The sequence below is a fragment of the Ranitomeya variabilis genome, chromosome 1 (genome assembly GCF_051348905.1).
Source record: "Ranitomeya variabilis isolate aRanVar5 chromosome 1, aRanVar5.hap1, whole genome shotgun sequence".
NCBI lineage: Eukaryota > Metazoa > Chordata > Amphibia > Anura > Dendrobatidae > Ranitomeya > Ranitomeya variabilis.
The window spans coordinates 641,385,523-641,673,880 of record NC_135232.1 but is presented as its reverse complement, the minus strand read 5'-3'; the positions used below and the strand labels follow the sequence as shown (position 1 = coordinate 641,673,880).

Below are 288,358 nucleotides of genomic sequence, written 5' to 3'. Positions count from 1 at the left end.
AATTTGAAAAAATACATACAATGAGATACGGCCTTCCCAAAACCCTGTCTGATGACAATGCACACTTAGCAGGATGCAGCAGGGGTTGGCTGCCTAGTAGAAAAAATGCACATTGATATAACTCACATAGAACGCCAGTCACACTGATAAGTGTGGTGCACAGTGTCTGGTATGCAACCTATTAATGACGCCCCTTGTATTAACAGGCGGGCTGCCCAGCACTATAATATGCAGCACACAGTGACACACAGACGCAATGTTTGGAGGGTGAGGGTGGTTGTTTTTATCAAGTAGTTTGCACTTGTGCCGCTCCTAGCCTTTATCAGTGGAGGCCTGCTGCATCCTGCTAAGTGTGCATTTGTCATCAGACAGGGTTTTGGGAAGGCCGTATGTATGTATTTTTTTCAGATTTTTTTCTATGTTAGCTGTTTTTTGATATTAGTGGTAGGACCCGCAATATTATGAGGACCCTTGACGTTGGGTTGCAGGCTTACTTTATTTTGGCCAAAATATTAAACCAATACCTCATATAGTGTACGTGTTTATCATATGCATACATTTTTTTGCACTATATCATATCCTTTTTTGCAGGATGTGGCCAGGCCTCTTTATGTTGGTTAGGTTTTTCTGGGGTGTCTGTCACTGTGTGCTGCATATTATAGTGCTGGGCAGCCCGCCTGTTAATACAAGGGGCGTCATTAATAGGTTGCATACCAGACACTGTGCACCACACTTATCAGTGTGACTGGCGTCCTATGAGTTATATCAATGTGCATTTTTTCTACTAGGCAGCCAACCCCTGCAATGTTTGGAGGGCGGGGGTGGTTGTTTTTATCAAGTAGTTTGCACTTGTGCCGCTCCTAGCCTTTATCAGTGGAGGCCTGCTGCATCCTGCTAAGTGTGCATTTGTCATCAGACAGGGTTTTGGGAAGGCCGTATCTCATTGTATGTATTTTTTCTGATTTTTTTTCTATGTTAGCTGTTTGTTTTTTTTTAATTAACCATTACTGACTACCACATTTTTGTTCTTGGCAACTTTCTGGCTTTAAGAAACACTAAAAGAAATCATTTGAAATGACTAAAGTATGCATAAAATTCATAAAGATGGAAAGGCTGTAGTACATCAGTAACCAGGCAGTATGAGTGCAATGACAATAATAGACAGATATGAATGCAAATATAACAGACAATGGTCATAGATATAAATGCAACTAACAAAATAAAATAGCACTCTGTAGCACTATAGCATGCAAATGTGAACAATTTGAAATTTGAATTGTATTAGTACTCTAGAATATAGGAAAAATTGAGAATACTTCGTGCATAAATTGACCAATTCATGTGTATCCAGCAGTTACGATAGGGCGATTCTCGTTTCTGGAACTTATCCTTATTGGGAAACTTCTCATGGGCTGATAGCCTACATTTATATGGGAAGCTAGGATTCTGCTGTAATTAAAACCACCACAGGTTGGCGGGTGGACTGCTCAGTCAGCGAGCCTATGTATACAAATATCAAAAGACTGAGCGTGACTTCCAAACAGAAATCAGGTGTGAACATGTGCACTCTGTAGTGCTTTGGCATGAAAACAAGTAATATATGAAACATGAATTACATTATTGCTCTAGAAAATAGAAAAAATTGAGAACACTTGGCTCATAAAGCTTTTAAATGTAATTTACAGCTCAGGAGAGAGAGGCCACACCCCGGCTTGCACAGAATGCAAAAATAAAGAGAAAAAAAATATTGAACTTGGTCTAAGTTGGTATACACATGCAGCATAGTTGCATGTTTTGAAAACAGTATTATGAAAAACCCTGTGTTATTTAAATGCACTTTTGCTTTTTACTTACGGTATTTAGTTACAGCAGGGTTTTTGCTCATTTTGTTTCTTGTAGGTTTTGGATGCTTTATGGCATATGTGAACATGCGTTTATGTGCTGCATGTATACAAATTTAGACCAAGCTCAATTTTTGTGCTTTTTCTCTGTATTTTTGCATTATGTGCCTCCCTTTGATGTGGGCTCTGGCAGTGAGCCCACATCTCTCCGGGGACATGTCAGCTGCTTTGAACAGCTGACATGCGCCCGCAATAGCCGCAGGTGGAATCACGATCCACCCGCGGCTATTAACAAGTTAAATGCCACTGTCAAAAGCTGAAAAGCATTTAACAAGCACTTCCGGCAATCTCGCCGAAAATACGCACACCGATGACCCCCGTCACGTGATTGCGGGTCACCGATGTGTTGGCATGACAACCGGAGGTCTCCTGGAGACCTCTATGGTTGTCAGTGTCGGCTTGCTGTGAGCGCTACCCAGTGGTCGGTGCTCATTGCAAGTGAGTAAATCTGCTATATAGAGGCAATCTGATCATCGCATCTATGTAGCAGAGACGATCGGGTTGTGGCAGCTCCTAGTCTCCCATGCAGACTATTGAAGCATGCCAAAAGTAAAAAGAAAATATTGTTAAAAATATAAAAAAATAAAAAGTTCAAATCATCCCCCTTTCGCCCCATTCAAAATCAAGCAAAAATAAAATCAAACATACACATATTTAATATCGCCGTGTTCAGAATCGCTCGATAAAAAAAAAAAAGGATTAACCTGATCATTAAATGTTGTAGTGAGAAAAAAAGTAAAAATGCCAGAATTATGTTTTTTTGGTCGCCGCGACATTGCATTAAAATGCAATAATGGGCGATCAAAAGATCGTATCTGCACCAAAATAGTGTTAAAAACGTCAGCTTGGCATGCAAAAAATAAGCCTTCACCCAACCCTGAGATCACGAAAAATTGAGACGCTATGGGTATTGGAAAATGGCACCATTTTTTTTAACCAAGTTTGGAAGTGACGGTCAGATTTAAAAAAACTGACCGACACATTCAAACATAGAATAAATGCGAACAGGTGCTGAACAAAGAGTCACCAACTCGTATACAGTCAAACAAATAAGGCAGCACAGTGCTGCAGTGCCAAAACATGCAAACATGAAACATGAAAATTGAACTGCATTACTGCATTAGAAAAATGAAAAAATGAGAGCGTTCAGCGCATAAATTGGCCAATTCATGTGTACCTGGTAGCCACATTAAGGCATCTCTCATATACCAGGACCAAGACATTCCTTTCCTCCCTGAGAATAAATCTCTTCATCTGAATGGGAACCTACTGTGAATCCTCTTCTTAGACTATAATCTCTCTCTCTCTGTGGAGGGGTAATGGTCCTGCTGCGATTAAAACACCCATGGCTAAAAGGCAGAGTGTGCTCAGTCAGAAGGCCAATGAACACAAATTTCCAAAAACTGACCGGAAGTGACGGTCAGTCTTTTGATACTTGTATAGATATAAATGCAGACATACAAGTATCAAAAATGAATACTTCGTAAACAGGCTCGTACCCATAAAAATGAGGCAGACTGCAAAATTACCAAAAGAAAAACAGTCCCCAACTCAAGTGTTCAGTATGTTGCTTCCTCAGGAGGTCCCTCTGGGCATAACATTCATATAACTTGCCATGGCTGAGTGTCCATAGTTGGGCCCCGGTCCTTCTTGGCCCTTATTCACATTGAGGTAATTTTTTAACACATGGCAAGGGTCACAGATTTACCACGACATAGAGGAACCAGAAGAGCGCAGCGTCTTATTTCTCCTACTTCTGCACTGATTAGAAGCACTTCACCTTCATATGAAACAGTGCAGGTTGCACTGAGCAGGTTAATCTGCTCAGTTGAGAGCATTTGGATACTTTCTTGCATTAAGGCTCTCAGCTGTTCACTGTTGGCCACTCCCGGCTCATATGTATTCTGGACCCTGGCTAGCACTCATTGCCAAAGTCAGCTTCATGCTACATGGTTACGAGATGGTGGTTTGTGATTATTGTTTGAGAAGGCGTTTGGTGGATTTATCGGAGACTGTTGCTAGGTTTTGATGGTGTGCCAATTCCATTCCTTCTCCTACCTTGGTTTTACCCCATCCTCCACTCCCCAGTGTTTACTACTGTTTGTAAGACATATTTGTATGATTGCTATTTTCCTTTATCCCTGTTTGTATTACCTTGCTGGTCTGGTTGGTGTATTACGGTACAGTACTACTCTTCTCTTCCCTGGGTGGAGGAAGGGTACAGACTGAGTCCAGATTCATGTGTTAAGTCAAGGTACATGGCCTGGCATCTTCACCATTAGAAGTAATTCGGGGAACAGGGAGAGCAGTGCACCCCTAGAGTTAGGGACTGGGAAGGAGACCCTGGTCACTCGACAACAGAGTGGTGACAGTAAGGTTTTAATCTTAGAGGTTTGGACATTCCCGTTTATGTACACCTTGTACCGGTGGGATGGCTTTTACGTTTTTTTTTTGTTTAAATAAAAAACAGTACTATGTACCCTATTTTATTGATATGCACCTTTTTGTTTTCCTTACTTAAATAAAGGTATATATTCATTTTGTAACTATGTTGGGTTTTGTTTAATGGACAGTGTGAACATGCTCCTACATGTTGCATGTATACTATCTTATACTCCAGCTAGATTCCTTCAGTTTTGTGTTAAATATAGCATTGCTTAAAATATTCTACCTCTTACAGAACTGCTTCATTGCTTATTTTAAAATCTTTGGAGTAGAAAAAAATTTGTATTTGTATATGTATAATAAAGACTTAATCATCCGGTACCTATTACCCTGATAACATCAGTAAACGAATTAAACCAGCGTATTCCTGTGCCAGATGTCTTGGCCCAAATCTCATCAAGGTTGGCCGCAAAAACACTGCCCCAGACACCTGGAGAAAAAGTGAATAAAAGCACCAAAAAAAATCATGTTCAGTAAGTCCAATGAGGCAAAATGGTCTTAAGAGACTATAATAAAAGTGAAACAAAGTTAATGAACAGGGTAAATTACATACATTTTTCAGAATCTATACACTGTGTGCACAATTATTATGCAATTTGTATTTTTAATGGTGAATGTTATTACTACAGTGCCACTGGCCAATCTAAAAGGTTAATAAACCTGAAACCTAATAATTTTAGAAAATAAAAGTGCTGTTTTATCTTTCTTAGAAAAATTTGTGTGTGCAGAATTATGCAAGTCAATGAAAAATGTAAAATTTCCCATCTCAATTGTTTATTTTCTTATGTTAAAGTGAGAATAACCACCAAACAACTACAAATGTACAAAAATACATTTGACAGTTAAAAAACAAAAATACGGTGTATATGTATATATATATGTGTGTGTGTATATATATGTGTGTGTGTATATATATATATATATATATATATATATATATATCTATCTATCAATCACCAATATAGCTGCCCATCTTTTCATCCATGGAGTTTGTTAATTTTTTAATCCAACCTTTGGGCAGCACCAACCACAGCGTCACAGACACTGATAAGAGAAGTCACTGTTTTTTTCATCATAAATCTACCATTTAAGAAGGGCCCACAAGTAGAGATGGAAGAACCCAAACAGTAAAGTTTAGCATCCTTCAGAACACCTACTGTTCGGGTACAGACACCGAACACTGACTTCACCAGGAAGTCAGTGTTACTGTTTGGGTTTGCCCCCCTTCCCCCGAACACCGAGCAAACACTGCCTTTGATCGGTGGTAAAATCATTACTGCCGGTCAGACAGCTGCGGTTCCCACGTTTCAAATGACAGCGTGAGCCCGCAGCTGTGATCGGAGGTAAAAAGTTTGCTACCGGTCAATGCATTGGCTCATGGGACTACTGGGACAATATCCATGGCCCCTTAGCAGCCTGAAAATACCAGCCTCTAGTTGTCTGCATTATATTGGCTGTTTGTTTAAAATTGGTTTGGACCCCATCCCGTTTTTTTAAATTATTGAAATAATTAAAAAAAATTTAAAAAACAGAGTGGGGACCCCACTTATTCTTGATAACCAACCTTGCTAAATCTGACAGCTGAGGGTTGTAGCCTGCAGCTGTCAGTTTTGCCTGGCTGGTTCTCAAAAATACAGGGGAACTCACATTTTTTTGTTTTATTTTAATTATTTATTTAGAGCGCAGGCGCTGACTGATGAATACTCCCATCAATCGAGTCTGCTCTCGCTGTTATTAGTGGTAGCAGCTGTAGGCTGATGGGAGTAGTAGTCCCATCAGCAGACACCAGTACATAAGTACACATCACCTGTTCTGCTTCATCGAATAAGCATTCAAGTTTATAAAGCTCATAGTTGGAAAATCTGCATAGAAATTATGATATGGCCAAAATACTGTCTTCTCTAATAACTGTGCACACAATGTAGATCAGAATTGGTTAAACTACAGTACATACCCCCCCATAAAAAAAAGCTTTTAAAGATTTATGTACTTTCCTTTGCAACTATTAATTCTAGTTTATTACAAGAACTATATGGATGGAACATGGATTTCAACTACAAACAAGTAAAAGAGGCCCAACTCAACCTGGCATGAGTAAAGCAAAGAGTAAACGTTTATCTATACTTTAGAGCACATGTGCATTCCTCCTGTTCTTACCTTGCAAAAAGCAAATCTTCGGCTCTTTTCTTCTGTGGATGAGATGTCCCATAAAGAACTCACTACCAAAATCTTCAGTTCGAATAAATGCTCCATATTTTCGAAATCCAATTTCATGAGGGGTAAATTCACACCATTCTAACATAGTAAGAAAGAGAATTTCTAATAGAAAACTAAAATTTAAAGTGGCCATGTTCACAGAATATGAAGGCAAAGATGGCCTGCGCCTACGTCTGGATAAGTCTCAGACTTGTGCTGTTCCACTCACTTGACCACTAACCCCAATCACAGGCAACTGCAGTCAGGAGAATTTATTATTATTTATTGTTATAGCGCCATTTATTCCATGGCGCTTTACATGTGAGGAGGGGTATACATAATAAAAACAAGTACAATAATCTTAAACGATACAAGTCATAACTGGTACAGGAGGAGAGAGGACCCTGCCCGCGAAGGCTCACAATCTACAAGGGATGGGTGAGAATACAGTAGGTGAGGCTGTGGATAGAATGAGGAACATCTATTTGGCGGGCGAGTATGGCTCCATTTTAAGAACATCTATATGATTTTTTTTTATTTTTTTTTTACATATTGGACAACATCTTTAAATTTAAGAATTATATCCAATTGTTAGAAGAAATTCTTAAGGACAACCGAAAAGTGGATATAATATACAGCTTGATAGACATAGGAATTAAGGGCCAGATTTAGCAATTATTTTTTAAGTCTACTTTCTTTTCTTGTGATATTCATGGATGTTTTTTGTGCCAAATTCTTTAAAATGGGGTATATGGTTTATGTTTTTTGTGCAAAATAAAAAATGCTCTATGTTTAATTTTAACCCGTTTTGCGGTTTTCTTTAGCACGAAAAGTCACGTACTACAAAATACATGCCATTATCTGGCATGCTTACAATTATTTCAGTGGACTATGGAGTACATTTCAGCTAAATCTGTGACTTTTTAAAAAGTCGCAATTGATGAATCAGCCACATGAACACCTATCAAATAGACTTTTAAAAAGGTGCAAGTTAAAAGAGTGAAAAAAGAAAAACACCAAAAACTAGACCCCTTTGCCAGTTTTTACTGCAGTAAAACACCTTTAAATGGAGGAGCACACCACTTATTGAAATGGGCACACCTTTCAACTACCATGCGCCTCCACCAGAAATGTTACTCTAGTCAGGAAGTGGAATAAAGTTATAGCAATATTTACTGGCACGAGTGGCATAAATTTTGGTAACTTAGACCAGTGGGCATAGCCATGCCATGTCACATGACGTCCTGCCTATTTTGACTAAGCTGGCCAGGACGGATATAAAAAAGCCAAAGGTTGCAACATTTTTGCAACTTATGCAACTTTAGGTGCTGTGTCACTCTTTTTGGTATCGTCAGTGCATCATTTTTAGATCACTTCTATATAATCACGGGCACGTCATACGATTCTATTGTCTGGACATAATGTGATGCACTATTAGTGTCCTGGTTTATAAATTTGGATTTGTTATAGATATTTGATCAAGCGCTGATTTATACAAATTAATGCCATATAGATGTTATTTTAGTCTGCCTGCCTAGGGTGGTGCCACCCTAACCTTTTTTACTCCATTTTCAAGCACCATTGGCTACTTTTTAATATCTGTATATGTACATGTCGTTCTGTTATGAATAAAGGTTTTTCTATTTTTGTTCAACATACGCTTTTTTGTTTATATGTTTGAGATGAATACATAAGCAGAGCACCACATAAAGAACTCCCCCCACACATGTTGACCCGAAGCACGAGTCTCATTAACTGAAAACAAAAATTAAACCACCACAAGACGGATTTATTCAACCAAGGTATCACTTTAATCAGTATATCGGTGCCAACCTAACACTGTCTGTAGGTTACTCAGCACAATCATTCTGACAGGTTCCCTTTAATGAATAAGTGTATGTGCTCACGATCCGTAATTGCTGTGGGTTTGACACTGCATACTTATGTAGCGTCATAGTTGATGGGATGTCACGAAATCCCATGCCCACTAAGAGTCCCCAGACACCCGTGTTGATGGACACTGCGGCATGTCAATATCTGTTGCAGAGACGCTTGTCTTCGCAAGATAAATTTCACCCATAGAATGTACTGAACACAGTGAATCCACGTGGCTCAGTCAACACTTGTGGATTTACTTACGTTCAATAGACGGCAGCGCTTTGGACATGGTGAACATAATTCCGGATCATGTGCACCCGGCCATAGAGGCACCTTACTCCAGTGGATCCATTCATCAAGAGTCTCATGCACAACGCCAGTCTTAAATAAGCACGCCCATAAAATGTTTTATTCTCTTAATATATTGCAGTCATATTATATAGCACTGTGTACCATATTTTTCGGATTATAAGACGTACATTTTTTCCTCCAAAAATGTGAAAGAAAATGGGGGGTGGAGTGTCTTATAGCCCAGATGTACATGCTCTGGCTGTGGATTTGGAGGTAGGGGAGCAGCAGCGGCAGAGCAGCAGGTCACAGGAGGCAGGAGCCGGCGGCTGCGGCTAACTCATGTGCCCGCTGCTAAAGAGAAATGAATATTCAGGTGCACCTTCGAAACGCGTTGGTTTAGTCATCCCTTTTGGCCCCAACGCCGCTCCATACCTTGTGTGACGTCACAGTTCAGGCACTTGCGAGCCGGCGCCAACAGCCATTTCTCTCCTCGCGGTTACCAGGGACGCCTTCGGCCGGGGCTCCCAGGTATCGCGCTAGCTACTATACTACCTCTCGCTCCCCCCTTCTATTTCCCTCCGACGCTGCAAGAACCAGCAGCGGGGACCGGATCAGACTACTCCTCGGGGCATCGCAGCGGAACAATCAGCGCATCTATACTTAGGGTAAGCACCCTCTCACCACGGAACAATTGCGCATTGTATTTATACATTGACTACTTGCATCTTAGTAGCATAAAGCATTTACCCCTAAGCGCGGCATCACTTTGTCCGTTTGTGGCATTTTTTCTATACAGAAATGAATATTCACTGCTCTTTAATAGCGGGCACAGGTTAGCCACAGCCTCCGGCTTCCTGCATCTGCCAGGTGTTCACATGTGCCCGCTGCAAAAGGGAATGAATATTCACTGCATTCCACGCCCATGGGAGTGGAAAGCAGTGAATATTCAATTTTCTATAATAGCGGACATGTTGTTAGCCTCAGCAGCCAGCTTTCTGCAGCTGCCGGGGGTCGTGTGTGCCCGCTACTTAAGGGAATGAATATTCACTGCTCTCCACTCCCATAGGTGTGGAATGGAGTGAATATTCATTTCCTTTAGTAGGGGTCACACATGAACACCCAGCAGATGCAGGAAGCAGGCGGCTGCGGCTAACACTGTGCCCTCTATTAAAGAGCAATGAATATTCACTGCTCTCCACGCATATAGTCCCGTTGTAGGGAGTAGTGAGTATTCTGGCAGCTAACCACAGCTTCTTAGTGCATGATGTCACTGCCATGCGGTGCTTACAAGTATAAATCTGCTGCTGACAATGGAATAAGAAGCTGTGAGGGAGCACAGGAAGGTAAGTATAACAGTTTATGTTTTTACGATGGGGGCCATGCATACCAGGACAGATATTGGGGTCCTGCATACCAGGATAGGGATGAGGGGGTCATGTATACCAGGATAGGGTTGAGGGGGGCCATGCATAATAGGATAGGGACGAAGGGGCCATACATACCAGGATCGTGATGAAGGGGCCATGCTTTCTAGGATAGAGATGAAGGGGCCATACATACCAGGATAGGGATGAGGGGGCCATGCATGCCATGATAGGGATGAAGGGGCCATGCATGCCAGGATAGGGATGAGGGAGCCATGCATATCAGGATAGGGTTAAAGAGGCCATGCATACCAGGATAAGGATGAGGGGGCCATGCATACCAGGATAGGAATGGGGGCCATACATACCAGGAAAGAGATGAGGAGGCTATGCATACCAGGATAGGGATGAGGGAACCATACATACCAGGATAGGGGATATTAGTACAGAATTTACCACATTATTTGCTTCATTTTTTTTTTCTAATTTACTCCTCTAAAACCTAGGTGCGTCTTATGGTCTGGTGCATAATAGTCCGAAAAATACAGTACTTACAATTGCTCATTTTGCCTTTCTACCCAGATAATTTTTCTCTTTTTCATTAGGCCTACAATATCACGTGAATAAAAAGCGACTAGCTGAATCCTTCTAAGGCTACTTTCACATTAGCGTCGTGCACTGCACGTCGCAATGCGACGTTGCAGCGCACCGACGCTTACTGTGCAAGCGCCGCACAACGGGGGCAGCGGATGCTGTTTTTCAACGCATCCACTGCCCCATTGTGAGGTGCGGGGAGGCGGGGGCGGAGTTCCGGCCACGCATGCGTGGTCGGAAATGCAGACGACGCACCAAAAAACGTTACATGCAACGTTTTTTGTTGGCGACGGTCCGACGTGTGGCAATGCGTCGCACTGTGTCACTAGTAAAAGTCTATGGAGAAAAAACGCATCCTGCAAGCACTTTGGCAGGATGCGTTTTTTCTGCAAAACGACGCATAGCGACATGCAGTGCACGATGCTAGTGTGAAAAAGGCCTGAGCTCTATGTAGAAACAAGAAGTCTTTTCACTGAATGAGTCATTTCCCTCTTTAAAGGGAACCTGTCATCACTTTTTTGCTCTATCAGCTAAAAATATCATTTAAATGCTTGTCAGGTATGCATTCCACATCTACATTTGAAACCCCCTGACACCCCATGCATCACCCATAAAAACCTTTTTTATTTGTCCCGCGCTGTATGTTAATCTGTTCAGTCCGGTCACACGCAAAATCTGTACGCGCTCTGTGAGATTCACGGCGAAGAATGCATACAGCAAGCCGAGGAGGGGAAGAGTGAGGGAACAGAGGCAACGCCCATCGGACCGGACTGAACAGATTAACATACAGCGAGGGACAAATAAAAAAGGTTTTTATTGGTGATGCATGGGGTGTCAGGGGGTTTCAAATGTAGATGTGGAATGCATACCTGACAAGCAATTAAATGATATTTTTAGCTGATAGAGCAAAAAAGTGGTGACAGGTTCCCTTTAACTCCTGACCTAGTTGCTCCGCCTCCCTCTGCCAGGGACTTTTGCAGTGATGATTCACACAGGGAAAATTGTCCTCCTCTTTCTATATAGAGCTTAGTAGGACTCAGCTAGTCTATTTTTAATCAAGTGATGTCAAAGACCTAATGGAAAAGAGAAGAATATACTGGGTAGAAAGGCAAAATGAGCAATTGTTAGTACACAGTACTGTATAATATAATGACTGCAAAATTTTAAGATAAAAAATTTGATGAGAGTGCTTCTTTAAGGAATAAAGTTCTTTTGACTTGTAGGAAATGATGGCTGCAAGACAAACTGATTTTGGTGCACATGCTTGGTCACTTGCCATCCACACTTTTTTTTGGAGTGGGTAATTCCTCATCTTCAACATTTTGCCATCACTATAGCCGCTGTAACTTATTTTCCTCTCACTACCTAGTATGTATTACAGCTGCTATTGTAATCCAAGGGATAAAGTTTCTCCTTGCGGAGAGTAACATTTCAAGCATGACATGCCAAGGTGAGGAGACTTAAGACTTGCAATGCTTCTCTGGGCAATATGCAAAATTGTTTCTTCAGAGAGTAAGAGAACTAGAACTCTAGTGCCACCTATTGGAAGAAGCAATCCTAAGCGACAATATTGACCCTCTAATCAGCCTTGTGGTCAGATGCGAGGGGCAGTACCCTGAAATAGTGTCTGCAAATTGAGATTCTGGTTTTGACTTTTATCGTAAGTCATATGGTAAGAGTCAGTAGTGACTTTTTAGGATTGCTACTTCCAATAGGTGGCACTAGCGTTCTAGTCCTATTCCGCTCAATTTGCAGTTGCTATTGTACAATGACTTTGCCTGCAGCACAGTCCCTTTCTCGATTATGCCAAGCAGTCTGCTAGAAAAGAGAGTAGAAGAAGGGAGACAAATAATTGGGGCAGCACGGTGGCTCAGTGGTTAGCACTGCAGCCTTGCAGCACTGGGGTCCTGGGTTCAAATCTCACATAGGCAAACATCTGCAAGGAGTTTGTACATTCTCCCCGTGTTTGCGTGTTGTTTCCTCCGGGTTCTCCGGTTTCCTCCTACATTCCAAAGACATACTGATAGGGAATCTAGACTGTGAGCCCCATCGGGGACAGTGATAATGTCTGTAAAGCGTTGAAAATAAGATAGCGCTATATAAGCAATGCATACTAAATAATAACTTGCCCCCATTATTTATAATTTCTGCTGCTAGAGACAGGTTTCATCATTTAACAACCAGGAGTCGACAGCAAGTTAGGCAGAAAGAAGATGCCTACTGACCTGCACATTTGAGTTTTGTTTTTGTTTTTAAACACCATCTAACCAGAAAGAATATGCAAGGTTTCCAAAAATCCTTTACCTGCAAAGTCTCCACCACTGATATTAACTCTGACATTTACCCCAGCATAGATGGGATAAGGATTCTGACCCTTGCACACACCGTTCTGCTGGTCTGAGAGTTTCGCTGGATTATCCTGCAATACAAGGAAAATGGGATGTAAATGCATCGCTTCCGACACAATACTGTGCATTGTCTATCGCAACTACAGCAATATAAATTAAGAAGCTGTACTTTGCCCATGTGAACAGCGCCTTATTTTGAAGGAAAATTACTTATTTGCTAAAGCAAACTGAGTCAATTATGGAATAAGGTAACTTTGGAAAAAGGCTAGGGATACAGGAGACATGGTGATTGTGATGTCGCTTGGCCAGATTGCATCTAATGATTTTCTACGGTGCTGTACATTACATGCAAGCTTCTGCAACAAGCGACCTATTAAGACTGCAACAGAGTCAGAAATGTTTCTAAGCATGTCAGGTTTTCTTATCTCCAGAATAGTAATGTAACAGCACGTTGCAAACGAGTTGCACAAACTAACTTGACTGAGAATTGCTGTTGAACAACGGATACGGCCATGTAGCCCACAGCCTCCAGGTGAGAAACCTTGGCTTCAGGGAGTTGGTACAGAAAGCCTTGTTAATGTATAAGAAACACAGATCAGTACAGAAGTTGTGGAACAAACGTAGATTCAATGAAAAGATTTAGATTGTTTTCTGAAATAGTGTAAAGCTAGGTATAAAATCCTCAGCACACCGCTGTCATTACTGGTCGCCTCCCGGCATGTGCAAATTGTCTAAGGGCATAGCTAAATATATTTTCATGGAGTATTAATTTTACATAATGCAGAAATGTTTTCTTCTAGGGAAAGTCACTGTTTAAAGATTAACTGTGGTTTTAATTTTTATTTCATCTATCAATAGCACACATGAAAAGAAGCACCTTTGTAATATATTTTAATCAGTAAAATTTGCTTCTTCCTCTGCCAAAATTGGCCAACAAAATTCTAAATTTGGAGATAAAAATCTGTATTCAGTGAAGATAGACTTTCCCAGTTGCTTATTTTCAAGTATATTATTGATTTATGAAATAAAAATTAAAAGCGACGGTTACTCTTTAAGGAGGCAAAGTTAATTATGACGGGGAGCAATATTTACTGTATAAAATAAGAAAATAGGATATACATACCCATTTAGGTTTGTGTCCCAGATTTTCTCCATGGTCTTCTGTTTACACTCACTGCAGATATATCACAGCCCGTATTCCCCAACATGAACAATCGCTGGTTTCAGCAGTTTCGTGAGGTATACCGCTGAGGCCAATGATTGACTGCAGCATCACCTGGGCTATATAGGCTGGGACATCTGAAGCCAATGTTAACTAAAGGCCAGCGAGGAAGATTCTGAACGTAGTGAGTATATCTTCATTTCTAAAAGTCGCAGTTCTGCTACCTGTGGACAGGTATTAACTCAGACAACCCCTAAAAGCAACTCACCGTGTGTTCTGTCAATAAGAATACTTAATTTTATTGGTTTTCACAGTTCATCTTTTCACGAGGTATAGTTTTTATTATTACCATACATAGTTCTTTGCAATAAATAGCACAAACTGGATAAAAAATAAGGTTGTGTAACCTGGCAATATTGTACCTTCTGGTGAAGAAAATACTCCAACACAAGACCCCACACATCGCTGAAATTGACTTTGTGTCCATCTCGCTCCAAGGCCATCAGCTCTTGAGTACACTGTTTAATCCTTTCTGCAGAAAATGCCCCAGCCTTGATGGATGTCATAGATCTTTGTGCCCTGTTTATAGGTTCCTTAAGATCTTTACTCGACCAATCAGGATCTTCATAAAGTGTGGACATACACCTAATATGAACAGTAAGTAAATTATGGAAAATATTTTTACAAAGTTTTTATAATTAGACAGTTACATTTTACATATAGCAATTACAGCAGGTGCTTAAAAGTGTGTGAACCCTTCAAAATATACCATGTTTATGCATGTGTTATGAAGATGAGACTATGACAGATACCTAATCCAATATATAAAGCTGAATGTGTGTGTGTGTGTGTGTGTGTGTGTGTGTGTGTGTGTGTGTGTGTGTGTGTGTGTGTGTGTGTGTGTGTATGTCCAGGATTGGCATCTGCGCTGTCGCAGCTACAGCCACAAAATTTTGCACAGTCACACGTCTGGACCCCGAGATCGTCATGGGCTATGTTGTGAGGCGAAATTTTAACCCCGCGCTTTCCAATTCACCAAACAATTTTGCCCCCATCTACATAATGGGGAAAAAGTGAAAGGAAAAGTGTTGGAGGCAAATTGACAGCTGCCAGATTTGAACAAGGGGGACTTAACCCCTTCACCCCCAAGGGTGGTTTGCACGTTAATGACCGGGCCAATTTTTACAATTCTGACCACTGTCCCTTTATGAGGTTATAACTCTGGAACGCTTCAACGGATCTTGGCGATTCTGACACTGTTTTCTCGTGACATATTGTACTTTATGATAGTGGTAAAATTTCTTTGATATTACCTGCGTTTATTTGCAAAAAAAATGGAAATTTGGCGAAAATTTTGAAAATTTTGCAATTTTCCAACTTTTAATTTTTATGCCCTTAAATCACAGAGATATGTCACACAAAATACTTAATAAGTAACATTTCCCACATGTCTACTTTACATCAGCACAATTTTGGAACCAACATTTTTTTTTGTTAGGGAGTTATAAGGGTTAAAAGTTGACCAGCAATTTCTCATTTTTACAACACCATTTTTTTTTAGGGACCACATCTCATTTGAAGTCATTTTGAGGGGTCTATATGATAGAAAATACCCAAGTGTGACACCATTCTAAAAACTGCACCCCTCAAGGTGCTCAAAACCATATTCAAGAAGTTTATTAACCCTTCTGGTGCTTCACAGGAATTTTTGGAATGTTTAAATAAAAATGAACATTTAACTTTTTTTCACAAAAAATTTACTTCAGCTCCAATTTGTTTTATTTTACCAAGGGTAACAGGAGAAAATGGACCCCAAAAGTTGTTGTACAATTTGTCCTGAGTACGCCGATACCCCATATGTGGGGGTAAACCACTGTTTGGGCGCATGACAGAGCTCGGAAGCGAAGGAGCGCCATTTGACTTTTCAATGCAAAATTGACTGGAATTGAGATGGGACGCCATGTTGCGTTTGGGGAGCCCCTGATGTGCCTAATCATTGAAACCCCCCACAAGTGACACCATTTTGGAAAGTAGACCCCCTAAGGAACTTATCTAGAGGTGTGGTGAGCACTTTGACCCACCAAGTGCTTCACAGAAGTTTATAATGCAGAACCGTAAAAATAAAAAATCATATTTTTTCACAAAAATTATTTTTCGCCCCCAATTTTTTATTTTCCCAAGGGTAAAAGAAGAAATTGGACCCCAAAAGTTGTTGTACAATTTGTCCTGAGTACGCTGATACCCCATATGTGGGGGTAAACCACTGTTTGGGCGCATGGGAGAGCTCGGAAGGGAAGTAGCACCGTTTGACTTTTCAATGCAAAATTGACAGGAATTGAGATGGGACGCCATGTTGCGTTTGGAGAGCCACTGATGTGCCTAAACATTGAAACCCCCCACAAGTGACACCATTTTGGAAAGTAGACCCCCTAAGGAACTTATCTAGATGTGTTTTGAGCGCTTTGACCCACCAAGGGCTTCACAGAAGTCAATAATGCAGAGCCGTAAAAATAAAACAAAAATTTTTTCCCACAAAAATTATTTTTTTAGCCCCCAGTTTTGTATTTTCCCGAGGGTAGCAGGAGAAATTGGACCCCAAAATTTGTTGTCCAATTTGTCCTGAGTGCGCTGATACCCCATATGTGGGGGGGAACCACCGTTTGGACGCATGGAAGGGCTCGGAAGTGAAGGAGCGCCATTTGGAATGCAGACTTAGATGGAATGGTCTGCAGGCGTCACATTGCGTTTGCAGAGCCCCTAATGTACCTAAACAGTAGAAACCCCCCACAAGTGACACCATGTTGCAAAAGTAGACCCCCTAAGGAACTTATCTAGATGTGTGGTGAGTGCTTTGACCCACCAAGGGCTTCACAGAAGTTTATAATGCAGAGCCGTAAAAATAAAACAAAAATTTTTTCCCACAAAAATTATTTTTCAGCCCCCAGTTTTGTATTTTCCCAGGGGTAACAGGAGAAATTGGACCCCAAAGGTCCCTGTTTGGGCACACGGGAGAGCTCGGAAGGGAAGGAGCACTGTTTTACTTTTTCAACGCAGAATTGGCTGGAATTGAGATCGGACGCCATGTCGCGTTTGGAGAGCCCCTGATGTGCCAAAACAGTGGAAACCCCCCAATTATAACTGAAACCCTAATCCAAACACACCCCTAACCCTAATCCCAACAGTAACCCTAACCACACCTCTAACCCTGACACACCCCTAACCCTAATCCCAACCCTATTCCCAACAGTAAATGTAATCTAAACCCTAACCGTAACTTTAGCCCCAACCCTAACCCTAACTTTAGCCCCAACCCTAACTGTAGCCTTAACCCTAGCCCCAACCCTAGCCCTAACCCTAATGGGAAAATGGAAATAAATACTTTTTTTTATTTTTCCCTAACTAAGGGGGTGATGAAGGGGGGTTTGATTTACTTTTATAGCGAGTTTTTTAGCGGATTTTTATGATTGGCAGCCGTCACACACTGAAAGACGCTTTTTATTGCAAAAAATATTTTTTGCGTTACCACATTTTGAGAGCTATAAATTTTCCATATTTTGGTCCACAGAGTCATGTGAGGTCTTGTTTTTTGCGGGACGAGTTGACGTTTTTATTGGTAACTTTTTGGGCACGTCACATTTTTTGATCGCTTTTTATTCCAATTTTTGTGAGGCAGAATGACCAAAAACCAGCTATTCATGAATTTCTTTTGGGAGAGGCGTTTATACTGTTTGGGCGTTTGGTAAAATTGATAAAGCAGTTTTATTCTTCGGGTCAGTACGATTACAGCGATACCTCATTTATATTATTTTTTTATGTTTTGGCGCTTTTATACGATAAAAACTATTTTATGGAAAAAATAATTATTTTTGCATCGCTTTATTCTCAGGACTATAACTTTTTTATTTTTTGCTGATCATGCTGTATGGTGGCTCGTTATTTGCGGGACAAGATGACGCTTTCAGCGGTACCATGGTTATTTATATCAGTCTTTTTGATCGCGTGTTATTCCACTTTTTGTTCGGCGGTATGATAATAAAGCGTTGTTTTTTGCCTCGTTTTTTTTTTTTTTTCTTACGGTATTTACTGAAGGGGTTAACTAGTGGGCCAGTTTTATAGGTCGGGTCGTTACGGACGCGGCGATACTAAATATGTGTACTTTTATTGTTTGTTTTTTTTTATTTAGATAAAGAAATGTATTTATGGGAATAATATATATTTTTTTTTCATTATTTTGGAATATTTTTTTTTATTTTTTTTTTACACATTTGGAATTTTTTTTTTTTACTTTTTTACTTTGCCCCAGGGGGGGACAATACAGATCGGTGATCTGCCAGTTTGCATAGCACTCTGACAGATCACCGATCTGAGAGAAGTGCAGGCTGCTTCACAGTGCCTGCTCTGAGCAGGCTTCTGTGAAGCCAGCTCCCTCCCTGCAGGACCCGGATCCGCGGCCATCTTGGATCCGGGTCTGGAGTAGGCAGGGAGGGAGGTAAGACCCTCGCAGCAACGCGATCACATCGCGTTGCTGCGGGGGGCTCAGGGAAGCCCGCAGGGAGCCCCCTCCCTGCGCGATGCTTCCCTGCACCGCCGGCACATCGCGATCATGTTTGATCACGGTGTGCCGGGGGTTAATGTGCCGGGAGCGGTCCGTGACCGCTCCTGGCACATAGTGCCGGATGTCAGCTGCGATAGGCAGCTGACACCCGGCCGCGATCGGCCGCGCTCCCCCCGTGAGCGCCGCCGATCGCGCTGGACGTACTATCCCGTCGGTGGTCATACGGGCCCACCCCACCTCGACGGGATAGTACGTCCGATGTCAGAAAGGGGTTAAAGAATGAGAGCGATGGCGCCAAAGAGTATATACCATACAGTTGCTAAAGTGGGGCCCCGACATGGGATACTCACCACACACGGGGATATGAACACACACACAAAATGTGCCACACACTACCACGTGCTTGAACACATATATCACCCTCAGCACACATTTCACCACACATACACCAACCTCGCCACATAAAAGTCGAAACACAAAAGTCGCCACTCAAAACTCGCCACACGCAAAATTTGCCACATGCAAAACTAGGCTCACGCAAAACTCGCCACACGTGCAAAACTCACCTCATGGAAAACTCGCCACACGCAAAACTTGCACACGCGGAAAAATTGCCACATGCACAAAAGTTGCAACACATGCAAAAGTTGCCTCACACAAAACTTGCACATACTCAAAACGCACCACACATAAAACTCGCCACGCGCTTAACTCGCCATGCGCAAAACTTGCTGCACACAACTTGCTACACTAACCTGTCACATGCAACTCGACACACAAAAAGTTGCTACACGCATGTCACCACACAAAACTCATCTCACAAAAGTCGCTACATGCATGTCGCCACACGCAACTCAACACACACAACTTGACACATGAAACTCGCCCTAAAACACACACAAGTCTGGTATTATCGTTCAAAAATAAAAATCTGATTAATAAGCAGACAAACTACAAGAGCAACAAATGTACCATATAGGAAATACAGCTGCTGTCAGTCACATGACTTGTCTATTATGTGTATGTGTGGGCTAATATATACTGCCAGGGGGGAGGGCTTCCTGTTGGCTGGGGATTTATGAGGCTGCCAATAGCAACCAATCACAGCTCAGCTTCTATTTAGCTACAGTTAATTAATTTGAGCTCTGATTGGTTAATATAGGCAACAAAGGACATTCTCAGTATAACAAAGCTTGTGTGAGGTAATAGCATGTCAGTTAGGGTGTGTTGGTGGCACCTGAAGGAAAAACTAAGAATGTCATTTATCAAAAGGCTCTCGAATAAGTAGTAGAAGATTACTTCACATTACTTGGTCAATTTAGTTAAATCTGTGTGGACTATCTCTGGTGTTGAAATATACGTTGTGAAATGCTTTTATTAGCTTAGTTTTTGCCTTTTAATAATTACATTCCTATCTTTTTGTTTTGTGGTTTTTGTGTGCAGAATACATTTTTGTTAACACATTCTATTTTGCTAACAGCAGTTATTAACCTGGGCGAAGGCGGGTAGTACTGCTAATCTTTTTATAAAACAGGTAGCAGACTCAGACCCGATTGGCCTCCTATTGATTTAAAACAATCAAATTATCTCCTAATTGTAAAGGTTTCACAAAATTCAAGCAACAATATATAGATTTTAAGGAGTTTTACGAACGTGTGTTCACAATTTGCAATAATTCAATTTTTTCCTCTATTTGGTCACCAACAAATGTCAAGGGGAACCTGACTAGGTGCTAATGTAGTTGTGAACATATAGAAAAACTATGAAAGGGGACACATGACATTTGCAATTATTCAGCCAATCTGGGGACAGGATGGGAAAACGAAACATGCTAATGCTTTATGTGTCTTTCATTTACTCCAGAAATCATATTTACAGAATACCCAGGAAAAAATATAAATATCATACCATGTTGATCCAGATACCCCAGATAAGTAGGTGATGCTATCCAGTAGCTTCAGATCTTGTAGGCCTTTTAGACTGCCGTAGAATGAAGTCATTGCTCTCGCTCCCCCACCAGAACCTAGAACTGCAACTACAGGAACCTATTCAAAAATCAAAATGGTTTATGAATGACACAGTTGCATAGATTTTTCTATTTGCTTTGCATGTGTCAATAGTAAAACTAATTCAGAAAAAAAAATGTTAAGATAGCTTAAAATAAATAATAAAAAAAGATTTTCACACAACCGAAAGTTATCCCGAATTTTATTAGGTGATAACTCACTAATTGCTGGGTGTCGGAACACTGGGAATGGGGCTCTATAAGCAGATTCAGAATTTAGCAGAAGTGTGTATGCTCAAACTCTGCTGGAGGACATGTGCAGTAACAGCAATTCTACTATGAAACGGATTGTACTAACAAGGTCAACAGCAAAATTAGAGGATCCAAAGCAGGATTAGTCTGGTATAACAAACGCCCACTGGACTAGTCCTGGCTCACATGTTGTGCTGCAGATTCTAAGTGTTTTTTTTTTTTTTTTAAACATAGAAACTTTACTGTAGAAAGTCAAATGCTTATTAAAATGCAGTGATCAATTCAGATAACGCTACAGTGGGAGATTGCAATGGTTAGAGGACCGGACAGGTTCCATTTAAGTAGTTTCTTTTGTAGATGAGTTATATGAAAAACAAACATGATCACTTTGCTAGGATCTCCCACATCTGATCCAGGTGACCAAAGATGATACATATTAAGTATGCAATTGATACTGCACACTTTGAGCATAGCAGTGATGGGTTGTTTGCAAATGAACCAAGACAAAGAGCCGGCTCCCTGGTGTTTGGCGGACGTAACCCTGCCCAGTGCCCACCCAAACCAAACTCTGCCCACTCATCAATTTAATTGGCTAACTAGAGTTCCAGACGTGGCTGGGCGGGGTTTCAGACGTATTAAAGTCATCTTAAATATGTGTTCACATATTGTGAAAACATATTTAATAGTGATACATTTAGGATTCAAAAGAAACAAGTTTTTGGTGAGCAGAGCCAGATCAGCAAAGAGAGCTGAACCGCCCATCACAAGGTGCCTGTAATCCGGTAAAAGAAAAAAAGAAAAAACAAAACGACATTTATACTTCTGTGTATAAATACCACTCTGTAATATGCACACTGTTATGATCCTCCTATATTTCCTGTGCAGGAGGGCAGTCATATGACTATATGACTGCATGAATGTGATTTCCATAATTGTTGTCATGTGCAGACTAGACTCATCTGGCTTTTCTGAATATAAGAGAAAAGTCAGACTAGTCTAGTTGTCACATGATCACAAGTATACCAATGGTGTACATGTGGTCACATGACCACCCAACTGCATGGGAACTATGGTGGGACTGTAATAGTGTGCACATCTCATTATCACAATTCGATATTTTGCAGTCTGAGAGAGACTTAAGGGATCAACCTTATGAAACCCCGGACAACCTCTTTAAGGGAACACTTGAATCTTTTGATTGACGAGGTCGGATATGTGATTTAAGTTGAAAATGTTTGCTGATCTAATCTGTGTTATTCATGGGGAACAAAAATATGTATGAACACTCAATGGCAACCAATATCATCAACCAATTAAGGAGCTGACTCCAAATTACCCCAAAGTAAAAACTGAAATTACCTTATTTTGATGAATTTCTACACTGCAAAATAGGGTGTATGACCCTCGTGTGCCTGTATGTACTCTTAACAAAGTCTAAAGAGATTGCAGATGGTGTCCTGGGGTAAGATCTCCTCCCTAACCTAATCAGGACTTTAGCGACTTTCTTGAACAGTCTGTACTGCTATCTGCCAGCCATGGTTTCTCTGGCAAAATAACCTTAGGGGTATTAATTAGATTGAGGTCTGGTGAATGTGGGGATTAGTCAATGGCATCATCCATTAACTGCCTACACACTCTTGTCACATGAGACCGGGCACAGTCCTGCACCAGGGCCTACTGCACCAGTCTAAGGTCTGGCAATGGCTCTAAGGATTTCATCCTGGCACCCTACAACAGTCAAGGGCTTGTTGATGGTACGTGGAAGTTTAAGAGACCCTCCGAGGATATACCTCTCCAAAAACAAAACACCAAACTGGTTGTACTGGGTAATTCTTGTCTCACATGTGCTCAGAGTGAACCTATTCTCATCTATAAAGAAAATGGGGTGCCGACAGAGTTTCCAATTCTGGTGTTCCCAGGAAATGCTAGTCATGATGCAAGGGGTTGGACCTGGCCTGTGAGCAAAGACAATACTACAGGATGTCGGGCCTTCATGTCCTCGTCATAGAGTCTTTTTGCATTAAGGAGAAGAAACTGGGCTTTCTGCTGGGTTGATAACTTACTACGGCCCTGAAAAGCTTTCCTTGTGTAACGGCCCATGCCCTGGTATCTACTTCATGCATTTGGAAGAATTTATCAATCTGGCAATTAAAGTAGCTTGGTATACAATTAAGGGCAATCATTGGAACATGGCCATGTTCACCCAATTGCATTTTTTTTCTTTCTTTATTTATTTTTTTTAATTGTGGCAAGAAAACGCATTGGTACAGCAACATGTGAGCACAGCCTTAGCATTAAGAAAGGTTTTAGTTCTTTTTCATCACCTCTATTCGTTACTGGATATGAAACAGTGAATGCAAACATTTTAAGTCCCCATAATTGAAACCAAAGCTTATGATAATAGCCAAAACATGGACATGCCTGCTATTTTTCCATTATTATTTCTATGTAATAATAAACCCACCTGATCAGGAACTGTATTCAGAACCAGGGCTTCTTTGAGAGAGTGTGCAATAAGTTCCTTTCTCTTCTCTATAAAGTCTCTCTCTCCCTGAGAGAGAGCAAATCCAAGCCGAATGTCCAGTTCTTCAGAGCTAACCTCAGACAAAACATAAAATACAAGTCAAGTAGTGAAAAATGTACAAAAGTTGTAATAGAATGTACTTTTATTTTTGAGAAATTATACTAGAGATGCACCGCAGATTACCACTTAATTGTAAGGTAAACTGAAGGTCTGGAGAAGGTAATTAACCATGACACTTTTTTAAATTTCCAAACTGAAGTAGGGTACCTAGCCATTTGAAAATATTGTTTACAGAGCTGGATACTGAAAGAAAAGAAGAAGAATATGTCTGTGTCCCCGCTCCTTTATACCCTTACTTGTGAATATACAGGAACATATAAAGATACACAAGATAATGGGAGACAACGTCCAGTGCTCAGCAGTGGCCAATAAATGTACTGGGCTGCCTTTTTCCAATCTATGCATTGCTTATATCCGGCTTCAGCCAGGCCACATGTCATCTAAATCGGCAGGGGTGCCAGGTATCTGATCCCCATGATCACACTTTAATGGGGGAAAAGTGAACCACTTTAACCCTTTCCAAAGTGCCGAATTTTTGCTTTTGTGATTTTTTTTTTCATAACCTTCTTCCAAGAGCCATAAGTTTTTGTTTATTTCTCTGTCGTCCTAGCCATAGAAGATCTTTTTTTGTGGAACAAGAGGTAGTATTGATTGTCACCATTCATTTTACAGTATAATTTACTGAAAAACAAAAGACAAAATTTCTGTATATTGTTCTTTTCAACGCACAATGCGTGACAGTGCGCTCCCTCATTGACTCAATGTGAAATGAGGAGCCGGCAACAGAGCATTTTCAGTATGCATTGTATATTAAAAAAAAAAAAAAAAAAAACACGGCAAGCAAAGACCAGCCCTGTCCCGAAAATGATGTCTGTTCTCCTTGCTTGAGGGGTTTTTTCCTTACAATGCGCTCTCTCACCAGTTTGCCATTTCTCATCAGAGCTGGCGAACAAGCGCACTGAAACTGTTCATTAAAAAGAATATTGCACATCGACAAGGGAGCTCATATTGGGCATATGTTGGAATTGACAACCAAAGCATGCTCAGTAGTGCAGAGATGCTTTGTTTCAGGGAGGAGACAGAGTGCTGCGGTAGTTCTTATGACATCTCATTTAAGTATCCGAGCATACACTGGAGATTTTCAAACAAAATGCCATCCCTCGTTGGCTATTAATTTGAAATGATTAGCCGGCAACAGATTGCATTTTAGTGTGCATTGTATAATGAGAAGTGAGCAGATGGCAAGGAGGCTACAGAGTTTGGTGCTGCTCAAGAAACAACTTGAGAATAACTTTTTAAAAGTTTAAAAGAAGTTTCCCAATAACAGGGCCATAGAGTGTCCCACTGCTGGTATCCCCAATAATCAACTATAATCTTTAACAGAGGAATCAAAAGAAGAGATACAATAATACATACTATCTATAAACAGTGGTCTAAGTGGTAGCGTTTCTCCTTATGGAGAGTGACATACCAGCTGGCTTGTCAAGGTAAGGAGGCTTATTCGCCGTGCAATGCTCCTCTGGGAAATTAAATATTCAAATTGCCTCTTCTGAGAAAGAGGACTTAAACTCTATAGCGCCACCTGTTGGAAGTAGCGATCCTACAAGTCACAATCAACCCTTTAACGAGTCGTGCAATATGACTTAGGATAAAAGCCAAATCTCAATCTCAATCAATTGAGATACTGATTTGGCTTTTATCCTAAGTCATATTGCACGACTCGTTAAAGGGTTGATTGTGACTTGTAGGATCGCTACTTCCAACAGGTGGCGCTATAGAGTTTAAGTCCTCTTTTTCTCAGAAGAGGCAATTTGAATATCTAGAAACAGTGAGATGGTGAGAGAGCACTTCGCTAATTTAAATCTCTTGGTCCAGATGAATTACATCCTTGAACACAAAGAGCTAGCAGGGGAAATTGCAGAACTACTAATCTTTGAACAACAGTGGAGAACAGGAGAAGTCCCAGAAGATTGGCGGGAGAAGTGCAAATGTTATCTCTATGTTCAAAAAAAGGAAGGAAGATGGAGCCAGGAAATTACAGGCCAATGAGCCTTACTTCTATGCCAGGAGAGATCTTTGAACAAATTATTAAACAGCACGTATGTAAGTACTTTGATAAGAATTTGGATTTGTAGCAAACAAGTCATGCCAGACTAATCTAGTTTACTTCTATGATGGAATCACTGACTGGGTGGATCAGGGAAATGAGGTAGATATAGTATCTCGGCTTCAGCAGAGCATTTCTCATACTGTCATTATTGAAAAAAATGACAAAGTATGGGATTGACTCAAACAGTGGTAATAAATAATTGAACATCCAATTGGAAGTATGTTTCAAGCCACAAGCCTCTGTCCTGAACACATTGTTGTTCAACATTTTTATAAATGATCTAGATAAAGGAATTGAAGGTTAACTAATGAAATTTACAAAGCTTGGAGGGATAGCTAACATTAGAGAAGACAGAGAAAGGATTCAGGAAGATCTAGATAAGCTTCAACAATGGTCAGTGACTAAAAATGGTATTTAACAGGGTGAAATGTAAGATTCTACATTTGGGAAATAAAAATGATGAAGAAGACTTGGGTATACTAAAATATCACAGACTGCACACGAGTCAACAGTGTGATGCAGCAGCAAAAAGGCAAACAGCTCTGGGATGTATTAAGAGAAGCATAGAGTCTACATCGCGTAAAGTAATTATCCCCATCTACACTGCCTTGGTCAGACCTCATCTGGAATACTGTGTTCCATCCTGGGCATCACATTTTAAATAAGACATCGAAAAACTGGAGCAAGTTCAGAGAAGCGCTACCAGGATAGTGAGAAGAGTGCAAACTATGTCCTATGAGGAATGGTTAAAGGATCTGGGAATGTTTAGCTTCCAAAAACTTAATAAGGATATTAAGGATACTTAATAGCTGCCTACAAGTATCTGAAGGGATGTCACAGTGTAGAGGGATCATCCTTTATTCCTATTTGCACATGGAAACACAAGAAGCAATGGAATTAAACTGAAAGGGAGAAGATGCAGATTACCGTATATACTCGAGTATAAGCCGACCCGAGTATAAGCCGACCCCCCTAATTTTGCCACAAAAAACTGGGAAAACTTATTGACTCGAGTATAAGCCTAGGGTGGAAAATGCAGCAGCTACCGGTGAATTTCAAAAATAAAAATAGATGCTCCATACTGTTCATTATTGCCCCATAGCTGTGCCATATAGTGCTCTGCACCATTATTGCCCCATAGCTGTGCCATACAGTGCTCTGCACCATTATTGCCCCATAGCTGTGCCATATAGTGCTCTGCACCGTCCATTATTGCCCCATAGCTGTGCCATACAGTGCTCTGCACCATTATTGCCCCATAGCTGTGTCATATAGTGCTCTGCACCATTATTGCCCCATAGCTGTGCCATACAGTGCTCTGCACCATTACTGCCCCATAGCTGTGCCATATAGTGCTCTGCACCATTATTCCCCCATAGCTGTGCCATAGTGCTCTGCACCATTATTGCCCCATAGCTGTGCCATATAGTGCTCTGCACCGTCCATTATTGCCCCATAGCTGTGCCATACAGTGCTCTGCACCATTATTGCCCCATAGCTGTGTCATATAGTGCTCTGCACCATTATTGCCCCATAGCTGTGCCATACAGTGCTCTGCACCATTACTGCCCCATAGCTGTGCCATATAGTGCTCTGCACCATTATTCCCCCATAGCTGTGCCATAGTGCTCTGCACCATTATTGCCCCATAGCTGTGCCATACAGTGCTCTGCACCATTACTGCCCCATAGCTGTGCCATATAGTGCTCTGCACCATTATTCCCCCATAGCTGTGCCATAGTGCTCTGCACCATTATTGCCCCATAGCTGTGTCATATAGTGCTCTGCACCATTATTGCCCCATAGCTGTGCCATACAGTGCTCTGCACCATTACTGCCCCATAGCTGTGCCATATAGTGCTCTGCACCATTATTGCCCCATAGCTGTGCCATAGTGCTCTGCACCATTATTGCCCCATAGCTGTGCCATACAGTGCTCTGCACCGTCCATTATTGCCCCATAGCTGTGCCATATAGTGCTCTGCACTGTTCATTATTGCCCCATAGCTGTGCCATATAGTGCTCTGCACCATTATTGCCCCATAGCTGTGCCATATAGTGCTCTGCACCATTATTGCCCCATAGCTGTGCCATACAGTGCTCTGCACCATTATTGCCCCATAGCTCTGCCATATAGTGCTCTGCACCATTATTGCCCCATAGCTGTGCCATACAGTGCTCTGCACCATTATTGCCCCATAGCTCTGCCATATAGTGCTCTGCACCATTATTGCCCCATAGCTGTGCCATACAGTGCTCTGCACCATTACTGCCCCATAGCTGTGCCATATAGTGCTCTGCACCATTACTGCCCCATAGCTGTGCCATATAGTGCTCTGCACCGTCCATTATTGCCCCATAGCTGTGCTGCTGCTGCTGCAATAAAAATAATAAAACACATACTCACCTCTCTTGCAGCTCCTCGGCGCCATCTTCCCGGCGTCTCCCTGCACTGACTGATCAGGCAGAGGGCGGCGCGCACACTATATGCGTCATCGCGCCCTCTGACCTGCACAGTCAGTGCGGAGAGAGAGAGACGCCGGGAAGATGGAGACAGCGCCCGGCGTGTGGAACGAGGACAGGTGAATATGTCATACTTACCTGCTCCCGGCGTCCCGCTCCTTCCCCCTGCCTGTCTTCGGTGCCGCAGCCTCTTCCTCTGTCAGCGGTCACCGGTGTTCTGAAAATTGTCGGCATGTCGTAGATAGTAGGGATGGGCGAGGCTACGGAGTCACGTGCCGCAAACTGACCAATCACGGCCAAGCAACAGCTGAAGATGCAGGGTGGAGAGAAGAGGAGCTCTGGGCGGGGCTCTGGGCGGCAACATGCCTGAAAATTTCAGGGACGGGCGTGATTATGGCACCTGGGGGCCTGGTTAAAACCACAATAGTGAGGGAGGGGGCGTGACAAAGGGAGGGGGGCGTTACTATGCTCAGAAATTTCAGGGCGTCTTCATTTCTGCAAAGGGGGGTGATTAAAGCAGCGGGGAGTGACTACATGCCGAGAAGGGGAGTGTATCCATGCCCAGAAATTTCACCAGAGGGACGATGCTGAAGTTGGTTTCTTATTCGTTCAGTTTCTTATTCGGCTATTTTTTATTTTCTGTTTTTTTTCAGGTTTTTCAATAAAAATAAACCATTGTAAGTATATAATATTATGCGGTCATGTGCCCTCTTGTGAATACACTTAAAAACAGATAAAAATATTAGAAGGCTGGCACAAAAATGGGCATCAAAGTGGGCACTGAGGTATGGTATTAAAGGTGTTAAATGGCTTTGTGCCACTGATCTGACACCTGACTTGCATACCTTGTGATGCCACACATCAAGTTCCTGTCAATCCAGCCTGGCACAAATGGGTTCTGGGCATCAGAACTGGCATCAAATGGGGCAAACAGCCCATTTTCACAGATTTGAATAAGTAACTGATGTTTTTAAGGGGTTAAATGGCTTTGTGCCACTGATCTGACACCTGACTTGCATACCTTGTGATGCCACACATCAAGTTCCTGTCAATCCAGCCTGGCATAAATGGGTTCTGGGCATCAGAACTGGCATCAAAGTGGGCAGAGAACCAATTTTCACACATGCGAATAAGTAACAGCTATTTTTAAGGGGTTAAATGCCTTTGTGCTACTTATTAAACACCTGATTTACATACCTACTGATGCCCCACATGAAATCCATGTCACTCCAGCCTGGCACAAATGTGTTCTGGGCATCAAAACTGGCATCAAATGGGGCAAATCGCCCATTTTCACTGATTTGAATAAGTAACAGCTATTTTTAAGGGGTTAAATGCCTTTGTGCCACTGATCTAACACCTGATTTACATACCTACTGATGCCCCACATGAAATCCATGTCACTCCAGCCTGGCACAAATGGGTTCTGGGCATCAAAACTGGCATCAAATGGGGCAAATCGCCCATTTTCACAGATTTGAATAAGTAACAGCTATTTTTAAGGGGTTAAATAGCTTTGTGCCACTGATCTAACACCTGATTTACATACCTACTGATGCCCCACATGAAATACATGTCACTCCAGCCTGGCACAAATGGGTTCTGGGCATCAGAACTGGCATCAAAATGGTCAAATCGCCCATTTTCACAGATTTGAATAAGTAACAGCTATTTTTGAGAGGTTAAATGCCTTTGTGCCACTGATTTAACACCTGATTAACATACCTAATGATGCCCCACATGAAATCCATGTCACTCCAGCCTGGCACAAATGGGTTCTGGGCATCAGAACTGGCATCAAATGGGGCAAACAGCCCATTTTCACAGATTTGAATAAGTAACTGATGTTTTTAAGGGGTTAAATGCCTTTGGGCCACTGATCTGACACTTAAAATACACAGACAGTGATGCCCTGCATCAAACCCAGGTCCCTTCAGCCTGGCCCAAATGGGTTCTGGGCACCAGAACTGGCATCAAAGTGGGCAAACAGCCAATTTTCGCAGATTTGAATAAGTAACTGATGTTTTTAAGGGGTTAAATGCCTTTGGGCCACTGATCTGACACTTAAAATACACAGACAGTGATGCCCTGCATCAAACCCAGGTCTCTCCAGCCTGGCCCAAATGGGTTCTGGGCACCAGAACTGGCATCAAAGTGGGCAAACAGCCCATTTTCACAGATTTGAATAAGTAAGTGGTGTTTTTAAGGGGTTAAATTCCTTTGTGCCACTGATACCAGAGTGCATACATATAGAACAGGGAGCCCCACAATAAAACCAGGTCTCTTCAGCCTGGCCCTAATTAGTTCTGGGCATCAGAACTGTCATCAAACTGGGCAAACAGCCAATTTTAACAGATTTGAATAGGGACCTGCTGTTTTTAAGGGGTTAAATGGCTTTGGGCCACTGATCTGACACTTAAAATACACAAATAGCGATGCCCTGCATCAAACCCAGGTCCCTCCAGCCTAGCCCAAATGGGTTCTGGGCACCAGAATTAGCATCAAAGTGGGCAAATATAGTGGGTTGGTGTCGGGAATGCCTTGGTTACAGCATCAAAACCCTGTTATTAACTGGGTTACTGAGGAAATTGTTCAATGGTCCTTATCTAAGTCCTTGAAGTGTGTATCTGTGTTGTCTGTCGGTCTGGAAGCTATTCCGGAGTATCTGAAGGTCTTTGAAGACGTGTTCTCTGAAAGCGAGGCTGAGGTTCTACCGCCACATCCATCTTTTAATTGTGCCATCAATTTAATCTGTCTTGTCCTGAGCGGCTGGCCATGAAGGAGTATATTGCCGAGAGTCTTCGTAAGGGGCATATCCGCCCTTATGTTTCTCCTATGGCAGCTGGCTTTTTCTTTGTAAAGAAAAAAGATGGTGGTTTGAGTCCTTGCCTCGACTTTCGGGAACTCAACAAAATCACTGTGAGAAACACTTACCCACTTCCTCTCATTCCTGACTTGTGTAACCAGTTGTCTGGGGCCAAATGATTTTCAAAGTTGGATTTGTGGGGAGCCTATAATTGGATAAGTGTTTGAGAGGGAGACGAGTGGAAGACGGCGTTTCTCACGTGAGAAGTTCTTTTTGAGAATCTTTTTACGTCCTTCGGGCTAACAAACACCCCTGGCCATTTTTCAAAATTTTATTAATATTGTGTTTGCTGATCTGATCGGTCACTTTGCGATTATTTACCTTGACGACATCTTGGTTTACTCCCCTGACAGTGAAACCCATTTTCACTATTTGCGTACTGTCCTTCATAGACTCAGGGAAAAACTACTTTTTTCAAAATTTGAAATGTTAATTTTTTGTACAGGAGTTATCATTTTTGGGTTTGATTGTTTCCAATGAGGGGTTTCACATGGATCCCAAGAAGGTGCAGGCTATTAGTGATTGGGTTCAGCCCCGTGACTTGAAGGGTTTGCAACTAGTGATGAGCGAGTATACTCGTTACTTGGGTTTTCCCGAGCACACTCGGGTGGTCTCCAAGTATTTATGTCTGATCAGAGATTTAGTTTTCCTTGCCGCAGCTGCATGATTTACAGCTACTAGACAGCTTGATTACATGTGGGGATTCCCTGGCAAACAGGCAACCCCCACATGTACTCAGGCTGGCTAGCAGCCATACATTATGCAGCTGCATCAACAAAAACTAAATCTCTGAGCAGTCACAAATACTCGGGAGACCACCCGAGCGTGCTCGGGAAAGCCCGAGCAACGAGTATACTCGCTCATCACTATTTGCAACGCTTCTTGGGGTTTGCAAACTACTATCGAAAGTTCATCAAGTGTTTTTTGCAGGTAGTTAATAGTGATGAGCGAATATACTTGTTGCTCGGGAAATCTCCGAGTATTTGTGACTGCTCAGAGATTTAGTTTTTGTTGACGCAGCTGCATGATTTATGGCAATTATGGCACTTAGCCTCTCTCTTCCCACTGCCCTGTAGCGGTGGCAATGGGGTAATAGTTGGGTGGTTGATGTGACCTTTGAATTGTAAGGTCACATCAAGCCCGGCTTAGTAATGGAGAGGTGTCAATAAGACAGCTATCCATTACTAATCCTATAGATCTCCTGTAATGAATAAAAAAAAAAAAAAACAACAATATACCTGTCCGTTGTTCTGTCCCACGCAGTAATCCATATCTGGGGAAAATACAGTTTGCAACCAGGACTGTACTAAGATGCTACCAGCCCAGCTGCAAACTACTGGGGAATGAGGAGATGCTGCCAGCGCAGCCTCAGTGACTAGCGGTGAAGTCACTGCGTCTACCCTCCCTGCTTGCCTGACCCGCGCTGAACTCTGGAGCGTGGGAAAATGCCAGTTCATTTTCCCACGCTGCAGAGTTCATTGCAGTTCAAGCCGGAAGGGAGGGCAGACTATGTGACATCAGCACTAGTCTCTGTAGCTGCACTGGCAGCATCTCCTCATTCCCCAGTAGTTTGCAGCCATGGCGGTTGCATTTCAGCACCGCTCCTAGTTGCAAACTGTATTTTCCCCAGATATTGATTACTGCGTGGGACAGAACGACTGACAGGTATGGTATATTGTTGGGTTTTTGTTTTTGTTTTTTTTTTAATTACAGGAGAACAAGGGCGTTGTATGTATTAGCTGGATAATAAGGATGAAAAACTGTGTTTAGTGTTTTATTTCATTAAAAGACTTTATCCTGGCTGCGTCTTTATTGAACCTGTAACAACTATAGGATTAGCAATGGATAGGTGTCTTCTTGACACTTCTCCATTACTAAGCCGGGCTTGATGTGACCTTACAATATAAAGGTCACATCAACCCCCAAACTATTACCCCATATACCACCGATACAGGGCAGCGGGAAGAGAGAGGCTAAGTGCTGAAATTGGTGAATCTTAAAAATGTGACATTTCTGGGGAGGCTGAGAGCTAGTGTTTGTAGCCATGAGGGGTCAATATCCATGGCCCCTTCCTAGGCTATGAATATCAGCCCGCAGCTGTCTGCATAGCTTTTTCTGGAATTTAATTATAAGGGTACCCCATGTGATTTTTGGGGGCTACCCTATTTTAATAGCCAGTAAACACTAAAAATACAGCTGTGGGCTCATATTCATAGCCTGGGGAGATCCATGGGTATTAACCCCTTCTTAGGCTATAAACATTGGCCTCCAGTCGCTGGCTTTCCCTCTCTGGATTGGAAAATTATGCGGGAGCCCGCAACATTTTTTCCCCCCAAAATAATCTTTTATTAATTACATACATGTCCTCTAATTTGCACACACACTATACTAATTGTATTGATCACTGACATATACAGTACATATCTAACTATTCTGCATCTACTTAGTGTATGTAAACCATGTCTTCTATCCTGTCGGCTCCAGCAGTGATTTTAGAGAGGCTGACAAATGAATTACCGGCTATTCTTCTATGTATCTCTCTCTGCAATATAAAGACTATATATATACAGTGTATATATATATATATATATATATATATATATATATATATATATAACCATATGCAAGAAGAAAGAGAAGGCACTCACCGATCTAAATTTCCCAACTTTATTTCATCTTAATGTTAAAAAAATTCCATGGCCGGGGGAGTGAGGAGCGGAGTTCTTGTGAGCAGGGATAGACGACGGCCGTTTGTGCTTGCGCTTCCACGGGTCAGTATTTTGTTAACATGAAGATGAAATAAAGTTGGGAATTTTAGATCGGTGAGTGCCTTCTCTTTCTTCTTGCATATGGTCATGGATTTTCGTGTATTTTCAGAAGAGCACCTATGATCTTGATGCATGGCTGATGCTAGGACTATTATTCATTAATACCTGAACCCGAAATTTTTGGATAACCTCGTTTCACAGACAGTGCCGTTCGTTTTTGGTCTTCTTGGCGTTATATATATATATATACACACACCCACTAGCTATTGAACCTGTTCTACGCCCGGGTGGCGAGCATTTGTATTGGTATATGGTCTCCATCCTGGTATGCGCCTCTTCCATCCTGCCCCCTAATCTTATCATGTGCTGCTACCATCTTGCACCCCCATCCTGTCATACGCTGCTCCCATCCTGCGCCCCCTTCCTGTCATGTGCAGCCCCATCCTGTGCCCTCATCCTGTTTTGTGCGCCTCCATCTTGTCATGTGCTACTCTTTTCCTGTGCCCTCATCCTGTCATGTGCTGCTCCCATCCTGCGCCCCCATCCTGTCATGTGCTGCTTTCATCCTGCGCCCCATCCTGTCATGTGCTGCTCCCATTCTGCGCCCCCATTCTGTAATGTGCTGCTCCCATCCTGCGCCCCCATTCTGTCATGTGCTGCTCCCATCCTGCGCCCCATTCTGTAATGTGCTGCACCCATTCTGCGCCCCCATTCTGTCATGTGCTGCTCCCATCGTTGATGGCCCCCATAAGATGCTCCATAGCATAATATGCCCCGTATGCTGATGCTGCGATTTCAAAAAAAAAAATGACAGACTCACCTCTCGTCGCTGGGCGCCGAGTGCCTAAGCAGGCGGGAACACCAGCGCACTATGGGGGTCAGGTGCTGGAGTCGCCGCTGGCTAAGGCCCCCGGTGTAACAGCGTGTCCCTCCCCCGGCCTGTGTCCCTGGACTGCTATGTAATCAGGCTTGAGTCAACAACCAGAAGGGGGAGCTTTCCCTCATGGAGGGATGGATCCCAGGACACAGAACAATAGACTCATGTGTTGGCTGATTCAATTGTGTGGTGACTTGCGAAGGGCTGGGATCGTATGCTGAGGCGAGATCCTGGTGCCCGTGTGTGGAGGATTAAAAGCTGCCACGTGGAATGGTGTTGTGTCCCTCATCTGCTGGATCCAGTAAACCCATCCCAGGATTATTTTTCTTTTGCCTGGCTTCGGATTGCCAGGTGGCGCCCCCGGATCTGCTCCCTTTGTGTGGACTCATTGTAGACTAATTACGGACGCTGCAGAATTACTTTGATTTGTGTTGTCCCAGTTCCGATAAATTTTATTGGATTGATTACTGGCGTGGTGTCTCTTCCTGCTCTGTCGCATGCCCCGTCACACCCGGCACTTGCGATATTCACCTGTCTCTGTTCCACCGCCGCGCGCCACTCTGTCATCCGTGTCCTCTGGCTGTGACTGTTGAGGCAGGGGGCGCGCACTGACCACGTCATCGCGCCCTATGACCTGAACGTCACAGCCAGAGGATGCGGAAGACCCGGCGGTGGAACGGGGACAGGTGAATATAGCATGGCTCACCCTCCCCCTTCATACTCACCCTCCTGGTGCGTCTCTGCTTCTCCGTTGGAGATAGCGGTATGCGTTCAGTGCTTACTCATACCGCGATCTCCTGGGCCACAATCCTCCTCCCCGGATGCGTCACACTGTGGGATCCAGACTGTGCAGACGCGTCGCGCTTGCGCAGTCTATAAAGGCTTTGGACAGAGTGACGCTATCAGCGTTATAATATATATATATATCTAATATATAAAGCTGAATGTGTGTGTGTGTGTATGTATGTATGTATGTATGTATGTCCGGGATTGGCATCTGAACCGTCGCAGCTACAGCCACAAAATTTTGCACAGTCACACGTCTGGACCCCGAGAGCGTCATAGGCTATGTTGTGAGGTGAAATTTTAACCCCGTGCTTTCCAATTCACCAAACAATTTTGCCCCTATCTACATAATGGGGAAAAAGTGAAAGGAAAAGTGTTGGAGGCGTCGCAGCTACAGGCACAAAATTTTGCACAGTCACACGTCTGGGCCCCGAGAGCGTCAAAGCTATGTTGTGAGGTGAAATTTTAACCCCGCGCTTTCCAATTCACCAAACAATTTTGCCCCTATCTTCATAATGGGGAAAAAATGAAAGGAAAAGTGTTGGAGGCAAATTAACAGCTGCCAGATGTGAACAAGGGGGACTTAAAGAATGACAGCGATGGCGCCAAAGAGTATATACTGTACAGTTGCTAAGGTGGTGCCCCAACATGGGATAATCGCCACACCACCACGGGGATATGAACACACACACAAAATGCGCCACAGACTACCATGTGCTCAAACACATATACCACCCTCAGCGCACATTTCACCACACATACACCAACCTCGCCACATAAAAGTAGAAACACAAAAGTCGCCGCTCAAAACTCGCCACGCGCAAAACTCTCCACATGCAAAACTCACCACACGTGCAAAACTCACCTCATGGAAAACTCGCCACACGCAAATCTTGCACACGCAGAAAAATTGCCACATGCACAAAAGTTGCAACACATGCAAAAGTTGCCTCACACAAAACTTGCACATACTCAAAAGGCACCACACATAAAACTCGCCACGCGCAAAACTCGCCATGCGCAAAACTTGCTGCACACAACTTGCTACACTAACCTGTCACATGCAACTCGACACACAAAAAGTTGCTACACGCATGTCGCCACACAAAACTCATCTCACAAAAGTCCCTACATGCATGTCGCCACACGCAACTCAACACACACAACTTGACACACGAAACTCGCCCTAAAACACACACAAGTCTGGTATTATCCTTCAAAAATAAAAATCTGATTAATAAGCAGACAAACTACAAGAGCAACAAATGTACCATATAGGAATCCGGCAGCTGTCAGTCACATGACCAGTCTATTATGTGTATGTGTGAGCTAATATATACTGCCAGGGGGTGGGCTTACTGTTGGCTGGGGATTTATCAGGCTGCCATTTTAGCTTAAAAATACTGAGGTAAAAATACTGACCAAATAACGTGTGAACGAGGGCTAATACAGGAGGAGATGACATACAGCTATATACTATATACAGGAGGAGATGACACACAGGTATATACTATTTACAGGGGAGATGACACACAGGTATATACTATATACAGGAGGAGATGACACACAGATATATACTATATACAGGAGAGATGACACACAGGTATATACTATATAGAGGAGGAGATGACATGCAGGTACATACTACATACAGGAGGAGATGACACACAGGTATATACTATATACAGGAGCAGATTACCTACAGGTATATAGTATATACAGGAGGAGATGACATACAGGTATATGCTATGTATAGGAGGAGATGACATACAGGTATATACTATATACAGGAGGAGATGACACACAGATATATACTATATACAGGAGATTACATACAGGTATATCTAATATATAAAGCTGAATGTGTGTATGTATGTATGTGTGTATGTCCGGGATTGGCATCTGCACCGTCGCAGCTACAGCCACAAAATTTTGCACAGTCACACGTCTGGACCCCGGGAGCGTCATAGGCTATGTTGTGAGGTGAAATTTTAACCCCGCGCGTTCCAATTCACCAAACAATTTTGCCCCTATCTACATAATGGGGAAAAAGTGAAGGGAAAAGTGTTGGAGGAAAATTGACAGCTGCCAGATGTGAACAATGAGGACTTAAAGAATGAGAGCGATGGCGACAAAGAGTATATACCGTACAGTTGCTAAGGTGGGGCCCTGACATGGGATACTCACCACACACGGGGATATGAACACAAACACAAAATGCACCACACACTACCACGTGCTTGAACACATATACGACCCTCAGCACACAATTCACCACACACACACCAACCTCGCCACATAAAAGTCGAAACACAAAAGTCACCACTCAAAACTCGCAACGCGCAAAACTCACCTCATGGAAAACTCACCTCATGCAAAACTTGCACACACAGAAAAATTGCCACATGTACAAAAGTTGCACCACATGCAAAAGTTGCCTCACACAAAACTTGCACATACTCAAAAGGCACCACACATGAAACTTGCCACGCGCAAAACTCGCCATGCACAAATCTTGCTGCACACAACTTGCTACACTAACCTGTCACATGCAACTCGACACACAAAATGTTGCTACACGCATGTCGCCACACAAAACTCATCTCACAAAAGTCGCTACATGCATGTCGCCACACGCAACTCAACACACACAACTTGACACATGAAACTCGCCCTAAAACACACACAAGTCTGGTATTGTCCTTCAAAAATAAAAATCTGATTAATAAGCAGACAAACTACAAGAGCAACAAATGTACCATATAGGAAATACGGCAGCTGTCAGTCACATGACCTGTCTATTATGTGTATGTGTGAGCTAATATATACTGCCAGGGGGGAGGGCTTCCTGTTGGCTGGGGATTTATCAGGCTGCCAATAGCAACCAATCACAGCTCAGCTTCTATTTTGCTACAGTTAATTAACCTGAGCTCTGATTGGTTAATATAGGCAACAAAGACATTCTCAGTATCACAAAGCTAATATATGTTGTGAAATTCTTCTATTAGCTTGGTTTTTGCCTTTTAATAATTACATTTCTATCTATTTGTTTTGTGGTTTTTGTGTGCAGAATAAATTTTTGTTAACACATTCTATTTTGCTAACAGCAGTCATTAACCCGGGCGAAGCCGGGTAGTACAGCTAGTATATATATATATATATATATATACAGTATATATATACTGTATATATGTATACACACACACACACCACACATTTATTCTATGTGTATATCTCTATTCTATCGTAATCTAACCTGTCACTCTGATTAAAATGTACGTGGCTGATCATTTGCCGGCTTTTAATCTATCTTTCTAGAATATATACGGTATATACATTTTGAAGAATATTACGTTTTAAAACTATGTGTAAATGATTAATAACATTTCTGTATGTAAAATCTCATGTTAAAATCGCACTGCAGTCGGATGTAGATCGGGTGTTAGGTGTGAGAAGTCAGATTGTACTCGCACAAAAAACGCCTGACACTCACATGACACTTGCATTGCACTCGTCAGACTTTCCTGCAATAAATAGGACCAATTTTTAAATCGCTAGTGTGTCTCCAGCCTGTGTATGTCATAGTGGTGTGAGATCAGTGGCCAAGGTCATTTAACCCCTTAAAATTCAGTTACTTATTCAAATCATTAAAATCAATGCCAACTTTGATGCCAATTCTCACGGCCAGAACCCATTTGGGAAAAGCTAAAGTGACATGAATTTCATGCAGGGCATCAAAATGCATGTAATAATGGTGTCAGATCAGTGGCCCAAAGTCATTTAATCTCTTAAAAAATCACTTACTTATTCAAATATGTGAAAATGGGCTGTTTGCCCACTTTGATGCCAGTTCTGATGCCCAGTACCCATTTGGGCCAGGCTGAAGGGACCTGGGTTTGATGCAGGGCATCACTGTCTGTGTATTTTAAGTGTCAGATCAGTGGCCCAAAGTCATTTAACCCCTTGAAAACACCAGTTGCTTATTCAAATCTGTGAAAATGGGCTGTTTGCCGACTTTGATGCCAATTCTGGTGCCCAAAACCCATTTGGGCCAGGCTGAAGGGACCTGGGTTTGATGCAGGGCATCACTTTCTGTGTATTTTAAGTGTCAGATCAGTGGCCCAAAGGCAATTAACCCCTTAAAAACATCAGTTACTTATTCAAATCTGTGAAAATGGGCGATTTGCCCACTTTGATGCCAGTTTTGATGCCCCGAACCGATTTGTGCCAGGCTGCAGTGACTTGGATTTCATGTGGGGCATCAGTAGTTATGTAAATCAGGTGTTAGATCAGTGGCACAAAGCTATTTAACCCCTTAAAAATAGCTGTTACTTATTCAAATCTGTGAAAATGGGCGATTTGCCCCCTTTGATGCCAGTTTTGATGCCCAGAACCCATTTGTGCCAGGCTGAAGTGATTTGACTTTGATGTGGGGCATCACTAGGTATGTAAATCAGGTGTTAGATTAGTGGCACAAAGGCATTTAACCCCTTAAAAATAGCTGTTACTTATTCAAATCAGTGAAAATGGGCGATTTGCCCCATTTGATGCCAGTTTTGATGCCCAGAACACATTTGTGCCAGGCTGGAGTGACATGGATTTCATGTGGGGCATCATTAGGTATGTTAATCAGGTGTTAAATCAGTGGCACAAAGGCATTTAACCTCTCAAAAATAGCTGTTACTTATTCAAATCTGTGAAAATGGGCGATTTGACCATTTTGATGCCAGTTCTGATGCCCAGAACCCATTTGTGCCAGGCTGGAGTGACATGTATTTCAAGTGGGGCATCAGTAGGTATGTAAATCAGGTGTTAGATCAGTGGCACAAAGCTATTTAACCTTTTAAAAATAGCTGTTACTTATTCAAATCTGTGAAAATGGGTGATTTGCCCAATTTGATGCCAGTTTTGATGCCCCGAACCGATTTGTGCCAGGCTGCAGTAACTTGGATTTCATGTGGGGCATCAGTAGGTATGTAAATCAGGTGTTAGATCAGTGGCACAAAGCTATTTAACCCCTTAAAAATAGCTGTTACTTATTCAAATCTGTGAAAATGGGCTATTTGCCCCCTTTGATGCCAGTTCTGATGCCCAGAACCCATTTGTGCCAGGCTGGATTGACTTGGATTTCATGTGGGGCATCAGTAGGTATGTAAATCAGGTGTTAGATCAGTGGCACAAAGGCATTTAACCCCTTAAAAATAGCTGTTACTTATTCAAATCAGTGAAAATGGGCGATTTGCCCCATTTGATGCCAGTTTTGATGCCCAGAACACATTTGTGCCAGGCTGGAGTGACATGGATTTCATGTGGGGCATCAGTAGGTATGTAAATCAGGTGTTAGATCAGTGGCACAAAGGCATTTAACCCCTTAAAAATAGCTATTACTTATTCAAATCAGTGAAAATGGGCGATTTGCCCCATTTGATGCCAGTTTTGATGCCCAGAACCCATTTGTGCCAGGCTGGAGTGACATGGATTTCATGTGGGGCATCAGTAGGTATGTAAATCAGGTGTTTAATAAGTAGCACAAAGGCATTTAACCCCTTAAAAATAGCTGTTACTTATTCGCATGTGTGAAAATTGGTTCTCTGCCCACTTTGATGCCAATTCTGATGCCCAGAACCCATTTATGCCAGGCTGGATTGACAGGAACTTGATGTGTGGCATCACAAGGTATGCAAGTCAGGTGTCAGATCAGTGGCACAAAGCCATTTAACCCCTTAAAAACATCAGTTACTTATTCAAATCTGTGAAAATGGGCTGTTTGCCCCATTTGATGCCAGTTCTGATGCCCAGAACCCATTTGTGCCAGGCTGGATTGACAGGAACTTGATGTGTGGCATCACAAGGTATGCAAGTCAGGTGTCAGATCAGTGGCACAAAGCCATTTAACACCTTTAATACCATACCTCAGTGCCCACTTTGATGCCCATTTTTGTGCCAGCCTTCTAATATTTTTATCTGTTTTTAAGTGTATTCACAAGAGGGCACATGACCGCATAATATTATATACTTACAATGGTTTATTTTTATTGAAAAACCTGAAAAAAAACAGAAAATAAAAAATAGCCGAATAAGAAACTGAACGAATAAGAAACCAACTTCAGCATCGTCCCTCTGGTGAAATTTCTGGGCATGGATACACTCCCCTTCTCGGCATGTAGTCACTCCCCGCTGCTTTAATCACCCCCCTTTGCAGAAATGAAGACGCCCTGAAATTTCTGAGCATAGTAACGCCCCCCTCCCTTTGTCACGCCCCCTCCCTCACTATTGTGGTTTTAACCAGGCCCCCAGGTGCCATAATCACGCCCGTCCCTGAAATTTTCAGGCATGTTGCCGCCCAGAGCCCCGCCCAGAGCTCCTCTTCTCTCCACCCTGCATCTTCAGCTGTTGCTTGGCCGTGATTGGTCAGTTTGCGGCACGTGACTCCGTAGCCTCGCCCATCCCTACTATCTACGACATGCCGACAATTTTCAGAACACCGGCACCGCTTCATTAGAGAAATGAATAGGCGGCTCCGCCCCTATGGGAGGTGGAGCAGCCTATTCATTTCTCTAATGAGCGGTCCCACGTGACCGCTCAGGGGAAGAGGCTGCTGCACCCGGAGACCGTGGGACGGGCAGGGGGAGTGACAGGATCGCCGGGACTAGGTAAGTATGCCTCAGCGCCCTCTCCCCCTCACCCGCCGACCCCACCGCCGACCGTGACTCGAGTATAAGCCGAGGGGGCACTTTCAGCCCAAAAATTTGGGCTGAAAATCTCGGCTTATACTCGAGTATATACGGTAGATAATAGAAAAAACGATTTGACAGTGAAGGTGGTCAATGAGTGGAACAGCCTGCTACAAGAGGTGGGGAGTTCTCCTTCAATGGACGTCTTCTAACAGAGGCTGTTTAAGATGGTTTAGCAAATCCTGCTTTGAGCAGGGGGTTGTACACACGGACCCTGGAGGTCCCTTCCAACTGTAACATTCTATGATTCTTGATGTGTCCAATTCCCCTGCAAGCGCCCCCACAGGGAAAACTGTGCATTACACAGTGTACAGAATGAAAAGCTTTTGTAGTCACACAGTGCTTATTCTTACGAGGGTTCGTAATGCTGAACTTATAATGTATTAAAATACCTAGAAGGAAATTTGAAAGCAGATGTTCCTTAACTGAGAATCCTCTCAAAGTGGATCAAACAGCTCCTCAGGCTCATCGGATTTAGCAAATATTTTTGTTCATAAAATAATAATTTTTGCAAATTGAGTGGCATCCATCAACCAAACTGATCAGCTATTACTTCCAGTGGCCGGATATAAACAGTGTATGGACTAAAACACCAGAGCTCCAATTTAAGTAGTCACCTATTGAAGACAATAAGTATTGATCTGCAGCAGCAGCCACTACACGTAACCTGTGGTGCTCCACTTTGTGCAAACTTTACATCTAGTCACCTCCAGTGGTGATGACCGCTAATCAGAAAGGATGCTGGGTGTTGAACCATAACAATTATACATCGATGACCTATCCTAAGGATTATAATGCTATTGACCACCATGACTATGAGTTATATTTTAATTTTACTTTCAGTAAAATGAGTCAGCCCTTTAAAGTAATTATTGAATTTAAAGAATGCAACTAACCTTTCTTCCTTGGTCATGCTCATATTGACAACGTAATTCTAAAAAATACAAAGATAATTAAAGCTCTGTGCAGTCCCAAACCTATTTTATAAATCAAAAAACTATTTTACCTTGGACAAAGGTAGATCAATATCAGTCTCCTGCCCTATAGGAAGTGATGACATTGGTACAGATCCTTTACCTAAAAATAATGTTCTTTTATCAAGTTCTGGTCCCATGTCATTCTTTAATAAAGAAAAAAAAATAATGTTATTTAACTTGTCATGTTGGCAGGTGTAGTTAACATAACACTTCTTACATGTAATATACAGGGTGGGCCCTGTATATGGATACACCTAAATAAAATGGGAATAGTTGGTGATATCAGCTTCCTGTTTGTGGCACATTAGTATATGGGAGGGGGAAAAGTTTTCAAGATGGGTGGTGACCATGGTGGCCATTTTGAAGTCGAATTTTACAAGAAAACAATGGTGTGCTTGGTTTTAATGCAACTGTTTACAGCCATTGACATGTCGCAGAGGTTAACACGTGAGGAGCAGACAGAAATTGTGTTGATGTCTGGTGAACGCAGTATCTGGGTCATTGCAGCGGATTTCAATGCAAGACACCCTCCTCAAGAAAACAGTCACCATTCCCATTTTATTTCTGTGTATCCATATAAATGGCCCACCCACCCAAAAAAAGTTTGCCTCATCACTGAACATAATGTTCTGTGTAAACTGAGGGTCCTGTTCTGGCATCAGTCGAACATCCCTTTGGTGGATATTAGCTACTCACAAATGGCACCCTTACAAAATCCAGCTGCTGCAGCATCTCAAAGAGGATGACCCAGATCGGAACGCTGAATTTGCAGAATGGGCAAAACAAAAATTGGAATAGGACCCTCAGTTTACACAGAACATTATGTTCAGTGATGAGGCAAACATTTTTGCGTGGGCCATTTATATGGCTACACCTAAATAACATGGGAATGGTGACAGTTCTCTTGCGTAGGGTGTCTTGCATTGAAATCTGCTGCAATAACCCGGGTACTGCGTTCACCAGACTTCAACCCAATTTCTATCCGCCCCTCACGTGTGAACCTCTGCGACATGTCAATGGCTGTAAACAATGAGACTTGTAAATAACTCATGAAAGAATAAAGTTACGTTAAAACCAAGCACACCATTGTTTTTCTTGTGAAATTCTCAATAAGTTTAATGTGTCACATGACCTTCTTCCCATTGGAAAAATAAAGTTGGATCCAAAATGGCCAACTTCAAAATGGCCACCATGGTCACCAGTCACCACCCATCTTGAAAAGTTTTCCCCCTCCCATATACTAAATGTGCCAGAAACAGGAAGCTGATATCACCAACCATTCCCATTTTATTTAGGTGTATCCATATACATGGCCCACCCTGTGCATGTATCTGAAATCCAGCTATAATGGTTGGACTCAGGACAGCGGTTTATCACCCTATATCCTGTGGTCACAGCACACAAGTATTTTGACAGGGGTTGCCATAGCACTAGGGGGCATAACAAAGGTCCTAACATCTATCATGGACGAAAACCAATTAACTGGCTGCCTGTTATGAAGGTAAGCTTAATACACTGCACTTCATAAGTAGTGTAACGTACAATTTAAGTCATCAAAAGATGCAATGTTAAGTCATAATATTTGCATAAATTTTTGAAAAAAGCTAAAGTATGAAAACAACAAAAATGCCGTTTTTAGTAAAAATATTAAAAATACAAATACAGACAGAACCCTCTCACCCCCAAAACAAAACCAACCCACGAGATACGAAATAACTTACTGATCATTGCGTATCCAAAAGTTGCTCAACCTTCATTTCATTCATTGTTTATGGGACTGCTGGTAAAAATCGAGCACTATACTCTGCTTTTTCTCGCAGTCCATAAGACAATAGCGTTTCACATACATGTGTGAGACAATCATTTCAACCAGCAGCAATCAGTAAGTCATCCTATAAATCAAGGATAACTTTCACTTCTGGGAATACCCCTTAAGGGTCAAACTTGCTTCGTCCCCAAAGTAGTTAACCCAAAATAACAATTTTTTATCCTTCCGCAAGATAGATAAGGGTATGATTGCTGAAAGCAGGGCGCTGTACTCTACAATGATATTTAAAGGGTTAAAATAAGTTAGAGCGGACTTTAGATAACGTACCTGTGCTACTTTCAGTGTCTTTAATAGACAGACGTCTATATGAGGACTCATATCTTTATCAGCATGGAAAACAAATGTGCCCTCTTCTTTAGTTTGAGACTGCTTAACTGGAGCACTTATCTGTTTCTCATAAGACCCTGGCACAGCCAGCTTTATCATGCAGTCCCCTGAATAATTAGACATGATCATAGTTAGACTTTGCATGCAACTAGTCCTTACCCCAAACACACATTCTCCCACTTTGTGTCCAACCCAAGGTTGATTTTAACATTGAGAGATAGAATATCAAAAATAAAATCCAGAAAATCACAGAGTATAAATTATATACATTTATTTGCATTTTGTAGTAAGAAATAAGTATTTGATCCCCTGCCAACCATTAAGAGTTCTGGCTCCTACAGACCAGTTAGACACTACTAGTCAACCTGTTACCTGCATTAAAGACAGCTGTCTTACATAGTCACTTTTACAAAAGACTCCTGTCCACAGACTCAATCAGTCAGACTCTAACCTCTACAACATGGGCAAGACCAAAGAGCTTTATAAGGATGTCAGGGACAAGATCATAGACCTGCACAAAACTGAGTAAGACGCTGGGTGAGAAGGAGACAACTGTGCAATAGTAAGAAAATGGAAGAAATACAAAATGACTGTCAATCGACATCGATCTGGAGCACCATGCAGAATCTCACCTCGTGGGGTATTCTTGATCATGAGGAAGGTGAGAGATCAGCCTAAAACTACACGGCGGGAACTTGTAATTAATGTCAATGCATCTGGGACCACAGTCACCAAGAAAACCATTGCTAACACATTAAGCCATAAAGGTTTAAAATCCTGCAGTGCCCGCAAGGTCCCCCTGCTCAAGAAGGCACATGTGCAGGCCCGTCTAAAGTTTGCCAATGAACAATGTGATTGATTAGGAGAAGGTGCGGTGGTCAGATGAGACAAAAATTGAGGTCTATGGCATTAATTCAACTCGCCGTGTTTGGAGGAAGATAAATGGTGCCTATAACCCAAAGAAGACCGGTCCCACTGTCAAGCTTGGAGGTGGAAACATTATGTTTTGGGGGTGTTTCTCTGCGAGGGCCAATGACTACTTAACTGAATCAATAGGAGAATGGATGTAGCCATGTGCCGTAAAATTCTGAGTGACAACCTTCTTCCCTCCACTAGGACATTAAAAATGGGTTGTGGCTGGGTCTTCCAGCAAGACAAAGACCCAAAACATACAGCCAAGGCAACAAAGGAGTGGTGAAAAAGAAGTACATTAAGGTCATGGAGTGACCTAGCCAGTCTCCAGACCTTAATCCCATAGAAAACTTATGGAGGGAGTTGAAGCTCTGAGTTGCCAAGCAACAGCCTCAAAATCTTAATGATTTAGAGATGATCTGCAAAGAGAAGTGGACCAAAATTCCTCCTGACATGTGCGCAAACCTCATCATCAACTACAAAAACACATCTGACTGCTGTGCTTGCCAACAAGGGTTTTGCCACCAAGTATTATGTCTTGTTTGCCAGAGGGATCAAATACTTATTTCTCACTACAAAATGGAAATACATTTATATAACAGAAGATCGATACAATCAGAGAAAGCTTTGGCCCACAGCGCCCAATGCCCCTCTTAGCTGCTCAAACCTGTTCCTCCAAAATCAGCTTCTCCACCATGGCAGAAGATCAGCTCTCCACCCTCCTGTCAAGATCACACCTCACCACTTGCGCGCTTGACCCGTTCCCGTCCCACCTCATCCCTAACCTTGCCACGGTCTTCATCACCACCCTAACGCACCTCTTCAACCTTTCACTCACAACAGGTGTCTTCCCCTCATCCTTCAAACATGCCAAGATCACACCCATCCTCAAAAAGCCCTCCCTCGACCCATCCTCTGTGTCTAGCTATCGCCCGATATCTCTTCTCCCTTAGGCTACTTTCACACATCAGGTTTTCGCTGTCAGGCTCAATCTGGCTAAATTTAAAAAAACCGGATCCGGTGAATGTTGCCGCCGGATCCAGGTTTTTTTCTCATAGACTTGTATTAGTGCCGGATTGCACCGGATGACATTACTGGAACATGTCCATCTTGAACTGTCCTCCCACCTCTCCTCCTGCTCCCTCTTTGACCGGTTACAATCTGGCTTCCGACGCCATCACTCAACTGAAACTGCCCTAACTAAAGTCACCAATGACCTACTAACTGCCAAGAGCAAGCTACACTACTCTGTCCTCCTTCTCCTGGACCTGTCTTCTGCCTTTGACACTGTGAACCATTCCCTACTGCTTCAGATCCTCTCATCTCTTGGCATCACAGACTTGGCCCTATCCTGGATCTCGTCATAGCTCACAGACCGAACATTCAGTGTATCCCTCCCCCACACCACCTCCTCACTCCGCCCCTTGTCTTGTCTATCGGTGTTCCTCAAGGCTCTGTTCTAGGACCCCTACTCTTCTCCATCTACACCTTTGGCCTGACACAGCTCATAGAATCCCACGGTATGCAGTATCATTCATCTCTACACCGATGACACACAGATCTACCTATCCGGACCTGACCTCACCTCCTTACTTACCAAAATCACACACTGTCTGTCTGCTATCTCGGCCCTCTTTTCTACTTGCTTTCTAAAACTGAACATGGACAAAACAGAATTCATCATCTTTCCCCCATCTTACTCTACCCCTCCACCAGACCTACCTATCAATATCAATGGCTGCTTACTTTCCCCAGTCCCACGCCCAGTGCCTCGGGGTGTTCCTCAACTCTGCCCTCTCTTTCAAGCCACATATCCAAGCCCTTGCCTCCTCCTGCCGTCTCAAACTCAAAAATATCTCCCAGATCCGAGCAATCCTTGACCGCGACACCACAAAAACACTAGTGCATGCCCTTATCTCCCGCCTTGACTGACTACTGCAACCTCTTACTCTCTGGCCTCCCCTCTAGCACTCTGGCACCACTCCAATCCATCCTACACTCTGCTGTCTGACTAATCTACCTGTCTCCCCGCTATTCCCCAGCCTCTCCCCATGCCAAGCCCTTCACTGGCTTCCTATCGCCCAGAGACTCCAGTTCAAAACCCTTACAATTTCATACAAAGCCATCCACAACCTTTCTCTTCCATACATCTGTGACATGGTCTCCTGGTACTTACCTACACGCAACCTCCGATCCTCTCAAGATCTCCTTCTCTACTCCCCTCTCATCTCTTCTTCCCACAACCTTATCCAAGACTTCTCCCGTGCTTCCCCCATACTCTGGAACTCTCTACCACAACACATCAGACGCTCGCCTACCATAGAAACCTTAAAAAAAACCTGAAGACTCACCCCTTCTGACAAGCCTACAGCCTGCAGTGATCCTCAACCTACTGAACCCTCTCCTAGTGTATCCTCACCCATCCCCTGCAGACTGTGAGCCCTCGCGAGCAGGGTCCTCCCTCCTTATGTACCTGTGTGCCTTGTTTTTTGCTCATGTTTAATTGTATTTGTCTATATTTGCCCCCTTTTCACATGTAAAGCGCCATGGAATAAATGGCGCTATAAAAATGTATAATAATAAATAATATAATTTATACAATGAGATTTTCTGGATTTTATTTTTTGATATTCTATCTCTCAATGTTAAAATTAACCTAACCTTAAAATTATAAACTGTTTATGTCTTTGTCAGAGAGCAAACTTACAAAATCAGCAAGGGATCAAATAATTATTTCCTTTACTGTATATTTATTATATGCAAGTACAAGGGGTGATGATGATTTTCAGAAAGTTGCTAGACATGGCATTATTAGCCACTTTTAACCAAACTGCAATAATTTAATGATTTAAAAAAAGGGCCCCTCCTCCTTGTTTAGCACTGGAACAAATACTTTTGGAGTCTCTGAAGGTGTACTAAACAATGGGCAGTGCTTTAGGCTATGTGCACACGATGCGGACTTAGATCCGCAGAGGATTTTTCTGCGCAGAAAAGCTGCAGATCCGCACTGTGATTTACAGTACAATGTAAATCAATAGTGAAAAAAAAAAAGCTGTGCACATGGTGCGGAAAAATCCGTGCGGAAACGCTGTGGATTTAAAAGAAGTGCATGTCACTTCTTTTGTGCGGATCTGCAGCGTTTCTGCACCCTTCCATTATAGAAATCCGCAGTGGTAAAAACTGCAGAAAATCCGCACAAAATCTGCATCAATTCTGCATAAAAACCGCACAAAATCCACGGCAAATCTGCACCTGCAATTTCTGCCAGGAGATGCAGATTTTGTGCAGAAATTTCTGCACCCCATTCCGCAACGTGTGCATATAGCCTTAAAAAGGGAAAAAAAGGCTAAAATATTGCCGATCTGTTATTATCTACATTTTAGTAAATAGCTTATGATACTGTTCCTGCCATCTCTGAAAATAATCACACAGTGCCCAACATTAAAGTGAATATCGTTTAAATCTCTGTAGCAGTCAGAATTCAGGATTTTTTTTTTTTATTTTTTTTTTTTTTTTTAAGATTCTCCCCTTTCTTACAACCAGAATGAAAAATGCTTCAAATAGGATAAGCAAATCATTGTTGTTTAATATCATCTTACCATTCTCTTTATTTTCATCATACTTTATTTTTCCTTCCACACATACACACGGATGAGCCTGAAAGCAACAAAATAATTTGAAACACACAAGATTCTCAATATATTCCCAATTCTGTTTTGTTGTAATTAGCACAGGAAATGGGATAATGTGATTATAACAAAATTAACATGTATGCAGAAATTCTCAATGGAGCATCAATGGCATTTCATCGAGGGGCATTAGACCTCCACCAACAGCCAGTATGGAATAACACTCGTGCATCAAAACTTCCGTCTTAGGCTAGGTTCAGATTTGCGTTCAGAAGGGCTGCGGATGGCTGCGCACTTCCTCCCTGAAGCTCTGTCTACACTTCGTCTACTTCTGTAAGCGTCCTGCGTACCTATCTTTTACATTGGGTACGCAGGGACATGCGTTGTATGCTGATGCGTTCGCATGCAGCGATTTGACGTGTGCGGCGACCGCACGAAAACGCAAACTTTGGGTTTCCGTGCGGTCCCTGCACACGTCAAATCGCCGCATGTGGACGCATCTGCATACAATGCCTGTCCCTGCGTACCCAATATAAAGATAGGTATGCAGGACGCATGCAGAGTAGGCGGAGCATAGGCGGAGCTTCAGGGAGGAAGAAGGGAGGAAGTACGCAGCCATCCGCAGCCCTCCTGAACGCAAATCTGAACCTAGTCTATGGGACTAACACAGAGCCTAGAGCAGCACGCTCTCTGTCAGTCCTACTGTCGTTTATTAACTGGGTATAACTAATAACCAGAGCTTAAACTCTTCATAACGTGTTTTGTATTGAACTGTTTAATTGTGTCTCGTGCAGAAAAATGTAACTATTGTGAAAAAGACACTATCAGTCCATAAGAATTTTAAACACTAGAACACATAAGAGCACCTGAAGTAGAAAAGTACATACGAGGAACAAGCAAGGCTTCAGAATAGGCTGATCAGTAAAAGAATAGTAACAACCAGATTTCCCATAGATTGATTTAATTACCAATGATACCACTATTGCTCAAATTCTGAACAAGTACACACATTTCAAATAAAGGAGGAAGGGATGTAGGAGATCAACAGACTGGTTATTCATGCCCTCCACAGCTAAACATCACATTTTCTTTTGTCCTCTAAGATAGCATCGCTTGGAAAACTCTTAAACATTTTGCCCACAGTAGAGGTCAAAATAACCGGGGATGGGATTTTCTTGTGTAAATACTATACAGTAAGTGGTGTTTAGTACTGGCACACTAACCCCATTACTCCACTGAAACTGCTCTAACCAAAGTTACCAACTACCAAAGCTGACAATATTCTATACTCTTGCTTCTTGACCCGTCAACAACTTCATTCTACCCTCCCAGCAAGGGAAATCAAGTATTAAAAATGTAAATGTTGAAAGGCCCCCAAATGTCTTATGACCTTTTGAGAAGCACAATATGTGAAATAAATTAAAATAAAAATAAAAAAAAGTAAAATTATTAATGGAAAGATTTAACAAACTCACCACTAAGACACCATTGGTGATTATTTCACTGGGAGGGTCCGGGCTGTTGAAAGATATTTGCATATTAGAAACTATAGTACAACCCCTATATCTATAGGGTAACAATTATTATGTATCTCATACCTTTCTTCAATGTGAAATTCAATTTCCAAGACCTCTTTATCCTAAGAAATGAATAAAATACTCATCTAATTTGAAAAAACAACACAAAAAAAACTTGTGTGATATTTGATTTTTGGCCTAAAAACAAATATTGACAGTATTTCTGAAACAGGGATTCATATTGTCACAAGTTAAAAACAGGGGTCTATGCTCATTGAACATACCTTTGGGTTGAGTTTAAAGACTCGCTTAGTGGTGTGGCCAGGTTTAATGTTTCCTACGTCAAATACTACTGAAGAGAGCTCGTCATCCACCATTAGGTCTCGGTCATACAGAGTAAGCTCCAGGATGTTCTACAAGACAAGAGATACAAAGCTGACACAAAATTTCTATTTTCTTTTAAAATATTTTTTATTAATTTTTTTAATAAAAACCAGGAATTGGGAATAGGGGAGGGAAAATATAACAGTGAAGAATAGGGAGAGGAAATGGAAAGGGATACAATTAAAGAAAACAAAAAAAACTAGAGAACCAAATGTAATACAATAGTTCAACAGCAACAAAACGCATAAATGCATTTAAAGGAGTGCGATATTTTGGAAGGACAAGTAAATTACAATTATTTATTTTATTTGAAAATCTATTAGGAGGTTAAGGAGTATAGAATTTATCAATCCAAATCTTCCATTTTTTCAAGAAATTTTTAATACCACTCTTATTTACAGCGAATCGCCACTCCAAAAAATTGTGTTGGTGAATTTGATCTATAATGTCTTCAAATTTAGGGAGATCTGGCTTATTCCACCAAAGCGCTAACATATATTTGACAACAAGAAATATATGAATGATAATGAATTTAACCTGAGGGTCAACTATTTCCATGTCCAGGGAAAAAAGAGCTCTTTGTGGTGTAAGCACAAAATTATCAGTGAGTGAATTAATATAATTAGAAACTTTTGACCATAGAAGTTTTACCTTCGGGCAACTCCATAAAAGATTATATAAATTAACTTGGTGGCCACATTTCCTCCAGCAAGTTGGTGAATAATCTGGAATTATGTGTGCTAATCTAATTGGGGTATAATACCACCTAGTAATTACCTTAAAGTAGGACTCATGTAAAGCTAACGAAATGGTGGATTTGTAAGTGGTCTTAATAGCATTGTCCCAGCTCTCAGCCTGAAAGGATTTATTGAGGTCAGATTCTCACCTCTTCAAGTAAACATTTTTGAAACCAACACCATCTTTATTGAAAATTCTATAGATGTTGCTTAGGCTCCATATATTTTTATTTTTAATATTGCACAGTAGTAAAACGAGAATATCTAGGTCAAGAGGTTTGCTACCTAGTAGTTTCTGAACACCTTCTTTTGAAATTATATAAGGGATTAATTCAGAAGAGGAAAGATTATATTTTATTTTTAACTCACTAAAAGTGAGGAATTTAATTCCATCATATATATTACCAATCTTTTTAATTCCTGACTTACTCCAGGAATCGGATAGTGAAAAATTATAAATCGTGGATAATAGTTGAATAGGAAACTTCAATATTTGTTCTGTTAAAGTTCTTCCTTGAAGGTTTGAGCAATAACCTCCAAGCCTGAATAACAGCTCTAAAATAGGATGAGAGGATTCCCCCTGCTGTCTGCGAAATAAAAAGCTGAAAAAGATGTGTTCAATAGACTGGGGGCTTTTCATTTCATTTTCAATTTGAAACCAGGCTGGATAAGATCTGCCTTCAAACCAATATCAAGTTTGTTTAACTAATGAGGCTAAATAATAAGTATAGAAATTTGGTAACCCAGCCCCACCATTGCGTTTATGTTTACATAGAATATCTAAGGAGATCCTAGCCTTTTTCCTGCCCCAATCCCCTGGATCAATACAAGGGGAATTTGGATCATTTTTTAGGTTATCAGACTATTAAAAAAATCAGCAAATGATTTAACGATATCTTTTGGGTGAATCAAAACCTTACCCGAGGGAGCAATAATTTTAGAAATTCTATTGTTAATCCGATCCTTTTTTATTTTTGCTAGCATGTACCTGTTAGGTTTATTCAAGGAGGTGTACACCTTGAACTTTGAAGCTTTTATGACAGTCATATTCTTGTAGGATTTCAGATTTTAGTTTTTGCCTTAACTCTAGAATTTCTGTTTGTATATTTGGGGAGGGAACTTGCAAATTATTTTGCTGTGATTCTTTAAAGTGTATTTGGTTCTGCAAATCTACTATTTTTTCCGTTTTTCTTTTCATACCTAGCTGCCAATTGAATAAGTCCGCCTCTTAGGACGGCCTTGTGAGCATTCCATAATGTGAAAGGGTCTATATTATTAGTTGTATTTTCTTTGAAGTAATTGGATAGAAGAGATTCTATTTCTTGTTTATATTCAGGTATCTTGAATAGGGTTGGGTTACACTTCCATAAATATCTGTTGCCAAGGGAAGGACCTAGTAACAATTCCACTAACACTGGGGTATGATCAGATAAGGATTTTTTAAGGAATTGAATACTCAAATTTGGGGAGGGTGAAGATATTTGATAAGACCAAATCTATGCGAGAGGACATCTGATGTACCTCAGAAAAGTGTAAAAATTCATGAGAGGAAGAATTAAGACATCTAAAAATGGCAAATAATTCATTATTGATCAGCCATTTTTTTAAAACCGGTGATTTATGACGTACTAGAGATGAAGAGTCCATGGAACTATCTGGAACGATGTTAAAATCGCCGACCCAAATAGTGTCTCCTATTTTGATCTTATCAACTTTTTTAATAGTTTATTTAAAAAGGAAATTTGATTCTTATTAGGAGCATACACATTTACCACTGTCAAACCAACTTCCTCATTAAAAATAAATAAATGAAGAAAAACGAGGTTATGAGCATTAATTAAAATGTAATATTTAATGACAACAATTAAAATAATAAATACAACAGGAAAAACCTCTTAATAAAAAAGAAGCTGGGAACAGAGACTCTGCGCGAGTAATGTGCAAATAAGCAATGGCTATGAGGCTAACTGTACCAATATACACACAAACTGCACTTATACAAAATAAAGAAAAGGATAGGAAAATGTAAAAGGACTAATGTGGAAATAAAAAATCTCCTACATATTCCATGGCTATATAAGCCTATAAAAAATTCCCATACCTAGATGAAATAGGAAAGAAAGTGCATAGTGCTAATGAAAAACTGGACAGTGCCTCCAAAAAAGTCCCAAGTAATGTTACTTACATCAATGTAACCTCGCAGCAGAGAGTGTCCCACAGCGACCCCGACAGCGCCGTTTCGCCAAACTGGCTTCCTCACATAAGGGGCGTAAGTGTCTAAAGCCTGCTGCTCTACCCTATAAATATCAGATGCACAGCTGATTTAGGCGTCCGTATAATGGGGAAAACAGTCGCGCATGCGCCCGCAATATGACGCCAACAGGAATGTCGGAACTTCCAATGCTCTGCGCCTGGAACGCGAGCGTGACACGCTTCGCTCTCCCCTGTGCGCAGAGCAGGAAGTTACCATGACGTCATCGGCCCACGCATGCGCAGCCCATACACGGAGGCTACGGGAGAAGAGGAAAGGAGTGCCGATAAGTATCTCGAACTTAGTAAGGAGGCAGGATAGGATATGGGTTAGAAACAAACCCACTAGAGGGGCTATGTAAAATAGAAACTAGTAAAAGTGCATACCAACCAATAATTGTATATAACAACAAGATGTGACATAATAATAAATAATTAATAAATTAATTGATTACAAAAAATATGCTAATATAACTATATAATTACTAATAAACGTGAAAAATGTATAATATAAATATTAATAAAATCTATACATATATACACATAATTAATCTCCATATATCCTAATAATAAATAAAACTACAACATATTGAAGTAAACAAGTGTTCAAATAATATAATAAATAATTGAATATATCAAAAATACCCATGTACAGAAGAAAAAGTGTATAATTAATAAAACATACAGTAAGAATTACAATAGACCCCAACATATTTTATTACATAAACATAATCCTATAGAAGGCTCAACTCTTCATTTTTCTCAATTCCTATTCATTGTTAACTATATTATTTTCTTCTCTCAGTTTTCTTGCTCTCGCCAACTTCAGCCAAACAGAAAAGAAGCTTGATGATATCAGAAAACAAAATGCCATAAGGTAAGCAGCTGCCAGAAATGTTCTAAATCACTAGATATAAAACATGAAACAAACATAATAATTAACCAACATTTAGACACATACAAACACAATTAAAAGACTGCAAGAATGAAAGAATATATACTAACTAGCTATTGAACCCGTTCTACGCCCGGGTGGCGAGCATTTATATTGGTATATGGTCACCATCCTGTCATGTGCTGCTCCATCCTGCGTCCCCATCCTGTCATGTGCTCCTCCATCCTGCGGCCCCATCCTGTCATGTGCTGCTCCATCCTGCGCCCCCATCCTGTCATGTGCTCCTCCATCCTGCGCCCCCATCCTGTCATGTGCTGCTCAATCCTTCGTCCCCATCCTGTCATGTGCTCCCATCCTGCGCCCCCATCCTGTCATATGCTGCTCCATCCTACACCCCCATCCTGTCATGTGTGTGCCCCCATTCTGTCATGTGCTGCTCCCATCCTGTCATGTGCTGCTCCCATCCTGCGCCCCATCCTGTCATGTGCTCCCATCCTGCACCCCCATCCTGTCATGTGCTGCTCCCATCGTGCGCAATCATTCTGTCATGTGCTGCTCCCATCCCGCGCCCCCATTCTGCCTGTTCCTGTTTCCATTCTGCCATATGTTGCTCCCATCTTTCTCTCTCCGGCTCTACTGCCCGAGTGCGGCTGTGCTGAGTGCGGGCGGCTGTGCTGAGTGCGGGCGGCTGTGCTGAGTGCGGGCGGCTGTGCTGACTGCGGGCGGCTGTGCTGACTGCGGGCGGCTGTGCTGACTGCGGGCGGCTGTGCGTGGCTCTGCTGACTGCGGGCGGCTGTGCGTGGCTCTGCTGACTGCGGGCGGCTGTGCGTGGCTCTGCTGACTGCGGGCGGCTGTGCGTGGCTCTGCTGACTGCGGGCGGCTGTGCGTGGCTCTGCTGACTGCGGGCGGCTGTGCGTGGCTCTGCTGAGTGCGGGCGGCTGTGCGTGGCTCTGCTGAGTGCGGGCGGCTGTGCGTGGCTCTGCTGAGTGCGGGCGGCTGTGCGTGGCTCTGCTGAGTGCGGGCGGCTGTGCGTGGCTCTGCTGAGTGCGGGCGGCTGTGCGTGGCTCTGCTGAGTGCGGGCGGCTGTGCGTGGCTCTGCTGAGTGCGGGCGGCTGTGCGTGGCTCTGCTGAGTGCGGGCGGCTGTGCGTGGCTCTGCTGAGTGCGGGCGGCTGTGCGTGGCTCTGCTGAGTGCGGGCGGCTGTGCGTGGCTCTGCTGAGTGCGGGCGGCTGTGCGTGGCTCTGCTGACTGCGGGCGGCTGTGCGTGGCTCTGCTGACTGCGGGCGGCTGTGCGTGGCTCTGCTGACTGCGGGCGGCTGTGCGTGGCTCTGCTGACTGCGGGCGGCTGTGCGTGGCTCTGCTGACTGCGGGCGGCTGTGCGTGGCTCTGCTGACTGCGGGCGGCTGTGCGTGGCTCTGCTGACTGCGGGCGGCTGTGCGTGGCTCTGCTGACTGCGGGCGGCTGTGCGTGGCTCTGCTGACTGCGGGCGGCTGTGCGTGGCTCTGCTGACTGCGGGCGGCTGTGCGTGGCTCTGCTGACTGCGGGCGGCTGTGCGTGGCTCTGCTGACTGCGGGCGGCTGTGCGTGGCTCTGCTGACTGCGGGCGGCTGTGCGTGGCTCTGCTGACTGCGGGCGGCTGTGCGTGGCTCTGCTGACTGCGGGCGGCTGTGCGTGGCTCTGCTGACTGCGGGCGGCTGTGCGTGGCTCTGCTGACTGCGGGCGGCTGTGCGTGGCTCTGCTGACTGCGGGCGGCTGTGCGTGGCTCTGCTGACTGCGGGCGGCTGTGCGTGGCTCTGCTGACTGCGGGCGGCTGTGCGTGGCTCTGCTGACTGCGGGCGGCTGTGCGTGGCTCTGCTGACTGCGGGCGGCTGTGCGTGGCTCTGCTGACTGCGGGCGGCTGTGCGTGGCTCTGCTGACTGCGGGCGGCTGTGCGTGGCTCTGCTGACTGCGGGCGGCTGTGCGTGGCTCTGCTGACTGCGGGCGGCTGTGCGTGGCTCTGCTGACTGCGGGCGGCTGTGCGTGGCTCTGCTGACTGCGGGCGGCTGTGCGTGGCTCTGCTGACTGCGGGCGGCTGTGCGTGGCTCTGCTGAGTGCGGGCGGCTGTGCGTGGCTCTGCTGAGTGCGGGCGGCTGTGCGTGGCTCTGCTGAGTGCGGGCGGCTGTGCGTGGCTCTGCTGAGTGCGGGCGGCTGTGCGTGGCTCTGCTGAGTGCGGGCGGCTGTGCGTGGCTCTGCTGAGTGCGGGCGGCTGTGCGTGGCTCTGCTGAGTGCGGGCGGCTGTGCGTGGCTCTGCTGAGTGCGGGCGGCTGTGCGTGGCTCTGCTGAGTGCGGGCGGCTGTGCGTGGCTCTGCTGAGTGCGGGCGGCTGTGCGTGGCTCTGCTGAGTGCGGGCGGCTGTGCGTGGCTCTGCTGAGTGCGGGCGGCTGTGCGTGGCTCTGCTGAGTGCGGGCGGCTGTGCGTGGCTCTGCTGAGTGCGGGCGGCTGTGCGTGGCTCTGCTGAGTGCGGGCGGCTGTGCGTGGCTCTGCTGAGTGCGGGCGGCTGTGCGTGGCTCTGCTGACTGCGGGCGGCTGTGCGTGGCTCTGCTGACTGCGGGCGGCTGTGCGTGGCTCTGCTGACTGCGGGCGGCTGTGCGTGGCTCTGCTGACTGCGGGCGGCTGTGCGTGGCTCTGCTGACTGCGGGCGGCTGTGCGTGGCTCTGCTGACTGCGGGCGGCTGTGCGTGGCTCTGCTGACTGCGGGCGGCTGTGCGTGGCTCTGCTGACTGCGGGCGGCTGTGCGTGGCTCTGCTGACTGCGGGCGGCTGTGCGTGGCTCTGCTGACTGCGGGCGGCTGTGCGTGGCTCTGCTGACTGCGGGCGGCTGTGCGTGGCTCTGCTGACTGCGGGCGGCTGTGCGTGGCTCTGCTGACTGCGGGCGGCTGTGCGTGGCTCTGCTGACTGCGGGCGGCTGTGCGTGGCTCTGCTGACTGCGGGCGGCTGTGCGTGGCTCTGCTGACTGCGGGCGGCTGTGCGTGGCTCTGCTGACTGCGGGCGGCTGTGCGTGGCTCTGCTGACTGCGGGCGGCTGTGCGTGGCTCTGCTGACTGCGGGCGGCTGTGCGTGGCTCTGCTGACTGCGGGCGGCTGTGCGTGGCTCTGCTGACTGCGGGCGGCTGTGCGTGGCTCTGCTGACTGCGGGCGGCTGTGCGTGGCTCTGCTGACTGCGGGCGGCTGTGCGTGGCTCTGCTGACTGCGGGCGGCTGTGCGTGGCTCTGCTGACTGCGGGCGGCTGTGCGTGGCTCTGCTGACTGCGGGCGGCTGTGCGTGGCTCTGCTGACTGCGGGCGGCTGTGCGTGGCTCTGCTGACTGCGGGAGGCTGTGCGTGGCTCTGCTGACTGCGGGAGGCTGTGCGTGGCTCTGCTGACTGCGGGCGGCTGTGCGTGGCTCTGCTGACTGCGGGCGGCTGTGCGTGGCTCTGCTGACTGCGGGCGGCTGTGCGTGGCTCTGCTGACTGCGGGCGGCTGTGCGTGGCTCTGCTGACTGCGGGCGGCTGTGCGTGGCTCTGCTGACTGCGGGCGGCTGTGCGTGGCTCTGCTGACTGCGGGCGGCTGTGCGTGGCTCTGCTGACTGCGGGCGGCTGTGCGTGGCTCTGCTGACTGCGGGCGGCTGTGCGTGGCTCTGCTGACTGCGGGCGGCTGTGCGTGGCTCTGCTGACTGCGGGCGGCTGTGCGTGGCTCTGCTGACTGCGGGCGGCTGTGCGTGGCTCTGCTGACTGCGGGCGGCTGTGCGTGGCTCTGCTGACTGCGGGCGGCTGTGCGTGGCTCTGCTGACTGCGGGCGGCTGTGCGTGGCTCTGCTGACTGCGGGCGGCTGTGCGTGGCTCTGCTGACTGCGGGGGGCTGTGTGTGGCACTGCGGGCGGCTGTGCGTGGCTCTGCTGACTGCGGGGGGCTGTGCGTGGCTCTGCTGACTGCGGGGGGCTGTGCGTGGCTCTGCTGACTGCGGGGGGCTGTGCGTGGCTCTGCTGACTGCGGGGGGTTGTGCGTGGCTCTGCTGACTGCGGGGGGCTGTGCGTAGCTCTGCTGACTGCGGGGGGCTGTGCGTGGCTCTGCTGACTGCGGGGGGCTGTGCGTGGCTCTGCTGGGGGCCTGAGCAGGCGGGGACACCGGCGCGCTGTGGGGGTCAGGTGCCGGGGTCGCCGCTAGCTCAGGCCCCCGGCACTTGCTATATTTACCTGTCCTCCCGTTCCACTGCTGCGCGCCGGTCTGTCTTCCGGGTCCTGTCCTCTGGCTGTGACTGTTCAGTCAGAGGGCGGCGCGCATTAAGCGCGTCATCGTGCCCTCTGAACTGAACGTCTCAGGCAGAGGATGTGGAGGACGGAGGCTCGCGCGCAGCGGTGGAACGGAGGACAGGTAAATATACTCACCCTCCTGGCTCCGTGGCTCATCCCCGCTTCTCCGTTGGAGATCGCGGTGTGCGTTCAGTGCTTACGCATACCGCGATCTCCTGGGAGCGTCACTCTGTGGGGTCCAGACTGCGCCGGCGCTTGCGCTTGCGCAGTCTATAAAGGCTTCGGACAGAGTGACGCTCCCAGCGTTATATTATAGATGCATAGTAAACAATAAATAAATAAATAAAAAACTATGAGCAAAAAACCGTGATTCCCAAAAAGATCAAATGATGAACAGAACGCCAATGAGATGAATAAAAAACTGGAAGAGATACAAATACTAAATGATATCGCTATAGAAAAGAATTAAAACCCAATGTCTCATTAAGGCCCTGTGGCGCCAAAGTTCCCAGTAAATAGATCCACTTACTTTCTTTTTGGGCGAGAGCCTTTGCCAAATTCCCCCCTCTAATATCCAAATGGATCTGATCAATGGCCTGAATCTTAAGTCCCTTAGGGTCAGATTTGTGATACGTCTTGAAATGCCTGGGCAGTGTTTTCAAAGTACTAAGATCATCCACAGTTATCGATTTTTCAATGTCTAGCACATGTTCCCTTGTTCTTACCCGTAGTTCTCGTGTAGTTAAACCAATATAAACTTTTTTACACGGGCAATGGGCATGATATATCACACCTTTCGATGTACAGGTGAGCCTCTTACGTATCTCAAAAATCCTTGAACCATCAAAATTAAAAAAGGAACTACTTTTGAAAAGGTTACAACATCCTTTACACATTTTGCAAGGGAAAAAAACGTTACCTTTAGGATCAGCCGACTTGTGACCACCAACCGAGTAATGACTATGTACAAGAAGATCTTTCAGATTCCTAGATCTTCTCGGAACCATCAGAGGATGACTCGGAAGGATTTTATTCAAAGTAGGATCCGACAATAAAATACTCCAATGCTTGTGCATAATATCCGATAGCTGTGGCCATTGCTTGTTAAATTTGGAAATGAACCTCACTTCATTTTTGGCATCAATATCATCAGTTTTCCGCCTATTCCCATATAGCAAGCTATCTCTGGAAACTCCCGCTGCTTTTTTAAGTCCTCTTTTAATTTGTCGATTACTATATCCTCTATCACAAAATCTTCTAGCCAAGTCAGAAGCTTGATTCTCATAGTCCTCAGATGTAGTACAAATTCTCTTGATTCTGAGAAACTGTCCAATTGGTATACCGTTGATAGTAGACCTATGGTGTGCAGAAGAAGCATGTAACAACGTATTAGATGCCGTAGGTTTCCTAAAGACATCCGTAATAATTTTGCCATCCTCTAGTGCCAAAATATTCAGATCCAAAAACTCAACTTTTCTACCAAAATTGTACGTGAGCTTGATATTGAAAGGATTCTGATTCAGCTTGGTCATAACCAATGGCAATTTATCAACAGAATCTTCCCAAATAAAAAGGATGTCGTCAATATAACGACTCCACCCCTGTATAGCTCGACTGTCCCAATCTTCCTCTTGAAAAATGCGCCGCTCCCAGTACCCCATAAACAAATTTGCATGTTCGGCAGTGGATATTTTTGTTAAAATGGTGACAAAAGAAGTTGAGAGTTTGCCAATTGTCCCTCATTGGATTTCTAATTTGAGTGTTAGTGAGAATAAGGCACTTAAAGAATTGCAAACTATGAAGGATGTCGTCATTAAACAGGCGGATAAAGGGGGTAACACTGTGTTATGGCCCTGTAAGATGTATGAGAAGCAGGCATACAAAATATTGGGCGACAATAGTTGTTACAAGAAGTTATGTTATAACCCCCTTACTAAATTCCAGCAAGAACTAGTTTGTATTCTTGAATCCGCCTTTGATGACGGCATCATTCCCAAAAAATTGGTAGATGTTGTTAGTAAATTACACCCTAAAATGGCTACATTCTATTTACTTCCGAAATTGCATAAGTGCCCAACGGATCCACCAGGGAGGCCCATAGTGGCAGGGAATGGGAGTCTTTGTGAAATAGTGTGTACTGTTGTGGATTACTATTTGCAACCATTGGTACAGGCATTGCCTTCCTACATTAAAGACACCACTATGATGTTACAGAGATTAGACTCGTTGCATTTGGAAAAAGGAGCGGTCTTAGTTACCGCTGATGTGGAGGCTTTGTATTCCTCCATTAGACACAATGATGGTCTGGAGGCAGTTTCCCATTACCTCTATGAGAGCAATATGGAACCCGCATTAATTGAGCTTCTTCTAACTTTGCTGAAGTTCATATTGGAACACAATGTATTTAGTTTCAACAAAGAGATATTTATTCAACAACAGGGTACTGCCATGGGGGCCACTTGTGCCCCGGCTTATGCAAATTTGTTTATGGGGTACTGGGAGCGGCGCATTTTTCAAGAGGAAGATTGGGACAGTCGAGCTATACAGGGGTGGAGTCGTTATATTGACGACATCCTTTTTATTTGGGAAGATTCTGTTGATAAATTGCCATTGGTTATGACCAAGCTGAATCAGAATCCTTTCAATATCAAGCTCACGTACAATTTTGGTAGAAAAGTTGAGTTTTTGGATCTGAATATTTTGGCACTAGAGGATGGCAAAATTATTACGGATGTCTTTAGGAAACCTACGGCATCTAATACGTTGTTACATGCTTCTTCTGCACACCATAGGTCTACTATCAACGGTATACCAATTGGACAGTTTCTCAGAATCAAGAGAATTTGTACTACATCTGAGGACTATGAGAATCAAGCTTCTGACTTGGCTAGAAGATTTTGTGATAGAGGATATAGTAATCGACAAATTAAAAGAGGACTTAAAAAAGCAGCGGGAGTTTCCAGAGATAGCTTGCTATATGGGAATAGGCGGAAAACTGATGATATTGATGCCAAAAATGAAGTGAGGTTCATTTCCAAATTTAACAAGCAATGGCCACAGCTATCGGATATTATGCACAAGCATTGGAGTATTTTATTGTCGGATCCTACTTTGAATAAAATCCTTCCGAGTCATCCTCTGATGGTTCCGAGAAGATCTAGGAATCTGAAAGATCTTCTTGTACATAGTCATTACTCGGTTGGTGGTCACAAGTCGGCTGATCCTAAAGGTAACGTTTTTTTCCCTTGCAAAATGTGTAAAGGATGTTGTAACCTTTTCAAAAGTAGTTCCTTTTTTAATTTTGATGGTTCAAGGATTTTTGAGATACGTAAGAGGCTCACCTGTACATCGAAAGGTGTGATATATCATGCCCATTGCCCGTGTAAAAAAGTTTATATTGGTTTAACTACACGAGAACTACGGGTAAGAACAAGGGAACATGTGCTAGACATTGAAAAATCGATAACTGTGGATGATCTTAGTACTTTGAAAACACTGCCCAGGCATTTCAAGACGTATCACAAATCTGACCCTAAGGGACTTAAGATTCAGGCCATTGATCAGATCCATTTGGATATTAGAGGGGGGAATTTGGCAAAGGCTCTCGCCCAAAAAGAAAGTAAGTGGATCTATTTACTGGGAACTTTGGCGCCACAGGGCCTTAATGAGACATTGGGTTTTAATTCTTTTCTATAGCGATATCATTTAGTATTTGTATCTCTTCCAGTTTTTTATTCATCTCATTGGCGTTCTGTTCATCATTTGATCTTTTTGGGAATTACGGTTTTTTGCTCATAGTTTTTTATTTATTTATTTATTGTTTACTATGCATTAGTATATATTCTTTCATTCTTGCAGTCTTTTAATTGTGTTTGTATGTGTCTAAATGTTGGTTAATTATTATGTTTGTTTCATGTTTTATATCTAGTGATTTAGAACATTTCTGGCAGCTGCTTACCTTATGGCATTTTGTTTTCTGATATCATCAAGCTTCTTTTCTGTTTGGCTGAAGTTGGCGAGAGCAAGAAAACTGAGAGAAGAAAATAATATAGTTAACAATGAATAGGAATTGAGAAAAATGAAGAGTTGAGCCTTCTATAGGATTATGTTTATGTAATAAAATATGTTGGGGTCTATTGTAATTCTTACTGTATGTTTTATTAATTATACACTTTTTCTTCTGTACATGGGTATTTTTGATATATTCAATTATTTATTATATTATTTGAACACTTGTTTACTTCAATATGTTGTAGTTTTATTTATTATTAAGATATATGGAGATTAATTATGTGTATATATGTATAGATTTTATTAATATTTATATTATACATTTTTCACGTTTATTAGTAATTATATAGTTATATTAGCATATTTTTTGTAATCAATTAATTTATTAATTATTTATTATGTCACATCTTGTTGTTATATACAATTATTGGTTGGTATGCACTTTTACTAGTTTCTATTTTACATAGCCCCTCTAGTGGGTTTGTTTCTAACCCATATCCTATCCTGCCTCCTTACTGAGTTCGAGATACTTATCGGCACTCCTTTCCTCTTCTCCCGTAGCCTCCGTGTATGGGCTGCGCATGCGTGGGCCGATGACGTCATGGTAACTTCCTGCTCTGCGCACAGGGGAGAGCGAAGCGTGTCACGCTCGCGTTCCAGGCGCAGAGCATTGGAAGTTCCGACATTCCTGTTGGCGTCATATTGCGGGCGCATGCGCGACTGTTTTCCCCATTATACGGACGCCTAAATCAGCTGTGCATCTGATATTTATAGGGTAGAGCAGCAGGCTTTAGACACTTACGCCCCTTATGTGAGGAAGCCAGTTTGGCGAAACGGCGCTGTCGGGGTCGCTGTGGGACACTCTCTGCTGCGAGGTTACATTGATGTAAGTAACATTACTTGGGACTTTTTTGGAGGCACTGTCCAGTTTTTCATTAGCACTATGCACTTTCTTTCCTATTTCATCTAGGTATGGGAATTTTTTATAGGCTTATATAGCCATGGAATATGTAGGAGATTTTTTATTTCCACATTAGTCCTTTTACATTTTCCTATCCTTTTCTTTATTTTGTATAAGTGCAGTTTGTGTGTATATTGGTACAGTTAGCCTCATAGCCATTGCTTATTTGCACATTACTCGCGCAGAGTCTCTGTTCCCAGCTTCTTTTTTATTAAGAGGTTTTTCCTGTTGTATTTATTATTTTAATTGTTGTCATTAAATATTACATTTTAATTAATGCTCATAACCTCGTTTTTCTTCATTTATTTATTTTTAATGAGGAAGTTGGTTTGACATGACTATTGTGAGGTATGCACTCTACTATTTATGGACTTTTGATAAAAACATTTACCACTGTGCAAGGCTGGTTATTCACTAAGCAAGCCAAGATGTGGAACCACCAGCTGAAAGGGAACAATGCCATTTACCATTGTAATGACTCCGGCTATTTTTTTTTTAATGCAGCGACTTAAAAGAATGGGGAAACTTCTTATGATGGAAGACCTGGCAATTATCTTCTATTAGCCTTACCTCCTGAAAACAAATAATTTCCGCATTAGCAAGATTGATTTCCTTCCAGATAGAAAATATTTTGTTTGGGCTATTAATGCCCCGAACGTTGTATGAAAGAATCTTCATCGGCATTTAAATACAAATAAATACAAAACTAAGCAGAGAATAGTTAACCTCACTATAACCTGTCAAAAATGTTCAAAAAATTGTGAACCTTAAAAAGGTTCTCTTGGAGGACACCAAGTAAATGGGTCTCACCTACAAGGGGGTTTCAACACAAAATTAGTGGCAGAGATCCTCAAAAGACATCTCTGGTTTTGAGGACAATAATTATTTTTAATATTAAAAGGCAAATTTTACATTTAGATTTGGAAAAAGGGACCCTTTTTAGTCTTTGTCCTTGAGGGCCATCTCCTCAAGGAGGAAGTTAATAAATATAGAATCCTCCTGGGGAGAGCTAATTTGATAGTTTTTACTATTATACCAAACTATTAATTTAGTTGGAAACCCCCACCTATATGGGATGTGTAATTCTCTCAGTTTAGATGTTATTTCTCTATAACTTCTTCTTAGGTCCATTGTGGCCTTTGAGAAATCCGAAAATAATTTAATGTTATTAAATGGCTCTGGGAAGGACCCTCTTTCTCTGATGATTTTAAGGATCTTTTCTTTTGTCTCAAAAAAATGTATTCGGAGGATGACATCTCTAGGTTTATCCTTGGTAATCTCCTGGGGACGAGGGAGACGATGTATGCGATCTATGCTCAACTCTAAATCAGTAAGGTTTGGGATCAGTTGTTTAAACAAATTTTTAGAGTATCCCAAAAGATCTTTCTGGAGAACACTTTCAGGTACACCTCTCAATTTCAAATTATTTCTTCTATTCCGATCCTCAAGATCAGTTAGTTTATTCTTGAGGGATAAAATTTCGGTTTGGAGAGAAGCATTCTGTTTAGAAAGAGAAGAGGTGTCTTTTTCTATAAGGGTAATTCGTTTTTCGTTTTTTTCAAATCCTAGGTTAAAGCTGGTACAAGTTTGTTGGAGGGTTTTGTTTTGTATCTCAAATCCTATCCTCATGGATTCACTAAAAGACTTAAAAAGAGTGGCAAGAAAACCCTCAGTAGCTTGTCTGTTGGAATTAATGTAATCATCTAAATTAATGGCTGGAGGCGAAATCTTTATTGGTAAAGGAGGTTCTGTATGATCTTTCTTAAACCTCTGTCTATCAGGGCTGCCGTTGGGTGAGTGGTCATCCAGAGGAATTATCGAGTCCTCGAGGGAAGGGTCTAATTTGCTTTGCTGACTGACCAAACCCTTTCTTTTAAAGGAACTGGAAATATCCATTTCCTCTGTTTTTGGAGCATTCAATATTGGTGGTTTGAATACCCCTTTATTATTACCCTTTTTGGGGGGGAATGTTAGATTGAGAATTGGAAGGTAAAGATTTCTGGTTACCCCCCTTTTAACAGCATTGCTATATGAAGGTTGTGTGGGAAGGTCTTCCAGACATGAAATTTTGTTCCCCCTTCCTGTGGGGAGATCTAGATTTTTCAGGACTATGTTGATTTGACATATCCCCACTTGAACTTGACTGAGTATTGTTGTAATGTTTAACACTTGCTCTTCTCCCCGACGACTCCATTTTGGATTAGAATACTTCCAAAATGAGTTTAGCCAAAATAAGGTGTATAGAGTATCACGACACAATACAGTACTATTAAATATAATATACCTTATAACCTGTAGCGTAACCTAAAGAATAGAAAGAAACAATATATAATCTTAATATGGCAGATGTTAACTTGTATAGATTTACCCAAGGAGATATATATATATATATATATATATATATATATATATATATATATATATATATAAATAATATATATATATATATATATATATTTATTATATATATATATATATATATATATATATATATATATATATATATATATATATATATATATATATATATATATATATATATACTGTATATGTCTCTTATCATTAGAATATATTCCAAACAGTAAAGTTCTATTTTGCGAGTTTAGAGAGGAGTGTATTGCAAACCTGTGCACAGGTAATAATCTTATTATAGTTGTTGCAGTTCTAAGTCACTGAAAGTTCTAATAGATTATGTACCGGTAATAGTTTCCAGGAGAAAGTCCCAACACACACACACAAAAAAATGGAATGAAAGGAAAAAAAAAAAAAAAAAGAAAAACAAGAAAAGGGGATAGATGAATATCACCCCCGGATCCAAGTCTCAGTTCTTCTGTGGTGTTGCTGAATGTCTTTAGATTAATGAAAAAATAAAGAAATCTGTGATTTAGTTATGTGAACATTAAAGGGAACCTGTCACCAGATTTGACAGATATGGAATAAGACCACCAACTTTCAGGCCTGATATACAGCATTCTATAATGTTGTATATCTGCCCCCAACTCGACCTGCAAGACAAGAAAATGACTTGTTATACTCACCTGCGAGGCTGTTGGGTCCGAGGGGTGTAGCTCTTCTTGGTCCGACGCCTTCCTACTTCTTGCAATGTCGTCCTCCTCCTTGCCTCGTGTGGATGATGCGCCCCTAGGTCATCCACACAGTCTCCCCGGCATTGCGCTCCTGCGCAGATGTACTTCTCTGCCTTGTTGAGGGCAGAGCAAAGTACTGCAGTGCACAGGCATCAGGAATGGTCAAAAAGCACCTGAGCCTGGGCACTGCAGGACTTTACTCTGCCCTCGTCAGGGCATAGAAGTACGCCTGTGCAGGAGCGCGGTGCCTGGGAAACTGTGGGGATGACGTAGGGACGCGTCATACACATAAAGCAAGAAAGAGAACGACATCGCAAGAAGAATGGAGACGCTGGACCAAAAAGAGTGACACCCCTTGGACCGAACTGCCTTGCAGGGGAGTATAATAAAAGGTCTATTTCTTGTTTTGCAGGTCGGGTTGGGGACAGATATACAGCATCGTAGAATGCTGTATATCAGGCCTGAAAGGTGATGACCGTAACTTACAGTTGTGGCCAAAAGTATTGACACCCCTGCAATTCTGTCAGATAATACTCAGTTTCTTCCTGAAAATGATTGCAATCACAAATTCTTTGGTATTATTTTCTTCATTTAATTTGTATAAATGAAAAAACATAAAAGAGAATGAAGCAAAAAGCAAAACATTGATCATTTCACACAAAACTCCAAAAATGGGCCAGACAAAAGTATTGGCACTCTCAGCCTAATACTTGGTTGCACAACCTTTAGCCAAAATAACTGCGACCAACCGCTTCCGGTAACCATCAATGAGTTTCTTACAATGCTCTGCTGGAATTTTAGACCATTCTTCTTTGGCAAACTGCTCCAGGTCCCTGATATTTGAAGGGTGCCTTCTCCAAACTGCCATTTTTAGATCTCTCCACAGGTGTTCTATGGGATTCAGGTCTGGACTCATTGCTGGCCACCTTAGAAGTCTCCAGTGCTTTCTTTCAAACCATTTTCTAGTGCTTTTTGAAGTGTGTTTTGGGTCATTGTCCTGCTGGAAGACCCATGACCTCTGAGGGAGACCCAGCTTTCTCACACTGGGCCCTACATTATGCTGCAAAATTTGTTGGTAGTCTTCAGACTTCATAATGCCATGCACATGGTCAAGCAGTCCAGTGCCAGAGGCAGCAAAGCAACCCCAAAACATCAGGGAACCACTGCCATGTTTTACTGTAGGGACCGTGTTCTTTTCTATGAATGCCTCTTTCTTTCTCCTGTAAACTCTATGTTGATGTCTTTGCCCAAAAAGCTCTACTTTTGTCACATCTGACCAGAGAACATTCTTCCAAAACGTTTTAGGCTTTTTCAGGTAAGTTTTGGCAAACTCCAGCCTGGCTTTTTTAAGTCTCGGGGTAAGAAGTGGGGTCTTCCTGGGTCTCCTACCATACAGTACCTTTTCATTCAGACGCCGACGGATAGTACGGGTTGACACTTTTGTACCCTCGGACTGCAGGGCAGCTTGAACTTGTTTGGATGTTAGTCGAGGTTCGTTATCCAACATCAGCACAATCTTGCCTTGAAGTCTCTTGTCAATTTTTCTTTTCCGTCCACATCTAGGGAGGTTAGCCACAGTGCCATGGGCTTTAAACTTCTTGATGACACTATGCAGGGTAGATACAGGAACATTCAGATCTTTGGAGATGGACTTGTAGCCTTGAGATTGCTCATGCTTCCTCACAATTTGGTTTCTCAAGTCCTCAGACAGTTCTTTGGTCTTCTTTCTTTTCTCCATGCTCAATGTGGTACACACAAGGACACAGGACAGAGGTTGAGTCAACTTTAATCCATGTCAACTGGTTGAAAGTGTGATTTAGTTATTGCCAACACCTGTTAGGTGCCACAGGTAAGTTACAGGTGCTGTTAATTACACAAATTAGAGAAGCATCACATGATTTTTTGAACAGTGCCAATACTTTTGTCCACCCCCTTTTTTATGTTTGGTGTGGAATTATATCCAATTTGGCTTTAGGACAATTTTTTTTGTGTTTTTTCATTTAAGACAAATTAAATGAAGATAATAATACCAAAGAATTTGTGTTTGCAATCATTTTCAGGAAGAAACTGTGTATTATCTGACAGAATTGCAGGGGTGTCAATACTTTTGGCCACAACTGTATATCGGTCAAACCTGGTGACACGTTAGCTTTAAACTAATTTTGCAATTGATGTACTGTGTGGATGGAGTTCCTGTTGGCAGCACTGGGCAGGGGTTAAAAAGCAACTCTGGTCCACAAACCACATATACAATATTGCTCCTCATTATGCTATATTTTAGAAAAATAGTGACATGCACCCCTTGGTGAATTTTTAAGTTGTCAGTTCTAAAGTATAGAGTAAGACATAAGATAAGCTTATTGCTTATTGTATAAGGTAGTGACTATAGGGTAAGACAGCTTTTGATAAACATTATGAGTGTAATATGTTAAATGTATGTAAATGTAATGCATAAAGTGTGTGAAGGAAATCTGTCAGCTAAAGACTGTATAGACATAGTTAAAGTTTAATTCCAGCCCATAGTGGGAGTGACAAGCCACAGTAAAAAGGGACTGCTTCCTTATAGGCAGTCAGATAGGGAAGTTTGTTAACCAAGGTCAAGTTTGAGGTGCATTGGACTGATATCGAAAGCAAGAATCTATCATTTGGGGCAGTGGGAGGCCTTACAGAAATTCCCTGCAGACATCCCTGCAATGTCTGGCACACAAGGCTCGGTACAGGTGCTACGAAGAGTGCCTTATCCTCTGGCGTACAGAGGAAAGTGGACGTGGAAGAACATATAGGGAAGATAACGAATCCCGGGTGCATTGCGGAACTGGACAGGAAATCCCTGTGGCTGGTGGAATCAGTAAAAGTGGGGAGTCAGAGAGAAACGGATAGTAATGGTGAAAATGTACTGAATAAAGGAAGCGAGATATAAGAAGTGTTGTGCCCCATACTCTGTTACAATCTGATGAACTTGAACAGTCCAGTAAACATCCGTGTAACATCTGTGAAACGTCTGTGAAACAAACTGGGTGCCCCCTGAGTTATGTGGGGCAGCTCCGGAAGATAGAGGCCTTAAGACAGCGGAGGCTTGCGGCCTACAAGCGAGTGTGATACACCCAACACATGAGAGCATATTGAAACTTGGACATGATTTTCCTGTAAAGTGCCAGGGCGTTATGGAGCAGCAGCTCGCCAACGGCTACCGCCCTTTGGCACCACACAAATACATACCCAGTACCACCAAGCAGCACAAAATACTTCCCCAGCAGCATAACATACAGTTAGGTCCAGAAATATTTGTACAGTGACAATCTTCGTGATTTGGGGTCTATATGACACTATTTTGGATTTAAAGTGAAACAACCAAGATGAAATTGAAATGTAGACTTTCAGGTGTAATTATTCCCTTCACGATCTTTGTTAAATTGACAGCAGGTGAGATTGTCCGTGGGATTTCACAGATTAACAGCAGCGGGCTGTCATGTGCGGAAAGCTGGGTCAGGGATACTATGTATATAATAACCTATCAAAATTAGGGAAGCATATTCCAAAGTAAAAAGATATAAATTTTATTATTGAAACACATAAAAATACAAATACATTAAAATGCTTATTTAATATACATCTTTTAAGCCATATATAGATATGTTATTTATCGCATTTTATGGCTCTTGCCGACAGATGCAGCAGTCTTTCTATTTGAGCAGTGAGCGCTTCCACTTGTTCCCTGCCTGATGTTGCAGTGGTGACGCGTCTTCCTGGGCCCGCCTCCGCTCTCCCATTCTGACGCGTCAGATGGGGGCGTGGATGGGGGTCACGTGACGCCAAGGGGCGGTGATGTCACGCAGGTCCTGCGGGCGGAAGCGCCACTACACAACCGCTGCCACCACTGATTAAATCAAAATGGTATACAGTATAAGAGCCATATCTTAGTTATCAGGACAGACTTCCCCTGTGATAAAGCTAACGCGAAACGCGCGTCGGGGTCTGACTGTGCCGCCTACAGATTACTCTTCAGGTTAATCCATCATTATAGTGTCAGGTTAGTCCATCATTATAGTGTTCGCTCTGTATCACTCTGTGCACTATAGTATCACTCTGTGCACTTTTAGGTAGAATTTTGGCTACTGCATTTGTTAGCAAGTATCAGTACATTTGCACCTTATTATTTTTGGCTACTCGCCTTTTACATATACGTCTAGTTTGGCAAGTTATTTTTGCCTACCATAAATTATGTATGATACTTATCACTAATTCTCTGCCTAGATTTTATACTCTTGTACTATATAAAATATTTTTCTGTACTTCAGGCACTTTGATTTATTACTTTGTGATTACATTGACTAGCATATTATATATAAAAAAGGTATATTTTTTTCACTAGAATATTTACTTAGATAGACATTATGTTTTATCTTTTTTTGGACAATGATGGACCAATTTAGCACTAGCTATTAATTAATAATCGCCTGAGTATCTGTAGGGGGTTATCTTTGCAACTACACTCACCGGCCACTTTATTAGGTACACCATGCTAGTAACGGGTTGGACCCCCTTTTGCCTTCAGAACTGCCTCAATTCTTCGTGGCATAGATTCAACAAGGTGCTGGAAGCATTCCTCAGAGATTTTGGTCCATATTGACATGATGGCATCACACAGTTGCCGCAGATTTGTCGGCTGCACATCCCAAAGATGCTCCATACAAGGCAGGATGGATCCATGCTTTCATGTTGTTTACGCCAAATTCTGACCCTACCATCCGAATGTCGCAGCAGAAATCGAGACTCATCAGACCAAGCAACGTTTTTCCAATCTTCTACTGTCCAATTTCGATGAGCTTGTACAAATTGTAGCCTCAGTTTCCTGTTCTTAGCTGAAAGGAGTGGTACCCGGTGTGGTCTTCTGCTGCTGTAGCCCATCTGCCTCAAAGTTCGACGCACTGTGCGTTCAGAGATGCTCTTAGGCCTACCTTGGTTGTAACGGGTGGCGATTTGAGTCACTGTTGCCTTTCTATCAGCTCGAACCAGTCTGCCCATTCTCCTCTGACCTCTGGCATCAACAAGGCATTTCCGCCCACAGAACTGCCGCTCACTGGATTTTTTTTCTTTTTCGGACCATTCTCTGTAAACCCTAGAGATGGTTGTGCGTGAAAATCCCAGTAGATCAGCAGTTTCTGAAATACTCAGACCAGCCCTTCTGGCACCAACAACCATGCCACGTTCAAAGGCACTCAAATCACCTTTCTTCCCCATACTGATGCTCGGTTTGAACTGCAGGAGATTGTCTTGACCATGTCTACATGCCTAAATGCACTGAGTTGCCACCATGTGATTGGCTGATTAGAAATTAAGTGTTAACAAGAAGTTGGACAGGTGTACCTAATAAAGTGGCCAGTGAGTGTATGTTCCCATCCATTTTAATGTATTTGTATTTTTATGTGTTTCAATAATAAAATTTATATCTCTTTACTTTGGTATATGTTTCCCTAATTTTATTATTATTATTACTTTTGGAAGTACCACGCCTAGGCCATTTTTCTTTGGTTTATATTATGTATATAGATGTCATATCCCTGACTGATGCGAGCTCCGGTGCTGAGCACGCTGCTGTTAATCTGTGAAATCCCGCTGTTAATCTCACCCGCTGTCAATTTAACAAGCGTCGCCCGGAAGCACGTTATTAATCCCCCCATCAATGCCTCTGTCACATGATCGGTTGTGATGGGTTATTATGACAGCTGGGGGTCACAAGCCCTTTTGCCTCTTTGAAAATGTAATAAAAATATAAAACACACATAAGGTATTGCTGTGTTCTCCGATCTATCAAAATAACTCAAATTAATCAGTTCGGTAAACAGAGTAATGAGAAAAAAAAATCTAAAACACCAGAATTACATATTTTTGTCCTCCGTAACATTGCTAAAAGCCCAATAAAAGGTGATCAAAACTTCGCATAGACCCCAAAATGGTATCAATAAAAATGTTAGCTGAGGGCACAAAAACAAAACCATAATCCAGCCCCAGATCCTGAAAAGTGGAAACACTATGGGTCTGGAAAAATGGCGACACACACAAACTTTTTTTCATACAAATTTCAAAAAAAAAAGTCACCACTTAAATAAAAAAATAAACTACCGTTATATATGTTTGGTAGCCGTGTACTCTTACTGACTGGGAGAATCATACTGCCAGATCAATTTTACGATATACAATAGTGAACATGGTAAATACAAAATCCCAAATATATAAAAATTGTGGAATTGGACTTTTTTTTTTGAAATTTCACCGCACTTGGAATTTTTTCCCGTTTCCAGTTCACTATATGGTAAAATCAAAGGTGACATTCAAAAGTACAACTTGTCCTGCAAAAAACAAACCCTCATATGGCCACATTGATGAAAATATATATATAAAAAAAAAAAAGTTATGGCTCTTGGAAGAAGGGGAGGAAAAAAAAGAAAAATAAAAAATGGAAAAAGGCCCAGAGATAAAGGTGTTTAAGGGGTTTAACAAAAATATCCTGTGAAAAGTTTAGGAATTGCATTTTTTATTTTTTTTTTACAAAGCCTCATATCAGGGGATCAAAAGTTATTGGACACATTTACTTTACCATAAATAAAATGTTCATTTTTAATACTTTGTAGCCAATCCTTTCTAGGCAATGCAGGCCTGAAGTCTGGAAGCGAAGCATGGACATCACCAAACACTTTCTTCCTTTGTGCAGCAGGCTTCAGTTGTTTGTTTGTGGGTCTTTCTGCCTTAAGTTTTGCCTTCAGCATGTGAAATGCTGCTCGATGGGGTTGAGATCTAGTGATTGACTTGGCCATTGCAGAATATTCCACTTCTTTGCCTTAAACGTCTAGGTTGCTTTCGCAGTATGTTTTTGGTCATTATCCATCTATACTGTGAAGCTCCGTCCAATCAACCTTGCTGTATTTGGGTGAATCTGAGCCGAAAGTATCACCCTGTACACTTTAGAATTCATCAGTCTGCTTCTGTCCTCAGTCACATCATCAACAGACAATACCCGATGCCATTGGAAGCCATGCATGTCTGCGCCGTCACACTGCCTCCACCATGTTTTACATAGGATGCTTTGGATCATGAGCCCTTCAAAGACTCCTCCATACTTTCTTCTTCCATTAATTCTGGTACAGGTTGATCTTCGTTTCTGTCCAGAATTTAGCTGACTTATTTAGATGTTTTTTTGGCAAAGTCAAATATGGCCTATTTTTAAGGCTGATTAATAGTTTTCACCTTGTGGGGAACACTCCGTATTTGGTCTCAAAGTCTTCTCCTTATGGTAGACTTAGATACTGAAACACCAACTTGCTGGAAAGAATTCTTCACTTGGGTGCATGTTGTGAAGGGGTTTTTCTTCACTATGGAAAGGATTCTGTGATCTTCCTTCACTGTTGTCTTCTGTGGACATTCAGACCTTTTTCAGCTCCCCTACTCACCAGTGCGCTGCGTCCAAAGCGCTTCTAGTTCCGGATCAAACGTACCTGGCCTTAGAAGGGTTAATCTTTCTCAGGAGAAAGCTGTTTTGTACGACTCATTAAGAGTGGTCAAGAAGATCACTAAGCCCGTCCCTGGGCTTGATAAGAAAAAAAAAAAATTGGAAGGAATGAACAGTTCCTTCCCATCCGAAGACATTTCCCTTCTTAAGCTGCAGTGGATCGCAAGTGCCCACTGTAAAAGGCTCATCAGCATAGGAAACTTAGGCTACATAAAATTAATTTCATTTTTCAAAATTAATCTAGAGTTCAATGCTTCAGTCAACAGTTTATTCAGCCCTAAGCAGGAAAGTATTAGTAGGGTCCCTTCTCATCACTATATAAGTGCATCATCCAATATATGCCAGCACATTTTTTCATAAGCAAGATGGTCCAGTATAACAAGATTACTCCCTTTAATAAAATACATTCCTTGCAAGATTGTCTAGGGCCCTTCTTTCTTCAATAGAGAGGTTAGATGGACCATTTCTCTCTACCTGAACCATTCTTTTGAATTCATCTGTAACCAATTTTGTGAAGATATCAATACTTGTAACTTCGGAATCAGGAGGCATCTTGCTGCTTTTAGGCCTAGGGCATGTGAAAGACCCTGACATGGCAGTCTAAGGGAGCTTTGTCTTTGGTAGTGTATCTACTGGTTTGTCTGTTAAATTTCAGCAGTTTTATTTATTCCGCAGAGACCAGCAACATTACCTGTTGCAGAGGCGCTAGTGTCCCTGCATGCTTGGTAGAGCGACACTGCTCTGCTGCCGGCTTATTACTATTCAGCTAAGCAGACCGGACGTCACGCTCATCGCACAAGGCGCTGAGGGAGACACTCTGGTACAGCGCAGGGACAGCACAGTCCCTGAAATGAAAGTCACTGATGAAGATGCTTAATTTCAAAGAGGGGGCAGGGGCTGTGACAATGACAGCAGCCTCTGCCACCTTATGATGCTTAGTTTCAGAGATGTGTATGGGCTTTGACAATTACCGCACTCTCTGCCCCCTGTTCTTATGATGCTTTGTTTGAGTGTAAGAGGGTAAGAGGGAGGTGCTGTTATGGACAGTAAGGAACACGCTGTACAGTAAGGAACACGCTGTCACTTTAAGAGGCTGCACCCCCTTGTCTGGCGTGATGGAATGTTCTGCTTCTCCCCTGCAATAATCGTTGAAATTAACTAGTCTATGCAGAGTGCAGGTGTGGAGCTGGAGCAGCGTGTGTGAGCTGAGGCTGCTTCAGAGAGGACTTTTTGTGCTGATAGCTGAAAGAGAGAAGAACTGTGTCCTGATATAGCTGCAAGAGAGCTACGAAGATACAGAGGAAGGGATTTACAGTTTCCAGGAGCATCCCTAGGATCCAGAAGCAAGGAGAAGACCACGTTTCACAGAGCTGACAGAAAGCCGTGCGCACCATCGGAATAGACTGCTGGGGGCCCCCTGGGACTGGACCTGATTCTCCAACATCACCGTGAGTCTGTTCCTGTTTGGTGCACCTGTTAGGGCCTAGTGTAGGCTTCAATAGTCAGTACACGGGAGCCGTGTGGCCTGCTTAGTAAAAGCCAGGGAGTTTATACGTAGAGTAGCATCATCACTTGTTTATTGTTTACATTTGCTTGTTAGACATATTTTGAGTCTGCAATAGTTGTAGCACCGTGCTGTTTTACGGAAAAGTTAAAGTTCATAACTCTTGTAAATTGTCTGTTGCCATTGTATACCCCTGTTTGCATCTTCCTCATTCCCTTCATTCCTTGCCTTCCAATAAATCTACCCTTTGTTGTTTGCACCTCATTTTGTGTACAGTAGTCTTCCTGCACTGTGCTGGTCCCCCGGCCATCGCTTCAAGAGTATGCCAGCATGCACTGGGGATACCAAAACGAATAGTTATCAGACAAGAAAGGAATAGATTAAAAAAAATACAAAAATAGTTAGTGTAGGTAGTGAACGTTAGGGAATGTGTAAAGCGTATTAGAAAAAAGCTTAGATTATGGGACTAAACAGATAGGGAAAAATTATTTGCCTTCAAATCACCCCTTTAAGGGCTGACATCCATTTAATTACTGCACTAAGGGAACGGGAGTTGCAGTATATACAGATCTGGCAGACTGTTCAAGACAGATAACCTCTCACTAAACTAAATTTATTAACTGTGCAACAACTTAGGGGCTATCCCCATGAAAATAACCCAGGAATGTGTTCCAAATCCAGCAAAAATATCGCAACAAGCACTAGAGCTCAATACTATGGATGTAATGAAGTGACCAGTACATTTTAATACACAGGACTAAACAATCATTTTAATATCGATTTTCAAAGTAAGTATATCAGACTCAAAAAGTTTAATATCTATTTAGAAATTAGTTATGAACGAGCGTTCTCAGATAAGGTGTTCAACTGCCGCAACACATGCAAGGATTACCTAACAAACAAGCAACCCCTGCATGTGTTGTGGCTGTTGAAAAGGAGCGAGACATGCAGCCGCTGGGACTCAAAAGTATTCGAGCACGCCGAAGACACTATTTGAGTGCAAGCATGCTCAGATAACACCCTATCAGAGCATGTTTGCTTATCACTATTAAAAATGTACGCAATTTGTATTGTGAAAACTGGTGACATATCTGATGTAAGTGGCAATGATCTTACCTTCACTGCACTATGAATCCGGTAGTTAAATGTTTCATTCCATTCAGGGTCTGAGGAATTATACACAACTTTTGTCCTGTTAGGGATTGGAGATGCAGTAGGAAGACTCAGTTGAACATAGCAATCTGCCTCGGACACTAAGGACAGTGATGGGGAATAGAAAAAAAAAAATCAGAAGGAGTTTATCAGCATAGTTAACAGCTATAGACGAATAATTGAGCAGATATATATTTGTAACTCCTTTTTAGCAAAGTTTTGCATATAATAAAATTAAAGAAGGACTCAAAGCACTGTTTTTAACCTTTAAATATATTGCAGTCATCATATTATACAGCACTGTGTACTTACAATTGCTCATTTTGCCTTTCTACCCAGTGAATTCTTCGCTGCTTTATTGAGAAACAAGAAGTCTCCGGTCCCTGCAGAAATCATTCCCCTCTAACTCCTGACCCAGCAGCTCCTTCCACCCTCTGCCATTGACTTTTGGATTGTCTCATACAAGGAAAATCGACCTCCTCTTTCTACACAGAGCTTAGAAGGATTCAGCCAGTAAGTGTTTAATCACGTGATGTCGAATGGTTTGCCGAGATGGTTAATCTTTGTAGGATGGAAGAACTCACAGCTGAAAGCTCTGGACATGGTGATAAATGTAGGAGATTGTGGAGCAACTGGATCCTGTTTCAGGACTCAGTGGATTTTTATAAACTATTCCAATAGATGGGTCATTCTCACATCAAGTGGTTCTGGGTTGGTGCTGTGTGCTTACTTCAAGATTGTCGCCTCATTTCAATCATCTTTCCCTCCCTCCCTTTTTCCATAACCCTTCTCCCTAAAAAATAATTTCTATTTTATTTTTATTTTTTTCAACTCCTTCTCTTTCTAACCTCTATTTTGTAATTTTCAGAATAATTTTTCATTTGCTATATAAAAATTTAGGTCTTTTTTTGCAGCTGCAATGTTAAACGACCTGTTTATATTTCCGCATGAATATTGTTATCATTACAAGTTTTGTTAAGTCCAGCGTGACATATTTGATCATAATATATTTGGTCAAATGTTTTTTTTTATATTTTCTTTATTGATTAATGAAAAGAAATTGAACATAATCACGTGACGTCTAAGACCTAATGTAAAAGAAGAATTAACTGGATAGAAAGGCAAAACATGCTTCTTCTTTAAACAGAAGGATACATTGGGAGGTTATGGTACATAGTAAGGCAACATTCAGGTAAATATTGTAATATTTATACAAGGTATTACAATTATTTACTAGATATTTATGTAAAACGTAATAACAAAATAAGATTGTATTATGGAACTTTGCCTCTACTTTACTTTAGATTCTCAAGGGCAGGATAGCTTATGAAGCTTTTTCCATGTGGCAATGAACTTCTCCACCCAATTTGAAAGAGAAAAGATTTTTTCTAGGTACAGTTTATGTGGTGGGCGGTTAGACAAATTTAGATAGACCTATTTAGGTAATTATATGACTGGCACAGGATTTTTATGCCTTTATCATACATGATGGATTACCAAGTCCGTATACACTTTACCGCGCAGGGTGTACATTATCTTTCCACCAAAGTACATGATTAACCTTTGTCTTCTATATGCTAATAGACAAATACTGGTTGTCTATTTCATGCAAAGGGAGAAGATATAGATTAGATATTAGAGAAAACTTTTTGACAGTGATGGTGATCAGTGAGTGAAACAAGCTGCCACGAGAGGTGGTGAGTTCTCCTTCAATGGAAGTCTCATTGTTGAGGAGTTTGCGCGCACAGCAGGTTTTAGGATTGAAAAACTGTCTCATCCTATCCGTGTGGTCACCATCAATGCTGCTCCTCTCTCTCAGGGGGAGATTACTGAATTTGTGGCTGAGGTGAAACTCCACATTGGGGTTCTACATTCCGAGCGGGTTACATGTAAGGTGCTCAGGAATCTTCCTGCTCAGGTGGTTTTGGGTTTTCCTTGGTTGTCCATGCACAACCCGGTAATTGACTGGAAAACTCAGGACATAATTCAGTGGAGCGAGTTCTGCCAGGAGAATTGCCTGGCCACATGTGTGGCTGCGGTGACTTCAAGCGTTCCGGAGTCACTTCTGGATTTTGTGGATGTGTTCTCTGAAAAGGGTTGCTCAGAGTTGCCGCCACATCGTCCCTGTGACTGTTCTATCAGGTTTAAACCAGGGGCCAAGTTACCTAAAGCAAGGATGTTTAACATCTCCGGTCTGGAGAGACAAGCGTTAAAAGATTATATTGCTGAAAGCTTGAGCAAAGGGCACATCAGGCCGTCATCCTCGCCGGTAGCAGCAGGGTTCTTCTTCGTGAAGAAGAAAGATGGCGGACTACGCCCGTGTTTGGATTTCAGGGAGTTGAACCAGATTACGGTTCGTGATCCATACCCGATGCCACTGATACCAGATTTGTTCAACCAGGTGGCGGGTGCTAAGTGGTTTACCAAGCTTGACCTCAGGGGGGCGTACAACCTCATAAGAGTCCGTCAAGGTGATGAGTGGAAGACGGCTTTTAATACCCCTGAGGGTCATTTTGAAAATTTGGTGATGCCTTTTGGGTTGACTAACGCACCTGCAGTGTTCCAACATTTCATCAATGATGTGTTCTCGCATGTTTTGGGGAAATTCGTTATCATGTACCTAGATGACATCCTCATATATTCTTGCGACCGTGATGCTCATTTAGATCATGTCAGGCAGGTGTTACAGCTTCTCGGAGAGAATAAGCTGTATGCTAAACTTGAGAAATGTGTATTTTCTGTTCAAGAGTTGCCTTTCTTGGGTTATATTGTGTCTGCTTCTGGTTTTAAAATGGACGCCGCTAAGGTGCAAGCGGTGCTGCATTGGGAACGTCCTGATAACCTGAAAGCACTTCAGCGGTTCCTTGGGTTTTCTAACTACTATAGGAAATTTATCAAGGATTTTTCCATCATTGCTAAACCGCTAACTGACATGACTAAAAAGGGTACCAATTTCTCCGTTTGGCCTGAGGCTGCTGTGCGCGCATTTGAATTTCTTAACAGTTTTGTTTCAGCCCCCATTCTTGTGCAGCCAGACGTATCAAAACCCTTTGTTGTGGAAGTCGATGCGTCTGAGGTTGGTGTGGGGGCGGTACTATCTCAAGGCTCATCTTTGAGTGGTTTGCGTCCGTGCGCCTATTTCTCCAAGAAACTGTCGTCCGCCGAACGTAACTACGATATCGGCAACAGGGAGTTGTTGGCAATCAAGTTGGCCTTTGAGGAATGGCGACACTTCTTGGAGGGGTCGGTACATCAGGTTACTGTTATTACCGATCATAAGAATCTGCTGTATTTGGAGTCAGCCAAGCGTCTGTCCCCCAGGCAGGCTCGCTGGGCATTGTTTTTCACGCGGTTCAATTTTGTTGTCACTTACAGACCGGGGTCTAAAAACACTAAGGCGGATGCTCTGTCCAGGTGTTTTCCGGGGGGTGAACCTCGGGAGGATCCAGTACCCATCCTCCAAAAGGGTGTTGTGGTTTCGGCTCTCACTACCGAGGTTGAGGCTGAGATTGCCTAGGCTCAGGAGGAGGTACCATCTGAGCTTCCCATCAACAAATCTTTTGTACCGCTTTATCTCCGCTTAAAGGTTTTGGCGGAGCATCATGATGCTGTCCTGGCTGGCCACCCAGGGGTTGGAGGTACCATGGAGTTGGTGTCACGTCGGTTTTGGTGGCCCAAGATCCGACAGGATGTGGTCTCATACGTGTCAGCTTGTACCACGTGCGTTAGGGCTAAAACGCCCCGCTCCCGTCCTGTTGGCACACTACTTCCTTTTGAAGTACCTAGTAAGCCATGGACGGAAATCTCCATGGATTTCATCACTGATTTGCCCTCATCAGCTGGGAACACGGTCATCTTGGTGATTGTTGATCGGTTTTCAAAATGTCGCACTTTGTGCCTTTGCCTTCGTTGCCTAACGCTAAGACTCTGGCTCAGGTATTTGTGCAGGAGATGGTCAGACTTCATGGGGTTCCGTCTGACATCGTGTCTGATAGGGGGTCTCAGTTTGTGGCAAAATTTTGGAGAGCATTTTGCTCACGGCTGGGGATCAAATTGTCTCATTCTTCGGCGTTCCATCCTCAGTCAAATGGTCAGACTGAGCGTATGAACCAAAATTTGGAACAGTACTTACGCTGCTTTGTCTCTGATAACCAGGAGGAGTGGTCTACCTTTCTTCCTTTGGCTGAGTTTGCCATCAATAATCACCGCCAGGAGTCGTCTGGGGAGTCTCCGTTTTTTTGTGTTTACGGGCTACATCCTCAATTTTGTACCTTGAGTCAGAGGGGCTCTTCCGGTGTTCCGGAGGAGGATCAGTTAGGAGCACAATTATCATCAGTCTGGAGGAGAGTTAAACAGCGCCTGTTGAGTGTGGGTGCTAGGTACAAACGTGTGGCTGACAGTAGGCGTGTGCCAGGTCCAGACCTGAGTGTGGATGACTGGGTGTGGTTATCCACAAAAAACATAAGACTCAAAATACCATCCCTTAAAATGGGTCCACGGTTTATTGGTCCATTTAGGGTCACCACCGTCAGTAACCCAGTAGCGTACCGATCGGAGCTCCCTACAGTGTATAAGATACACAACGTGTTCCACAGGTCTCTTCTAAAGAAGGTGGTGGGTTCTGTGGACGCGGCGCCTATGCCACCTCCAGTCTTGGGGGATGGTAATTTGGAGTTTGAAGTCTCCAAGGTGGTTGACTCTCGTCTAGTGCGTCGTACTTTACAGTACTTGGTACACTGGCGTGGTTATGGGCCTGAGGAGAGGTCCTGGGTACCAGCCTCGGATATTCATGCGGATCGGCTGGTCAGGTTTTTTCATCGTCGCCATCCAGACAAGCCGGGTCCTATAAGCCGTGAGGGCCCTGGGGTCCCTCGTAGAAGGCGGGGTACTGTCATGTCGGACGCTGTTCAGACCAGGTCGTTCGACAGACAGCAGTAATTCCGCTTTTGACCACTATTTGCTCATTGGCGTCGGCTAGGTTTTGTCCAGCTGTTCCATGGTTAATTTACCTGATCCTCGGATTGGAAGCTGGGCCATGCCCATGGCCTTTAAATAGTTCTCCAGATCATTGGGCGTCGCCGATTATAGCTTCTGTCTTGTGCGTTGTTATCTCGGTCCGGAGTGGAGAGCTGGTTGTTGGAGATTCGTTGCTGGTGGTGTATTTTCCTTAGTCTTATTTACTCCTTCCTATATTTGTATTTATTTTGCCCTGCACATTTATAGTGTATTCCTGAGTGACTGCGGCGTGGTGTATATTTTCCTTTATCCTTGTCTGTGCTATCTGTGGGTATTGGTGTATTACCTCTTCACTGGATGGTGGGCGGTTGGAGTCAGCCTAGGGTTGAAACAGGAGACAGGGCGAGGGTCGAGGCCTAGACATGCACACCATCAGTGTAAACTCTAGGTAGAGGGTCAATCAGGATTTCCCTAGTCTGAGGGAAATTGCAGGGGTCCGGGTTATTAGCTCTTGCTCACCTAGTCTCCCCGTGACAGACAGACTTTTTAATCCATGTACTACTTGTATTGAATAAAGAAAGAATTGTGGCCTATTTTTTTTCGTCTGTGTCCTGGACTTTGTATGACGCGGATCATTTCAAGTGCCGCACCTAGGATTTTGCAAGCCGTACACTGCTGGTCTGCCAAGTAAGCTTGAAAAGATATTTTCTAAGTTGTTTGCTGATATAGATATATATATATATATATATATATATATATATATATATATATATATACACATACATATTATATATATATATATATATATATATATATATATATATATATATATATACATATATACATACATACATACACACACACATACATACACCGGCAAGGTGTAATATGGGCCTGTGAGGAGCCACATTTTAGCACGGCTACCAGATACAATTTCCATCTTCCGACTGCTGGATGGAGATATGCATAACCTATGGAAGCTTTTTTTGATACATCATGTGGATGGAAGCAGGGCTTTTTAGGGCGTATTCCAGCATGGCTAATAAATTAGATGGTACCGGGCGCTTCCAATCTTTAAATGATGTGGCATTAAAGTCAACTGATGTAACGAGTTATCTATAGAGCACTAAAGAGCCTCCTTCTGATAGGGTAAGCGTTTATGGCTCTATGGAAACTTTGGTCATTCAACGTCAAAGTACAATCTACTGCTTGTTCACTCAATGCTATTTTTGCCATAATTTTACAAAAATGCTGTAAGATCACCGCTTTTTTTAATTTTTTTATTTTAAGAATAAGAATATTGTGGCAAAACAAAATAAAATTGGAAATGTATCATGTAAAAATACTTATAGGCTAGCTTCCCAGTGTTTGGGCTTATAGTCTAAAGTGGATCCCCATCAAAATTGACATCTAAGGCTACGTTCACATTTGCGTTGTGCGCCGCAGCGTCGGCGACGAAACGCACAACGCAAATGTGAACGCATGCACAACGCAGCGTTTTGTGACGCATGCGTCCTTTTTTTGCTTGATTTTGGACGCACAAAAAATGCAACTTGCTGCGTCCTGTGCGCCCTGACGCGTGCGCCGCAGCGACGCATGCGTCACAAAACGCAAATGCAACGCATGTCCATGCGCCCCCATGTTAAATATAGGAGTGCATAACGCATGCGGCGACGCAGCGGCGCCCGACACTGCGTCGCACAACGCTAATGTGAACGTAGCCTAAGGCAACATTCCCAAGTAGCAAAAATGCCGTGGATTTTCCACCGTGTATTTGCTTGTGAAAAATCCACTGCATTTTACAGTGCCAGCATAGTGGATGACATTTTAAGAAATCTCATGCATATGTTGCAAAAAATACATGCAGCGTTTCAACTTATTTTATGGATGCAGGTACAAATGTCACTTTTTTCAAATTTGCAAAGTAAATACATTACATGGGAACGTAGTCAGAGTATTATAAGAATATTGAAGCAGGTATTCAAGTGAACCTGTCTCAAAATTCACATAAAACTGTCATCAGTGTCCAACAGTAAAATGAATGAGATGGCCAGTTGGTTGGTGGGAAAATTTGTGTACTGGGCGCTCTATATTACAAGGAGGCATAACTTTGGAATAAAGGGGCATAAAAGAAAAACTGTTCGGTAGCAGTGGAGTAGAGCCAATTAGAAAAGAAACACAGTTTAAATTAAAAATCCAGTGAAAGGTCATCTTTACATTTTCTTGCTTTCAGTGAAGCTTCTGATACATAGGCTTGTTTACAAAGTTATTGCTATGCACTGCGCTATTTTGGCATTAGGAAAAGAGTGACAACTCTGATTTCAGGCTCTATTGAAAAAATACAAATGTCACTCCTATTTAAAAACGTGGAAACAATTACATTCTAACAATTTGTCCTTCAAAACAGTCGTTCTTTACAACTTACACATGTCCACGCCTTTAATGTTTCGGGCTCGTAACACAGTCACACTGAGATTATAATACGGATGAATTTCTTTCTGCAAATATAAAAGGTATCAATATTCAAGGGTACAGCAAATATACAACACAGCATCACTGCCCTCAGCACAGAAAACTAATAGTGATGAGCGAGCATGCTCTGATAAGGTGTTATCCGAGCACGGTCAAATTCTAATAATGTCTTTGGCGTGCTCGAATACTATGTTCGAGTCCCCGCGGCTACATGGCTCGCCTCTGTTTGACAGTCGCAACATATGCAGGGATTGCATGTGTAGCAGCTGTCGAATAGCAGCAAAACATGCAACCGCGGGAACAAGAACATGGTATTCGAGCACGCCAAAGACATTATTAGAATTTGACCGTGCTCGGATAACACCTTATCCGAGCACGCTTGCTCATCACTGATAACTAGCAATGATGCCACATACACTACGGCATGCGTCCTTGTTACAGGGGATGTGTCACGAGAAAATCACAAAAATTACGATGTGTCAAGATAAAAGTTCTTAGGTTACACATTTCCGTTAAAGGGAATCTGTCATCACTTTTTTGGCATATCATGTAAAAATATAATTCAATTCAGTGCCAACAATGCATTATAACAGTACTTTTGATACTCCTTGACTCCCCACCTTTGATCAATAAATACCGTTTATATTCCTTCCGCGCACGAGAGGCCGTTTGAATGCCCACGTGCCAAAACTGTATGCGAAAGCACAAATTCACCGAAAAGAATGCGTAGAGCAAGCCAGGAAAGGGGGGGGGGGGGGAGAAGGACATAAGCCCCGCCCATTGGACTGAGCTGATTTACAGACACTGCGGGAGGAATATAAACGGTATTTACGGTACCTTTAGAACTGAACTTTTTTCAAAAGTAAAAAAAAAAAAAGAAGATGATATGACAGTTAGTTTTGAGTGCAAGAGCTTGCTACTCGAGTTTGCATTGGGTGCTCAGGTATGCACGGAGTATTGCAGATACCCGCATGAAACATGTGGGCAGGGACTCTAGTATGTCACTCGAGCACCCACAATATTTGGTGCATACCCGAGTACCTGATGTAACCTGGAGTAGCAGCACTAAAGCTCAACACTAACGACAACATATTCAATATGATGACCTAATGTTATCAAATTCAGTGTCATACATGTGGGTTCAAAATACTCACTATACCACTGGCTAAAATCCTCCAGGGGTGTGGTTTCCAAAATAGGGTAACTTATGGGGTATTCCACTGTTTAGGCACATCAAGGGCCCTCCAGATACGACATGGTGTGGGCTCTCGATTCCAGCCAATTTTGTGTTCAGAAAGTCAAATGGTGCTCTTTCCCTTCCAAGCCCTGCCGTGCGCCCAAACAGTCGATTTATCCCACACATGGGGTTTTGATGTACTCAGGAGAAATTGCACAACAAATTTTGTGGTCCACTGTCTCTTTTGTTACCCTTGTAAAAATAAAAAAGTTTGGACCTAAAGTAAAAATGTTTGTGAAAAAAGTTAAATGTTAATTTTTTTCCTTCCACATTGCTAAGTTCTCGTGAAGCAACTGAAGGGTTAAATAAACTTCTTGAATGTGGTTTTGAGCACCTTGATCGGTGCCGATTTTATTTTGGGTACATTAAAAAGTTACTTAAAAAGTAATGTGGTCCCTAAAAAAAAGTTTTTGTAAATTTTGTTGGAAAAAAGAGAAATCGCTGGTCAACTTTTAACCCGTATAACTTCCAAACAAAAAAAATAATTATATTTCCAAAATTGTGCTGATGTAAAGTAGACATGTGGGAAATGTTATTTATTAACTATTTTGTGTGACATGACTCTCTGATTTAAGGGCACAAAAAAATAAAATTTGAAAATTGCTAAATTTTTTTAAGTTTAGTTTTAAGTTTTTGCCAAATTTCCTTTTTTTCATAAATAAATGCAAGTCATATCGAAGAAATTTTACCACTATCACGAAGTACAACAGTCTCAGAATCAGTGGGATCCATTGAAGCGTTCTGGAGTTATTACAACATAAAAAAACACAAAGATTGAGCTTGGCGTGAGTTGGTATACATGCAGCACATAAACGCATGTTCACATTGGCCATAAAACATTCAAAACCTACAAGAAACAAAATGAGCAAAAACCCTGCTGTAACTAAATAAGTAAAAAGCAAGTGCATTTAAATAACGTTTTTTAAATGCACTAGCTTTTTACTTAGTTACAGAAGGGTTTTTGCTCATTTTGCTTCTTGTAGGTTTTTTATAAAGTGACAGTGGTCAGAATTATAAAAAATGGCCTGGTCATTAAGGTCAAAATTGTCTCATCACTAAGGGGTTAAAATAATGACAGTCTGCCTTCTCTTGTTGCTGCAGAAATACATTTGGCTCCATAAACGTATTTTTACGAAGCCCCTGAAGCCTGTTGTCTGTGGATTCCGAATTATAAGAGTAAGGAATCTCCATGTGGTGTTAGGGAGTGACCGTCCGGTGGACAAACATGCATAGACCACAGTGTGTACGTTCAAGTCTTTCTTAGGGGCCATACGTGTGGTGCCCCATTTATCATAGTAAGAGTAAGTTTTAGAAAATAACCAATAAGATTTTAACAAGACATAGAATATAGACCAATCATGAAACATAAAATAAAGCGTTCGCTGGAGAGAAGGAATGAAAAATCATTGTTTTTTTTTTTTTTGTGTGTTTAAAATAAAGATCCTTATCACTACCCCCCTCCCACCACCTGTGCGCCCGCCCGCTGGAAATAAAATACTCACCCGGCTCCCTTGATGCTTCCTCTCAGCGCCGCAGCTTCTTCCTGTATGACCGGTCACGTGGTGCCGCTTATTACAGTGATGAATATGCGGCTCCACCTCCCAATGTGAGCATTATCATATAACAATTGTGCAAAAACGGAAGTGAATTGAATTTGGAGGAACTTTTTTGTGCATGGCTATAACCATTAATTGAAAATACTGGCTTTTTGTATACCTTGTGGAGTCTGATTTTAGTGTCCACTACTGTGACATTTGGTGCTTTTTTTACCATGTTTTAAATTTAACTGAATAAAATGATGTTTTAATGGATCTCGTCTGTGTTCGACCTTTATTTGGATCGAAATGTAAAATATTTATTGTAGAAGTACCTAAAGCAATATATTTTGGACAGTTTCATAAAAATTATCTTCTACATCTATGTTGAAAATGGAGGTTTTTAGTTGAGGTGATCTTACAGCGCTGCCCACGAACATCCAGCACGAGAAAAGTAGGTTTTAAAAATATTTGCTATGCGTTTCGGAGCAGTTCCTGCTTCTTCTTCAGGCAAGAATATATCATGTGTGATGGTTACAACCATTATATACAATGCTGTGAATATTGTATAACAAATCAAATGATAGACAACAGATGGTAATCAATTATGCAAATGGTCCTCGTCTCCATTCTTGATCATCAGTAAATACTGTACCATAATACTGCATAAACATTACCAAGCCTCCGAAGAGGTGTACAAATTTCAAAATTTGTATGCAAGAACTCCTAAAATTCCAAAGTAAGAAAAAAAAATTACATCTATATATCTCTTTATATTATATCGCTACCATTAAAAATAAAATAATATTTGTATCATATTTGTTATCGCCGTGTCCATAACAACAGGCTCTATAAAACTGTTCCACCCTTCAGTGAACACCGTAAAAAAAAAAAAAAAAAAAAAACGAGGCAAAAACAATGCTTTATCATACTGCTGAACAAAAAGTGCAATAAAATGGGATAAAAAAATGGAACCGCTGAAAACGTCATCTTGTCTCGCAAAAAACAAGCTGTCATACAGCTCCATCAGCAGAATAAAAAAAGTTTTAGCTCTCAGAATAAAGCGATGCAAAAACTATTTTTTCTATAAAATAGTTTCTATTGTGTAAAAGAGCCTAAACATAAAAAAAACTATATAAGGATGGTTTTACATTTGCGTCTTTGTGCGCAGCATTTGATCCGCATAGATCTGCATGCGTCATGCGTACATATATTTAACAAGGTGTATGCATGGACATGCGTTTGCATGCGTCGTTTTGCGGTGTGCGGCTGGGCGTGCTGAACGCAACATGTTACATTTTTGGAGGCGTCAAAAATCCGTCAAATATGAGCAGGCATGTGGATTTGTGCATTAAAAAAAAGATTACTATTTATGGGAACGCATGCAAGGACATGCGTACACATGCGTTTGATGCACTTGCGTATTTCGGACTGTGCATGTCCAGGAACTGCACACAACAACGCAAACGCAGGCTAAAATGCATCCAAACGCATGCACACGAAGCTTTTTTTTTGCAGTCATGCGCAAGCTGATGCAGATAAAAAACGCTGCATAAACATGCGTTTGCGCATACAGATGATACGCTGCGCACATATACGCAAATGTGAACTTAGCCTTAATTGGGTATCACTGTAATAGTACTGACCTTTACCAATTTTACCACACGCGGAACAGTATAAAAAACAGACCAAAAAGGAATTCCTGAATTGCTGGTTTTTGTTCATTCTGTCTCCCAACAATCAGAATAGAAAGTGATCAAAAAATAACATGTGCCCGAAAATGGTACCACTAAAAAAAAGTCTGCTCGTCCCGAAAAAACCAAGCCATAACATGACTGTCAGCTGAAATATGGAAAAATTATAGCTCTCAAAATATAGCGATGCAAAAACCGGTTTTTGCAATAAAAAGCATCTTTTTGTGTGCGACAGCAGTCAAACATAAAAACCCGATATAAATCTGGTATCAGTGTAATTGCACTGACCCGAAGAATAAAGTCGCCTAATCACTTATACCGCATGAGGAACGGTGTAAAAAATAAAACCAATTCTTCATATGCAGTTGACTGTTTCAATCTGACTCCCAAAGATCACAGTAAGGCTCGTTGCACATTTATCCTGCGCTCTGTGCTTGCATCGGGGTTTCCATGTAAATATCTGAAATACGTGATTCAGACAGAAACCTGTGACGGAAGATTCCCTATAAGGAGGCAGACGGAGGCACTGTGGACATCATAGGACCTATGATCCGGTGGTGTCCATCTTTTCAGGACTGCATAAAAGTGCCATAAGCCACAGTTTGTGCACTTCTGAGAAGAAGGACACCACTGAACAGAGACCAGACGGAGTCCAGAGTAACTCTGCAGCCTCATTATAGTGAATGGATCTATCGGGGGTTTCATCTGTCACGTCACTCAGAGATTTAGATGGAAATCCCGACGTAAGTGCTCCGCATAGCTCGCCGGATAACTGTGGTCATAAATGTTATGTAAAATATTCCTAATAAAAGCTTAAAGTCAATCCACAAAAAAGCAAGCTCTCACTCTGTCATCTGTTAACGGAAATATAGGGGGCTTCCACATTACTGGTAGCACAAAGGCTCTGGAAAAGTTAAGTGGCTCCTCGCCCCACCAAGGAAATTCAGCAAATTCTCCCCTCCCAAATCCAAATGTCCCCCCTCCCTTCTGAGCCTCCAACGTGCCTGAACCACATTTAGCAACCATATGTTTGGCATTTCTGTAGTGATGACAGCCCGCCTAATTTACAGGCGTGCATTTCCTGAAGCGTGAGCTGGGCATAGCGTACTCGTCACTACAACGGGAGTTTGTAATTTTCACTAAGCAACATCCATTGCTGCTTGTTTCTAGAAAACACCCATGGACTCAAAATCGTCACTACACCTGTAGATAAATTCCCAAAGGGTTATAATTTCCAAAACGGGGTGACTTGAAGGCGTATTCTGCTTTTCTAGCTCTTATGGGCTATTTATATGGAGTCCGCAAACTATTCTAAGAAAATCTGTGTTCCAGGAGACAAATAGCGTTCCGTCCCTCCAGAGTCTCTCCGTATGGCTGAGTAGTACTGTACAGCCACATATGGGGTATTGCCACGTTCAGTAGAAATTGTGGAGCAAATTTTGGTGACACTTTTACCCATTTTCCAGTATGAAAATGTAAAACTTGGGGCTAACACACGATCTTACCAATGTAACATAGTGTAGCGCCCCCACTGCCGCAGGGCCGAGGGGTACTCGGTACCGGGCCTCTGAGTCTCTGCTCTGGGGTTGTCACGGTGGCTAGACCCGGTCCGTGACCCTGCTGAGGGGCGTACAGTAATAGATGTGGATGGTGGTGGTGGTGCGGTGCAGTAAATAACGAGGACACCAGGTTGCAGTCTCTTTACCTCTTTACTGAAGATCTCTGGGTCCTCAATCCGGAATACGGTTAACCAGGCTGCGCAAGTCCGGCCGGTCCAATGGCACTTCCAGAGTTCTCTTTGCAGGTGGAAATCTGTGCCTTCCTGCTAGCGCTATGTGTTGTGGTCCTTCCCTGCTGTGCTTACGGAAAGTCCCCACAACTGTTGTGTCTGTTTCTTAAGTTCCCTCACAACTCGATTAGATGATGTTCTGCTAATCTTCCGTCCCTCCCTGATGTTACGGTTAGGACGGCACCCATATGACGGGTAGGCTCGGAGCTCTTCCGGGACCCTAGAGTCGCCCCTCTCCACAAGTTGCCCCCTATGTCTTCGTAGGTGATTTAGGTGAGACAGCCCGCCTATGACTGACTGTCCAGCCGTTGGTTTGAAGTATTGCTTGAAGCTGGATATATGAATACTTCCTCTGCGTTCCGGCCGCCGGTTGTGCGCCTCAATAGGATGTTGCCTCGGTCTCACAGCACGACTCCTACTGGTATTCTCCTTGTTGCTTTGATCTCGTTTCTCACTCAGCACAATCTATCTCGCTTCTAATCCTTCCTTGGGCACCGCCGCTATGCTGAGCAGGCACGCTCCCGTGACGTTCTCTCAAGTTGCCAGACCTCTGGCAGGATCCCACCCCCGACAGGGGCCCTACCGAATCTTCCCCCACAACACCCTCTGCCACAAGGTGTTGCCTGGTTCCAACCCAGTCAGCTTTCTCCCTAACTTCCTGCCTGACCCCCAGTTTTACCAGTATGTGAGGAGTGGCCTAATGAATAGAACCCTTAGCTCCCCCTGGAGGCCCGGCTGTGAAATGTATTGGTGTCTGTGATACCTGGTCAGGTGAACTCCTTCAGTGCCATCAGACGTACCATAGCTCCCCTTAGTGGCGGAGCCACAGTACTGCAACGACCAGGACTCTGGGGCGCTGCAGTCCCCCCTGGTTAAATCCAGTACTCCTGGACTGGGAAGAAAACAACAATACAGGTTAGCAAAAAGACATACAATTTTGAAAATGCAATAACAATAAGTAAGCTTGAACAGAGCTTCCCTTTACGGGAGGTGAGGACACTTGAACGTTACAAACATGGTTAAACATTATAAATTACAGGCTGTAAACAACTCCTGTTACCCAACCGGGTATTCTACTCAGTGCAAACTTTTGAATAATAAGTTAACATTGTCCTTAAGGACGTACACTTCCTATCCACTAAAGAGGTTACTTATAAAACATTATGAAACTGACTTCTTCTTCAAGGGCGTACAGACTAAACCCACTAAAGAATTATTCTGAACTCTTTCTCTTTCATTCTCCTTCATTAAATCTGCAGGACCGCCTGTCCTAACTGCTCCAGGCCTACTGCCTCTCCTTTCTTTACAGGACCGCCCCTTTCAGCCTGGGCCTACTGCCTTTTCAACTACTATACACAGTATAGAACATAACATTTACTTTCGGTTTGAAATCACTGAGCCACCCTTACATGGCTCCTAAGAGGACTCACTGACTAACCCCGTACGGGTTCACTCTCTGTCCTCATTTTTCTATCAACGTTATCAATCGCTTCTTACAATCAACTAGTTGGATACATATAACTTTTACATGTAAGCATCATCATCAGTTTCTTTTCGTCAAGACATTATTGCTATCTATCTGTCTTAAAGCAATACCATTCTTTAAGTGCAACAAGTGAACATCCCCTTTAAGAGGGGACCAAGTCTCTATGAGGTAGTGCAACTTCTCAAGCTGCAAATCCGTATGCAGCTAGGACTCCAATACAAGTTCCAAGAATCATATCTTCGCAAAGAGTCCGTCTTTTGTATAAAACCAGTAGGGAGCACCTTTAAGAAGGTGCAAACTATTTACAAGCAGTTCGTATCATGCACTGTTCATGATTGCGGCAGTTCTTGATAACAAAGAAGAAAATAGAAAATAACCAAAAACAATAGGGATCCCGGGTCAACAAAGGGATCCCTTTAAGAGTTAACCCAGGACGGGTTTTAGCAACATAGCAGAAAACAAACAGTCAGATGAACTATGTACATGTTCAGAATACCAAAACATTTATTTGAACCATTCAGGAGGCAGCACCGGCAGAGGCAACCCCTTTGGGTATTGCGAACCGCCCGGTACTGCATAAGGGAGTCTATTATCCCAGCTGGGGGTCTGTGTGCCCACAGTCTTCAGTTCTGGGGCAGTAGACACGCGGATCACCTGAGGAGGCACCTGCGTGGCCCCGACAGAAGTGGAGGTTATAACGCGGCAAGTCGTAGCCTTCACGATCATGCCCGTTGGGGTGACCATGGTGGTCTCAGTGGTGATCGTGGGCCGACCACAAGGGGGCACCTTGGCTACAGGAGAGATCTTCTCCGGCACCTTAGTCGAGGGTTCCACCAGCTTCTTCTTGTGGACATTTAAAGCGAACCATCCCTTCTCCCCAAAGTGCCGGGTGTAGGTAACTTCATCCCCGGGGTGGAGGTCCCGGTCTGGGTGACCCTCTCTCAAGTGAGACTCGACATCCCTCCGATTAACAAACACTTCCGCATACAGGCCCGGTTCTTTGATGAAGCCCCAACCTCCGCGGAGCCTGAAAGTGACGATGGTGCCCTGTCTGCACGGGGCCTAGTGAGCGGTGGGGTCCTTGCAGGCCCGATCCTTGACTGCCAAATCTTTCTGGTGATAGGTCTCTAGCCCAGCCTGGTATTCTTTCTGCTTCTCCTCCCATTAGCTGGACCTGGTATTCCTCCCAGCTTAGGGCCTGTACCATCTCTCCCTCCTGGGTCTTCACCCCGGGGAACCCCATAAGGTTAGATCCTGGGTTCACCCAGCGGCACACTGTGCACTCTGCACGGACTTCACACAGCAGAGCAGTGGGTCGAAGCGGGGCTTTCAGGCGGTGTTCCATACCCGTGGGCTCCTCCCATGGCAACAGGCGCTGAAGTCTATGGGTCCCAGGGAGAGGGGGTGCCGCAACGGGGCCTACTAGCAAGCCCTCGGCCGGCGGGACAGGGTCGGCGGACTCACCAGCCGATGCAGGCTCTTCCTCCGCGGCGGGTTCCTCTGGCGGTGTCAGCGAGGACCTCCGCAGCAGTGTAAGATCCGATGCTGGAAGGCTGCTGTCCGGCGCCGCCTGGTGCGGAGCCTGGGCCTTCACATTCAACTGAAGGAGCTGGTCGAGCAAGCTCTCCATCTCGACCTGCAGGAGTTCGGTGCTGTCCACGAAGAACTGGCTGCTGCGCTCATCCGGGTAGTTGGGGGAGACTCCCGCTTCAACCCCACTTTCGGGTTCAGAGCTGCTAGCCATGGCGTCCTCCATGTGGGTCGCTTCCTGGTCCTTTTCCCGCTCTCTCCTTCGTGGGCGGTGTCGTTTCCTCGGTCTCCGCCCTCCATTGAGGATCAGGAGGCGGATCTCTGCTGCTGACGGACACGTCCTCACAGTGCAGAAATATTTAGACTGGGCGGCCATTGCCCTTCGCGCTCTCCAGCTCGTCTACGCCCACTCCACGCCCCTCTTCTTCTCCTGCACTCTCCTCAGCGCTGTAATGGCGGCGGATTTTGGCGGCAAATGGCGCGGCACAGTCTTTGCAATAAAGTACAGTCCAAACACAGTAAATCACAGTTCCAAGGCACACATGACCTGATTCTTCAGGCTTAAGTAGATCCTGTTCGTGACGCCAAGTTGAAGCGCCCCCACTGCCGCAGGGCCGAGGGGTACCCGGTACCGGGCCTCTGAGTCTCTGCTCTGGGGTTGTCACGGTGGCTAGACCCGGTCCGTGACCCTGCTGAGGGGCGTACAGTAATAGATGTGGATGGTGGTGGTGGTGCGGTGCAGTAAATAACGAGGACACCAGGTTGCAGTCTCTTTACCTCTTTACTGAAGATCTCTGGGTCCTCAATCCGGAATACGGTTAACCAGGCTGCGCAAGTCCGGCCGGTCCAATGGCACTTCCAGAGTTCTCTTTGCAGGTGGAAATCTGTGCCTTCCTGCTAGCGCTATGTGTTGTGGTCCTTCCCTGCTGTGCTTACGGAAAGTCCCCACAACTGTTGTGTCTGTTTCTTAAGTTCCCTCACAACTCGATTAGATGATGTTCTGCTAATCTTCCGTCCCTCCCTGATGTTACGGTTAGGACGGCACCCGTATGACGGGTAGGCTCGGAGCTCTTCCGGGACCCTAGAGTCGCCCCTCTCCACAAGTTGCCCCCTATGTCTTCGTAGGTGATTTAGGTGAGACAGCCCGCCTATGACTGACTGTCCTGCCGTTGGTTTGAAGTATTGCTTGAAGCTGGATATATGAATAATTCCTCTGCGTTCCGGCCGCCGGTTGTGCGCCTCAATAGGATGTTGCCTCGGTCTCACAGCACGACTCCTACTGGTATTCTCCTTGTTGCTTTGATCTCGTTTCTCACTCAGCACAATCTATCTCGCTTCTAATCCTTCCTTGGGCACCGCCGCTATGCTGAGCAGGCACGGTCCCGTGACGTTCTCTCAAGTTGCCAGACCTCTGGCAGGATCCCACCCCCGACAGGGGCCCTACCGAATCTTCCCCCACAACACCCTCTGCCACAAGGTGTTGCCTGGTTCCAACCCAGTCAGCTTTCTCCCTAACTTCCTGCCTGACCCCCAGTTTTACCAGTATGTGAGGAGTGGCCTAATGAATAGAACCCTTAGCTCCCCCTGGAGGCCCGGCTGTGAAATGTATTGGTGTCTGTGATACCTGGTCAGGTGAACTCCTTCAGTGCCATCAGACGTACCATAGCTCCCCTTAGTGGCGGAGCCACAGTACTGCAACGACCAGGACTCTGGGGCGCTGCAATAGCACTCTCAAACAAGGGCAGCAAAATCTGCACTGTAATACGGTGTTTCTTCCGTTCTGAGCTTTGCACTGTTCCTCAAAAGTAGTTTTCAACCACATATGGGGTATCGGTGATCGCAGGAGAAATTGCAGAGCAAATTTTGGGATCCATTTTTTCCTGTTATCCTTTGTGAAAATACAAAATTTGGAGATAAAGATTTTTGCAGAAAAATGTGATTCTTACTTTCACTGCTTAACGTTATAAACTTCTGTGAAGCACCTGGGGGTTCAAGGTGCTCAATACACATGTAGATAAGTTCCCAAAGGGGTCTAGTTTCCAAAATGGTGTCATTGTGACTTTAGGCACATCAGGGGCTCTCCAAATGTGACATGGCATCCTCAAATTATTCCAGCAAATTTTACATTGAAAAAGTCAATTGGCGCTCCTCCCCTTCCGAGTGTCCAAACTGTAGATTTCCCCCACATATGGGGTATTGGCATGCTTAGGATAAATTGCACAACAAATTGTATGGTCAATTTTCTCCTGTTACACTTGCGAAAGTAAAAAGAAAATTAGGAAAAATTTTTGTGAAAGAAAAGTAAATGTTTATTTTTTCCTTCCACATTCTAAAAATTCCTGTGAAGCATCTGAAGGGTTAATAAACATCATGAATGTGGTTTTGAGTACCTTGAGGGGTGCAGTTTTTAGGATGGTGTCATTATTGGGTATTTTCTGTCATACAGGCCCCTCAATGTCACTTCACATGTGAGGTGGTCCCTAAAAAAATGGTTATGCAAATTTTGTTGTAAAAATGAGAAATTGCTGATTATTTTATGTAAAATTATGTTTCAAAAATTGTGCTGATGTAAGGTAGACATGTGGGAAATGTTATTTATTAACTATTTTGTGCGATAGGACTCTGATTTAAGGGAATAAAAATTAAGTTTGAAAATTTCCATTTTTTTCATAAACAAACAAGTCATATCAAAGAAATTTTACCACTATCATCAAGTATAATATGTCACGAGAAAACAGTCTCAGAATCAGTGGGACCCATCCAAAGTTATGACCTCATAACAGAGGTCAGAATTTAAAAAATTGGCCTGGTCAGGAAGGTGAAAACCTCCTTTTTCTGTTGCATCTACAGGAACCATTGATTACATTGCCGAGTGTAGAGAGTGAAGACCGTGAGATCACTGAGGTCACTGCAGTTCATCGGCCCGACTCACAGCGAAGTGAGCTGGGAACGCAAATAACTGCAGTAACCTTGATAACGTAACCGTTCATTCTCCTGTGGTCTTCATACAGGTCCTTCTCAAAAAATTTGCATATAGTGTTAAATTTCATTATTTACCATAATGTAATGATTACAATTAAACTTTCATATATTATAGATTCATTATCCACCAACTGAAATTTGTCAGGTCTTTTATTGTTTTAATACTGATGATTTTGGCATACAACTCCTGATAACCCAAAAAACCTGTCTCAATAAATTAGCATATCAAGAAAAGGTTCTCTAAACGACCTATTACCCTAATCTTCTGAATCAACTAATTAACTCTAAACACATGCAAAAGATACCTGAGGCTTTTAAAAACTCCCTGCCTGGTTCATTACTCAAAACCCCCATCATGGGTAAGACTAGCGACCTGACAGATGTCAAGAAGGCCATCATTGACACCCTCAAGCAAGAGGGTAAGACCCAGAAAGAAATTTCTCAACAAATAGGCTGTTCCCAGAGTGCGGTATCAAGGCATCTCAATGGTAAGTCTGTTGGAAGGAAACAATGTGGCAGAAAACGCTGTACAACGAGAAGAGGTGACCGGACCCTGAGGAAGATTGTGGAGAAGGACCGATTCCAGACCTTGGGGAACCTGAGGAAGCAGTGGACTGAGTCTGGTGTGGAAACATCCAGAGCCACCGTGCACAGGCGTGTGCAGGAAATGGGCTACAGGTGCCGCATTCCCCAGGTAAAGCCACTTTTGAACCATAAACAGCGGCAGAAGCGCCTGACCTGGGCTACAGAGAAGCAGCACTGGACTGTTGCTAAGTGGTCCCAAGTACTTTTTTCTGATAAAAGCAAATTTTGCATGTCATTCGGAAATCAAGGTGCCAGAGTCTGGAGGAAGACTGGGGAGAAGGAAATGCCAAAATGCCTGAAGTCCAGTGTCAAGTACCCACAGTCAGTGATGGTGTGGGGTGCCATGTCAGCTGCTGGTGTTGGTCCACTGTGTTTCATCAAGGGCAGGGTCAATGCAGCTAGCTATCAGGAGATTTTGGAGCACTTCATGCTTCCATCGGCTGAAATGCTTTATGGAGATGAAGATTTCATTTTTCAGCACGACCTGGCACCTGCTCACAGTGCCAAAACCACTGGTAAATGGTTTACTGACCATGGTATTACTGTGCTCAATTGGCCTGCCAACTCTCCTGACCTGAACCCCATAGAGAATCTGTGGGATATTGTGAAGAGAAAGTTGAGAGACGCAAGACCCAACACTCTGGATGAGCTTAAGGCCGCTATTGAAGCATCCTGGGCCTCCATAACATCTCAGCAGTGTCACAGGCTGATTGCCTCCATGCCACGCCGCATTGAAGCAGTCATTTCTGCCAAAGGATTCCCGACCAAGTATTGAGTGCATAATTGAACATTATTATTTGATGGTTTTTTTGTTTGTTATTAAAAAACACTTTTATTTGATTGGACGGGTGAAATATGCTAATTTATTGAGACAGGTTTTTTGGGTTATCAGGAGTTGTATGCCAAAATCATCAGTATTAAAACAATAAAAGACCTGACAAATTTCAGTTGGTGGATAATGAATCTATAATATATGAAAGTTTAATTGTAATCATTACATTATGGTAAATAATGAAATTTAACACTATATGCTAATTTTTTGAGAAGGACCTGTATATGGTTGTTTTGTATTTTTGATTTTTTACATATGACCAGGGCTTCGATGGAATGGGAATTAGAGGAGTATTATTATTTATTACTTTCTTTTTTTTTTTTTTTTTACAAGGGACGAGGGCTTACATGGAATGGGCGTAAGTTGACTTTGTTTTTTATTTTTTAATAAAAAGTAAAACGATGTGTATTTTTATTTCAAATAAAGGACTTTATTCTGGGTGTTTTTTATTTACAATAGGACTACGGAGGTTAATAAAGAGAGGCATCTTATAGATGCCTCTCCATTACTAATCCCTGGGCTTGATGTCACCTGACAATACAAAGGTAACATCAACCCCACAAATAAACAGCCACAGGGCAAGTGGAAAGAGCCAGGTAAACCGATCAGGACTGTTATTTTTAGGATGGAGGGGTCCAATATCCATGGCCCCTCATCAGCCTGAGAATACCAGCCCCCAGCTGTCTGCTTTAGCTTGGCTGGTTATCAAAAATCGGTGGGGGTCCAATGCAGTTATGAAAATTAAATATTAAAATAATTCTAAAAAATAAAAAAGGAGCGAAGACCCCTTCATTCTTGATAACCAGCCAAGATAAAGCTGACAGCTGAGGGTTGCAGCCCGCAGATGTCAGTTTTGCCATGCTGGTTATGAAAAATAGAGGGGAACGAATGCTGTTTTATTTATTGCATAGGCCCACTGATAAATACTCCCATCAGCAGTCGCCTGCTCGCACTGTTATCAGCAACAGCAGGCGTAAGCTGATGGGAGTAGTAGTCCCATTTGCTGATGCCTGTGACTGCGAGTAAACTTTTTACCTCCAGTCACTGCTGGTGGCTCACGCTGTCATCTGACAGCATGGAAACCGCAGTGCTCTCACCAGCGGTAATGATGGTACTGTTCAGCAGAGACAGTGTTTGCCACGCTGTCATGCAGATGACAGCGTGGCACACAATGGATGTTTGGGCCCTCCTTCATCTGAATGGGGTCTGGTACCTGAACCCAAATTTTTTTTTTTTTTAAACTGTTCGGCTGAACCCGCCAGACCTGAACCACCCATCATTATTCATAAACATACATCTGGTGGGAAAGCCCAAGTAGCTACCACTTTTAGGTGATTGTTATTAATTTGTATAACAGAAATAGTTACTGGTATTCAGCCTTCCATGGCATTACCTTACTCTTGTATTGATATTTATTCTTCACATCGCAAGAAAATGCTCATCATCTCCTATCACCTGCATAGAAGACTTATCCCTAGGTATTGGAAACAGTCAACACCAACACCTCTGAATTTGTGACTGACCTTCATCAAATTTGTAGAATGGAAGATCTGTCTCTTCCTTGTCAGGTACTGGACACTCTGGATGATTTTCAAGGAAACTCCAGATATTACTGCAGGTCTAACTTATTGTCATTACGCCAATGGAGATTTTTGAGGTAAGCAAAGAGATCCCACCACCTCCATTTCCTTTTTCTCACAGGGTTAAGAACAGACAGGCAGGTAGTTGGTAACTACCTTTCTGTTCTGCGTAGCGCTGATTCAGAACGATCATTCTCTGCACATTGTAGTGCGTTCACCCTGTGTAAACAGGATATAAATAAGGGACAATATGCAGTTCATTAAAGGGGTTGTTCACTACTCCAACAACCCCTTCTCAATCCATATGTTTGCCCCAAGAAAACTAATAACACTTGTGGTGCAGTCAGACTGCCGTATTACTTGCACAGGGATCGCAGCGCAATCCTCAGTCTGCTCTGCTCTCGTGATCTGCGCGTGACTGCATGTACTGTATATCTATGCAGCCGTCACGCTCAGCTCTGGTTAGGAGAGCCGACGGACAGTCTGAGGATTGTGATACGATCCTCACACAAGTAATATGGCAGTCTGACTGCACCCATATACTTGCTTCTGCTGGGGGTGCCGTACCTGCGGTGTCGGCACTTTCTCTCCCAGGGCTCGCATTACATTTTTATGTCACACAAGCCCTGTGGCCAATCAGTGGCTGCATCACTTTCCCCGCCTGTGTACAAATCACATACATCTGGAGGAAGGCAGAGCCGCTGCCCTATCACGTCCTCTGGATGTATATCATGTGGGGAAGGTGGGGAGAGTGAAGCGGCCACTGATTGGCTAAGGGGCTTGTGTTAAGTAAAAATGTCATGTGAGCCCTGGGGGAGACAACGGTGTCACCGGTGAGTATAAGGTATACTCACCTGTGGCGTTTTTTTAATTCACATTTTCAGCTGCATTTTACAGTACCGGCAAAGGCTGCGATTCCAGAAATCTCATGAAGACACCTTGTTTTTTTTGGCCTCATTATTTTGTGCTTTGTTTGATTTTTGCAAAATAGAGCATGTCACTGTTCAGCGTTTTATTCACATTTTTCGCCCATTGAAATTAATGGGAGGTGAAAAAATGCTGAAAATACGAAGGTATCAAGTTTTGCTGCGTTATTTGTGCCAAAACCTTATGAAGTACCTTAGGGTTAAAATGTAGCAAGAAAAACCAAGCAAAACATGCTTTTTTCTGCAGCTTCTTTACTACCAAGAGAGAAGAAAACGCAGCAAGAACTACAAGTGTGACCATAGCCTAATTGTTATTGAGAGCAAACATAAAGGGGTTGTCTGAGTATTGGACATTACTCCAACATCTCCGTAAGTCTTGTTTCACAATGGTGAGAGGACACAGCACGGCACCCAGACTGGCCGGGGGTCTCCTGACCTGAACTTAGCCTTGTATATGCTTCTGAGGCTTTTGTGTGTCGGTCAGGGGACCTGCAACCAGACTTGACATTGTGGCTTGTACTAGGACTAATGTCAGAAGTACCGTAAATCCAACCAAAACCTGCAATATTAACGACAGAGAATTAGCAAACTGCATTATGTGGTGATTCCCCTCCGTCTGTCATTTGCCCGGGGTCCAGTGCACTTCTTGGCAGTCAGTAAGGAGCAAGTGGGAAAGGAGTGAGACCCTTACCCTGCTACTTGTAACTAAAGCTGCATTTACATAGAAACCATCATGAATTTTATCATTATGATTTTTTTCTTCATCTCTCAGCGTTTCATCAGGGTGCTTGTTTTCACAATCAGTGATCTTCCTTGTATGACGATTTTTTTTATTAAAATTTATTTTTTTTACATTTCTAAAACCAATTACAATGTTAACAATGGACAACACATGGACAGTATCTCTCTGGTGTTAATGACTTTCATGGACCCATAGACTATGATGGATTATTTTGAGCTATAAGTCAGATTAAAAAAAAAGAAAAAAAAAAGAACTCCATAGGATCCACAAAAAGAAGAAAACAAAAGGAAAACAGCATGTGAACAGTCCCATAGACTTTAATAGGTGTTTTAAACATGAAACGACTGACATCAGAGTGAGGATGGATGACCTCATTAAGGTGCCTCTATCTTCGCTAACATGATCGGGGGACAAATCATCACACTGATGGAAATTTGTCAATTATATTCATTCAATGTCATAAAAAAATGGTTGTAGGAAAAGTCTCCATGTTCTTAGCCCCCTGTGCCCCAGGTCTGTAGGGCTATATGAACCATTCGCCCCAGGTATGTAGACGTATACGACCCCTGCGCCCCAGGTCTGTAGATCTATACATCCCCTGCGCCCCAGGTCTGTAGGCGTATACGACCCCTGTGTCCCAGGTCTGTAGGGCTATATGACCCCTGCGCCCCAGGTCTGTAGGGCTATACGTCCCCTGTGCCCCAGGTATGTAGACGTATACGACCCCTGTGTCCCAGGTCTGTAGGCGTATACGACCCGTGTCCCAGGTCTGTAGAGCTATATGACCCGTGTCCCAGGTCTGTAGAGCTATATGACCCCTGCGCTCCAGGTCTGTAGGGCTATATGTCCACTGCGCCCCAGGTCTGTAGGGCTATATGTCCACTGCGCCCCAGGTCTGTAGGGCTATAGGACCCCTGTGTCCCAGGTCTGTAGGGCTATATGACCCCTGCGCCACAGGTCTGTGGGGCTATATGACCCATGCGCGGTTAATGAATGATGAGATGCTGCTTTTTTTCTATACAGAGTGAATCAAGTGAATTATGCCAAGTACTGCCTATACAGTGGGGTTGGTGGTCTAGATCTGCACAGGAGCCCACCGGGGAGCAGGGGAAACCTGTCCGAGCCTGCCTGCGCCCAACCGGACTCAAGTTAGTCTGCAGTTAGATATTAGTTAGCTATTCGATTTTCATGTATGATGAATTATACATAGATTGGATATGGAGTCCGGCCTGCGCCCACTGTCTGTAGGATTATATTATTTATAAATTGTATTTATCTATGGGATATGTAGCACAGACCAGGAAACCGGTCACAACTCTTTGGGCAGATGCCATAAATTAACCAGTAATTGGTAGAGACACAAGTCCTGGCTGGTGGCAACTTCCTATTCCCAGACATCGCTGCATCTTCAACCGCACTGTTCACACCAGACACCCCACAGTCTGTGTCCCGGCCGTGCGTCCTCGTCACTCACCCTCCAGCTTTGCGGCGCGGTTGCTGTTCGGTTCCTCTCCTTGTCCTTCTTCCACAGGAATGCTGCAGCCACGGCCGGCAGCGCCCGGCCAGGAAGTCTCCCCACGGCTGCGCGAAACATGGTGTGCCCTGCCGGCAGCCGAGCCTGCGGACTGCGAACAGAGTGGGGAGCCGGGGGGTGGGCTGCGCCCAGGTGAGGGAGGACGGCGCACAGGTGAGGGAGGGCGCGTCTGCATGTGACAGGTACAGGAACAGGGTGCGACCCAGGCCAGAACCAGGCGGCTGCTCACTGGCCGGGACACTGCGCGATTTGGAAGCCCTCTGTGCGCTCTGCTCTCACTGGCTGCGGCTACACGGTGATGTGTGACCTGCGACCAAGCGCATCTGTGTTACCGCTGTGGTTTCCTGTCCAGTAAGCCGGTTTCATTGCCTTGAAGCGTTTGGCAAGCGAGTCCCGCGCAATAAGGAGAAGAGAGCAGCAAAATAATTCAGAAACATTTGCAACCGAGTGTCACCCATCACCACAGGTCATAATGCGACACTGCGCTCTGAATGTCGCCATGTAGAAGTGCATGTTTTTTTTTGTGCCACTACTTGATGGGAAATAATACTTTATATAGGGGGTTGTTGGGCATTGTACTGTATATTGTGGGCTGTGGGGGCCTATATAGTGAATGCATGGAGGCAAGGGGATATAGTACTGTAAACAGGCTGCCATCATACTGGACAGAGGGGCCTGTAGGGCCTACATAGTGTATGGAGCCAAGGGGATATAGTACTGTATACAGGCAGCCATCATACTGGACAGAGGGGGCTGTGGGGCCTACATAGTGTATGGAGCCAAGAGGCTATAGTACTGTATACAGGCAGCCATCATACTGGATAGAGGGGGCTGTAGGGGCCTATATAGTGAATGCATGGAGCCAAGGGGGATATAGTACTGTATACAGGCAGCCATCATACTGGATAGAGGGGGCTGTAGGGGCCTATATAGTGAATGCATGGAGCCAAGGGGATATAGTACTGTATACAGGTAGCCATCATACTGGATATAGGGGGCTGTGGGGCCTATATAATGTATGTATGGAGCCAAGGGGATATAGTACTGTATACAGGCAGCCATCATACTGGATATAGGGGGCTGTGGGGCCTATATAATGTATGTATGAAGCCAAGGGGATATAGTACTGTATACAGGCAGCCATCATACTGGATAGAGGGGGCTGTAGGGGCCTATGCATGGAGCCAAGGGGGATATAGTACTGTATGCAGGCTGCCATCATACTGGATATAGGGGGCCGTGGGGCTCTACATAATGTATGTATGGAGCCAAGGGGATATAGTACTGTATACAGGCAGCCATCATACTGGATAGAGGGGGCTGTGGGGGCCTATATAGTGAATGCATGGAGCCAAGAGGATATAGTACTGTATACAGGCAGCCATCATACTGGATATAGGGGGCTGTGGGGCCTACATAATGGAAGTATGGAGCCAAGGGGATATAGTACTGGATACAGGCTGCCATCATACTGGATATAGGGGGCCGTGGGGCCTACATAATGCATGTATGGAGCCAAGGGGATATAGTACTGTATACAGGTAGCCATCATACTGGATATAGGGGGCCGTAGGGCCTACATTATGCATGTATGGAGCCAAGGGGATATAGTACTGTATACAGGTAGCCATCATACTGGATAGAGGGGGCTGTGGGGCCTATATAGTGAATGCATGGAGCCAAGGGGATATAGTACTGTATACAGGCAGCCATCATACTGGATAGAGGGGGCTGTGGGGGCTTACATAGTGCATGGAGCCAAGGGGGGTATAGTACTGTATACAGGCAGCCATCATACTGGATAGAGGGGGCTGTGGGGGCCTATATAGTGAATGCATGGAGCCAAGAGGCTATAGTACTGTATACAGGCTGCCATCATACTGGATAGAGGGGGCTGTGGGGCCTATATAATGTATGTATGGAGCCAAGGGTATATAGTTCTGTATACAGGCAGCTATCATACTGTATCCAGGGGGAATGCTGGGGCATTATTAGTTTGTAGGGGCAGTCAGGGAAGGTCGTGGACACTTAGGAGGCATCAGTACATTACAAGGGCTCTCTGTGTATTATAACTGTCAGGAGGGCACCTTAGAGGCATTACTTTATCGGTCAAAGAGGGCTTTAATAATTTTTAGAGGACTATTTTACCATCTAGAGGGTGCAGTAGGTGCGTATTACTATGTAAGAGGCAAAGTGGTGGATATCACAATGTGGAGCTTTAAGAGGAGCACAGCAGGTACAGTAATAGGGACAGATCAGAGGCATAGCTAGGGTTTTGGTGGGGTGGGGGCAAAACTCAGTGGACCCCTAACCAGGTAACCTTGAATACAACTCGGTGACGCACCCTAATAGTGGAGGAGAACCTCAGCTAATGACCGCGATGTTGCTGAAAATAATCTCCATACAAAGACCAATATGGATATTACTGCCATATGGTCAGTGCTAGATACCAGCCCACAGACATATAAGAGATCACAGCACAGTTACGGATAATGACTTACCGCTGACGTTCTTTCTGATTGAGTCGTCACTTTTCACGTCTTTTCCATCTGGCCCAGACCGACATGACAACTTCTTCCAGCAACGACTCATCTGCAGAGAATACAACAAAGACACATTTCACTTCTCATATTCCAGCCCCATCACCATCTATTCCCAACCTGCACAAACTCCTCATCCTCCTGATACCCCAATACTGAGCCGCTGCTGCCTTATGTGTCCCTATTACTGCACCTGCTGTGTGGTTCTCTGTACCTTCTAAATTCTAAAGCACCCCTCTATATAGTAATGCCGGGTGCAAGTGCCCTAGAAACTAGTGCTCATATTTTGCCCCCTAGAAAGTAATATTGCCCTGTGTGCCCCTTTGATACAGTAACCCGAGTTCCCCTATAACAATAAGTGCCCACTTTACATTTAATAATGTTCTGAGTCTCCCCCTTGTACATCTCTCCTATACACAGTATGATGCTCTCTTATAAACTTATACACAGTATACTGACCCCTTAGTAGCCCCCAAACTGTTTGATGGCTTCAACACTGTATGATGACCCCCTCACTGTAATCTCCACACTCACTGTATGATGGCCCCCTAGATAGCCTCCATATAGCATAATACACCAGATAGTCCTCAATATAGTATAATTCACTCCCCATAGGCCTTCATATAGTATAATGCACTCCCCATAGGCCTACTCTATATTGTACTGTATAATGTACCCCCATAGGCCTACTCTGTATTGTATAATGCAGCCCCCATAGGCAGATTCTATAGTACAAGGCAGCACGCATGGGCAGACTCTGTAGTATAAGGAAGCCCCCATAGGCAGATCCTCTAGAATAAGGCAGCACCCTATAGGCAGGCCCTGTAGTATAAGACAGCACCCCATGGGCAGACTCTGTAGTATAAGGAAGTGCCCCTATGGGCAGACTCTGTAGTATAAGGAAGTGCCCCCATAGGCAGACTCTAGTATAAGGCAGCTCCCCATAGGCAGACCCTGTAGCATAAGGAAGCCCCCATGGGCAGACTCTGTAGTATAAGGAAGTGCCCCTATAGGCAGACTCTGAAGCATAAGGCAGCCCCCCACATAGGCAGACTCTGTAGCATAAGGCAGCCCCTTATAGGCAGACTCTGTAATAAGGCAGCCCCCCATAGGCAGACTCTGTAATAAGACAGCCCACCATAGGCAGACTGTAGCATAACGCAGCCCACCCCATAGGCAGACTCTGTAGTATAAGGCAGCCCCCATAAAAATAAATACCTCTCCTCTTCCTGGTTCCTCCGCTGCTCCGAGTGCCTGCTGTCAGTGTCGGTGATGTCAGACGCTGACAGGGAGATGATAGGAGAGGGAGTGTAACGCTCCTTCTCTCATCAATGCGGTCAACTGTATCAGCATGTAACCGATACAGCTGAACCTGTGATTGCTGGCACTGGGCCCCCTCTGCCTGCTCAGGGGCCCCATAGCGGCTGGGCGGCAGAGCAGGGAGATCGATTCTCCCTGCTCTGCCGCAAAATGTAACTATCGGCGCGCTGTGCACACGCCGATACAGTAGCGTAGCTCCGTGGTTGTGTCCCAACACATTTCATCCAAGCCGATTCATCAGGGTACTAGCTTATAGAAGGGGATAAAGTGCTAAGTGCTGTAGAGACATGTGGGTCCCTCCAGTGCAGAACAGGACAGAGAGTGGAGGGACCCACATGTCTCTACAGCACTTAATCCCCTTCTACAAGCTAGCCCCTGATGAATCGGCTTGGATGAAACATGTTGGACTACACAGCAAAAACCTGCTGGCAGATTACCTTTAAAGGGGCGATATTGACTTTTAGGATTTCTACAAATAAGAGGAGAACTTGAACCTATTGGAAGAGGCAATATGCCTATGTTATGGTACAACATGATGCTTACCATGCCTCTACCCCTACCCCGCCAGCCCTCCTACAATGTCCTGCCTCTTCTTTCACTTGCTGTTTTGTGTGAGTAGAGAGAGACCCGCTGCACCCCCCCAACCCAAGTTTAATTAAATGTGTGCCAAACTAAGTCTCGCTGCTCGGTGCTCCACGGTGTGGTGAATCATTTAAATACACCTTACCGCCTGCTTGTTTTCCATCTATCTTAGCTGCTATTGTATCTTCTTCCTCCTATATATAGGCTGTATAATACAAAACTTATTAAAGGGAACATGTCAAGTTCAGAAATGCTATTTACTTGCAAGATATAGGGGTAATTTGCAGGGATATAGCGTGTGAATCCTGTCTATCCAGCTTATTGGAGCAGCAATAGGGAGAAAATTAAGTTTTATTCCCGTTGTAGCGGTTTGCTTCCAGTCATTGGGGCGGTGCAGGGTGCTGCAACAGTCATCACTAAACTATACAGTGAGGGCCGCTAGAATCACTTTCTGGCATATCGATTGACAGCTAGCTGTGTGTGTGCAGCATGCGTGTGTGTGCAGCATGCGTGTGTGTGCAGCATGCGTGTGTGTGCAGCATGCCTGTGTACAGTGCAGATTGTTAAGAAAAGTGCTGAGGAGTAATTACAGCTCACAGTATTGTGAGTGGTAACTAACCGCTCCCTGCTCCAGTAAGCCGGCAAAACAGGATTTCAAAGCTAATTATTTGCAGAAGATTCCTAAGTGTACAAGTAAATTGCATTTCTTGACATAGGTTCCTTATACATGGATGATCAAGCAAATATTCTGTACAAAGTAAAATTTGTGCTCCAAGCTGGGGGCAAGGAAAATTATCATCAGTTTTTCAGCTTTGGTCCTTTATGTTACGTTTGGTGAATTTCTAAGAATACTTCAGTTGATTCTCCCATTGCACTGAGTGACTTAAAAAAATGATAAAACAGAACAAATCCTATAAAATCTGAGCACACCGCTAAATTGACTATTCAGATGCTGTAATATCCTCCACACAGTCTGCATCTATCAAAGAATTTCACAGATTTTATACTCACTATGGTAAAATGAGCGAAAAAAATAAAATACTGCCAGAAATCACATGATTTCTTAAAGATATAGGCCCCAACTCAAAGATCTTATGTGCAAAAAGTGGCATAAAAACTTTGAAAAGTTGCTAAAATTTTGGTGCAAACTGGAGTTGCACCAAGATTTTACAACTTGTTGTTTTAACGCCAGTTTCTCCCAGCTTTGCTGCAGAGGGCAGTGTTGGGGTGTGATGCCATAGCTCATCTAATTCATATCATTCATTTATTTTTTAATAGAATTCTCCCAGTAATTCTGAATAACTGAGACAATCAAATGTTAACTGGTGTACCATTTATTCAGCAACTACAAAAGAAAACCCCCAGAAAATTGCACTTCAAACATAATCGGCTACCTAAAGGCTCCTTAAAAATGAAGACTGCGTTCCCTATGGTATGGTGAGGGGAATAGAAATTAACAAGCTGATCATCCTTTCATTAAAAATATAGTTCTTGTCCTGTAAAGGCTTCATATAGTGTAGGAGACAGTAGGAATGGTCACAACATAGTGTAAGCCGACTTTATGCATCATTACATTCATTTTTAGCACTGGAACTCTATTGTAGGTGAATAAACAGAATATTGTACAAAGTGTGTAGGATAAGGACATGCCCCACCTTGTTATAAAGATCTATGTACATACATTAACAAATCTTTACAGCTTTAAAGTATAAATTCTTCATTAACTCCATTAAAGGAAGGTGTGCAAGACTGGTCAACGCTACACGTGCAGTCGGTGTATAAGACTTACAGTAGGACTCAGCAGAATCTACATTGTTAGAACAGAGTCTAGCTGTTGGAAAATAAAAAAATAATACATTTTCTGGCACCAGATTTCACATTACAAACTGCATACGTGGATACGTTTCTTAAACCTAAACGGGCCGGTGAACTTACCATGAAAATTAATGTCAGAATGTCCATGCCAAGCTGGGTAGACAAAGATTGAATATAGCTCAACTCATGAGCTTTTTCGCTCACAACAAGCTAATCTTAGGATTATGCCGTGTGGCATGGATTTTCATAAAAAGTACATCAGCCTCACTAGGCCTAAGTCCTATTGAATAATGTATGCCCTTTATTTTTTTTTGAAAATCTGAGTGGTCTCAAACAGACAGCGCTCAAAGTACAAAAGATGCAAAATACAGGTCCGACTGCCAGTGCTGCAGCGCACCCCCAAGTGACAGCTTCATGGCGCCACAGCAGGTCTTCTACCATATTGTATATGGATTGTAGTTGTTCAAGTGTCCGCAGAACTTACATCCTTTGCACAGAAGTAGTGGACGACCACGCCGTTTGGATAACGAGCGAATGCACTGCAAACAAAGAAAAAAACAACATTCAAGTTACACAAGTTGTAACACCACCATGATATTCCATGCTGTCTCCGTTCATTGGACAGCCATAGCTTAAAGCTGACTACTAGAATATATGCTGGGTGAGGTTTAGGAAGAAAGGCACCCAAGCAGATTATTCCCCTAACAAGGCACACCCTGGCTTCTGAAGAGCGCCTAGCCGTGGCAGGAAGCTCTCAATCAGTTACCGTATGTGAGACCTAAAAGCAACCCATTGCCGACACCACTGCGGACTATTAGCTAAAGTGCTCCATGAGCTTTATAAATACGGTACTGGTATGAATAACTTTATTTTCAGGGAAATTGTGCCAGTTATGGGCCATGTGCTCACAGCAAAGCAATGTTACATCTCTGCAGAGAAAAAAGGGACCAAATATGGATTAATATTTACCCTTAGAGATACTGCTATATGGAACCTACCAAAATATTCTCTTTAGGGCCACGTTCAGTATTTGGTCAGTATTTTACATCAGTATTTGCAAGCTGAAACCAGGAGTGGAACAATCAGAGGAAAAGTATAATAGAAACACACGTCGCCGCTTTTGTATTTATCACCCACTCCTGGGTTTGGCTTACAAATACTGCTGGAAAATACTGACCAAATACTGAACGTGTGAACAAGGCCCAACAGATTCTTTAAGAATTCAAGTGGCATAAAAAGGTCAGTATGGACCCACTGATCTTTGTAAGTCTCATTGTATGGATTTGTACAAAACACATCCATAATATATGTATGTGTATATAAAGTGTGTTGGTGTCTGCTTGTGATTAGTCGGAAAGAGGAAAGGGTACATGCCCCCAGTTGTAACACCCACTTAAGACTAAAAAAAAACAAAAACGTAAGTGCCAAATATATTGCCAATATCTCCACAATGGACAGGTGAATTAAAAAAAAATGTATTAATAAAAAAGGAGATTTTTGTGTACTCACCGTAAAATCTCTCTTAGCCTCTAATTGGGGGACACAGGACCATGGGTGTTATGCTGCTGTCCACTAGGAGGCGACACTATGCATAATCTGAAAAAGATTAACTGTGGCTCCTCCTCTGCAGTATACACCCCTGGACGGCATCAGCCTTCTCCAGTTTTATGCAAAAGCAGTAGGAGGAACGTAACATGAACAACATAATTATGCCTGTAAGAAGGCAACCATGTAACATGAATAACATAATTATGCCTGTAAGAAAGGCAACTATGTACGAGATCAAGCAAACAATATGAGAACTCAACAGTTACAACGGCCCGGAAAGGGCAACAGGGTGGGAGCTGTGTCCCCCAATTAGAGGCTAAGAGAAAGAGATTTTACGGTGAGTACACAAAAATCTCCTTTACTCTGTCGCTTCATTGGGGGACACAGGACCATGGGACGTCCTAAAGCAGTCCCTGGGTGGGAAGCAATGGACGAATATTGTGCAGACAGGCCCCTATACTTAGGGCACCGCCACCTGCAGGACACATCTACCCAGGCTCGCGTCCGCTGAGGACTGGGTATGAACCCTGTAGTGTTTAGTAAACGTGTGTAGGCTAGTTCAAGTGGCCGCCTTACACACTTTTTGTGCCGAAGCCTGGTGCCGAATGGCCCAGGAGGCCCCTGCCGCCCGTGTAGAGTGTGCCGTAATACCGGCTGGAAGAGGAGAATTCTTAAGGCGGTAGGCCTCTTGTATGGTGGATTTGATCCACCTGGCAAGGGTAGCTTTGGAAGCAGGCAGACCCTTGTGGCCGCCTTCCGGAAGGAGGAAAAGAGAATCAGACCTCCGGAAGGACGCAGTCCTAGACACGTATATACGCAATGCCCTGACAAGGTCAAGCGTATGCAGAGCCTTCTCCACTCTATGATCCGGAACCGGACAAAGGGATGGTAGTGAAATTTCCTCATTGAGGTGGAAGTTGGACACAACCTTCGGAAGGAAGGATGGGACCGTACGAAGAACTACCTTGTCCTGGTGAAAAGCCAGGAAGGGCCGTCTGCAGGAGAATGCTGACAGTTCAGACACCCTACGTAGCGAGGTGATTGCCACCAGGAAAACCACCTTCTGGGAAAGAAGGCAGAGCGGGACCTCCTTAAGGGGTTCGAAGGGTGGTTCCTGCAATGCTGTCAGGACCAGGTTGAGGTCCCACGTTTGTAGTGGTCGTCTGTAGGGGGGAACCAATCGGGAAACCCCCTGAAGGAAAGTCCTTACTTGCGGCTTGGTAGCAATGTGCCTTTGAAAAAGCACTGAGAGGGCTGACACCTGGCTCTTAAGCGAGCCCAATGACAGCCTGGCCTCCAGACCCGATTGGAGAAAACCAAGTACTTTGGGTAGGGAATAATGGAGTGGGATCTGGCCACGAGATTCGCACCAGGTAAAGAAAGCCTTCCAGGTACGGTAATAAATCTTGGCAGAGGCTGGCTTCCGTGCCCTGATCATGGTTCCAATGACGTCCGTCGAGAGCCCTGCCTGGGTTAGAAGCCAGGTCTCAAGGGCCACGCCGTCAAATTGAGAGCCCCCGAGTTCTGGTGGTAGAACGGGCCTTGTGATAGAAGATCGTGGCGGTCGGGGAGACGCCAGGGGGCGTCTGCTGTGAGTTGTACGATGTCGGCGTACCATGTGCGTCTGGGCTAGTCCGGTGCAATTAGGATGGTTGGAACTCCCACTGGTTTGATCTTCCTCACCACTCTGGATATCGGGGAGAGGTGGAAAAATATACAGAAGCTGGAACTGGGTCCAGTCCTGAACCAGAGCATCTGCTCCGAGCGACCGCGGATCGTGTGTTCTGGCCATGAAGTTGGAGACCTTGGCATTGAAGTGGGATGCCATTAGGTCCACATCCGGGGTCCCCCAGCGGAGACAGATCTGGTGAAAAATTTCGGATGGAGAGACCACTCTCCCGAGTCTATTCCTTGTCGGCTGAGGAAGTCCGCTTCCCAGTTGTCCACACCCGGAATGTGGACCGCCGAAAGAACCGACCCTGTGTCCTCCACCCAGTGGAGGATGTGTGACACTTCTCGCATCGCCTGGGTACTGCGGGTCCCCCCTTGGTGATTCACATATGCCACAGCCGTGGCATTGTCCGACTGTATTCTGATGTGAGAGGCTGCCAGTAAGTGATGGAAGGCCCTCAATGCCAGAAGGATGGCACGAATTTCCAGGATGTTGATGGGCATGGTCGCTTCCACTGGGGACCACTTGCCCTGTGGTGTAGGTGCACCGCACCCCAACCAGTCAGGCTCGCGTCGGTGGTCAGAACCTTCCATTGACCTGTGAGAAAGGATTTCCCCTTTGCTAGCGAGGTTGGCTTGAGCCACCAGTGCAGGGACCTCCTGGTTGACGACGTTAGCTGGAACTCCCTGTCGAGAGAAAAGGGATTCCTGTCCCAGGACTTGAGAATGGCTAGTTGGAGAGGTCTGAGGTGAAACTGGGCAAATGGGACCGCTTCTATTGCTGCTGCCATCTTGCCGAGGACTCATGGCAAACCGGAGAGATCGAGGGGGTTTGCGGAGGAGGGTGCGAACTGCTAGTCGGAGAGCCAGTGCCTTGTCCTTGGGAAGGAGCACTAGACCACTGGAGGTGTTGAATAACATTCCCAGGAAGGTCAGGGACTGACTGGGTTGGTGATGACTTTTGTAGGTTGATTAACCAGCCCATGCGACAGAGTATCGGTTGTGATTGAGACGCTGAGCTCGCAGTCCTTGAAGGTGGGAGCCTTGATGAGTAGATCGTCCAGGTATGGAACGACTACTATGCCTCTGGAGTGCAGGACGTCCATGGTGGCTGCCATGACTTTGGTGAACACTCTGGGAGCCGTGGCGAGTCAGAAAGGGAGAGCCACGAATTGGTAGTGGTCCTGGCCTATTGCGAACCTGAGAAACCTCTGATGGGCAGGTGCAATGGGTATATGCAGGTATGCATCTCGTATGTCTATGGAGGCGAGATATTCTCCCTTCTCCATGGACGCAATGATGGACCGAAGGGACTCCATGCGGAAATGACTGACCCGTACATATTTGTTGAGTTGTTTTAGGTCTAGTATGGGCCGTACGCTGCCTCCTTTCTTGGGAACTACGAACAGATTGGAGTAGAACCCTCGGAAGCGGTCGGTCGTGGGTACCGGTACTATGACTCCTGCTTGAAAAAGCAAGGAGACCGCTTGGTGGTAGGCACGAGCCTTGGCTGGCGGTTTTGGGGGGACAGAGAGGAAGAATCGGTCCGGTGGGTTGGAGATGAAGTCTATTTTGTATCCGGAAGACACTAGTTCCCCGACCCACCTGTCTTCTGTAATAGGCAGCCAGACTTGATGAAAGAGCAAAAGTCGGCCGCCTACTGGTGTGGTGTCTTCCGGAGTCTGAGTCATGATGAGGAGAAAGTCTGAGATTTTCCTCCTCTGGGCTTAGGCGGGCCTGCTTTTGACTGCCAGGTCTTGTCCGACCTTTGCGTCGATCGTGAGTTGTCCCTGCGTGGGGAACGGTTACGATTTTTTGCTGGACGTGAGACGGACCAGCCCGAGGAATTCCGAAAGGATCAGAATCGAGTTTGGTTACACTTCTTGTAAGTGCGTTTAGGTTTCAGTTGGGGAAGAGAAGTACTCTTACCCCCGGTGGCGTTGGATATCATAGTGTCCAACTGTTCACCGAAAAGTCTCCCACTGAGGTAGGGGAGGTGCGTGAGGGACTTCTTTGAGGCTGCGTCCGCTTTCCATTCCCGCAGCCAGAGGATACGCCGAATCGTGATGGCGTTTGATGCTATCCCCGCTACTCCCCTTGCTGAATCCAGAGCTGCATGGAGCATGTAGTCTGCTACAACTGCTATTTGAACCGCTTGGTCCGACAGCTCAGGAGCGGATGCTTGGAGAGCTTGTAAATTCTTAGCCCAGGCCAGAATGGCCTTGGCAGCCCAAACAGGCGAACGCGGGAGCCAGGGATGCCCCTGCTGCCTTGAAAATTGAACGAGCCATGCGTTCTACCTGCCGGTCTGCTGCGTCCCTGAGGGTTGAGCTATCTGGCAGTGAAAGGAGGGTCTGTGCTGCCAGCCTAGAGACTGGGGGGTCCACTTCAGGTGGATCTGTCCATTCCTTGGTGTCCTTCTGTGGGAAGGGGTACCTCGCCTCCAGATATTTGCGATTAGCTAATTTTTTCTCAGGCTGTGAGAGCTGCTTTTTAAGGATCGCCTTAAACTCTGGGTGGTTAGAGAAAACCTTAGGCGGCTTCAGAGGTCCTTCAAAGGAAATCTTATGTTCTGGGGCCTCTGGTGGCGGATCAGAAATGTCCAGCACCTGATGGCTGGAAGAAATGATGTCCTCAACTAACGCTGTATTGCTAGGAGGGATTGGGATCAGGGACCCCTCTGTTTCCCTGTCTGAGTCAGAGTCGCAGATGCCTTCCGAGTCCTGTGTATCACTGAGGCGTCCCCTGCTGAGTGGGCCGGGGAGGAGGCCTTCTCTGGTCGGGGATTGCGGAGATCTGCATTGTCTGTCCCTGGAATGGGACGGTCTAGATGACCTGGAGCTACGGTGTCTCTCCCTAGAGGGGGATGACCGTGTGCTATGGGATGACGCAGATGGACTTGATCTATGGGTCCGCTTGCGTGCTGACCTAGACGTGGATGTGCCAGGGTCATCTTGTTCTTGAGTCAAGCTCTCCCTTTGCTGGGTAACGGTCATAGCCGGGGCATGACCCTGCAAAGCCTGAAGCAATGTGGAGGTTAGGTTATCTATAGACTGCGTCATAGATTGCGATATCTGAGTAGCCCATTCCGGCGTGGCATTAGACACCGAGGCATTGGCAAGGGCTTCTTGGGGCTCTGACACATTAGTTTGTATACAGTTATGACAATGCGGGTACGTGCTGATACTGGGGAGAGCGGTCCCGCAGGCTGTGCAGAATGCATAATAGCAGTTCTGCCTGGTTCTCTTGGACATTGAGCCCGGCATAGTGCCCCGATGCCGGCAGAGGACCTTAAAGGGGTAGAGAAACCTATAGGGGAGCCTTATAGGTAATATGGATTCACAGCTGAGTAAAAAACCCAGCTGTGATCTTACACCACCAGTGTGCCCCTAGGTCCAGTGCCGAAGATCCACAGTCCTGTGCCCCCCGGAGACTGGCTGCCTGGTCCTGCAGATCGGGAGATGCAGGGTTAATCTGCAGCAGAAAAATGGCTGCTGAGAAAAAGAGGAAGGAGGAGAAGGGGGCGGAGAGCTGGAAAAAGGCGGCAAAGCTGTGTAAAAAAGCGCCCTTTCTGTCTCGATCCACCCCCTTTATGACACTGTAGAGTGTCATATTTGTCATCCGGGGGGCGGGCTGGGGGGCGGAGAGGAGGCGGCAGCTTCAGCTAGGCCGAAGCCGGGGCCTAAATTAGATGCCTGAGGCCCAGAAGGGCTCCAGGCCGGCGTGAAAGTCCGGGAGGGGGTCGGATCTGAACCGGACCCCTCCGGATTTAAAGGCAGGATGGCGGTGGGGCTATAAGTGGAAGGGGGAGCCCGGTTGGGGTCTCCCTGAGGCAGTATAGAGCTGATGCTGCTGCAGAGACAGGGGCGCAGGGAGCCCTGTGTCCGTATGTGCCATGCCTGCCTGCACTCCCCCCGGCCCCAACAGGAGCCCGCAGCTGGGCTGGGGTCCCTGGATGCAGGGGCAGTGTGCTGGCCCATTGCTGGGAGCTGTAGAATGCTGCCTGTACAGGCCTTACCTGAGGTGTCTCAACCTAATACCCCCAGAGGGGGATTAGGGAGGGTGCTGTTGTCACACCTTCAGGGGCCTTTATCCTCGCCTCGACCTCAACCCAGAAACCAAAAGGAATTGGGGAAGGAGGGGGGGGTCTCGACTTCGAACCAGCACCCGAGGGACTGGGGAAGGAGCAACATGGGGAATAGCCATCTCTACTTCAACTGGGCACCTCATAATAGGGGGCCAAGGAAGGAGCCATGCCGGGAGTCTCACAGGAGACCCTCTTTTCTTCATCTGTAATCCCGTCAGAAAAAACGGAGTAAAAATCTTTTAGGTGTGCCTCCTATGCGACACTAAGCAAAAACTGGAGAAGGCTGATGCCGTCCAGGGGTGTATACTGCATAGGAGGAGCCACAGTTAATCTTTTTCAGATTATGCATAGTGTCGCCTCCTAGTGGACAGCAGCATAACACCCATGGTCCTGTGTCCCCCAATGAGGCGACAGAGTAAAAAGTGTTATTCTGCTTGACATCGCCTATTATATCATGTTTCTAGTTAAACATTAAAAAATGACCTTGCACAAATTTTTCTAAAGATATTTACATGATTTTTTAATCCCAGTGGGGACTTTACTATAATTGCTTTATTGCTGATCTAACATTGGGCCTAAAATATGTACAAAGATAGCAGACCTGGGTACATTCATTAGGCCCTTATCTGCCATACACACAGAGGAAGCCTACTTCTGTATAACTTTGATATTTAAGGGGTAAACGTCCACAATCAGAGTTCTTTCCAATGCCTTGGAGCTGGCCATCCTCCCTGTGCTGCACATTCACTACAGCGACGTCCAAGGGTGCACACAGTATATATGTGCTGCTACCTTTCTTTACCTGTTTCCAATCTTTTTTTTGCAAACACTGCAAATCTTTTCTTCTGTAATAACACATTTGACCTGTTGATGGGAAATCCTCTCCTCCTGTACCTGCACAACATATGAATAATTCATGAGAAAAAAAAATAAAAAAATCAATATTTCATATCTGGTTTATATAAAGGGTCATCATTTATTGACACTACTGAATAACATTTGTACTACATATTAAGGAATACTGGAAACACTGATGTAGGCGCTGCCACTGCCCCTCCGCTGTTCACGTGGTCTGAGATCTTGGCTCGTCATTGAGCAGAGGTCTAAATCCGTGCATGAACTGCCACTCACGCCATTTTCCTGAAGACTGTCAGGATGTCAATATGCACTAGCGCCGCCCGATCAAGTTTAACCCCTTAGTGACAGAGCCAATTTGGTACTTAATGACCAGGCCAATTTTTACAATTATGACCATTGTCACTTTATGTGGTTATAACTGTGGAACACTTTAACGGATCCTGAGACACTGATTTTTTCATGACATATTGTACTTCATGTTAGTGGTAAAATTTCTTCGATATGACTTTATTTATGGAAAAAAACAAAATATGGCGAAAATTTAGCAATTTTCAAACTTTAAATTTTTATTTCCTTAAATCGGAGAGTGGTGTCACACAAAATAGTTAATAAATGACATTTCCAACATGCCTGGTAGCGCGGCAGCAGGATTTACCCACCCTCTACAGATCAACCATGGCTACAGGTATAGCAAGCCAATATGTTACATCTTAAATCTATTTTTTTTGTGCTAGAGGTTTAAACTGGTCAGTTACTACTCTGAATATGTTGTACTATCTCAGTCCATTTATACCCTGTTTGAATCTCTTTATCAAGTCTTAAGTTAAGTTATGACTTAAGTGCCATGGTTGTATCTATATATAGAATCCCAGATTGGGGCTTTTTATATACAATGTAATTTAGTGTGGTGTGGTTTCTACTCTGCAGTTTGCTGCCTTGGCAAAATCCCTTATCCTCTGTTTTCTTGTCTGTCTCTTGTGTTTCTCACATATTTATTGTTGATATGATGTTGTTATTTGTAATATTTAAATAAAGTTTATTACTTTTGTAAATTTTGTTAATTTTTTTTTGCTTCCATTATGTTATACAGTCCTAGAAACATTAATATGAGAACTTGGACTGTAGCACTATAGGTCTAAACATTTCACACATGTCTACTTTACATCAGCACAATTTTGGAAACAAAATGTATTTTTGTTGTAAGTTAGAAGGGTTAAAAGTTGATCAGCTATTTCTCATTTTTTCAAAAAATTTTTACAAAACCATTTTATTAGAGACCACCTCACATTTGAAGTGAGTTTGGGGCGTCAATATAATAGAAAATACTCAAAAGTGACACCATTCTAAAAACTGCACCCCTCAAGGTGCTCAAAACCACATTCAAGAAGTTTATTAACCCTTCAGGTGCTTCACAAGAACTAAAGCAATGTGGAAGGAAGAAATTAACATTTAACTTTTTTCACAAAAATTTTACTTTGGAACCAAGTTTTTTTTATTTTCACAAGGTTGTCATGAGGAAATGGACCACAAAATTTGTTGTGCAATTTGTCCTGAGTACGCCAAAACCCCGTATGTGGGGGAAAGCCACTGTTGGCGTGTCTAGCAGGGCTCAGAAAGGAGGGAGCACCGTTTGACTTATTGAACGCAAAATTGGCTGGAAACAATGGTGGTGACATGTCGCGTTTGGAGACCCCCCTGATGTATCTAAACAGTGGAGCTCCCCAATTCTAAGCCCAAACCACTTTAGCCCAACCCTAATGGAAAAATGGAAATACATTTTTTTATTTTTACCTAACTAAGGGGGTAATAAAGGGGGGTTTCATTTACTATTTTTTTTATTTTGGTCACTGTGATAGGGTCTATCACAGTGATCAAAATTAACCAATACGAAAAATTTCCTATTGTTGTCGGGTGCCGGCCGGCCGATCTCTGCAGGTGCACTGTGCATGCGCCCGCCATTTTCTCCCAGAAGACGCCGGCGGCCCAGGGGACTTCACGGGGGGATGCAGGGACACCGGAGGTACCTGGGTGGATCAGGGGACCCTATTTCTCTCTCTCCTCTGATGTGCGATCACATCAGAGAAGAGAAAGAAATTAAGAGGAAAATCTGATTTTTTTTGTGGCCGCCATTATACCATTAATAACGGCGATTTCAACATCGGAGTCGGTAAAAACCGACCCAAATCATGTTCTCTGGGGTCTCAGCTACCCCCGGTGGCAGACACACCGGAGAAATTCCGACTCTGGGGGGCGCTATATACTTAATCCTCAGTGCCGTTAAAAAGCGGCGCTGTGGTTTAAATACCCTTAATTGCCACCGTTAAAAGGCGTATCGGCGGTCGTTAAGGGGTTAAACCAGGAGGACGATAAAGACAACAAGAACAGCGGAGGAGCCGTGGCAGAGCCGAAGACCCTACTCACAGTCCTGCCCCGATGCACGAAGCTATGATTATAAGAAAACTTTAAACACTAATTACACAAAATCTTCAAAACTGATTTCTTCACCACAGGTATCGTTTTAATCAGTATCACAAAAGCCAATATGGCCATGTGTGTACTTTACTTAGCAAAATCCTGCTGACGGGTTCCACCTACCCACTCCTTCTGCACTGATCAGTATTTGATTGCTCATTTTTTGTGTCCTGCAGCTGCCGAGCACTAGTCAGTGACGCACATCACTGATCGGCACCAGTGCTTGTTTTTGGCCAGGACTTATTTTTCTCCCTTTGTACCACCTCCGTGTGTGCATCCTACAGTACATTTGCTGATCAGTGCTGAACATCACTTATCAGCGACTGTGCTTGCTTTGGGCCAGGTGTTTCTTCCCTTCCAAGCCCTGCTGTGCACCCAAACAGTAGTTTTCCACCACATATGGGGCATCGACATACTCAGGAGAAATTGCACAATAAATTGTGGGCTCTGCTTTCTCCTGTTACCTTTACGACAATAAAACAATTTGGAACTAAAGGAAAATAAAAATTTAGGGGGGGGGGAATCTTCATCTTTTCCTTCCACATTGCGTTAAATAAAGTTCGTGAATGTGGTTTTGAGAACCTTGATGGGTGCAGTTTTTAGAATGGTGTCACTTTGTGGCATTTTCTGTCATACAGTCACTTCAAATGTGATGCGGTCTCAAAAATATGGTTTTGTAAATTTTGTTGTAAAAATTAGAAAGTGCTGGTCAACTTTTAACCCTTATAACTTCCTAACAAAAAAATAGTTTAAAAAATAATGCAAGTGTAAAGAAGACATGTGGGAAATGTTAATTATTATTATTTACTCTAACTATTTTGGCGACACAACTCTGGTTTAACAGCATACGAATTAAAAGTTTGAAAATTGAGAAAGTTTCTGAATTTTCACCAAATTTCCGATATTTTTACAAATAAATGCAAGTCATATTGGAGAAAGGTTAGCACTATAAGGTCAAGAAAAAAAAAAAAAACAATCTCAGAAGCAGTGGGATCCATTGAAACATTCCAGCGCTATTACCACAAAGTGGCATGGGTCAGAAATGCAAAATTTGGCCTGGTCATGAAGGTGAAAATTGCTTTGGAAGGGGGGTGGGGTGGGGGTAAAGGGCTAAGGTACCCTCTCACATTCAAATATATGAACAGTCACAGTCTCAAGAGCTTACACAATCCTTTATTGCCAGTAGTATGGATTGTTCCCGCAACCCTCAATTTCCATACACACCATAAAATCTTTTATTGCCTGCATAACAAGAACCACATTTTATTTCTTAGAGTGTTCATAAAAATTTTCTATGGGAAAGAAGATTTTTTGCCACTAAGGAGTAATTTAGAAAAAAAAAAAAGTATAGTAGACGTATACAGGTGTGACATTTTAAAAATAATATTTACGTCAAAGTATATTTTGTGTGTAAGCCTCTGGCAGAATAAGAGGTCAGTCACAAGTTTGGAATTTCTCCTTTTTGTTCTCTTAAACTTCTTGGTTGTCAAAAACGTGTAGAGTTGACCACACACATTACATAGTTGTTGGCCAATATCCATCTTTCCTGATTTTCCATACGCAGAAGTGTTCTCTATTTGAGAGCCATTGCCAGACTCCTCTGGCAGCAAACATATTCCTCCCAAACAAAATGATTCACCATTGACAGGTGGATTCTTCTCTCTCCCAAATTTGCTTTCGAGAGGTATAAATAGGGGTTTGATTCTTTTTGAGGGGGTGGGGAGAATGTGAGGAATAATTTAACAAATATTTATTTAAAAAAATTAACTGTAAAATATCTGTTACCAGCTACGTGGGTGGAGTATAAAATTATTCTTTAAAAGGTCTCATTTTGTGTATTTCCCCTCTTTATTTTCTCTGCCTGGGATTTCTGGATAATTTTACATTAATGTCTTACATAAATAAAACATACAATTATAAAAAAAAAAAAAAAATTATAACATTTTTTTTTTTTAATTTATGCAGCTCAGTGGTGTAAAGATTGTCCGGAAACCCAAAGGCAGAGAAAGTAAAGTGGGGAAATACTTTAAATGAAACAGAAAAAAAAAAAAGTGCAATAGCAATGCTAGAAAACATAGATCTGGAAACACAGTTTGTTGTGTGTTTTGAGCTCTTACTCTAAGGAACTCGGCGTGCAGAAGGTTCTTCAGGACTTGATTGAATCTCTTCTTTTGAGCATTCTCCTCCAGTACTTTCTCAAGAAAGATCTGAATCTCTCGGATCTGTGTGTTAGCTGGTAATAAGTCTATGGCCTGTGCACAATCAAAAGGTTAATTATGTAAATTCATCAAAGTGGCAAGATGGCTTTACAATCTGTGTCTATAACATACAGTTGAGTTTAGGGATCTGTACATGGTCAGATCATGGGCCGCTGTATTCAACAGTTTGTTACTTTTTTTGGAATTTTGCGGATGGTCGAAATCATGAACTACACAGGATAACATACCTTAGTAGGCATTCTATATAATTACAAATATACATGTTTCCCAAGTGGAACCAAAAGTAGTTAATTTATGGCTCTGTTTCACATTAACTTTTAGGAAAGACTGTAGAGGGATTATGGAATTTTTGATATCAAAAATAGATGTGTGCGCTGGTGTATTGTTCCCATAAAAAGTACTAGAATTGCAAATGAACTTGATTTTCAGCCCAAAATACAGTCAAATCAGTTCTGTAAAATTTTTACATTAAGGTGTAACTATACTTTCAAGTAGTTTTTCAGAAAATGTTGCCGTGTGTGTAAGGAGGTGGCGGGGACCCTCGTCTGCCCCCTCTCCCGTGTGCTGGGCCCGTGCCCCTTATGCGGTACCCGGACGGTGTACCTGTTTATTAATGCATTAATGCTATATTCATGTGATGTCTTTATGCTGTATCATTGTAATGTATGTGCTGTGATGTTCCTTGTGTTTTGCATTGTTATTAACATGAACTGTAGTGTGCGGTGTTTGCCATGCACATGTTGGAGGCAGGGACAGAAGGGGTTAACCCAGGAGGCTGGGCTAGCAGCTTCCAAGCAGACAGGAAGTCCCTGTCTGCAGCTGAGTGCTCAGGCAGGCTTGCCTGTGGCGGGTGTGCTCCCCAGCTGGGAGCTGGCCATACCCCTGGAGGGGAACAGAGCTGCCAGTGGACTGCCGGGCAGCGGGCACAGGGACTGCGTGTGTACCCCACAAGAGACTTGCAGCTCCGGGAATTTGACTGGAGCTACTGCCTCTGCAGCCATTGCTGGAGATCGGGACAGCTCAGGAATTGTACCTTCCTTTCTTCTTCACCTTTATTAAATACAAGTTGCCACTGTTGGGCCCTACAATGTGTGACGCGTGGTGCATCCGTTCCAGCATGGAGAGGAGCCAGATGTCTGAGGTAAACCACTGTGACCCAGGGCTGGGACTAGAACTGTCATTTCATGTGCAAGGGGCCGGGGTGCTCACTGACTGTGACCTACTGGACTCTGCTATGACTACCACATGTGCCATCTTGTTACATGTGCACAAGAGGATTATCACTATATCTGGCCATTATAGACTCTTATCCTGCATTTTAACAAGTTTTACCCTCGGCAGGCTCTATTTTTTAATTTGCTATCCACCGAGCTGTGGGAGAAGACAAGCTGCTATGAGGTCTCCTATATAAAGCACACAGAGGTTCCTGTGCTTTCATTTTTAGCATAAAGAGACAATCGGCAATAGCACAAAAAAAAAAAACAATTACCGTATATACTCTAGTATAAGCCGAGATTTTCAGCCCACTTTTTTGGGCTGAAAGTGACCCTCTCGGCTTATACTCGAGTCATTGGCAGCGGGGGGGGTTGGCGGGGGAGGGGGAGCGGCGTGGTGACATACTCACCTGTTCCTAGCTCGGTCCCTGCATGTCCGATGGTCTCTGGGAGCCGGCGGTATCTTCCTGTGTTCAGCGGTCACATGAACACATCACCGCTGAACACAGGAAGATGCCGCCGGCTCCCGGAGACCATCTGACAGTGAGACGCTGCCAGGGACCGTCCGGGAGCAGGTGAGTATATCGGGGGAGGTGAGCAGTGCGCGATAGTCACCTTCCTCGTTCCATCGCTGCGCGCCGCTCTCTCTTCCATCCTCTGCACCGTTCAGGTCAAAGGGCGCGATGACGCGATTAGTGTGCGCGCCGCCCTCTGCCTGAACAGTCAGTGCGGAGGATGGAAGACAGAGCAGCGCCTGGAACGAGGAAGGTGACTATCTCAAGTGCCGGGGCCGGAGCGAAGAGAGGTGAGTATGTGATTTTTTTTTTTTATTTTAATCGCAGCAACAGCATATGGGGCCACAATGTTTGGAGCTTCTATGGGGCCACAATGTTTGGAGCTTCTATGGGGCCACAATGTTTGGAGCTTCTGTGGGGCCACAATGTTTGGAGCTTCTGTGGGGCCACAATGTTTGGAGCATCTATGGGGCCACAATGTGTGGAGCATCTGTGGGGCCACAATGTGTGGAGCATCTGTGGGGCCACAATGTGTGGAGCATCTATGGGGCCACAATGTGTGGAGCATCTATGGGGCCACAATGTGTGGAGCATCTATGGGGCCACAATGTTTGGAGCATCTATGGGGCCACAATGTTTGGAGCTTCTATGGGGCCACAATGTTTGGAGCATCTATGGGGCCACAATGTGTGGAGCATCTATGGGGCCACAATGTGTGGAGCATCTATGGGGCCACAATGTTTGGAGCATCTATGGGGCCACAATGTTTGGAGCATCTATGGGGCCACAATGTATGGGGCATAATGTGTGGATTATCTTATGGGGCCATCAACCTTTATGCAGCATTGTATGGGGCAAATGTTTCTATAGAGCATCTTATGGGGCCATTATTAACCTTTGTGCAGCATTATATGGGGTGTATTTTGTATGGAGCATCTTATGGGGCCCATCATGAACTGTATGGAGCATTATATGGGGCTCCAGATTCAATATGGATAGTCAAAAACACTTAACCTACTGATGTCTCAATTAATTTTACTTTTATTGGTATCTATTTTTATTTTTGACATTTACCGGTAGCTGCTGCATTTTCCACCCTAGGCTTATACTCGAGTCAATAAGTTTTTCCAGTTTTTTGTGGCAAAATTAGGGGGGTCGGCTTATACTCGGGTCGGCTTATACTCGAGTATATACGGTATACAGCACAGTTGAGCTATTGTAATCTGAATCAAGCTGATGGGAGGTAAAAGTCTTGTTCAAAAGCTCAGCACAATGTTTCTATCTCCATCTGCATGTTCTCTCTCTGATTCTCAGTCCTCCTGCCCTTTCCATAGAGTGTAAGGGGCTCTGTCATATGACAACACAGTAGGGTGGCAGTCCGTCTTGTCTAAGCAAGGCAGATTATAGCTGTGGATGACAAGTTCAGAAGGCAGGTGGGAGGGGAAGAGGTATATTATAAGTGGGAAAAAGGAAGCCACTTCCTCTAATAAGAGCTGTTACAAAGTTACGTATTTGCTTGTACTATTGATTTATGCAAAGTTGTTGAAATGATATGATATATGATGGATCCTGGATATATAGAAGCCATGATGGTAGTGGGAACAGAGCCTTGGTTATGAAATATTCATCTTTTGTCATCTAACACTATTTAAGCAATTCTTTCACTGTCAACACAATACTTATTTAAGGGCATAGGAACTTATTATTCATTTGCTTTTATGAGAAACAAATCTGATACCCTTTACCTTAGTTGTGTTCAATTTTGCATGATGCTGCTCCAACACTGCTAAGGCAGCAGAAATGTTTGGAAGAGCCAAAACCTGTTTCATTTTAATAGGACCCAAACAATGCCCATCAGGAGGAGAAAGGTACATTCTGATCAGAGATAAGTAAACCTACAATAAAGCAGAAGAAAAAAAAAGTATGCTTTCCAGCAGCAAAACAATTATCTACAACATGAGTATTCAGGTCAGATTTTTTTTACATACCGTACATATATTTTAGTGGATAATTCAGTGATTAACTTTTCAAAACAAAATGAAACATATGAAAAAAAAAGTTGGAGGTTCAGTGACCAAAAATGGCAGTTCTAGCATTTAGATTTTTTTCCGGCATTTATAATCATTTACTTTTCATAGAGAAGGTAGAGAGATTGTCTAAGACTTCAAAAGTATAGAGGAAGCCTGCTGATACCTTACAAAGATGTAAATAACTATGTTGAGATCAGGGCTCTGTGGAGTCGGATTATCACTTCCAGGACTGCTTGTTCATCCTTACACTGAAGACAGTTCTTAATGTCATTGGCTGTGGGATCATTGTCTCCAAACAAAAGGGGGGTTCCAATCCACACGCTGGGGTTAAGTGGTGCAGAGGGGTGATCAAGGCGGCAGAGATGCTACTGAAGGACAACCTGTGTCTGAAAACCAGCCTATGATTGGCGTTCATAGGACATTTCACTTCTATCCCAACAATATGCCTCATTAACCTCTTGTCATGCTTAGTACACAAGGATCAAGTAAGGTTCCTCAAAGGTAGACAAATAATGTTACACACTAATCAAAAAGCAAAAACATCAAAAACCCCACTGACTGCTGGTACTGGAAACAATAGCCTCTTTTGGAATGATTATTTGTAAAATCTTTAAGTTGTGGCACTCTATGAACTCTCCATAACATCGCTAAATACTTTAGACTTCCCCTGATGCCCAATAATGGACATTACCTACTTTTTCTTTTAGGGAAGTACTGGATTACAATAATAAGTTTATCAGAATGATGTGAAAGATCAGCATCATGTTGCATGGGAATTTTTTCTGGAATACGTAACTTACAATATTGTTTCTCTATATGACTGTTTTACTTTACAGTGATGTACAATAACAAATTATATTGTGGTACTGTGTTAGCCAGAAAAATTGATGTGAATGCTTTTCTGCCCAATGATAACAAAAGTATTCTCTATGCTCTGAAAGCTTGCAAAAAATATATTATTTTCTGGTTAGCCAATAAAGATATCACTCCGAGAATACTTTTGTCATCATTGGGCAGAAAAGGATTACCTCGATTTTACAGAATAGATGAGCAAATCGATTCATGATACACTGGTCAAGTCAATATTCCATATGTAGCAGCCTATCCTTCACCCTCCTGAATTCCCCAGTGCAATGATCATAAGAATCTTAGAATGTTAGAGTGAGAGTGAGATGTGATCTCCAGGGTCATCGTGTCCAACCCCCTGCTCAATGCAGGATTCACTAAACCATCTCAGACAGATGTCTGTCCAGCCTCTGTTTGAAGACTTCCATTGAAGGAGAACTCACCACCTCTCGTGGCTGCCTGCTCCACACATTGATCACCTCACTGTCAAAAATTACCGATGTAGTGTGAAAGACGCATAAAGTTACCGATGTAGTGTGACAGACGCCTTAAGTTACCGATGTAGTGTGACAGACGCCTTAAGTTACCGATGTAGTGGGACAGACGCATTACGTTACCGATGTAGTGGGACAGACGCATTACGTTACCGATGTAGTGGGACAGGCGCATTAAGTTACCGATGTAGTGGGACAGACGCATTAAGTTACCGATGTAGTGTGACAGGCGCATTAAGTTACCGATGTAGTGTCACAGGCGCATTAAGTTACCGATGTAGTGGGACAGACGCATTACGTTACCGATGTAGTGTGACAGGCGCATTAAGTTACCGATGTAGTGGGACAGACGCATTAAGTTACCGATGTAGTGGGACAGACGCATTAAGTTACCGATGTAGTGTGACAGGCGCATTAAGTTACCGATGTAGTGTGACAGGCGCATTAAGTTACCGATGTAGTGGGACAGACGCATTAAGTTACCGATGTAGTGGGACAGACGCATTACGTTACCGATGTAGTGTGACAGGCGCATTAAGTTACCGATGTATTGGGACAGACGCATTAAGTTACCGATGTAGTGGGACAGACGCATTAAGTTACCGATGTAGTGGGACAGACGCATTAAGTTACCGATGTAGTGTGACAGGCGCATTAAGTTACCGATGTAGTGTGACAGGCGCATTAAGTTACCGATGTAGTGTGACAGGCGCATTAAGTTACCGATGTAGTGGGACAGACGCATTACGTTACCGATGTAGTGTGACAGGCGCATTAAGTTACCGATGTAGTGGGACAGACGCATTAAGTTACCGATGTAGTGGGACAGACGCATTAAGTTACCGATGTAGTGGGACAGACGCATTAAGTTACCGATGTAGTGTGACAGGCGCATTAAGTTACCGATGTAGTGGGACAGACGCCTTAAGTTACCGATGTAGTGGGACAGGCGCATTAAGTTACCGATGTAGTGTGACAGACGCCTTAAGTTACCGATGTAGTGGGACAGGCGCATTAAGTTACCGATGTAGTGGGACAGACGCATTACGTTACCGATGTAGTGTGACAGGCGCATTAAGTTACCGATGTAGTGGGACAGACGCATTAAGTTACCGATGTAGTGGGACAGACGCCTTAAGTTACCGATGTAGTGGGACAGGCGCATTAAGTTACCGATGTAGTGGGACAGACGCATTAAGTTACCGATGTAGTGTGACAGACGCCTTAAGTTACCGATGTAGTGTGACAGACGCCTTAAGTTACCGATGTAGTGGGACAGACGCATTAAGTTACCGATGTAGTGTGACAGGCGCATTAAGTTACCGATGTAGTGTGACAGTCGCATTAAGTTACCGATGTAGTGGGACAGGCGCATTAAGTTACCGATGTAGTGGGACAGGCGCATTAAGTTACCGATGTAGTGGGACAGGCGCATTAAGTTACCGATGTAGTGTGACAGGCGCATTAAGTTACCGATGTAGTGTGACAGGCGCATTAAGTTACCGATGTAGTGTGACAGGCGCATTAAGTTACCGATGTAGTGTGACAGGCGCATTAAGTTACCGATGTAGTGGGACAGACGCATTAAGTTACCGATGTAGTGTGACAGGCGCATTAAGTTACCGATGTAGTGTGACAGGCGCATTAAGTTACCGATGTAGTGTGACAGGCGCATTAAGTTACCGATGTAGTGTGACAGGCGCATTAAGTTACCGATGTAGTGTGACAGGCGCATTAAGTTACCGATGTAGTGTGACAGACGCATAAAGTTACCGATGTAGTGTGACAGACGCCTTAAGTTACCGATGTAGTGGGACAGACGCATTACGTTACCGATGTAGTGGGACAGACGCATTACGTTACCGATGTAGTGGGACAGACGCATTACGTTACCGATGTAGTGGGACAGGCGCATTAAGTTACCGATGTAGTGGGACAGACGCATTAAGTTACCGATGTAGTGTGACAGGCGCATTAAGTTACCGATGTAGTGTCACAGGCGCATTAAGTTACCGATGTAGTGGGACAGACGCATTACGTTACCGATGTAGTGTGACAGGCGCATTAAGTTACCGATGTAGTGGGACAGACGCATTAAGTTACCGATGTAGTGGGACAGACGCATTAAGTTACCGATGTAGTGTGACAGGCGCATTAAGTTACCGATGTAGTGTGACAGGCGCATTAAGTTACCGATGTAGTGGGACAGACGCATTAAGTTACCGATGTAGTGGGACAGACGCATTACGTTACCGATGTAGTGTGACAGGCGCATTAAGTTACCGATGTATTGGGACAGACGCATTAAGTTACCGATGTAGTGGGACAGACGCATTAAGTTACCGATGTAGTGTGACAGGCGCATTAAGTTACCGATGTAGTGTGACAGGCGCATTAAGTTACCGATGTAGTGGGACAGACGCATTACGTTACCGATGTAGTGTGACAGGCGCATTAAGTTACCGATGTAGTGGGACAGACGCATTAAGTTACCGATGTAGTGGGACAGACGCCTTAAGTTACCGATGTAGTGGGACAGGTGCATTAAGTTACCGATGTAGTGGGACAGACGCATTAAGTTACCGATGTAGTGTGACAGGCGCATTAAGTTACCGATGTAGTGGGACAGACGCCTTAAGTTACCGATGTAGTGGGACAGGCGCATTAAGTTACCGATGTAGTGTGACAGACGCCTTAAGTTACCGATGTAGTGGGACAGGCGCATTAAGTTACCGATGTAGTGGGACAGACGCATTACGTTACCGATGTAGTGTGACAGGCGCATTAAGTTACCGATGTAGTGGGACAGACGCATTAAGTTACCGATGTAGTGGGACAGACGCCTTAAGTTACCGATGTAGTGGGACAGGCGCATTAAGTTACCGATGTAGTGGGACAGACGCATTAAGTTACCGATGTAGTGTGACAGACGCCTTAAGTTACCGATGTAGTGTGACAGACGCCTTAAGTTACCGATGTAGTGGGACAGACGCATTAAGTTACCGATGTAGTGTGACAGGCGCATTAAGTTACCGATGTAGTGTGACAGTCGCATTAAGTTACCGATGTAGTGGGACAGGCGCATTAAGTTACCGATGTAGTGGGACAGGCGCATTAAGTTACCGATGTAGTGGGACAGGCGCATTAAGTTACCGATGTAGTGTGACAGGCGCATTAAGTTACCGATGTAGTGTGACAGGCGCATTAAGTTACCGATGTAGTGTGACAGGCGCATTAAGTTACCGATGTAGTGTGACAGGCGCATTAAGTTACCGATGTAGTGGGACAGACGCCTTAAGTTACCGATGTAGTGGGACAGACGCATTAAGTTACCGATATAGTGTGACAGACGCCTTAAGTTACCGATGTAGTGTGACAGGCGCATTAAGTTACCGATGTAGTGGGACAGGCGCATTAAGTTACCGATGTAGTGGGACAGGCGCATTAAGTTACCGATGTAGTGGGACAGGCGCATTAAGTTACCGATGTAGTGTGACAGGCGCATTAAGTTACCGATGTAGTGTGACAGACGCCTTAAGTTACCGATGTAGTGTGACAGGCGCATTAAGTTACCGATGTAGTGTGACAGGCGCATTAAGTTACCGATGTAGTATGACAGGCGCATTAAGTTACCGATGTAGTGGGACAGGCGCATTAAGTTACCGATGTAGCGTGACAGGCGCATTAAGTTACCGATGTAGCGGGACAGGCGCATTAAGTTACCGATGTAGTGTGACAGGCGCATTAAGTTACCGATGTAGTGGGACAGGCGCATTAAGTTACCGATGTAGTGTGACAGGCGCATTAAGTTACCGATGTAGTGTGACAGACGCCTTAAGTTACCGATGTAGTGTGACAGGCGCATTAAGTTACCGATGTAGTGTGACAGGCGCATTAAGTTACCGATGTAGTATGACAGGCGCATTAAGTTACCGATGTAGTGGGACAGGCGCATTAAGTTACCGATGTAGCGGGACAGGCGCATTAAGTTACCGATGTAGTGTGACAGGCGCATTAAGTTACCGATGTAGTGTGACAGGCGCATTAAGTTACCGATGTAGTGTGACAGGCGCATTAAGTTACCGATGTAGTGGGACAGGCGCATTAAGTTACCGATGTAGTGTGACAGGCGCATTAAGTTACCGATGTAGTGGGACAGACGCGTAAGTTACTGATGTAATGGGACAGACGCGTAAGTTACCGATGTAGTGGGACAGACGCCTTAAGATTCTGATGTAGTGGGACAGGCGCATTAAGTTACTGATGTAGTGGGACAGACGCGTAAGTTACCGATGTAGTGGGACAGACGCCTTAAGATTCTGATGTAGTGGGACAGACGCATTAAGTTACCGATGTAGTGGGACAGACGCCATAAGATTCTGATGTAGTGGGACATACGCATTAAATTACCCATGTAGTGTGAAATATTGCACAGAAGAGGCACCAGAGTTGCCATCAGGCAAGAGGCAGCTCTGAAAAATTCTATCCATGGCCATTTTTCCTTTTCTTTTTACATTAACATTGTTCCCCTTGTGCCAATTTAAGTATTACTTAAGTATTACTTAATTACATTAAGTATTACATTCAATACATTATTTTTTGAAACTACAGGTTACCCCCAACGCTTGGCTTGTGGTGACAATAATGCATTCTACTTACATCTTTGTTACCATCCTTAGCATAATCGTAATGCTTGTGGCAGTACCTAGGATATAAAAGACGCAAAAATCTTTATCAATACAAAGCAAGTGAGCAAATATTGACTTATCAAAGAACATAATGATCAGTCTTAAGAAAACAAAAACAATCCAAAATGTGTATTTTTTTCACTTCTGGCTAACAGAATTACATTTTTATATGCCAGCATTTGTGTTGCAGGATGGAGACCTCCATATAGGAGACCACACACCAGAAAAGGTAGTCATTATTATGTTCAAATTCTTTTATTCAGATCTGTTAAGTCGTGTTGTGGGGTGTAATCCCCTTCCGCAGACAGATAGATCAGAACACAAAAGGCATGAAGGCCAATACTTAAAAGGTTTAACATCAAAATGTAGCGGGCCATCCTCACTTTGTGGGGAGAGTCAATTAACATAATACTCTGACAAAAATACATAATGAACAATGACAATTATAAATATTGTCAATAAAACATTCCAATTATCAAATTAATACGTGAAAGCTTTAAGATGATCAGTATTTTAAAGAGGACCTGTCACTAGGTCATAAAGTGGCCAGTTTTTGCTCTTATTTAATTCCTGCTGCTGCCCTGTCTTATTCAACTCATATGATTCCAGACATATGGGCCTCTATGTTTAGTGCTAATTTTTATGATCTTTTCCAAAGGAGAGGTGCTCATGAGATTATATAGGGGTGTGTTTTTAGGATGCTCTCCATAATAACAGTGAGACACAACCCTTTTGTAAGGACCATAAGAATTAAAACTAAACAAAAAAGGAAATCAGGGGAGAAGCATAGGGATCAATTAACATGAACACCGGATGTACTGACAGGGAGAGGAATGGAAAACACTTAGAGGAGGTAGCTATGTAAAAATATGGGATAATTAAATAATGATCCTTAGGGTTGAAGGGGGTGTTATCCTCAAGTTTACAGTCAACTTGTTTTTTTCTATCTGCTTTCATTCTCCTGCAATGAGAGCTTTTATCTTACATAGTGTGCAGTTAATTTCCAAGGAGCTCGGCAACTAACCCCTGCCAAAACCCTTTCGGAGTATGTGTAGTAGTTACAATTCAGGAGAGATGTTAACTCTTACCAAACCAGTCGCCTCTCTCAAGCCCATCAATTTCTATATAGCAGTTAGCTGCTAACCTCCCTCTCTCTAAGCTCCTGACAAGCTGCTCTTATAAATCTTGCAAAATCAACATTGCCTAGCATGGGCAGTTTTCAGAGCAGGTATTTTAATAACATCTCTCACAGCCATGAGCCCTGTGCATTTTCAAATTCCGTATTGCCAACATGTCTAAATAACGTGGTAACAATGTAGACTTAAAAAAGCCATGGATAACTAAATGTGTTACGGCAGACCATGTACTAATCCTTAGATTTCTACTAATACTACAGCTCTGCTACTCACCAAAACCTGAGAATAGCCCTTTAAAGGGAAGTTGAAGCCTGGGGCCCGCTCCACATTCAGCATGTATCGAACTTTAGCTGTATGATTTCAGCCAAGCATGTTTAACTATGAAATACTGTGACATTGTAGATGCAAACAGTTTAAAAGCCAGGTCTGCGGCGGCTTCTCTCTGACTTTTGCCAAAGACTGACAGGTCTATCTCTGCTCTGAATGTAGGAAGAGACCTTTCAATGCAGGTCAGTGGGCAGAGAGAAGCCACCAGGGATCCACCTGCCCATCTGGTCTCCTATGTCGCTCGTGCTCGGCAGGTTTTAAACTGTTCTCCTATATGCCGCAGCGTTTCAGAGTTAGTGGTAAGTGAGTATGCTCGGATATTGCGTTATCCGCGCATGCTCGGGTGTGCTCAAGTAATATGCTCGAGTCCCTTGCTCTGCACCAATCATATAAATCAGTGTCAGGCAGGAGGAGAGCTGAGATCTTAATCTGTGCATTCACCGCATCCGGCGGCCATTTTGCCCGAAGTGTACACAGTGAAAAAGGTTAGGAAGTGCAGGGATTCCCGACATTTTGTAAAAATCTGGGTCCCACCGAAGCTACATTAGAAATTTGAAAAACGCACACCCATTTTCCCAAAAGATTTATTTGGGAAAAGGTGCATCTTATAATCGGTCTATAAAAATAATTATTTATTTATTTTTTATTTATTTATTTTTTTTATTTTTTTTACACATTTCTGATTTTTTTTTCATCACAAAAAATAATTTAAAGTTTGATATCTTTTTAATTGTACTGATGAGGAGAATCATACTATCGAGTCATTTTTACCTCAATGTATGCTGTACAAACGATTCCCAAAATTTAATCTTTTTTTTATTTTCATTTTTTGCATTTTTATATAAGCTGGCATAATAATAATAATAATAAAGTTATGGCTCTTGGAAGAAGAGGAGAAAAAAAACAGCAATTGGTCATGTGGGGAAGGGGTTCAAATGTAATCTCTAAGCAGGATTTCACACCCCAAACTTTTTATTTGAGCACTGAGCTCTTTCAAAGACAAGTTCAGCAATACCTTTACATGACGAGTTTGTCCATCGGCTATTGAGAAATTAACATTTGAATGTGTATGCAAATGAGGCTAAAGTTCTGAAGACTTTGTCACTCCAGATCATATTCCCTACCCAGTGCTGCATTCTTCTGTTTGACTAACAGCCTCTATGCTGTATGTAAGTGGAGGAGGTGGTGGAAAGGAAAAAGACCTGAGTGACAGAGGCTTCAGATCTATCATAGCTCTTCAGACTTATTTGAATGTCCATTCACATGCCGATTTCTCAATAACAGATGAGCGGACTGGTCATATAAAAGTATTGTTGGACTTGTCTTTGAAACCGCTTCATGTTCGTATAAATGAAGATGAAGCCAAGTATAGTTGGCATGATTTAGTTTTTCCTCATCTTCTTGCAACGGCCATATCATTATTACTTTTCTGTCAACATATCTGTACGGGTTGTGGTTTTGAATGACACCATTCACTTTCCTATTTAATGTACGGTAAAAAAAAAATACAATAAAAAACACAATTCATGTTTTGTTTTTTTTTGTTTCCGTTTGCACCACTTTCATTGTGCATAAAAATGACCCAGCAACAGGATTCTCCAATTCTGTATATGTTTACTGCAATACCAAACTAGGAAACTTTTTTTCTTATTTTAGTGGTTGAAAAATATACAGAAGTAAACAAAAACCCCACATACAGGTCCTTCTCAAAAAATTAGCATATAGTGTTAAATTTCATTATTTACCATAATGTAATGATTACAATTAAACTTTCATATATTATAGATTCATTATCCACCAACTGAAATTTGTCAGGTCTTTTATTGTTTTAATACTGATGATTTTGGCATACAACTCCTGATAACCCAAAAAACCTGTCTCAATAAATTAGCATATTTCACCCGTCCAATCAAATAAAAGTGTTTTTTAATAACAAACAAAAAAACCATCAAATAATAATGTTCAGTTATGCACTCAATACTTGGTCGGGAATCCTTTGGCAGAAATGACTGCTTCAATGCGGCGTGGCATGGAGGCAATCAGCCTGTGACACTGGTAAATAATGAAATTTAACACTATATGCTAATTTTTTGAGAAGGACCTGTATGTTGGTTTGAGTTACGAATATCCAATACCCAGAAATGTTCATATTTCTTTATTATTCCTTTAATGGAGCTCTGTGAGGGATTGTTTTTTGCTTGCCGAACTTGAATCTCAAGACCACCTTCTCTCCTCCACCCAGGGCCGGACTGGCCATCTGGCAAATGCCAGAAGGGGCTGCCTTGTCTGCTACGTTGTTAACAGAATCGGTGTTCTCAAGATACTCATACTGTTAAGAGTTGTGATGGAGCACAAAGTTGCTGACTCCGTCACTTACCCCTGTAAGGTATCATTAGAAATATTGGTCTTGTAGAAAATTTTCCTTTCCTCTATCCAGGGCAATATTCGTAATATATCCCATCTGGTTCATGGGGACGGGGAAAACGGGCCTGTGTGATTTCAAATGCCTGGACTGAATTTCAGCCCAAGTCCATACCTGCCTCTACCGTAATATCTTCCTCACCCAATCACCTCTAAAAATTCTCCCGAGTATCCCTCATCATCTGGAATTCTGTGCCCAACACACTTGATTATCCACCACACTCGAAACCTTCAGATGGAACTAAAAAAAATATCTCTTCAGGAAAGCTTACAACCTGCAATAACTCTGCTGCCACTTCACCATTCACCACTATTGGAGCTGCCCCAACCACCCAACCTAGAGTCTCCTTCCCCATTATCATGTAGAGTGTAAGCCCACAAGAGCAGTGTCCTCTCCCCTCTCTACCAGTCTGTCATTGCTAGTTTGTTCTCTGTCATTTAGATTTGTACTTTGTATGTACAGCACCATGGAATCAATGGTATTCTAAAAATAAAGAATAAAATTTAATGGCACCTTCCAGGGACATACATGACGTTTTTGATTGAAAAATGTGGGGCAATTGAAAAATTAAAATTTTGCAGTTTCAATTATTTTTTTGTCTAGGGCATTTATCTTATGAGTTAAATAATTTTATACTTTCAGAGATCAAACTTTTACGGATGTGACGATGCAAAGAATAACAATTTTTTTTCCCATATATTTTTAAAAATGGAAAAAAAATGTGTATGTATGTACACTGCTCACAAAATAAAGGGGACACTTGAACAACAGGATATAACTCCAAGTAAATCAAACTTCTGTGAAATCAAGCTGTCCACTTAGGAAGCAACACTGTTTGACAATCAATTTCACATGCTGTTGTGCAAATGGTATAGACAACAGATGGAAATTATTGGCAATTATCAAGACACACTCAATAAAGGAGTGGTTCTGCAGGTGGGGACCACAGACCACATCTCAGTACCAATGCTTTCTGACTGATGTTTTGGTCACTTGAATGTTGGTTGTGCTTTCACACTCGTGGTAGCATGAGACTGACTCTACAACCCCCACAAGTGGCTCAGGTAGTGCAACTCATCCAGGATGGCACATCAATGCGAGCTGTGTCATGAAGGTTTGCTGTGTCTGTCAGCGTAGTGTCCAGAGGCTGGAGGCGCTACCAGGAGACAGGCCAGTACACCAGGAGACGTGGAGGGGGCTGTGGGAGGGCAACAACCCAGCAGCAGGACCGCTACCTCAGCCTTTGTGCAAGGAGGAACAGGAGGAGCACTGCCAGAGCCCTGCAAAATGACCTCCAGCAGGCTACAAATGTGCATGTGTCTGCACAAACGGTTAGACTCCATGAGTATGGTCTAAGTGCCCGACGTCCACAGATGGAGGGTTGTGCTCGCCGCCCAACGTGACAGTCTGGAGACGTCGTGGAGAGCGATCTGCTGCCTGCAACATCCTTCAGCATGACTGGTTTGGCAGTGGGTCAGTAATGGTGTGGGGTGGCATTTCTTTGGAGGGCCACACAGCCCTCCATGTGCTCGCCAGAGGTAGTCTGACTGCCACTAGTTACCGAGAGGAGATCCTCAGACCCCTTGTGAGACCATATGCTGGTGCGGTTGGCCCTGGGTTCCTCCTAGTGCAGGAAAATGTCAGACCTCATGTGGCTGGAGTGTGTCAGCAGTTCCTGCAACATGAAGGCATTGAAGCTAGGGACTGGCCTGCCCATTCCCCAGACCTGAATCCGATTGAACACATCTGGTACATCATGTCTCGCACCATCCACCAATGTCACGTTGCACCACAGACTGTCTAAGAGTTGGCGGATGCTTTAGTGCAGGTCTGGGAAAAGATCCCTCGGGAGAACATCCGCCGCCTCATGAGGAGCATGCTTAGGTGTTGTAGGGAGTTCATACAGGCACGTGGAGGCCACACACACTACCGAGCATCATTTTCTCGTCTTGAGGCATTTCCACTGAAGTTGGATCAGCCTGTAACAATTTTCCACTTTCATTTTGAGCATCATTCCAACTCCAGACCTCCGTGGGATATTAGTTGCGATTTACATTGATAGTTTTTAGGTTTTATGGTTCTCAACACATTACACTATGTAATGAATAAAGATTTACAACTGGAATATTTCATTCAGTGATATCTAGGATTTGGGATTTTAGTGTTCCCTTTATTTTTTTGAGCATATTTCTCTTGACTTTTATTCCTGATGGGGGATTTGAACCTGCTATTTGTACTATATACTGAAGTACTTGAGCATTAGAGAAAATGCTACAAATCATGGCACCAAGATGGCATAATGGAGGCCTTCAACAGGTTCCAGCTGTCGTGCAATTCCATCACCACCTGCGATCACTCATGACTGGGCCACATGTAGACAAACTTGATTTTCAAGTACTTAGTGGGATTTTCACAATGTGTCAGATGGCTATTTAAATTTTTTTTAATGGATATAGGGGTATAATATGATTTTTTTAATACGTCAGATTTTATTTAGGTTTGACCTTGCAGTCAAAATGATAATCACCAAATTATTAAAGGGAACCTGTCACCCCGTTTTTTCAACATGAGATAAAAATACCGTTAAATAGGGCCTGAGCTGTGCGTTACAATAGTGTATTTTGTGTACCCTGATTCCCCAACTATGCTGCCGAAATACCTTACCAAAGTCGCCGTTTTTGCCTGTCAATCCAGGTGGTCAGGTCAAATGGGTGTGGTGACATCGCTGTTTCTTCCCCGAGATCTTGCTTATTTTTCCGTTGGTGGCGAAGCTGAGTTCGCCCCGGGCAGCAGAGCACTCCATCTGCGCACGCCCCCACCAATAACCAGGGGAATAGCGCAGATCGCGCTCTTTTTCTTCACCTGCGCTGTGGATTCGGCAGTTGGGCATGCGCAAACCACTACGCCACCAACGGAAAAATAAGCAAGATCTGGGGGAAGAAACAGCGATGTCACCACGTCCATTTGACCTGACCACCTGGATTGACAGGCAAAAACGGCGACTTTGGTAAGGTATTTCGGCAGCATAGGTGGGGAATCAGGGTACACAAAATACACTATTGTAACGCACAGCTCAGGCCCTATTTAACGGTATTTTTATCTCATACTGAAAAAACGGGGTGACAGGTTCCCTTTAAGTTTTGACTACTTACTGTTCTGCCATGTTCGTGTCTTTCAGGATGTGTACATAAATGAACAAAGCCTGCTCATGCTTTCCCATCCGACCTAACAATAACGCCCTCTCCTCCAGCAATCCTACATTAAAATAGAACAGAAAATAGAAGATAAACTATGTTAAAAAAATGTATATATATATATATATATATATATATATATATATATATATATATATATATATATATATATATATATATATATATATATATATATATATATATATATATATATATACACACATGCAGCCATATAAGACGCTTGGATGAACTTACCATCAAATGGGAAATCACTGATCAGACACTCCGGCTGATAACAGTTTGAGATTTCCAGGAAATTTAGCAATTTAGTGCGAAATGCTCCTAACTCTCCCTCCTCTGAGCCTGCGGGAACAGTAACACTGACCCACTCGTCACTGCACATAGAACCTACAAGAAAAAGGTCAAGTATTACATGTAGAATAGAAATGTAGTCTTCAGTCCAACAATACCTCTACATGGCCAGTCCATTCCCTTGTTACTAAGAAATCAGTGTTTGGATTTATATGAAAATGGTTTTGGTAGATCTGAAGCCTCTGTCGCTCTAGCTCGATTCCCTGCCCAGCATCACCTCCACCGGCTTCACTGACTGCTCCATTTCTTTAAGTCACACAACATAGAGGCTGTCAGTCTAGCAAGAAGAATCGGAAGTAGAATAGGAATAGAGCTGGAGTAACAAAGGCTTCAGATGTGCAGCCTTATTTCCATTTCAATTCACAAAACGGATTTCTCAGTTACAGCGGAACAGACTGACCTTGTAAATGTAACGTTGGAAATTTCTTTGAAAGTTTTAGGTGCATATAAACAGTTGGGTGTGAAATCCTGCTGACAGATTCTCTTTAAAGTTGTTAAAAGGAGTTATCCAAATCAATTTTATTTTTTTTGTGGGCCTAAGAACCTACAGGCATATAGTTGAATATGATAGATTTAATTCCACCTTAAAGTGTTGCAGATTGAAAAGGCCAATTGCTCATAAGATTCCGCATAAGCAGCAGCGAACAGAACAGTGTGCAGGCTCAACAGTATGTCTAGGGGTCCGTACACCACTCTGTTCAGGACCTCATGGAGGAGCTTGGCACTGCTGCAAGCAAGGAACTTCTAATAGAAAAAACAGGTACAACTGTAGAAATAAAGAATGCCATTGGGGGTGCCTTCTCCATCAATGGATGCTAAGATGCAGGCGTTTTACTAGCCAATTTTCCCACTGACATCATTGTGGGATAAAGGGCTTGTGACTTTCCAAGGCAGTACCTAGGGTTGATACAACAATGGAAAAGATGAATATGTATATCAAATGGTCATTTGCAGAATTTTGTGTCCTAGAGCAGCATCAGTGGATACAAAAGTTAGGAGGGAGGATTCTCCTTAACGAGATTCTGAGGCCCCCATCTGGAATAGCGCTGTCTTCAGCGAGGAATACCGCCGGTGCGATGCAGCAGCCACTTCCGGATGAGCTCGTGTCCGGAGATGTCAGGAGGATGAAGATGGCCGCCGAGAATTGAGTTTTCGTCCTGAATGAGAGGCGCCTGAATAGGGGGCAGAGCCTGAAGTGCGGCCTAGCATGGGCGGAGTTCCGGGTTGCGGCCTACACAAACCTGAAGCCGGGGGCTAAATTTTTTAAGCTAGCCGGCGCCGAAGGGAAAAACCGCCGGATGTGCAGAGCCCTCCAACCGTCCTAGTCCCGGCACTTACCCCAGTATGCAGCTTTGTTCAGCAGGACAGAAGGTAGAAAAAGATCCTGTGCTGTTGCTGCTGTTTGGACGGTGCAGGGATAAGAAAAAACCCTCAATCCATCGTCCCTTTAGCAGGGAGGAGGAGAGGAACCGTCCGCCTCCTTGTACCATCCGCTCTTAATAGTGGTGGTGCAGTGGGGGCTGCTCGGACGCCACGCTGGAGAGTGCCTCTGAACAGCCGAGGGTAAAACCTGGTGGGCAGGGCTGAATGTCCGGCAATAGGCCTGGCTGCAGAAGAAGATACTGGAGGTGACACTCCAGTGCTCGTCTGATAAGGGAGGGGGGAGATCGGTGCCCTGAAGGGGCCCGTTGCCCCTAGAATCAGCTCAGGCAGTGGCTTCCCACGTCGCAGGAGAGGATACGGAGAGGTAAAACTCCCGTGCTCACCTGTTGGTTCGGGGAGATCGGAACATGAAAGAATCCGTTGCCCCATTCGTCCGTTGTAAAGGTAAAAAGAGTTTTTGGGGTCTGAATAGCAGACCAGTCCGTGTGCCTCCTACGGACACTAAGCAAGAACTGGTTAGCTGAGAGCCAGCAGGAGGGTGTATACTGCAGGGGAGGAGATAACTTTCTTTGTATCACTTAGTGTCAGCCTCCTAGTGGCAGCAGCATACACCCACGGTCTGTGTCCCCCAATGAGGCGAAGGAGAAAACACATAGGCTGGAAGTGACAGTTCTCACCAACAAAATAAAGTTTTCCAAGTTCTGTGGTAAATGCGGGAGGTGTATGGTTACTGGCTTTAAGTATAGTCTGATTTTTTAATTACACAACTGCAGGCTCATGTTGCGGGGGCTGGGTTAAGTATACCGCAAATGGTGCCATGTTCATAGTTCTAGTTTGTGAACACTGTACTTTGTAACTTTTTGGTTTGTTATTACTGAATGTCCCAAGTAAAATAGTTCATTATATCACAATGTGTGTGTGTTGAAAAACTCTGGAAACATTTCATCTTGAGGTGGTGGTTTAGGGTACAAAACTGGTAGTACTTAGCAGTCCTTCTATGGGACAACTAAAAGACTAGAATAAAAACTATGGATGTGCAGCCTGTGACCAGAGATCGGAGCGATTACCCCTGCTCAAAAACAGTTGTCTGATTGGTGTGAAAAAACAGTGGCTGAGAAAGATGGGACTTCAGAGGGGCAATGCAGAAGAAACTATTTGAGGTATGGAAGAAAATGTTCTTTTTAGTCCGTAGAAACCACCCAGGGTATCCAGGAAGGATGACCATGGCAGTCAGACATTTTTCCCCACACTGACTTGGCCACGCAGTGCCTCCCTTTATACCAAGCTTATATTTGCCAAAGTGGACAACATAAGTGGCATGACTTAAGAGGGTCACGTAACATGATTTTTCTCATCTTTTCCCTGCGATATTTACTTATCTTCTGTGATACTAAATACTTGGATTGCACTTTGTACATCATTCATGAATATTTCTTGCCGTTATGTTATTTGTCCTCATGCATTTAATTTGCAAGTATTGTTTTCTGAATAGTCATTGATCCTGTATTCTTCATGTGATAGGTAAGATAAGCAGTTTTCCTTGATGAAGTCTTTGTCCGTGACATTAAAGATCTCCTTGGCTGCAGTTTTAAGGCTGTCGATCATAGAGACAGTTTGGGAGACCATTCTTCATCCAAGTCAGAGTCTGACAGGGAAATTTCCCTGCTAAAGATTAAGTATAAGAGGCCTGTAGATCAGGGAGATAAGACAGCAAAGAGGCAAGAGATGCAGATGGTTGTCTGAAGTGATCAGACCTTAGCCATTAATAGGAATTGCCTTGAGAGGCTGCTGAAAGGGCGGCCACTGAGGAACTTGGGTTAAGGTACCTTCACACGAAGCGACGCTGCAGCGATAGCGACAACGATGCTGATCGCTGCAGCGTCGCTGTTTGATCGCTGGGGAGCTGTCACACAGACCGCTCTCCAGCGACCAACCATGCCGAGGTCCCCGGGTAACCAGGGTAAACATCGGGTTGCTAAGCGCAGGGCCGCGCTTAGTAACCCGATGTTTACCCTGGTTACCAGCGTAAAAGTAAAAAAAACAAACAGTACATGCTCACCTGAACGTCCCCCAGCGTCTGCTTCCTGACACTGACTGAGCTCCGGCCCTAACAGCACAGCGGTGACGTCACCGCTGTGCTTTCACTTTCGGGCCGGTGCTCAGTAAGTGTCAGGAAGCAGACGCTGGGGGACGCGCATGTAAGTATGTACTGTTTGTTTTTTTTACTTTTACGCTGGTAACCAGGGTAAACATCGGGTTACTAAGTGCGGCCCTGCGCTTAGCAACCCGATGTTTACCCTGGTTACCAGTGTAAAATATCGCTGGTATCGTTGCTTTTGCTTTCAAACACAACGATACACGGCGATCGGACGACCAAATAAAGTTCTGGACTTTATTCAGCGACATCACAGCAGGATCCTGATCGCTGCTGCGTGTCAAACGAAACGATATCGCTAGCCAGGACGCTGCAACGTCACGGATCGCTAGCGATATCGTTTCGTGTGAAGGTACCTTTAGTCTGTGGTGTTACACAACCCATTAGGTTCACAATAGATTGAGATGCCTTAGGGTATGTGTCCACGTTCAGGAAACACTGCGTTTTTGACGCAGCGCTGAGCCGCAGGGTCAAAAACGCAGCGTCCAGATGTTACAGCATAGTGGAGGGGATTTAATGAAATCCCGTCTCCACTGTGCAGGAAAAAACACATGCGTTTTTCCCGCGAAAACGCACATGCGGTGCGTTTTTTAAGAACGCAGCATGTTGCTACAATGAGCAAAACACGCAGGAACACCGCAGGTGACCTGCCAGTGACCTCAGGTGCATTTTTGGTCAGGATTTTACCTGCATAAAATCCTGACCAAAGCCTGAAGCAAACCTGAACGTGGACACATACGCTTAGTGAAGTCTGATACTGCTGATAGGAAGCATGCCCACTCTGGTTCTGACTGACTATATACGAAAACTGCATTTCAGAAGTAGCTCGCAAATTGCGACATGTCAGCTGCACTAACAATGGAGGCTTCTCCTCCGGGCTAATACTGGTAACTGGCATGTAGAGTGCCGGGGAAGCTGTAGGTGCCACGAGTAGACTGCTACTGCAAACTGGAGAAATATGTAGCTGTAGTGTAGTGTATAGAAACACAAGCCTGTCAAATGAAAGACCAACATAAAAGCAATTTTAATAACAACCCACTGTACAGCTGCTGACACCTATTCTTTCAGATGCTAGACAGGCCCGCCGGACACTAAGCTGAATGAAAGAAGGGTACAGCTGATTGGAAGAGCAAATGCTTAAAAGGGAAATTGGTACTTGATTCATGCCACCCAAACCACAGGCAGGATCATAGAATGTTAGAGTTGGAAGGGAACTCCAGGGTCATCTGGTCCAACCCCCTGCTCAATGCAGGATTCACTAAACCATCTCAGACAGATGTCTGTCCAGCCTCTGTTTGAAGACTTTCATTGAAGGAAAACTCACCGCCTCGTGGCAGTATAATCCAAGCCTTGATGCACAATTGCAGCCACATATTTTACTCTGTAACAATCAGGCATTTTAGGGAAAATATAGTTTACTAGATGGTGGCCCGATTCTAACGCATAGGGCATTCTAGAATATGCAAGTCCACGTAGTATACTGCACAGCCACGTAGTATATTGCCCAGTTACGTAGTATATTGCGCAGTGACGTAGTGTATTGCCCAGCCACATAGTATATTGCCCAACCACGTAGTATATTGCCCAGCCACGTAGTATATTGCCCAGTGACGTAGTATACAGCAGAGCCACGTAGTATATTGCACAGCGACATAGTATACAGCACAGAGCCAAGTAGTATATTGCCCAGCCACGTAGTATATTGGCCAGTCACGTAGTATATTGCCCAGCCACGTATGTCACAGGTTAAAAAATAAAAAATAAACATATACTCACCTTCCGAGGGCCCCTTGTAGTTCTGTCGCCTGTGTGCGGTGCAGGCGGCAGCTTCCGGTCCCAGGGTGTGATGACGTCGCGGTCACATGACCGTGACGTCATGGAAGTTCCTTCTCGAATACCATCCTTGCCACCGGAACCTGCCACTTGCATGGAGCAGTCACTGGAGCGTCGCGAGGAGCGGGAAAGGCGGCGGAAGGTGAGTATATAATGATTTTTTATTTTTTAAATTATTTTTAACATTAGATCTTTTTACTAATTGAAGCTGCATAGGCAGCATCAATAGTAAAAACTTGGTGACACAGGGTTAATAGCGGCGGTAACAGAGTGAGTTACCCGCGGCATAACGCGGTCCGTTACCAGTGGCATTAACCCTGTGTGAGCGGTGACTGCGGGGAGTATGGAGCAGGCGCCGGGCACAGACTGCAGGGGAGTAGGGAGGGACTAATCGGACTGTGGCCGTCACTGATTGGTCGCGGCAGCCATGACAGGCAGCTGGAGAGACCAATCAGCGACATGGATTCCATGACAGACAGAGGCCGCGACCAATCAATATCCGTGACAGACAGACAGAAGGACAGACGGAAGTGACCCTTAGACAATTATATAGTAGATAAAATCCTGGTGGAGGCCAAAGCCAGAGAAGAGACTATTCCGATATCGTCCATGGCCGGATCATAAAACTATATTTTTCTTTGAAATGTGGAGGTGTTTCAGAGAAAAATGTGATTTCTGATTCTATTCATCGAGTCCGACTCTTGGATATTCAACTGGTTGTATCTGTCCTTTCAACTGCTTGATGCTTATTCCCATGTCATTCTTGATGGCATCCAGACAAAGGGTCTTTGGTCTCCCCCGTTTTTTACCACTGATGGCTCCAAGTAGCATCTCCCTTTCTAATGAATATTTCCTCATCAGATATCCAAAAGAGTTCAGTTTCTGGTGATATTGCTATCCATGGAAATATTTGGGTTTCTATGATGAAGAACATCTTTGTTTGTGATCCTAGCTGTCAATGGTATTCATAGAAGATTTCTCCAGCAACACAATTCAAAGACATCAACTATTCTTCTGTCTGCTCCTGGGAGTCCATGTCTCACAGCCATATATCACAAACGGGAAAACAATTCTAGGGATCAGTCTTGGTTTAATGCTGATTAAGACATCTTTGCACTTCCATAATTGGTTCATGCTCATGCAATTGTGCAGTGAGGTTCTGGATTCATGGTGCCCATGATTTGGGCTGCATGAATCAAGTGAAACGTTCCCTTTAACAATTTAACGTCCACAGCTTAGCGGCAGCTAGCTATAACCAAACGTCTTGTGTCCCTCAGTGGCAGGTTAGATAAAGTGTGTCTGTGTCATGAGTAGCACCTCTTAAGCAGCTTACTAAGGTTGAGTTTGCACTTTAAAATACAAAATTAATCAAAAATGGGGCTGAATATATCTGTAAAAGCAGCCAATGAAATTGTAAAAGGTGTGAACAAAAATTATATTTCTCCACTCCATCCATAAGCCAAGTACCTATATTTTGCATAAGACTCTGCACCCTCTCGCAATACAACTTGATGAGACAGTTGTGAAATTCAGGGCCCCTATCCTCCCACGTGAGGATAATATGTTCCTGGAACAGCAAAAAGAAAAAAAAAAAAAAAAAAAAAAAACAGTCACCAATTACTTTAACAGATAATGTTCACAAAACAGTAACTACATCCCAAGAAACCCTCAATTTGGTGATAATAAAACACCTGAAGAGGCATAGATCAAAGAATACCCATCTACACAAATGTATTTTTTTATGTCAGAAATTAATTTTAAATGTTTGCATATTGGTGAGGATCATTTTTATTTTGTATGTCTTCTGTAGTGATAAACGGGCAGCAGCAGCAGCTAAAAATAAGTCTACAATTTTCAGATTTTTCTCTAAAGCAGTTAATTTAATCTATAATCTTTATCTAAAAAATTAATCCCCCAGTTTTTAAGTGCATAGTGATACCAAATTCAGTCATGGCACCCTTGAAATTGTTCCAGAAAATGAAGTATTTCTCCCAGAAAATTATTGCAATTACACATGTTTTGTTATACACATGCTTATTTCCTTTGTGTGGATTAGAATACAAAAAAAAAAACCCAGAAAAAAAGACAAATTCAACATACCGGTAATTTCTCACAAAACCCCAGAAATGAGAGGACAAAATTGTTGGCACCTTTCCAAAAGTTTGGGTAAACAACCCTGCTTCAAGCATGTGATGCTCATTCAAACTCACCTGTGGCAAGTAACAGGTGTGGGCAATATGAAAATCACATGTGAAACCTGATAAAGAGGGGAGAAGTTGACTCCATCTTTGCATTGTGTGTCTGTGTGTGCCACACTAAGCATGGAGAACAGAAAGAGGAGAAAAGAACTGTCTGAGGACTTGAGAACCAAAATTGTTGAACATATACAATCTCAAGGTTACAAGTCCATCTCTAGAGATTTTTATGTTTATTTATCCACGGTGCGCCACATAAGTTTACAACATATGGCATTGTTCTTCTTTGCCGATGCCTGTGAGTCACTGCTACTGCGCAGAAAAACAATGAAGCCAATGGCCATAGAAAGGCCGATAAGGTATGTATAGTGGCGCTATTGTAGGGTGCAGGATTCTGGGACCACCAATACTCGTCACAGGGCACTGTGATACTGATGAGAAGGGGGTGGTACGCAAATGAAAACCAGAGCCAGAGTTTTCTTCCAGGCTCTGGAAGAAATCATTAGCAAAGAAATAAAAGATGATTTCTCAACAAGACCGAAGATATGTGCATACAGGTATGACTAGTTTAACAATTCTATTACCTGAATTCCCATGTTAATAGGTGAAAAACGTTCCAGGGGGTGACAGATTCTTTTTAAGTTGAGGGTGCCAACAATTTTGGGGTTGTTTATGAAATTATGTCCAATTTGCCTTATTTTTTTCTCTTTTTTTGTGTTCTAATACACACAAAGAAAATCAACACGTGCATAACAAAACATGTGTAATTGCAAAAATATTCTGGGAGAAATACTTCATTTTCTGGAACAAATTTCAAGAGTGCCAACACTTTCAGCCATGACTGTATATACTATGAAAAAGCTTCTGAACTTCCTCCGATCTCACTGACAGTAGACATGAGGAGAGGGGATTTTTTTTTCCAGCATGGAACCTTGTACAATGTGTTTCTACAACAAAGGTTTCCAGAATGCCATGTTTGGTTATCATAAGGGTTATGGGATTAGGACCCACACAAGATGGAGTCACCAGGACCAGAGATCGTTCGTAAAATTGGAATCTAGGTTTTGGGACACAATCAACAGCAGAGTAATGGATGTATATATCGTAGCATTCTGCAAAATGTTATGAAAATGTGGATGTAATACATACTGGATGGTCCTAATGTGCTTTTAGGGTTATTCCCATCCTGGATATTTACAGATGGGAGCCCCATCTATCCATGGAAAGGGGGGGAAAGGCTGTATTGAGAATTGGGGAGCGGCTCTTTCTTTATTTAAGAATATGGAAATCACCAAAATACATGTGCAAAGATAGACTATCCTTCATAATGGGATATCTTGTGAATGAGTCCTGTCCATTTGTAAGGATAGGACTTATTCACTGCAATACCTGACATAATAATCATGACAGTATCAGATACTGCAGGAAAGGGCCTGTGGCTGGCCATTACTTTCTCCACAATACCAGACAACCTGTAAAAGTCATGGTGGTGCTCTCAAAACTCGATTTCTCAGCACTCCTAAGCTACTGCAATGCCCTGCACATGGGCTAAGCAACACAGTGAATCAGAAGAACTATACTACATTTTTAATTGGAGGTATTTGCTAATAATATTAATACATTTACTACATATTGGGATAGGATCTCGGCGATGGACATACCCCCTTTAATGCATTATACATGTTCTAAATTTGTATATCAAATTACAAAGCAAAATTTAGTTTCTCACCAAGTAGGGAACAGCGAGGTGCTTAAAGTTTTCCAATAAAAACGATAGCACGTGATTTCGAGGAAGGATTTCAACTTCTGGGAGGTCTTCAGTGAATATCTGTTATGTGTAGTAAATAATACATCATGAAGGTGTAAAGACATTTGGAAGACTAATCGCATTGATAATCAAGTTTCCTTTTTTCCAGAATATCAGGGCAAAGATAACTATTTCATAAAGTTAAAAAATAAACTTAATGTATCACATAGATTTTTGTTCTTACAAATTGAAATCATAATCAAACATTAATTTTGTGCAATCTGTTTTCACTTTTTGATTTTCTGTCCATGGTTATGGAGATGGGCTTGGTGCCTCCTTGCATTCACAGAACGCTTCTCCAGCAGGATGTGGTAGTACGGAGAGGCTTCACTGACGTCATTGTGCAATGAGGGGGAGGAGGTGAGATGTGACTTATTAGTAAAGGCAGTTCCAGTGTTTGACACAAAATAAATTACTTTTCATGGATATCCTCTTTGTTATAGTGTATTCCTACTGTGAGGTATAGTGGCTACAGTGAAAACGGCAAGATTTCCGGATTTGCTTGTTAAATTTCAGATAATGATATGAATAATTAGAAAAATAATTTTTTTAAATAGTGTAGAAAAATGTATTTTAACAACAGTTAATGTCTGATTGGTTAAATGGGTTTTATAGTATATTGGTTTGTTTCATCTTCTAGTCTCTCAGGAGACAGTGCGCTCCTGACAATCAACAGTTCAGACCAGCCGCATGTCTGTGCCACTGGCCCAAATTGTGTGCGCTCTGATTGTTTAGGTAGGAGACCAGACAACACCACTGGTTGGCACGCTTTTTTTTTTTTTTTTAGCTAAAATTAAAAAAAAATAAATAAAAAAAAGACAAGACGGATCCTGACGCAATAGTGGCCGGAAACTCCATCTGCCTCAATATACTATATTTTACCGTCAGGCATTTCACTTTACTTACATATTTCACAAAGTTAGATGGGAACCGTTATTTAAGTGCTCAGCGTAGAGTACAGGATAAATGTTAACCCATGGAAGGAAGGAAAATAAAAATCCAGCTAAGTACATCAATCCCAAAAATTGCCCAAAAAATAAATTGTATATAAAACTTAACATTTATTCCATTGTATAAAATCTCCATAAGTCGTCCAAAAACAAAAAGCTGACACAGAGCGGATCACAGAAATTGACCATAAGTAAGGCATTTTGCCGAAAAATGTTGGTCTTTTTCTTTCTGTGATCCCCTCTGTGTAGACTTTTTTTGTTTGTTTTTGAACCTCTATGGAGGCCCTGACAAGCTTTTTGGAGATGGAAATTTCCATCTCCGGCAGGACTTGGCACCTGTCCACATTGCCAAAAGTACCAATACCTGGTTTACAAACAACAGTATCACTGTACTTGATTGGCCAGCAAACTTGCCTGGCGTTATCTATGGGGTATTGTAAAGAAGATGATGAGAGACACCAGACCCCAAAATGCAGACGAGATGAAGGCTGCTATCAAAGCAACCTGGGCTTCCATAACACCTCAGCAGTCTCACAGGCTGATCGCCTCCATGCCACGCCACATTGATGCAGTAATTGAAAGGAGCCCCGACCAAGTATTGAGTACATTTCCTGAACAAACATTTCAGCAGGCCAACATTTCAGATTTTAAAATAATTTTTCAAGCTGGTGTTCTAAAGTTTTCTAATTTACTGAGATAATGACTTTTGGGTTTTCATTGGCTGTAAGCCATAATCATCAACATTAGCAGAAAAACACTTGAAATAGATCACTCTGTAATGACTCTATATAATATACGAGTTTCACTTTTTGTATTGAAAAACTGAGATAAATTAACTTTTTGGTTGTATTATAATTTAGAGTAGGAAGCACATACTGTATGTATATATATATATATATATATATACTGTATGTGTATATATATATATATATATATATATATATATATATATATATATATATATATATATGCGTGCGTGCATGTATATATATAAATAAATATATATATATATATATATATATATATATATATATATATATATATATATATATATATATATATATATATATATATATATATATATATATATATTTTTATACGACCACTTTTTACTGCATTTTTTGTGTTATTGTGGCAGAGTGATAATTGGTATAGTCTCCGGATCAATCCAAACTATGTTTATTTTTATTTAGCTTTTTTTGTGCTTTTTATTTATGGGACTTGAACATTTCTCTGCCGTAATGGTGAGACCCCAAGGCCATTAGTTGATCATGGTTTGCAATGGCAATAACTGAATCCTGTGATCACATTGCAGGGTTGACAATGGAGGTTAAAGAGGGAGTCCCTGATATTCTATTTATATATAATGGTTTGCTGACACAGCGCCATCCTATTCCACAGTGCTTTACAGACATCACTGTCCCCAATGGGGCTCATAATCTACGTTCCCTATCAGTATGTCGTTAGGGTGTGACAAAAACCAGAGAACCCGGAGGAAAGTCGCGCAAACACAGGAGAACATACAAACTCCTAGCAGATGTTTTTCTTGGTGGGATTTGAAGCCATGACTCCAGCTATCTAGATAAATCGTAGCATCTACAGGGTTAAACAGACAACATACCGGCTGATTTCCATGCAAAGACAGTCAGGGTAGTTTCACACGAGCATATAAAAAGTCAGAGTTTCACCTATACAATACAGACTATTTTTTTTCTCACTTGTCATCTGTATACAATCCATAATCATTTACAGGACCATTAACAATTTCCTCGGTTCACAGTATAGCATCCAATTCGCACACATTGTATCAACAAAAACTGGATATTATACGGTGGCCCCAAATGGTATCCGATTTTTTCAAATAACATTGACCCAGGTGTTGTCCGGTTTTTAAACTTGGCCAGCACTCGGACTGAAGATATGGTAGCGTGAACGAGCATCCAAAACGTCATATCCACCATCTATCATATCACAGATCTTGTGCAAAGGAATAACCAAAAGTCACACTTTTCTATTTGAACTATTGCAAAAACTAAAATGATAACAGTCATTACCTTTAATCCATCATCAGGGAAGTCTCGAAGGACCCAAACACAATATTCAAAGATCAAAGAAATTTTTTCAGCGCCTGTTGAAATAGGGAAGGTAAATATGTTCTTTATTTTGCATTTCAAAGTAAGAAAAACTTTGTAAAGATTTCATTTTCAAGCTCTTTAAGGGATGGTCTCAAGAGTGCTCTACAGCGCTCTTGGCTTCTTGCATTGTCAATGGCAATGAGCTCCGTTGAAGTCAGCGGCATGGTCAAGAGTCAAGACACTGTCCAAACTGTGCGCTTTTCCAGAGTATTCCAACATTAAAGTGCTGAGGGAGAGATCAAGTTGTCCGGACAGCTTCAGAGCAACATGAACAGGCTGTGAGCCATAGACTGCTCGTGCTGGGTCTCCTTAGCTAGGTTACGGGCCATGTAAGGCACACTGCTTGTGCTGGGCCTCCTTAGCTACATAACAGGCCATGTAAGGCAGACTGCTCATGCCGGGGCTCCTTAACTAGGTTACGGGCCACATAAGGCATAGACTGATCGTGCTGGGTTGCCTTAGCTAGGTAATGAGCCATGGAAGGCATAGACTGCTCGTGCTGGGTCTCCTTAGCTAGGTTATTGGCCATGGAAGACATACACTGCTCGGGCAGAGGCTCCTTAGCTAGGTTATGGGCCATGGAAAGCATAGACTGCTCATGCTGGGTCTCCTTAGCTAGGTTATGGTCCATATAAGGCCTAGAATGCTTGTGCTGGGTCTCCTTAGCGAAGTTATGGGCCACATAAGGCATAGAGTGCTCGTGCTGGGGCTCCTTAGCTAGGTTATTGGCCATGGAAGGCATAGACTGCTTGTGCTGGGTCTCCTTAGCTACATAACAGGCCATGTAACGCAGACTGCTCATGCTGGGGCTCTTTAGCTAGGTTACAGGCCACGTAAGGCATAGACTGCTCGCGCTGGGTCTCCTTAGCTAGGTTATGGTCCATGTAAAGCCTAGAATGCTCTTGCTGGGTCTCCTTAGCGAGGTTATGGGCCACGTAAAGGTACCTTCACACGAAGCGACGCTGCAGCGATAGCGACAACGATGTCGATCGCTGCAGCGTCGCTGTTTGGTCGCTGGAGAGCTGTCACACAGACCGCTCTCCAGCGATCAACTATGCCGAGGTCCCCTGGTAACCAGGGTAAACATCGGGTAACTAAGCGCAGGGCCGCGCTTAGTAACCCGATGTTTACCCTGGTTACCAGCGTAAAATCTAAAAAAAACAAACAGCACATACTTACATTCACGTCCCCCTGCGTCCACTTCCTGACTGACTGAGCGCCGTACAGTGAGAGCAGAGCGGTGACGTCACCGCTGTGCTGCTTTCACTTTCACTTTGCGGTGCTGAGTCAGAGGAGGAAGCAGACTGCAGGGGACGCAATGTGAGTATGTGCTGTTTGTTTTTTTTACATTTTACGCTAGTAACCAGGGTAAACATCGGGTAACTAAGCGCGGCCCTGCGCTTAGTAACCCGATGTTTACCCTGGTTACCAGTGTAAAATATCGCTGGTATCGTTGCTTTTGCTTTCAAACACAACGATACACAGCGATCGGACGACCAAATAAAGTTCTGGACTTTATTCAGCGACCAGCGACATCACAGCAGGATCCTGATCGCTGCTGCGTGTCAAACGAAACGATATCGCTAGCGAGGACGCTGCAACGTCACGGATTGCTAGCGATATCGTTATAATGTCGTTTCGTGTGAAGGTACCTTAAGACATAGACTGCTCATGCTGGGGCTCCTTAGCTAGGTTATGGGTTTACTTTTCCTTACAAGAAATCTTTATTAAAATGTGTATCAGAGGAACAAATGTGCAAAAATTGAATGAAGGAAAAGAGAAGTACTGTTTCACGACAATGAACAGATAATGACAGTTTCTTACATCTCATGTTGTATGGTGATCAAGTTAGGGCTCTTTAAGACGCCTGATCATTGGTCCAATTTCAAAATTGCAATGCACGGACTGACCGACCGGCTTTTAGAAATCATAGAATGTTAGAGTTGGAAGGGACCTCCTGGGTCATCTGGTCTTCGTCCTAGTTGTACGCTCATTGAGTGAGCCCTTAGCTAAGGTCTCACATTCAGCAGCTCCACTTCCAGACTTGAGCTCATCAGAAGGTAAGCTGACTTGGCATTTCAATAGCTAAGCCAGCCCACTTCTCTGCTCATATATGATTTGAGCCAAAGAAAAAGCCTGGCTTAGCTTTCCCAATGAGGATTAAGCCAGATGGATCTGATAAGGGGCAGACAAGAAATGCATTGCTATCATTAGCAATCAGCAAGAAGTACAGCTGCAGAACCCAAGACCAAGACTATTACAGGTTAATTTGTTGACCAATATGCATAAGATGTAGGTCATTTTAAGTAGCTGCTAATTAACCAATTAGTGACCAAGCCAAATTTTTGAAATCTGACCAGGGTCACTTTAAGTGTTACCGTATTTTTCGGACTACAAGACACACTTTCTCTCCAAAAATGTGGAGGAAAGTGGGGGGTGCATCTTCTAGTACAGATGTAACTGCTATGGCTGTGGTGGGGGAGCAGCAGCGGAGGTCACAGAGGCAGAAGCCTGCTGCTGCGGCTAACTCCTGTGTCCGCTGCTAAAGAGAAATGACTATCACCACATTCCACACCCATGGGAGTGGAATGAGGTGAATATTCATTGCTCTTAAGTAGCAGCACACACGACCACCGGCAGCTGCAGGAAGGCCTCGGCTGACACTGTGCGGTATTAAAGAGCAATGAATACTCACTGCCCTCCATGCACAAAGTCCCGGCGTGCAGAGCAATGGTATTCCGGCAGCTGCCCTTCGGCTTGCAAGAAGCGCACGACATTCTGACATCCCTGCCATGCGCTGCTTACAAGCATAAAAGCAGCTGCTGGCATCGGAGCAGGACGCTGCCAGAAAGCACCGGGAAGTTAAGTGTAATGTCTTTTTTAATGTTTTCTGATGGGCCATGCATACCAGGATGGGTGTGGGGGCCAATCATCCCAGGTTAAGGATGGGGCCCTGCATACCAGGATAGGGATGAGGAGGAATGCATACAAGGATAGGGATGAGGGAGCCATGCATACCAGGGTAGGGATGAAAGGGCCATGCATACCAGGCTAGGGATGAGGAGGCCATGCATACCAAGATAGGGATGGAGCCATACATACTAGGATGAGATAGGGGCGCTGCATTCCAGGATAGTGATGAGGACCATCATTCCTGCCAGGATAGGGATGAGAGGGACCATTCATACCAGGCTAGAGAAAAGGGGGGCATGCATACCAGGATATGGATGAGGGGGCCATGCATACCAGGATAGGGATGAGAGGGCCCATGCATACCAGGATATGGATGAGGGGGCCAGGAGTATCAGGATGGGGATGAGAGGGCCATGTATACCAGCATAGGGATGAGGAGGCATGCATACCAGGATAGGGATGAGGGCGATCATTCCTGCCAGGGTAGGGATGAGGGAGCCATGCATACCAGACTAGGGATGAGGAGGCCATGCATACCAAGATAGGGATGGAGCCATACATACTAGGACGAGATAGGGGCGCTGCATTCCAGGATAGGGATGAGGGGGCCATGCATACCAGGATATGGATGAGGGAGCCATGCGCATCAGGATGGGGATGAGGTGACCACATATACCAGGATAGGAGATATTAAGTAAAGAATTGACCACATTTTTTGCTTCAATTTTTTTCCCCCTAATTTCCTCCTCTAAAACCTAGGTGTGTCTTATAGTCCAAAAAAATATGGTAATAACTCTGGGATGCTTCAACATATCCCATTGATTTTGAGATCTTTTTTTTCGTGACACATTATACTTTCTAACAACTGTAAATTTAGGTTGATATGTTTTGCATTTATTTATAAAAATATCAGAAATTTTACAAAAAAAAAAAAATAGCAATTTACAAACCATGAATGATTATTCCTTTAACCCTTTTCCGACGCTGGGCGTAATAGTATGCCCACGTTGGACTCCCTTGTTTGGTGCGGGCTTCGGCGCTGAGCTCACACTTTTCCGGGCACATGACAGCTGGTCTATACAGCTGACATGTGCCCGCTACAGCCACGGGTGGAATAGTGATCCACCCGCAGCTGTTAACTCGCGCTTATCGGAAGTGTGTTGTTAACACCACCAATAGGTGACCCCATCACATGATCACAGGTCACCAATGGGTCAGCATGACAACCAGAGGTCTGCAGTAAACCTCTATTGTTGTCATTGCCAGATTGCTATGAGCGCTGCCCCCTGATCGGCGCACATGGCAAGTGAGCATTTATGCTACTCACAGGCGATCTGATCATCGCCTGTGTGTAGCAGAAACAATCAAAGTACTGCAGCTTCTAGTCGCCCATGGAGACTATTGAAGCATCCAAGAAGTCAAAAAAAGTAAAAAATTATAAAAAGTTCAAATCACCCCCTTTTCGCCCCATTCAAAATAAAACAAACAAAAAAAAATCAAATATACACATTTGGTATCGCCACGTTCAGAATCGCCCAATCTATCAATATAAAAAAAAAAATTTACCCGATCACTAAACGGCATAACGAGAAAAAATTAAAACCGCCAGAATTACGTTTTTTTGGTCACTGCTACACTGCAATAAAATACAATAACGGGCGAACAAAAGATCGTATCTACACAAAAATGATATCAATTAAAACTTTATATCAGCACCATTTGTAAAATATTTTATTTTGTTAGCATTTTAGAAGGTTTTACAATGTAGCAGTCATTTTTCATTTTTTCAAGGAAGTTTACAAAACCTATTTCTTGAGAAACCTATTCAATTTTGAAGTGACTTTGGGGGTCCTGTATATTGGAATCCACAAAAGTGATACCATTTTAAAAACAGCACCCCTCAATGTATTTAAAATTGCTTTCAGATAGTTTATTAGCGCTTCAGATGCTTTTCAGGAATTAATGCAAAGTGACATAACGGGAATGAAGAAACGTATTTTTACCATCTAAAATGTTAACAACTTCTGAAACAGGCACTGTAGCCGGCAGACACTAAGGCATTATTAGGCCAGGAATTGCCATGACAAGCTTCAGGACTACACAATTAAGATCTCAGGGTGCCGATGGGGTTAAACAGGGAGCCCCCACACTCTTAACCATCTAGATGCTGTAGTCATTATTAAAAGCAGCATTTAATGGGTTAAACGGCTACACAGTACTAACACTGATCGTGCCTGATGCAGCAAGTTGTCAGCTGTAGTGTACAGAAGACAGCTGCTGGATTGTCACCTGTATAAGGATGCTATTCTCTTATATCTCAGGTCAGTAAACAGACATATTGGCGGTCATTAAGGGGCTAAGATAACCTGTCACATGCGGAGACAGACAGACAGACATAACTACTGAAAACATCCCTTAGCCAGCCCCCCTCACACAACTCTTGATGAGGTGCAGACATAGGAAACACTCTCCTCTCTGAGCGGGAAGCCAGAGGATGAGACACTTAAAAATGAAAACATATTCACAATTTTAACAATCTAAACATGTTTGAAGGTGGACGACACCTGAAAATGAGACGTGTCTTGGTACTCACCTAATCTTTGCAGGTACTGTACAGTTCTTTCATGACCTTTCAATGGTGAATTGGCCTTTTTTGACTGGTCAACCAGGACCATAAGAGCTGCAAAAACACTCATTAGTATAATACAGCATAATACACACAATGGCTATTTATGGACTTGGCAAATCTTGTTACATGACCAATTATTAAGTCAATATACAGAAATTAGAGGATGCAATTATTCCCACCTGTCCCCGGCGATGCGAGGAACTATACCTCCATAGCGGCCCATTTCTCACCTTTTTCATGAAGGCCTTTCTTCTCGTAAAGGATGATGAGCTCACTGTACTTGTGCGCCTTCTTCAGCACATGTTCACTCTCTTCCACATGGCAATGATTGTTCTCCAGGCGCAGGAGAGGAGCCACCAGGGCAACATTAGTCTAATGAAGAAGATTCATATTACACTGTGAAGATTAGTGTAAGGCAGGAAAACCAAGGTCCACACAGATAAGGTCTGGCCATGCACACTGTCTATTCCCACGTCAGCCATTCATTGCTTAGACAGCAATATCTGCGCTTGTGCGCTGGCCACAGGATGGTGGGACTATGCTTAGAGCGGAGTGGGCTGTGCAAAGCTGATTTCAAAACGGCCATAGAAATAAATGGGAATTACGTAAAGAATGTAGCTTGCCGTTCTATTCAGTGCCTTTAACTCTCACAGAAACTACAGTGGATATTAAAAGTCTACATGCCCCTATTAAAATGCCAGGTTTTTGTCATGTAAAAACAATCATTTCAGAACTTTTTCCACCTTTATTGTCGCACAATCTGTACAAATCCATTACTGAAAAAATTTGGGGGAGACAAAGTTTCCAATATGTCAACTACTTAAAAAGGCGTTACCCACTACTTGGACAACCCCTTGAATGGCTATGCTTATACTCACAAGAGGCACTTAAATGCCATTGTTATGGCAAGGGAGTGCTGCAGCCAATCAGCGATCACAGAAGGAGGATATTACTGGAACACAGTATGGAAGAGTAACAGTTGACTACCACATGGGTCAGTATTGGGCCCTCTTCTATATATCAATAACCTTGTATGGGGCAGAGTAGAATTTAAATATTTGCAGGTGATAAAGAAAAAAGCCCACCAAAAGCTGCTGAATAATGCTGTCCGTACTGTATATGTCCAACAGAGGGTTGCCGAGTTCAGCTGGCAGAGTCAGCACAAATAGGTGAGTGAAAGGATTCCAAGCACATCCGTCCGTTGGCAAAAAAAATAAAAAATAAAAAAAAAGTTAATTTATATTAATTAGGGGTAGATTAGAATACCAAAGAAATAACAAATAGTACAAAAAAAACCTTTAAAACTGATGGGTTTCTGGCGGATAACCGCCCTTTGATTAAGTTTTAAAGTTTTTCTTTGGTATTTTAATGGACTACTAGTAAAATTAATTACTTTTTTTTTTTTTTTTTTTTTTAACCAACGGACAGACGTGTTTGAATTCCTTTCACTTACCTATTTGCAGGTGATACTAAACTTTACAATGTAAACACAGAGGAGGATAATGTAATATTACAGAGGGGTTTATGTAAGATGGAGTTGGGTTGAGAAATGGCAATTGAAGTTTAATGTAGATAAATGTAAGATCATGCACTTGGGTAGAGGAAATAAAATGTATAATTATGTACAAAATGGTAAAACGGTCACAGAGAAAGACTTGGGCGTATAGTAAAGTCAACATGCAGCTGCTGCCAAAGCAAATAAAATCACAGGATACATTAAAAGAGGCATAGATGCTTATGACGGGAACATAGTTATAGCTATATAGTGCGGCCACACTTTGAATGCTGTGTACAATTTTGGTCTTCAGTATATAAGGACATAACTGATCTAGAGAGGATGACCGAATTTATTAACTGAATGGATGGGCAGGAATACCAAGACAGGTTATTAACCCCTTCATGACCCCAGCTTTTTTCGGTTTTGCGTTTTCGTTCTTCGCGCCCCTCCTTACCAGAGCCATAACTTTTTTATTTATCCGTCAATATGGCCATGTGAGGGCTTATGTTTTGCGGGACAAGTTTTACTTTTGAACAAAATAATTGGCTTTAGCATATCGTGTACTAGAAAACGGGAAACAAATTCCAAGTGTGGTGAAACTGCAAAAAAAGTGAAATCCCACACTTGTTTTTTGTTTGGCTTTTTTGCTAGGTTCACTAAATGCTAAAACTGACCTGCCATTTTGATTCTCCAGGTCAGTACGAGTTCAAAGACACCAAACATGTCTAAGTTATTTTTAAACTAATTGGTAAAAAAAAATAAAAAAATTGCACAATTATCCGATACCTGTAGGGTCTCCATTTTTCGTCATCTGGGGTTAGGGTGAGGGCTTTTTTTTTTTTTTTACATTTTTAATGATACCATTTTGGTGCAGATATTTTCTTTTGATCGCCCGTTATTGCATTTTAATGCAATGTTGCGGCAACAAAAAAAAACGTAATTCTGGCATTTCAATTTTTTTTTTTTTTTTTTTCGGTACACCGTTTAGCTATCAGGTTAATCCTTTTTTTAATTGATAGATCGGGCGATCCTACATGTGGTGATACCAAATATGTGTATATTTGATTTTTTTTAATTGTTTTATTTTGAATGGGGGGAAAAGAGGGTGATTGAAACTTTTATATTTTTTTAAAACTTTTTTTTTTTTTTTTTAACTTTTGCCATGCTTCAATAGCCTCCATGGGAGGCTAGAAGCTGGCACAACTCGATCGCCTCTGCTACATAGGAGCGATGCAAAAATCGCTCCTATGTAGTAGATTTACTGCATTGCTATGAGCGCCGACCACAGCGCATAGCAATCCGGCATCAACAACCATAGAGGTCTTCAATAGACCTCTGGTTGTCATGCCGACGCATCGTTGACCCCCGATCACTGGACGGGGCTCAGCGATGCGCTCATTTCCGGCCCGATGGCCGGAAGCACTAGTTAAATGCCGCTGTCAGCGTTTGACAGCGGCATTTAACTAGTTAATAGTGGCGGGTGGATCACGATTTCCCCTCCGCTATTGCGGGCACATGTCAGCTGTACAAAACAGCTGACATGTCCCGGCTTTGATGTGGGCTCACGGCCAGAGCCCACATCAAAGCAGGGCATCTGACCTCGGACGTTCTATCCCGTCCGAGGTCAGAAAGGGGTTAAATTTGTGGTTATTCAGTTTGGAAAAGAATAGACTTCGGAATGATATGATTACAGTGTACAAATATAATGAAGGGACAGTATAGGGATCTGTAGATTTATCTTTTTACACATAGGCCTGCCACAGTGACAAGAGAACATCAACATTTAGGCTATGTGCACACGTTCAGGATTTTTTGTGTTTTTTCGGCCGTTTTCTGCGGGAAAAAACGCTTAAACGCATACATAAGCATCCCATCATTTTTAATGCATTCTGCAATTTTTGTGCACAATGCATTTTTTTCCGCGGAAAAAAACGCATCACGGTAAAAAACGCAGCATGTTCATTAATTGTGCGGATTTTTTGCGTTTTTCCCGCTATTTAATGCATTGGGAAGCTCCGGAAAAAGAACCACACAAAAACGCATCAAAAACGAGAAAAAAACGCATGCAGTTTTGTTCAGGAAAATTCTGCAGAAAATCCTGACGTGTGCACATAGCCTTAGAGGAAAGAAGGTTTAGTCATTATGGATGCAGATTCTTTGCTGTACAAGCAGTGAGACTAAAACTCTCTATCGCATGTTGTAATGGTCCTTTTACTAAAGCACAAGAAGGGCCGGGATGATCTTTTTAAGTATATAATATTACTGGTTATGGGACTTTGATTGAGGGAACTTGTCTGATGGCCGTTTGTGGAGTTTGGAAGGAATTATTCTTCTAATATGGGGTAATTCATGTCTGCCTCATGGAGTTTTTGTCATGCTAAATTGTAGGTTGACATGATGGACTTGAGTTTTCTTTCAACATTACAGCTATGAAAGGTTATAATAAATTTTATTTATTTACAAGAGCTTTTTTAATTTTTTGGAGATTTTCACGGAGGCGCACTGCACTTGATATTGGAAGTGGAGATGTCTGATCATGCGCAGTGCGCCTCTATGAAGCTGGGACGCGTACACCCGACTTCTGAGCACCAATGATGCGAGGGGAAGAAGATGCGTGCATGTGCCAGGCAAGTATGGAGATGGCGATGCAATTGTAAGTCATTATCATGCCCATACAGGCATGATTACATGCTAAGTGGGCCGACCAGTTTGGGGACACTAATGCCCAATTGACTAGTCAAAGACCTCATTTACATATCATAAATGGGCTTGAGATATAGTTTTTCTAAAGATCTGTTTATGGGTGTATTGTAATAAAGAGACTGTTAGGCAGGTTGTTTAAATATGCAGACAACTGCTGCATCCCTCATTTGCTTACTCGTGCCAACAGAGCCATAATTCTGCTTTTCTGACATCGGTGTATAAGGGCACCAGGCCTCTTACACAACTGTGTACAGAGCAGGCACATGGTTGAAAATAACTTACATGCAGGTAGCACTTTAGCAGAGTGGTGTCTATAATTTGCAGAAGCTTCTTTTTTGATTTGATGGTTGGGGTTCCTTCCATTAGTGGGGAGGTTGTAGAATGATGATCAGTGTCATTCAGCTTCTTAACCAGGTGACTCCTTTTCTGTCAGATTATTAAAAGAAATGTCCAGAAAAAAGTATTTAGATTTGTTTGAAAGACAATACACATGAAAAACCTAGCTTTTGTTTCTTAAAGGGAACCTGTCCTCTGTAAAAACGCTATTAACATGCAGATATGGGGTTAATCTGCTGGTCAAAATGGCTAACCTGTGCCTGTCGCCGGCACTTAGCCAAACGCTGCAGGGAGAAAATCAACTTTGTTCTCCCTGGCAGTGTTCGGGTTTCAGTCACGGGGGCAGCACCGTCGCAGGTTCAGTCACTGCTCTGCATATAGAGAGCAGCTGGTTTAACTGCGCTCCCAGTCCTGACTGACAGACGGCCTGAATAAAGAGCGAGTGTCAGTCAGGGCTGGGAGCGCGATTACACAAGCCGCTCTGTATACTGGTACCAGAGCAAGTGCCCCCATGACTGAAGACCGAATGCTGGCGGGGAGAATAAAGATCAATTTCTCTCTGCAGAGTTTGGCTAAGTGCAGACAAGTAACGCTATTAATCTGTAGATTAACACCATATCTGCAGGTTTTTTACCTGTCATGTAAAAAAAACGCTATTAACCTGAAGACACGCTTTTCAATTGCCCGCTAACAGCGTTCTGAACACAACCAGTGCCCATTAGAGCCCCCCTGCTGAGAGGAAATTAACTTCATTTCTCCTGGCAGACTTCTGATTTCAGTCATAGGGGCAACTTCAGTCACCGCTCGGTGCATTGAGAGCGGCAGCTGTAACAGCGTCCCCAATACTGACCAACTGCCAACTCAGCATTAGATCCAGCGATCAGTCAGTGACACAACACAATGGAAATACACCCTGTGTATCAGAAACATACAGGAAACCCGTCAGAAGCAGTAAAGTTACTGCACCTTCTGAACATTTTCATTATTTTTCGGTTCAGAGTTCCTTAACGGAAATCAGTCAGCAAAAAAACTGTTCAAACTAAGTACAGACACTCAGCGCACCACAGGAGTGGCCATACAGTTCCGTATTTAATCACCAACTTTGAAGTTTGGAGGTCAATGCTAAGGGGTTGTTATTCAATGGGTCAGCCTAGGCCCCTTAGTTCCAGAGACTGGAATTCTTAATGCTTCAGCATACCAAGACATTTTACACAATTCTATGCCTCCAACTCTGTGGGAATACTTTGGGGAAGGCTCTTTTCAGTTTACCAGGATTGTGAACCAAAGCACAAAGCAAAGTCTAAAAAGAAATGCTTGGCCGAATTTGGTGTGGAAGAATTTGACTGGCCCATAAAGAGCCCTAACCGCAACCTCACAAATCATCTTTGTGGAGAACTAGAACAGAGACTGCAAGCCAGACCCAAACATCAGTGACTGACCTGAAAGGATGTTCTGGATAAATTATCAAGATTTCCTACAGACACCTTCAAAATCTTGTAGAAAGTTTGAGGAGCGCAATTACCTCCAGAGTGAGGTGGATCATTAGCGGCTGCTGACTGGATTCAGGGATAACATGATATAACCGTTTCAAGCAAGCCATGGGAGAGCCAGTGCCGACGTTGCTGAAATGGCGACGGAGGCGAGCACAGGCTGTTATTTTACTTGGCGTATATAATAATTGAGAATGGGTTGTCTGTGGAGTGGACAACACTTTAAAGAAGGTGTGGAGTGTCTAACTTTCTGCATGGGTCACATTTTAACCACTGATATCAATAATTTGTATGCATTTTGTATGAAAAACGGATTTTTGCGTACTCACCATAACATTTTTACTCCAAGCCACTCATTGGGGGACACAGGACCATGGGTGTTATACGGCTGCCACTAGGAGGCTGACATTAAGTAGATACAAAAAAGATTAGCTCCTCCTCTGCAGTATACCCCACACACACTGGCTCCAACCGAACCAGTTTCGTGAAAAAGCAGTAGAAAAAAGAAACAAGAACAATATTAGAGTATACCAACGTCAAACCAAAGAACATGCTCAAGCTATTAGGCCAAAAAGGGTGGGTTGCTGTGTCCCCCAATGAGTGGCTCGGAGAAAAGGATTTTACGTTGAGTACACAAAAATCCCTGTTTCTCCTTCTCCACATTGGGGGACACAGGACCATGGAATGTCCCAAAGCAGTCCCTTGGTGGTTAAACTGACTGGGCAAACCAAACCTCACACACCAGCCGCCTAGAGATGCCGCCTGCAAGATTCGTCTTCCAAGGCTCGCATCTGCTGAGACCTGAGTGTGAATGTTGTAGTGCTTCGAAAAGGTGTGCAAACTGGACCAAGACGCAGCCTTGCACACCTGTGCTAGCGACGCCTGGTGCCGAATGGCCCAGGAGGCCCCCACCGCACGAGTGGAGTGTGCCTTAATACCCGCTGGGATAGGCATGTTCCTGACACGGTAATACTCGAATAGCCGAGCGGATCCACCTGTCTATTGTGCATTTAGAAGCGGCGAGTCCCTTCCTGTGACCCTCAGGAAGGACGAATAAGACGTCTGTCTTACAGAAGGACGCTGTTCGTAAGATGTACCTTCTGACAGCCCTCACCAGATCCAGGGTGTGAAGGGCTCTCTCGAAGCTGTGCACTGGAGTCGGGCAAAACGAAGGTAGGACAATGTCCTTATTAATGTGAAAAGAAGAGACCACCTTGGGCAAGAAAATCAGAGACGGTCTGAGAACTACCTTGTCCTGGTGAAAGATTAGAAAAAGGAGCCTTACAGGACAGGGCAGTTAACTCCGATACCAGTCTGACTGACGTCACAGCGACAAGAAAGCCACCTTCCACGAAAGGTGTAGCGGTTTGAAGGGGGACCCCTGTAGAACATCCAGAACCAAACTAAGGTCCCATATGTCCAAAAGCATCCTATAGGGGGGTACCAAATGAGACCCCCTAAATGAAAGTGTTCACCTGAACATTGGAAGCGATCTTACACTGGAACAAGACAGATAAGAGGGAAATCTGACCCTTGAGAGAACTGAGCGCTTGGCCAGAGTTCATGCAAATATGAAAAAACTCTAGGATGGCCGGAATAGAGAAAGCGAGAGGGGAATGACCACGATCTCTGCACCATGCGAAAAAGGATTTCCAGGTACGGTGACAGATACGCACGGACGCAGGTTTCCGAGCGTTAATCATAGTAGAAACCACCTTTTGAGAGAAACCAGCTCCCTAAATGCAGGGCTCCTGAATTCTGGTGGAAAATCGGGTCCTGCGAGAGCAAATCTGGATGATCTAGAAGACGCCAGGGAACATCGGTGATGAGCTGTACCAACTCTGCGTACCATGTCTGGCGAGGCCAGTCCGGAGAGACTAGGATGTCTGGAACTCCTGATTTGATCTTCCTGATGACTCTCGGAAGCAACGGAAGGGGAGGAAACACATACGGGAGATGGAACTGACGCCACGGAAGGACCAGCGCATCTGCCCCTATGGTCTGTTGGTCCCTGGACCCAGCTATGAACTCTGGTACCTTGGCGTTGAGTCTTGACGCCATCAGGTTGACGTCTGGAGTCCCCCAGCGATGACAAATCTGCTGAAAGATATCCAGGTGAAGCGACAATTCCCACTAGGCAAGACCCTGGTGGCTGAGAAAGTCTGCCACCCTGTTTTCCACACCCGGAATGTGCACTGCTGAGATGACCGAGTGGCTTTTCTCGGCCCAGCACAAAATGTGCCTCACCTCACACATTGCTGCCCTGCTGCGGGTGCCCCCCTGATGGTTGATTTGTATTCAGATGGGGCGACCCACTAGGAGGTGACGGAACCGTCGCAGGGACAACTGAATCACACAGATCTCCAGAATGTTGATAGGGAGAAATGTCTCCTGAGGAGACCAGCGCTCCTGGGCAGTGCGGTGTCGAAAGATAGCTCACCAGCCCAGAAAACTGGCATCGGTGGAGACCACCAACTATTGGACTGGAAAGAAAGACTTCTCCTGGGTGAGGGATTACCGTAACGTCCACCACCTGAGCTCCTGCCTGACCCGCGGGGACATACTGTACAGTCAGTCGAGGGAGAAAGGGTTCCTGTCCCATGGCAAAAGCGCATACTGAAGAGGTCGAAGTTGTAACTGGGCGAACGGAATAACTTACATTGCTGCTACCATCCTGCCCAGGACCCTCATACAGAAACAGATGCAGAGAGGACCTGGATGACAAAGTGCCTGGGCTACCTGTTGAAGGGCCAACACCTTGTCTCGAGGGAGAGTCACCAACCCTCGGGAGGTGTCCAGGGTCATTCCTAAAAAGAAAATCTACAGAGCTAGAACCGGGGAGGATTTGTCCAAGTTTACCTGCCAGCCCAGACGAGAAAGTGTGTCCAAGGTAATGTGGATGCACTCTGCACAAACTTGGAAAGACGGCCCCCTTGATTAGAAGGTCATCCAGGTTTGGTAAAACAACCAAGCCCCGAGAGTGCAGAATGGACATGGTGACTGCCATGACCTTCGTGAATACTCTGGGAGCAGTGGCTAGGCCGAAGGGCAAGGCTGTAAACGGATAATGGTCCTTGCAGACGGCGAAGCACAGGAACAGTTTGTGAAGGGGGGAAAAAACCCAAAAAACGGGACATACAGGTAAGCATCCCAGATGTCGAGGGATGCAAGGAACTCCCCCTTTTCCATTGAAGAGATGACAGAGCAGAGGGACGCCATTCTGAAATGCCAGACCTTTACAAACTTGTTTACTAGCTTCAGGTCAGAATGGGCCTCACCGTCCCGTCTTTTTTCGGGACCATGAATAAGTTCGAGTAGAACCGCGTGAACCTTTCGTTTTCTGGGACTGGAACAATGACTCCGCTTTGGTATAGGGAGTTGATGGCTTGGTAGAAGGGCCATGCCTGTGCGGCTGTTTTGTGAGAAAGAGAGGGGGAAAACCAGCCTGGAGGGTGGGAAGAAAATGCTATCTTGTAACCGGAAGATACCAGGTCCCTGAGCCATTCGTCGTGAACGACTGAGAACCAAGCATGGCAAAATAGGAGTCATTGAGCAGAAAATCTATGGGACCTGCCCTTGGGCCTGGATTGGATGGGACATTTCTTCCAGGAATGGTTCGACTTCGCAACTTGGGGGCCCCGTCTCCACAGGATGAGCGCCCAGAGCCGAAAGAGATAACTGTATTGGACCAGGCAGAAGAGTTGTGAAAGGACCGGAAGCGTGTCTGTTGTTGCAGACGAAATGGTCGCCTAATCCTCTGTTGGGGGAGGAATTTACTTTTCCCTCCCATGGCGTCTGGGATGAGCTGATCCAGCTTCTCGCCAAACAACCAACTGCTCTGGTAAGACAGAGAAGTTAAGGACTTTTCTTTTTTTTTTAAAGCAGAATCCGCCCGCCATTCCCTGAGCCACAATGCCCATCTAATGGAAATGGCGTTTGCAGCTGCAAGAGCGGCACAATTAGCTGCATCCAGGGAAGCGTGCACTACATAATCCCCGGCGAGGGAGATCTGGTTTGCCAGCTCCGCCGCCTCTGGGGGAAGGTCACTATCCTGAATAATTCTGATTAGCGCGTCTGCCCAAGAGACCATAGCCTTAGCTACCCACGTCGCGGCGAAAGAGAGAGAGAGAGAGCAGCGCATGAGGTTTCAAACACTGAATGGGCCAGATTTTCTGATGGTCTGTGGGATCTTTAATGTAAGAACCGTCTGGCAAGGATAGGAGGGTTTTGGTGGACAGACGCGATACTGGAGGATCAACCTGAGGAGATTCAGCCCATTCCTTCTGTAGATCAGAAGGAAATGGATATCTTGCTTCAAGCAGTTTCTGACCTGCGAAGCGTTTGTCTGTTCGCTCCCTATGCCTCCAAACAATATCCTGAAATTCAGGATGGTTTGAGAAAATCTTATAAGAGCGTTTAGTCCTTTTGACTGATTTAGAATGAATTTGAGTCCTCGCCAATATTCAGAGTCTGATTGACGGCTTCGATAAGGTTATCCACTGTCGCCTGGTAATCCGGAGAATCCTGGTCAATTGGTCACTACAACCCCTGGGTGAGGGGGTGTGGGGGACGGAGTTCCCACATGCCGAGGCGTGAGAGGGCCCATGAGACGAGCTATGGACCAGTTTCCTAGATATTCGTGAAGTTTTTGATTGAGAACGGCCCCTGCTGTGGGCGGCTCCTGGGAGGTAGAGGTACCATCTAAGACAGGCAAACAAATAACCCGACCAATGGTGGGGTCTTGGAGGGACTCAATTGCTTTAGTCAGAGAAGCCATTGACTGACAGTGACAAAGCCCACTCAGGGGAGCTAGGTACACTGGGTTCAGTGACAGCGGAGGGCTCCTGAATGCATTCGGGATCACAGGCCTTGAAGTGCAGTGCAGTGGCGTACTCTGTCTCCGTTCTAAGGCAGACTGGCAGGAGGTGCAAGAGGAGAAAAACACTGTTTTGATAGTCCTTTGGGATGGTTTAGGGAGACATGGTGTACTCTATAATGTCCCTGGTGCTGCTGATATGCTCCAATATGGAGGCTAAAGAATAGCAGAGCCAGTTGCAAATTGCAGAGAAAGATATATATTGGCACCGTCCAAGTCTTACCCTGGTCCTGTGGCCCCAAATGAGCGGTCCTCTGTAGAGGGATAGGTAGGCTGTAGGAGCAGGGAGCCAGTCTGTAAAAACGGATCCTCTGTGTAAAATGCACATGCAGAGCGCGCCGGTGGGAAAAATGCACGCTGAAGATCCAGGAAGTCTCACGGTACTGGGGAAGAAGGTCGGCAACAGCGCTGATATCCCTCGGATGCGGCCAGCGCGGGAAGATGGCCGCCGTGATTTTAAAGGGAAGGTTTTGCGGGAAGCGAGACACACCATGGAGCAAGTGCTTCCCCGCTAGTGCCGGAGCCCTCCGCCATCTGTACTGCCACACCACATCCCCGGACCGCACTTACCGAGGTGTGCGTCCCGGTCTGGAGACCGCTACAAAGCTGGACCCGTACTCTTCCTCCTGCCTTCAGGTCAGCTACTTTATTGGACGGTGCAGGGAGCCCTCAATCCACCGTCCCTTTAACAGGGAGGTGGAGAGGGATCGTCTGCCCTCCATTCATTGACACTGTCCAGGCAATGGTGATGCAGTGGGGACTGCACAGACACCATAAGAGCCTCTGTACATCCAAAGGGCTCAAATCCCCTAGGATGTAATAGGGCTGTTGGTCAGGCAATGTAAGCCTGGATAAAGAGGGGGATACATGGAGGCGACACTATGTGCCCTTCTGTTGCAGGTGTGGGGAGAGCAGAGCCCTAAAGGGACCCGTCAACCCTAACATCTCAGGCATGTTGAAGAAAAAACATTGCAGGAGGGGATACTTGGGGGCGACACTCCACGTTCCCGCCTGTTGTAGGTTTGGGGAGAGCGGAGCCCTTAAGGAATCCGTCGCCCTTGTAATCCATAAAGATTTAAAAAATTAAAAAATAAAAAGCTATAGATGTGGTCAGAGGATCAGACCACAAGTGCCACCTACTGACACCAAGCTTAGGCTACTTTCACATTTGCGTTAGAATCCGCAGCGCATTATCCGCAACCGCATGCAAAAACGCATGCAAACGTCTGATAACGCAGCGTTTTTTATCCGCATCAGCTTACGCATGATGGTTGAAAAAACGCAGCGTTTGCATGTGTTTTTACATGTGTTTGCGCTTTTTATGCGCATGCGTTTGATATTTCCAGGAGGGTGTGTTTTTAATAGGCATACGCAGTCCGAAGTACGCAAGAGCATCAAACGCATGCGTACGCAACGACATGTGTACGCATGCGTTCCCATAGATAGCAATGTGCTTTTTTGCCGCATTCCTTGCTCTAACAACCGCATACGTTTCTAGGCGGCAAATTGACGCCTCTAAAATTACTACATGTTGCGTTTACCGCACCAAATTGCAGACGACGAAACGAAGCATGCGTCGTCAAACGCGGCAAAACGCAACCGATGGCAGACTCATGTGCCCTAATGTTAAATATAGGAAAACACAACGCATGCGGATAATTGCGGAAGAAACGCTGCGGACACAACTGCAAATGTGAAACCGGCCATAAACTGGTTTGGTTGGAGCCAGTGGGTGGTGTATACTGCAGAGGAGGAACCAATTTTTTTGCATCTACTTAGTGTCAGCCACTTTGTGGCAACCGTAAGACACCCATGGTCCTGTGTCCCCCCAATGTGGTGAAGGAGAAATTAAGTATTGTGTACAAGATAGAGAATTAGTTTATTCTTTGCTAGTGAGGGTTCTGTAGTCTTTATTCTTATGGATTGATTCTCACCTGGGTCAAATAATCAATTAAGGCCAGATTGGCTTTTTCCAGTTCAGCTCCTGACAGCAAAGGTACTTGATTAGGGTACTGCAGCTGTTTCTTGTAGTCAGAGGGCAACAAATCTGGGTACATCCCAATAACATGAGTTGGATCTGAAAAATATGAAACCAAGTGACACGTTATTAAAGCTAGAGAAACACTGCCTCTATGACCACTGTTGGGCACATTCTCGAGAAGTATATAGATATATGCCCGACATTCGTTTATCTGGAGTTATGTATTGATATTAGGACATCCAACCTGGAAAGAATACCATTTAGGTTTTTAGGCTGAGAAAATTCCTTTCTACAAAGAGCTTGTGGATCACTGTTGGTGTGTCAACCTCGCATTTCATAGATGCCAAGTCTCAGCACACACAAGCAGAGTCTAAGAATTAATTTTAATTTTCCTGTTCTCATCTTTGGATTCAAAGTTTCTGAACTTTCACCCCAGTAGCAATGATATTGTGATAAAAATAACCTACAGACAGAATATTTCAGAGAGAATGTCTTACCGGTACCCAGTTTGGCGAACACTTGCATGGACTCATCAAAACGTTTTTGGCAAAAAAGGTTGAAGGCATACAAGTTCTGAATGTGATGGATCTGCTGCCGCTTCTCACTGTCAGCATCATCTTTCATCCTCTGTCATACAAAATAAAATATAATTAAAAAAACTCTCAGGTTGAAACAGGATCATAGTAAAAAGTATTTTCATTGTAGGCAAGTTCTTAATTAAACATTGAAACTTTGCTCCTAGATACTCTGCACATTTAACCCTTGTCACTGGCCTTTGCTGCATCCTGTTTGATAAACTTTCCGTGAAACAACTAGGTGAACCTCCGTCTTGCCAAGCAAACTAGGCTATGGTCCATCACTACAATTGACAAGGAGGCTTCCCAGTTTGGCAGCCAGCATCATCATTGGCTAGCAAAGTGGTTACAAATGAATAAAAAAGTAAAAACGTAAACAAAAAGTAGGCATTAGCGGGCCCCCAGGAGTGTAAAAGAACACCAAATAAAACATGTTGGAAAAAATTTGGTATATCCTAACCAACCCCTGATAACCAAAGGGATCTAAGTAGGCTCCAAACTTCACAAATATAAGTTTAGCCAAGGTGAAAAATTCCCAAATTTATAATGTCCCGCATGAAACACACAACTTGGCTGTGATTAAGATGAATAAAGACTCAACGCAAACTCCTGAGGAAGATGATATGTTCCACCCAAAAGTCTAAAATGTATTTATTTAGTCTTGAAAAGAGATATGATTAACTTGTACAAGTACAAAAATTGGCCCATACAAAATGTCAAAAGTGAACATAGATCAAATAATCACATAGAAAAAATATATTAAAAGATAATTTTATTAAGAATAAAAAATAATGAAAATTACAAAAAAGAAGAAAAACAACAAATAATACTACATCATATTACAAAGTGTATATTTAATGAGGAGACCAGATCCATATAATAAAAAAGATACTAGAAAAATATGAAAAACTCATATAAATATATATATAGCCTTCCAAAGTGCAAAAAGAAAAACCAATAGATGGTACTAATAGTAGGCCATCTATCCTAATAAAGTGCATATGCATCAATAATAGTCTAACCCAGACAACTAAAGTGCATAAATCTCTGGAAAAATACTAGTACCAGTGTGAAGATGATCTGTGGCCCTCAAGGACTCCGACCCAAACGTACGTTTCACCTAAGTGGCTTTTTCAAGGAGTGAAGACAAAGTGAAACTGAGGTGTTTCTTATACATAGCCCCCACCAATCAAATGGAATCAGGGGAATCATGTGAGCGAAATAAATAATTAACCCTGCTAAAAAAAAATATATAATATATATATATATATATATAAATATATGGAATCCAATGTTTCACTCATTAAAATACATCCTAGAACAATGAACACTTAATATATAATAAAAATAGAAAAACATAAAGCACAAAATACGGCGAAACAGGAAGTGACATATGCCTATATAAATTAACATAAATAAACAAAAGAACAGGCACCTCGCATAAAAGAGATCAATACATGGTCTGACAATGACCGATCACATTAAACAGTGCACAGCAGTGAATGTAATAAAATAACATGAGCATTAAGCCCAATATACGGCAATACCGGAAGTAACATATCGTGTACATAAATACATATATATACATATACAATTACCACATAAACAGAGGGGAATACAATATCAAAGTGACCGATCTCATTAAAAGGAGTAATATCGTGAAGCACTATGTGGAGCACAGACCCAGAGCTGTCACCGCCAAACCGGAAGTGACGTTCCGGAGTAAAACCGGAAGTGGCGTTACGGAGCCTGCACAGTCACAATGGAAACCTAGGCAACGCATTACCGCAGCAATTAGCATCCTACATCTGAGTAAAGGCAACCAGTAAATCCCGTCTACCGCAGGTAACATAGTGCTATAGGTAATATGCCCCTAAAAAAGGTGTCCAAATGTAAATTACATAAAACCAAAGTCAATAATGAAATAAATCACTAAGTGCAAAAAAACATAAGCATATTACTACAAAGTGAATTTGATCTTGTACACAAGCGAAACCATAAGACCGCTAGTGGACAGACAAATAAAGAATATACAGAAATATATATTAAACTAAAAAAAAATATATATATCACTAAATTATACACATATATAACATTACCCCTCAAAAAATAATAAATTGATAATAATAAATAATAAATAAAAGGTGCAGTGAAACACACGTGCGAGCGAGTGAAAAAAATATGTAACACAAAACAAAAAATACACATTTTATTCAAGTACAACAAAACATGGGAGATTCCATCCGATATCCCCACCAGATTTGAATGCCAACAAGGACCTAAAAATAAAATGAAATAAAAGCAGGAGAGAAAAAATAAATATTCGTAAAAACCTACAAATAAGCACTAAAAGACATCTGCTCATTTAGGCAATTGGGTGCCAAGGTATTCAATCTATAGATCCACTTGGCCTCAATTTGGGCCAATCTTTTCTTAATGTCCCCACCTCTCATGTTTAGTATAATATGGTCAATCCCTCTTACCCTCAATAGAGAGTCATCACACTGATGGAAAAGCTTGAAATGCTTGGGCAGAGTTTTAAGGGATTCAATATCTATAGCAGTACAAGCTGCTTTAATATCTAGAACGTGCTCCCTCACTCTCCGTCTTAGTTCCCTTGAGGTTAAACCAATATACTTAAGATCACATGGGCAGCTAGCGCAGTAAATAACCGCAGTCGTCTTGCACGTGATAGGGTAGAGGATGCTATACGTTCTATTACCATCAGCATTGGAGAATACAGCACATCTTTCAATATTAGGGCATGCTACACAGGGGCGACAGGGGCGACAACCCCATTTGGGGCCCTGTGAGCCAAATGGGTTATCATTCCTTTTATTCATATAATGAATGTGTACCAGCGAATCTCGTATATTTGGTGACCTCCTATATGTGATGGATGGTTTTGATGGGAGGTATTGTGTCAGGATGGGATCCAATTGTAGAACCTTCCAATGATTGGATAGGATATCCCTCACCTCATACCATCTGCAATTAAAGGTTTGAATATACCGTACCTTGTCACCATTCCCATCTTCCCGTCTCTGTTTGTTCAATGCTTGAGAACGGTCAATCTGTTTTGCTCGCCAGTATGCCCGTCTAATGCATTGTGAAGAATATCCCCTCTCAGTAAATCTTGCACTCAAGTCCCTGCTTTGTTTTTTCAAAAGAAATTTCATCAGAACAAATGCGTCGCATCTGTAGAAACTGTCCCACAGGTATGCCTTTAATGAGGCTATGTTGATGTGATGAGGAAAAATTAAGAAGACTATTTGTTGAGGTAGGTTTCCGAAAAACATCTGTGTGTATGAAGCCAAGTTCATCCACTTCCAAAAGGATGTCCAGGAACTCCATATTGGATCTTCCTGCTTTATATGTCAGACGTAAGTTCAAATTGTTGTCATTCAGATACCCCATAAAAATCTGTAGTTCATCTAGAGAGCCCTGCCAAATGAACAAAATATCATCAATGTATCTTCCCCAGTATTGCACGCTATCCACCAAAGATAAAGGTTCGGTGGTGAAGATCTTCCTCTCCCACAGCCCCAGGAACAAATTAGCATATGAGGGCACAAAAGCCGCCCCCATTGCTGTTCCCTGGAGCTGTAGGAAACATTTCTCATTAAAAATAAAAAAATTATGGGTGAGTGCAAACTGGAGAAGATCCACGATAAATGAAGAAAACTCACCGTCCTCACTGGACATCCTCAAAAATTGTTGAACAGCCATAACACCATCCTCGTGTATTATAGACGTATATAAGGCCTCAATGTCACAAGTGACTAGAATCATATCGTCCTCAAGCTGTAGGCCATCCATTTTCCGAAGTACATCATTCGTATCTTTAAGATATGACGGTAAGGTCTCTACCATAGGATGAAGAACAAAGTCAATCAATTTGCATATGGGCTCAATTAAGTTGTTATTCCCTGCCACAATCGGACGACCCAGTGGACACGATGCATTCTTATGTACTTTAGGAAGTACATAAAAAGTAGCAATGGTAGGGTATTCTACAGATAAAAATAGTCCATCTGCTTCTTACTAATTATAGAGGCCTCCACTGGTTTCAGAAGAATATCTCTAAGTTGTATAAAGAAGGATGACAGAGGATTGAAAGTCAATCTTCTGTAGCACTGGGGGCGCCCTCATATGCTAATTTGTTCCTGGGGCTGTGGGAGAGGAAGATCTTCACCACCGAACCTTTACCTTTGGTGGATAGAGTGCAATACTGGGGAAGATACATTGATGATATTTTGTTCATTTGGCAGGGCTCTCTAGATGAACTACAGATTTTTATGGGGTATCTGAATGACAACAATTTGAACTTACGTCTGACATATAAAGCAGGAAGATCCAATATGGAGTTCCTGGACATCCTTTTGGAAGTGGATGAACTTGGCTTCATACACACAGATGTTTTTCGGAAACCTACCTCAACAAATAGTCTTCTTCATTTTTCCTCATCACATCAACATAGCCTCATTAAAGGCATACCTGTGGGACAGTTTCTACGGATGCGACGCATTTGTTCTGATGAAATTTCTTTTGAAAAAACAAAGCAGGGACTTGAGTGCAAGATTTACTGAGAGGGGATATTCTTCACAATGCATTAGACGGGCATACTGGCGAGCAAAACAGATTGACCGTTCACAAGCATTGAACAAACAGACGGGAAGATGGGAATGGTGACAAGGTACGGTATATTCAAACCTTTAATTGCAGATGGTATGAGGTGAGGGATATCCTATCCAAACATTGGAAGGTTCTACAATTGGATCCCATCCTGACACAATACCTCCCATCAAAACCATCCATCACATATAGGAGGTCACCAAATATACGAGATTCGCTGGTACACAGTCATTATATGAATAAAAGGAATGATAACCCATTTGGCTCACAGGGCCCCAAATGGGGTTGTCGCCCCTGTGGCTCCTGTGTAGCATGCCCTAATATTGAAAGATGTGCTGTATTCTCCAATGCTGATGGTAATAGAACGTATAGCATCCTCTACCCTATCACGTGCAAGACGACTGCGGTTATTTACTGCGCTAGCTGCCCATGTGATCTTAAGTATATTGGTTTAACCTCAAGGGAACTAAGACGGAGAGTGAGGGAGCACGTTCTAGATATTAAAGCAGCTTGTACTGCTATAGATATTGAATCCCTTAAAACTCTGCCCAAACATTTCAAGCTTTTCCATCAGTGTGATGACTCTATTGAGGGTAAGAGGGATTGACCATATTATACTAAACATGAGAGGTGGGGACATTAAGAAAAGATTGGCCCAAATTGAGGCCAAGTGGATCTATAGATTGAATACCTTGGCACCCAATGGCATAAATGAGCAGATGTCTTTTAGTGCTTATTTGTAGGTTTTTACTAATATTTATTTTTTCTCTCCTGCTTTTATTTCATTTTATTTTTAGGTCCTTGTTGGCATTCAAATCTGGTGGGGATATCGGAAGGAATCTCCCATGTTTTGTTGTACTTGAATAAAAAGGAGATTTTTGTGTACTCACCGTAAAATCTTTTTCTCCGAGTCATCATTGGGGGACACAGGACGAATGGGTGTTATGCTGCTGCCACCAGGAGGACACTAAGTTAAACACACACAAAAGATTAACTCCTCCCCTGCAGCATACACCCACAGGCTGGACAATCCAGAGCCAGTTCGGTAACAAAGCAGTAGGAGTAAACCAGTTATCAAACAGAAAACATGTCATAGTCAAAACACAGACTGAAAAGAACAATTGAGCCAACTAGGCTAACAGGGAGGGTGCTGTGTCCCCCAATGATGACTCGGAGAAAAAGATTTTACGGTGAGTACACAAAAATCTCCTTTTCTCCTACGTATCATTGGGGGACACAGGACGAATGGGACGTCCCAAAGCAGTCCCTGGGTGGGTCACCAGAAGTTATAAATGCTGTGCGAGCCTACAACTACAGATGAGACACAGCCGCTTGTAGGATTCGCCTACCGACGGAAGCGTCTGCCGAAGCCTGAAAGTGCACATGGTAGTGTTTCGTGAACGTATGTAGACTGGACCATGTAGCAGCCTTGCAGACTTGTGCTGCCGATGCCTGGTGCCGGATGGCCCAGGACGCGCCGACTGACCGGGTAGAATGAGCCTTGATCCCCGGAGGTGCAGCGTGACCCTTGACACGGTAGGACTCTTGGATGGCGGAACGAATCCACTTGGCAATGGAGGCCTTGGAAGCGGGTAGTCCCTTCCGTGGCCCCTCCGGAAGAACAAACAAGGCATCTGATCTACGGAAAGACGCAGTCCTGGAGACATAACGTCTGAGACCCCTCACTAAGTCCAGAGTGTGGAGCGCCCTTTCCGTGGGGTGGGAAGGCGCAGGGCACAGTGAGGGAAGAACAATTTCCTCATTAAGATGGAAAGAGGAAACGACCTTCGGAAGAAAAGTCGGACATGTCCGCAGAACTACCTTATCCTGGTGGAACACGAGGAAAGGAGGTCGGCACGACAGAGCTGCCAGCTCAGAGACACGTCGAATAGACGTGACAGCCACGAGGAAGACAATCTTCCAAGACAAGAACAGTAAAGACACCTCGTGCAAGGGCTCAAAAGGTGGCTCTTGAAGGGCACAGAGAACTAGGTTCAGGTCCCATGGTTCCAAAGGCATCTTGTAAGGCGGAACCATATGAGAAACCCCCTGGATAAAGGTCCTGACCTGCAATCTGTTTGCGATCCTTCTCTGAAAAAGGACCGAGAGAGCAGAAATTTGGCCCTTAAGAGAGCTGAGTGCAAGACCCAAGTCTACGCCTGATTGGAGGAATTCCAAAATGTGAGGAATAGAAAAACGGAGGGGGGAACGCCTCCGATCCCTGCACCAGGCGAAGTATGCCTTCCAAGCGCGGTGGTAGATGCGCATAGAAGAAGACTTGCGTGCACGGAGCATGGTAGATATCACCGTCTGAGACAACCCCTTCTGCCTCAGAACCCAGGACTCAACGGCCACGCCGTTAAACACAGGGCCTCTGAGTTCGGGTGGTAAATGGGCCCTTGAGACAGGAGGTCTGCGCGATTCGGCAGCCTCCAAGGTACGTCTGAGACCAGTTGAACCATCTCGGCATACCATGTCCTGCGTGGCCAATCCGGAGCGATGAGGATTACTGGAATCCGTTCTGCCCTGATCTTCCTGATAACCTTCCCCAGAAGGGGAATTGGGGGAAAGATGTATGGGAGACTGAAGCCCTGCCATGAGAGGACGAGAGCGTCGGCTCCGAAGGCTGAGGGGTCGTGAGACCTGGCCATGAAGACGGGAACCTGACAATTGAGGCGGGATGCCATTAGATCCACGTCCGGGGTCCCCCAACGAGAGCAGATCTGGTGAAAGACTGCGGGATGAAGAGACCACTCTCCGGGATCGAGGCTGTGGCGACTTAGAAAGTCCGCTTCCCAGTTTTCCACGCCTGGTATGAAAACTGCTGAGAGAATGGAATGATGTGCCTCGGCCCAACGGAGAATTAGCGTCACCTCGACCATGGCCGCCCTGCTGCGAGTGCCCCCTTGGCGGTTGACGTAGGCTACTGCAGTAGCGTTGTCGGACTGGACTCTTACCGCACGTCCGGAGAGGAACTGCTGAAAATGATGGAGGGCTAGTCTGATTGCCCGAATCTCTAAGATATTGATGGGTAGCTGGGACTCCTGCGGCGACCAGCGACCCTGGGTCGAGTGACGCTGGAACACTGCACCCCAGCCGAAGAGACTGGCGTCCGTTGTGACAACCAGCCAGTGCACCGGAAGGAAAGACTTCCCCCGAGTCAGGGAGGACCTCTCGGTCCACCACCTGAGGGATTGTCTGATTTGGCGAGAGAGAAGGAGACGGCGGTCGAGCGAGGCGGGATTCCTGTCCCATACTGCCAGAATGGCGTGTTGTAAGGGCCGGAGGTGAAAAACCGCAAAGGGCACTGCCTCCATTGCCGCCACCATCCTGCCGAGTACCCTCATGGAGAAGCGTAGGGAGTGAGAGCGAGGTTGAGCAAGCTTCCGGACCTCTCTCTGTAGAGTAGATACCTTTTCCGGAGGCAAGAGTACTAGACCCTGAGAGGAGTCTAAGATCATGCCCAGGTAGGGTATGGTTTGGGCCGGGACTGGGGAAGATTTTTTGAAATTGAGTTTCCAGCCCAGGCGTGAAAGAGTATTTATAGTGACATCTACCGCCTCTGAACAGGACCGGAAAGAGGGACCCTTTATAAGAATGTCGTCCAGGTAGGGCAACACCACTATGCCTCGAGCATGGAGAATGGCCACGGCAGCCGCCATGACCTTGGTGAACACCCGAGGAGCGGTGGCCAGCCCGAACGGTAGGGCGACAAACTGAAAATGGTGGCCCTGGACCGCGAAGCGGAGAAAGCGCTGATGAGACGGCAGAATGGGAATGTGCAGGTAAGCGTCTTGAACATCTAGAGATGCAAGAAACTCGCCCTCTTCCAGAGAGGCAATTACCGAGCGGAGGGACTCCATTCGGAATTGACGCACACGGACGTACCTGTTGAGGAGTTTGAGGTCCAATATCGGACGTACGGAGCCGTCCTTCTTTGGTACAATGAAAAGATTGGAATAAAAACCTTGGTACCTTTCGTCCTGAGGTACCGGGATGATGACCCCGTCGTCCCATAGCGATTTTATGGCCTGGAAATACTGACGGACCCTTGCTCTGGGAGGAGGGGACTGAAAGAAACGAGATGGGGGAAGAGAGACAAACTCTATCTTGTAACCGACGGATACCAGATCGCGGACCCATCGGTCGGGAACTACCGAGAGCCACGCGTCCCGAAAGAAGAGTAGGCGGCCGCCAACTCTGTCGGTGTCCTTTGGCGTCTGCCAAGAGTCATTGAGGAGGAGACCTGTTAGATCTGGACCCCCTGGACCCCTGTTGTCTGGGTCTGCCTCTCCAAGAGGGAGAAGGTTTGTAAGATGGCTGGGAGGTTCTGTCCTTGCGCTGACCTCTCCCGACGCCAGGTGGCGCGGAGGAAGGATTGGACCAGTTGGAACCGAAACGGAAATATCGGCCTCGGCCCTGTTGGTTGCGAAAGGGACGAAAGGTCCGTTGCTGGGGAAGGAATTTGCTCTTTCCCCCTGTGGAGTCTGCGATCATTTTATCTAGTTTGTCCCCAAACAGACGTTCACCCTGGTATGGAAGGGACGTGAGGGATTTTTTGGATCCTGAGTCCGCTTTCCAGTCCCTGAGCCAAAGGGATCTGCGGACCGTGACAGCATTGGCCGCTGCCTGTGAGGCACAGTTGGCCGCGTCTAAGGATGCGGAAACTACAAAGTCCCCCGCTCTGGCAATCTGAGTGGCCAGGTGAGAAACCTCAGGGGGTAAGTCGGCATGAAGTGCAGTAGAGGCTAAAGACTCGGCCCAATGGGACATGGCTTTTGCAACCCATGTGGCGGCAAAAGAAGGAAAGAGAGAAGCCGAGGAAGCTTCAAAAGCCGAGCGAGCCATCTGATCAATTTGTCTATCCGTGGGATGCTTGATGGACGCGCCCTCGGAGGAAGATAGAACCGCCTTTGTGGCTAGCCGCGACACTGGCGGGTCCACGGAGGGTGACTGAGACCACTCCTTAGCAAGGTCCTGAGCAAACGGATACTTCAATTGCATAGCCTTCTGACCTGAGAAGCGTTTATCCGGACGGACTCTATGGAGATCGACAATGTCCTTGAATTGAGGATGCGTGGGAAAAAACCTATGAGCCTTTGTAGTCCGCCCAAATGACACGGGATGAGCCGCCTTAGACGGGGCTTCCTCCTCTAACTGTAGAGTCTGACTTACAGAGTCTATGAGAGAATCAAGGGTCTCTTGGTCATGACGGTACTCTGGGGAACAGGACACGCTGGAAGCGTCGTCCAGAAAAGATTCCCTGCTATGATCTGGGGATGAGTGACGAGAGACTTCGCTCTCTGAACCAGAAGGCTGATCACGGACCGGAGATATTACCCTGGACCTCTTTCTATATGAGTGAGGGCTTCTGGAAACGGAACGACCTCTGGGCCGTGAGGGGTTCTTAGACCGCGTTACATCATCCTTGGAAGTACCCTGGGTAAGGGACGGCTCACGGAGGGACTGTATCGTCCTTTCCAAGGATGCCACAGATCGAGCAAGGGAGGACGCCCATGCGGGAGTACTAGGTTCAGTACATTCCGGGTCAGAGGCCGGATTATCCTGTGCCGCGGGCATTTCACAGGCAGAGCACAGCGGGGTGGTGTGACCTCGGGGCAGAGAAATCTTGCAGGAGGTGCACACAGCAAAAATAACAGAGTGGGTCTTTCCAGTCCGTTTTTGCCTAGACTGTGACATATTTGCTGTGGAGTGAGCGTACTGGCAGGGGAGAGAGGCAATCCTATTGGGTGCGTCTCACCTAGGATCCGCGGTGGCTTGGCAGGGAGATCCTGAAGCTTTCCTCCTGTCCTGAGCGCTGCGGTGCTGCAGAGCCGCCAGTGCACTTCCTGGTCCAAGATGGCCGCCGAGAAGTGAGAAGGGCGCTTCTCGGGAGCGAGAAGCGCCCAGGGAGGGGGCGTGTCGTGGGCGGGCGGCGGCATGCTTGTGGGCGGGCGCTGTAGTCCGACCCAGGCCTGGGAGCCGCCGAGCCCTCTCAGAAAGGAAACGCTGCCCAGCGGCTATAGAGCCGCACGCTGCCCCGCGGCTGCAGAGCCACCCGCTGCCCCGCGGCTGCAGAACCGCACGTTGCCCCGCGGCTGCAGAGCCGCACGCTGCCCCGCGGCTGCAGAGCCGCACATTGTCCCGCGGCTGCAGGGCCGCATTTAGAAGAGAGTAAGGGGGGCCCCCTGCTGCCAGCTGGTCGGTCCCCGCACTTACCTTGTGCGATGGGACCGATGCTCCATCCACCTTCACCATGATAGGGAGAGGGTGGAGAGCTACTGCCGCCATGTATCAGCCACTATATCAGTGGTGGTGCAGTGGGCGGCTGCGCGGACGCCCTGTCAATTTGTCCGGCTGTGCCCTGGCTCCAGGAGACTTAGGTGGATGATTAGTCCCCATGGTCGCCTGAGAAGGATGGAAGGAGATCGGGACGCTAGGGAACCGTCGCCACACTGAAAGGTGAGCCAGGGCTGGCATCCATCGTTGCGGGAAAGGATACAGGAGGAACGCTCCGTGTACTTGCCCGTTGTTGGTGCGGGAGAGATCAGAGCTAAAAATTTGCCTGTCGCTCCCTTCTTTCCGTTAAATCAAAAACTAAAAATTGGTGGGGTCCTGAGGACCCAAGTGCCTCCTGAGACACTAAGTAAGAACTGGCTCTGGATTGTCCAGCCTGTGGGTGTATGCTGCAGGGGAGGAGTTAATCTTTTGTGTGTGTTTAACTTAGTGTCCTCCTGGTGGCAGCAGCATAACACCCATTCGTCCTGTGTCCCCCAATGATACGTAGGAGAAATGTGTATTTTTTGTTTTGTGTTACATATTTTTTTCACTCGCTCGCACGTGTGTTTCACTGCACCTTTTATTTATTATTTATTATCAATTTATTTATTATTTTTTGAGGGGTAATGTTATATATGTGTATAATTTAGTGATATATATATATTTTTTTAGTTTAATATATATTTCTGTATATTCTTTATTTGTCTGTCCACTAGCGGTCTTATGGTTTTGCTTGTGTACAAGATCAAATTCACTTTGTAGTAATATGCTTATGTTTTTTTGCACTTAGTGATTTATTTCATTATTTACTTTGGTTTTATGTAATTTACATTTGGACACCTTTTTTAGGGGCATATTACCTATAGCACTACGTTACCTGCGGTAGACGGGATTTACTGGTTGCCTTTACTCAGATGTAGGACGCTAATTGCTGCGGTAATGCGTTGCCTAGGTTTCCATTGTGGCTGTGCAGGCTCCGTAACGTCACTTCCGGTTTGGCGGTGACAGCTCTGGGTCTGTGCTCCACATAGTGCTTCACGATATTACTCCTTTTAATGAGATCGGTCACTTTGATATTGTATTCCCCTCTGTTTATGTGGTAATTGTATATGTATATATATGTATTTATGTACACGATATGTTACTTCCGGTATTGCCGTATATTGGGCTTAATGCTCATGTTATTTTATTACATTCACTGCTGTGCACTGTTTAATGTGATCGGTCATTGTCAGACCATGTATTGATCTCTTTTATGCGAGGTGCCTGTTCTTTTGTTTATTTATGTTAATTTATATAGGCATATGTCACTTCCTGTTTCGCCGTATTTTGTGCTTTATGTTTTTCTATTTTTATTATATATTAAGTGTTCATTGTTCTAGGATGTATTTTAATGAGTGAAACATTGGATTCCATATATTTATATATATATATATATATATTATATATTTTTTTTTAGCAGGGTTAATTATTTATTTCGCTCACATGATTCCCCTGATTCCATTTGATTGGTGGGGGCTATGTATAAGAAACACCTCAGTTTCACTTTGTCTTCACTCCTTGAAAAAGCCACTTAGGTGAAACGTACGTTTGGGTCGGAGTCCTTGAGGGCCACAGATCATCTTCACACTGGTACTAGTATTTTTCCAGAGATTTATGCACTTTAGTTGTCTGGGTTAGACTATTATTGATGCATATGCACTTTATTAGGATAGATGGCCTACTATTAGTACCATCTATTGGTTTTTTCTTTTTGCACTTTGGAAGGATATATATATTTATATGAGTTTTTCATATTTTTCTAGTATCTTTTTTATTATATGGATCTGGTCTCCTCATTAAATATACACTTTGTAATATGATGTAGTATTATTTGTTGTTTTTCTTCTTTTTTGTAATTTTCATTATTTTTTATTCTTAATAAAATCATCTTTTAATATATTTTTTCTATGTGATTATTTGATCTATGTTCACTTTTGATATTGGTTCTATGGTTATTTGTGGACATTAATTCGCTAGGGTGAATTTTGTTGTGTTTTTGCCATATAAAATGTGTGGTCAAAAGCGGTTTAATGAAAAATCCTCTCAAAAGACAAGAAAGGTTCACTCTCCAGAGGAGACAAGGCTTCTTTACCATGAGAACTATTAGTTTGCGGAATAGTCGACCTCAGGAGGTCACATTGGAAACTTATGATGGTTTCAAAAAGGGCTTAGGACACTTTTTTCTTTTTTTTTTTTTAGAAAACATAAGTTTTTTTTTTGAATGTTTGGTACAGTGCATCAACAATCGAAAACCAGGAGAAAAATAGTGGACTGGTCATAAATTGAGGTTGTACATGTATCTCTCCCATCACTTGGTTTAACTTGATGGACAAGTGTCTTTTTTTTATTAACTATGTAACAACATACATTCACTTAGACTACAGTACGCAGACTTACCGCCAATTGTAAGGCAAGTTCAAACTGCTTGTCCTGAAGTAGTTGCTGTATTTGTGTTGCAATGGAGACAGGAACCAACCTCCAGACAAAGTGATTACTAGCTACATACACAATGTTAGAACTGAAACAAAGAAGAATAGAATATTATATACAGAGACTGAGAAAATGACAACTACAGAAAAGGTGCGGCTTTTTATCCTATAACAACGTACAATGGCATGTAAAAGTTTGGGCACCCCCGGTAAAAATTAAGGATCTCTAAAAGGCCTAAAGTTAAATATGACATTTCCTTTATATATTAGACAAAAAAGGAGACTTTTGTGTACTCACCGTAAAATCTTTCTATTAGCCTCTAATTGGGGGACACAGGACCATGGGTGTTATGCTGCTGTCCACTAGGAGGCGACACTATGCATAATCTGAAAAAGATTAACCGTGGCTCCTCCTCTGCAGTATACACCCCTGGACGGCGTCAGCTTTCTCCAATTTTGTGCAAAAGCATTAGGAGGAACGTAACATGAATAACAGACATGCCTATAAGAAGGCCACTATGTACGAGCTCAAGGAACAATATGAGAACTCAACAGTAACAACGGCCCGTAAAGGGCAACAGGGTGGGAGCTGTGTCCCCCAATTACAGGCTAAGAGAAAGAGATTTTACGGTGAGTACACAAAAATCTCCTTTACTCTTGTCGCCTCATTGGGGGACACAGGACCATGTGACGTCCCAAAGCAGTCCCTGAGTGGGAAGCAATGGACGAATATTGTGCAGACAGGCCCCTAAACTTGGGGCACCGCCGCCTGCAGAACCCGTCTACCCAGGCTTGCGTCCGCTGAGGACTGGGTATGAACTCTATAGTGTTTAGTAAACGTGTGTAGGCTAGTCCAAGTGGCCGTCTTACACACTTGTTGTGCCGAATGGCCCAGGAGGCCCCCACCGCCCATGTAGAGTGTGCCGCAATACCGGCTGGAAGAGGAGAATTCTTAAGGCGGTAGGGCCTCTTGTATGGTGGATTTGATCCACCTGAAAAGGGTAGCTTTGGAAGCCGGCTGACCCTTGCGGCCGCCTTCTGGAAGAAGGAAAAGAGAATCAGACCTCCGGAAGGATGCAGTCCTAGACACATATATAAACAATGCCTTGACAAGGTCAAGCGTATGCAGAGCCTTCTCCACTCTATGAACCGGGGCCGGACAAAGGGAAGGCAGAGAAATTTCCTCATTCAGGTGGAAGGTGGACACAACCTTCGGAAGGAAGGATGGGACCGTACGGAGGACTACCTTGTCCTGGTGAAAAGCCAGAAAGGGCCGTCTGCAGGAGAGTGCTGTCAGTTCAGACACCCTGCGTAGCGAGGTGATTGCCACCAGGAAAACCACCTTCTGGGATAGAAGGCGGAGTGGGACCTCCTTACGGGGTTCGAAGGGTGGTCCCTGCAATGCTGTCAGGACCAGGTTGAGGTCCCACGTTTCTAGTGGTCGTCTGTAGGGGGGAACCAATCGGGAAACCCCCTGAAGGAATGTCCTTACTTGCGGCTTGGTAGCAATGCGCCTTTGAAAAAAGCACTGAGAGGGCTGACACCTGGCTCTTAAGCGAGCCCAGGGACAGCCTGGCCTCCAGACCCGATTGAAGAAAACCAAGTAGTTTGGGGAGGAAATAAGGGAATGGGGTCTGGCCATGAGATTCGCACCAAGTAAGGAAAGCTTTCCAGGTACGGTAATAAATCTTAGCAGAGGCTGGCCTCCGTGCCCTGATCATGGTTCCAATGACATCCGGCGAGAGCCCTGCCTGGGTTAGAACCCAGGTCTCAAGGGCCACGCCATCAAATTGAGAGCCCTTGAGTTCTGGTGGTAGAACGGGCCTTGTGATAGAAGATCGGGGCGGTCAGGGAGACGCCAGGGGGCGTCTGCAGTAAGTTGTACGACGTCGGCGTACCATGTATGTCTGGGCCAGTCCGGTGCGATTAGGATGGTTGGAACTCCCTCTTGCTTGATCTTCCTCACCACCCTGGGTATCAGGGGGAGAGGTGGAAAAATGTACAGAAGCTGGAACTGGGTCCAGTCCTGAACCACAGCGTCTGCTCCGAGCGACCGCGGATCGTGTGTTCTGGCCATGAAGTTGGAGACCTTGGCATTGAAGTGGGATGCCATTAGGTCCACATCCGGGGTCCCCCAGTGGTGGCAGATCGGGCGAAAAATTTTGTGATGGAGAGACCACTGTCCCAAGTCTATTCCTTGTCGGCTGAGGAAGTCTGCTTCCCAGTTGTCCACACCCGGCATGTGGACCGCCGAGAGAACCGACCCGGGGTCCTCCGCCCAGTGGAGGATGTGCGACACTTCTCGCATCGCCTGGGTACTGCGGGTCCCCCCTTGGTGATTCACATATGCCACGGCCGTGGCATTGTCCGACTGTATTCTGATGTGAGAGGCTGCCAGTAAGTGATGGAAGGCCCTCAATGCCAGGAGGATGGCACGAATTTCCAGGATGCTGATGGGCATGGTCAATTTTATATTGCAGGATGATTTATGTAAACTAGAAGCTTGGGCTGATAAATGGCAAATGAGCTTTAATGGGGATAAATGTAAGATCATGCACTTGGGTAGAAGTAATAAGATGTATAACTATGTGCTTAATTCTAAAACTCTGGGCAAAACCGTCAATGAAAAAGACCTGGGTGTATGGATGGATGACAAACTCATATTCAGTGGCCAGTGTCAGGCAGCTGCTACAAAGGCAAATAAAATAATGGGATGCATTAAAAGAGGCATAGATGCTCATGAGGAGAACATAATTTTACCTCTATACAAGTCACTAGTGCGACCACACTTAGAATACTGTGCACAGTTCTGGTCTCCGGTGTATAAGAAAGACATAGCTGAACTGGAGCGGGTGCAGAGAAGAGCTGCCAAGGTTATTAGAGGACTGGGGGGTCTGCAATTCCAAGATAGGTTATTACACTTGGGGCTATTTAGTTTGGAAAAAAGAAGGCTAAGGGGTGATCTTATGTTAATGAATAAATATATGAGGGGACAGTACAAAGACCTTTCTGATGATCTTTTTAATCATAGACCGGTGACAGGGACAAGGGTGCAAGCTCTACGTCTGGAGGAAAAAAGGTTTAAGCATAATAACAGACGCGGATTCTTTACAGTAAGAGCAGTGAGACTATGGAACTCTCTGCCGTATGATGTTGTAATGAGTGATTCATTACTTAAATTTAAGAGGGGACTGGATACCTTTCTGGAAAAGTATAATGTTACAGGGTATATATATATTAGATTCCTGGATAAGGCGTTGATCCAGGGAACTAGTCTGATTGCCGTATGTGGGGTCGGGAAGGAATTTTCTTCCCCATGGTGGAGCTTACTCTTACCACATGGGTTTTTTTTGCCTTCCCCTGGATCAACATGTTAGGGCATGTTAGGCAATGGGTTGAACTAGATGGACTTAAAGTCTTCCTTCAACCATAATAACTATGTATGGTCGCTTCCACAGGGGACCACTTGCCCTGTGCTCTGTGGTGTAGGTGCACCACACCCCAACCCGGCAGGCTTGCGTCGGGGGTCAGAACCTTCCATTGACCTGTGAAAAAGGATTTCCCCTTTGCTAGCGAGGTTGGCTTGAGCCACCAGTGCAGGGACCTCCTGGTTGACGACGATAGCTGGAACTCCCTGTCGAGAGAAAAGATATTCCTGTCCCAGGAATTGAGAATGGCTAGTTGGAGAGGCCTGAGGTGAAACTGGGCAAATGGGACAATTCTATTGCTGCCCCCATCTTGCCAAGGACTCATGGCAAACTGGATAGTTTGAGGGGGTTTGCGGAGGAGGGTGCGAACTCCTAGGTGGAGAGCCAGTGCCTTGTCCTTGGGAGGGGGAGCACTAGACCCCTGGAGGTGTTGAATAGCATTCCCAGGAAGGTCAGGGACTGACTCGGGGTTAGCGATGACTTTTGTAGGTTGATTAACCAGCCCATGCGACTGAGTATCGGTTGTGATTGAGACGCTGAGCTCGCAGTCTCTGAAGGTGGGAGCCTTGATGAGTAGATCGTCCAGGTATGGAACGACTACTATGCCTGTGGAGTGCAGGACGTCCATGGTGGCTGCCATGACTTTGGTGAACACTCAGAGCCGTTGCGAGTCTGAACGGGAGAGCCACGAACTGGTAGTGGTCCTGGCCTATGATGGCCTGAGAAACCTCTGATGGGAAGGTGCAATAGGTATATGCAGGTTAGCGTCTTGCATGTCTATGGAGGCGAGATATTCTCCCTTCTCCATGGACGCACTGATGGACCGAAGGGACTCCATGCGGAAGTGACGAACCCGTACATATTTGTTGAGCTGTTTTAGGTCTAGTATGGGCCGCACGCTGCCTCCTTTCTTGGGAACTACGAACAGATTGGAGTAGAACCCTCGGAAGTGGTCGGTCGTGGGGACCGGTACTATGACTCCTGCTTGAAAAAGCGAGGAGACCGCTTCGTGGTAGGCATGAGCCTTGGCTGGTGGTTTTGGGGGGACAGAGGAAGAATCGGTCCGGTGGGTTGGAGGTGAAGTCTATTTTGTATCCAAAAGACACTAGTTCCCTGACCCACCTGTTTTCTGTAATAGGCAGCCAGACTTGATGAAAGAGCAAAAGTCGGCCGCCTACTGGTGTGGTGTCTTCCGGAGTCCGTGAGTCATGATGAGGAGAAAGTCTGAGATTTTCCTCCTCTGGGCTTAAGCTGGCCTGCTTTTGACTGCCAGGTCTTGTCGGACCTTTGCATCGATCGTGAGTTGTCCCTGCGTGGGGAACGGTTACGATTTTGTGCTTGACGTGAGACGGACCAGCCTGAGGAGTTCCGAAAGGCTCGGAATCGAGTTTGGTTACGCTTCTTGTAAGTGCGTTTAGGTCTTAGTTGGGGAAGAGAAGTACTCTTACCCCCGGTAGCGTTGGATATCATTGTGTCCAACTGTTCACCGAAAAGTCTCCCATTGAGGTAGGGGAGGTGCGTGAGGGACTTCTTTGAGGCTGCGTCCGCTTTCCATTCCCGCAGCCAGAGGATACGCCGAATTGTGATGGCGTTTGATGCTATCCTCGCTACTCCCCTTGCTGAATCCAGAGCTGCATGAAGCATGTAATCTGCTACAACTGCTATTTGAACCGCTTGGTCCGACATCTCAGGAGCGGATGCTTGGAGAGCTTGTTAATTTTTTGCCCAGGCCAGAATGGCCTTGGCAGCCTAAACTGAGGCAAACGCGGTAGCCAGGGATGGCCCTGCTGCCTCGAAAATTGAACGAGCCATGCGTTCTACCTGCCGGTCTGCTGCGTCCCTGAGGGTTGAGCCATCTGGCAGTAAAAGGAGGGTCTGTGCTGCTAGCCTAGAGACTGGGGGGTCCACTTCGGGTGGATCTGTCCATTCCTTGGTGTCCTTCTGCGGGAAGGGGTACCTCACTTCCAGATATTTGCAATTAGCAGATTTTTTCTCAGGCTTTGAGAGCTGCTTTTTAAGGATCGCCTTAAACTCTGGGTGGTTAGAGAAAACCTTAGGCGGCTTCAGAGGTCCTTCAAAGGAAATCTTGTGTTCTGGGGCCTCTGGTGGTGGATCAGAAATGTCCAGCACCCGATGGATGGAAGAGATTATGTCCTCAACTAGCGCTGTATTGCTAGGGGGGATTGGGATCAGGGACCCCTCCGTTTCCCTGTCAGAGTCAGAGTCGCAGATGCCTTCTGAATCCTGTGCATCACTGAGGCGTCCCCTGCTGGGTGAGCTGGGGAGGAGGCCTTCTCTGGTCGGGGATTGCGGAGATCTGCATTGTCTGTCCCTGGAAGGGGACGGTCTAGATGACCTGGAGCTACGGTGTCTCTCCCTAGAGGGGGATGACTGTGTGCTATGGGATGACGCAGATGGACTTGATCTATGGGTCCGCTTGCGTCCTGACCTAGACGTGGATGTGCCAGGGTCGTCTTGTTCCTAAGTCAAGCTCTCCCTTTGCTGGGTAACAGTCATAGCCGAGGCATGACCCTGCAGAGCCTGAAGCAATGTGGAGGTTAGGTTATCTATAGACTGCGTCATAGATTGCGACATCTGAGTAGCCCATTGCGGCGTGGCATTAGACACCAAAGCAGTGGCAGGGGCTTCTTGGGGCTCCGATACATTAGTCTGTATACAGTTCTGGCAGTGCGGGTACGTGCTGCCACTGGGGAGAGCGGTCCCGCAGGCTGTGCAGAATGCATAATAGCAGTTCTGCCTGGTTCTCGTGGACCTTGAGCCCGGCTTAGTGCACAGAGTGCAGAAGGGCTGGCTACGCAGAGGACCCTATAGTTATGCAGAGAAGCCTATAGGGGAGCCTTATACGGAATATGGATTCACAGCTGAGTAAAAAACCCAGCTGTGATCTTACCCCACCAGTGTGCCCCTAGGTCCAGCGCCGAAGATCCACAGTCCTGTGCCCCCCAGGAGATGCAGGGTTAACCTGCAGCAGAAATGGCCGCTGAGAAGAAGAGGAAGGGTGAGAAGGGGGCGGAGAGCTGGAAAAAGGCGGCAGAACTGTGTAAAAACGCGCCCTTTCTGTCTCGATCCGCCCCCTCTATAACACTGTAGAGTATCATATTTTTCATCCGGGGGGCGGGCAGGGGGGGCGGAGATGAGGCAGCGGCTTCAGCTAGGCCAAAGTCGGGGCCTAAATTAGATGCCTGATGCCCAGAAGGGCTCCAGGCCGGCGCAAAAGTCCGGGAGGGGGTCTGATTTAAAGGCAGGATAGCGGTGGGGCTGTAAGCGGAAGGGGGGCCCAGTGAGGGGTCCCCCTGAGGCAGTATAGAGCTGGTACTGCCGCAGAGACAGGGGCGCAGCGAGCCCTGTGTCTCTATTGCGCCATGCCTGCACTCCCTCCGGCCCCGACAGGAGCCCGCAGCTAGGCGGGGGTCCCTGGATGCAGGCGCAGAGTGCTGCCTGTACAGGCCCTACCTGAGGTGTCTCAACCTAATGCCCCCAAAGGGGGATTAAAGAGGGTGCTGCTGTGACCATCAGGGGGCTTTATCCTCGCCTCGACCTCAACCCAGAGACCAAAAGGAATTGGGGAAGGAGAGGGGTCTCGACTTCGAACCAGCACCCGAGAGACTGGGGAAGGAGCGACATGGGGAATAGCCACTTCAACAGGGCACCCAGCTTTAGGGGGCCGAGGAAGGAGCCATGCAGGGAGTCTCGCAGGAGACCCACTTTTCTTCATCTGTAATCTCGTTGAAAAAAAACGGAGTAAAGAAAAAAGTTTTAGGTGTGCCTCCTATGCGACACTAAGCAAAAAACTGGAGAAGGCTGATGCCGTCCAGGGGTGTATACTGCAGAGGAAGAGCCACGGTTAATCTTTTTCAGATTATGCATAGTGTCGCCTCCTAGAGGACAGCAGCATAACACCCATGGTCCTGTGTCCCCCAATTAGGCGACAGAGTAATATATATATATTTTTGCATCATTTAAATTTTAAAAGTTACAAAAAGGAAAATGGTCTGAAACAAAAGTTTGGGCACCCTTGGTGATTTGAGCGCTCAGATAACTTTGACCAATGTTTCAAACCTTAATTATAGCCTGATAGGGTTATGGCTTGTTCAGGTTCATCATTAGGAAAGGCCAGGTGATGCAAATTTCCCAGCTTTATAAAAACCCAGCCTCCTCTAACCTTGTGCCAAAAAACAGCAGCCATAGGTTCTTCTAAGCAGCTGACTAGCACATAAAATGGTGGAGGCCCACAAAGCAGTAGAAGGCTATAAGAACATTTCACAGCGCTTTCAAGTTGCTCTTTCTTCAGTTCAAAATGTAATTAAGAAAGTCTTAGTTACTTACCGGTAACAGGATTTTTCAGAGCCCATGGCAGCACCACGAGAGGACCTACATGGTTAATAGCAAAAAAATATACAATAATCCGAACACTAGATAGTTTCTCACACGTGAACACGTACAAGCGGAAGAAGTGCTCACCTACACGTGAAGGGAGCGAATATAAGGGTGCTGTCATGGGCTCTGAAAAATCTTGTTACCGGTAAGTAACTAAGACTTTATTCCATCATTCATAACAGCACCACAAGAGAATTACAGAGGTAAGATTTTAGGAAGGCACCACAGCCTGACGCACCCTTGTTCTAAATGTGAGATCAGAAGAGGCACCCATATCAAGCCTATAATGATTAAAAAAAAGTGGAAGGAGAAGACTATGTAGCTGCCTTACATACTGGTATCTGCTTGATCGAGACCTCCGATCTTTCTGCCCAGGAGGTTGCCATGGCCCATGTGGAGTGAGCCCTCAGACCTTCTGGCACTGCCTTGCTACTTGACGTATAAGCTAATGAAATGGCCTCCCTGATCCATCTAGCTAAAATGCTTCTTGAAATTCTAAGACCCTTTCTAACCCCCTGGAAGTACACAAATAAAGGATTACCCTTTTTCCAAGGATTAGTGACTGACATGCACTCTAAAGGGCACCTCCTGACATCTAGGGTATGGAGCTTCATTTCCTTCTGGTTCTTAGGATTGGGAATGAAGGAAGGAAGAACTATTTCCTGCAACCTATGGAATTTAGAAGCCACCTTTGGTAAGTAAGATGGATCTGACTTCAAGATAACTCGATCCTCCAAGAACTGGGTGTATGGCGGAGGGCTAGAAAGTGCCTGAATAACACTAACCCTTCGGGGAGATGTCAATGCCACTAGGAGGGCTACTTTAAGAGAAAGCATCTTTATTGGGGCTGACTCGATGGGTTCAAACTGAGTTTCTGTCATTGCTATGGGGACTAAGTTCAGGTCCCATGGCATTATTCGCTCTTTAAGGATGGACCTAGATCTAGCCGAAGCCTTAATAAACCTAGCTATCCAGTAATTCCTTGCTAAATCACAGCTAAACAGGGCCCCTGAGCTGATACCTGGACTTTGAGAGTGCTGGTGGATAGATCTATCAATACTTTTTTGTAGGAACTCCAGAATCCGACCTATTGGGACACTCCCTCCCAATCTTAGAAATTGAGGTGGTCAAAAACCTTCTCGTGACCACTTTCCTACTCTTTAGAAGAGTGGCTATAAGATTAGGAGAAAACCATTTTTTCCCTAAACAGTGCCCTCTCAAATTCCACACTGTAAGGTGAAGGCTAGAAATTCGTGGATGGCAAACTGGCCCCTGGGAGAGGAGTTCTGGTAGAACCCATGGCTCGGTGACAGACATGGTCCTTAGCCATGAAAACCATGGCCTTCTGGGCCAAAAGGGGGCGATTACAATAATCTTTGCCCTGTCTTCTCTGACATTCCTTACTACCAGCGGCAACAGGGCTAAAAGGGGAAAAGGCATAAGCTAGTCCAAAGACCCACCAAACCAGAAAGGCATCCACCGCCAGTGGCTCTTCCCTGGGGGTGAGAGAACAGAACTGCTCTACCTTTCTCTTTCTTCTGGTGGCAAAGTGGTCTATGTCCTAACCACCCCACATCCATAAATCTGATTGAAAATGGAATGATTTAGCACCCAATCTCCTTGCCTGAGTTGGTTGCAGCTCAAAGTCTGCTTTGATGTTCTCTTTTCCTCTTATGCGAAGCACAGTTCATGATGGCAAAAATGGATTTCTGCTACTAGGAATATTCGATCTGCCACTTCCATTAAGGCTCTGGACCGGGTTTCCCCTTGGTGGTTGATGTAGGCTACCATCACCTGATTGTCGGAGAGGATCCTGATATGACAGTCACGACACATGCAGCGCCGAACAGGTGAATATCGGGAGCGTTCCAGGTATTCAGGTTACCTAGGCAGCCTTTTGGTAAGCACTATAGCTATTTGGATAAGCTCTTATCCGAAGCTATTCGATCATTAATAGTCATTAAATAAGACATCCCATTGTGAGGCTCTCGTATGAAATTGAGCCCACCGGACTGCTGGGATGCAGGAGGCTAGTGACCATAAAAGCGACATTGAGGAACTGTTTACAGTTCAACACCTGACGTGGAGGTTTTCTAATTTACTAGCCGGTAGTCGACACTCCTGAATCTGAGTCTAGAATTAGCCCTAGGAACTCCTGCCCCTGTAGGGGTTCTAGACGTGACTTTTTAATGTTCAATAGCCACCCCAATCATTCCAAGGTGGCCATTATTTCTTTCACTTGTGTCAAGCAATGATAAGCCGACCTGAACACAATAAAAAAAATTGTCCAGGTAGGCGAAAAACAAAACGCTGGTTTCACATAGATGTCCCATGACCTCTGCCACCACCTCGTAAAGACCTGAGGGGCAAGAGCGAGACCAAAAGGGAGAGCTTTAAACTGAAAGTGTTTAATTGTGTCCTCTATAGCCACTGCAAACCTGAGGAATATCTGATGCTCCTTATGTATAGGTGCATGGTACCCAAGATCCAACACTGCCATGAAACAATTTTTAAAGATTAGCTTTATTGCTGACCTTATCAATTCCATCTTAAAGGGGCGAACTTTCAAGAACTTGCTTAGAGCTTTTAAAGTTTATAATAGTTCTAAAAGGAACCATCTGGCTTCCTAATCAGAAAGAGGGGGGGGAATAAAACCCTCTACCCCTCTCTGACAAGGGAAGCTCCAACAGGACAGCCGCATACAACAGTTCCAGGACTTCTGCTTCCAGGGATTTTTGTTCTGCGGAGGAGGATCATAAACCTATCCAGTGGGATGGAAAGAAACTCCAACCTCAGCCCTGATTTTATCAGGCTATGGAACCAGTCACTATTGGATATTTCACTTCAGGCAGGGAAGAAGCCTGGCAGCCTTCCCCCCCATCTGGGTCAGCAGTCATTGAGGCAGTTTCTTATGCTCATGAGGGGAGCTTCCAAACATAAACCTCCCTAACTTTCCTCCTATCATCCCACTTGGCCCGGTCCCTGAAAGGCTTCCCATGGTTAAATCTTCTCCTACTGAAGGGACGACTGCAGGAGGGAACCGACAGACTAGGAAACGTCTTCTTTTCGTCCCCTGCTTTCAGCAGCTCATCCAGGACCGGCCCAAACAGGTACTCCCTCTCGCATGGAATGGCACAAAGTTTAGACCTGGCCTGAATTATCCCAGGGCCAGGATTTCAGCTACAATGCTCTCTGAACTGCATTTGAGAGGGCTGCGGCTTTTGCTGCCAACCTGACAGAGTTCACTGAGGCATCAGACAAGAATGCTGCGGCACCCTGTATCATTGGTAGTGACGCTAGAGCAGTCTCTCTAGAAGCTCTCTCCTTCAGCTGGGTTTCTAGTTGGTCCAACCAAATCACAGACCTGACTGATGCAGTTGCTACCGCTGGTTTTAGAACTCCCGTCGACATCTCCCATATGTCTGTAAGAGGTTCACCTGTCAGGTTTCCTGTCCTTGAAGGGCGGATCCCCTCTCTCATGGTGCGGTCATATAGGATTGAATAAATGGCAGTTACCAGGAACAGTGGAGTCAAGATAAGGTCTTTTAAGACTAAGAAAAATTTCAGAGAGAGCTGCTCGTAGGATTGCTAAAGAGGTAAATCAGAACCCCTGCTTGACTGCAAAAGACTGAGAAAGATTTAGCAGACTCTGGAGTTGTGGAACATTGTTCTACTGTTCAGAGACACCTGCACAAATATGTAAAGGCACAGATGATTGGCCTCGGGGAGACCAAAACATCTGAACACCGCGGAGACACCATCACGTGTTTCTCAACGCAGTGATCCAGAACACTGCCCCCATCCCTTATGGGAAATATGCAGATGCATGTAGGATAGCTGCGGAGACACCATCACGTGTTTCTCAACGCAAGCAGTGAATAGCCAGACCTTTCCCCGGGAAGGAACAACCACAGGAAGGGCAGCATCCAATAAAGGAAAACATCCAATACAGGAAAACCACTTATGCCAAGCATGGTATCCATCCACAGACCGCTGTTTCGGGGTGTTTGCCCCTCATCAGTGTGAAGTAGGAATCTGGCTATTAGGAGCAGTGCCTAGTAAAAGGCTGTAAAGGCACAGATGATTGGCCTCGGGGAGACCAAAACATCTGAACACCGCGGAGACACCATCACGTGTTTCTCAACGCAGTGATCCAGAACACTGCCCCCATCCCTTATGGGAAATATGCAAATGCATGTAGGATAGCTGCGGAGACACCATCACGTGTTTCTCAACGCAAGCAGTGAATAGCCAGACCTTTCTCCGGGAAGGAACAACCACGGGAAGGGCAGCATCCTTTATTGGATGGGATGGGGGCAGTGTTCTGGATGAGAAACACGTGATGGTGTCTCCGCAGTGTTCAGATGTTTTGGTCTCCCCGAGGCCAATCATCTGTGCCTTTACAGCCTTTTACTAGGCACTGCTCCTAATAGCCAGATTCCTACTCCACACTGATGAGGGGCAAACACCCCGAAACAGCTGTCTGTGGATGGATACCATGCTTGGCATAGGTGGTTTTCCTGTATTGGATGTTTTCCTTTATTGGATGCTGCCCTTCCCGTGGTTGTTCCTTCCCGAGGAAAGGTCTGGCTATTCACTGCTTGCGTTGAGAAACACGTGATGGTGTCTCCGCAGCTATCCTACATGCACCTGCACAAATATGACCTTCATGGAAGAGTCATCAGAAAAAACTCTTGTGTCCTCAAAATTCAGGGCCAGAAGTATGCAATAGAACATCTAAACACGCTGTGACAATACAGCATTTTATCTTAATTAACAAAACGTCTATTTTCAGCAAGCCAGGAGGAATTTATCTATATGTTGACTTTTGAATTTATGTGTTTGTTCTTAGGTTGGTCAAGAAAAAAAAATATTTTGTGCGTATAAGCCTGTAATATTGACTTTTGAGTTGTAACATGTGCTACTCTCCTGGATGACAGAAACGCAGGGCAATTGAACAATGATGTTTTCCGATATGTTGATTACACATTGTCCAGGCCAGCTAGCTTGTGGACTTGCAAAATTAAGGATTAAAACTATGCAAATAGATTAAATAGTCAAACATTGCGAGTCAACATCACATCTTCCTCTTGACCTCTGGATATAATGTTTGAAGTACAACATATGTGCCTCTGTAACAATAAAAACCTTCAGACATCACAGAGACTCTTGACAAAACCACAGCCAGGGACACTCTACAGGAAAGCTGCCAGATCATGGCTCCATCAAGTGGGACACAGATTTGACATTCTACAGGATGTCGGCTTAGGGGACCACAGCCCTGCCTGAAAGAATACATATCTGCTCCATTGACCATCACTGAACCCATGGATTTGTTTGGGGTAGTCAGGATTTGGACCCACTGGTCACCTGGCTCCATGGAGATGTTCAGAGAAGTCAGGTTGTGACCCTCCGGCCACGTGGCCTTGTACAAGATGATTTTTTTGGCCTAAAATACATAGGAAATGTGTCATATTTAACTTAAAGGCCTTTTAGAGATTATTTCATTTTCAACTTTTTAAACTATTCACATTAACAGTAACCAGGGGGTGACCAGGGGTACCCAAACTTTTACATGCCACTGTATGCTTTATTGATAGGAACCTCTCTGTCACATCAATAATGTTCAAGACATGTTTGTGGGGAAATATATATTGGATTAAAAAATACATAAACTAGGAGTCAAGACTTATGACTACATTGAAAATATGCCTTTTTGTAATTCGTCAGAGGAGTTAGTGTGATCGCCAGAAAACCGATCTGGGACGGAGGTTTTCCCACGTGCATTCTGGAGAATACTGCGCTTCAAAATCCGAAAAATAATTTGAAAAAATATAAAATAACGAAATTTAAAAAAAAAAAACAACTTCTGCAGAATTGAGGATTCTCTTGACATCTGTGTCAGATTTTTCCACATTAAAAATATAGTGGTGTGAACACTAAGGCCAAGTTCACACTTTTTTTCAAAATCCCAGTCATCTTGCAGAAAGAATCTGCATGAAACTTAAAGCATGGCATGGATTTCAAATCTGCAGCATGTTCATTATTATGCAGATTTTCATCTTTTTCAATGCTTACTATAGCGAGTAGGGTGAAATCTGCATGGAATTCACGTTATTTCTAATGGACAAACACTTTAAACTGCAAAACTGTCCTGAAAAAAAGAGTAAATATTGGATTGTTCACTCAGACAAATATCTTGAGCTTCAAGTAGATTCTCACCCTCCAGATGTGATAAAACGAGGCCGCTGGAGCTCAATGCTTTGTACCAGGAGGCGAGGCTCAAATGTCCGCACTTCCACGTACCTTGGCAGCACAGCAATGATATAAGGAGGTTGGTGCTCTGTGAAGTGAAAACAAAGTCATTGTCATCGGTGCTAATCATTTTAATCTGCACTAAAAAATAAATAAATAAAAACAAAAATATAAAAAAGGAGAGGCACTGACCGCTATTGCAAAAGAAAGAATTTTCAAATGTATGAAAATGGAATAAAACAAATGGCTGGAGATACTGTGGAAAACCGCTGGATAGGCTGCGTTTTGTAATGTACAGCGGTGGGAAAACCCTATTTCTGCTATTTTTGTTTCAGATCATTGAATTAAATTTTTCAACAGGACCTGTCACCGGATTAGAAGTGGCCAGTTCTTGCTCTCATATTATTCCAGCTACTACTGAGTATTTTTTTTTATCCACCATGTGGCTACAAAGATATGAGCCTGTTTATTTAGTGATAATTTTGTATGGTCTTTACTAAAGGTACCGTTACACTAAACGACTTACCAACGATAACGACCAGCGATACGACCTGGCCGTGATCGTTGGTAAGTCGTTGTGTGGTCGCTGGGGAGCTGTCACACAGACAGCTCTCTCCAGCGACCAACGATCAGGGGAACGACTTCGGCATCGTTGAAACTGTCTTCAACGATGCCGAAGTCCCCCTGCAGCACCCAGGTAACCAGGGTAAACATCGGGTTACTAAGTGCAGGGCCGCGCTTAGTAACCCGATATTTACCCTGGTTACCATTGTAAAAGTAAAAAAAAAAAAAACACTACATACTCATATTCTGATGTCTGTCATGTCCCCCGCCGGCGTCCACAGGGTTAAAACTGCTTTCGGCAAGAGCGTTGCTAATGCACGCGCTGCTGCCGAGAGCTTCCCTGCACTGAATGTGTCAGCGCCGGCAGTAACAGCGGTGACGTCACCGCTGTGCTCTGCTTTACGGCCGGCACTGACAGTCAGTGCAGGGAAGCTCTCGGCAGCGCGGCATTAGCAGCGCTCCTGCCGAAAGCAGTTTTAACCCTGTGGACGCCGGCGGGGGACATGACAGACATCAGAATATGAGTATGTAGTGTTTTTTTTTTATACTTTTACAATGGTAACCAGGGTAAATATCGGGTTACTAAGCGCGGCCTTGCGCTTAGTAACCCGATATTTACCCTGGTTACAAGTGAACACATCGCTGGATCGGCGTCACACACGCCGAAACAGCGATGACAGCGGGTCATCAGCGACAAAATAAAGTTCTGGACTTCTAGCTCCAACCAGCGATATCCAGATCGCTGCTGCGTGTCAAACACAACGAGATCGCTATCCAGGACGCTGCAACGTCACGGATCGTTGTCGTTCTCGTTGTAAAGTTGCTGAGTGTGAAGGTACCTTAAGGGGCTGGTATCAGGATCCTCTGAGGATTCTTTGGGCTGCTCTCCCCCTCTCACAGTTGAAATCAGGCACAGCAGATCTGACCACACTAAAGGTACCGTCACACTCAGCGACGCTGCAGCGATATAGACAACGAGCCGATCGCTGCAGCGTCGCTGTTTAGGTCGCTGTAGAGACGTCACAGACAGCAGCTCCAGAACGATGCAGGAGCGATCCAGTGACGTAATGGCGACTCACTTATCGTTCTCGCTGGTTCTCGTTCTCCATGTAAAACAATGCTGACATCGTTGCTTTTGATGTCAAACATGACGATACACGCCGACCTGACGACGAAATAAAGTTCTGGACTTCTAGCTCCGACCAGCGATATCACAGCAGGATCCAGATCGCTGCAACGTCACGGATCGTTGACGTTCTCGTTGCAAAGTTGCTGAGTATGACGGTACCTTAAGTGTAGGTTTCCAGGGTCAGGATTGCATCAGGATTTGCTCAGTATTTGACGCAGGTAAAATCTGCACCAAATCTGCACCTGAGGTCACTGGCAGGTCACCTGCATTTTTTCATGCGTATTTGTGTGTGTTTTTGTAAGCTCAACAAAGATATACAAAAAAAAAAAAAAAAAAGAATGGTGATGTCATTTCTTGTCCAACCTCTTCATTTACATACTCCATTGAAGAATAACATTTACACACACACAGACAGATAGATGATGGATAACAGATAGATAATACCAAGCCCGATGTTTAGTAAATCTATGTATCTATAGATTATCTACAGATATATTTATAGATAGATATGAGAGATAGATAGATAGATAGATAGATAGATAGATAGATATATATATAATCGTCTAAGGCTTCTTTCACACATCCGTTTTTACAATCCGCACAGGATCCGTCAAAATGACGGATCCTGTGCAGATTGTAAAAAACGGGTGCACTGGGCCTGTTTTTCTGACGGATCCGTCGAGGCTATGTGCACCTGTTGTGTAAGCACCTTCGCAACGGTTTTCCGCTGCGAAAACGCATACACAACGCAATCCAGGTTTAAAAATAATAAAAAAATTTTTTGTAAAAATCGTAATATTCTTACCTTCAGGCGTCCCACGCAGTGTTACCGATGCTCGCGATGCTCCCGGCAGCTGGCGTTCCCAGTAATGCCTTGCGTGCAATGACCTCTGATGACGTAGTGGTCTCGCTAGACCGCAACGTCATCGGGTCATTTTGCAATGCATCCATGGGAACGCTAGCTGCCAGGAGCATCGGTAATGCGGCGCGGGACACCGAAGGTAAGAATATTGCGATTTTTTATTTTTTTTAACATTATATCTTATTACTATTGATGCTGCATAGGCAGCATCAATAGTAAAAAGAGAGAGAGAGCGAGCGAGAGAGAATTTCCCTGACGGGAAATTCTTCCACGCATGCTCAGTTTCAAAAGACGGAACCCGTCGCTGGATTCCTGCTTTTCACAGTCAGAGACGGATCCTGCGCCCATAGGCTTCCATTATAGCCAACGACGGGCAGCGCAGGACCCGTCACTGAGCGATTTTCCGACGTGAAGAAAAAACGTTCCTCTGAACGTTTTCTCCGCCCGACGGACAGTAGTTTTCCGACGGATCCAGTGCACGACGGATGAAACGGATGGCCATCCGTCACAATCCGTCGCTAATATAAGTCTATGGGAAAAAACAGGATCCAGCAGAAAAATTTGCTGGATCCTGTTTTTCCAAAAATCGACGGATTGTGACGGGAGGTGAAAGACGGAAGTGTGAAAGAGGCCTTATTTAAACCACGCTTCGCTGATTGGTCGCGCCCAATCAGTGATATTGCAGCAGGATTTAAACACCGCTTCGTAAATAAACTACATACATTCTAGAATACCTGATGCGTTAGAATCGGGCTACCATCTAGTAGATATGTAATAGCAAGGCCGATGTTGCATGGTGCATGTTGTATGGTGATTGCATGTTGTATGGTGGTGCATGTTGTATGGTGCATGGTGCATCAGCTATGCAGCTGTCTGCGTAGCCTTTACTGACTATTAAATTAGGGGGACCCCCCAAAAAAATGATGTGGGGTCCCCCTATATTTTATAGCCAGAAAGGCTATGCAGACAATGTCACCTTGCTAATGTAAGGTGACATTACGCCCGGTTAGTAATGGAGAGGCGTCAATAAGACACCTAGCCATTACTAATCCTATAGTAGTGAAAGGGTTAAAAAAAAAAAAGACACAGCCAGAAAAAAAGTATTGTAATATTAAAGGTAAGGTACCGCGTTTGTAGATCATTAACCCCTTCCCGACCCATGACGCCTATGCGGCGTCATGGAATGATCGCATCCCTGCAGATCGGGTGAAAGGGTTAATTCCTATTTTACCCGATCTGCAGGGAGAGGGGGAGTTGTACTTCAGCCTAGGGGGGGTGGCTTTGCCCCCACGTGGCTACGATCGCTCTGATTGGCTGTTGAAAGTGCAACAGCCAATCAGAGCAATTTGCAATATTTCACCTATGAAAATGGTGAAATATTGCAATCCAGCCATGGCCGATGCTGCAATAGCATCTGCCATGGCTGGAAATCATGTACTGGCCCCCCCCCACCGCCCCCGATCTCCTCCCCAGTCGTCCGTTATGTGGCCCGGTCCTCTCCGTCCCCCTGTTCGCTCCCCCGTGCTCCTGTCCGCTCCCCCGTGCTCCTGTCCGCTCCCCCCCCCTGTGCTCCGATCCACCCCCCCACCACCCCCTCATACTTACCGATCCTCCCGGTGTCCGGCCGTCTCCTCGCTGGGCGCCGCCATCTTGGAAAATGGCGGGCGCATGCTCAGTACGCCCGCCGAATCTGCAGGCTGGCAGATTCGTTACAGGTACATTTTGATCGCTGTGGTAGGTTCTACCACAGCGATCAAAATAAAAAAATAATAAATAAACCCCCCCTTTATCACCCCCATAGGTAGGGACAATAATAAAATAAAGAAAATATTTTTTTTTCTTTTACCACTAGGGTTAGGGTTAGAACTAGGGGTAGGGTTAGGGGTAGGGTTAGGGTTACGGGTAGGGTTAGGGTTAGGGGTAGGGTTATGGCATGTGCACACAGAGCGGATCGGCCGCGGATCCGCAGTGGATCCGCAGCGGATTGGCCGCGGATCTGCAGCGGATTGGCAGCGGATTGGCCGCGGATCGGCTGCGGATCGGCCGCGGATCCGCAGCGGATCGGCAGCGGATCCACAGCAGATTGGCCGCGGATCTGCAGCGGATTGGCCGCGGATCTGCAGCGGATTGGCAGCGGATTGGCCGCGGATCCGCAGCGGATTGGCAGCGGATTGGCCGCGGCTCCGCAGCGGATTGGCCGCGGCTCCGCAGCGGATTGGCCGCTGCGAATTCGAAGCAGTTTTCCATCAGGTTTACAGTACCATGTACACCTAAGGAAAACCAAATCTGCTGTGCCCATGGTGCGGAAAATTCCGTGCAGAAACGCTGCATTGTATTTTCCGCAGCATGTCAATTCTTTGTGCGGATTCCGCAGCGGTTTACACCTGTTCCTCAATAGGAATCTGCAGGTGAAATCCGCACAAAAAAACACTGGAAATCTGCTGTAAATCCGCAGGCAAAACGCAGTGCCTTTTACCTGCAGATTTTTCAAAAATCGTGCGGAAAAATCTCACACGAATCCGCAACGTGGGCACATACCCTTAGGGTTAGGGTTGGAATTAGGGCTAGGGTTGGAAATAGGGTTAAGAATAGGCTTGTGGTTAGGGTTACGGATAGGGTTAGGGGTGTGTTGGGGTTACAGTTGTGGTTAGGGTTGGGATTAGGGTTACGGTTGGGATTAGGGTTAGGATTAGGGTTGGAATTAGGGTTACGGTTGTGTTGCGGTTAGGGGTGTGTTGGGGTTAGGGTTGTGATTAGGGCTATGGCTACAGTTGGGATTAGGATTAGGGGTGTGTTGGGGTAAGTGTTGAAGTTAGAATTGAGGGGTTTCCACTGTTTAGGCACATCAGGGGTCTCCAAACGCAACATGGCGCCACCATTGATTCCAGCCAATCTTGCGTTCAAAAAGTCAAATGGTGCTCCCGCCCTTCCAAGCCCCGACGTGCGCCCAAACAGTGGTTTACCCCCACATTTGGGGTACCAGCGTACTCAGGACAAACTGGGCAACAACTGTTGGGGTCCAATTTCTCCTGTTACCCTTGCAAAAATAAAAAATTACTTGCTAAAACATAATTTTTGAGGAAAGAACAATTATTTTTTATTTTCACGGCTCTGCGTTATAAACTTCTGTGAAGCACTTGGGGGTTGAAAGTGCTCACCACACATCTAGATAAGTTCCTTCGGGGGTCTAGTTTCCAAAATGGGGTCACTTGTGGGGTGTTTCTACTGTTTAGGCACATCAGGGGCTCTGCAAATGCAATGTGACGCCCGCAGACCATTCCATCAAAGTCTGCATTTCAAATGTCACTACTTCCCTTCCGAGCCCTGACGTGTGCCCAAACAGTGGTTTACCCCCACATATGGGGTATCAGCGTACTCACAACAAACTGGGCAACAAATATTGGGGTCCAAATTCTCCTGTTACCCTTGTGAACATAAAAAATTGCTTGCTAAAATATCTTTTTTGAGGAAAGAAAAATGATTTTTTATTTTCACGGCTCTGCGTTGTAAACTTCTGTGAAGCACTTGGGGGTTGAACGTGCTCACCACACATCTAGATAAGTTCCTTGGGGGGGTCTAGTTTCCAAAATGGGGTCACTTGTGGGGAGTTCCTACTGTTTAGGCACATCAGGGGCTCTGCAAACGCAACCTGACGCCCGCAGAGCATTCCATCAAAGTCTGCATTTCAAAACGTCACTACTTCCCTTCCGAACCCTGACGTGTGCCAAAACAGTGGTTTACCCCCACATATGGGGTATCAGCGTACTCAGGAGAAACTGGACAACAACTTTTGGGGTCCAATTTCTCCTGTTACTCTTGCAAAAATAAAAAAATTCTGGGCTAAAAAAATATTTTTGAGGAAAGGAAACACATTTTTTATTTTCACGGCTCTGCGTTATAAACTTCTGTGAAGCACTTGGGGGTTCAAAGTGCTCACTACACATCTAGATAAGTTCCCTTGGGGGTCTAGTTTCCAAAATGGAGTCAATTGTGGGGAGTTCCTACTGTTTAGGCACATCAGGGGCTCTGCAAACGCAACCTGACGCCCGCAGAGCATTCCATCAAAGTCTGCATTTCAAAACGTCACTACTTCCCTTCCGAACCCCGACGTGTGCCAAAACAGTGGTTTACCCCCACATATGGGGTATCATCGTACTCAGGAGAAACTGGAAAACAACTTTTGGGGTCCAATTTCTCCTATTACCCTTGGGAAAATAAAAAATTGTGGGCTAAAAAATCATTTTTGAGAAAAGAAAAATTATTTTTTATTTTCATGGCTCTGCGTTATAAACTTCTGTGAAGCACTTGGGGGTTCAAAGTGCTCACCACACATCTAGATTAGTTCCTTGGGAGGTCTAGTTTCCAAAATGGGGCCACTTGTGCGGGAGCTCCAATGTTTAGGCACACAGGGGCTCTCCAAACGCGACATGGTGTCCGCTAATGATTGGAGCTAATTTTCCATTCAAAAAGCCAAATGGCGTGCCTTCCCTTCCGAGCCCTGCCGTGCGCCCAAACAGTGGTTTACCCCCACATATGGGGTATCATCGTACTCAGGACAAACTGGACAACAACATTTGGGGTCCAATTTCTCCTATTACCCTTGGGAAAATAAAAAATTCTGGGCTAAAAATCATTTTTGAGGCAAGAAAAATTATTTTTTTATTTTCACGGCTCTGCGTTATAAACTTCTGTGAAGCACCTGGGGGTTATAAGTGTTTACTATGCATCTAGATAAGTTCCTTGGGGGGTCTAGTTTCCAAAATGGGGTCACTTGTAGGGGAGCTCCAATGTTTAGGCACACAGGGGCTCTCCAAACGCGACATGGTGTCCGCTAACGATTGGAGCTAATTTTCCATTCAAAAAGTCAAATGGCACGCCTCCCCTTCCGAGCCTTGCCGTGCACCCAAACAGTGGTTTACCCCCACATATGAGGTATCGGCGTACTCAGGAGAAATTGCCCAACAAATTTTAGGATCCATTTTATCCTGTTGCCCATGTGAAAATGAAAGAATTGAGGCTAAAAGAAATTTTGTGTGAAAAAAAAGTACTTTTTCATTTTTGCGGATCAATTTGTGAAGCACCTGGGGGTTTAAAGTGCTCACTATGCCTCTAGATGAGTTCCTTGGGGGGTCTACTTTCCAAAATGGGGTCACTTGTGGAGGAGCTCCAATGTTTAGGCACACAGGGGCTTTCCAAACGCGACATGGTGTCCGCTAACGATGGAGATAATTTTTCATTCAAAAAGTCAAATGGCGCTCCTTCCCTTCCGAGCCTTACCATGTGCCCAAACAGTGGTTTACCCCCACATGTGAGGTATTGGTGTACTCAGGAGAAATTGCCCAACAAAATTTAGGATCCATTTTATCCTGTTGCCCATGTGAAAATGAAAAAATTGAGGCTAAAATAATTTTTTCGTGAAAAAAAAGTACTTTTTCATTTTTACGGATCAATTTGTGAAGCACCTGGGGGTTTAAAGTGCTCACTATGCTTCTAGATAAGTTCCTTGGGGGGTCTAGTTTCCAAAATGGGGTCACTTGTGGGGGAGCTCCAATGTTTAGGCACACGGGGGCTCTCCAAACGCGACATGGTGTCCGCTAAAGATTGGAGCCAATTTTTCATTGAAAAAGTCAAATGGCGCTCCTTCCCTTCCGAGCCCTGCCGTGCGCCCAAACAGTGGTTTACCCCCACATATGAGGTATCAGCGTACTCAGGACAAATTGGACAACAACGTCCGTGGTCCAGTTTCTCCTTTTACCCTTGGGAAAATAAAATTTTTTTTGCTAAAATATCATTTTTGTGACTAAAAAGTTAAATGTTCATTTTTTACTTCCATGTTGCTTCTGCTGCTGTGAAACACCTGAAGGGTTAATAAACTTCTTGAATGTGGTTTTGAGCACCTTGAGGGGTGCAGTTTTTAGAATGGTGTCACTTTTGGGTATTTTCAGCCATATAGAACCCTCAAACTGACTTCAAATGTGAGGTGATCCCTAAAAAAAATGGTTTTGTAAATTTTGTTGTAAAAATGAGAAATCACTGGTCAAATTTTAACCCTTATAACTTCCTAGCAAAAAAAAAATTTGTTTCCAAAATTGTGCTGATGTAAAGTAGACATGTGGGAAATGTTATTTATTAACTATTTTGTGTCACATAACTCTCTGGTTTAACAGAATAAAAATTCAAAATGTGAAAATTGCGAAATTTTCAAAATTTTCGCCAAATTTCCGTTTTTTTCACAAATAAACTCAGAAATTATCGACCTAAATTTACCACTAACATGAAGCCCAATATGTCACGAAAAAACAATCTCAGAATCGCTAGGATCCGTTGAAGCGTTCCTGAGTTATTACCTCATAAAGGGACACTGGTCAGAATTGCAAAAAACGGCAAGGTCATGAAGGGGTTAATAAATCACTGTAATGTAGCATAACATGCTGCTATAACCAAGTTTTAAATGCATGTGAAACAGATTTCGTGTGTTATATGTGTTTAAAGAAGGAACTGGGGGCTGACATCTTGGTTTTGCAGCAGTAGCAGGGCACTAACAGTGTCATTTTACAGCACCCCATGGACATAGGAGATAATAGACCGGCGCTGACCCTATCTTTAACATTGGAGAGGTGTTAGCAGTGAGCTGGGCACGCCTCTGTGGGCTGCACAACTCACTGCTGTAGGTGTGACTAGCTGCCATTTTATTATAGCCCAGTGCTCTCTGCCCAGCTCCACTTACTCTCTATCACAGGAGCTCCATTCACTCCATTAAGCTGCATTCCCAGCCTGCAGAGAGAGGTGACACCTGACACCTCTCAGCCATACAATGTATGTCTCCCCTCCCTCCACAATGCCTGGCCATTCACTGCAGACCTGGAGCTCCTTCTTATCTTACTGAGGGATGAGTCCCAGACAGCTCTGCACAGACAATGCTGCTCCATACACACCACATAAACTAACTGTGCTTCTGATGCAGTAACTGCTGGTGATAGCAGATCACAGGGCAGTCACACACAAAATGGCTCTGCCCTGTGATGCTGCTCTTCATTCTGCCCCAGGGATATTAGACCACCCAAAAGGGGAGGGAAATGCTGATGTCAGCAGTTACTGCCCAGATTTTCCAGCTAACAGAAAAGCTGGTAAGTCTTACTATAGCTGCTTGAGGTCTAAAACGGAAAATGCTCCCCCTAGTGGTCAATATATATATTTGTAAGAAAATATATAATATTTTTCATATAGAAATGTTTGCAAACAGTGCAAACATTGCCTTAGTACATTTTATTTACTATTTTAAGCTTAATTTCACAAAAAAACAAACTACAAGAAAACTGGTGGCACCTTCCCTTTAATAATTTCACCATACTCGATCGCCTGCAAAAAATTAAAAATAATAAACCAACCGTATACTACCTTCCCGCCGTAGTCCAATTAATAACGAGTGTCCCATGATGATTTCCCCTATAGAACGGTGACTATACTATGCAGCATCTATAGTAAAAGATAGAATGTTTAAAAATAATTAAAAAAATAAAAAATGGTTATACTCACCCAGACGATCTCCTCAGCGGCGTCCGTTCCTATAGATGCCGGTGTGGTTCAGGACCTGTGATGACGTCGCGGCTTGTGATTGGTCGCGTGAGTCACATGAGCGGTCACGCGACCAATCACAAGACAGTGACGTCATCACAGGTCCTGAACCACACCATCTATAGGAACCGAAGAGAGAGCATGCACCGGAGAGGCGGGAACACTTCGGGGGCCATCAGAGGGTGAGTATAGGACTATTTTTTATTTTAATTCTTTTTTTTTTTTTACCAATTATATGGTGCCCAGTCCGTGGAGGAGAGTCTCCTCTCCTCCACCCTGGGTACCAACCGCACATAATCTGCTTACTTCCCGCATGGTGTGCACAGCCCCGTGCGGGAATTAAGCAGATCAATGCACTCCTAGATGTGCGGAATCCCCGCAATTCCGCATTTTTAATGAACATGTTGCTTTTTTTTCCGCGATGCGATTTTTTCGGACAAAATCGCAACATTTGCAAAAAAAAATGTGGAATACCCTGTAAATAATAGGAGGCATATGTAAGCGTTTTTATCACATTTTTATAGCGAAAAAACGCGAAAAAAACGCGAAAAATCCTGAACGTGTGCACATGGCCTGAAGAGGTTACCTGAGTTCAGGGTCTCACTTTATGGCAAAGCTGCGTGGGAAATTTCCCACATAGCAGTGCCACAAGTGAGAGTAGGGACCATTTCTCACAGAGGCGGAGGAATACATTGCTGAAGGATACATTCCGTCATTGTATTCCTGGAGCCCCTGGAGAGCGGTCGCATCAGCTGATGTGGCTGCTCTCCACGGGAGATCGTCGTGGGACACTCACTTTAATTGGATTTCTGCGGATCAGGGAGTATATTGTTTATTATTTTAATATTTTTTTTTACAGGTGACAATGGCTTCGGGGATCAAGGTGACAAGGTGATGGTGAGTATGTCTATATGTATGTGTCGCATGGTGCAATGTCGCATGGTGCAATGTCGCATGGTGCAATGTCGCATGGTGCGTGTTGTATGTGCACAGTCTAGACAAGTCCAGCTCTGCTACATCTGGATGCCTGACATCCAGATGTAGCAGAGCCTGTAGATGATCGCCAGAGATAACTCTCCAGCGATCACCTACACTGCAGCATTCTCACAATCAGCTGACCATGAGAATTAGCCTAGTGACCGGAGTTAACCCCGGTCACGTGCACGGCAGTTCTCGCGATAAGCTAAGTTATCGCAAGAACTGCATTGGACGAGGGACTCCCAGCGGGACAGGTGAGCCAGCATGTGAATTAGTAGACATGCGGTTACGCAGTTACTACGCATGTGACTAAACATTAGATGTGGTTTTACCGCATCCAACGATTGTCTATGGTAAATTTACGGCGCGGCAACGTAGCGTCGCCGCTACGTAGCGTCGCCGCATTGTAAACAGACATGCTGCGTTCTGAAAAGACATGCTGCATTTCCGTTTACGTGGGTCTGGCGCCTGCGTGTTTTAACACATAGTGGAGATGGGATTTCATGAAATCCCCTCCACTATGCTGTAACATCTAGACGCGGCAGGCTTGACGCTGCGGCTCTACGCAGCGTCAAACACGCAGCATTTCCTGACCGTGGAAACACACCCTTAGGCTGTGTGCACATGTCGTGTTTTTTTCGCTATAAAAATGCTATAAAAACGCATACATTATGCATCCCATCATTTAGAATGCATTCCGCAATTTTTGTGCACATAATGCGTTTTTTTCTGTGAAAAAAAAACGCATCGCGGTAAAAAACCCAGCATGTTCATTAAAGGGAACCTGTCACCCCCCCTCAGGCGTTTGTAACTAAAAGAGCCACCTTGTGCAGCACTAATGCTGTATTCTGACAAGGTGGCTTTTAAGTTACAAACGCCTGCACACGCTGAACTAAACACTTATAAAATGTGCCCCCACATACCCTGAAATCGTCCCGGGGCAGGACTTTCCCTCCTAATTAGACTCAGCACAGCCGTCACTCTGGAGCTGTGCGCGCCGGGCGCCGCCTCCTCTTGTTGCATTATCGAACCCGGCGCCTGCGCTGTAAGTAAGAAGGGCAGTGCAACTGCGCATGCCCGGAAAAAAAAAACAAAAACTTACTTCATTATCGTCCCCGGCGCCTGCGCTGTAAGAGGAGGCGGCGCCCGGCACGCACAGCTCCGGAGTGACGGCTGTGCTGTGTCCGGTTTTGCTCAGGAAACTTCTGCAAGAAATCCTGAACGTGTGCATATAGCCTTACACTTCTGCAGCTTCCATTTCACAGGCAGGCATTGTAGGAGGGAGGGAAAGTACAGCTGATCTGACCACAGATGCAGATTAAATAATGAGAAAAAGCTTCCTAAACACGTCCACTTTTCAATAATGCCAATCAGTTTATCATGGAATATTTAGTAGGAAAGATAGTTCACAAATGTGATTAACTTGTTGCAGCTGTGATAGCCTACAAACAGGATCATGCTCAACTCAGTGAATGCTATAGAAAGATCCATTATTTCACAAATATCCGCAGGGGCAGGCGGGTTAAATGCTTGATTTTATACACCTGTAGCAATGAAATGCCAAGAATAAGTTGAATGCAATAATTAAGATGCGTGTACGATTACTTTTGTGCTTATAATCTACCGGTATTTTTTTCCCCCTTTCTTCCATTGTAGGATGGAAATTCAGTGCCAAATCATCATCATGTGACTCCACTTGAGGAGAGAGAATAGTGTGGTGAGCTTCACTACCTCGTGACCCGATTATATTAGAGGAGGGACATCTGCGCACAATTACATACTATGTGCATACTGTTACAAGTCCAGTCTTTCTTTCAGTTCAGCGTGCCCCACCAAATAAAAAGCACCCAAGCAGAAGTGTATAATATTGTTTACTTTTTCTTCTGCCTGTTAGGTCTTCATTTCTACAGAGTATCTCCAGGATACTGGCCACTATGCTTCTCGCCTCCAGCCACTATTCCTATCTTCTGGGATGAGAGAAATGAGGAGACGAAGCTTTAAGCAGGGAACGGTGATTGTATGCATTTCTGTGCGCTCCCAATGCAGTACAATGTTTCCATGTGGTCAGTCAGAACTCTACCTGTCTGGCTCCTTCTTGGCAAGCAAACCCACTCATGGAGTCCCCTCTGCTCATCTCGCAGTCTCAAGCTGTAGTGGCACGCTCCACATGGTTAACATTATCAGATCTCACTAGAGCATCTAGTTCCATCAGTGAAATGGTGGGTCACAAAGCCCACAGGCTTCACCAGGTCTGCTGCATAAATGGAAGTTACTACCTCTGCAGGTCTAGCTGCAGATCCCATAATTCCCCAGACTTGGATGAGCAGTGGTCTTCCAAACAGTCCTTTCTAGACAACAACCTTACAATAGCAGTCAAGTAGAACAAAGCAGATAACGACTTCTCTTTTAGCCATAAGATAGTTGCTTTTCAACATTCTCGCCAAACGCTAATGTTTTCCTTAGTCTTCAGAACTGGACCAAGAACTTGCCAAGTAATATTTTCTTTTTGCCAAGCTAAAACATTTAGACGTGATGTGTCTCTTTCCAGAAGACACTGCAAAGATGGACTTTCTCACCCATTGTAGAACCTTCCCATCTAACATGACCTCCATTTTCTGGTTTTGCAGGTTTTGGAATATGTAATGTCTTGCAAAATAAACCTTTGAAGGACAGTTCAATGGCAAAGTGCGACATCTCATTTTTTTGTCACTTCAAATTTTACAATGTCTTTTGCATCCACCGACGTTGCTCGAGGATCCAGAGCCCTGCAACAGATGTTTAAAAGTTTAATTTCCCCAAAAACAGATGGGGAATAATTTGCAGATTTTTGGACGTTTGACCACTGGAACCTGAGGATAGCTGACAACTTGTATCACTGGGAATGACACTTAATAGACATAGCCAACGCCACTGTTGTCCAACCCATTGGTACGGCTTTGAAACATTCCAAGGTCCTGGGTCCCCCAACAGCATGGATGAGAAACAGGGTGGATTTGATTTAAATCTAACTGATTTAAATCACGATTTAAATCACTAGTCAGTAAGGCTTGATTTAAATCAGTGATTTAAATCAAAGTTTCTACCTAAACTAGTTCTTGCTACTTTAACATGCAAGTAGATGAAGATTTTTAGAATCACTTTTTATATTACTTTTTTCTCTCCAGTTTAATGGGTTAATCATTCATATTTGGACACCACTGTTCTGTTGTACTTAGGAAGGAGAAAAATAATCCTGACCTTAATAACAATTTAAATAGATTTATTCAACTGAAACAATAACAACATTACAGCATAAGTTATTTGCTTAAACAAACATCCATGTTTGTTAACTAATTTGGCTAAACAAAATATATATATATATTTTAAGAAACTTAGACTGTCAGCCCAGCCGACACATGAAAAACTTAAATACTACTGTCCCTGCTGTCCTCTGTAGCTCACTTGTCGTCATCTTCATCATCATCTTCTTCTTTGTTCCTATTCATAATCTGGAAAAGAAAAACAAGCTTTCCTGCTTTATTGGGTCCCAACCGATTTCTCAATTTAGAATGAATGAGTCCAAAGGAAGAGAATACTCTTTCAACGCCTGCAGAAGAAGCTACTGCTGTTAAAAGTGAAATCATTACTTGAACAGTCTCTAAATCCAAGCGCTTAAGTGACTTCCACCAGTTTACTGGTGTGACCTTCCTTAAAATATCTTCAGCAAACATATATTTCTTGAATGGTTCCCCCTTAGCTCTGAAGTTTATTGTAGTTGGCATTAAAGATGGATGATTGCTGGATACCCATGTCATAGCTAACTCCTCTTCCTCAGCACTTAGGTTTTGACCCTGATATTGGATATTGACAATATTTGCCAAAAAATTAGCTGGAGTCAGTGCTTGTCCCATTCGTTTGTTTACTGCTTGTAATTTAATTCTGTCCATGTGTAGTTCTGTTTTTAAGTGTTCACTCAGTTCCTTCCAAATTTCAACAGCATCCGCAATAAAACAGCTATTTTTCTGTATTTTGTTTAAAGCTTGAGAGATGGGTTTCAGGAAGCTCAGCATATGTTCAACATTTCTCTTAAGCCCAATTTTGAGGATTTTGGCCGTGACAGTGCCATCTATTTTATCTCGATTTTCTTCACAAAGTGTCATCAGAATAGGCCAGTTTTTGATATACTGCTCAAAACAGTCCACCACAGAGTTCCATCTAACATCTTGTGGGAGCGTTAGCTTGGTTCCACCCATCCTTTTCAGAGCTGCTGCAGCAAAATGATTATTACGGAAGTATTTAGCAATTTCAACAACATTAGCCTTTATTTCTGGAACACTTAAGTCTTTGGCTAAGAGGTGCAGCAAATGAGCACTGCAACCATATGTTATTAGCAGCTTTGTATTCCCTCCCTGCTCTTCTAAATCTCTTCTCATCTTGGATACGTTTGCAGCATTGTCAGTGACCAAACTGCGTACTAGACATTTGAATTTTTGTTCACATGTCGTTATAGCTTTTACTGCCACTTCTTGTAAGTATTCTGCTGTGTGTGCATTTCCTGACGTATCAGTTGTTTGTGCAAGGAAGACTTTACCTTCTTCTGTTGTTATACAAGCACATACAATAGGATCATTGTGGACATTACTCCACCCATCAATACTTAGGTTAACAATTTTACCCTCCAGAGCTGTTGCACATTGCTCCATTTCTCTGTCATACACTTGATCCAGCAGTTTCCCTGCAACATCAGCTCTGCTGGGTGGACTGTATCCTGGTCTCAGTGACTGAACCATATTAATGAAATGTGGGTTCTCAGTCAGATGGAAAGAAGAGTTCGTTGCATAAATAAACTGGGCAATTTTTTCATCAATCAACTCTTTTTCTAATCTGCTAGTTCTTATCACAAACCTATCTATGGTGGTTCCAGGAGGTAAAGGTTTTTTCTTCCTTTTGGGTGATGGTGATATGTGGCTGTGGGTGTCTGATGATGATGCTGCTGCTAATGAAGCACTATCCTGGATGGATAACTCTGAAACTGTAGAACAGGATGATGGTGATCTTGGAGGTGGATAGTTTCCAGAATCCATGAATTCCCCTAAACAAAAAAAGTCAATGCTGTTATTTTATTGTTTATACAATTTCTGCTTATTGTACACAACACATCACTGCCCCTGCCCCAAAAGGAATATTTGTTTTTCTTCATAACTGTACCAAATGACAGTAACATGCAGTAATAATAAGAAATATAATTTTTCTCACACATGACAGTTCAGTCTTTAGAAATAGGATTCAATAAAAATGTTTACCAACCTGAAGATCCTGCCTGTTCAGAAGTGTTTCTTTGGTCATCTTCATCACCGCACTTCTCATGATGTTGCCTCATTCGCGCCACCAGGCCTTGCATCTTTGTTGCATCGTTTGCATTTTGCACGCATGCCTGCCTTACCGATAGGCGAAGGAGCTTCATTAAAATATTCCCAAACTGGGTCTCTTTTACGGCCTGCTGCCATTATAAGGAAAGAATGTAATAAACCTCAGATCGTATCGTACACACAAACAGATCCAGACTTGCCTGTCTGTGGCTATGCTGCAGTATTGTGCTCAAAGTTTCACTTTCATTTTCTTGTCTGCTTGCCCTTCCTCCTCCTCACACTTAGATTCACATTCTTCTTGTGTTGTGCAGATCTATTCCACTCCAAACAATCAGAAACATATTGTCTAACTTCTTGGACTTGGCACTGAAGGGGTTGATTCTGTATTCATAGGTTTGTAGAACAATAGGATTAAGGTCTTTTTCTCAACTCTGTTCATGTTGTAACATTTTTGCCGTGAAGAAGAGGCTGGGACCTCTGCGGAGTCAAATTCAGTTTTGAGAACTGCGTAAGTAAAGCGAGCGTCTGTGATAATATAGGAGAGAAACTGCCCACTAATCCTACAGAAACCTCTGGAAGAGCATGGCATTGTGAATGTTACACATATACAGCCTTTATTCTACTGAGTTAAACAACTCAGCTTTATCTCATGATGGAAGAACCTTTGGATGGTAAAATATTTTCCTCAAAAAGCAGTTTATTGAAAAAAATCCGATTTAAATCAAAAAAATCCGATTTTTTTGATTTAAAAAAAAAAAAAAAAACATTGATTTTTATCCACCCTGATGAGAAAGATGGCTTATTGTTACTTAGAGGTAAAAGGCTTCTATCATCTACTGGGGAGGAAGTGGGGCCACCTCTCTCTCTCTCAATAGCATTCACTTATTGCTATATTTGTGCCATTCTCAATGAATGGCTCCTCGGGTTTTCATATGATAATTGTTCACTATGTTTAACACATTTGCTATTTAATGTGTTGTTACCATTTCTCCTATTATTGTAAAAACAGATAAGCTGAAAGGCTGCAAGAGCAAACATATATCACATGCCGACTGCCTTCCATACTGCTTCCCATAGCCCCTATCAGCCTACTCTTCCAAAGGGAATACCATGTAACCACTGCTCTCAATCACTGGCTGCAGGGGTGAAGTATAGCTCATCACTAACTGAGCTCACCACTGTAGTTAGCGACTGGTTTCAACAGTAACACTGTGCCTCAAAGAAAAGAAGCCTTGGGACATATAGAGAGTTTCCCTAGTACTTTTTTTATGTCCTTTCCTAATCTGAAAAATTGAGATGTGAAAAATATGCGAAAAAAGAAATATTTGGGAAAGGAGCAAAACTATAAAGTCAATATATCACATTGTACAATGACATTTACTATTGTATCCATCCCAACTTAACATGCATTGGTCATTGGTTCAGTTTCCACAATAGGAAGTAGAACATGCTTACCCATTGCCATGGGGATATCTGTCCAGTTTAGGGCACATTTAGGTGTGCAGGTACCCTCCTCATTTAAAACCACAGTCAGGTCATCCTGGCCCACAGCAACTTTTCCATCAGCCAGCGGCACCGCAAGGGGTTCTAACTGTTTGCCCGTGGGAAAAAGTTCCTTAATGGAACCTTTTCCATCAACCTATAAATAAAGTAATTTTACTTAGTATTCGATCCCTTGTTGATTTTGTAAGTTTGCCCACTGACAAAGACATGAGCAGTCTATAATTTTAAAGGGTAAGTTCATTTTAACATTGAGAAATAGAATATCAAAAATAAAATCCAGAAAATCACATTGTATAAATTATATAAATTTATTTGCATTTTGCAGTAAGAAATAAGTATTTGATCCCTCTGGCAAACAAGACTTAATACTTGGTGGCAAAACCCTTGTTGGCAAGCACAGCAGTCAGATGTGTTTTTGTAGTTGATGAGGTTTGCGCACATGTCAGGAGGAATTTTGGTCCACTCCTCTTTGCAGATCATCTCTAAATCATTAAGATTTTGAGTCTGTCGCTTGGCAACTCGGAGCTTCAACTCCCTCCATAAGTCTTCTATGGGAGACTGGCTAGGCCACTCCTTGACCTTAATGTGCTTCTTTTTGAGCCAGTCCTTTGTTGCCTTGGCTGTATGTTTTGGGTCATTGTCTTGCTGGAAGACCCAGCCACGACCCATTTTTAAGGTCCTGGCAGAGGGAAGAAGGTTGTCACTCAGGATTTTACGGTACATGGATCCATCCATTCTCCCATTGACACGGTGAAGTAGTCCTGTGCCCTAAGCAGACAAACACCCCCACAACATGTTTCCACCTCCATGCTTGACAGTGGGAACGGGGTTCTTTGGGTCATTAGCAGCATTTTTCTTCTTCCAAACACGGTGAGTTAATGCCATATACCTCAATTTTGTCTCATCTGACCACAGCACCTTCTCCCAATCATTCACAGAATCATCCAGGTATTCATTGGTAAACTTCAGATGGGCCTGCACATGTGCCTTCTTGAGCAGGGGGACCTTGCAGGCACTGCAGGATTTTAAACCTTTACGGCGTAATGTATTAGCAACAGTTTTCTTGGTGACGGTGGTCCCAGCTGCCTTGAGATCATTAACAAGTTCCCCCCCATGTAGTTTTAGGCTGATCTCTCACCTTCCTCATGATCAATGATACCCCACGAGGTGAGATTTTGCATGGTGCCCCAGATTGATGTTGATTGACAGTCATTTTGTATTTCTTATTTATTTTAATAATCTTTTTATTAGTTTTAAAGCGACTAAGATGATACAGCCAATATAAAGACAACATGAGTTTGCATAACGTGCCATTAGTTGAAACATTCATCTGATATAAAGTGTCCCACATAGATATGAGGGAATAATGCACTATTGTGCTTCATAGTAAACAATGCCAGTAGTTATTTGCTTATCTCAGTCTTAGGAGGCATGGGTAGTCAGTTCTATCGATAGTAGATATCCGGTACTTCAGTCAGTCATTTTGTATTTCTTCCATTTTCTTAACTGTTGGTGCAATAGTTGTCTCCTTCTCACCCAGCGTCTTACTCATGGTTTTGTAGCCCATTCCAGCTTTGTGCAGGTCTATGATCTTGTCCCTGACATCCTTATAAAGCTCTTTGGTCTTGCCCATGTTCTAGAGGTTAGAGTCGTACTGATTAATGGAGTCTGTGGACAGGAGTCTTGTAAAGGTGACTATGTAGGACAGCTGTCTTTAATGCAGGTAACAAGTTGATTAGGAGCGTCTAACTGGTCTGTAGGAGCCAGAACTCTTAATGGTTGGTAGGGGATCAAATACTTATTTCTCACTGTCTTTGACAGTGGGCAAACTTACAAAATCAGCAAGAGATCAAATACTTATTTCCCCCACTGTACATATATACATACACACACCTCATGTAAAAATGAATGAGGATTCAAAAACAAATTAAATGGCCTTTTCACAATATTGCTGTAGCAGAGCCGCTATTGTATCAGTAAATCTATTCTAATGGGCACAATAACAAGTCGGGGAGTTAAGTAAGAGTACACCTTACCCTGATCAGATAATAGTCTCTTTTGAATCCCACACATATGGAGTTTTCACACCATGCCATTGACTTGGGGACATCGGGAACACTGAAGTCACCCTGAAAAAAGTTGATTTGTGTCAGAAAGAAAAGTTATAATTTGTAGTATAGCATCTGCAATGTGAAATTTTCCCACCACATTGGAGGAGAGGGAAATGATTATAATCTCAAGCGCCTAGGGCCCAAAAAATGATTGCAAAAAAAACCTTCAACTCTTTCACTCCCCGTGTGATTTTCCATTTTTGATTTTTCATCCCCTTCTTCCAAGGACAATAATGGTTATTTTTCTGTCAATATAGGAGTATCAGGGCTTGTTTTTTGCAGATCAAATTGTACTTTTGAATGCTCCCATTCATTCTACCACAGAGTACTGGAAAATAGGGGGGATAAAAAAAACAAAATATCCAAATACGGTTAAGTGGCAAAAAAAAAAAAAAAAAAAAAAAAAGTTGCAATTCCACAATATTTTTTTTTAGTTTTTTTTTTATTCACCACTAGATGGCAGCCCGATTCTAAAGAATCGGGAGTCTAGAATCCATATATACTTTATTTATTCAAGTGTAAGAATAATACAATTAATAAATAATAGTAAGAAAGAACAAAAAATGGCTGCACTCACCAGCTCTTGACAATTCTTGACAGTACGGCACATTTCTAATTGGTCGCTCGCGGCAGGCGGCAACCAATCAGAAAAGTGCCGCGCACCACGAAGGCATATATCTTTGTCCACCCTGAGCGGGTGTAGGACGCTGGTGACGTCACTTATCTCCGGACATTATCTCCGGACAAAGCCACGGAAGTTGGCACAAATTGCCGGAAGTAGTATTCTAGGCAATTATATATTAGATTTTAATGTTATCAGTGTTTACCTTTGAACGTTTATATTGTATTGTCCTGTCACCAGCCATGTGTACGATTATCGGCCGAAAGCCTCTCTGGAACCAATAATCACCCCATGTAAAGGTATCTTTATAAGTTAAAGATTCAGAATACTATGACTTTTATCATATCCTGAACAGTCAAGTTTTTTATGAACCGTTAAGGTTTTCTGGTTGAAGTAAAAAAAACTCTGAGTGTTTACAGTTTGAAACCATAAAATGTTGAAAAATTATGTCATTCTTGAGTATATCACTCAATGGTGCTCATAAACGTGTCAAATTTGATCTATAATATACTTTAATATACGTTACTTTAATCTTTAATATACTTAAGAACAGGGCCCCAGACATCACACAGGGGGTCTGAAACACCGCACAGTGGTCCAAAATATCGCTGTGCTCTGCCTGGGGCCCCATAGGCTGCCTGGGGCCCCCTGTGCTCTGCCTGGGGCCCCATAGGCTGCCTGGGGCCCCCTGTGCTCTGCCTGGGGCCCCATAGGCTGCCTGGGGCCCCCTGTGCTCTGCCTGGGGCCCCCTGTGCTCTGCCTGGGGCCCCATAGGCTGCCTGGGGCCCCCTGTGCTCTGCCTGGGGCCCCATAGGCTGCCTGGGGCCCCCTGTGCTCTGCCTGGGGCCCCCTGTGCTCTGCCTGGGGCCCCCTGTGCTCTGCCTGGGGCCCCCTGTGCTCTGCCTGGGGCCCCCTGTGCTCTGCCTGGGGCCCCCTGTGCTCTGCCTGGGGCCCCCTGTGCTCTGCCTGGGGCCCCCTGTGCTCTGCCTGGGGCCCCCTGTGCTCTGCCTGGGGCCCCCTGTGCTCTGCCTGGGGCCCCCTGTGCTCTGCCTGGGGCCCCCTGTGCTCTGCCTGGGGCCCCCTGTGCTCTGCCTGGGGCCCCCTGTGCTCTGCCTGGGGCCCCATAGGCTGCCAGGGGCCCCTGTGCTCTGCCTGGGACCCCTGTGCTCTGCCTGGGGCCACTGTGCTCTGCCTGGGGCCACTGTGCTCTGCCTGGGGCCACTGTGCTCTGCCTGGGGCCACTGTGCTCTGCCTGGGGCCCCATAGGCTGCCTGGGGCCCCATAGGCTGCCTGGGGCCCCTGTGCTCTGCCTGGGGCCCCATAGGCTGCCAGGGGCCCCTGTGCTCTGCCTGGGGCCACTGTGCTCTGCCTGGGGCCACTGTGCTCTGCCTGGGGCCACTGTGCTCTGCCTGGGGCCACTGTGCTCTGCCTGGGGCCCCATATGCTGCCTGGGGCCCCATATGCTGCCTGGGGCCCCTGTGCTCTGCCTGGGTGTAGGACACTGGTGACGTCACTTATCTCCGGACATTAGCTCCGGACATTAGCTCCGGACAAAGCCACGGAAGTTGGCACAAATTGCAGGAAGTAGTATTCTAGGCAATTATATATTAGATGTTCACTACAAGGTAAATCTGTATAATTCTCCAGGTTAATATGAATATGCAGATACCAAATAAGTATAGTTTTTATTCTTTATTTAAGTGGTGAAAAAAAATTGGCAATTTGTAAAGAAGTTTTGTTTTTGCTTTTGTCACCATTTTCCGAGACTAATAACATTTTCATTTTTCATGATCTGAAATATATTTTATATTTTGATTAGTGATGAGCGAATATACTCGTTACGCAAGATTTCCAGAGCATGCTCGGGGGTCCTCCGAGTATTTTTTAATGCTCAGAGATTTAGTTTTCTTCGCCGCAGCTGGATGATTTACAGCTATTAGCCTGCTTGATTACATGTGGGGATTCCCTAGCAACCAGGCAACCCCCACATGTACTTATACTGGCTAATAGCTGTAAATCATTCAGCTGAGGAGATGAAAACTAAATCTCCAAGCAGTTACAAATACTCGGAGGACCACTGAGCATGCTCGGGAAATCTCAAGTAACGAGTATATTCGCTCATCACTAATTTTGATAGATTGGACATTTCTGAATGCAGAGATATCAAATATGTGGATTTTTTATGTATTTAATTGATTTATTTTTAATGGGGTGATTTCAACTTGTGGGTTATTTTTTTTTAATTTAACTTTTCACTGTATTTAATAGGGTACTTGAAGCTGCGATCATCTGATCACCTATGTTACACAAAGCAGAGCTTCAACACTGTTTGTAAAGGAAAACTCACGCGATCTCCTATGAACGCCAGCCATGGGCTGGGTTTCACAAGAGGATCTAATGACAGGCATGAGGGTCTTCAGTAAACCCCCAGCTGTCATGATAACCCATCGACACCCAGAGATCACATCACGGGTGCGCCGATGGGAGCATGGAATGACAGTGGAACAAGTTAACAGCAGCGGGCTGAGCACCTCTCCAGTCATGGCTGGTAAAGGCACATGACTGCTGATTAAATCAGCTCTCAAATGCCGGTAAAGACGCGAGCTCGCATCAAATGCAGGGAAACTACATATGGCATAAATATCATATGTCGTGAGTGGGTTAAGGTAAAATCTGGTCACTTCATTAAGAGATTTATCACCTGAAGTTCATGAAATGAACGATCCTTCCAGTAGTAAAGTTGCAGCTTTCTCCGAACAGCCACACACATCTTTAACGTTTCTTCACCTGTTTTAGTGTGCTGAAAAAAAAAAAATACAAAATTCATAAAGAAACTGAATTTACATAACTATTTACAGTAATGAACAATAAAGGAGATACTAAAGCTCAAAGAGGAAAAAAAATATTAAAATCTGTCAGTTCATTTATAAATGCCTGATGAAAATAAAATAAAGTAAAGAAGAGTATTGCACTGTTTAAGGAAAACTGTGATGTCGTTGGTTGCATTATGGTTGAAACCAGGAGTGGGGAACTGTTTTTTGAAAATGGCCATTTGGAAATTTATATCATTTGCGGGCTGTACAAAATTAGCAACTTAAGAATTATCCTGGAATATATGGTTAAACATACAATTAATGTGTCCTTAATGTGACGGCTGGAGCTGCTTCACTTTGGTGAGGCTGTGAACTGCACCTCCAGGTTTGTGTCGCACTGGAGCGCAGTAGACTGTCTGAAGTTTTGTAAAGAACTAATCACAGCAGAAAGTTGTTCAGCACACAGATGTAGATTATAGTGCAGGTCTCCTCACAGAAGGAAATTCATTACTGATCACATATCGTTTATAAAAGTCAAGCAGTGGGAGGTCTGCAGTACATACATCACATAGGAGACACAGAGACTGCTGTATATACACACACGCATCATAAAGGAGACACCAAGACAGGGTGGTCCAAAAGTAGGTGGACAGTATGTGTAATAGGGTTATGAAGGGGGAGATTTATCAAACATGGTGTAAAGTGAAACTGACTCAGTTGCCCTTAGCAACCAGATTCCACCTTTTATTTTCCAAAGAGTCTGAAGAATGAAAAGTGGAATCTGATTGGTTGCTAAGGGCAACTGAGTCAGTTTCACTTTACACCATGTTTGATAAATCTCCCCCTTCATAACCCTACTCACATACTGTCCACCTACTTTTGGACCACCCTGTATATATACACACACATATCATATAGGAGACACAGTCTGCTGTATATACATATAGTTACACAGGTTAAGAAAAAAAAAAACCTTGGGTACATCAAGTTCAACCTTTCTCCACCAGTTATACCTTCTCTATCACTAGTCTATTTATAAACCTGCAATGCCATTTGGTGTGATAAAACCATCCAGTTTTTTTTTTTTTTTTTTTTTTTTTTTAAATCTGTTCTAGTGTCTGCCATTACTACCCCTTGTGGTAGGGTATTCCAGTCTGACTGCTCTAGCTGACAGAATCTCCTTTCCTCCCCCCAAAATGAATGCCTCCTGGGCAAGGGAGGGATTAAAAGGGCCAACTATTGACAAAAGGGGCCGGTGGGCCCAAGCACTGCAGTCCACAGAGTTTCACCAGCCCTCGTCTAAATAAATTAACCTAAACAGGGCTTGGTTCACACAGTCTTCTGATCACTCTGAGATACATTAAATGCATACAAATCAAAAAACTATGCAGCACTAGATCGACCATCTTTTGTTTCATTATTTCTTAACCCTTTTGCTGCTCGGGACTGTGACAACACAGCGTTTCTTCTTAATTATGCCAGACGTAAATTGTGTAGGCCCAGAATCATAAATTGTTGTCTGAAGTATTACCTCTTCTTGTATGATGATTATTTACCTCTAATATTATCTCCTACAGTTTATTTTCTGTTATCTTTGCAAAACAGTAATGCATGGCCACTGAACAATGATGTTTGCTGACATGTTGATTACATACATTGTCCATGTCAGCCAGTTTGTTGGCATTCCAAACAGAGGAGGATAAACTAGGCAAATAGATTACATAAACAATGCAGGTTGGCCTCAATCACGTCTCTCTCTGACCTCTGGATGCAGGTTAAAAGCCAGTTGTGAACTAAATCAAGAGACCCTAGTCTTACACTCACCACCCTCCATCTTCTGCTCTTCCTGGCGTCGCTCCGGAAGAGAATTCAGAAGTAACAGTCACAAACTTTCAGTGAAAGTCTATGAGACCATTGTTCTGGCTCTCAGAGTTAACTTGAGTACTGATCCCCGGACCACCCAGCTAACACTGGAGCGATCACTGTAGGTCATAACCTGCTGGAAAAGATTGGAGCAGCGCTGATTATAGAAGACGGCGGCTGGCAATTCTAGTAGATGGGGCAGGGAACTTACATTAGTGACACTCGTGCTGTAACTCATGTACCACTGTCCAGCAATCCGTATATAAGCCCCCAATTGCCCCTGCATATCCAAAACATACTTTTTATAATTTTCAAACTCCGTATGCTAATGCCTAGTATTTTCTACTGGACAATAGTGCAGGAAAAATAAAAATCTGCATTTTCAACAAAAGCGTTACCATTTTTATTTCAGATGTTTGTGGGAACCTAGACCCTTGTATTACAAGATGCAGCCGTCTGTGTCAATAACGGCCTAGCTCAGACTTGTCCGGCTCACACCTGTAACAGCTCATCTGTACGAAGAATTTCCTAAGGAACTAAATGGAGCAAAATTTGCAAGATCTGTTTATGTCCGGTGTCGCTGTCGTTGGAAAACCTGGAGGGGTGAAGATGTTCCTGGACCGAAAAATGTTGGCAGCACAATATGGAGCTTACTTTCTGCATTTGCTTCTGTAACTTCCACAACTGTGGACTTCTTACGAATATCAGGCAGAGTACTTGCACTGCCACTTCAGGTTCAACTTTTATTTTATAAAAGTTTTTTTGTTAATAAGTAAAATTCAACTATTACACAAGTGAGCTATTAAGACTATAAGCTATAACACCCTAAACATTGTAAGGATTACAAAGAGGCTGAAAAATGTATTATATTGTGAGGGTGACTTGTGAAAAGGCGTATCAGCGGTTCAGAGGTTAAAGTAAAGTGAGCTCACCTGCAGATCACAAGACAGTAAAGAGGCCCCCTTGGCCTTAGAAATGGTGGTCATAAGTTGGAAAGTCAGCAAGTCGTGGACGCACACATTGTTATCTGTGTGTGGAGGGGGAGAAGGAAAAGAAGGTATTATTTAGAATCCATACATCAGTCAAGCACACGTGACCACATCGTATATCACAACACAACTCACCAAGCAAACTCACAAGGATCTTAAACTGAGGAACAACATGAATCTGAAAAAAAAAAAGGAGAATAAAAACAAAGTCTTTAATCCGCACAACACTTCTCTATATGCCCTACCAGAGCCTACAGACATTAGGAGGGTGGGGTACCCTGCCTAGTCCGACCTCTCACAGTGGAGAGCCATGGCTTCAGCGCTAGAAGAATCAAAGCCATATAATAATATGTTACACCAGACCTGGGCAAACCACTGCCAACAGTCCATATCCAGCAAGAGGGCTAGAAGGAGTGGCCCATGGGGTGCTCGCTGCAGTCGCCCTCCTCTCCTCCGACCCGATTACATCGGTATCTGTATTCTCAGCATTCAGATATCTATGAATGCAATAGCGGAGGAGCAAGCAATCTGCTTCGTCCTCCACCACTCACACCTGTGCGTTGGAGTGTCTCGGTAGTAGGCGCGATGACCATTAGATCACACATGCTGTAGAGCATCAAAGTGCAAAGCAAAGACAGGATCAGGGCGCCAGGAGAACAGGGGCAAGGTGAGTAGCGTTTGCTTTGCTACTCACTTGTAGAGCCATTTTAATTTTGTTATGTATTGTGGGGAAACATACTGCAAGGGTCATTGTTCTGTATAAAGGGATCTGCAAGGCTGTCATCATTCTGTTCACAAGATCATACTTTTTGGAGGGCTTAGAGTGGGGGGCTGTAGGGGCATCATACAGTGTATGGGGGGTTGTAGGATCTAGTATATTGGGTGGGGAGCTGTGGACCATCATATTCTGTGAGGGACAACAATATATATATTTTTTTTTTAGGGGAGTTGTTGATCATAGTACAAAAGGCTGAATTTCAAGAGTAGATGAATTTACTTTTTTTTTTTTTTTACAAACTACAAAAATCAGTGACATATACAGTTTATCTGCTCAATAATTAGCAATAAAATTAATATACGATAATATGGTAATGTTAACATTCAACAGAATTAATTTCAATGTATTGGTTCAACATTCTGCAACACTCCCGGTCTCCCATGTGGCTTCTCGGGAAAATGTGTGGCCCACCCCTGCTTTACACCACAGTACCACATTATGTATTCCCGCAGCTATAGGAGCTGATCGCTGAGGTTTCCAGCTGTCACCTCAACAATCAGATTATTACCAGACGATGTTGAAAATCTATCTAAACTCTAAAAGATGCATCTTGTACCTGCTGAATTTTCTTAGCAAAGTTCTTATTGGATTTTTCTAAAGTTACTTCAAACTGGTTACAACCTAAAAAAAAAAAAAAAAATGTAATTACATTCTGAAAAAATGTCACAAGAGAAGGAAAAAAGTTCTTAAACATAATAATCACTACCAAATCCGCCCAACTTTGAAAGTTAGAAAAAGCAACAAGTTCAATTTTTTTTCTGTCAATTTACATCCCACACCCAAGAAATAATGCTCCTACAGAATCCCACTAGCATCCCTACACAGTACCAGACTCCTTTCGTGGCTCCCACCATACCCACACACACTATGATGCCTCCACAGTCGTCCTGCCCACCCACGCATGCAGCATGATGCCTCCACAGTCGTCCTGCCCACCCACGCATGCAGCATGATGCCTCCACAGTCGTCCTGCCCACCCACACACACAGTACGATGCCTCCACAGTCGTCCTGCCCACCCACACACGCAGTACGATGCCTCCAGTCATCCTGCCCACCCACACAGTACGATGCCTCCACAGTCGTCCTGCCCACCCACGCAGTATGATGCCTTCAGTCGTCCTGCCCACCCACACACGCAGTACGATGCCTCCACAGTCGTCCTGCCCACCCACACACGCAGTACGATGCCTCCACAGTCGTCCTGCCCACCCACACACGCAGTACGATGCCTCCAGTCGTCCTACCCACCCACAGACGCAGTACGATGCCTCCACAGTTGTCCTGCCCACCCACAGACGAAGTATGATGCCTCCAGTCATCCTGTGCACCCACCCACGCAGTAGGATGCCTCCACAGTCGTTCTTCCCACCCACACATGCAGTATGATGTTGAAGTCACCCCACAAATACCTGGAACATAATGCCCCTCCCACCCCACAGTTTGATGCCAACAGTCACCACCCACATAAGCAATATGATACTCCGGCTGTCACTTACACATGCAGTATAATGGGCTTATAATCATACACAATATGAAGCCCCAAAAGTCAAACTCCCCCCAGAAACACAAAAAGTAGGATGCTCCCACACACACACATAGCATGATGCCCCAGACCTCCCATCTTCCCCCTACACAGTATGATGCACCCGAGTGCCTCTTCCTCACAGCATATTAGCCTCATAGTATGAATTCCCCACAGTGGCTCACACAAGCATCCCACTTGCACGCGTGTCCTTTCAAATTCCTGCTTCTCTGCTGCAAAAAGTCAAATGACCAAAGATCTATGCAGCTCCATCTGTCTCTACCCAGATGGAATGGTGAAGCGGTGATCTGATGGTTCCCTTCTCCACCATACTGTTCAGCTGTATCAGTGTATTGAAGATAGATTCACATTAGTGATAAGTGAACGTGCTGGGATAAGTTGTTATCTGAGCATGCTCAGGTGCTAATCGAGTGTCTTCGGCGTTGTAGTGAAACATGTATAGTTTTATATGTGTAACGAGCAGTAATTTAACATCTGTCCTGATGGCTGCAGGTCTCACCAAGGTGTTAATATGTATTATCCTGAGAAAGCAGTCTCCTGTCTTCACTCTCGCCAGGGGGCCTCCTAAGAACCAGGAAGGAGAGGAAGTGCTTCACACCTTCAGCTCTTTTGAAGAGAGATGTCAATTACACCCTGACACTATCTATCCATGAGAACCTTTAGGCAAAGAGCGTTCAGAGGAAAATAATATATTAATTGGGGGAGTGGCCGTGGCCCAATCAAAAACAAGCAATTATAATATTAACATGAGAGGCTGGTCTATAAATTTGACCTCGAGTGTAACTATAAATTAGGCTTGTATATGTACAAAGTTGTTCACAGATTGAGGGGCAGCCTAGCTGATGTGATCCAGTCTATATTCATCCACTCTCAAGGAGCAGAAGCAGACTACAAGTTAGCTATTTTTATAAGTTTTCTCCTGTTAATTTTATAACTGTTTTGCATATCTGTATGTCTTTATTACCATATTTTTATATTTTTTATTTGTAAGCACTGTACCTTTTGTATTAAAGCATAAAACTTAAATAGGTTGAACCTTGTATGTTCTAAAGAATCCATAGCCTAAGGTGTGTGAGCCTTATGATTGGCAGGCAGTAGTAGCAATATTTCCGGGACTCATCGCCCATATGTTCGGTGAGTAGTGGCAGCGTGTATGAGCGGGTGTGTGGCCTGGGTCGGTGTGTGATTTATGATAACATTACAGCATAGGACAGAGGTTGAATGCTGGACAGAGAGGGGAGATAGATTAACCCTTGCAGGTGCAACCCCAAGTCGCGTGCTAAGAGCTGGTACATGACAAAATAGCGGCAGCACGGAGGGATTCGTGACAGGCGTGCTCGAAAAACATGTTCAAGCCTCAGCGGCTGCATGTTTCGCAGCTGTTTGACAGCAACAATATATGAAGGATTACGTGTTTGTTAGGCAATCTATGCATGTGTTGCGCCTGTTGGAATCGCCATGGGGACTCAAACATAGAATTTGAGCATGCCTAAGACACTTGGTCAGCACCCGAGCATGTTCAGATAACACCTTATCCCAGCACATTAGCTCATCACTAATACACACACATATCCTAGGACAGTAGGTGATATACCGGCATCTGAGCATTTTATCTATAACTTTCCTGACCTTGCAGGTGACTGTGAAAGTAATGTTTTGCAGCAGTTCCTGGTAACGTGCCTGCAGATAAGCTGCACGCAAGGTTAACCATTCATCCCTCAGATGCAGCCAGAGGAGAAACAACACCAGTTAACTTAATTAAATGTTAATGTAAAGAAAGACTCAAAAGCACCCCAAACTCATCAGACAACAGAAAGCGAAACGAGCCTGAAAAAAATATAGTTCTTACCGATAACGGTATTTCTCTTAGCCCATGACGGCACCACGGAGAGGGGATCCGCCCACCAAGGACAGGAAACCTACAGATAAAAAGGGCGGTACCACTCTCCCGCATCAGTTGTTTACTAGAGAACAATGGGAGACTATGGAACAGCTTATTAGTTTCAATATTACTTAACTTAATTGAGATACCTCGTGACCTATAATAAAATAAACTATGGCACTATATTAACGTGCACACCCAAAAGTGAAGGGAGGGAATGTACGGGTGCCGTCATGGGCTCAGAGAAATACCGTTATCGGTAAGAACTATATTTTTCTCTGTCGCCCATGACGGCACCACGGAGAGATTTCATAGATTTGTACATTCAGGGAGGGACCACCGCTTCCAGAACCCTTTACCGAAAGTAAGGTCCGAAGAGGAGATAAGGTCCAATCTATAGTGCCTATAGAATGTGGAAGGTGACGACCAAGTAGCAGCTCTACGTATCTGGTCAATCGAAGCTCCGGCCTTCTCGCCCAAGAAGCTGCCACTGCTCTCGTTGAGTGAGCCTTGACCTCCCCGGAAATAGACATTCCACTTGATGAGTATGATTGGCTGATAGCATCTGTGATCCATCTCGCCAGAGTAGCTGTGGACGCTTTCTTCCCCTTCCAGGGATCCTGAAAGCACACAAAAAGAGAGGCATCCTCCCTACTTTCTCTGGTGGCTTCTAAGTACTACGTGAAGCATCTCCTGACATCTAGTGTATGCAATCATTCCTCCTCCCTATTTTTAGGGTTAAGACAAAAGGAGGGAAGAGATATCTCTTGAGTTCTGTGGAACCGGGATGCCACCTACGGGAGGTATGCAGGATCTATTTTGAGAGTAACACTATCCTCTAAAAACCGTGTATGAGGAGGGTTAGAAGATAGTGCCTGTATGTCGCTTATTCTACGAGCAGATGAGAGGGCGACGAGCAGGGATGTTTTGAGGGATAGGAGTTTTAATTGGATATCCTCTAAGGGTTTGAAGGGCGGTTTAGACAGGGTTTTAAGGACCAAAAATAAATCCCATTGAAGGGAACTTTTACTGGAAGTGGCCTCGAACTACCTGCTGCCCTGATGAACCTGGGAACCCACCGATTCATAAAGTGATGTTTTAAGGGACTGATTCCCAGAGAAGCCTCTGACCGGGGCTCAAAAGGAGGTTTGGATAGGGATATAAGATCCAAGTTTAAATTCCAAAAAGTAAACCGAGAGGGGATGGGTCTAGACCTGGCCAACGCTTTGATGAACCTGGATATCCCCGATACCCAGCCGGGTCGTAATTGTACAGGGCCCTTAAAGCCAAGACTTGTACTTTTAAAGTATTTGTGGCTAGCCCCTGTTCCAATTCCTCGCAGAAACTCTAAGACAGCTGTTATTGGAAACTCCCTCTTCTAACTTGGAACCTGAAAGGAAGTTCCTCCAGGTTTCCCCCCCCAGCAGTTTGGTGGTTCCTATATGGTCTACTCCACTCCTGGAAACATTCACAATCAATATTATGGCTAATATTCTGAGGAGATGCACCAGAGAAGTCTGGGTGACCAGCCTTTTGACCATTTCCACATATTAGGGCTCAGAGTACCGGCCCCCGACCACCTGCTCTATATTTCCACGAGGAGGGGACTTGGAGAAGCAACATGTGCCTGTTCAGACTGGATTACCCAGTCATGCACCGCGGCGTCTGCTTGCGTCATAAGGGCACGCTCTCACCCCGCGCGTGCCACTAGCCTCCAGTCCTGGACTGCAGGAAGATCAAACCAATAACAGTTAGTACACGGATAATGGCAGAGCATTAGGATGTACACACATTACTCATCCAGGAGATCACGTCTATTCCGAATCCTTAGGTGTCTAAACTCCAAACAAGGGTTGGATATTATTGCAACTAAGGAATACACAATCCGGCAGGTAATATTTCCTAACATTACCAGAGTTGGCCTCATTAGAAACGCTGAAAGGGAAACGTGTATCATCACTCCTATTTTACTGACATTACACACATATACATATCCTAAAAGGCAAGCTTGTCAGTGTTATCAGCCATGGAGGGAGTAGCCATACTCTATGGCTAGAGAAAAACAGGATTCTTCCCACCAGAGAGGTGCTGATTCGCCACAAGGTGCCAAAGGCAGACATGCCGTCCCTGGTAACCATAGTACAATAGACTTATGGGACGAGAATCTGTCTACTGGATGTTAATCAAGGAAACCAGCCTGATTGTCACATGTGGAATTGGTAAGGATTTTTTCCTTCCACCTCTTGGTATTTTCTGCTCCCAGGACAGTAGTATGTCGCTTTATAGGTTGAGAAAAACTGTTCCATACGGAAGAACTGCTAATTTACTCAGCCAATTCAAGCAAAGCTCAGCTAAGCCCTGTTGTAAAGAATGAATCAACAGAAGTTGGAACTGGGTACAAAAACCACTAGGACTCTATAAGCCAGAGTTGGGGCCCAAGACAAAAATGTGAAATGGTAGACCCACGATATACCTTGTGCATGGCTGCATAACCTAAATCAGAAGGTCTAACCCAGAGCCAAAAAAGAAAACACCAAGCCCGAAGTACTAGGAAGCACAGAGGTACTATGATACTAATGATACCCCCTGAGGCACAGGGGCACTGAAGCAATAAGATGCCCGTAAGCACACATTTTGATGCATGGAGGAGCTATTGATGCAATGTGAAGCAAAAAAGCACAATGAAGCACCACAATGCAATATAATGCAATACAATGCATAAAGGCAATATGAAGCACTAAGATGCGACATTATGCAATACGATGCAACATGATGCACAGAGGCACTGTGAACTATGATGCACAGAGGCAATATGAAACACTATAATACAACATGAAGCACAGAGGCACTATGATGCAATATGATACACCGAGGCACTCGATATGATGCATAGAGGCACTAAGATGCAACATGATGCACAGAGGCCTTCAATATGATGCATAAAAGCACAATGATGCAATATGAAGCAGAGGTACTCAATATGATGCATAGAGGCACTGATGCAATATGAAGCACAGATGCACTCAATATGATGCATAAAGGCACTATGATGCAACATGATGCACTCAATATGATGCATAAAGGCACTACGATGCAACATGATGCACAGAGGCTCTCAATATGATACGTAGAGGCACAATAATGCAATATGAAGCACAGAGGCACTCAGTATGATGCATAGATGCACTATGATACAATATGACACCCAGAGGCACTCAGTACGATGCATAGAGGCACCATGATGCAATACAACGCGCAGAGGCACTCAATACGATGCCTAGAGGTACTATGATGCAACATGATACATAGAGGCATGCAATATAATGCATAAAAGCACTATGATGCAATATGATACACAGAGACATGCCATATAATGCATAGGCACCATGATGCACAGATGCACTCAGTAAGATGCATAGAGGCATCATGCCACAACATGATGCACAGAGGCACGCAACATAAGGCATAGAGGCACCATGATGTAATATGATACGTAGAGGCATGTAATATAATGCATAGAAGCACTATGATGCGACATGATACAGGGACACACGACATAATGCATAGAAGAAATATGATACACAGACCAAAAAGGCACCATGACACGCAGGGGCACTCGGTAAGATGCATAGAGGCTCTAAGATGCAATATGACACACAGAGGCACTCAATACGATGCATAGAGGAAACATGATGCAACGTGTTGCACTCAATATAATGCATAAAAGTATTATGATGCCGTATGATATGGGGCAGCACGGTGGCTTAGTGGCCAGCACTGCAGCGCTGGAGTCCCAGGTTCAAATCCCACCCAGGACAACATCTGCAAAGAGCCCGCATGCTCTCTCCGTGTTTGCGTGGGTCTCCACCGGGCACTCCGGCCTCCTCCCACACCCCAAAGACACACCGATAGGGAATTCAGACTGTGCCATATGACGCACAGAGGCATCATGCGGCTTTTTTTTTTTTTCCTTGCACACCGGGGGCCCCGGCTTTTGCAGATTGCAGGCTTACGCTTCAGGGGGGAGAGCGCCACTCTCCCCGTAACCACAGAGGGACCCCCCTGTATGTTTATCGCTGCTGCGGCATTTTTTTTTTTTTGTGGCTAGTGCTGCGGTTTGCGCTGCGGCCTGTGCCGCGGCTCGTGCTGCGGTTCCTTTCCGACGGATTACTGAAGCAGCCTCTTTTTATGCAGCGGCGATTCCCGCCGCTTGATTCAATTATGCGCCTGCGCAGAAGCGCCTCTTCCGGCGCCTGCATAGGAACGCTGTCTGCCGGCGTCTGCGGAGTGTGCCATTATCGCTCTTTCCAACGTGCAGTTTCAAGATGGTGCCGCACATGACCCGCTGCCCACCGGAGCTCCCGGTCTCTTTGCAGCCTGCAGCCTGCCCTAACGCGCGGTCCCTGCACGCCGGTCGGCTATGCAGTGTGCAGGCTGACGCTTCCAAAGGGAGAGCCGCGCCGCTCCTCCCGCAACCACAGAGGGACCCCCCTGGATGTTGCCGCTGCTGCATCTTACCTAGGGAGGTGACCGCGAACTCCATGTCACCTCCCCCGCACACCCTAGAGGCCCACTAGCCCCAGCGGTGGCGCTTCGGGTGACCACACCAGCCGAGGCAGAGGGACCCCAGCTGCCTGAGTCGGACTGATTGGCCCCGGAATCCCACGACGATCTTCCTTCTGGTAAGTCTGTAGGTCTCCCATCAAGGACAGGAAACCAACTGATGCGGGAGAGTGGTACCGCCCTTTTTATCTGTAGGTTTCCTGTCCTTGGTGGGCGGATCCCCTCTCCGTGGTGCCGTCATGGGCGACAGAGAAATATTTTTTTCTGCAAGGATAACCAAAGACTTCAGGAAGAGTCAGACGGTCACATAACTTAGATGAGGATCACAGCCCAATGCTCAGACGGGCCAACAGCTCCGACGACCAGAACATGACAGCATGTACTTCTAAGCAGCAGTTATGCTCAGGTTGGGAGAGCCGCTGGCCTGTCGGTGCATTGCTTGCAATCCCCGTCTGAGTTCATTGGCCGTCTGATTTTGTCCCATAGGGTATGACATGACTTTGGGTCCGAAACCATGTGACAAGGCTCATTAAAGGTAACCTGAAAGCTGATAGATGCTGCCTGACGTTCGTGAGCCTTACTCTTTCCCTAGCGACTTTTAAAGTATTTTTTTGTCTGAAACCCCGCAGCATCAATCTTTACCCCTTAGACCCACTGTCATAGGCCTCTCACCCAGCCACACAGAATATTCAAGACAACATAATACAGTTATTAGACACCAAGGCAAGACAATGCAGAGAGGGCAGGCAAATCAAATATCCATCAGCTTGGGAGAAAGTGAGCCACACCAGAGGTGTATGAGATTTATCGTTACTGGGATACATCATCTGTACGGTGGAACCAGTGAGTGATAGCAATGCCACATCTTTAGGACTAATAAGATGGTAATACCCCACAAAGATCTGCATTCCAACTTCTGCAATGTGAACATACAATTGTTTGGACCCTCAAAAGTATAACAGCCCCATCAGGTCTAAGGGATCCAAATTTGACCAAATATCAGATTCTGTACAATATTTAATGGGTAAATTATTTGCTCTCAGATGTTTATTTTTTTAACAGTTTTTTAGGTCAATACTTGCATCCCTCTGCGATTCTGTCGGTGCAGTAGATAAAGATGCCTTAACATTATGCGGGAATCAAATTTGACAAACAGTTAAAACTTCTTAAACTATAACCTGGCCTGTCTCCATGAAATAGGTTTGTTTTTTGTTTTGTTATTAAAAAAAACAAAAACACGTATGGTAGTTTCTTTGATAGGTCATGAACATGGGATGGATATGCTGTGGATTTTTTACTGTGTAACGGTCTTTGGAAAATCTGCAGTAGATTTTCAATTCACAGTGCGTTAATATACGAAATGAAACACGGTACAAAGATAGATCACCACACTTCCCCGACCACAGATTCTTATTTACCGAATGCCAGTCTTCTAGTGATCACCAACCAGACTGGTTCCAGCAAATAATAGAGATGGCAGTGTGTTTATTGAGGTCTTGTTAATGTGATTCAGACATGAGGCAGCGATTTTATGCCTAGCCTCTATTACATGCTCATGTATGGTGCATATTTTCACCCTTTGTAATGCTTATGGTAAAATCCGCTACAAAGCTGTCACTAGATCTACAACAAAAATGCACAATTTGATGTTTTTGAGGTTCCAGAAAGTCACCAGCGCATCAGTCCCGAGAGGACATCCCTAAAGTAAAATTGCACCACTTTACTATGGACAGATTCTGTACAGATGACTCACCTTGCTCTTTCTTGACCCTGTACAGTAGCAAATGTCCCTGTTTGGTGCCAACGAGAAGACAGTCCTCTGAAAAGTGAGCACGATATTGTTACCATTCATTTAGGAACATGTACTGATACAAACACAGGTGAATCTGTCCAGGTTTTTGCTACCCCATCTGAGAGCAGCATGATGTAGGTGCAGAGACCCTGATTCTAGCGACGTGTCACTTTCTGGTTTGCTCACTGTAGCTTTGATAAAAATCACTGATTTATCTTCTGCAGATCTTGAAGTTCTCTGAATGCAGAGTCTTGTATGACCCCATCCACACACCACTAATTGGTAGCTTCCTATGTACACTGCATAGGCAGAAATCTACCAATGAGTGGTGAGCGCAGGATTAGTCCACTTGGTCATTCCATGGTAGCTTACCTTACAACACAATATAGTAACTTACGTTACAAAGATGATGGTAACTTACCTTACAATAAGTTTAATCCAATGGATGGAAACATATTGTAACGCATAACTCATGAAGGACAATTGCCTTTCCTTTTTTTTGTAATGTAAGTTACCAAGTAATAACACTGTATTTTGTATTTAATTTTATTTTTGAAAAATTAAACTGTGTTGAAATCTATTGAGAATAGTTTAATGTACAATATACATACACTCCTTTTTGTGCCTGCCTTCAAAGAACAGTCTGTAGCCAGTTTTTGGCTTGTGAATGTAAGGCAAGTTACCATGGAATGAGCCCTCTAGTGATAATCTGATGCTGATAAAAACAGTGTTGTTATCAAAACTGCAGCAAGCAGCCCAGTAAGTGACATCACTGGAATCAGGGTCTCTGCCCCTACATCATGCCACTATCAGATCAGGTAGCAAAACCCTGGCAATAGGGTAACAACTAGGCAATTTGGCTGAACACCAGGAAAAAAGTGCTGTTTTGATAGTCGGCAGAAGCACAGAAATAAAAGTAGTTATAATGTTTCTGCTGCACATTACCTGTGGTCAAATATCGGCGGCAGGCAGAGGAGCGCTGGGCTAATGACTACAGCAGCCTCCTACCAGCACAGTATTCATTCTGCTGCTTGCAAGGCTACATTCACACATACGTTTTCTCTCGTGTCATTCGTTTCACATCTGATTTTTTTTCCGCTCCAATTTTAAACTGTTTGAACTTTTTTTTTTTTTTTAAACATTAACTCTTTGTAATGGATCAGTTAAAAATGGAAATGAAACATGGATGAACTCGGGAGTACAAACTCTGGCTTCAGTACCTCATCTGTTTTATGTGGATCCCTACAGACTAACGGCAGAGACTGGTCAGAAAAACAGAAGAGAACGGGACGTGCCAAGAACAGCAGGGAGCGGAGCAAGGATAACAATGGTTGTGCGCTTGATTCAAAGAAACTCGAAAAAAAATACATGGATGTGCATAGCGGTAATGTGAACGCAGCCTTAAGCCTTGCGCAAACACTCACCCCTGGCTGTCAGACCCCCCTCATTACCAGCGCTTACTCCTGGCTGTCAGACCCCCCATTACCAGCGCTCACCTCTGGCTGTCAGACCCTTATTGTCAGCGCTTACCCCTGGCTGTCAGACCCTTATTGCCATCACTCACCCCTGGCTGTCAGACCCTTATTGCCAGCACTCACCCCTGTCAGACCCCCCATTGCAAGCGCTCACCCCTGGCTGTCAGACCCCCCATTGCAAGCATTCTCCTGGGGCTCTCAGACCCCCCCATTAACAGCGCTCGCTCATGGCTATCAGACCCCCCATTATCAGCGCTCACCCCTGGCTGTCACCCCCCCCCCCCACTACCAGCGCTCACCCCTGTCAGACCCTTATTGCCAGCACTCACCCCTGGCTCTCAGACCCGTCCATTACCAGTGCTCACTCCTGGCTGTCAGACCCCTATCGCCAGCGCTCACCCCTGGCTGTCAGACCCCCCCATTGCCAGCACTGACCCCTGGCTGTCAGACCCCCCCATTGCCAGCACTGACCCCTGGCTGTCAGATCCCCCATTGCCAGCATTCTCCTGGGGCTCTCAGGCCCCCTATTACCAGCGCTCACTCCTGGCTGTCAGACCCCCATTACCAGTGCTCATTCCTGGCTGTCAGACCCCTACTGCCAGCGCTCACCCCTGGCTGAAAGACCCCCAATGCCAGCGCTCACCCCTGGCTGAAAGACCCCCATTGCCAGTGCTCACCCCTGGCTGAAAGACCCCCATTGCCAGTGCTCACCCCTGGCTGAAAGACCCCCATTGCCAGCGCTCTCCCGGGGCCGGCCATCAGTCCTCCCCATTGCCAGCACTTCCAGTGTCTTGCGAAAGTATTCAGCTTCCTGGAACTTTTCAACCTTTTCCCACATATCATGCTTCAAACAAAGATACCAAATGTAAATTTTTGGTGAAGAATCAACAACAAGTGCAAAACAATTGTGAAGTTGAACGAAAAGTTTTTCAAAACGAAAAAACTGAAAACTGGGGCGTGCAATATTATTCGGCCCCTTTAGTTAATACTCTGTTGCGCCACCTTTTGCTGCGATTACAGCTGCAAGTCGCTTGGGGTATGTCTCTATCAGCTTTGTCCATCGAGAGACTGACATTCTTGCCCATTTTTCCTTGGCAAACAGCGAGAACTCAATGAGGTTTGATGGAGATCGTTAAGTGAAGAGCAATTTTCAATTCTTTCCACAGATTCTCGATTGGATTGAGGTCTGGACTTTGACTTGGCCATTCTAACACCTGGATACGTTTATTTGTGAACCATTCCATTGTAGATTTTGCTTTATGTAACAGGTTTTCTTCAAGAATGGTCCTGTATTTGGCTCCATCCATCTTCCCATCGATTTTAACCATCTTCCCTGTCCCTGCTGAAGAAAAGCAGGCCCAAACCATGACACTGCCACCACCATGTTTGACAGTGGGGATGGTGAGTTCAGGGTGATGAGCTGTGTTGCCTTTACGCCAAACATATCATTTGGCATTGTTGCCAAAAAGTTCGATTTTGGTTTCATCTGACCAGAGCACCTTCTTCCTCATGTTTAGTGTGTCTCCCAGGTGGCTTGTTGCAAACTTTAAACAGCACTTTTTATGGATATCGTTGAGAAATGGCTTTCTTCTTGCCACTCTTCCATAAAGGCCAGATTTGTGCAGTGTACGACTGATTGTTGTCCTATGGACAGACTGTCCCACCTCAGCTGTAGGTCTCTGCAGTTCATCCAGAGTGATCATGGGCCTCTCGGCTGCTTCTCTGATCAGTCTTCTCCTTGTTTGAGATGAAAGATTAGAGACACAGCCGGGTCTTGGTAGATTTGCAGTGGTATGATACTCCTTCCATTTCAATATGATCGCTTGCACAGTGCTCCTTGGGATGTTTAACGTTTTGGAAATCATTTTGTATCCAAATCCGGCTTTAAACTTCTCCACAACAGTATCACGGACCTGCCTGTTGTGTTCCTTGGACTTCATGATGCTCTCTGTGCTTCAAACAGAACCCTGAGACTATCACAGAGCAGGTGAATCTATACGGAGACTTGATTACACACAGGTGGATTATATTTACCATCATTAGGCATTTAGGACAACATTGGATCATTCAGAGATCCACAATGAACTTCTGGAGTGAGTTTGCTGCACTGAAAGTGAGGCTATGTGTACACGTATAATGGTCCACTGCGGATTTTTCCGCAGCAGATTTGATAAATCTGCAGGGCAAAAAAACTGCGTTTTTGCTGCAGATTTATCGCGGATTTACCATGGTTTTTCTGCGAATTTCACTGCGGTTTTACAACTGCGGTTTTCTATAGGAGCAGCTGTAAAACCGCTGAGGAATCCGCAGAAAGTGACATGCTGCAGAATGTAAACCGCTGCGCTTCTGCGCGTTTTTTTCCGCAGCATGTGCACAGCGTTTTTTGTTTCCCATAGGTTTACATTGTAATGTAAACTCATGGGAAACTGCTGTGGACACGCAGCTGCGGAAACGTGGCGGATCCGCAGCATTTTCCGCATCGTGTGCACATACCCTAAAGGGGCCGAATAATATTGCACGCCCCAGTTTTCAGTTTTTGAATTTCCCCAAAAATGTAAAATAACCAATACATTTCGTTCAACTTCACAATTGTGTTCCACTTGTTGATTCTTCACCAAAAATTTACATTTGGTATCTTTATGTTTAACCCCTTTACCCCCACGGGTGGTTTGCACGTTAATGACCGGGCCAATTTTTACAATTCTGACCACTGTCCCTTTATGAGGTTATAACTCTGGAACGCTTCAACGGATCCTGATGATTCTGACAATGTTTTCTCGTGATATATTGTACTTCATAATAGTGGTAAAAAAAATTCTTTGGTATTACCTGCGTTTATTTGTGAAAAAAACGGAAATCTGGCGAAAATTTTGCCATTTTCCAAATTTGAATTTTTATGCCCTTAAATCACAGAGATATGTCACACAAAATACTTAAGTAACATTTCCCACATGTCTACTTTACATCAGCACAATTTTGAAGCCAAAATTTTTTTTTGTTAGGGAGTTAAGGGTTAAAAGTTGACCAGCAATTTCTCATTTTTACACCACCATTTATTTTTTTTTTTTTAGGGACCACATCACCTTTGAAGTCATTTTGAGGAGTCTATATGATAGAAAATAAGCAAGTGTGACATCATTCTAAAAACTGCACCCCTCGAGGTGCTCAAAACCACATTAAAGAAGTTTATTAACCCTTCAGGTGCTTCACAGGAATTTTTGGAATGTTTAAAAAAAAAAAAATGAACATTTAACTTTTTTTCACCAAAAATTTACTTCAGCTCCAATTTGTTTTATTTCACCAAGGGTAACAGGAGAAAATGGACCCCAAAAGTTGTTTTGCAATTTGTCCTGAGTACGCTGATACCCCATATGTGGGGGTAAACCACTGTTTGGGCGCATGGCAGAGCTCGGAAGGGAAGGAGCGCCATTTGACTTTTCAATGCAAAATTGGCTGGAATTGAGATGGGACGCCATGTTGCGTTTGGAAAGCCCCTGATGTGCCTAAACATTGAAATCCCCCACAAGTGACACCATTTTGGAAAGTAGACCCCCTAAGGAACTTATCTAGGTGTGTGGTGAGCACTTAGACCCACCAAGTGCTTCACAGAAGTTTATAATGCAGAGCGGTAAAAATAAAAAATCATATTTTTTCACAAAAATGATCTTTTCCCCCCCAATTTTTTTTTATTTTCCGAAGGGTAAGAAGAAATTGGACCCCAAAAGTTGTTGTCCAATTTGTCCTGAGTACGCCGATACCCCCACATGTGGGGGTAAACCACTGTTTGGGTGCATGGCAGAGCTCGGAAAGGAAAGAGCGCCGTTCGACTTTTCAATGCAAAATTGACTGGAATTGAGATGGGACGCCATGTTGCGTTTGGAGAGCCCCTGATGTGCCTAAACAGTGGAAACCCCCAATTCTAACTGAAACCCTAACGCAGACACACCCCTAACCCTAATCCCAAACACACCCCTAACCCCAACACACCCCTGACCCTAATCCCAACCCTAACCACACCCCTAACCCTAATCCCAACCATAACCCTAACCCTGACACCCCCCCAACCCTAATCCGAACCATAACCCTAACCCTGACACACCCCCAACCCTAATCCCAACCGTAAATGTAATCCAAACCCTAACCCCAGCCGGAAAATGGAAATAAATACATTTTTTAAATTTTTTAATTTTTCCCTAACTAAGGGGGTGATGAAGGGGGGTTTGATTTACTTTTATTGCGGGTTTTCTAGCGGATTTATGATTGGCAGCCGTCACACACTAAAAGACGCTTTTTATTGCAAAAAATATTTTTTGCGTTACCACATTTTGAGAGCTATAATTTTTCCATATTTTGGTCCACAGAGTCATGTGAGGCCTTGTTTTTTGCGGGACGAGTTGACGTTTTTATTGGTAACATTTTCGGGCACGTGACATTTTTTTGATCGCTTTTTATTCTGATTTTTGTGAGGCAGAATGACCAAAAACCAGCTATTCATGAATTTCTTTTTGGGGGGCGTTTATACCGTTCAACGTTTGGTAAAATTAATAAAGCAGTATTATTTTTCGGGTCAGTACGATTACAGCGATACCTCATTTATATCATTTTTTTATGTTTTGGCGCTTTTATACGATAAAAACTATTTTATAGAAAAAATAATTATTTTTGCACCGCTTTATTCTGAAGACTATAACTTTTATTTTTTCGCTGATGATGCTGTATGGCAACTCGTTTTTTGCAGGACAATATGACGTTTTCAGCGGTACCATGGTTATTTCACGGTGTTCACTGAAGGGGTTAACTAGTGGGACAGTTTTATAGGACAGGTCATTACGGACGCGGCGATACTAAATATGTGTACTTTTATTGTTTTCTTTTATTTAGACAAAGAAATTTATTTAAGGGAACATTTTTTTTTTTTTACACTGTAACATTGCCCCGGGGGGGTCATCATGTTATAGTGTAAGATCGCTGATCTGACCCTTTGCAGAGCACTGTGTCAGATCAGCAATCTGACATGCAGGGCTGCAGGCTTACCAGCGCTTGCTCTGAGCAGGCGCTGGTAAGCCACCTCCCTGCAGGACCCGGATGCAGCCCCGCGGCCATTTTGGATCCGGGGCCTGTAGGGAGAAGAAGGTAGGAGACCCTCGGAGCAAAGCGATCACATTGCGTTGCTCCAAGGGTCTCAGGGAAGCCCGCAGGGAGCCCCCTCCCTGCGCGATGCTTCCCTATACCGCCGGAACACTGAAATCATGTTTGATCGCAGTGTGCTGGGGGTTAATGTGTTGGGGCGGTCCATGACAGGTCCTGGCACATTGTGCCGGATGTCAGCTGCAATAGTCAGCTGACACCCGGCCGCGCTCCCCCCGTCAGCGTGGCCAATCGCTATGACGTACTATCCCGTCGGTGGGCATACGGGCCCACCCCACCTCGACGGGATAGTACGTCTAATGTCAGAAAGGGGTTAAAGCATGATATGTAGGAAAAGGTTGAAAAGTTCCAGGGAGCCGAATACTTTCGCAAGGCACTGTATATCAGGTTGTCAGGCAGTCATTGCCAGCACTTCTCTCAGGTTGTCAGACCCCCATTGCCAGCACTTCTCTCAGGTTGTCAGACCCCCATTGCCAGCACTTCTCTCAGGTTGTCAGACCCCCATTGCCAGCACTTCTCTCAGGTTGTCAGACCCCCATTGCCAGCACTTACCCCAGGCTGCCACACACTCTATCTGCAGAGGCAGTTTCTCCAAGATCAACACCTGTTCAAACGCGTCATGCATGGCTGCAGCGTCCTGATACACCCGCCAGACTGCGGCCTCTCCGGCAACGTAGACAGACACTAAAGGCAGAGAAACCGTCCACAGCCCGGCGAGAAGGCCCGTCCGGTGCGGCGGCTGCTGAAGCTGACTGCCGGCACTTCCTGGTATTAGGCCACGCCCCGTGCTGGAGCCTCAGTATAGGAGGCCACGCCCTCACCACGTGATGTAACAACAGCGCGGCGTGTGCAGCGCCGGCTTCAGAACAGCCTGCACTGAGCAGCTCCCTCCGAGGGACGTCCGGCTACAGCATAGAGCGGCTCCGTGCAGGGACGTCCGGCCATAGTGGCCTCCACACAGCAGGGGTAAAGGGTGAAGTGTAAAGCCTCAGTCCTGGGCCATGTGATCCCATGGTGCTGCTAGTGTTAGAGCCAGAAAAGTCATGTATGACGGAAAGTAAAATATACTAGGGTTATGTGCATGCGTAAAATTGCGTAATTCTCAGAGACCCGTAGCGTCTGCATTTTTCACGCTCTGAGGCTGGATGAGGGCTTATTTTTTACATGCGGGGCTGACAATTTTAACCCCTTAAGCCCCAAGGGTGGTTTGCACGTTAATGACCGGGCCAATTTTTACAATTCTGACCACTGTTCCTTTATGAGGTTATAACTCTGGAATGCTTCAACGGATCTTGGCGATTCTGACATTGTTTTCTCGTGACATATTGTACTTCATGTTAGTGGTAAAATTTATTCTATATAACTTGCGTTTATTTGTGAAAAAAACCGGAAATTTGGCGAAAATTTTGAAAATTTCGCAATTTTCCAACTTTGAATTTTTATGCCCTTAAATCACAGACATATGTCACACAAAATGCTTAATAAGTAACATTTTCCACATGTCTACTTTACATCAGCACAATTTTGGAACCAAAATTTTTTTTTGTTAGGGAGTTATAAGGGTTAAAATTTGACCAGCAATTTCTCATTTTCACAACACCATTATTTTTTTTAGGGACCACATCTCATTTGAAGTCATTTTGAGGGGTCTATATGATAGAAAATACCCAAGTGTGACACCATTCTAAAAACTGCACCCCTCAAGGTGCTCAAAACCACATTCAAGAAGTTTATTAACCCTTAAGGTGTTTCACAGGAATTTTTGGAATGTTTAAATAAAAATGAACATTTAACTTTTTTTCACACAAAATTTATTTCAGCTCCAATTTGTTTTATTTTACCAAGGGTAAGAGAAGAAATTGGACCCCAAAAGTTGTTGTACAATTTGTCCTGAGTACGCTGATACCCCATATGTGGGGGTAAACCACTGTTTGGGAGCATGGCAGAGCTTGGAAGGGAAGGAGCGCCATTTGACTTTTCAATGCAAAATTGACTGGAATTGAGATGGGACGCCATGTTGTGTTTGGAGAGCCCCTGATGTGCCTAAACACTGAAACCCCCTACAAGTGACACCATTTTGGAAAGTAGACCCCCTAAGGAACTTATCTAGATGTGTGGTGAGCACTTTGACCCACCAAGTGCTTCACAGAAGTTTATAATGCAGAGCCGTAAAAATAAAAAATCATATTTTTTCACAAAAATGATCTTTTCGCCCCCAATTTTTTATTTTCCCAAGGGTAAGAGAAGAAATTGGATCCCAAAAAATGTTGTGCAATTTGTCCTGAGTACGCTGATACCCCATATGTGGGTGTAAACCATTGTTTGGGCGCATGGCAGAGCTTGGAAGGGAAGGAGCGCCATTTGACTTTTCAATGCAAAATTTACTGGAATTGAGATGGGACGCCATGTTGCGTTTGGAGAGCCCCTGATGTGCCTAAACATTGAAACCCCCCACATGTGACACCATTTTGGAAAGTAGACCCCCTAAGGAACTTATCTAGATGTGTTTTGAGAGCTTTGAACCCCCAAGTGTTTCACTACAGATTATAACGCAGAGACGTGAAAATATATATTTTTTTTTCTCAAAAATGATTTTTTAGCCCCCAGTTTTGTATTTTCACAAGGGTAACAGGATAAATTAGACCCCAAAAGTTGTTGTCCAATTTGTCCTGAGTACGCTGATACCCCATATGTGGGGGGGAACCACTGTTTGGGCGCATGACAGAGCTCGGAAGGGAAGGAGCGCCATTTGGAATGCAGACTTAAATGGATTGGTCTGCAGGCGTCACGTTGCATTTGCAGAGCCCCTGATGTACCCAAACAGTACAAACCCCCCACAAGTGACAACATATTGGAAACTAGACCTCCCAAGGAACTTATCTAGATGTGTTGTGAGAACTTTGAACCCCCAAGTGTTTCACTACAGTTTATAACGCAGAGCCGTGAAAATAAAACATCTTTTTTTTCCCACAAAAATGATTTTTAGCCCCCCAAATTTTTATTTTCCCAAGGATAACAAGAGAACTTGGACCCCAGAAGTTGTTGTTCAATTTGTCCCGAGTACGCTGATAACCCATATGTTGGGGTAAACCCCTTTTTGGGCGCACGGGAGAGCTCGGAAGGGAAGGAGCACTGTTTTACTTTTTCAACGCAGAATTTGCTGGAATTGAGATTGGACGCCATGTCGCGTTTGGAGAGCCCCTGATGTGCCTGGACAGTGGAAACTCCCCAATTCTACCTGAAACCCTAACCCAAACACACCCCTAACCCTAATCCCAACGGTAACCCTAACCACACCCCTAGCCCTAATCCCAACGGTAACCCTAACCACACCCCTAGCCCTGACACACCCATAATTCTAATCCCAACCCTAATCCAAACCGTAAATGTAATCCTAACCCTAACTTTAGCCCCAACCCTAACTTTAGCCCCAACCCTAACCCTAACTTTACCTCCAACCCTAGCCCTAACTTTAGCCCCAACCCTAGCCCTAACCCTAGCCCTAGCCCTAATGGGAAAATAGAAATAAATACATTTTTTTAATTTTATTATTTTTCCCTAACTAAGGGGGTGATGAAGGGGGGTTTGATTTACTTTTATAGCGTTTTTTATACCGGATTTTTATGATTGGCAGCTGTCACACACTAAGGCTTGTTTCACACTTGCGTTTTTATATGCATGCGTGAAAAAATGGATGTAAACGCGGTAAAACGCATGCGTTTTTTAGACGCATGCGTTTTTATAGAAAAACACAAGAAAAAAAAAGAAAACCCTAACCCTAAACGTGACTGAAATACGTGGCACTGAAATACGTGGCACTGAAATACGTGGCACTGAAATACGTGGCACTGAAATACGTGGCACTGAAATACGTGGCACTGAAATACGTGGCACTGAAATACGTGGCACTGAGATACGTGGCACTGTGATACGTGGCACTGAAATATGTGATACGTGGCACTGAAATATGTGATACGTGGCACTGAAATATGTGATACGTGGCACTGAAATATGTGATACGTGGCACTGAAATATGTGATACGTGGCACTGAAATACGTGGCACTGAAATATGTGATAGGTGGCACTGAAATATGTGATAGGTGGCACTGAAATATGTAATACGTGGCACTGAAATATGTGATACGTGGCACTGAAATATGTGATACGTGGCACTGAAATATGTGATACGTGGCACTGAAATATGTGATACGTGGCACTGAAATATGTGATACGTGGCACTGAAATATGTGATACGTGGCACTGAAATATGTGATACGTGGCACTGAAATATGTGACACGTGGCACTGAAATATGTGATACGTGGCACTGAAATATGTGATACGTGGCACTGAAATATGTGATACGTGGCACTGAAATATGTGATACGTGGCACTGAAATACGTGATACGTGGCACTTGAATACGTGGCACTTGAATACGTGGCACTTTGACTGTCAAAATGTTCATTAAACGGTTAGGGGTGAGGTTAGGGGTAGAGTTAGGGTTAGGGTTTGGATCCCTTTATCACCTTGATGGTGGTGGGTGGCTTTTCAGTGTGTTTTCTGTTTTTTTTTCCAATAAAAACGCATGCGTTTTTAACGCAAACAAAACGCATGTGCTTAAAAACGCATGCGTTTACATAGACCGCAATGCATTTTTTTGCCGCGAAAAAACGCATGCGTTTTTTTCACGGCAAAAAAACGCCGCAAGAAAATACTGCAGGTTGTATTTCTGAAAATGAACGCATGCAGAAAAAAAACGCATGCGTTTGAAAACGCCACCAAACACGTACAAAAAACGCATGCGTTTTCAATGTTAAATATAGGGAAAAAACGCATGCGTTTTTTGTGCAAAAAACGCTGCAGACAAAAACGCAAGTGTGAAACCAGCGACGCTTTTTATAGCAAAAAAGTTTTTGCGTCTCCACATTTTGAGACCTATAATTTTTCTACATTTTGCTCCACAGAGTCATGTGAGGTCTTGTTTTTTGCGGGACGAGTTGACGTTTTTATTGGTAACATTTTCGGACACGTGACCGTTTTTGATCACTTTTTATTCCGATTTTTGTGAGGCAGAATGACCAAAAACCTGCTATTCATGAATTTCTTTTGGGAGAGGCGTTTATACCATTCCACGTTTGGTAAAATTGATAAAGCAGTTTTATTCTTCGGGTCAGTACGATTACAGTGATACCTCATTTATATCATTTTTTTTATGTTTTGGCGCTTTTATACGATAAAAACTATTTTATAGAAAAAATAATTATTTTGGTATCGCTTTATTCTCAGGACTATAACTTTATTTTTTTGCTGATGATGCTGTATGGCGGCTTGTTTTTTGTGGGACAAGATGACGTTTTCAGCGGTACCATGATTATTTATATCCGTCTTTTTGATCGCGTGTTATTCCACTTTTTGTTCGGCGGTATGGTAATAAAGCGTTGTTTTTTGCCTCGTTTTTTTTTTTCTTACGGTGTTTACTGAAGGGGTTAACTAGTGGGGCAGTTTTATAGGTTGGGTCGTTATTGACGCGGCGATACTAAATATGTGTACTTTTATTGTTTTGTTTTTTTTATTTAAAGAAATGTATTTATGGGAGTAATATATATATTTCTTTTATTATTTATTTAGGAATTTTTTTTTTATTTTTTTTTACACATGTGGAAATTTTTTTTTTTTTTTACTTTGTCCCGGGGGGGACATCACAGATCGATGATCTGACAGTGTGCACAGCACTCTGTCAGATCGGCGATCTGCTGTGCAGGGCTGCAGGCTTACCAAGCGTCTGCTCTGAGCAGGCGCTCGGTAAGCCACCTTTCTCCCTGCAGGACCCGGATGCCGCGGCCATCTTGGATCCGGGACCGGCGGCGAGGAAGGAGGTAGGAGACCCTCGCAGCAACGCGATCACATCGTGTTGCTCCGGGGGTCTCAGGGAAGCCCGCAGGGAGCCCTCTCCCTGCGCGATGCTTCCCTATACCGCCGGTACACTGCGATCATGTTTGATCGCGGTGTGCCGGGGGTTAATGTGCCGGGGGCGGTCCGTGACCGCTCCTGGCACATAGTGCCGGATGTCAGCTGCGATAGGCAACTGACACCCGGCCGCGATCGGCCACGCTCCCCCCCCGTGAGCGCGGCCGATCGCGTATGACGTACTATCCCGTCACTGGGAATTAAGTCCCAGGTCACCTTGACGGGATAGTACGTCATATGGGATTAAGGGGTTAATGAATCCATTTTGGTGTGGATATGGTATTTTGATCGCCCATTATTTCATTTTAATGCAATATTGCAGCAACCAATGAAACATAATTTATATATTTTTTTCCGCTACACCATTTACGGATTAAATCTTTTCATAGCTTGATAGATCGGGCGATTCTGAACACGGCAATACCAAATATGTGTTTTGTTTTATTTTGAATGGCGGGGTGATTGGAACTTACATTTTTTTAAAATATTTTTAATAACTTTTTTTTTACTTTTTGCTTGCTTCAATAGTCTGTATGGGAAAGTAGATGCTTCAATAATCCAATCGCCTCTGCTGCACACAGGCGATGATCAGATTGCTTGTATGTAGCAGCAAAGCTCACTTGCTATGAACATCAAACACCATGTGCCAGGAAAGATGTGAGCTCAGCGTCGGAACCCACATCAAAGGGAGGGACACTACATGCGCTATGCTAGTAACAGGAACATCATGTGATAACTACCTTTCTTCTGAAAACTACTTGATCAACTGAGAGCTCCGATGGTTTCCTCCTGAGAAGGTGCTGTCTTTAGGAATGCTTACACTCTTGCTTAATATAGCTAGTTCTCTGGCATTTTCTTCTGATGGGCTTGCATTGAGGTTCAAACTGATCCTTCTTGCAGGGTTACGATAGTGCCATCTGTATCTGCTGTAACTGGTTTTCAGGGACCCGTCCAAGCACTAGTGGCTGAGTTCTATAGAAACCAGCTTTACACTATGTAAGATAAAAGCTCTCACAGCACGAGAATGACACAACTTGCTTATTTTCATGCTAACAAAAGCAATTTAATATGAGAATACAGCTGTAAGTGCTCTGGGAGTGACCAAGCACTTCCAGAGTATCTGCCTCCTAATATTGTTTATCTGCTTAGCACCAGATTTTTTAACTTGATTAGAAGCTCAGTCTGACATTAGGCCAGAATCACTGATCTCTTGGGAATGCGACAATAGATAGAAGGTAAACATACTTATTTTTAGTATCAAATATAAATACACAACCACGTTTATATAGATTTGCGCTGGAAAAGAGCAGACTCATTGATTAAATAACTGTCCACATGGTTCAAAAGTCCAACAGACTGTGGACAGTTATTTAATCAAAGAGTCCGCTCTTTTCCAGCGCGAATTTATATACACGTGGTTGTGTATTTATATTTGATACTGAATTTTAATTGAACAATTTATTTTCGTGGGAGATTGTTGGTTTCGCTGCAGGATATAGGCTGTTGTGATACTTAGCGCCACTTTTTATATTTTAGATACTTATTTTTACATATGTAAAAAAGAAAAATATAACGGCACTGCTGTGGGGCCAGACAACCATATGCTGAATGGAGTGCTTTCCGGATAGAGACCGCCTCTATGGACTCCGGGTGCTCATGCAAAAACAGGGTGTATGCAGCAAAGAAGAAAATACAAATAGCACTCACCAGTCCTTAAAACGTCATCCTTTATTCAAACTTTAAAATGTCATGGCCAGAGGAACAGGTTGCTGGGATGTACAAGCTGGTGTAAGATGACGGCTGTTTCGCGCTACTTAGCGACCCCTTGAAGCACTAAGTGGCGCGAAACGGCCGTCGTCTTACACCAGCTCGCACATCCCAGCAACCTGTTCCTCTGGCCATGACATTTTAAAATTTGAATAAAGGATGAAGTTTTAAGGACCGGTGAGTGCTATCTGCATTTTTCTTCTTTGCTGCATACTTATTTTTACTTTTCAAAGAACTGCATGCTCATATACTGTCTGTTTGGAGTGAGGGGGAGTAATTAAGCTTACTGATAGATTAGTTAACCCCTTAACGACTGCCGATACGCCTTTTCACGGTGGCAATTAAAGGTACTTAAACCACAGCGCCACTTTTAACGGCGCTGTGGAAAAAGTGTATAGCGACCCCCAGAGTCAGAATTTCTCCGATGTCTCGGCTGCTGGGGGTAGCAGAGACCCCAGAGAACTTGATTCGGGTTGGTTTTTACCGACCCCGGGGTTGCGATCGCCGTTATTAACTATAACGATGACCGCAAAATGAAAAGTCTGATTTGCCATTTAATTTCTCTCTCCTCTGATTTGATCACACATCAGAGGAGAGAGAAATAGGATCCCCGATTCCCCCCTTGGTACCTCCCAGTTTTCCTGGGTCCTCCTGCTTTCCCCCACGGTCGCCAGCATCTTCTTCCGGTAAGAAAATGGTGGACACATGAGCAGTGCGCCCGCCGAGATCTGCCGGCTGGCACTTAGCAACAATAGATTTTTCCTATCGGTTCATTTTGATCACTGTGATAGACCCTATCACAGTGATCAAAAAAAAAAAAAGTAAATAAAACCCCCTTTGTTAGCGAATAATGAAATAAAAATATATTTATTTCTATTAGGGTTAGAATTGGGATAAAGTTAGGCTTGGGGGATAAAGTTAGGGTTGGGGGTTAAAGTTAGGGTTTGAATTATGTTTACGGTTGGGATTAGGGTTAGGGGTGTGTTAGGGTTATGGTTAGGGGTGTGTTGGGGTTAGGGTTAGGGGTGTGGTTAGGGTTGGGATTAGGGTTAGGGGTGTGTTGGGGTTAGGGTTGGAGTTACAATTGGGGGGTTTCCACTGTTTAGGTACATCAGGGGCTCTCCAAACGCGACATGGCGTCCGATCTCAATTCCAGACAATTCTCCGTTGAAAAAGTAAAATGGTGCTCCTTCCCTTCCAAGCTCTGCCGTGCGCCTAAACAGTAGTTTTCTCTCACATATGGGATATCAGCATACTCAGGACAAATTGGACAACAACGTATGTGATTCAATTTCTCCTGTTGCCCTTGTGAAAATAAAAAATTGGGGGATAAAACATTTTTGTGGAAAATAAATGATTTTTTATTTTCACGGCTCTGCGTTTGAAACCACAGATGTTTCACTAAAGTTTATAAGTTCTCACGACACATCTAGATAAGTTTCTTGGGGGGGGTCTATTTTCCAAAATGGGGTCACTTGTGGGGGGTTCCTACTGTTTAGGCACATCAGTGGCTCTGCAAACGCAACATGACACCCGCAGACTACTTCATCAAAGTTTGCATTCCAAAACAGCGCTCCTTCCCTTCCGAGCTCTGCCATGCACCCAGTGGTCCCCCCCACATATGGGGTATCAGCGTACTCAGGACAAATTGCCCAACAACTTTTGGTGTCCAATTTCTCCGGATACCCTTTGAAAAATAAAAAATTGCTGGCTAAAATCATTTTTGCGGGAAAAAAATATTTTTTATTTTCACAGCTCTACATTATTTTTCCAGTTCACCACCTGACAGCACCATTGGAGAACATCCTTCTTGCCCTCAGTGGGATAGGAACAACAAGCGGTTAAAAAGACCCTCCCCACTCCACCCATCAGTGTTTTTTCCTGTCCCACTGTGGTTAGGAACGGCAAGCTTATCCTCCGACGGTGCTGTACAGATGGTGGAGATCGGGGGGCCCAGCCTTTCCCTTCCCCACTGCAAGACATCTGTTGCTGATACCTGCCATGGGGGGTCCCTCAGCTTCCCCAGTGTAGCGCTGCTCCTGGGGTCGGATCTGTTCCTCCATACTGGGGGCTCTCGGTCCGGGCGCCTGTTTGCTGGTGGGTGTATGCGGGGGCCATCTTCAACACGGCGGCCGATCCCAGCAGGGATCTCGGGGACCAGCGGCCGCGTCACTTCTGGCCAACGGCCGTGTCACTTCCGGTTGCGACGAGTGCCGGACAGCGGGATGACAGCGCCGGCCTCAGGAGAGGTCTTCCGGCATGGTCAGACTGCATGGGACGCGGTAAGGAGGGCAGGATCAAATTAGAATTCACCAGTCATCTCCAGAAAGGTTCGTATTAACCAGATCTTCTCCCCTCTTAAACTCTCCTATGTGGTCAGACATCCAGGAGTTGTTAGAAATAGAAGCAATCGTCCCAGTACCCATCTCAGAGAGAGGCAAGGGCCATTATTCACACCTATTTTCAATAAAAAAAAACATCGGGAGGCTCCCGGACGATTATGAATCTGAAACCCCTGAACAGATAGATAAGGTACAGCAGATTCATGATAAAGTCCACAATACCTCTCATAGACAAGGACATGATGTGCACCTTGGATCTAAAGAGTGCATACTACCATGTCCCAATACACGCTTGCTGCCAGAAATTCCTGAGATTCGCCCTGATGAACAGAGGGGTAGTTTATCACTTTCAATTCAAATGTCTCCCCTTTGGCCTAGCCTTGGCCCCAAGGATATTTACCAAACTAATGTCAGAAGTAGTAGCTTATCTAAGGAATCAAGGTTTTGCCATAGTACCATACCTAGACGACTTTTTGATAATGGCGAGGTCAGAGAAGCTTCTCAAGATCGACCGCGACTTCACACTCTCCATTCTACAAGATCTGGGGTGGATTGTGAATTGGGAAAAATCATGCCTAGTTCCAAATTTCAGAATAAAATTTTTGGGGGTCATATTTGATTCCAACGCCAGAACATCTTTTCTACCAGAGGAAAGACAGAAGTCGTTAATCGAGAACATATACCGGTTCAGGAAAAGCACTTCCTCTATAAGGGAAGCAATGAGGGTCCTAGGCTTAATGACGGCCTGTATTCCCAGTGTGAAATGGAGCCAGTTTCACTCACGGGGGTTACAGAAGCAAATTCTGAAATCTTGGGACAGAAGGCAAAATTCTCTTGAGAAGAAGAGGTTTCTTTCTCCTTCAGTAAAGAAGTCCCTAACCTGGTGGACCGTCCCGGAAAACCTGAAGGTGGGAGTTCCATGGATCCTCTATCCCTGTGTCACTGTTACCACAGACGCCAGTCAGTACGGATGGGGCGGGCACATAGGAAGGACATACTACCCAGGGAAGTGGAGTCCAGAAGTGTCGGCCAAGTCATCAAACTTCAGAGAACTGTATGCAATTTGGAAAGTGTTCTACCAGGCTCAGTCTCAAGTCAGAGACAGACACGTGAGGATTCTGTCCGACAATGTGACAGCAGTGGCATTTCTAAGGCACCAGGGAGGCCTAAGACATTCATCTCTACAGCACTTGGCAGACCAGATTTTCAGATGGGCAGAAAAATCCGTCAGGTCCATCTCGGCAGTTCACCTGGAGGGTGCCAAAAACCAGGTAGCAGATTTTCTAAGCAGAACGACAGTAGATTCCAGAGAATGGGAATTGAATCCAGAAGTGTTCAGCAATCTGTGCCAGCGGTGGGGGACACCTCTAGTGGATCTCTTTGCCACCAGATCAAATGCAAAGGTCAGAGCATTTTTCTCTCTCAATCCTCTAGAGGGAGCAGCGGGAGTCGACGCACTGTCTCAATATTGGGGAGAAGGTCTTCTGTAAGCTCTGTCACCCCTGCCACTGATCCCGAGAACACTCAGGAAGATACGGGACGAAAGAGCAACTGTAATCCTGGTGGTTCCATTTTGGCCCAAGAGGAGCTGGTTTTCTCTTCTATCCAGAATGACGACAGAAACACCTATCCTCCTGCCAAAGAGGCAGGACCTTCTGTGCCAAGGTCCAGTGTTACACAGCAATCCGGATTCACTACAGCTCTCTGCCTGGATCCTGAACGCCTGACTCGAAGATTCAGAGGCCTTGTCAGAAGAGGTTATTACCACACTCCAGGCAAGCAGGAAACCGGTGACTTCAGCTATCTATAACAAGATCTGGAAGCGGTATTGCTCTTTCCTAGGAGTGATTCCTATAGATACCTCAAAACCAGACATTCCTAGAATCCTTGAAATTATTACAACTTGGATTTAAAAAAGGCCTCTGGCCTAGTACTTTAAAAGTACAGATTGCGGCCCTTAGTGTGTTTTTTGACTCATCATTAGCCTCCCATCCTTGGATAGCAAGATTTCCTAGAGCCATACAAAGAATGAGACCTCTTGTGAGGAAATAGTCTCCTCCTTGGGACCTAAATTTGGTCCTTAATGCACTGTGCAGATCCCCATATTTACTATCAGAGGACATGGACATAGCCAGTCTCTCTTTTAAAACAGCTTTCCTAGTGGCCATCACTTCAGCTAAGAGATTGGGGGAAATGCAGGCTCTATCCTTAAAGGATCCGTACCTCCGGATCTTTGACGACAGAATAGTCTTAAGACTTAATCCAGCCTTTCTCCCCAAGGTAGTCTAATATACAAACATAAACCAAGAAGTAATTCTTCCCTCATTCTGCTAACACCCTAGAAACACGAAGGGGTCTATCATAACCTTGACATTAGAGAGACAGTTCTGAAATACCTAGGGGCGACTGAAGGTTGGAGACGAGACACGAACCTGTTCATACAGTACGGGGGACCAAATAAAGGTTGTAAGGCAGCGAAGTCAACCATTGCTAGGTGGATTAAGACTGCTGTAAACCTAGCGTATACAGCCCAGGGGAAGGATCCCCCAGATACCCTTAGAGCCCACTCAACCCGAGCTATTGCTACATCATGGGCAGAGAGGGAGGGAGCTTCAGCAGAGCAGATCTGTAGGGCTGCGACTTGGACCAGTCTTTCTACTTTTGCCAGACACTATAAACTAGATGTCTCATCAGAGCAATAAGCTTTTGGTAGAAAAGTATTACATGCAGTAGTCCCACCCTAGATTTCCATTCTTTGGTATTCCTCCAATGGTGCTGTCAGGTGGTGAACTGGAAACCGGTAATTAGACCTACCGGTAATTGTATTTCCAGGAATCCATCCTGACAGCACTACTAGTTCCCTCCCACTGCAAATTTGTATTAATAAACTAATGTGATGTAACATTGGTGTAAATTTGTTGAATAAATTCTCTTCTTTGCATCCATCCAGATGTGGTACTTGGAAAATCACTGGTGGGTGGAGTGGGGAGGGTCCCTTTTAACCGCTTGTTGTTCCTGACCCACTGAGGGTAAGAAGGACGTCCTCCAATGGTGCTGTCTGGATGGATTCCTGGAAATACAATTACCGGTAGGTCTAATTACTGTTTTTATTTTCACAGCTCTACATTATATACTTCTGTGAAGCACTTGGGGGTTCAAAGTGCTCACCACTCATCTAGATAAGTTCCTTGGGGGGTCTAGTTTCCAAAATGGTGTCACTTGTGGGGAGTTTCCAGTGATTAGGCACATCAGGGGCTCTCCAAATGGGCCATGGCGTCTGATCTCATTTCCAGCCAATTCTGCATTGAAAAAGTCAAACTGTGCTCCTTCCCTTCCGAGCTCTGCCGTGCGTCCAAACAGTGGTTTACCCCCACATAAGGGGTATCGGTGTATTCAGGAGAAATTGCACAACAAATTTTGTGGTTCATTTTCTCTTTTTACACTTGTGAAAATAAAAAAAATTGGTTCTGAAGTAAAATGTTTGCAAAAAAAAAAGTTAAGTTTTTTCCTTCCACATTGTTTCAGTTCCTGTGAAGCACGTAAAGGGTTAATAAACTTCTTGAATGTGGTTTTGAGCACCTTGAGGGGTGTAGTTTTTAGAATGGCGTCAAGTTTGGGTATTTTCTGTAATGTACACCCCTCAAAGTGACTTTAAATGTGAGATGGTCCCTAAAAAAAAATGGTTTTGTAAATTTTGTGGTAAAAATGAGAAATCGCTGGTCAACTTTTAACCCTTATAACTTCCTAACAAAAAAAAATAAATTGTTTCCAAATTGTGCTGATGCAAAGTAGACATGTGGGAAATGTTATTTTTTTAACTATTTTGTGTGACACATCTCTCTGATTTTAAGGACATAAAAATTCAAAGTTTGAAAATAGCAAAATTTTAAAAACTATCACCATATTTCCATTTTTTTCATAAATAATCGCAAGTAATATCGAAGAGATGTTACCACTAACATGAAGTACAATTTGTCACAAAAAACAATCTCAGAATCAGCGGGATCCGTTAAAGCGTTCCAGAGTTATAACCTCTTAAAGTGACAGTGGTCTGAATTGTAAAAATTGGTCTGGTCATTAAGCTGCAAATTGGCTCTGTCAGTAAGGCGTTAGGTCTTTATTCACTTACCAAAACCAAGAGTGTCTCCAAAACATAGGGCAGGTGTCAAGCTTTAAATTATACTTTCTCTCTGAAAGTTAAGGTACCGTTACACTAAGCGACTTACCAACGATCACGACCAGCGATCGTGATCGTTGGTAAGTCGTTGCGTGGTCGCTGGGGAGCTGTCACACAGACAGCTCTCTCCAGCGACCAACGATCAGGGGAAAGACTTCGGCATCGTTGAAACTGTCTTCAACGATGCCGAAGTTCCCTGCAGCACCCGGGTAACCAGGGTAAACATCGGGTTACTAAGCGCAGGGCCGCGCTTAGTAACCCGATATTTACCCTGGTTGCCATAGTAAAAGTAAAAAAAAAAAACACTACATACTCACCTTCTGATGTCTGTCATGTCCCCCGGCGTCCACGCGCTGCTGCAGAGAGCTTTCCCTGCACTGAATGTGTCAGCGGCGCCGCCAGTAACAGCGGTGACGTCACTGCTGTGCTCTGCTTTACGGCCGGCCGGCGCTCACACAGTCAGTGCAGGGAAAGCTCCCTGCAGCAGCGCGTGGACGCCGGGGGACGTGACAGACATCAGAAGGTGAGTATGTAGTGTTTTTTTTTTTTTAACTTTTACTATGGTAACCAGGGTAAATATCGGGTTACTAAGCGCGGCCCTGCGCTTAGTAACCCGATGTTTACCCTGGTTACAAGTGAACACATCGCTGGATCGGTGTCTCACACACTTATCCAGCGATGTCAGCGGGTGAGCCAGCGACGAAATAAGGTGCTGGCCTTCTAGCTCCGACCAGCGATATCACAGCAGGATCCAGATCGCTGCTGCGTGTCAAACACAACGAGATCGCTATCCAGGACGCTGCAACGTCACTGCAACGTCACGGATCGTTGTCGTTCTCGTTGAGTGTGACGGTACCTTTACACTCCTGGTTTTGGTACACAAACACTGATGAAATACTTACCTAATACTGACATTTGAATACGTCCAAATTGTGCAAATTCTGTGGTGAATTGGCTGCAGATTTTTCTCTTTCAATGCAGTGTGTAGATGATTTTTATGAAACCTCATCTTCCATGCTGGTGCTGTAATATACAGATTCCCTGCATTCAAATCCATGGCTGAAACTGCAGAGTATCAGACGCACAGGGTTTTTTTTCCTGCTGCTTTTTTTGGCAGGGCTAGTATAAATGCAATGATTTTCATGCACGTTATACCAGAATCTTGTCAACACTTTATAACATATATACAAATAACACTTTATTGGTAAGTACTGAAACTTATTTTTCTATAATAGGCAGGGACTACTGTGTGATTACAGAGCAGAATCGAAATTCACTGGATGAATGCTAACGTACATACCATGGTGAGAATAGAAACTATTGGAAAACACAACCTTTTTTTTTCTCCCAATAAAGAAGCCTATGGGAGAACATGTATAATTAAAAAAAAAAAAAAAAGAAAACCGTAAATAAAAAAGGTACATCAAATTATGACATTTTGTTAGTTTTGGGAAACTTCTGTATTTTGCTGTGGCTTTGCAATAATATCAACAAAAATACAAAATACACGCTTCATAATAAAAAAATTTGAAATATTTGGCAATAACAGAAGAGTTTGTTCACCAAAGGGCTGGAGAGCGTCACAATAATGATAATAATGATAGTCTACAGGCAACAGTGAAGCACGGTGGATGGTCTTGCAAGTTTGGGCTGCATTTCAGCAAATAGAGTTGGGAATTTGGTCAGGATTAGGCTACTTTCACACTAGCGTCGGTACGGGGCCGTTTGCCCGACGTACCGACGCACGTTGTGAAATAAAAGCACAACTGGGGCAGCGGATGCAGTTTTTCAATGCATCCGCTGCCCCATTGTAATGTCCGGGGAGGAGGAGGCGGAGTTTCAGCCGCGCATGTGCGGTCGAAAATGGCGGATGCGACTCACAAAAAAAAGTTACATGGAACTTTTTTTGTGCCGACTGTCCGCCACAACACGACGCATCCGTCGCACGATGGATGCGACGTGTGGACATATGTCGCAATGCGTCGCTAATGCAAGTCTATGGAGAAAAACGCATCCGGCGGGCAACTTTATATACAGGCAGATACATATCCATCATGATATACCATCAGGGAGGCATATGACTTGCTCCAAATTTATTCTGAAGCAGGACAACGACCCCAAACCCACAGCCAATGTCATTAACAACTATCTTTAGTGGAAAGCAGAACAAAGCGTCCTGGAAGTGATGATCCGACCCTACAGAGCCCTGATCTCATCTCATCCAGGCTGTGTGGGATCAAGTGAAGAGACAGGAGGTTTTGCAAAAGTGACATCCACAGATGGTGAGTGGTTCTCCAAGATGCATGGTAGAATCTCTGAGATGAGTTTGTGTAAGGGCTTGCTCACACTTGTGAATAAATCGGACAAATACAATCCAATTAATTGCATTCAGAACAATGTTATTCTATGATGGTGTGCTGCGTTTTTTTTTTGTCAGCTCCAATCGAATCAAGATGGGACTGGAAAAATATGCTTGCTGCGATTTCATGCAATATCTGATCTCCCGCACCCATACAAGTCTGAGCGCATGTGAAACATCACACTGCACTCAGATATCACCCAAGTACAGTGCGATTCCTGCAGACCGCGGCAATGGAGGAGATGGAGGAATTACTTTCTCAGTCCTGTCATACGAGAGGATCGGAGCACAGTAGCGTGACACTCGGCTCGCGGTCACGGCAGAGCAGGAGCCGAGGGTCATTAGCATATCACATCCGATGCCATATGCTAGTGTAACTCCGGCCTAAGTGTACCTAGAAAAACTGATGCTATTTTGAAGGCAAAAAGTGCAAAGGATAATCACACCAAGTATTGTTTTTATTTAGAATGTATTTTTCTTCACTTCGCTTTTTGCTACTTTCTAACAATCTAGTGTAGGATGCTAGCAGGTACATAGGATGCAGTGACACACAGGAGGCAGAGCAAGGGTTAACAGGTTCTTTATATATAGGAACAGTAATTGTACAAGCAGGGAGGGTAAAGGATGTGATTGGAGGATGGGGGAAAGTCAAATGCACTAGAATATAACAGGTTAACTTATCAGTCTCTGCACTGGAGGAAGGTGGCTCGAAGATCCCTCGGCGGCGACGCGAAATGTCTCCGATTCGGTCTCGCAGATAGGCAACGCATTTTCTCCTTGCGATAACGAATCCTCCGGGTTCTACAGCACGTGATCTGCTGATCTGTGCACACTGCGGAGTAGAGGTGATGGTCGGCGGCACAGAAGAAGCAGAAAGTTCAGTGGGCAAGGCCGCAGTAGAAGCACACAGTCCAGCGGACACACCCACAGGCACGGGCCGGTCCTTAGCAAGCACTGCAAAGATGGGACTAAGCGGTGCCTCCATGGTGTGAGCAGAGCCAAGGTACCTATTCCATCCTGGTCACTACCCGGTGTGGAAGTCTCTCTGGGCTCAGCGTAGGATGTGTCGGCAGTCTGGCTAGCTGGGCATATAGGCACAGCTAGCGGGCTTGGGTCTGTGAAGAGGGAGTTAACCGTCTCACTACTCACAAGCTCGTTCCCGCCAAGTGTCCTGTCTTCCCGCTCTTTGTCGGACCCGCCCCCATCAGTCAGGTGACCTGCACTGCTCCGGTCAGCAATCTCTTCCCCCTGAAACACTGGTGACCGCCTTGACGGTTCCGGCCCAGACACGCAGGAGAGACCGTTAGCTTGGCTTTCCTCCCTACACTCCCCCGCTCTTTTTCCTCGCCATTCCACGGGCGAGACTCTTCGAGAAGTGTGTGACCGTCTTCTTTTTTTCTGTGCGAATTGTTGCCAGATGAAATTCTCTTGGCCATATCGATTGGGAGGCTTGCCAGCTGTTGTTCGTTCGGAGCGTCTCAGATCAGGAAAAGTAGTGGAGCTCTCTTGTGGGGCCGAATCATGCTGTGGGAGAAGAGCCATGGGGGAGCTTGCATCCTTTGGTTCTAACCTCTCGGAGCTTAATCCTTCACCCCCTTCTTCGTCCTCTGCTTCTACCGGCATATGGACCATCTCAGGAGCCTCAGGCCCCTCTTCTACTCGAACAGGGTTCTTGGACAAGCAGGGTCGGAGCATATTCCAATGAAGAATTCGAGTGGAGGCATCTTCTTTTCCTTCAGGTTGGACTTCGTAGACAGGTCCCCCTGGACTAACTCTTCTCTTCACCCAATACGGGTCTTTCTCCCAACGATTTTCCAACTTGTCTCGAGGGTGCTTCTCCCACACTAAGACATGGTCTCCAGCTCGAAACTCTGTTGCTCTGGATGAGGTCCTCTCTGCATGTTCTAGCTCCTGTAATCTGGTCTGCACCAACTGGTGTAAGGTCTGCAGGTGGTGTCGATGTTCTCGAACCCAGGAGGACACCCCCGTCCGTGGATAGTCCTCTTCTGGGTCCAATGCCAACTCGTTGATTCCTTTTCCTTCTCGGCCGAACAGAAAAGAGTAAGGTGTATATCCCGTGGTTCGGTGTATTTGATTATTATATACCCACACCAGTTCAGAAACGTACTCTGGCCACCGGACCTTCCGATCTTCCTCTAGAGTTCTTAACATCTGAATCCGTGTATGGTTGAATCGATCACATGCACCATTACCTTGAGGGTGGTGTGGTGCAGGACTTGTCAATGTGGTAGACAGTGCAATTCATCCATTACTTTTCCCAAGAAACAAGCTCCCTGATCGGAGTGAATTCTCTTCAGACACCTATAGGGTTAAATAAAGTTCTTACATATTGCATATGCAGTGGACTCTGCAGTCTGATCCCGTGTCGGAGTTACCATGGCAAATTTTGTGATATGATCCACCATTACCAGGCAATGTTCGTAGCCCTGATGGACCGGGCCGATGGTTAGATTGTCAAGAGTTCCAGAGGAGCCGAAGTTGTAATGGACTGAACAGGAGCCTTCTGCTCTGGCGGCTTAGCCAGCTCACATGTCTAGCATTTCCTACAGGCATCGTCCACTTACGCCTTCAACTGGGGATGGAAGATGAACCGTTGTAGCCATTGGAAGGTCTTTACTGAACCAAAGTGGGTTCCTTGCTCATGTGCAGCTACAGCAATTTCAGATAATGACTTGTTGGAACGAGGACTTGCCAGGTCACACTCAGCTCAGTCCACAGTTGTGATTTCCGATATAGTAAGCCATTCTTCATCCGTAGCTGTTCCCACTGTTGTAGGATCCGCAACACCACCAGGGACAAGGTACTCCTTTCTGATGAGCTTGGAAGTCTCTGAGAAGCCACACATCGTCTTAACAAAGCCAGTTCGCCATCTTCCTGTTGAAGCTGAAGCCACACATCCCGAGTTCGTCCCAGGATGTCATCTTGGACTGAGGTATGTATCTGTCCCTGCGTTGCCACATGCCAGTGGACCTCCAGAATCTAAGGACCTCTTCATCCTCTAGCTCTTCGTCTCTGTCCCACTCAGGTCTGGTACTCTTCCTCCAGGACAGTGCATTGGCGTGGGTATTTTCTGCCCCCCTTCTGTAGGTGATTTTATAATGGAATTTTGCCATTCTGGCTACCCATTGCTGTTCTAAGGCCCCCAGTCACGCATTCTCCAGGTGCTCAAGCGGGTTGTTATCAGTACACACCAACACTTCGGAGCCGGACAGATATTCCGTGAATCTCTCCGTCATAGCCCACACCAACACTAGCAGCTCCAACTTGAAAGAACTAATTGTCCGGATTGCGTTCAGAATCGTGAAGGGACTGACTTGCATAAGCGATCACCCTCTCTTTTCCATCTTGCATCTGCGACAACACAGCCCCAAGTCCCAGCAGACTCCCGTCGGTTTGGAGAATGAACGGTTGTGAGAAATCCGCATAAGCAAGGATAGGAGCTTCGGTGAGTGCTTTTTTGAGATCTTGAAAAGCATCTTCTTGGGACTCCTCCCAGCAGATCTTCCAGTTCTTGGCTCCCAAGATTACCTTTTTCAACAGCTCCTGTAAGGGCTTTGCCCGTCAAGCGAAGTTCTTCACAAACTGCCTGTAATAACCGGTCAGTCCCAGGAACGCCCGCACATCCTTCACGGTCTCTGGAGTGGGCCAGTCTTGAATCACGGTGACCTTCTCTCTGGAGGGCTCTATCCCTTCGGCAGAAAAGACATGGCCCAAGTATTCAATTTGTGTGCGGAACAGATGGCACTTCTGGGGCTTTACTTTTAGTCCATGCTTCTGAAGGCGGGCCAACACTTGTTCCAGGCATTGCAGACGTTCCTCGGATGAAGTCGCAAAGACTATAAAGTTGTCCAGGTAGATGAGCATCGACTCAAAGTTCAAGTCACCTAGACATCTCTCCATGAGACGTTGAAAAGTTCCTGGAGCGTTGGCTAGGCCAAACGGCATGCGATTGAACTCGTACAATCCCATGGGAAGAATGAAGGCAGTCTTTGCTCAATCCTGTTCAGACATGGGGACTTGCCAGTAGCTGCTGGCGAGGTCCAGAGTAGAGAAAAACCTGGCTTGCCCCAGAGCAGACAGAGACTCCTCAATCCGGGGCAGCGGGTTCGAGTCCCTCACCGTACAGGTGTTGAGTTTTCGGTAATCCACAAAAAACGCAAGGTGCTGTCCTTCTTTCGTACTAACACAATTGGGGCAGCCTACGGACTCTGGCTCTCTCGGATCACACCTGCCTTCAATATCTGATTCAACATGCTCTTCGCTTCCTGGTACAACTGTGGGGGAATTTGCTGGTAACGCTCCTGTATGGGTGCCACACTTCCAGTTGGTATTTCGTGCGTAATGGCCGTGGTGCAGCCAAAATCATCTTCTTGGAGGGCGAAGACTGACTTATACTTTCCTAGCAGAGCTTCTACCTGTTACACCTGAGCGGGTTTGAGTTTGGCCAGTTCAGCCCGCATCTGTTCTAATATGGGATGGCCCTCCTTGATGTAACGTGGTTCTGACACTGAAATGGAGTTCACGGACACAGTCCAGGGGTCTCCAGGTTTTACCCCCAATTGCACTGTTTGAGAGGGCATTACTTCTTCAGGTAGGTTCATTATTCGGGCCACCACACTCTGGAAACTACAATGTCCTGATCTCCTAAGTTAATGCACCGGAACGGTCCCCTCCCTTACAATAGCCAATGTATGCGCCACTAGGAGTCCCATGGGTAGCTGTTCAGAAGAGGATGGTTCGATTTGGACCTCAACCCCCTCCAGGGGGACACAAGCACGAACGGGCAGGGACAGCAGCACTGTTTGTCCTGGTGGAAAAACAATTTTGGTGGAGGCCTGGACAATTACTTTTCCTAACGCTCCTCCCTCACAGTTAGACACCTGTGCTTGTGCCACTCGTGCTAGTTGTTGGAAAATTTATTCTATACGGTGTATGTGGGCCCCACTGTTTCAAAGTCTCCTTAGAGGGGTCTCTGAGGAGAAGGCTTCCAAACTCCTTCAGCACATTCATCCCCAAGGTGACAACGGGTCCACAATCCACCTCTCCTTGTCAATACCATGCCTTTCCATCCCAGGTATTTCCCATAGATACACTTGCTTCCATGCCACCCCTGCGACCGGGATAGGTAGTTGATTGGTCGCCATTAACTTTATCTCAGAGCCCCATTCAGGCCGGTTTGTGCTGGTAAAATGTTGCTGGTAATAAGCCTCTGGCATCGTTGTCACCTGCGAGCCCGTGTCCACCAGGCATCGCACTGCACATCCGTCCATTTCTGTCCATATCAAGGGGCATGTTGACAGTAAACTTGCGGGACTACCACTACTCTTCCTCACTTGTTCTGGATCCGGGTGGCGTCCCCTGGCTCTGAGCCCTCTAGTTTAACAGGCGGCGAGACGTCATTCTTCCACGGCGAGTGCACTCCCGTGCAATGTGTTAGCTCTCTCCGCAGTTGTAACAAGTGATGAGCCTTGGCTGGCGAATTATTCTGGAGTGACGGCGGGGCTCCGGACCTTCCCTGCCCTCGGGAGGGTTACTGGTAGCCTCCGTTCTTCTCTTGATGTCAACCAGCTCTACTTTCACACTCAGAAGTTCTCTCCTCAGTTCTTCCACCTATTGGGGTTCAGCAGTAGCATTTTCAGACACCCCCATGCTCTGGACCTTTCCCACTGGGACTGTCACCCCCTGCTCCTGTTCACGCATGTGTGCCTCACTCCCTACTTCAGGGAAAGTCATTTGGGGGTTCACCCGTACACATTCTCGCAGGGCTTGTTTTGTCAGCATGTCTCTCAAAACTGTCGCTAGGAGGTCTCGTAACATTATGTCTGTGGGTCCTACTCCCCTGCCGTCTTTTCTAATGATTGCAGTGTGCAGCTCTTGCAATGCATTCATATATTGAGTCACGGTCTCCCCCTCCTGCATCCTACTAAAAAGACATGTTCTCAGTTCCCCTACGTCTGTGGGATCCCCCGTGAGTCTCCTCCAAGATCTGCAGCACCTTTTTAAAGGTATTCCGGTCTCGTGGGGTCCGTAACATTTCTGAATCCCTGGCTTCTCCTTCCAGGGCCATAATGGCCACCTCAGCCTCCAACGCAGGGGTCATGGGGTGCATTCTCATCATGCCTCTAAGGTGCTCAGTCCAGCTCCAAAGCATAGTGTTGCTCCCCGTGAACTTGGGCAAATTGCTCAGTATGTCCCCCAAGAAAAGGCTAGTCCTGGGGCCACCCCCAACTGCTTGGTCTGCTGCCTGCATGCTATTGAACTGCATCCTGCCGCCTATGCCAAGGGTAAGATGCAGTAACACACAGGAGGCAGAGCAAGGGTTAACAGGTTCTTTATATATAGGAACTGTAATGGTACAAGCAGGGGGATAAAGCATGTGATTGGAGGATGGGGAAAGTCAAATGCAATAGAATATAACAGGTTAACTTATCAGTCTCTGTGCGCTGGAGGAAGGTAGCTGAAAGATCCCTCGGCGGCGCTGCTGGCGGCTCGAGATGTCTCCGATCCGGTCCCGCAGATGAGCGATGCACTTTCTCCTTGCGACAACGAATCCACCGGGTTCTTCGGCACGTGATCTCCTGATCCATGCACACGGAGTAGAGGTGATGGTCGGCGGCACAGAAGAAGCAGAAAGTTTAGTGGGCAAGGCCAATGTAGAAGCACACAGTCCAGCGGACAGAGCCACAGGTACGGGCAGGTCCATAGCAGACACCGCAAGGATGGGACTAAGTGGTGCCTCCGCGGTGGTGAGCGGAGCCAAGGTACATACTCTATCCTGGTCACTACTCACTACCCGGTGTGGAAGTCTCTCTGGGCTCAGCGTAGGATGTGGCGGCAGTCTGGCTAGCTGGGGGTATAGGCACAGCTAGCAAGCGTGAGTCCGTGAAGAGGGAGTTAACCGTCTCACTACTCACAAGCTCGTTCCCCGCCAAGTGTCCCAAGTCTTCCTGCTCAAACTGCTAGTTATGTTGGACCCGCCCCCATCAGTCAGGTGCCCTGCACTGCTCCGGTCAGCAATCTCTTCCCCCTGAAACACTGGTCACAGCCCCGACTGTTCCGGCCCAGACACGCAGGAGAGACCGCTAGCTTGGCTCTCCTCCCTACACTATTAGGCTGCCGTCATACTAGCAGGATTTGGTCAGTATTTTACATCAGTATTTGTAAGCCAAAACCAGGAGTGGAACAATTAGAGGAAAAGTATAATAGAAACATAAGCACCACTTCTGTATTTATCACCCACTCCTGGTTTTGGCTTACAAATACTGATGTAAAATACTGACCAAATACTGCTAGTGTGACGGCAGCCTTACAGAGGATTTCAGTTTTAGTCTAAACTTTTTTTTTTTTTTTTTTTTTAATTTTCCCGTAGCCCCTTTCAAGCTGCAGCTCTGCTGGCTTACATGCGGATACAGCAGGGAAGGCGGCGTTACTAGCTTAGTAAGCTGCACTATCCACCCCCTTCCCTCATTACTTCCCGATTTCTCTTTCTGCAGGGGTAATTCCGTCGGTGTTGCTTCATCTGTAAAATGAAAAAATCATATGTTCTATTTTCATCTCACCCTTTCATTCACGTTGAATTGTTTTCCTCTGTGTTTGTTCTCTCTCCTCATTGCTCGATCTGTCTCAGCATTATAGACACAGCTCTGATACAATCTCCGCTCAGCTACAGCAGATGACACACAATCTGCCCAGCTTAAAGAACACCATTTTGGCTGTAGGTGGATTCAATATTAGATAAAAGGTTCTCACCTGTTAGAGGGAAAACAATCTCCTCCCCCTTATGTGATTGACAGCTCTGGCTTCATAGAACCAGAGGCAAGTGGAAATCAAGCAGGTGGGAAGGTGTATATAAATGACTGGCCCGGACAGGCTGCATCGTATGCCTGTGGTTGGTTTGAACAGTCATTCTGTACTGACAGTCCCTTTAAATGGTTATTTCCATCTTAATAAATGGATATTGTCATCTAGTGCATGTAAAAACAAAAACATTTGCAGCCGTTCTTGAGATATGAAATATTAACACTTTTCGGTTATTTACTTACAGAACATTCTCTAGCTGACCGACCACTGCTGCCGTCTAGCTTGGAAGCAGTGCACTGAAGCTGGCCAAGATTAGGAAGGGTAACAACACGCTCTGGCTCATGGCTAGCTTCAAAACAGTGCTTGTGAGGTCAATAGAAAAGAGCTTGTAAGAGCTGCACATGTTCTGCTGTCTAGCAGTGGTCGGTCTTCAAGGCAACGAGCTGAATTAAAAGAAAAAAGTGTTAATGTCTCAAATGCAGTAGATTGCTTGAATTGACAAGCACTATCTGACCACATCCATTCATGAAGATGGGAATAACCCTTAAACAAAGTTGATGGGGACTAATGGAGAATAATTCTAAAAGCGGACTTCTTTAACACTTCTATTTTCAAAAGCATTCTTACTTTGCTGTATTTTTCCCACACCTGCCTAAAACTTTGTGTAGTGCTATCTATATTAAAAATCCATATGTATATATTTGATTGATTCTAATCGTTCAAGTCATGTCTGCCTCTTAGGGTAAGTTCACACTTGGTGTTTTTTTTGCTGTTTTTAATGCTAATTTTCAGCTGCTTTTTACAGTACCAGCAAAGCCTGAGATTTCAGAAATCTCATGCATTTTTTTTGTCATCAGTTAATTGTGCTTTGCAGTGTTTTCTTTGACATAGAGCATGTCACTTCTTTCCGCGTTTTTCACCCATTAGCTTGAATGGATGGTGAGAAAACGGTGCAAATACTCAGGTTGACTTTTTTGCAGCGTATTTGCTGCAGAAACGTCAAGGATAGCAGGATGTGACGACCTCAGAGTGAGCTCTGCTGCCTCTAGATGTCAGGTTGCATGATGCGTCCATACAGTCTGTCATCCAGCAGAGACACCAAGCAGCTGACCCGAACCCCATTCACTTGAATGGGGGGCCTCATAATAGATTGTTTGCCACGCTGTCATGTGCATGACAGAGCAGCAAACACTGCTTCTGATCGGCGGTGAAATCCCTGCCAATCAGACAGCCGAGGTTCCCATGCTGTCAAAAGACAGTGTGAGCCACACAGCTATGAGCAGAGGTATAAAGTTAACCTCTGGTCACTGGTGTCAGCTGATGGGACTACAACTCACATCAGTCGACACCTGCTGCTGCTAATAACTGAAACAGTGAGAGCAGGAGCGGCTGATGGGAGTATTCATCACCCGACTTCTGCAACTTTAAAGACATTTAAAAAAAACCTACGTGGGTTCCCCAGTATTTTTGATAACCAGCCAGGCAAAACTCACAGCTGGGGGCTGCAACCCTCAGCTGTCAGCTTCAGCAAGTCTGGTTATCAAGAATAGAAGGGTCCCCATGCCATATAATTTACAAAAACGGAGTGGGGGCCCCCCTATTTTTGTCAACCAGCCCTGCTAAGGCAGACAACTGGGGGCTGGTATTGTCAGTCTGGTAAGGACCCATGGATATTAGCCCCCCAGCCTAAAAATAGCAGCCTGCAACTGCCCAGAAAAGGAGTATTGATTAGATGCGCCAATTCTGGTGCTTTGCCTGGCTCTTCTCACTTGACCTGTAGCGGTAGCAAGTGGGGTTGATATTTGTGGGGTTGATGTCCCCTTTGTATTGTCCGGTGACATCAAATCCACGACACCTATCCATTACTATTCCTACACTTTTATGGTAAATACACAGCCAGAATAAAGTTCTTTATTTCAAATAAAACACACTTTTACTTTTTTATTTAAAAATAACAAACACAGTTATACTCACCTAATGCCCAGTTCCACCGAAGCCCTCATCTCCTGTAATAAACCAAAAATAAAAAATATACCATACCTGTCTGTTGTTCTGTCCCACACCTTAAACCGTGTCTGGGGGATAAATAATTTTCAACTTGGACAGTGCCAAGATGCGACCATTCAGGCTGAGAACCTGACTAGCTGTGACGTTATCAAGGTTACCTTCAGTTACTGAGGCCAGGCTGAGCTGTGGTGACCTTAGTGAGATCCCAGCTAGCACAGTGAGAAAGTCGCACGGTGCAGAGGTGAGTTCACCGGGAGAATTTCAGTGCGGTGAACTCGCCTCTGCACCATGCGACTTTCTCACGGTGACAGCGGGGATCTCACCAAAGTCACCACAGTTCAGTGTGGCTGGGAACGGAGCCTCAGTGATGTCTGTTATGACCCCAATGGCGAGGGTCTCAGAGATATCAGCAAGTCTGCGAAGTACAAAAATCCAGCTCATAGGGCAGTGGTAACTGGGTTGACCATATATCTACTCCTAACGCCAACACTAGAAGTAGCCGGGGAACATGCCTACGTTGGTCGCTAGATGTCTCGCGCCAGCCGGAGGACTAACTACCCCTAGAAGAGGAAAACAAAGACCTCTCTTGCCTCCAGAGAATAGACCCCAAAAGTAGGATACAAGCCCTGCACAAATAATAACGGTGAGGTAAGAGGAAATGACAAACACAGAGATGAACTAGGTTTAGCAAAGAGAGGCCCGCTTACTAATAGCAGAATGTAGTAAGATATCTTATATGGTCAACAAAAACCCTAACAAAATTCCACACTGGAGATTCAAGAACCCCCGAACCGTCTAACGGCCCCGGGGGAGAACTCCAGCCTCCCTAGAGCTTCCAGCAAGGAAAGGATACAGATAATGAACAAGCTGGACAAAAATGCAAACAAAAACAAATAGCAAAAAGCAAGAAAGCGGACTTAGCTTAATCACGCAGGAACCAGGATCAGTAGACAAGAGCACTACAGATTAGCTCTGATATCAACGTTGCCAGGCATTGAACTGAAGGTCCAGGGAGCTTATATAGCAACACCCCTGACCTAACGACCCAGGTGAGCATACAAGGGATGATAGACATACCCAGAGTAAAATCACTAGTAGCCACTAGAGGGAGCCAAAAGGTAAATTCACAACAGTACCCCCCCCCCTTAGTGAGGGGTCACCGAACCCTCACCAAGACCACCAGGGCGATCAGGATGAGCGGCGTGAAAGGCACGAACTAAATCGGCCGCATGCACATCAGAGGCGACCACCCAGGAATTATCCTCCTGACCATAGCCCTTCCACTTGACCAGGTACTGAAGCCTCCGCCTGGAGAGACGAGAATCTAAGATCTTCTCCACCACGTACTCCAACTCGCCCTCAACCAACACCGGAGCAGGAGGCTCAGCAGAAGGAACCACAGGCACAACGTACCGCCGCAACAAGGACCTATGAAATACGTTGTGAATGGCAAACGACACCGGAAGATCCAGGCGAAAGGACACAGGATTAAGGATCTCCAATATCCTGTAAGGACCAATGAATCGAGGCTTAAATTTGGGAGAGGAGACCTTCATAGGAACAAATCGAGAAGACAGCCATACCAAATCCCCAACACGAAGTCGGGGACCCACACCGCGGCGGCGGTTGGCAAAACGCTGAGCCTTCTCCTGTGACAACTTCAAGTTGTCCACCACATGATTCCAGATTCGCTGCAACCTATCCACCACAGAATCCACTCCAGGACAGTTAGAAGGCTCCACATGTCCCGAGGAAAAACGAGGATGGAAACCGGAGTTGCAGAAAAATGGCGAAACCAAGGTGGCAGAACTAGCCCGATTATTAAGGGCAAATTCAGCCAACGGCAAGAAGGTCACCCAATCATCCTGATCAGAAGAGACAAAACACCTCAAATACGCCTCCAGAGTCTGATTAGTTCGTTCCGTTTGTCCGTTAGTCTGTGGATGAAAAGCGGAGGAAAACGACAAATCAATGCCCATCCTACCACAAAAGGATCGCCAGAACCTGGAAACAAACTGGGATCCTCTGTCCGACACAATATTCTCAGGAATGCCGTGCAAACGAACCACGTTCTGGAAGAACACAGGAACCAGATCAGAAGAGGAAGGCAGCTTAGGCAAAGGAACCAGATGGACTATCTTGGAGAAACGATCACATATCACCCAGATGACAGACATGCCCTTAGACACCGGAAGATCCGAAATGAAATCCATAGAGATGTGTGTCCAAGGTCTCTTCGGGACAGGCAAGGGCAAGAGCAACCCGCTGGCACGAGAACAGCAAGGCTTAGCTCGAGCACAAGTACCACAGGACTGAACAAATGACCGCACATCCCTTGACAAGGAAGGCCACCAAAAGGACCTGGCCACCAGATCTCTGGTGCCAAAAATTCCCGGGTGCCCTGCCAACACTGAGGAATGAACCTCGGAAATGACTCTGCTGGTCCATTTAGCAGGCACAAACAATCTGTCAGGTGGACAAGAGTCAGGCCTACCAGCCTGAAATCTCTGCAACATACGTCGCAGATCTGGAGAAATAGCTGACAAGATAACTCCTTCCTTAAGAATACCCTCAGGTTCAGCGACTCCAAGAGCATCAGGCACAAAGCTCCTAGACAGAGCATCGGCCTTCACATTCTTAGAACCTGGTAAATACGAGACCACAAAGTCAAAATGGGAGAAAAACAATGACCAGCGGGCCTGTCTAGGATTCAGGCGTTTAGCAGACTCGAGATACATCAAATTTTTGTGATCAGTCAAGACCACCACACGATGCTTAGCACCCTCGAGCCAATGACGCCACTCCTCAAATGCCCACTTCATGGCCAACAACTCCCGATTGCCCACATCATAATTTCGCTCTGCCGGCGAAAACTTCCTAGAGAAAAAGGCACAAGGTCTCATAGTAGAGCAACCAGGGCCTCTCTGCGACAAAACGGCCCCTGCCCCAATCTCCGAAGCATCCACCTCAACCTGAAAGGGAAGTGAGACGTCAGGCTGGCACAAAACAGACGCCGAAGTAAACCGGCGTTTCAACTCCTGGAAAGCCTCCACGGCAGCAGGAGCCCAGTTAGCTACATCAGAGCCTTTCTTGGTCATATCCGTCAGCGGTTTAACAACGCTAGAGAAATTTGCGATAAAACGACGGTAGAAGTTAGCAAAACCCAAGAACTTCTGAAGACTCTTAACTGACGAGGGTTGAGTCCAATCATGAATAGCTCGGACCTTGACTGGATCCATCTCCACAGCAGAAGGGGAAAAAATGAACCCCAAAAAGGGAACCTTCTGTACACCAAAGAGACACTTTGAGCCTTTTACAAACAAAGAATTTTCACGCAGAATCTCAAAAACCATCCTGACCTGCTCCACATGCGAGTCCCAATCATCAGAAAAAAACAGAATATCATCCAGATAAACAATCAAAAATTTATCCAGATACTTCCGGAAAATGTCATGCATGAAGGACTGAAAAACTGAAGGTGCATTAGAGAGCCCAAATGGCATCACCAAGTACTCAAAATGACCTTCGGGCGTATTGAATGCGGTTTTCCATTCATTGCCCTGCCTAATGCGCACAAGGTTGTACGCACCACGAAGGTCTATCTTGGTGAACCACTTGGCACCTTTAATCCGGGCAAACAAATCTGACAACAGCGGCAAAGGATACTGAAATTTGACAGTGATCTTATTTAAAAGCCGATAGTCAATACAAGGCCTCAAAGATCCGTCCTTTTTGGCCACAAAAAAGAATCCCGCACCAAGAGGGGAAGAAGAAGGACGGATATGCCCCTTCTCAAGAGACTCCTTGATATATGAACGCATCGCGGTATGTTCAGGTACCGACAGATTAAACAGTCTCCCCTTAGGAAACTTACTGCCAGGAATCAAATCTATTGCACAGTCATATTCCCTATGAGGAGGCAGTGCACTGGACTTAGACTCGCTGAAGACATCCTGATAATCAGACAAATACGCCGGAACTTCCGAAGGCGTAGAAGATGCAATAGACAAGGGCAGGGAATCTCCGTGAATTCCATGGCAGCCCCAGCTTGACACTGACATAGCCTTCCAGTCCAAGACTGGATTATGGGTCTGTAACCATGGCAAACCCAAAACAACCAAATCATGCATTTTATGTAGAACAAGAAAACGTATTACCTCCCGATGTTCGGGAGTCATGCACATGGTAACCTGTGTCCAAAACTGCGGTTTATTTTTTGCCAATGGCGTAGAGTCAATACCCCTAAGAGGGATAGGATTTTCCAATGGCTCAAGCACAAATCCGCAGCGCTTGGCAAATGACAGATCCATAAGGCTCAGGGCAGCACCTGAGTCCACAAACGCCATGACAGGATACGATGACAGTGAGCAAATCAAAGTTACAGATAGAATAAATTTAGGTTGCAAATTACCAATGGCGACCGGACTAACAACCTTAGTAAGACGTTTAGAGCATGCTGAGATAACATGTGTAGAATCACCACAGTAGTAACACAAGCCATTCTGGCGTCTATGAATTTTCCGCTCATTTCTAGTCAGGATTCTATCACATTGCATTAAATCAGGTGCCTGTTCAGACAACACCATGAGAGGATTTGCGGTTTTGCGCTCCCGCAACCGCCGGTCGATTTGAATAGCCAGGGCCATAGAATCATTCAGACCTGTGGGAATGGGAAAACCCACCATCACATTCTTAATGGCTTCAGAAAGGCCATTTCTAAAATTTGCAGCCAATGCACACTCGTTCCACTGGGTCAGCACGGACCATTTCCGAAATTTTTGGCAATACACTTCGGCCTCGTCCTGGCCCTGAGACATCGCCAGCAAGGCTTTTTCTGCCTGAATCTCAAGATTGGGTTCCTCATAAAGCAAACCGAGCGCCAGAAAAAACGCATCAATGTCAGCCAATGCCGGATCTCCTGGCGCCAGCGAGAAGGCCCAATCCTGAGGGTCGCCCCGTAAAAAAGAAATAACAATTTTTACTTGCTGAGCGGAGTCTCCAGATGAACAGGGTCTCAGGGACAAAAACAATTTACAATTATTCCTGAAATTTCTAAATTTAAATCGGTCTCCGGAAAATGGTTCAGGAATCGGTATCTTAGGTTCTGACATAGGATTTCTGATAACATAATCTTGTATGCCCTGCACACGAGCAGCAAGCTGGTCCACACTTGTAATCAAGGTCTGGACATTCATGTCTGCAGCAAACAGAAGCCACTCAGAGTTAAAGGGGAAAAGAAAAAAAAACGAGAGAGAGAAAAAAAAACTCAGAACTTTCTTTCTTATAATCCCGCTTCTGCAATGCATTTAACATTTAATACAGGCCTGGCAAACTGTTATGACCCCAGTGGCGAGGGTCTCAGAGATATCAGCAAGTCTGCGAAGTACAAAAATCCAGCTCATAGGGCAGTGGTAACTGGGTTGACCATATATCTACTCCTAACGCCAACACTAGAAGTAGCCGGGGAACATGCCTACGTTGGTCGCTAGATGTCTCGCGCCAGCCGGAGGACTAACTACCCCTAGAAGAGGAAAACAAAGACCTCTCTTGCCTCCAGAGAATAGACCCCAAAAGTAGGATACAAGCCCCCCACAAATAATAACGGTGAGGTAAGAGGAAATGACAAACACAGAGATGAACTAGGTTTAGCAAAGAGAGGCCCGCTTACTAATAGCAGAATGTAGTAAGATATCTTATATGGTCAACAAAAACCCTAACAAAATTCCACACTGGAGATTCAAGAACCCCCGAACCGTCTAACGGCCCGGGGGGAGAACTCCAGCCTCCCTAGAGCTTCCAGCAAGGAAAGGATACAGATAATGAACAAGCTGGACAAAAATGCAAACAAAAACAAATAGCAAAAAGCAAGAAAGCGGACTTAGCTTAATCACGCAGGAACCAGGATCAGTAGACAAGAGCACTACAGATTAGCTCTGATATCAACGTTGCCAGGCATTGAACTGAAGGTCCAGGGAGCTTATATAGCAACACCCCTGACCTAACGACCCAGGTGAGCATACAAGGGATGATAGACATACCCAGAGTAAAATCACTAGTAGCCACTAGAGGGAGCCAAAAGGTAAATTCACAACAGATGTCACCGCTAGTCACAGAGTTTGCTTGCAGTTCATTCACCAGTGGTTCTCAGCCTGGACGGTCGCATCTTGGCACCGTCCAGGTTGAACATTTTTTTATCCCCTAGACATGGGTTATGGAACAGAATGACGGAGAGGTGAGGGATATTGTTTTTTATTTTATTTTCTCTTGCAGGAGACAATGGCATCTGTGGAATGGGCGATGTCAAGTATGGTATAATTAAGATTTATTAAAGGAGTCTGTGTCACTCTTTCAATTAAAGGGCTTTATTATTGGTGTGTGTGTTTTTATACAATATTTCTATTGGGTTAGTAATGGGGATGTCTTATTGAGGCCTCTCCATTACTAACCTTGGGGCTTGATGTCACCTGACTATGCAAAGGTGACATAAACCCCCTCAACTATCACCCCACTTGCCACCACTACAGAGCAAGTGGGAAGTACCAAAATTGGCACATCTTATAGATGTTCCTTTTCTGGGGCGGCTGAGAGCTGATGTTTTTAGCCGGGAAGGTGGGGGGGCAATATCCATGGCACCTTCCTAGGCGATTATTATCAGCCCAGAGCTCTCTGCATTGCATTTGCTGGTTATTAATTACTAGCTGTACCTGTCCACGCGTTGCTGTGGCTCAGTTTGGTTATATGGGAAAAAAATAGAATTAGACTTACTGGTAATTCGGTTTCTAGGAACCTTCCACAACAGCATACGGAGTTTGCCTCTTTGCCCTGATGGGGAACAGGAAATATGGAGAGGTTAAAAGGCCCTCCCACTTGCCAGTGACTTATAACTGAAAACCATAGCACCGGTTTACCTTTTGAATCACAGATTTTTATCCAGGAATATAGGGAGGGAATTAGCGCCGTTGTGGAAGGTTCCTAGAAAACAAATTACCAGTAAGTCTAATCTATTTTCTCAAGTCACCTTTCACGACGGCATACTGAGGAATATCAACTAATTTGGCACTAGGGTGGGACAACAGCCTAAAGAACTTTTCGGCCAAAGATTAGATCTTTATTGGACTATATGTCCAATCTATAATGCTTGGAGAAAGTATGTAGTGAAGACCATGTCGCCGCCCTGCAGATCTGGGCTGCGGATGCGCCTGCTCTTTCTTCCCAGGAGACTGAAGTGGATCTGGTTAAGTGGGCCTTGATCCCCACTGGGGGTGATTTATTTTGAGCGAGATATGCTTCTGTTATAGCTCTTTTAATCCAGTTAGATATGCTTTTTGCTACTTTTTTCCCTTATTTTGTCCAAACAGATGGACAAACACATTCTGATCTATTCTGCAAGAGCTGGCTTGCTCTAAGTAATATAGCACAATACGTCTGACATCGAGAGTATGGAATTTTTCATCTCTTGAATTTGCTGGATTTTGACAAAAGGAAGGTAGGACGATTTCCTGGGAACGGTGAAATTCAGAGACTACCTTTGGGAGAAAGGAAGGGTTGAGTCGAAGTACTATGGAGTCGTCTCTGATTGACAAATAGGACTCTCTTATTGATAGGGCTTGCAGCTCCCCTACTCTTTGCCGTGGTTATAGCCACCAAAAAGACTGTTTTGTAAATAAGGTTTTGAAAACAAGAAGATAAAGGCTCAAATGGTGGACCTGGGAGCCCCTGTAGTACTAGGTTAAGGTCCCATAAGGGAACGACCAACTGTGTTCTAGGGTTCAAAATGAGGGCTGACATCATGAACCTCGTGATCCAGCGATGACTTGCTAGATCCTGGTCAAATATAGAACTGAGGGCGGAGACCTGGACTTTTAAGGTGCTAGGCCTGAGGCCTATCTCTAAGCCCTTCTGTAGAAAATCTAGGATTTGTGACATATTCAGGCTAAGGGGATCTGGTAGATTAGGGAGGCAGGATGAAAATTTCTTCCAGACCTTATTGTAGATAGCATTGGTTACTGGTTTTCTGGATCTTTGTAGTGTAGTAACTACTGGGTCTGATAGCCCTTTGGCTCTTGGCACCTGGGCCTCAGTAACCATGCCGCTAGATTCCATTTCTGAAGATCCAAGTGATGAATGGGCCCCTGCAAAAGAAGGTTGTTTTCTACTGGAAACTGGACGGGGCCGTCTACCTGCAGATCGATAATCATGTTGAACCAACTTCTTTTTGGCCACAACGGGGCTACTAAGATAGTTGGGGTTTGCTCTTCTCGAATCTTCCATAAAACCTTTGCCAAAATCGGAATTGGTGGGAATGCATATGCCAGGTGAAAATCCCACTTCTGGGCTAGAGCATCTGCTCCCCTGGAATTGTCCCTGGGGTTTAGGGAGGAGGCTTCGACCTGCAAGTTTTGGCGAGATGCAAAAAGATCGATTTCTGGTAGACCCCACCTGTCTACCAGTATCTTGAAACTTCGACTGTTCAGGCTCCATTCCCCGGTTGTATGTCTTGGCGACTTAGATAGTCTGCCTGGGTGTTGGAAGAGCCTTTCAAATGGACTGCTGTCAGTGACAGTAGGTGTTTAGCGGAGATGCTCTTTAGGTTGTTGAACCTTGTACTGCCTTGATGTCTGTAAGCAACTGCAGTCATATTGTCAGAATATATTCGGATATGTTGTCCTATGATCTGGAAGAAGGAAGAAGCAACAGCGAAACGTGCGTAGGGGTCCAGAGGCTCGGTCTGGCACTTGGCGTCTGAATCTGTGGTGGGACTTACATTGAGGTAATATGTGGAAAACCTGACTTTGTGCACTTTAGTGATTGTGTGGTGTTGTAGGACTCTCATAGCACTTTGACTAATTAAGGACATTCTGTGATATGGGTTAAATTATACTCCCATAGTATACTGTGGAGATTGGTTCCGTCCTGACTTTGTGCACTTAGAGATGGGAGGACTCTTGTGGTACTTATGAGTGACTATGGATGTCTTGCATATGGGTTAATTATGCCCTTATGATGTACTGTGGAGATTTTTTCTGTCTGGAATTTTCCTTCATCCAAGGTGTATGTGAACAAAGGCTTGTATAAGTAATTTTACTGTTTTTGGAAAAGAAGATTTCAATGTGTTAGTCTTCAGATTTATAAATATATTCCTCTACAACAAATTAAGAAATTATCTGGATTATAAAATCTGGTTTCATTAGAGTCCCACTTTTATGCCTGGCCTCCTGGTTTGTTTGCTTGGTATGAGGCACCATCTGATTTTAATGTTTTGTTATTTGTATGTAAACAAATACATTTCTATATGTTTTCTAAAATTGTGTTGGTAACACTTCTTGATCCTTTGAGGGATCTGTATGTTTGAACATTATGAGGAAGTGTGGCCCATTCCCGTTTAGGGTTTAAAGGGCCAGGGTGGTATGTTTATCATTAGGTAAAAAATAACCTAATCATGTTAGGTGTCTATGAACTCGTACTGACCTGGAGAATCATAATGTCAGGTCAGTTTTAGCATTTAGTGAACCTAGCAAAAAAGCCAAACAAAAAACAAGTGTGGGACTGCACTTTTTTTGCAATTTCACCGCACTTGGCATTTGTTTCCCGTTTTCTAGTACACAACATGCTAAAACCAATGACGTTGTTCAAAAGTACAACTCGTCCCGCAAAAAATAAGCCCTCACATGGCCAAACTGACAGAAAAATAAAAAAGTTATGGCTCTGGGAAGGAGGGGAGTGAAAAACGAACACGGAAAAATGAAAAATCCCAAGGTCATGAAGGGGTTAAAGTGCTGGGATGGCCGTTCCAGTTCCCTAAAATATAAGCTTGAAGGACTCTGGAGTGGGCCTGAGCCCATGGTACTGATTGGATGCAGACTGTCATGGAATCCAAAAGTGACATGCTTTCTCTGAGCGTAGGAAACCTCATGTCTCTGAATCTCTTGACCTTGGATATTAAGGTTAGACCGTGGTCCTCTGGAAGAAACGACATTTGTTTCGCAGAGTACAGGAGTACCCCCAGGAATTTTCTGGATTTGGAGGGCCGTAGCTGGGATTTTTTCAGATTCGGGATCCACCTCAGGGACGTTAGAATATCAAGAGTCTTTGATACGCGAGATTCTAAGATCGTCTTGGTGGAGGCTACTATCAGCAAGTCGTCCAGGTAAGGCACTATGCAGATGCCTTGGCTCCGGATAAAGGACACTACCTCCACCATTTTCTTGGAGAAGACTCTTGGAGCTGAGGAGATGCCAAACGGAAGAACGATTAACTAATAGTGTTCTATCTGTTGACCTCCCCATACCGCAAACCTGAGATATTTCCTGTGTCTCGGGTGAATTGGAATATGGAAGTATGCGTCTTTTAAGTCGATAATCGACATAAAGAAGTGAGGGCCAATCAAAGGAATGACTGATCTTACTGATTCCATCTTGAATCTGCAGTATCTCACATGTTGGTTCAGCCCCTTCAAATTTATAATGATACGGGCTTCGCCTGAAAGTTTGGCTACCAAAAATAGTCGGGAGTAATGGTCCAGACCTCTTTCTGATTCTGGAACTTGAGAGATCACATTTGACCTTGCCAGGTCTCTGAGATCTACTAGCAACGCTGTTTGGTCTTTTGGGGAGGGAAGGGAGGTGATCTTCAGACCCCGTAGAGGGGAGGAAATGAACTCTATCAGCAGGCTCTTTGATGAAATTGAGAACCCAGTGGCAATTGGTGATATTCTGCCACTGAAGTACGTATTTTGAGAGTCTCCCTCCCACCGGGTCGAAGTCACCGCTTTTCCTGTTGGGACTGCTGTTGTTGTGGGATAAGAATATTCTTTCCTCCACCTTTTGCATAACTCCACCTCCCGGACTTGCCCTTTCCCCTCTGAGAGGTTTGAGGCTGTGAAGGACGAAAAAACCTTTTCTTGGGGGTTTTTTGTTCTGGGAGAGCTTTTTTCTTGTCTGTGGCCTTTTCTAAGATCTCGTCCAGGGAGGGCCCAAAGACATAGTTTCCTTTAAAGGATATGGCACATAACTTGGCTTTGGAGATGATGTCATCACACCACATCTTGAGCCAGAGGGCTTTCTGTTATGATCTGGTGACCTGGGAGCCGCATGAAACTTTCTCTGGAGTCGGTGGAACCTGTACTGACCGCAATCCTGAACTAACACCGCAACTAGAAGTAGCCGTGGGGTGTGCCTAACACTCCCTAGACACCTCGACACAGCCGGAGGACTAAATACCCCTATTGATGGAAATGGGAATGCTATCTTGCCTCAGAGCAGACCCCCAAAGGATAGGCAGCCCCCCACGAATAATGACTGTGAGTAGGAGAAGAATAGACACACGCAGGTAGAAAACAGGATTTAGCAAAAGAGGCCACTCTAGCTAAATAGGAAAGGATAGGACAGATAACTAGGCAGTCAGTATTAAAACCCTTCCAAAAATATCCACAGCAGATAATACAAAAAGTTCCACAATCTAACTAAAGACATGGAATGTATATCTGCCACTCCAGAGAATCCAGCAAGACTGAGAAAATACTGACACAATCTAAGCTGGACAAGAAAACACAAAATATAGCACTGAATTGTGAAGCACACAACATGTGTGCCACAGGGAAAAAGAACCAGACGCTTATCTTTGCTGATTTGGCAGAAAGGCAGGAGGAGCCAGGCAGAGGTCCTACACCTCCCAACAACAATTGACAACTGGCAAGGACTAATGAATCCTGCACGCCTAAATACCCCAGTCAGATCTGCAATCAGCAGATACACCTGACCAGGACTGCAACTCAGGGGCAACTGCATTACCACCTACAACCACCGGAGGGAGCCCAAAAGCAGAATTCACAACAGCTTTCCTAGCTGAGTTAGGCTGGTTTCACACTTGCGATTTTGTCCGCTGCGTTTTAGCGCTAAAAAACGCATGCTTTTTTTTCCTATACTTGACATTAAAAAACGCATGCGTTTTTTTGCATGCGTTTTGACACGTTTTCGGCAACGCATGCGTTTTTTGACGCGTGCGTTTAGTTGCAGGAATGCAACCTGTAGTAATTTCTATCGGCGTTTTTTTGCCGCAAAAAAAAACGCATGCGTTTATTCGCGACAAAAAAATGTATTGCTGTCTATGTAAACGCATGCGTTTTTAAGCACATGCGTTTGCTTGCGTTAAAAACGCATGCGTTTTTATAGAAAAACACAAGAAAACACAAGAAAACCCTATCCCTAAACACAAGAAAAAACAAGAAAACCCTAACCCTAACCCTGACAAGCCACCCCCCACCATCAAGGTGATAAAGGGATCCAAACCCTAACCCTACCCCTATATGACAGTCAATACTCTACGAGTTTATATTTTTAGTACTCTATAGCAATACCGTATATCTTGGGGTGTCCACATTGGACAAAGCTTTTTATTAGAAGAATGTCCTGGTCACCAGGTCAACATAATAGCCAATTCCAATGGATCCCTAGGATCCCTAGGGGTAGGGTTAGGATCCCTTTATCACCTTGATGGTGGGGGGTGGCTTGTCAGTGACCTGGACATTCTAATAAAAAGCTACCCCTAACCCTAGGGATCCTAACCCTATCCATAACCCTAACCCTAGCTATTTCTATTTATAGTGGGTTTTCTAGTTGATTTTGATGATTGGCAGCTGTCACACACTTCTCAGCATGCGTTTCAAAAACGCAAACACATGAAAAAACGCATGTAAACGCGTCAAAACGCCGCGTTTTTTTTTCCAATGCAAAAACGCATGCGTCTAAACGCAGCGTTTAAACGCGTTTACATGCGTTTTTTCACCACCTGCGGTTTTTTAAAACGCTGCAGATCAAAACGCAAGTGTGAAACCAGCCTAAGTTTGTACAAGTGATCTAGCGGCAATTCTGATGGTTTCCATGGAAGCGTTCGCTATAAACCCCGTAGCTCTAAGATTAGGTAGTGAGTCCAGTAGTTCACTTCTGGAGGTACCCTGGGATATATGGGACTCGAGCTCCTCCAATCAGCGGAAGAGTGCTCTAGCTACACAGGTGGAAGCAATATTACCCTTTAAGGCTACTGTAGATGTCTCCCAGGATTTTGTCAAGAAACTTTCTATTCTCCTGTCCATTGGATCCTTCAGTTGTGAAGAATCTTCAAATGGGAGTGCAGTTCTTTTTGCCACCCTTGCCACCTGTACATCGACTTTGGGAATGTCCCATTTGACGGAATCACCTTCTAAGGGAAATCTGTGTTTCATCTCTGAGGGGGTGCTAAGGCGTTTTTCCGGCAGATCCCACTCTTCAGAAATCATTTCGAGTATATTAGAATGTACTGAGAAGGTCTGGTGGAGGGGGAGCTGCCGAGGTCCATGCGGGAAGCAATAATTGTTGTACTGCCAAAACAGGGTAAGGATCCGAGGGATCCAGCTTCGTATCTCGTTATTAACGATAGATATCAAAGTCTTGGCCAAGATGTTGGCTAACCGTCTTAACAAGGTGATAACAACACTAATACACCGGGACCAGTCCGGATTTATGCCCAATAGTTCTGCAGCGTGTAATCTTCGACGACTGTTTCTCAATATGGAGGTAAAGGCGGATAATATGGGTCGGAGGGTTGTGGTGTCTTTAGACGCCGCTAAGGCATTTGATAGTGTGGAGTGGCAGTATTTGTGGGCACTCATGAAGGCTATGGGTTTTGGTGAGAGGTTCATACGTTGTTTGCAGCTGATGTATGCGTCTCCAAGAGCCAGGATACGGGTGAATGGAGTCTTGTCGGGGGATTTCCCTTTATATAGGGGAACACGCCAGGGGTGCCCCTTGTCTCCTCTGCTGTTGCAATTGCTGTTGAGCCCTTGGCGGCGGCAATACGGAGGGACAGGGACGTAAAGGGGTTTCGGTATGGAAACTATGAAGAAAAAATAGCCCTGTACGCTGACGACGTGTTATTGTTCTTGGAAGATGCACAGGAGCCTCTGGGGGCCGTTATGAACAGTATTTCTACATTTGGGGCTCTTTCCGGATTATCTATTAATTGGGAGAAGTCTGTGTTGTTGCCCATGGACGTGCGGCTCCTCTGACTCTTGACCCTGGGGTTCCCTTAAGGGTATGTGTCCATGTTCAGGATTGCATCAGGATTTGGTCAGGATTTTACATCAGTATTTGTAAGCCAAAACCAGGAGTGGGTGATTAAATGCAGAAGTGGAGCTTATGTTTCTATTATACTTTTCCTCTAATTGTTTCACTCCTGGTTTTGGCTTACAAATACTGATGTAAAATCCTGACCAAATCCTGATGCAATCCTGAACGTGGACACATACCCTTAGGGTACCGTCACACATTGAAATTTCCATCGCTACGACGTTACGATTCGTGACGTTCTAGCGATATCGTTACGATATCGCTGTGTCTGACACGCTACTGCGATCAGACACCCTGCTGAGAATCGTACGTCGTAGCAGATCGTTTGGAACTTTCTTTCGTCGCTTGATCACCCGCTGACATCGCTGGATCGTTGTGTGTGACAGCGATCCAGCGATGTCTTCGCTTGTAACCAGGGTAAACATCGGGTAACTAAGCGCAGGGCCGCGCTTAGTAACCCGATGTTTACCCTGGTTACAAGCGTAAACGTAAAAAAACAAACAGTACATACTCACCCGTCGGTGTCCTTCAGGTCCCTTGCCGTCTGCTTCCTGCTCTGAGTGCCGGCCGGAAAGTGAGAGCAGATCACAGCGGTGCTGCGCTCTGCTCTCACTGTACGGCTGCACTCAGAGCAGGAAGCAGACGGCAAGGGACCTGAAGGACACCGACGGGTGAGTATGTACTGTTTGTTTTTTTACGTTTACGCTGGTAACCAGGGTAAACATCGGGTTACTAAGCGCGGCCCTGCGCTTAGTTACCCGATGTTTACCCTGGTTACCCGGGGACTTCGGCATCGCTCCAGCGCCGTGATTGCAACGTGTGTGACCGCAGTCTACGACGTTGGAGCGATGATTATACGACGCTGCGACGTCACGATTCGTGACGTCGCAGCGATGAAAATTTCAATGTGTGACGGTACCCTTAGAGTAGTACATGAGTTTAAGTATCTGGGCATTGTGGTTTCGGACAAAATAGAGGACTATGTGCGGCTCAACCTGACTCCTTTGCTTGGGAAGTTCCAGCAGAAGATTGGGGCTATTGCATAATGCTCCAGTGTGGCTGCCTCAGAGTAAATTTTATAGGATCAATACTCTAGTTAATTTGGAGGGGTGGACGGACGCACATCAAATTGGAACATCTGCAAAGGGCAAAGGATGAGGGTTGTCTGGCGGTCCCCAATCAATGGATTTATTATATAGCATCTCAATGCCAGCACATGGTAGGTTGGGGAGAGCCAGAACAGAGCTCTTCAGAGCGGATAATCATTGAACGCGCAGTAGGGAAGGGCCCATTGTTGGCCAGTCTTGAAGCAGGTAGATTCAGAATTAACCCACAAAAATTCCCAACAATAGCTATGATGGGGAAAGTATGGCAGAAAATTAAGCAATGGAGGGGAGTAACGGAATTTACGAGATATACGCCAATTTGGTTTGAACCTAGGTTGGCAGAGCTCATGAGATTGTGGGGGTTCGGTCAGTGGAGACGCATTGGCATTTGGTTCGTGTCTCAGTTGCTTGATGGAGATGTTATTAAAACATTCGAGACACTTAGGACTGAGTTTCCTTTAACCCAGAAGTCATTCTTTCAGTACCTGCAGTTGAGACATGCCCTAAACTGTCAAAATGAGGTGTCGCGTGTGAATCTGCAGTCAGATAGCTTGCTGAATCTTATTGGGCCTCGGAGGAGTACGAGGGGGTTCATTACCTTGATGTACAGGGGCCTGATGGATACCTTTTTATTGAAGCATCCATTAAGGATTAAGGAGAAATGGGTGGCGGATGTGGGCCCCTTGTCGGAGTCCCAGTGGGAGTCCATACTTCAATATATCCCCATGCCTTCCCTGAGGCTAACGCTACGTTCACATTTGCGTTGTGCACCGCAGCGTCGGCGACGCAACGCACAACACAGGAACAACGCATGCACAACGCTGCGTTTTGCGACGCATGCGTTCTATTTTTGAACGCAAAAAAATGCATCATGCTGCGTCCTCTGCGCCATGCCGCTTGCGCAAAAAAGGACGCATGCGTCCCAAACGCAACGCATGTCCATGCGCCCCCATGTTAAATATAGGGGCGCATGACGCATGCGGCGACGCTGCAGCGCCCGACGCTGCGGCACACAACGCAAATGTGAACGTAGCGTTAGAGGGTGTCACAGTTATACCTGGTGTATAGGGTGTACAGGACCCTGGCATGGATGAGGAAGGCAGGACTGAGAGGTGACTCAGAATGTCCCAGGTGTGGTGAGGAAGGCGCTGATCTGCTACATATGATGTGGTCGTGTGCTCGCCTCCAAACCTTTTGGGTGAAGGTGCTTAACTTGATCCAGGTGACAGGAGATGTGGTGCGTAACCCGCTGACTTGCCTTTTGGGCTGTATGGATGATATTGCTACAGATGAATGTGGAAGGCTGACTATCGCAAGATTGTTGTATGCTGCGAGAAAGCTTATCGCAATGCACTGGTTGGATGAAAAACCGCCAGGGAAAAAGTAATTTATAGAAATTTTATTGTCCTTATGGAAAGAAATATATACAGTAAGAGAGGTCAGAATACAAAATTTGAAAATGTGTGGGGTGGATGGATGGATTACCCAGGTGTGGCGTCTGCTGAGTTACTGCAAAGTAGAATGGGTGTTGTGTAGTTGATTCTGGGGGGACTCCTACATGTACAGGCGTGTTTTTGTAAAGCTTCTTATCTTTTCTCAAGAGGTGATGCTGTCAGATGGTTGTATTGGATAATGGGCAAGAGATTGGGGGGAGGGAGAGGGGGGTTGGTTAGGTGGTAAGGGTGTGGTTTAGTAAAATGAAAATATATTATCGGTCATGTATCTAATGTACGGTATTTGTCTGGAAATTGTATCGGACTGTGTTAATGGCGTGTCATATGCTTTAATAAAAAATACATGATTTAAAAAACAAAAAAGAATGTACTGAGAATCCTACACGTTTTCCCTTTTTTATCCCACCAAACATCTGGTCCTGAATGGAATGAGGTTCTGACTCTTCTTCCACCCCCATAGTGCTGCGTACCGCCGATACCAGATCCTCAATCCAATCCGAGGAAAAAGGATATTTTCTGGCTTCAGAGGCTTTGGGTGATATAGGTTCTTCCCATCTACTAGAGGTCGAGGCATAGGAGAGGTCTGATTCAGCCTGAATTTTCCTTTTCTTCCATGGAGAAGGTGGTGGTGGAGGGGTAAAAGCCGCCAGGGAAGACTGCACCTCCTGCTTGACTAGTGAGCGGATCTCTTCCAAAAGGGAGGGTTGCTCTGCTCTGACATTTTTGTCGGCACATGACTGGCAGAGCTTTTTATCCCATAATGAGGGTAGTTTAATATTGCAGATGGCGCATTTTTTCTTAATAGAAGTTTTGGGGTATACTTATCTCCCTGGAACGAGAGGGAGAGCAGTGTCAGGAAAGGAGGACCCCCTAGATTATCTTTCTGAGGACCCAATCCCTCCATACACTTACTGTGGCAGGGACAGCGCTGGGCACTGCAGGCGCAGGGCATGGTTTGCCTTCCATACTGAAGGATAGTCTTACCTTCGGCGGCTTCAGGCAGGTTTTATGCGGTTGGTAGCAAGCCCCTGCCCCCAGCAAAGATCGGCTTCTCTCCTCCCCCTCCTGCGTCCATGTGCAGGAGGAACGGCGTACATGAGCACCTAGCGCTGCCAGCGGAAGTTCCGGTGCGCTTCACTGGAACGCAGAGTCCCATAAGTGACACGAGCTGACACACTTCCGGGGCGCCGGCTGAGCGCGTGAAGACCGGAGAGCTCTGGGAGGACTCCGGTCGGTATCACTGGCCTGCTTTACCCTCGGGGGGGTGCAGGAAGGGGTCCTGAGGTTAACCACTACATGCAAAATTATGAAGTTATAAACAATTTCTTAGAATTAGGGGATAATTTTAAACTGTGTGAACATGTAAACCCTTTAAAATACTTTTTATTAGATATCTTTAAAATACAAATATCCCAGTGACAAAAAACAGGATCAAAAAAGGATCAAACGAATGATCCAAAAAATGTGCACCACTCCTACTGCTCTCCCTGCACTAAACTGCTCTCCCTACCTAGCAGTGGAGGTTGGCACCCTGACAGAATAATTTTGGCGCCCCCACTCAACGGCGGCTGTCCACTGCTACCCCTATTATCTTTCTGGATAGCTATAGGTGGGAAAACAATGAGCTTTAAAAAGAGATGAAATAAAGCGCACGAGAAAAACACAAAAATATAAAAATAGGTGCACATAAACAAACCCCAATTACTGTCCAATTAGGAACTAATTCACACCAGACAGTGATGGCATGGGGAATGGCAATATATCAATATCCAAAAAAATGGTTCACAAAAAAAATAAAAATAATAATAATTAAACCAGAACTAGGACCACATTAGCCTCTTACGGCCACACATGTATTCTGCCCAATGGCATACTCAATAACCTCTTTTTACACTCAGACATATAATGAAGGGCCACAGAGTGAACAATCAGAAAAGAAAAGACTAATGATACATAGTCTGGTAATGCATGCGAGGCTATTGTGGGTAGCCAACAGGGGATCATAGCCCCAATTGAGTAATACTTAGCTTCCCAGCAGTCGTAATAGTCGCCTCGACGCGTTTCCCCGAACTACGGTTCATCAGGAGGCAGTTCAATGTAGGAACCATTAAGACAGAGATGCAGGTGCCATGATGTGAAGCAGACCTGAAGATCCAGGGGAAGGGGAGGTGTCTTTATACCAAAGGAATCACTTTTACTGGTCGGTAAATCCCAGCCAATATGGTATCCACCCCCTGTCTCCGGAAAAACACTGAGTGTCCTAATGAATTAGTCAAACATATGGACTTAATTAATGTAGTAGTGTCTACAAACGTCTGTGGGTCCCTCCCCCACAGGCAAGACAGATCATTAATAAACAAATACATAGCTTACCCGCGATATCAAGTGACCTCCTCCTATCCACGCTAGCATAGCGCCAAAGGACGGCGCCATCTTAGTATCCCA

General features: G+C 44.4%; 2 protein-coding genes across 2 annotated transcripts in view; both read right to left on the bottom strand.

Moving 5' to 3' along the window:
• Nucleotides 1–104,161, bottom strand: part of PLA2G4F (phospholipase A2 group IVF) — a 142,459-nt gene extending 38,298 nt beyond the window's left edge. The window contains exons 1-16 of the mRNA XM_077261240.1: nt 103,935–104,161; nt 85,496–85,568; nt 78,079–78,215; nt 51,654–51,782; nt 51,451–51,491; nt 51,328–51,370; nt 49,823–49,880; nt 45,252–45,418; nt 43,186–43,299; nt 43,076–43,113; nt 23,456–23,585; nt 20,643–20,779; nt 14,602–14,824; nt 12,974–13,088; nt 6,504–6,641; nt 4,669–4,776 (exon numbers count right to left, since the gene is read on the bottom strand). Coding sequence (XP_077117355.1) covers nt 4,669–4,776; nt 6,504–6,641; nt 12,974–13,088; nt 14,602–14,824; nt 20,643–20,779; nt 23,456–23,585; nt 43,076–43,113; nt 43,186–43,299; nt 45,252–45,418; nt 49,823–49,880; nt 51,328–51,370; nt 51,451–51,491; nt 51,654–51,782; nt 78,079–78,215; nt 85,496–85,568; nt 103,935–104,054 — 1,771 coding nt within the window. The 5' untranslated portion in view covers nt 104,055–104,161. The remainder of the gene's footprint in view (nt 1–4,668; nt 4,777–6,503; nt 6,642–12,973; nt 13,089–14,601; nt 14,825–20,642; nt 20,780–23,455; nt 23,586–43,075; nt 43,114–43,185; nt 43,300–45,251; nt 45,419–49,822; nt 49,881–51,327; nt 51,371–51,450; nt 51,492–51,653; nt 51,783–78,078; nt 78,216–85,495; nt 85,569–103,934) is intronic.
• Nucleotides 104,162–109,754: 5,593 nt separating this feature from the next.
• VPS39 (VPS39 subunit of HOPS complex) lies at nt 109,755–243,805 on the bottom strand. The gene is made up of 25 exons (XM_077261229.1): nt 243,362–243,805; nt 236,148–236,213; nt 226,961–227,025; nt 225,762–225,804; nt 225,570–225,664; nt 222,663–222,761; nt 219,265–219,357; nt 217,181–217,364; nt 199,237–199,357; nt 185,157–185,277; nt 171,726–171,855; nt 171,182–171,324; nt 162,828–162,971; nt 158,575–158,716; nt 158,309–158,395; nt 152,722–152,795; nt 149,640–149,738; nt 147,183–147,282; nt 140,228–140,380; nt 139,931–140,033; nt 132,865–132,910; nt 126,581–126,730; nt 123,005–123,139; nt 118,360–118,451; nt 109,755–110,790 (listed from the first exon to the last, which is right to left on the bottom strand). The coding sequence occupies exons 1-25, from the start codon at nt 243,432–243,434 to the stop codon at nt 110,715–110,717; spliced, it is 2,634 nt and encodes an 877-aa protein (XP_077117344.1). The 5' UTR covers nt 243,435–243,805; the 3' UTR covers nt 109,755–110,714.
• Between the last annotated feature and the right edge of the window lie 44,553 nt (nt 243,806–288,358).

What these genes read in the sequence shown, in the direction of transcription:
- VPS39 (XM_077261229.1), bottom strand. Translation starts at nt 243,434, where the DNA reads ATGCATGACGCGTTTGAACAGGTGTTGATCTTGGAGAAACTGCCTCTG. An exon ending in CGTTTTATCACATCTGGAGG is followed by an intron (nt 185,278 to 199,236) that starts GTGAGAATCTAC and finishes TCTTTGTTTCAG; the next exon opens with TTCTAACATTGTGTATGTAG. An exon ending in AACTTGCCTTACAATTGGCG is followed by an intron (nt 171,856 to 185,156) that starts GTAAGTCTGCGT and finishes TTTGTATGACAG; the next exon opens with AGGATGAAAGATGATGCTGA.